The sequence below is a fragment of the Sus scrofa genome, chromosome 2 (genome assembly GCF_000003025.6).
Source record: "Sus scrofa isolate TJ Tabasco breed Duroc chromosome 2, Sscrofa11.1, whole genome shotgun sequence".
NCBI classification, from domain to species: Eukaryota; Metazoa; Chordata; class Mammalia; order Artiodactyla; family Suidae; genus Sus; species Sus scrofa.
The window spans coordinates 27,145,499-27,433,856 of record NC_010444.4 but is presented as its reverse complement, the minus strand read 5'-3'; the positions used below and the strand labels follow the sequence as shown (position 1 = coordinate 27,433,856).

Here is a 288,358-nt window from a genome sequence, read left to right as displayed (position 1 = left end):
AGGCAAGAAATCAAAGCTCAGATGTCTACCAGTTTTTCTTCTTTTTACCTTCCTTAGAGGGATGGGATATGTGAAGCCATTATTCCTAATTCCCTGAAACTTTGAAGAAAGAATTTAATCCTCTCCTCTGTCCTTCTCTTCCTGGTCAGTCATTCTTTTACAGAAACTCTGTTTACTTCCTGACCTCTATTCAATCAAGCCTTTAATTCTTTAATTTCTCCTGTGGCTGAAGAATTGACAGGGTTTTTTTTTTTTTGTTTTCTGTTTTGTTAAAGCAAAGATGTGGAATTGACCATGTTTGTCTGAGAGCCTCAGCATTAGACTGGCTCACTTTGCAACTGTGTGGTGGCAGGCAACAGTGAGTATTATTTTACTATTTGCAAATATGTTTTCTGCAGCTATATTTAGACTGAAGAAAGATCCTTGCATTCTCAGCTCAAATTATAGTCAATATTCATAATTACTGTCACCCTCAAATAGCACACTGAGTAAGGTCACATCTTCAATTCACATTTCTCATCTGTATTTACAAATGACACAGCTTTGGAACATCTGCTGTGCCTAGAGAACACTCATTTTTGCAGATGATACAGCTGTAATGGCTGGTGGCAGAATTGATTCCTTGACAACAATGCTAGGAAGCATTTCTCCCTTTCTGCCTTTCCTGCTGGATGCTGTTTTTAAAGTCTCCTTCTGGACTCATTTCCCCAGGAGGGATGGATTTAAACTTTTAAGGTAGGCCATTTCAACTATTTCTGCTGAAAGGCTGCCTCTTAGAATGGTTGCTAATGGCAGCCTCCATGGGGTGGGGCCACCTTATGTAATAGCCCTGAGCGAGGGGAGCTGTGGGTCTAGAGAGGAGACCAATGCATGTGGAGGGATAAAAGAAAACTTTTCCAAAGACCAGACCAGGGAGAAAATCCCTAGGTCTAATGCACAGGAGGCTTCAACTGACTTTCTAGTAAAAACAGTCCTTAGTGTTGGTAGAGAATCTGGCCATACCACTTTATCCTTGGAAAGGGATAGCACTCTAGGTAAATGATGGGGAGTGGTGTTATAGGCCATGTAGACTGCATTTAAATGTTTTTTTCTGGTTGTTATTTACTTCTCATTTAAAAATATTATAAGGGGGAGTTCCCATTGTGGCTCAGCAGTGATGAACTCAGCTAATAACCATGAGGATGTAGGTTCAATCCCTGGCCTCATAGTGGGTTAAGAATCTGACATTGCCATGAGCTCTGGTGTAGTTTACAGATGCAGCTCAGATCTGGTGTTTCTGTGACTATAGTGTAGGCTGGCAGCTGAAGCTCTGATTAAAAACCTAGCATGGGACTTCCATATGCCTTGGTGGCAGCTCTAAAAAGACCAAAAAAAAAATAATTGTAAGATATGGAATCCCCTTGTGGCTTAGCAGATTAAAAAATCTGGCATTGTCACTGCAGTGGCTCTGGTTTCAGTTGTGGGATGGGTTTTGATCCTGGCCTGGGAATTTCTGTATGCCACTGGGGTAGCGAAAAAAAAAGGATACACATTATCGGGTAATAAAAGTGAGGACTTGGAGTTCCTGTCATGGCTCAGTGGAAACAAATCTGACTAGTATCCATGAGGATGTGGGTGTGAACCCTGGCCTTGCTTGGTGGGTTAGGGATCCAGCATTGCCATGATCTGTGGTGTAGGTCACAAGAGATTGGCTGTGATCTGGCATTGCTGTAGCTGTGGGGTAGGCTGGTGGCTAAAGCTCTGATTCAACTTCTAGCCTTGGAACCTCCATATGCCTCAGGTGTGCCCCCCCCAAAAAAAAAATATATATATAGTATAACACACACACACATACACACACACATACACACACACATACACACACTCTATATATACTGATATATATAAAGTGAAGGCACAAATGTTTTCATTTCTGAAGGCACATATCATTTGCAGGAAATGCAGAGGACAGAGGAACATTTTGAATTGAACCATAAATAGGAATTGGCCCAATTCAGACCAAAGGAATTCTACAGGTTCAAGGGCCCAGGTGACACACTGTAAGGGCACAAGGGAATGAAGGGCAGAACCTCGGGATTAAAAAAGACCTAAAAGACAGAGTAAATTTTTTTTGTTGTTGGGCAAGTTTAATCTATGATAAAATTATTTAAAAAATAATTTCCAGAGTTCCTGTAATGGGTCAGTGGTGAGCAAATCTGATTTGGAACCATTAGGTTGTGGGTTCGATCCCTGGCCTCGCTCAATGGGTTAAGGATCTGGCATTGCCATGAGCTGTGTTGTAGGTAACAGATGTGGCTTGGATCCCACATTGCTGTGGCTCTGGTATAGGCCAGTGGCTACAGCTCCAGTTAGACCCCTAGCCTGGGAAACTTCATATGCTGAGGGTGTGGCCTAGAAAAGGCAAAAAGACAAAAAAATATTTCCTATCTTAAATCATGCCATGATGAATGGGCTTCTTTAGATGATAAGTTTGACCTTTCTGTGTTACGGAGGAGGAACCTGGGGCCCAGTCAGACAAAGTGATTTGCTTAACGTTTAAAAGGTTCGAGTTCCGGTTGTGGTTCAGTGGTTATAAACACAACTAGTATGCATGAGGATAAGGGTTCAATTCCTGGCCTCAGTCATTGGTTAGGGATTCAGCATTGTCATGCTCTGTGTGAATGCTGCAGACTTGGCTTGGATATAGCATTGCTGTGGCTGTGTTGTACCCCTTTCCACTTCAATCCCTAAACTGGGAACTTCTGTATGCCATGAATGTAGCCCCAAAAAGAATAAAAAAAAAGGGAGCGAGTGAAAGAGTTATGGTAAGAATCCAGATGCCCTGGCCTGTGTGTGATGTTTCTGCTACTTTCCCCTGAGTACCATCTTTGTCATACGTTAATTTTATCTTTGAATTCATTGAGCTAGATAAAAATACAAGCAGATGTGAGTACATGTTGGAAACTACTTTGTGTTAATCAATTCTGTTCATTGCTTTTCAAGCAAAACTGTCTCTCTATTTGTCCTTTATATAGCAGCTGTAAGCAAGCCCAGGAGCTGTGACATTCTCTGAATTTTGGAGTCACAGAATAAAGTTATTCTTTTGGTTCTACTTGCTTGGATATCATAAAAGCACTTCCATCATTCAGCACTATTAAATTGCTTGTAAGTTGAAATTAAGGCTATTAAATAATCCTCTTTTTATTACAAATTTCTTTTTTTAATATTTCTTCCAGCACTGATTTAAATGATGTATTTTTCATGTGTAGCAGTTTTTCTTAGGGGATTCATTCTTTCGTGGCCACCCGCAGCACATGGAGTTCCTGGGCCAGGGATCAGCTCAAAGCTGCTGTTTTGACCTAAGCCTTGGCTGCACCAATGCCAGATGCTTACTCCACATTAAGCTGGGCTGGGCTGGGGATTGAACCTGTGTCCCAGTGCTCCCAAGATGACACTGATCTCATTGAGTCAGAACAGACATTCTGGAATTCATTTTTTTTTACTTTTTTTTTGCTTTATTTTCCCACTGTACAGCAAGGGGATCAAGTTATCCTTACATGTATACATTACAATTACATTCTTCCCACCCTTTCTTCTGTTGCAACATGAGTATCTAGACAAAGTTCTCAATGCTACTCAGCAGGATCTCCTTGTAAATCTATGCTAAGTTGTGTCTGATAAGCCCAAGCTCCAGATCCCTCCCATTCCCTCCCGCTCCCATCAGGCAGCCACAAGTCTTTTCTCCAAGTCCATGATTTTCTTTTCTGAGGAGATGATCATTTGTGCTGGATATTAGATTCCAGTTATAAGTGATATCATATGGTATTTGTCTTTGTCTTTCTGGCTCATTTCACTCAGGATGAGATTCTCTAGTTCCATCCATGTTGCTGCCAATGGCATTATGTCATCCTTTTTATGGCTGAGTAGTATTCCATTGTGTATATATACCACATCTTCCAAATCCAATCCTCTGTCAATGGACATTTGGTTTGTTCCATGTCCTGGCTATTGTGAAGTGCTGCAATGAACATGCGGGTGCAGGTGTCTCTTTTAAGTAGAGTTTTGTTTGGATATATGCCCAAGAGTGGGGTTGTAGGATCATATGGAAGTTCTATGTATAGATTCTAGGGTATCTCCAAACGGTTCTCCATAGTGGCTGTACCAGTTTACATGGAATTCATTCTTAAATAGACTGGAAGTTTTGAAAATGGCAGCTATCTGATGTAGATTGGCATGAAAGGTAACCACTTAAAGTTTTAGAAATCTCAATAGAAATGTGTATTCTGACCACAAAGGAAATTTAGCCAATAAGTTCATTGTACCAAAATAGATTTAGGATTAAATTGTTCAATAGTTCAATATAGTTTGAGAGAAAATCAATTTTAATGAAGTCTCTATAATAGAGATGTTCATTTCTTTATGACACATATTTATCATTGATTATTTCTCTTTCCAAAGAGAGGCAGGATTTCAGGCTCCTTTTAAGTAATTAACAACCCAATCAGTGTGCACAAAGAAACATTTAATTTCTCTAGTATTGGTGTAAAAAGTCAACAAACATGCTACTATTTCACTGGGAATGGTTCTATTTAAAATAATGGCGTTAACAATTCAAGCTAGAAATAGAATTATTGTTGTTTATCTTGTGGATAATAGCATATGTTTTAACTTTAATGGGCTATGTAATTATACTGGAGCAAGAGATCTGGAAAAATCATAAGCTGGATAAACTCTTGGCTTCAGGAGAGCCGTTCTTTCTTTAGGGGCCATCTGACAAGGAGAGTTTCCCACCCTTTAAAAAGTCTTCACAGTTGTTTTTTCCATGATCATCCCACTAGCCCCTTCCATCCCTTAGTGTCAAGACTGTTCTGTAGAGGCTGTGTCTCCATTGTCAGGCTCTCCTCACATTTCCTCCCTGCCTCCCCACACCAGCAGTAACGGGTGTGAATTGCCTTCTCAGTGGTAATTACCTATGGAGAGAAACCTCAGAGCTTCTTCAAAAAAGGTAGCTCCTTGGAGTTCCCATCCTGGCTCAGTGGTTAATGAACCCTATTAGTATCCATAAAGACTCAGGTTCTATCCCTGGCCTCACCAAGTGGGTTAATGATCCGGCATTGCTGTGAGCTGTGATGTAGATTCCAGATGAGCTCAGATCTGGCATTGCTGTGGTTGTGGTGTAGGCCAGCAGCTACAGTTCCAATTCGACCCCTAGCCTGGGAACCTCCATGTGCTGTGGGTGCAGTCCTAAAAGGACAAACAAAACAAAGCCAACAAAAAAAGGCAGATCATTGATTTTCAGACTTGGAGAACTCATGGATTAGTAAAATGAAGAATTTAGGAAGCCCACTTTTGATTGCTAACTTTTGCTTTTGTCAGGTAAGGGCATGAACATAATAGTAGCTATACCTTCTATCACTGGCACTTCAAGGAGAAAGAAAATATTGACACTGAAAACAGAGGATCTATCTGCAGAGCTTACTGTCCCCCGAAACCGGAGTGAACCTGCACGTATCTCCATTTTGGTTTTGATATATCTGACTTTTTTTTGGTTTGGCTTTCAAGTCCTCTGAAATTTGGCTCTTACCCTTCACCACATATTCAACCCTGTGTCCTAGTCCTCTCCCTTCTCTGGCATCAGGTTAGTCTTGCTAGCTTACGCATTCAGCACACTTTTTTTTTTGGTCTTTTTGCTATTTCTTTGGGCCGCTCCAGCGGCATATGGAGATTCCCAGGCTAGGGGTTGAAATCGGAGCTGTAGCCACTGGCCTACACCAGAGCCACAGCAGTGTGGGATCTGAGCCACGTCTGCAACCTACACCACAGCTCACGGCAACGCCGGATCGTTAACCCACTGAGCAAGGCCAGGGATTGAACCCGCAACCTCGTGGTTCCTAGTCGGATTCGTTAACCACTGTGCCACGATGGGAACTTCTCGCACACTTATTTTTACCTTTGCTGTCTTACTCCTATCTCCCACTGAACCAACCATACACAGTTATTACCCAGTTTCAGATAGGAATACTGAGGCTTCTTATAAGAGGAGTTTTAGACTGGATTTTCCAGGTAATAGGAGATTACTCCATTTTTATAGATTAGAAAAGAGGCTTAGAGGGTTAAGTGTTTTCCAATGTGGATCAGAATTTTTTTTTTTTTTTTGCTTTTTTAGGGCCACACCTGGGGCATGTGGAGGTCCCAGGAGGGGTCAAATTAGTGCAGCTGCCAGCATACACCACAGCCACAGCAATGCCTGATTCTTAACTCACTGAGTGAGGCCAGGGATAACCCAAATCCTCAAGTACTAGTTGGGTTCTTACACTGAACCACAATAGGAACTCCCTGGAGTCAGAATTAAATCTTGAGTTGTCTACTCTAAATCTGGTTCTCTCATGGTGTGGATATGAGAATTAAATGAGAAAAGTATTATAAACCCACCCCCACAAACACAGTGACTGGAATGCAAAGGCACTGAAAACAGTTTCTGATAAAGAAGTCAAATCATTCCCATTCACAAAGCAACAAAAAAAGCAGACATGAATTGTTCTCCTTTAAAATCATGCAGTCATAGAGAATAAAGGAATTTATATGGGGGTCTTAACTCCAACACCTGCCTGTTTCATTTCTGAACTGAAATGGACGTTCAAAATGCTTCACGCCCAGGTTGCTGTCCGTGGTGCTGAACCTCACTGTCTGCTCAGAATAATGTCTAATAAGAAATGGTAACAAAGAAGAGAAGGAGCGGAATGCAGAACCAAAGCAAAGAGAGGTTATTGGAGAGGCTTATTTGCTTCCAGATTTCTAGGAGAGAAAAAGTGAGGTCTTTGCCTTCTTTTCAAATAAGACTTATCTTCATTCAAACTCAGGATAAAATAGCTTCAAATATGTTTGCAGAAAACCTCTGTTCTCCACTCTTGCTACGGGTGCTTCAAAATCAGGAAGCAAACAGATTTGTATAACACAGTACCTCTCATGTTCAAATTTGTCTTTGTTCTCAGAAATTTAAATAGTTTATAATGAAGGACAGTTGTATTGCAATTCATTTACTCTAGTAATGTTTATGGAGGCTTTAATTCCAGGGACTGTTCTTGGCAACCAGACAAGTAGAGAAAAGAGGAATGAGGTCCCTGTTGTCATGGAGATAATATTTTTGTGCAAGAAGACTGAAGATAAACAAATAAATTAAATAATATGAGATTCTAATAAGACGTGAAGAAAATAATCAGCAGTTATAGGAAAGAAAATTATCTTTTTTCTTGGCAGTTGTATGTGTTGAGGGTAGTGTATATAATTGATAATGCTAATACTACTGGCATTTATTTATGTTAGGTGATAGGCCAGTCTGAATATCTTACCTGACTAACTCTTTAATAATTACAACAACTCTATGATGTGGCTACTATTATTTCATTCCCATTTTATAGTGAGATGGCTGAGGCACAGGAAGTTTAAGTACTTGCCCAAGGTCAGTAGTAAGTCGGAGTAGAGCTGAGATTGGAGTCCAGATAGTCTGCTGTCAGAGTCTACCCTAGAATCTGAGTGCCCCGAGAATGAAAGGAAGATGAATGAGAAAAAGTGGTAAGAGAAGCAACTCCTTGAGCAGGACACACACACACACACACACACACACACAGACAGACACACACCACAACACGGGAGTTTAGAGCTCAGGAGAGGGAGACTGTCGAGAAGCTCATAACAACTTTGCATCTTGTTTTCAGAGAGCTCAACTTTCTGATTTCATGAATCAATCTTCATTTTCCCCTCTTGTTACACCAGTGATTCTTTGCTAGACCTGATTCCTAATGAGATTCTGCTCTGCTACTTTGGATGGAGCTCCATCCATCACTCATGAGAAGTCAGTTTTAATTGGGGATTTTTTTTCCTACCTCAGTCTCTGAGAGGAGCTTCAGAGACGGGAAAAAAGACTGAGTGTCAGTTTGGTTTATGAAAAGTTTTTCATTGAAAGTTTGAACACTTCTTTAGATCATCCATTCTCCTTTTGTGAAGAAACTTGGTGATATCTGAATCTAATTCTCCCTAATCTGCCCTAGGCACACTAGTTTTTTAGTAGTCTTTTTTTAGTTCTAAGTTGACCTGTAGCTTATTTCACTGGGTGTTTTGTCATGGATTTTAGTATTTCATTCATAATATCACATCAAAAAATGATTCTAATAGGAATATTGATCTCCACTTTAAATGTTAATAAATCCTAAAAGCAGATCCCAGAGTTCCCTTTGTGGCTCAGCAGTAATGAACCCAGCTAGTATCCCTGAGGATAGAAAGGTTTGATCCCTGGCCTCATCAGTGGGTTAAGGATCAGGGTTGCCATGAGCTGGGGCGTAGGTCCCAAATGTGGCTCAGATCCGAGCAGCTGTGGCTTGGGTAGGCTGGCAGCTGTAGCTCTGACTCGACCCTAGCCTGGGAACCTCCATATGCTGCAGGGTGGCCCTGAAAAGCAAAATAATAATAATAATAAAAAAAGCAGATGCCAAATACAGATAGATCAAAGAAACTGTTATTTTTATTACCAAAACATGCTTCATGGGGAGTATAATTGGTCTCATGGAAAGAGAGCTTCTGAGTCAGTGAGACCTCAGTCTACCATTTGTGAGTTCTGTGACCTTAAGAAAGTAATCTTAGAAACTTGATCATCTTATGTCTTAAAATGGGCGTAATAAACTTCATATAGTTGTCTGTCAAGGTCAAATGAGATTATGCAGATAAAGTTTCTAGCACAATGTCTAGCAATAGTAAATGCTGGTTTTTGTTTTTGTTTTGTTTTTGCCATTTCTTGGGCCGCTCCCGTGGCATATGGAGGTTCCCAGGCTAGGGGTCCAATCAGAGCTGTAGCCGCCAGCCTACACCAGAGCCACAGCAACTCGGGATCCGAGCCGCGTCTGCACCTACACCACAGCTCACGGCAACACCGATCCTTAACCCACTGAGCAAGGCCAGGGATCGAACCCACAACCTCATGTTCCTAGTCGGATTCGTTAACCACTGAGCCACCACGGGAACTCCAGGTTGGTTTTTTTAAATGCAAGTTTTATATGAAATATAATATACACCATAGAAACATACACAAATCGCTGATATACAGCTTGATGAATTTTTTTTGAATGAACGTAACTACATAACACACTGAGATCAAGAAACGGAACATCGCTGGCCCACCTGAATACTCCCTTATTCCCTTTCAATCACAGTCTCACTTTACCATAAATAAATTTTGAATGTTTTTGAAATTTATGTAAGTGAATTCCTAATTTCATTCTCTTTTGTGTCTGGCTTCTTGTCTCAACATTATGTTTGTGAGATTCATCCATGTTTGCAATGTGTCATTGTGATTTGTTTATCCTCCTTGCTGTTAAATATTCTAGTACATGAATATATCACAGTATCAATCTACCCTGCTGTTAATGGGCATTTAGGTGGTGTCCTTTTAGTCTATTATAGATTTTGCTGCTAATTATCATTCTAGTTCATGTCTCTTGGAGAACATATGCAAACATTTCTACTGTATATCCATATGCTTTTATTGGGCATATTTGTAATAGTATATGCATATGTTCAGTTTTGGTAGACCCTGCCAAACTGTCTTCAAAGTGGTCTTCTCTTTCCTATTAAAAGGAATGTATCTGAAGGTTCTTGTAAATAAGTGAGTTACTATGTTTACTATATGAATCTGTATGCCAAAATTATATCGATAACCTACACCTTCTGTAATATCACTGTTATATAAAGTGACGTGTTTCTGGGTGAGTTTGTAACTTTATTTCTTAGATTTCCTTTCCCTGGGAATTATTCACTCTATCACTAAAAAGTCATTTGACAATTTCAAATATGGCAAAGCTAAAACTGGTTGATTTTCAGTTGTCATTTCAGTGCTTATTCTAAGCTTCTCTCACCTTTCAATCCTGTGAATGTAACCCTTGAATTATTTACTTGTGCTCACTGAGTCTTGGCTTGCACAAGGTCCCCTCAACAGAGTGTACATCGCACTTTCATTATTCACCTCAAACAACATTCACAAACGTTCTGCCTTCAAACAGTCTAAAGAGTTTTTATTGTGCAATCTCCCAAATTATGTAAGTTTTTTCATTTCTGATTTCAGATGTTTTATGCTGCCTTTCATTCTTACCATCACTGTGTCATTTCTTGCCTGCCTCCTGTGGGCAGAGCACAGAGTGAATCACTCACTTGACATGTGTTATTTCATTTAATTTTCATAGCAAGCCCATCACATAGGAATCATCAGAGCTTATTGAGCCAAGGCACAGAGAGGTGTTAAGTTGCTCCAAAACAGCTCATCACGAGTGGCAGAATCAAGTTTCCTACCACAGTGCACAAGACTCTGAAGTCAGAGCTCTTCCCTTCTATTAAACATCCTCACATCCCTATATCCCTCCCTTAGAAGTGCTTAAATTACAAAGAACAAAACACCTCCTGCACAGAACTCTGAAGCAAATGTTCTGTTCAGTCAAGTTCATTAGCTGGTTGTCAGGAGAAATCCCCAGAAAATGCCTGTTATCTGTGCTTTCAGTCAGTAAATGTTGAAAACTCTGCATCTGTGAACTCTTTGTCCTTCTTCTCTCCTTGCCAACCAGCTCAGTATTCTGCTGCCAACACAACCTTTCTCTCCTACCCCTGTAACTTGATACCCCATGCTTGATTCACACTGGATTCCAAATCAATAGTAAATTTTTACCCAATTGAAAATCCAGACTACTTCCCACTCCTGCTTGGCACTCACTTCCCATCTCCCTCTGGCTGTCTTCTATTCCCATGACCATCAAATTGAGTTTTCACCTATTATCTCTGCTCATGCTCTGTTATTTCAGGTCTGAGCAAAGCAATGGAGACAGTTCCTTTCTTTCAGCGTTGGTGCTCTCTAGGAGGTTAATGTGGCAATATTTGTAATGATTAGAAAAGGAGGCTTTAATTTGATGCTTCCCACCTGTAGCTACAGTTCTGGCTTTATTTTTATGGCCTGATTTTTGGCATCTGGGAATATGATTCTAAGACTACAAAATATTTCAGTGGCAAAGGGAAAGATTCTAATATTCAACCTCTGCAGTAATAATAGCTTCTATTTAAGCTCCTACCATGTGTTAGGCATTATTCAGGGTAAACTGTATTAGATGTATGACACATTAATTTATCCACATGACAACCCTGTGAATTCTGTTAGTCCCATTTACAGATGAGGATATTGAGACAGAGGGAGTTAAGAAATTGACTCATCATTATCAGCTTAAAAGTGGCAGCCTCAGGATTCCAACCCAGGCAGTCTAACTCTAGTAATGTTTATTCATTCTGCATCTCTGCCCAATGGTGGGTGAATCCTGGAAAGAGCTCTGTATCTGAAGCTAGGAAACTGGAATGCGTCCTGGCCCTGCCACTTATTAGAGGGGAGAGGGCACTCAATTTTCCTATTTGTAAAATAAGGACAAGCTGGGCTGATGTGATATTCAGTGAGAGTGGTGCACATGAAAGTGCTTTGTGAGCTACAAAGCAAAGGCTAGAGGTGGCATCATGAGCGTTGTCTCCTCATATTACTCTCCTTGAGATGCAGCCTCGGTTCATTTAGATTTGATTCAAAGCACATGATGTGTCTGCAAGGTGCTGGCATTAATAACCATCTAATATTTTGTCAAGCTAGTGGGTTGCTTTATCACCATTTCTGCTCTATCCAAATTATGAAAATGCCCAGGTTTTGCCCCTTTGAAAGAACATAAAATATTGGCAGATTTCTGAAATTAGGCTTCAATTGATATTGGAGTTCCATTTTAAAAGACCTACTGACACCAAAGTCCAGTTTGTTGAGGAGCCCCAGGCCCCCCATATATGCAGGGAGTGATGCTTCGGAAGAGCCTCCAAGGGTTGTGGGTTCTTGGAAGGTATAGGGTCTGCCCCTGCTCAATTTTCTGTGCCCAGTTCCTGAGCAGCTTGATTTCTAGGGAAAATACCTAATTGCTGGTGTGGCAGTATCTTAGGTAGGAAACAGCAAGGCATAGTGGAAGGAACACAGGGAGATTTGGGTCCTGTTGAATGCTGGCTCCTCACAATATCACCAGATTCCCTGCAGTTAAGACCAGGCTGAGTTTATTGCTTGCCTAAGTCAAGCAAGCATCACCTAGATGGAGTTTTAACTTCTCAGAGCAAGGAGAGTGAAGTTGGGACATTTAGGAGGCTTTGAAGAAGCCTTAACTAGGACTGGATGAGGATCAGCTATAATAGTTTAAGACTAGTGAACACAGTAAGCCAAGAGGGGTCGTGGAGCCATTTGACGCTATATTGGTAAAACCAGGCAGTTTGAAGTAGGTTGTGGGAAGTCTCTGGAGTGAATAACAATGTCATTTGCAACTTTTATCTTCCTGGCCAAGAGTTTCCTGGAGAGCAGAGCATGTTGGTGAAGACAGTGAAATAGTAGTTTTGTCAGTGAAGTCAGCAGAACTGTCCCACTAGTGTAGACAGTGAGCCATGATGGTGTAGACAGTTTTTAGCTCTCAGCCTGACCCCTGGTGGGAGCTTACCAGATGTGTGACCTAGGTCATTATCTGTGAAATGGTGATGCTCATACTGACTTTACAAGATATGTTTGAGGATTGAATCATAGGATACATATAAAATACCTTGAACAGAATAAGTACTCAACTACTAGCAAGTTTCTGAACTTTCAGAAATAACATCTGCAATCACTGTGAAGAACTTGTCTTTGCATAGTAGGAAGCTGCTATCCTAGCTGATGGTTTGAGAATCATGCTGCTGTGGCCATGACCCCTGGCAGCAGAGTGGATGTGCTGCACCGTACCTTTCTCTCCATGTGACTGAGCTCCTGATCAAAATCTTGTGCAGGGAATTCCATGGTGTCTCTTGGGGTTAAGGATCCAGTGTTTTCTCCACTGCAGTGTGGGTTTGATCCCTGGCCCAAGAACTTCTGTATGTCATGGGCATGGCCAAAAAGAAAAGGAAAAAAAAAAACTTGTCCAGTGCATCTACTTGTTAGAAACTAATTCACACACAGAAGTCCAGCTGCAAGGGCATCTAGGGAATATTGTTTTTTTTCCTTTCTGGCCTCTGTATGCTACGGAGAGGTTGGACTGGGTATAGAGCAAAGCAGTTCATGTTACCCACCACAGACAGCATGCTATTGAAGCTTAACTCTCAAGGCACGGGTGGCTTCCTGAGCAAGGAACCCCATGCTCTCTGCTCTTTCCCCATCTTTGTCATTTCACTGCCCATTAGACTCCTAACCACCAAAGGGAGCAAAGGCAAGGAGAGGACGAGAAATAAATTGCTCTGCTTTGCTTCTTGCAGACGAAAGAGGTAAGGTGAAAAATTATTGGCTTCTGGCATAATACACAGTGCATCAGAGTTAAAGAATTACACTTGAGTCTCTTGGCAGGTTTGTTGTCCCCATTCTGCCCATCCCAGATTTGGGGCAAGGAGATGAGCCCCATGACCCAAATAGTGAGCATATCCTTCCCCTCCCGCCTCCACCACACCTGCACTTAGCCTGCTTTTCATTTAGTCATTCAACAAGCAGGCCACATGCCACAGTTAGATGAGAAATTGGTACCTCTCCTGGGCACCCAAACATTTCCCACCACCATCTTGCAAATCCCTTTGAGATCACTGTTCTGAATGAGGGAGGGAAAGAGCTCTGTTTGAAGAACATGGAAGCCCGCATTTTTGCTGTAGGCCAGCCCATTTCTCTGCTGTGTGTTATGTTCAGCTTAGGCAGCCATACCATAGACTGGGTGGCTCAAAGAACAGGTATGAATTTTCTCACAATTCTAGAGGCTGGAAGTCCAAAATCAAGGTGTCAGCAGGTTTAGTTTTTCCTGAGGCTCCTCGCCTTGGCTTGCAGATGGCTACCTACTTGCTGTCCTCACAGCCTCTTCCACGTGTGTGCACATCTTATAGGGACCCTGTGGATAAGGGGCCCATTCTAAGGCTCTCCTTCCACTTAGTTACCTCTTGAAAGGCCTTCTCTCCAAGTATAGTCACACTGAGGGTTAGGGATTCAATATACAATTTGGGAGGCCATACACTGTGTGGTCTTGGACAAGTCCTGTCCTGTCTGGCTCAGTTTTGTGCATAACCTGAGAGGACTGGGGCATAAGGCTTCCTTTCAGCTCTTTGACTCTATCATTTCTTTGGGGACACTCAACTCCTAAGTGACAACTCAAGAAGTGACTTGTTTTCTTGAAGCGAGACCAATGGCTTCTACCATGCTGTGACCCCCTTCCCACTGCAGAGTCCATTCCTGCTAAGTTTACATCAGTCTTCTAGCCCTTTCCACACTCTCTGCTTTGTACTTGTACTGATTTGTTGGCACATCTGTCTTCCCCAGAGTCTTTACACACAGGGACTCTGCTTTTTCTTCTTAGCTTTAAAAAGAAAGGTAGAGTTCCCGTTGTGGTGCAGCAGAAACCAATCTGACTAGGAATTGTGAGGTTGTGGGTTTGATCCCTTGCCTTGCTCAGTGGGTTAAGGATCCAGCATTGCCATGAGCCATGACATAGGTCAAAGATGTGGCTCGGATCCCGCATTGCTGTGACTGTAGCAGAGGCCAGCAGCTGTGGCTCGGATTCAACCCCTGGCCCAGAAAATTCCATATGCTGCAGTTGAGGCCCTAAAAAAGCAAAACAACAACAAAAAACCCTACCATACATAATTTGCAAACAGGAAACACCAATACACTGCTCCAGGCCCCCCTTTAGTTTTTGTCTGTTTGTTTTACCTCTAGTAAGGAGACTGTCACCTGCTCCCTCTGTATTTTCATTCCTCACCCCTTTACCAAAAAAGACCACTTATTTTATCACCAGTGGTGATGGGGCCACATCAGATAACATTTGTGATGTTCAAGAAGTACAGTCAGGGGAGCTTCTGTGTTATTACAGACATAATCTGTTGCCTTTGTTAGGGGGCAGGAAGGGGCCTCTCTGGAAGTGAAGGTTAATGTTCGTTTTCACAGTAAAGTATAAAAGGGTCCTAGGAGTGATTAAAACTTTCCATAGTGTTTACACTCTCTCCTCTTGTTTGGCCTGTGCTTTTGATCCCATCGAAGGCAGGAGGTGTATGATTCAGAGCCTTAGCTGATCTGCATAATCCATTAAAATGTCACTTTTTTAATTGCAGAAGCTATTCTTCTGAAGCTCACACCCGCTGCTGCTGCTAGAATTTACAGCCATGACACGGTGTGATTTGTGTTTGGAACGAAGGTAGCCACCTCTTCTATCCCAGGCTTCTATCAATAATACTGCTCAGTTCATCCTCAGAAACTGGGGGTGAGTGGGATTGACTCCCCCACCAGGAAGTTCTGTCTTCTTGTAAAACCTTTGAGGACCTGCTTCTCTCTTTCAGAAATTGCTGTGCTGGTACCATGTTCTATACAGGGCAGTTTTATATGCAGCATCAAGTAAGACTGGACTTTGAGGGAGGCTTTGGTAATTGATTCCTCATAGTAAATTGCTGATGGCTGTTGGCCCATGAAATTTCAGAAGGCGCTTTCATTAGTGTACATCAAAGGGACTTGCTGGGACAGCGTAGGAATGCTTGTTTCTGGATTCCCAGAACTGTTTGTCTCGAAAGCAGCCAGATTTTAGGGACACTGATATTGGACTCAGGCTTCTAAAGTGCTGGCCAGAAAGATGAGGGGGGCAGGTAGCCATGAGAACAAAGGTGTGGGGATGCTGGAGAGGACGTGGGAGCAGCCAGAGAGGAGAGGGAGGAAAATCACCTAAAACATGGCAGTGTGAAAGTCTAGACTCCTGCGGAGTAAGAAACAAGATAAAGTGACTGCATGGGTTCCCAGAGTTGCTGTTCCTCACAGTTAACTAACTGTGGTGCTTCTCCAAGTGTGGATCACTCAGGCCCTGGAGAGTCATCTCAGTAGGTGTAGGGTGGTTCTAGCCAGACAAGAAGCTGGGTTTGAGAACCACCAAGACAGGAGGAAAAAAAAAACAGGAGGGAAAGCAAGAGGGAGCAGCATGGTACTGTGGAAAGAATAAGGGCTAGGGAGTCACACAGAGCAAGTTCAAGTGCCACCTATGTAGGTCACCACTGGAAACTCCATTTCCTCTTCCTCCTTTCCATCTGTGCTTTCCCAGGCTCCTGAGAAACCAGAAACCTAAAATTGACTTTTCCATGGCTCCAGCACAGACAGGGTTCAGCCAATCAGAGGCACTTCCATGATACCCACCGAGATATCATGGAAGCAGAGGCCACACCTCTGCTATTACTCTTTCTCCAGGCAAGCACAGGCATGGCTGTGCTGGCTTCTTTGGTGCAATATCCCAATTCTTTGATGTGATTTTGGGTGTTCTCCTAGAAGTTCTGTCTTTAAAGGGTTTTTTTAGACCCCTCAGCAAATTCCTTAGGCTATTTATTATGTCAAGTAGAGCCTTTCCTCCTTGGATAGTCTTTTCTACAATCAAAGTCTGGGTGATACCTGGGGACTCTAAAATCTTAGAGTATTGTTGGGAGGATTGGTGAAATAATATCAGTCAAATAACAGTACATAGATAGCCTTCAATAAAATTAATTTCTTTTCAGGAAGGGACATAATTTCCAACTAGAAGACACTTGAGGGGCTATTGGAGGATTCCTTCTTAATCAGGAGGTCAGTCATGCATGTTATTGAGCACTGGGTGGATATGTCCATCACAACATTGCAATTCATGGTTGCTGAGGTGAAACTGAGCTCCCTGGTCATCCATCCCACAAAACACAAAGCCGTGGCACACAGGATGAGTGACTGTAAAGTCTAAGTCCAAAATGCACGCTGGGGTTGGAGTGTTCTATAGAGCCTGTGGGTGTAATCTTCTTGCAAAGATGCCATAGTTCAAGGCTATAGGCAATGGAATCTGACGGCACAAGTTCAAATGCTTTGTTACCCTCTCTAGCTTGGGTTAATAACCTCAGCTCTCTGAACTTCAGCTTTCCCACATTAAGAAGGGGATATTAAGAGTATCTACCTTAGCTTTGCTGTGAGGACTGAATGGATTGATGCATCCAAAAGGCTCAGCCCAGAGTGGCACATGGTGAATATATATATGCAATAAATGTTAGCTAGTATTATTCAGAGAGCTGATTCTAAGGAAGACATTTGCCTGAGGTCTTTTTTTATAAGCTTGTTAGCCATTTCTCTCCAATCATCTTGACAATATATTGCTGTTAAGTGCATGGCTATCTGGAGAATATTTGGATTTTTTTCAAGGGCTGCATCTGCAGCATATGGAAGTTCTCAGGCTAGGGGTTCAGAGGGAGCTGCAGCTTCCAGCCTATGCCACAGCTACACCAGATCCAAACTGCAAGCTGCAACCTACACTGCAGCTTTGGGCAATGCAGATTCTTAACCCACTGAGGGAGTCCAGGGATCAAACTCACATCTCCATGGATACTATGTTGAGTTCTTAACCCAGTGAGACACAATGGGAACTGCATGCCTTGTCTCTTTTAGCCTCACCTCAACTATGTGAAGAAGGTAGTTCTTAGGTAAGAATACTGAGGCAGAGGGAGTGGGAAAGTGATTTGCCTGAGGTCACACAGCCAGCGAGTCCAGCACTAGGATTTTTTCATCTGGCTCTTTCAGAGTCTAAGGCTTATGGCCATGTCCACTGAGACCAAAGAGAGAGAGCAAAGCTAAGAGAAGAATTTCACAGTGCTGAGAAGTCTGAGCTCTGGTCCCCTTTCTCAGTGTCACTCATTGGCTCTGGCCCCCTCCCCCCAGTGCACACTGGATGGTGTGGTGCAGTTGACCTCATGATACAGAAGCAGAGACCATCAGCAGGGCTTTCTCCCAGGCCTTCCCCACACAGTAGCCAGAAGTGTTAGCTGGGAAGTTACCTCTAAATTTATAGTTGGATGTTGTCAGGTGTCTTCAAAAAAGGGGGAATTTTAGATGTTATAAGGTGTTTGGGACTGTACTTTACACTTCACAAATAGACTACAAAAACAGAGTTACATGGAGTTCCTGTTGTGGCTCAGCAGAAACAAATCTGACTAGCATCCATGAGGGCTCAGTTTTGATACCTGGCCTTGCTCAGTGGGTTAAGGATCTGGCATTACTCTGAGCTGTGGTGTAGGTCACAGCGGTGGCTTGGATCCCACATTGCTGTCGCTGAGGTGTAGGCTGGTAGCTACAGCTCCAATTCTACCCCTAGCCTGGGAACCTCCATATGTTGCATTTGTGGCCCTAAAAAGACAAAAAAAAAAAAGAAGAAGAAGAAGAAGAAGTAACATGAAAATAAAACAAATCACTTCCAACTCAATAGAAAATCCTCTGGTAGAGATGTGGAGTCATAATGGAGGGGGCATCTTTCCTCATGAGGGGTGGGGGTGGAGGTGACTTGTAAGTGTACATGAGATTTCAAGATCAGAGTCTTTGGTTGCTAGTTAACACACCAGCTGACTCCGAGATGGAACGCCGCAGGGGGCACAGGAAGGAACTCCAGAAGAGAGAGTACAGCTGGGCTTGGTGAGAGAAAAACCAGAAGATCCAAGATCTCTCTCTCCCTCCTCTGTCGGTCTCTGCCCACCCTTCTCTCTCTTGTCCTACCTATCCCCTCCAGTTCTCTTATTTCTGCTTCTCTCTGGTCCTCTCCTTTAGGTTTATCTTAAAAGTTTCTCTGGGTCCTAAAGTTGATACAAATAGCCAATCTGAAAACACAGAGACAAGTGTCCCCCCCACATGACTGATGCTCTCTGTGGACCAAGGACGAACAACTTGATTTCTGCAAGGCCAAGAGTGATTGTCTCCCCCTGGGGCATGTATCCACTCTTGGCTCAGTCAGCAGTAGAGGATGATAGTGAATCAAGCTCATGTTTTCAGGAGAGGCCATTTGTTAAAGGAGGGAATGTATGGTGGACAGATGCTCCAAATGGTGTCTTTGAGCTGGAAAACATGAGGACTGTCTATTGGTTATTTACCTTGTACACAACTCTCTACTGTCTGAAAATGAAAGTCAAGACTGCCCTGACCATTCCACATCATTTTACTCATATCCCAACCTAAGGCTTCTGGGCTGGTCCAAACTCCAGGGAGGTAAATTAAAAAAAAAAAAAAAGATGCGGTTACAGCTCTCTTTGCAACAGTTACAAGGGTCAATTGCTTAAAAGGGTTGAGTCATGTTGTGTTGTGGATGCACAAATGCTGCTCACCATTCCAGGTACCTCCTTTGAGATGTCTGGGTAGCTTTAAGATTTACAACCAGAAAAAGCACTAGAGGTTGATTTCTTTAGACGCTAAACATGCCACAGGGTTTTGGAGTCAACTAGAGCAAGAATAAACTCAGCAAAACTGGAGTAGTATTTTATGCAAAATCACTTAAAAATTCAGATGCAATGAAAATTTTAGTCTGGAGCATTCATTTCTTAGAATGTTTAATGGAAGCTGTGGACTGAGGATTTCTTTGCAAATTGCATAACTTTACAGGAATACCCTGCCCTGTGCTAGCCTTGGGGACATCTCAGCAGAGTTTTCCCTCCACATTCTTATTTTCTGTGCTGTATTTGGAGGACTTCAGTAAAAACCCAATCCTTACAGATGTGTTTTGTCTTTTAAAAAGAGTTTATTGCTCCTGACTTCATAGCACTTTGTTTTCCTACAAGGAGGCTTTGGAATAGTTTTGCAACAGGCTTTGCCTAAGCACTCACTGATGCTTTATTTAATCACAGTTTTATGAACTCTTCACCAGCCAATTTTACAGCCCTATAATCTTGCTTAGGAGACAGATACTGCTTTTTCCCACAGTCCATTTTAAAGGCTTTACCATCTGGGATTTTTTCAGTAAACTCCTAACTAGCAAATGGGTGCCATGTTTTCAGGATTTTGCAGCCCCCAAACTCTAGGGTTGTTGTACATGAAATACCTGGTAATAAATAAGTGATGTAAACTTGTTTTTCATTCTTTTAGGGAGCTAATCATCAAAATAGATGTTAATAGTTCATAACTTGTTTAATTTGATTTATTTCCTTACTTAGTGAATAAAAGACAGTGTATTATTGCAAAGGTTAGCATATTATGTCAGATTTTTTTGAGAACATTTGACCCCCCCCAAAAGAATATGATTTCTCATTCCTCCCCTCCACAGCAGTTACTGTATTCATAGAAAATGGAAAGCAACAAGGTTCAGTTGACTTGCCTGGGGTCATATTTGCTAGCCCAGAACAGAAGTCACTTGAGCTAGTTGAAGTAAAAACATGTTATAGTTTGGAGACCATGGAGGGGTATCTCATAGCCAAGAACACTTGGTCTGGAGTCTAGCTGAGTTTCCCTGAAATCTGGACCTGGAGCAGCTCATCGCTCGGTCTCTTCTTAAAGTCACTTGGTCTCTTGCCCCTGTAGCTTCATCTGTTTCTTTCTCTCTCTCTCTTCAAACCAGCCTTTTTCTGGTTTGGCACCACATGTGTATCAAACATGGCTTTTTATTCTGTATCACTTCCCTTGTCAAGCACCCAATATGGAATGACGTGTCTCCAGCTCCAAGTTTCAGACTCCTGGGGAAAGTTAGTTCAGCTCTGACCAGGTATCCGTTCCTGGTCCAAGCATCTGTGGCCAGGAAGCCATAATCACATGACTAGCGGTCTGCACAGATGGAACTGTAAACCTGATGCTCAGGGGATGGAGCAGGGGAGGTGATACAAGAAGTTTCTTGCAGTGAGTGGTGAGGAGGAAATTGACTCACTAGGTGGAGAAACAGCTCATTTTCATACCCACTGCAGACTGGAAGTCACATCTGTCCTCTCACCCATCCCAGTTAATCCTGCTGATCTTTTCCTCCTTTTCATTTGGTCCCTTAATGGTTCTTTAATGACTTCCTCTCTTTGCTTCTCCTCACTTCTTTTTCTCTCCTCTGTTTCTTCATTGATGCATCAGGAAAGTAACATGATGCATCTATCTGGTGATGGAAAGAACACTAGTGATAGTAAATCCAAGACCAGCCTCTAGTTCAGATTTGCTTAGGGCTAGTCAGAGCAAGGTTGACCTAGACCTCGGTCAAATCACTTAACTTCCCTTGGCTGTGGTTTCTTCTGAAAATGATTAGAGCTGGGCTAGATGCTGGAAAAAACCTTAGTGATCACTTTGTCCAGGATGCTAAATATCTACATTTTGCAAGAGTAGTATCCATGGAAGATGTTACTAATTGATCTCAGCATGCTTCCTGCTTATCCAGGACTATGCTCAGAATCCTTCACAACATTCTGGGTCTCCACTACAAGTCTGTTTGGGGAAACTCATCTTTAAGATGTGACCACTTAGCCATCTCAAGGCAAGAAATCAAAGCTCAGATGTCTACCAGTTTTTCTTCTTTTTACCTTCCTTAGAGGGATGGGATATGTGAAGCCATTATTCCTAATTCCCTGAAACTTTGAAGAAAGAATTTAATCCTCTCCTCTGTCCTTCTCTTCCTGGTCAGTCATTCTTTTACAGAAACTCTGTTTACTTCCTGACCTCTATTCAATCAAGCCTTTAATTCTTTAATTTCTCCTGTGGCTGAAGAATTGACAGGGTTTTTTTGTTTGTTTGTTTTTTGTTTTGTTAAAGCAAAGATGTGGAATTGACCATGTTTGTCTGAGAGCCTCAGCATTAGACTGGCTCACTTTGCAACTGTGTGGTGGCAGGCAACAGTGAGTATTATTTTACTATTTGCAAATATGTTTTCTGCAGCTATATTTAGACTGAAGAAAGATCCTTGCATTCTCAGCTCAAATTATAGTCAATGTTCATAATTACTGTCACCCTCAAATAGCACACTGAGTAAGGTCACATCTTCAATTCACATTTCTCATCTGTATTTACAAATGACACAGCTTTGGAACATCTGCTGTGCCTAGAGAACACTCATTTTTGCAGATGATACAGCTGTAATGGCTGGTGGCAGAATTGATTCCTTGACAACAATGCTAGGAAGCATTTCTCCCTTTCTGCCTTTCCTGCTGGATGCTGTTTTTAAAGTCTCCTTCTGGAGCTCATTTCCCCAGGAGGGATGGATTTAAACTTTTAAGGTAGGCCATTTCAACTATTTCTGCTGAAAGGCTGCCTCTTAGAATGGTTGCTAATGGCAGCCTCCATGGGGTGGGGCCACCTTATGTAATAGCCCTGAGCGAGGGGAGCTGTGGGTCTAGAGAGGAGACCAATGCATGTGGAGGGATAAAAGAAAACTTTTCCAAAGACCAGACCAGGGAGAAAATCCCTAGGTCTAATGCACAGGAGGCTTCAACTGACTTTCTAGTAAAAACAGTCCTTAGTGTTGGTAGAGAATCTGGCCATACCACTTTATCCTTGGAAAGGGATAGCACTCTAGGTAAATGATGGGGAGTGGTGTTATAGGCCATGTAGACTGCATTTAAATGTTTTTTTCTGGTTGTTATTTACTTCTCATTTAAAAATATTATAAGGGGGAGTTCCCATTGTGGCTCAGCAGTGATGAACTCAGCTAATAACCATGAGGATGTAGGTTCAATCCCTGGCCTCATAGTGGGTTAAGAATCTGACATTGCCATGAGCTCTGGTGTAGTTTACAGATGCAGCTCAGATCTGGTGTTTCTGTGACTATAGTGTAGGCTGGCAGCTGAAGCTCTGATTAAAAACCTAGCATGGGACTTCCATATGCCTTGGGTGCAGCTCTAAAAAGACCAAAAAAAAAATAATTGTAAGATATGGAATCCCCTTGTGGCTTAGCAGATTAAAAAATCTGGCATTGTCACTGCAGTGGCTCTGGTTTCAGTTGTGGGATGGGTTTTGATCCCTGGCCTGGGAATTTCTGTATGCCACTGGGGTAGCGAAAAAAAAAGGATACACATTATCGGGTAATAAAAGTGAGGACTTGGAGTTCCTGTCATGGCTCAGTGGAAACAAATCTGACTAGTATCCATGAGGATGTGGGTGTGAACCCTGGCCTTTCTTGGTGGGTTAGGGATCCAGCATTGCCATGATCTGTGGTGTAGGTCACAGATGTGGCTGGGATCTGGCATGCTGTGGCTGTGGTGTAGGCTGGTGGCTAAAGCTCTGATTCAACTTCTAGCCTTGGAACCTCCATATGCCTCAGGTGTGCCCCCCCCCAAAAAAAATATATATATATATAGATATACACACACACACACATACACACAATCTATATATACTGATATATATAAAGTGAAGGCACAAATGTTTTCATTTCTGAAGGCACATATCATTTGCAGGAAATGCAGAGGACAGAGGAACATTTTGAATTGAACCATAAATAGGAATTGGCCCAATTCAGACCAAAGGAATTCTACAGGTTCAAGGGCCCAGGTGACACACTGTAAGGCACAAAGGGAATGAAGGAAGAATCTCGGGATTAAAAAAAGACCTAAAAAACAGAGTAAATTTTTTGTTGTTGGGCAAGATTAATCTATGATAAAATTATTTAAAAAATAATTTCCAGAGTTCCTGTAATGGGTCAGTGGTGAGCAAATCTGATTTGGAACCATTAGGTTGTGGGTTCGATCCTGGCCTCGCTCAATGGTTAAGGATCTGGCATTGCCATGAGCTGTGTTGTAGGTAACAGATGTGGCTTGGATCCCACATTGCTGTGGCTCTGTATAGGCCAGTGGCTACAGCTCCAGTAGACCCCTAGCCTGGAAACTTCATATGCTGAGGGTGTGGCCCTAGAAAAGGCAAAAAGACAAAAAAATATTTCCTATCTTAAATCATGCCATGATGAATGGGCTCTTTTAGATGATAAGTTTGACCTTCTGTGTTACGGAGGAGGAACCTGGGCCCAGTCAGACAAAGTGATTTGCTTAACGTTTAAAAGGTTCGAGTTCGGTTGTGGTTCAGTGGTTATAAACACAACTAGTATGCATGAGGATAAGGGTTCAATTCCTGGCCTCAGTCATTGGGTTAGGGATTCAGCATTGTCATGCTCTGTGTGAATGCTGCAGACTTGGCTTGGATATGCATTGCTGTGGCTGTGTTGTACCCCTTTCCACTTCAATCCCTAAACTGGGAACTTCTGTATGCCATGAATGTAGCCCCAAAAAGAATAAAAAAAAGGGAGCGAGTGGAGAGTTATGGTAAGAATCCAGATGCCTGGCCTGTGTGTGATGTTTCTGCTACTTTCCCTGAGTACCATCTTGTCATACGTTAATTTTATCTTTGAATTCATTGAGCTAGATAAAAATCACAGCAGATGTGAGTACATGTTGGAAACTACTTGTGTTAATCAATTCTGTTCATTGCTTTTCAAGCAAAACTGTCTCTCTATTTGTCCTTTATATAGCAGCTGTAAGCAAGCCCAGGAGCTGTGACATTCTCTGAATTTTGGATCACAGAATAAAGTTATTCTTTTGGTTCTACTTGCTTGGATATCATAAAATCACTTTCATCGTTCAGCACTATTAAAATGCTTGTAAGTTGCAATTAAGGCTATTAAATATTTTCTTTTATTACAATTTCTTTTTTTTTTCTCGATGTTAAAATGATTATTTTTCAGTGTAGCATTTTCTTAGGATTCATTCTTTCTGGCCCCCCGCAGCACATGGAGTCCTGGGCCAGGGATCAGCTCAAAGCTGTTTTGACCTAAGCCTGGCTGACAAGCCAGATGCTTAATCCACATTAAGCTGGGCTGGGCTGGGGATTGAACCTGTGTCCCCATGCACCCAAGAGGCCACCGATCTCATTGAGTCAGAGCAGGAACTCCGGAATTCATTCTTAAATAGACTGGAAGTTTTGAAAATGGGAACTATCCGATATAGATTGGCATGAAAGGTAACGCGTTAAAGTTTTGGAAATCTCAATAGAGATGTGTATTGCGACCACGCAAGCAATTTAGCCAACAAGTTCATTGTACCGAAATAGATTTAGAATTAAATTGTTCAATATTTCAATATAGTTTGAGAGAAAATCAATTTTAATGAAATCTCTATAATAGAGATGCTCATTTCTGTATGACATGTATTTATCATTGATTATTTCTGTTTTCAAAGAGAGCCAGGATTTCAGGCTCAGTTTTAAGTAATTAACAACCCAATCAGTGTGCCACAAGAAACGTTTAATTTCTCTTGTTATTTGTAAAAAAAATCAACAAAACATGATACTGTTTCACTGGGAATGGTTCTAAGAGTTATTTACTGTGAAAATAATAGTGTTAACAATTCAAGCTAGAAGGTAGAATTATATGTTGTTTATCTTGTGGATAACAGTGTATGTTTTTAACTTTAAGGGGCTATGTAATGATACTGGAGCAAGAGGTGTGGAAAAATCATAAGCTGGATAAACGCTTGGCTTCAGGAGAGCTGTTCTTTCTTTAGGGGCCATCAGACAAGGAGAGTTTTTCACCCTTTAAAAAGGCTTCATATTTGTGTTTTTTCCTTAATCATCCCTGTTAGCCCCTTCCATCCCAGTGTCGGAGTGTTCTGTAGAGGCTATGGCTCCATTGTCAGCCTCTCCTCACGTTTCCTCCCTGCCTCCCCCACAAGGCTGCAGGTGTGAAATGCCTTCTCAGTGGTAATTGCCTATGGAGGGAAACCTCAGATCTTCTTCAAAAAAGATAGATCATTGGCGTTCCCATCATAGCTCAGTGGTTAACCAACCCGAGTAGTATCCATGAGGACTCGGGTTCTATCCCTGGCCTTGCCTAGTGGGTTAAGGATCCAGTGTTGCTGTGAGCTGTGGTATAGATTGCAGACTTGAGCTCGGATCTGGCATTGCTGTGGCTGTGGTGTAGGCTGGCAGCTACAGTTCCAATTCACCCTCTGGCCTCAACATCAAAGAGTTAACTTAAGGAGTTTCCATTGTGGCTCACTGGTAATGAGCCCAACTAGTATCCATGAGGATGCGGGTTTGACCCTGGCCCTGCTAGTGCATTAAGGATCTGGCGTTGCTGTGAGCTTCCTGTAGGCCACAGACTTACCTCAGATCTGGCGTGGCTGTGGCTCAGTGGAGGCTGGAAGCTGTAGTTCCAATTCTACCCTAGCGTGGGAATTTCCAAGTGCCTCAGGTGCGCCCTAAAAAAAAACAAACAAAAAAACAAAGAGTGTCTTAAATTGCTCACCTCAGTGTGTAACTTTATTAATAAGCAAGTGATACGCTTTTTGAGAAAATGAAAAATCATTATTCAGCTCATATTAAGTCCAGTTGTCTTGTGGCCACATTTAGGTAGGTATGATGTCACTTTCAGGGAAACATTATCTGTCCAAAGTAATCACAAAGGAATTAGAATCTTTACTTTAGTCCGAAAGCCGCAGTAAGCGAAAACTCCAAAGCGTTTCTCAGATATCGTCTTTCTTCTTTTTGTTCTTCCCTAGTACTTCTAAGGATGGAAGATTGAAATCTATGTATTAAAACTTTCCCGTTTTTCTCACTTACATGACAAAAATAAATTTTGATAATTAAAATACAAAAACACAATGTAACGAAACAGAATTCTGTCACTACAGACCCATTTTATATTTACGTAACCTTTCTTCAAAAGTGCCAGTGAAGTTTGTGTTGAATAAGTAGTGCACTGAAAATAAAAGTCCATTAAAACTTAAACAAGCAATTAAAGTAACAGCTGTGGCACCACGCTTGCCAGATCTTGATGTTTATTTGCGCTACGATGCCGGATTGACCTGGATTCAAATCCTATTCTGCCATTCGCTGTGTGATCTTGGCAAGTCATGTGAGTTCTCTGAGCCTTGATCTTATCACCTATAAAAAAGAGATACTGATAATGGTCAGCTTATGGCATCTTTGTAAGGATTAAATGAGGTTATGTATGGCAGACATTTAGCACAGTTCTGGACTTAAATTACTTATTAAGTAGATCATAACATCTGGGAAGCCATCAGTAAGGGTTCATTTTAACAACATAAATTACTTCTTGTTACTAGGACTGGGAGTGATGTCTAGGGACTTTTGGGGAATCTTGTCACGCCCTCTGTCTCCACCCCTCCCTGGCAGGGCCCACCAGATTCCTCTCCTTCCTCTTTTCAGTTTTCTTCTGTCAGTCTGAACCAATGGCTACATCGAGAGGAGACGTGTCATGGATGGCTTGTGTTCTAATTAGAATATGATGTGTGGGTTGCCTTACTCGGAATCCAGCGGACTGGACCTTTACACCCTTCAGGTGTAGCCTATTCCCCAGCTTATGGTGGGGATGTCTAAGATATACTTCATCTAAAACAGCTCAACTGGAGTCATACAGCTTCCTCAATTCTCCACTGCGTGGTCTCGCCACATTGCCAGTTTATGGTTCCTCATAGCATGGAGGTCTCAGGGCAGCTGAACTTCTTAGACGGCAGCTGGTTTCCTCCCAGAGAGAAAGCAGATGCTGCCAGGACTTTCAAAGCCTGGACTCCGACGTCCTGGCACATTTCTTTCATCACATGCTATTAGTGAAAGCAATTATAAGGCCAGCCCAGATTCAGGGGGAGAAGAGACTCCACGTGTTGATGGAGCATGTACGTACAGGGAGGGGAGAGCTGTCAGCAGCTGTCTTTGGAGATAATCTGCCACAGTGAGAAAGTTCCCATTCTCTTCCTGCGTGATGGGAGGGGATAGACCCTGCCCACACAGTGCTCTCCCCGCAAGACCACCACTCCTAGCTCCTTGTCCTTTTCTTAGCTTAACCTGTGAGTTTTTAGAGAGGTAGGAGGGCTGATTCTTCACCCTGATGGCTCTCAGAGAGCCCTGTGAGGTAAGGGAGGTGGATGACCCTAATCTGGTAGCTTTTTGAGCTTAAATCTGAACACTTAGAGCTTCTTTTTCTCCTGAACTGTTGCACTGAGCAGTGGAAAGACAGGCTTCCACTTGACATTCCACTGAATGGAAAAGATTCTCTCTTTTTCCCCTATGTTAGCTTCTTGTTATTTTCTCTCTCCAGCTTGTTTCAGCAAGTAGCCTTCTCTATCCAAATTCAGGAGCTGAGTAGATTCGGTTGCTTGTCAAATAGATCCATAACATCTGAACTTGTATTACTCTCTTGATAAAACTCAGCAACTAATGCACTGGATGGCATCCCTTACTATTCAGACCCGTATCCCATTCTCGTAGGTATAAACTAATGAGCGACACTTTGCAGCTTACATATTTGAGTATTGCGGTGGGGAATCTATATTCCCACTCCAGCATGTAAGCTTTATTGAAGACAGGGTCTGTGTCCTTCTTACCCCTGTGGCTTATTTAGCACAGTGCCTGGCACACAACAGATACTCCAGATACTCAATGAGTAGTGGTCGATTGAAAGAGTGAAGAGAATGTTCTATGCAGAGGCTTACTGTCCCCCGAAACCGGAGTGAACCTGCACGTATCTCCATTTTGGTTTTGATATATCTGACTTTTTTTTGGTTTGGCTTTCAAGTCCTCTGAAATTTGGCTCTTACCCTTCACCACATATTCAACCCTGTGTCCTAGTCCTCTCCCTTCTCTGGCATCAGGTTAGTCTTGCTAGCTTACGCATTCAGCACACTTTTTTTTTTTGGTCTTTTTGCTATTTCTTTGGGCCGCTCCAGCGGCATATGGAGATTCCCAGGCTAGGGGTTGAAATCGGAGCTGTAGCCACTGGCCTACACCAGAGCCACAGCAGTGTGGGATCTGAGCCACGTCTGCAACCTACACCACAGCTCACGGCAACGCCGATCGTTAACCCACTGACAAGCCAGGGATTGAACCCGCAACCTCGTGGTTCCTAGTCGGATTCGTTAACCACTGTGCCACGATGGGAACTTCTCGGCACACTTATTTTTACCTTTGCTGTCTTACTCCTATCTCCCACTGAACCAACCATACACAGTTATTATCCCAGTTTTCCAGATAGGAATACTGAGGCTTCTTATAAAGAGGAGTTTTAGACTGGATTTTCCAGGTTAATAGATATTACCTCCATTTTATAGATTAGAAAAGAGGCTTAGAGGAGTTAAGTAGTTTTCCAATGTGGAGTCAGAAATTTTTTTTTTTTTTTTGCCTTTTTTTAGGGTCCCACCTGGGGCATGTGGAGGTTCCCAGGCTAGGGGTCAAATTGGAGGTGCAGCTGCCGGCCTACACCACAGCCACAGCAATGCCTGATTCTTAACTCACTGAGTGAGGCCAGGGATTGAACCCAAATCCTCATGGGTACTAGTTGGGTTCGTTACCACTGAGCCACAATAGGAACTCCCTGGAGTCAGAATTTAAATCGAGCTTTCTAGCTCTAAATCTGGTTCTCTCATGGTGTGGATATGAGAATTAAATGAGATAAAGTATATATAAACCCACCCCCACCCCCTAAACACATGACTGGCATGTAAAGGCACTGAAAACAGTTTCCTGATAAAGAAGTCAAATGCATTCTCCATTCACAAAGCAAACAAACAAAAAGCAGACATGAATTGTTCTCCTTTAAAACTCAGTGCAGTTCATAGAGAAGTAAAGGAATTTATGTGGGGGTCTTAACTCCAGACACCTGCCTGTTTCATATTCTGAACCGTGAAATGGAGCGTTCAAAATGTCTTCACGCCACAGGTTGCTGTCCGTGGTGCTGAACCATCACTGCTCTAAATATCAGGATAAGAAATGGTAACAAAGAAGAGAAGGAGCGGGAATGCAGAACCAAAGCAAAGAGAGGTCATTGGAGAGGCTTATTTGCTTCCAGAAATTTCTAGGGAGATAAAAAGTGAGGTCTTTTCTTTTCAAATACAGACGTTATTCTTCATTCAAACTCAGTAAAATAGCTTTAAATATGTTTGCAGACAAACCCTCTGTTCTCCAAACTCTTGCTACGGGTGCTGTCATAAATGAGGAAGCAAACAGATTTGTATAACACAGTACCTCTCAGTGTTCAAATTTGCTCTTTAGTCTCAGAAATTTAAATAGTTTAGATAATGAAGGACAGTTGTAATTGCAATTCATTTACTCTAGTAATGTTTATGGAGGCTTCTACATTCCAGGGACTGTATTTGGCAACCAGACAAGTAGAGAACAAGAGGAATGAGGTCCCTGTTGTCATGGAGATAATATTTTTGTGCAAGAAGACTGAAGATAAACAAATAAATTAAATAATATGAGATTCTAATAAGCACCGTGAAGAAAATAATCAGCAGTTATCATGAAAGAAAATTATCTTTTTTCTTGGCAGTTGTATGTGTGGAGGGTAGTGTATATAATTGATAATGCTAATACGTACTGGCATTTATTTAGTGTTAGGTGATAGGCACCAGTCTGAATATCTTACCTGTACTAACTCGTTTAATAATTACAACAACTCTATGATGTGGCTACTATTATTTCATTCCCATTTTATAGATGAGATGGCTGAGGCACAGGAAAGTTAAGTACTTGCCCAAGGTCACGTAGTAAGTCAGGAGTAAAGCTGAGATTGGAGCCAAGATAGTCTGCTGTCAGAGTCTACCCTAGAATCTGAGATGCCCCGAGAATGAAAGGAAGATGATATGAGAAAAACGGGTAAGAGAAGCAACATCCTTGAGCAGGACACACACACACACACACACACACACACACACACACACACACACACACGGAGTTTAGAGGCTCAGGAGAGGGAGGACTGTCCGAGAAGCTCATATAGAACTTTGCATCTTGTTTCTGCAGAGCTCAACTTTCTGATCTTCATGAATCAATCTTCATTTTCCCCTCTTGTTACACCAGTGATTCTGTTGCTGAGACCTGATTCCTAATGAGATTCTGCTCTGCTAGCTTCTGGATGGAGCTCCATTCCATCACTCATGAGAAGTCAGTTTTAATTGGGGATTTTTTTGTTCCTACCTCAGTCTCTGAGAGGAGCTTCAGAGACAGGGGAAAAAGACTGAGTGTCAGTTTGGTTTATGAAAAGTTTTTCATTGAAAGGTTTGAACACTTCTTTAGATCATCCATTTCTCCTTTATGTGAAAGAAACTTGGTGATATCTGAATCTAATTCTCCCTAATCTGCCCTCAGGCACACTAGCTTTTTAGTAGTCTTTTTTAGTTTCTGAAGTTGACCGTGTGAGCTTATTTCACTGGGTGTGTTTGTCATGGAGTTTTAGTATTTCATTCATAATATCACACCAAAAAAATGATGTCTAAGGAATATTGCCATCTCCCACTTTAAATGTTAATAAATCCTAAAAAGCAGATCCCAGAGTTCCCTTTGTGGCTCAGCAGTAATGAACCCAGCTAGTATCCCTGAGGATAGAAAGGTTTGATCCCTGGCCTCAATCAGTGGGTTAAGGATCCAGCGTTGCCATGAGCTGGGGCGTAGGTCCCAAATGTGGCTCAGATCTCGAGCAGCTGTGGCTGTGGTGTAGGCTGGCAGCTGTAGCTCTGACTCGACCCCTAGCCTGGGAACCTCCATATGCTGCAGGTGTGGCCCTGAAAAGCAAAAATAATAATAATAATAAATAAAAAGCAGATGCCAAATACAGATAGATCAAAGAAACTGTTATTTTTATTACCAAAACATGCTTCATGGGGAGTATAATATGGTCTCATGGAAAGAGAGCTTCTGAGTCAGTGAGACCTCAGTCTACCATTTGTGAGTTCTGTGACCTTAAGAAAGTAATCTTAGAAACTTGATCATCTTATGTCTTAAAATGGGCGTAATAAACTTCATATAGTTGTCTGTCAAGGTCAAATGAGATTATGCAGATAAAGTTTCTAGCACAATGTCTAGCAATAGTAAATGCTGGTTTTTGGTTTTTGTTTTTGTTTTTGCCATTTCTTGGGCCGCTCCCGTGGCATATGGAGGTTCCCAGGCTAGGGGTCCAATCAGAGCTGTAGCCGCCAGCCTACACCAGAGCCACAGCAACTCGGGATCCGAGCCGCGTCTGCAACCTACACCACAGCTCACGGCAACACCGGATCCTTAACCCACTGAGCAAGGCCAGGGATCGAACCCACAACCTCATGGTTCCTAGTCGGATTCGTTAACCACTGAGCCACCACGGGAACTCCAGGTTGGTTTTTTTAAATGCAAGTTTTATATGAAATATAATATACACCATAGAAACATACACAAATGCTTGATATACAGCTTGATGAATTTTTTTTGAATGAACGTAACTACATAACCACACTGAGATCAAGAAACGGAACATCGCTGGCCCACCTGAATACTCCCTTATTCCCCTTTCAATCACAGTCTCACTTTACCATAAATAAATTTTGAATGTTTTTGAAATTTATGTAAGTGAATTCCTAATTTCATTCTCTTTTGTGTCTGGCTTCTTGTGCTCAACATTATGTTTGTGAGATTCATCCATGTTTGCAATGTGTCATTGTGATTTGTTTATCCTCCTTGCTGTATAATATTCTAGTACATGAATATATCACAGTATCAATCTACCCTGCTGTTAATGGGCATTTAGGTGGTGTCCTTTTAGTCTATTATAGATTTTGCTGCTAATTATCATTCTAGTTCATGTCTCTTGGAGAACATATGCAAACATTTCTACTGTATATGCATATGCTTTTATTGGGCATATTTGTAATAGTATATGCATATGTTCAGTTTTGGTAGACCCTGCCAAACTGTCTTCAAAGTGGTCTTCTCTTTCCTTTTAAAAAGGAATGTAGCTGAAGGTTCTTGTAAATAAATGAATTACTCTGTTTACCGTATGAATCTGTTTGCCAAAATTATATCGATAGCCTACACTTCCAGTAATATCGCTGTTGTATAAAGCGAAGTATGTCTGGGCGAGTTTGTAACTTTATTTCTGAGATTTCCTTTTCCTGGGAATTCTTCGCTCTATCACTAAAAAGCCATTTGATGATTTCAAATATGGCAGAGCTTAAACTGGTTGATTTTCAGTAGTCGTTTCAGTGCTCATTCTAAGCTTTTCTCACCTTTCAATTCTGTGACCATAACCCTTGAATTATTTGCTTGTGCTCGCCGAGTCTTGGCTTGCAGCAGGGCCCCTCCACAGAGGGTACATACCCACTGTCGTTCTTCAGCTCAAACAACATTCGCAAAAGTTCTGCCTTCAAAACAGTCTAAAGAATTGTTATTGAGCAATTTCCCAAATTATGTACGTTTTTTCCCTTCTGGTTTCAGACGTTTTATGCTCCCTTTCATCCTTACCATCACCATGTCATTTCTTGCCTGCCTCCTGTGGACAGAGCACAGAGGGAAACACTCACTTTACATGTGTTATTTCATTTAATTTTCATAGCAGGCCCATCAAATAGGAATCATCACAGCTTATTGAGCCAAGGCACAGAGAGGTGTTAAGTTGCTCCAGAACAGCTCACAAGTGGCAGAATCGAGGTTCTAACCACAGGGCACAAGACTCTGAAGTCAGAGCTCTTTCCTTCTAATAAACATCCTCACGTCCCTATATCCCTCCCTTGGAAGTGCTTAAATTACAAAGAACAAAACACCTCCTGCACAGAACTCTTTGAAGCGAATGTTCTGTTCAGTCAAGTTCATTAGCTGGTTGTCAGGAGAAATCTCCAGTGAATGCCTGTTAGCTGTGCTTTGAGTCAGTAAATGTTGAAAACTCTGCATCTGTGAACTCTTTGTCCCTCTTCTCTCCTTGCCAACCAGCTCAGTATTCTGCTGCCAACACAACCTTTCTCTCCTATCCCTGATACTTGATACCCCATACTTGATTCACACTGGATTCCAAATCAATTGTAAATTGTTAGCCAATTGCAAATCCAGACTACTTCCCACTCCTGCTCGGCACCCCCTTCCCATCTCCCTCTGGCTGTCTTCTAGTCCCACGGCCATCAAATTGAGCTTTCACCATTATGTCTGCTCATCATCTGTTATTTCAGATCTGAGCAAAGCAATGGAGACAATTCCTTTCTTTCAGCATCTGTGCTCTCTAGGAGGTTAATGTGGCAATATTTGTAATGATTATGAAAAGGAGGCTTTACTTTGATCCTTCCTGCCTGTAGCTACAGTTCTGGCTTTATTTTTATGGCCAGACTTTTGGTGTCTGGGACTATGATTCTAAGACTACAAAATATTTCAATGGCAAAGGGAAAGATTCTAATATCCAACCTCCACGGTAATTAATAGCTTCTATTTAAGCTCCTAGCGTGTGTTAGGCATTATTCAGGGTACACTGTATAAGATGTATGGCATATTAATTTATCAACATGACAACCCTGTGAATTTTGTTAGTCCCATTTACAGATGAGGAAATTGAGGCAGGGGGAGTTAAGCCATTGACTCATGGGTATCAGCTGAAAAGCGGTAGCCTCAGGATTCGAACCCAGGCAGTCTAACTCTAGTCATGTTTATTCATTCTGCTCCTCTGCCCAATGGTGGATAAGTCCTGGAACGAGTCCTCTGTCTGAAGCTAGGAAAGTGGAATGGGCCCTGGCTGTGCCACTTATTAGAGGGGAGAGGACAATTTTCCTATTTGTAAAATAAGGACAAGCCAGGTTGATGTGATATTCAGCAAGAGTGGTGCACGTGAAAGTGCTTTGTGAGCTACAAAGCAAAGGCTAGAGGCGGCATCATGACCGTTGTCTCCTCGCATTACTCTCCTTGAGATGCAGCCTCAGTTCATTGAGATTTGATTCAAAGCACATGATGGGTCTGCAAGGCGCTGGCATTAATAACCACCTGATATTTTGCTTTATCACCATTTCTGCTCTATCCAAACTATGAAAACACCCAGATTTTGCCCCTTTGAAAGAACATAAAATATTGGAAGATTTCTGAAAGTAGGCTCCACTTGATATTGGAGTTCCGCTTTCACAGACCTACTGACGCCAAAGTCCAGTTTGTAGAGGAGCCCCAGGCCCCCGATATATGCAAGGAGTGATGCTTAGGAAGAGCCTCCAAGGGTTGTGGGTTCTTGGAAGGATTAGGGTCCAGCCCTGCTCAGTTTTCTGTGCCAAGTTCCTGAGCAGCTTGATTTCTAGGGAAAATACCTAATTGCTGGTGTGGCAGCATCTTAGGTAGGAAACAGCAAGGCGTAGTGGAAAGAACACAGGGAGATTTGGGTCCCGTTGAATGCTGACTCCTCACAATATCACCAGATTCCCTGCAGTTAAGACGAGGCTGAGTTTATTGCTTGCCTCAGTCAAGCAAGCACCACCTAGGTGGAGTTTTAACTTCTCAGAGTGAGGAGAGTGAAGTTGGGACATTTAGGAGGCTTTGAGGAAGCCTTAACTAGGATTGGATGAGAATCAGCTATAATAGTTTAAGACTAGTGAACACAGTAAGGCAAGAGGGGTCGTGGAGCCATTGGATGCTGTATTGGTAAAACCAGGCAGTTTGCAGTAGGTTTTGGGGAAGTCTCTGTTATTTGCAACTTTTATCTTCTTGGCCAAGACTTTCCTGGAAGAGCAGAGTATGTTGATGAAGCCAGTGAAATAGTAGTTTTGGCAGTGAAGTCAGCAGAATAGTCCCATTAGGGTAGACAGTGAGCCACGATGGTGTAGACAGTTTTTAGCTCTCAGCCTGAACCCTGGCAGCAGCTTAGCAGATGTGTGACCTAGGTCATTATCTGTGAAATGGTGACACTCATACTGACTTTGCAAGGTATTTTGGAGGATTGAATCATAGGATATGTATAAAATACCTTGGACAGAGTAAGTAGTCAACTACTAGCGAGTTTCTGAACTTTCAGAAATAATATCCGAAATCATCGTGAAGAACTTGTCTTTGCGAATAGGAAGCTGCTGTCATAGCTGATGGTTCAAGAATCACGCTGCTGTAGCCATGATCCCTGGCAGCAGAGCAGATGTGCTGCACCCTGCCTTTCTCTGCATGTGACTTAGCTCCTGATCAAACTCCGGTGCGGGGAATTCCGTGGTGTCTCTTGGGGTTAAGGATCCAGTGTTTTCCCTGCTGTGGTGTGGGTTTGATCCCTGGCGCCAGAACTTTCTCATGCCATGGGCATGGCCAAAAAGGAAAAAAACAAAAAACAAAAAACAAAACTTGTCCAGTGCATCTCCTTGTTAGAACCTAATTCACACACAGAAGCCCAGCTGCAAGGGCATCTGGGGGGTATGTATGGTTTTTGCTTTTCTGGCCTCTGCATCCTATGGAGAGGTTGGACTGGGTATAGAGCAAAGCAGTTCACGTTACTCACCACAGGCAGCATGCCACTGAAGCTTAACTCTCAAGGCATAGCGGCTTCCTGAGCAAGGAACCCCATGCTCTCTGCTCTTTCCCCATCTTTGTCATTTCACTGCCCATTAGACTCCTAACCACCAAAGGGAGCAAAGGCAAGGAGAGGATGAGAAATAAATTGCTCTGCTTTGCTTCTTGCAGATGAAAGAGGTAAGGTGAAAAATTATTGGCTGCTGGCATAATACACAGAGCATCAGAGTTAAAGAATTATGCTTGAGTCTCTGGGCAGGTTCGTTGTCCCCATTCTACCCACCCCAGGTTTTGGGCACGGAGATGAGCCCCATGACCCAGAGAGTGAACACATCCTTCCCCTCCCACCTCCACCACACCTGCACTTGGCCTGCTCTTCATTTAGTCATTCAACAAGCAGGCCACATGCCACAGTTAGATGAGCAATCAGTACCTCTACTGGGCACCCAAATGTTTCCCACCTCCATCTTGCAAATCTGTTTGAGATCACTCCTCTGAATGAGGGAGGGAAAGAGCACTGTTTGAAGAACCTGGAAGCCTGGGTTTTTGTCCTAGATCAGCCCATTTCTCTGCTGTGTGTATTGGTCAGCTCAGGCGGCCATACCACAGACTGGGTGGCTCAAACAACAGATACGAATTTTCTCACAACTCCAGAGGCTGAAAGTCCAAAATCAAGGTGTCAGCAGGTTTAGTTTTTCCTTAGGCATCTCTCCTTGGCTTGCAGATGGCTGCCTACTTGCTGTCCTCACAGCCTCTTCCACATGTGTGCATGTCTTATAGGGACACTGTGGATAAGGGGCCCATTCTCAGGCTCTCCTTTGCCTTAGTGACCTCTCGAAAGGCCTTCTCTCCAAGTATAGTCATACTGAGAGTTAGGGATTCAGTGTACCATTTGGGAGGCCATACACTGTGTGGTCTTGGACAAGTCCTGTCACCTCTGGCCTCAGTTTCATGCACAACCTGAGAGGACTGGGGCATATGGCTTCCTTTCAGCTCTTTGGCTCTATCATTTCTTTGGGGACATTCAACTCCTAAGTGACAACTCAGGAAGTGACTTGTTTTCTTGAAGCGAGACCAGTGGCTTCGATCACCCTGTGACCCCCTTCCCACTGCAGAGTCCATTCCTGCTCAGTTTCCATCACTCTTCTAGCCCTTTCCACACTCTCTGCTTTGTACTTGTACCGATTTGTTGGCACGTCTGTCTTCCCCAGAGTCTTTACACACAGGGACTCCGCTTTTTCTTCTTAGCTTTAAAAAGAAAGGTGGAGTTCCTGTCTTGGTGCAGCAGAAACCAATCTGACTAGGAAATTGAGGTTGGGGTTTGATCCCTTGCCTTGCTCAGTGGGTTAAGGATCCAGCATTGCCATGAGCCTGTTGTAGGTCCAGATGTGGCTCGGATCCCGCATTGCTGTGACTGTGGCGAGGCCAGCAGCTATGCTCGGATTCGACCCCTGGCCTTGAATCCATATGCCAGGAGAGCGGCCCCTAGAAAAGGCAAACAGACGGGGAAAAAAACTGTATTTTCATTCCTCACCCCTTTACCAAAAAAGACCACTTATTTTATCACCAGTGGTGATGGGGCCACATCAGATAACATTTGTGATGTTCAAGAAGTACAGTCAGGGGAGCTTCTGTGTTATTACAGACATAATCTGTTGCCTTTGTTAGGGGGCAGGAAGGGGCCTCTCTGGAAGTGAAGGTTAATGTTCGTTTTCACAGTAAAGTATAAAAGGGTCCTAGGAGTGATTAAAACTTTCCATAGTGTTTACACTCTCTCCTCTTGTTTGGCCTGTGCTTTTGATCCCATCGAAGGCAGGAGGTGTATGATTCAGAGCCTTAGCTGATCTGCATAATCCATTAAAATGTCACTTTTTTAATTGCAGAAGCTATTCTTCTGAAGCTCACACCCGCTGCTGCTGCTAGAATTTACAGCCATGACACGGTGTGATTTGTGTTTGGAACGAAGGTAGCCACCTCTTCTATCCCAGGCTTCTATCAATAATACTGCTCAGTTCATCCTCAGAAACTGGGGGTGAGTGGGATTGACTCCCCCACCAGGAAGTTCTGTCTTCTTGTAAAACCTTTGAGGACCTGCTTCTCTCTTTCAGAAATTGCTGTGCTGGTACCATGTTCTATACAGGGCAGTTTTATATGCAGCATCAAGTAAGACTGGACTTTGAGGGAGGCTTTGGTAATTGATTCCTCATAGTAAATTGCTGATGGCTGTTGGCCCATGAAATTTCAGAAGGCGCTTTCATTAGTGTACATCAAAGGGACTTGCTGGGACAGCGTAGGAATGCTTGTTTCTGGATTCCCAGAACTGTTTGTCTCGAAAGCAGCCAGATTTTAGGGACACTGATATTGGACTCAGGCTTCTAAAGTGCTGGCCAGAAAGATGAGGGGGGCAGGTAGCCATGAGAACAAAGGTGTGGGGATGCTGGAGAGGACGTGGGAGCAGCCAGAGAGGAGAGGGAGGAAAATCACCTAAAACATGGCAGTGTGAAAGTCTAGACTCCTGCGGAGTAAGAAACAAGATAAAGTGACTGCATGGGTTCCCAGAGTTGCTGTTCCTCACAGTTAACTAACTGTGGTGCTTCTCCAAGTGTGGATCACTCAGGCCCTGGAGAGTCATCTCAGTAGGTGTAGGGTGGTTCTAGCCAGACAAGAAGCTGGGTTTGAGAACCACCAAGACAGGAGAAAAAAAAAACAGGAGGGAAAGCAAGAGGGAGCAGCATGGTACTGTGGAAAGAATAAGGGCTAGGGAGTCACACAGAGCAAGTTCAAGTGCCACCTATGTAGGTCACCACTGGAAACTCCATTTCCTCTGCCCCTTTTCCATCTGTGCTTTCCCAAGCCCCCGAGAAACCAGAAACCTAAAATTGACTTTTCCATGTTCTGGCACAGACAAGGTTCAGCCAATCAGAGGCACTTCCATGATACCCGGAAGCAGTGGCCACACCTCTGCTACTGTTCTTTCTCCAGGCAAACACAGGCATGGCTGTGCTGGCTTCTCTGGTGCAATATCCCAATTCTTTGGTGTGATTTGAGGTGTGCTCCTAGAAGTTCTGTCTTGAAAGGTTTTTTTAGACCCCTCAACAAATTCCTTAGGCTATTTATTATGTCAAGTATAGCTTTTCCTGCTCGGATTGTCTTTTCTACAGTTAGTCTGGGTGATACCTGGGGACTCTAATATCTTAAAGTATTGTTGGGAGGATTGGTGAGATAACATAAGTCAAATATCAGTACATAGCTGACCTTCAATAAAATTAATTTCTTTTCAGGAAGGGACATAATTTCCAATTAGAAGACACTGGAGGGGGCTCTTGGAGGATTCCTGGCTCATCAGGGGATCAGTCATGCACATTACTGAGCACTGGGCGCATATTTCCATCACAGCATTGCAATTCATGGTTGCTGAGGTGAAACTGAGTTCCCTGGTCATCCATCCCACAAAACACAAAGCCGTGGCACCCAGGATGAGTGACTGGAAAGTCTAAGTCCCAAATACATGCTGGGGTTGGAGTGTTCTATAGAGCCTGTGGGTGGAATCTTCTTGCAAAGATGCCATAGGTCAAGGATATAGGCTCTGGAGTCTGACTGCACAAGTTCAAATGCTTTGTTACCCTCTCTAGCTTGGGTTAAAAACCTCATCTCTCTGAGCTTCAGCTTTCCCACCTTAAGAAGGGGACATTAAGTGTATCTACCTTAGCTTTGCTGTGAGGACTGAATGGATTGATGCATCCAAAAGGCTCAGTCCAGAGTGGCACATGGTGAATATATATATGCATAAATGTTAGCTAGTATTATTCAGAGAGCTGATTCTAAGGAAGACATTTGCCTGAGGTCTTTTTTTATAAGCTTGTTAGCCCATTTCTCCAATCATCTTGAAATTATATGCTGTTAAGTGATGGCTATCTGGAGAAATTTGGATTTTTTTCAAGCTGCACCTGCAGCATATGGAAGTTCCAGGCTAGGGGTTCAGAGGGATGCAGCTTCCAGCCTATCCACAGCTACACCAGATCCAAACTTCACAGATGTGGCTGTGATCTGGCATTGCTGTAGCTGTGGGGTAGGCTGGTGGCTAAAGCTCTGATTCAACTTCTAGCCTTGGAACCTCCATATGCCTCAGGTGTGCCCCCCCAAAAAAAATATCTATATATATATATATATAGATATAGATATACACACACACACATACACACACACATACACACACTCTATATATACTGATATATATAAAGTGAAGGCACAAATGTTTTCATTTCTGAAGGCACATATCATTTGCAGGAAATGCAGAGGACAGAGGAACATTTTGAATTGAACCATAAATAGGAATTGGCCCAATTCAGACCAAAGGAATTCTACAGGTTCAAGGGCCCAGGTGACACACTGTAAGGGCACAAAGGGAATGAAGGGAAGAATCTCGGGATTAAAAAAAGACCTAAAAGACAGAGTAAAATTTTTTTTGTTGGGCAAGATTAATCTATGATAAAATTATTTAAAAAATAATTTCCAGAGTTCCTGTAATGGGTCAGTGGTGAGCAAATCTGATTTGGAACCATTAGGTTGTGGGTTCGATCCCTGGCCTCGCTCAATGGGTTAAGGATCTGGCATTGCCATGAGCTGTGTTGTAGGTAACAGATGTGGCTTGGATCCCACATTGCTGTGGCTCTGGTATAGGCCAGTGGCTACAGCTCCAGTTAGACCCCTAGCCTGGGAAACTTCATATGCTGAGGGTGTGGCCCTAGAAAAGGCAAAAAGACAAAAAAAATATTTCCTATCTTAAATCATGCCATGATGAATGGGCTCTTTTAGATGATAAGTTTGACCTTTCTGTGTTACGGAGGAGGAACCTGGGGCCCAGTCAGACAAAGTGATTTGCTTAACGTTTAAAAGGTTCGAGTTCCGGTTGTGGTTCAGTGGTTATAAACACAACTAGTATGCATGAGGATAAGGGTTCAATTCCTGGCCTCAGTCATTGGGTTAGGGATTCAGCATTGTCATGCTCTGTGTGAATGCTGCAGACTTGGCTTGGATATGCATTGCTGTGGCTGTGTTGTACCCCTTTCCACTTCAATCCCTAAACTGGGAACTTCTGTATGCCATGAATGTAGCCCCAAAAAGAATAAAAAAAAAGGGAGCGAGTGGAAGAGTTATGGTAAGAATCCAGATGCCCTGGCCTGTGTGTGATGTTTCTGCTACTTTCCCCTGAGTACCATCTTTGTCATACGTTAATTTTATCTTTGAATTCATTGAGCTAGATAAAAATCACAGCAGATGTGAGTACATGTTGGAAACTACTTTGTGTTAATCAATTCTGTTCATTGCTTTTCAAGCAAAACTGTCTCTCTATTTGTCCTTTATATAGCAGCTGTAAGCAAGCCCAGGAGCTGTGACATTCTCTGAATTTTGGAGTCACAGAATAAAGTTATTCTTTTGGTTCTACTTGCTTGGATATCATAAAATCACTTCCATCATTCAGCACTATTAAATTGCTTGTAAGTTGAAATTAAGGCTATTAAATAATCCTTCTTTTTATTACAAATTTCTTTTTTAATATTTCTTCCAGCACTGATTTAAATGATGTATTTTTCATGTGTAGCATTTTTCTTAGGGATTCATTCTTTCGTGGCCACCCGCAGCACATGGAGTTCCTGGGCCAGGGATCAGCTCAAAGCTGCTGTTTTGACCTAAGCCTTGGCTGCACCAATGCCAGATGCTTACTCCACATTAAGCTGGGCTGGGCTGGGATTGAACCTGTGTCCCAGTGCTCCAAGATGACACTGATCTCATTGAGTCAGACAGACATTCTGGAATTCATTTTTTTTTACTTTTTTTTTTTTTTTCCACTGTACAGCAAGGGATCAAGTTATCCTTACATGTATACATTACAATTACATTTTCCCACCCTTTCTTCTGTTGCAACATGAGTATCTAGACAAGTTCTCAATGCTACTCAGCAGGATCTCCTTGTAAATCTATTCTAAGTTGTGTCTGATAAGCCAAGCTCCAGATCCCTCCATTCCTCCCGCTCCCATCAGGCAGCCACAAGTCTTTCTCCAAGTCCATGATTTCTTTTCTGAGGAGATGATATTTGTGCTGGATATTAGATTCCAGTTATAAGTGATATCATATGGTATTTGTCTTTGTCTTTCTGGCTCATTTCACTCAGGATGAGATTCTCTATTCCATCCATGTTGCTGCCAATGGCATTATGTCATTCTTTTATGGCTGAGTAGTATTCCATTGTGTATATATACACATCTTCCAAATCCAATCCTCTGTCAATGGACATTTGGGTTGTTCCATGTCCTGGCTATTGTAAAGTGCCAATGAACATGCGGGTGCAGGTGTCTCTTTTAAGTAGAGTTTTGTTGGATATATGCCAAGAGTGGGGTTGTAGGATCATATGGAAGTTCTATGTATAGATTTCTAGGGTATCTCCAAACGTTCTCCATAGTGCTGTACCAGTTTACATGGAATTCATTTTAAATAGACTGGAAGTTTGAAAATGGCAGCTATCTGATGTAGATTGGCATGAAAGGTAACCACTTAAAGTTTAGAAATCTCAATAGAAATGTGTATTCTGACCACACAGGAAATTTAGCCAATAAGTTCATTGTACCAAAATAGATTTAGGATTAAATTGTTCAATAGTTCAATATAGTTTGAGAGAAAATCAATTTTAATGAAGTCTCTATAATAGAGATGTTCATTTCTTTATGACACATATTTATCATTGATTATTTCTCTTTCCAAAGAGAGGCAGGATTTCAGGCTCATTTTAAGTAATTAACAACCCAATCAGTGTGCCACAAGAAACATTTAATTTCTCTAGCTATTGGTGTAAAAAGTCAACAAAACATGCTACTATTTCACTGGGAATGGTTCTATTTAAAATAATTGTGTTAACAATTCAAGCTAGAACATAGAATTATATGTTGTTTATCTTGTGGATAATAGCATATGTTTTTAACTTTTAATGGGCTATGTAATTATACTGGAGCAAGAGATCTGGAAAAATCATAAGCTGGATAAACTCTTGGCTTCAGGAGAGCCGTTCTTTCTTTAGGGGCCATCTGACAAGGAGAGTTTCCCACCCTTTAAAAAGTCTTCACAGTTGTTTTTTCCATGATCATCCCACTAGCCCCTTCCATCCCTTAGTGTCAAGACTGTTCTGTAGAGGCTGTGTCTCCATTGTCAGGCTCTCCTCACATTTCCTCCCTGCCTCCCCCACACCAGCAGTAACGGGTGTGCATTGCCTTCTCAGTGGTAATTACCTATGGAGAGAAACCTCAGAGCTTCTTCAAAAAAGGTAGCTCCTTGGAGTTCCCATCCTGGCTCAGTGGTTAATGAACCCTATTAGTATCCATAAGGACTCAGGTTCTATCCCTGGCCTCACCAAGTGGGTTAATGATCCGGCATTGCTGTGAGCTGTGATGTAGATTCCAGATGAGCTCAGATCTGGCATTGCTGTGGTTGTGGTGTAGGCCAGCAGCTACAGTTCCAATTCGACCCCTAGCCTGGGAACCTCCATGTGCTGTGGTGCAGTCCTAAAAAGACAAACAAAACAAAGCAAACAAAAAAAGGTATATCATTGATTTTCAGACTTGGAGAACTCATGGATTAGTAAAATGAAGAATTCGGGACGCCTGGTTTTGATTCACTGACTTTTGCTTTTGTCAGGTAAGGGCATGAACAAAATAGTAGCTACACCTTCTATCACTGGCATTTCGAAGAGGAAGGAAATTTTGACACTAAAAACAGAGGATTGATTATCTGTAAGAAGGTCACCAATCAAAAACCTATAAAAATGAAAAGACAGAGGACTATAACTCAGATGAGGGAGAAAGGAAACCCCCCCCCAAAAAAACAGCTAAGCCATGAGGAGATTCTCAGTCTCCAGGAAAAAGACTTTAGACTGTTGATGCTGAAGATGATGCTGAAGATGATGCAAGACATTGGAAATAAACTGGAGGCAAAGATGGATAACTTACAGGAAACACTGACCAAAGAGATACAAGATATAAAACTTAAACAAGAAGAGATGCAAAATACAATAACTGAAATAAAAATTCACTAGAAGCAGCTAACAGCAGAACACAGGAGGCAGAAGAATGAATAAGCGAGGTGGAGGACAGATTAGTGGAAATTATGGATGCAGAACAGAAAGGAGAAAAAAGATTGAAAACAAATGAAGAGAGTCCAAGAGAACTCTGGGACAATGTGAAACGCACCAACATCCTATTATAGGGGTGCCAGAAGGAGAAGAGAGAGAGAAGGAGACAGAAAAAATATTCCAAGAGATAATAGCCGAAATCTTCCCTAACGTGGGAAAGGAATCACTCACTCAAATTCAGGAAGCACAACGAGTACCATATAAAATAAACCCAAGGAGGAACACCCCAAGACACATACTAACCAAACTGACCAAAATTAAAGACAAAGAGAAAATCTTGAAAGCAGCTAGGGAAAAGAAACAAATAACATACAAGGGAACCCCGATAAGGCTATCGGCAGATTTTTCAACAGAAACTCTGCCGGCCAGAAGGGAGTGGCATGATATACTCAATGTGGTGAAAGGAAAAAACCTCCAACCAAGATTACTCTACGCAGCAAAGCTCTCGTTCAGATTTGAAGGAGAAATCAAAACCTTCACAGATAAGCAAAAGCTGAGAGAATTCAGCAACACTAAACCAGCCTTACAACAAATACTAAAGGAACTTCTGTAGGCAGAAAAGAACAAGAGAAGAAGGAAAGGAAAAAGAGCAGCAAAAACAAATCCAAAGTAATTAATAAAATGGCAATAAGAACATACATATCAATAATTACCTTAAATGTGAATGGACTAAATGCCCCAACCAAAAGATATAGACTGGCTGAATGGATACAAAAACAAGACCCATATATATGCTGTCTTCAAGAGACCCACTTCACTTCTAGGGAAAAATTGAAAGTGAGGATGGAAGAAAATATTTCATGCAAACAGGGATCAAAAGAAAGCTGGAGTAGCAATACTCATATCAGACAAAACAGACTTTAAAATGAAGAAAATTTTAAGGGACAAAGAAGGACATTACATAATGATCAAAGGATCAATCCAAGAAGATGATATAACAATTTTAAATATCTACGCACCCAACACAGGTTCACCACCATATATAAGGCAACTGCTAACAACCTTAAAAGGAGAAATCGACAATAACACAATCATAGTGGGGGACTTTAACACCCCACTTACAGCAATGGACAGATCAACCAGACAGAAAATCAATAAGGAAACACAGGCCCTGAATGAAGCATTAAACCAGATGGACTTAATAGATATTTATAGGACATTTCATCCAAAAGCAACAGAAAAACACGTTCCTCTCAAGTGCACATGGAACATTCTCTAAGATTGATCATATCCTGGGCTACAAATCCAATCTCAGTAACTTTAAGAAAATTGAAATCATATCAAGCATCTTTTCTGACCACAACGCTATATGACTGGAAATCAACAAGAAGAAAAAAACTGCAAAAAACACAAACACGTTGAGACTCAACAACATGCTACTAAACAACCAATGGATCACTGAAGAAATCAAAGAGGAAATTAAAAAATACCTAGCAGCAAATGACAATGAAGATACGACACTCCAAAACCTATGGGATGTAGCAAAAACTGTTCTAAGAGGAAAGTTTATAGCAATACAAGCCCACCTCGGGAAACAAGAAAAAGCCCAAATAAACAAGCTAACTTTACATCTAAAGCAGCTCGAGAGAGAAGAACAGACAAGACCTAAAGTTAGTGAAGGAAAGAAATCATAAAATCAGGGCAGAAATCAATGAAACAGAAACAAAGAAAACCATAGAAAAGATCAATGAAACAAAAAGCTGGTTCTTTGAAAAGATCAACAAAATTGATAAACCCTTAGCCAGACTTATCAAGCAAAAAAGAGAGGACTCAAATCAGTAAAATTAGAAATGAAAAAGGAGAAGTAACAACGGACATCACAGAAATACAAAGCATTATAAGAGACTACTATATGCAACTATATGCCAATAAAACGGAAAACCTAGAAGAAATGGACAAATTCTTAGAAAAGTACAATCTTCCAAGACTAAACCGGGATGAAATGGAAAAGATGAATGGACCAATCACAAGAACTGAAATTGAAACTGTGATTAAAAAACTTCCAACAAACAAAAGTCCCAGGACCAGATGGCTTCATAGGTGAATTCTATCAAACATTTAGAGAAGAGCTAACACCTCTCCTTCTGAAACTATTTCAAAAAGTTGCAGAGGAAGGGATACTCCCAAACTCATTCTATGAGGCCACCATCACCCTGATACCAAAACCAAAGACTCCACAAAAAAAGAAAACTATAGGCCAATTTCACGGATGAACATCAATGCAAAAATCCTCCACAAAATACTAGCAAACCGCATCCAACAATACATTGAAAAGATTGTACATCATGATCAAGTGGGATTTATCCCAGGGATGCAAGGGTTCTTCAATATCCGCAAATCCATCAGTGTGATACACCACATTAACAAACTGAAGAATTAAAACCATATGATCCTCTCAATAGGATGCAGGAAAAGCCTTTGACAGAATCCAACACCCATTTCTGATAAAAACCCTTCAGAAAGTAGGCATAGAGGGAACCTACCTCAACATGATAAAGGCCATATATGACAAACCCACAGCGAACATCATTCTCAATGGTGAAAAGCTGAAAGAATTCCGCTGAGATCAGGAACAAGACAAGGATGTCTGCTCTCACCACTACCCTTCACATAGTTCTGGAAGTCCTAGCCACAGCAATCAGAGAAGTAAAAGAAATAAAGGAATCCAAATTGGAAAGGAAGAAGTAAAACTATCGCTATTTGCAGATGACATGATACTATACCTAGAGAATCCTAAAGACTACCAGAAAACTGTTAGAGCTCATCCACGAATTTGGCAAAGTCGCAGGATACAAAATCAATACACAGAAATTGACAGCGTTTCTATATACTAACAATGAAAAAGCAGAAAAGGAAATTAGGGAAGCAATCCTGTTTACCATCGCATCCAAAAGAATAAAATACCTAGGAGTAAACCTACCTAAAGAAACAAAAGACCTATACTCTGAAAACTACAAGCCACTGATGAAAGAAATCAAAGATGACACAAATAGATGGAAAGATATACCATGCTCGTGGATTGGAAGAGTTAATATTATCAAAATGACTATACTACCTAAGGCAATCTACAGATTCAATTAAAAAAAAAAACACAAAACAGAGGATTGTCCTTTAGACCCAGAGGGGTAGTTGGTGAACACACACACACCCACACACACACACACACACACACACGATTAGTTATTTTTCTCTTTTGTCTGGTAGCATGAATTTGGATTTGAGTTTGAACTAGCATTTGGATACCTTTGCAAAACGATTAGATTTTTTCAAGTGACGTCTTTAAAAGGTGGGCTCTTTTCAAGTTCCCTAAAGAAGGTTTGAACACCCTGGGGTGGGGACCCTTATTTATGAGGCAGGATACAGTTGTGATTAAGAACATGGACTCTCGAGTTCCCTTGGGGTGCAGCAGGTTGAGGATCCAGTGTAGTCACACAGTGGCTCAGGTCACTGCTGTGGTGAAGGTTGGACCCCTGACCTGGGAATGTCCACATGCCACAGACACAGCCTAAAAAAAAATAATAATAATGAGAGAGAGAACATAGATTCTGGGCCAGACTGCCTAGGTTTTATACACATGTGTGCACATGTGCACGTGGACACACACACACAACACACACACACACACACTCACGGATTTATTGTGAAGATCTGGTTCACGTGATTATGGAGGTTGAGGAGTTCTACCACTTGCAATGGGAATGCTAGAGACCCAGGAAAGCCCATGATGTAATTTAGTCTGAACCCAAAGACCTGAGAACCAGGAGAGCTGATGATGTCCCAGGTGAAATAGGCAGGAGGGGAATAAATCCTCCCTTGCCCTATCTTATATTTCATTCTCATCCCTAGGGGATGGAATGATGACCTCCTGCTGGGGTAGGCAGCTTCCTTTACCGAGTCCACCAATTCCAGTGCCCTTTTATCCAGAAATGATGGTAATCTGGGCACCCTGTGGCCCAGTCAATTTGACACATAAAATGAACTGCCGCAAGCACCTTGGTGTGTAGTCAGTCAGCCCCAGGCTTCTCCTGGAGAAGAATGGGATCTGTGTTGGGTAGGCCAAGGACACAGATTACCTGCATTCTGGTTCCTCTTGGGGCACCCTAGTTCTGGCCAGACATCTCAGGACTGTTGCTAGTCACAGATTGACCTGGCGGAGACTGGAAGGATAAGGAAACGCCGTTACACATACTGAAAAATTATGTCTAAGGATTTGGTTATTATCAGCTAAACCAAGGCATTGGGAGATAGAAATGGAATTTCTGTTAATGGAATGAATTCGGACTTAATATAGATAAATCTGGGAGTTCCCGTCGTGGTACAGTGGAACGAATCTGACTAGAACCATGAGGTTGCGGGTTCGATCCTGGCCTTGCTCAGTGGGTTAAGGATCCAGCGTTGCTGTGGGCTGAGGTGCAGGTCACAGACGAGGTTCGGATCCTGCGTTGTTGTGGCTGTGGCATAGGTCACCAGCTATAGCTCTGATTGGACCCCTAGTCTGGGAACCTCCATATGGTATGGGTGTGGCCCTAAAAGACAACAACAACAGAAATATATATGTAGAGAGATAGATAAATAACTAGATAGATAAATCTGACTATTGTATACCAATGTGAGAACATATAGTTTAGGTTAGAAATGTCTAAATTGTAGAATTTCTGAAAATAAATGCTGTCTTTATTTGACCACATGTGTAAAGCCAAATAAACTACATGAAAATTATTTACTGTGAACATATGGGCTATCTTTTTGAATTTTGGTGCTTCTCAGGGGATTGAAAATTACTTAGAGTAAGTATTTCCTTTTTTTGTCTTTTATCTTAGATCAAAATTAATGTGATCATTATTCAGTCCTAATAGAATCAGTCAGTAATTTCTTTTTCTTTTTTTTTATTACTCAAATGAATTTATCACATCTGTAGTTGTATAATGATCATAACAATCCAATTTCATAGGATTTCCATGCCATAACCCAAGCACATCCCCCCACCCCCCAAAGTAATTTCTTTCTATGAGAATCTGAATTTAAAAATCCTGAATAGGAGTTCCCGTCGTGGCTCAGTGGTTAGCAAATCCAACTAGGAACCATGAGGTTGCGGGTTCTATACCTGGCCTTCCTCAGTGGGTTAAGGATCCGGCGTTGCCGTGAGCTGTGGTGTAGGTTGCAGACGCGGCTCGGATCCTGCATTGCTGTGGCTCTGGCGTAGGCTGGTGGCTACAGCTCCGATTAGACCCGTAGCCTGGGAACCTCCATATGCCACGGGAGCAGCCCTAGAAAGGCAAAAAGACAGAAAAAAAATTCTGAAATAGTGGTATTTATATTAATGATGTTAGGCTTTTGTAGTAAAATTTATGCCTAAATCTGGCATCAGTGAATATGAATTAAGAGTCAGTAGTAATATTTATTGTTAATATTGGCAACTTCTTCTGCTTCTTTGGCCTTCTGTATAGATACTTTCAGGCCTTAGTGTCTAGCTGTAAGAAAAATATCGTATCCATGAAGCATCACAAAACTTTTTCTGATCGAGCATTTTTCTTGTATGTCTGCAGTGGGGGTGGGAGGAAGACAATCAAGTTATTGTATTATTTACCTAAATTAACTTAATGCCCCAAGGAGGCATTAGAGCTACTCAGCATAATAATAATGGTCCTTTACATTAGTTCCAGCACTTGCCAGGTTTCCTAGTGTTCATCCTTCTGTTATCTCAGTGATGTGCATCAGCAGAAGAGCTCGTGAAGAAGTCTGATAACTGTGAAACAAGCAAACGGGAGCAGAATCTGTCAGCTGTATAATGACCGAGAGTATATTTTCCGATTCCATAATGGATTCAGTCCATCTATCAGTTCTTCTTTGGTTTTTCCGTGTGTCTGAACTTGGTCAAGGGCAATGACTTTAAATTCTGAATGATCTAAGCTAGAATTCCCCCAAAGTGTTCTTCAGTTGGGATATAACTGGTAGGAGGCAAAAAAGAAGGAGAGAAAGTTTCAGTCAACTAGCTTGAGTATTGTCTAGATTAAATAGAACTTTTGTTTATCACACACTTGTTAGAGTCTTTGGGGCACTTGATTCTGCTCTGTGAATCTCCCACAAGAATTTCCTGAACTGTTTTGAATACAGAACCTTTTTCCCTCAAATCATTGCATGCGACCAGTATTTAGTGGAACAGATGTTTGGACAAGGTTAAATTTGCTTTTCTCAGTCTTAGAGAATGTCAGTTTGTGGATGTCTGTAGGATTATTTTCTTATCCATCTAACAGAATATCCTATGAGATGCAAAATGAATGAGGACTCTGGCTCTCACGAACAGCAATGTAGATGGTACATAGTTGGGGCTGCAAACATTACGAGTCCAGAGTTTGGCCTGGAGTCATACTACTTGGTCTTTAAATGCAGTGAATTTTTTTTTTTTTTTTTTTTTGCTTTTTAGATCTGCACCCATGGCATATGGAATTCCCAGGCTAGGGGTCTAATCTGAGCTTCAGCTGCCAGCCTACACCACAGCCACAGCAATGCCAGATCCGAGCGGCATCTGTGACCTAATGCCACAGCTCATGGCAACACTGGATCCTTAACCAACTGACCGAGGCCAGGAATCTAACCCGCAACCTCATGGTTCCTAGTTGGATTTGTTTCTGCTATGCCATGACAGGAACTCCAAAGTTGTTGTTGTTGTTGTTGTTGTTGTTGTTGTTGTTGTTGTTTCTTTTTAGGGCCACCCCTGTGGCATATGGATTTCCTGGACTAGAAGTCAAATCAGAACTGCAGCTGCCAGCCTAAGCCACAGCCATAGCAACATTGCCACACCAGATCCCAGCTGCATCTGTGACCTACGCTATAGCTTAGGTCCAAACCCACTGAGCAAGTCTAGGCATCGAACCTGCATCTTCACAGACACTATGTTAGGTTTTTATCCCACTGAGCCACAACAGGAACTCCTGCAGTGAAAAGTTTTACATTCTCCTTTAATGTGTATGGATATTTTGTGCATGCACTCATGTGTGTTTGTGTTGACTGTCACTAACTCTATAAAAAATTTTTTTTTTTGGTCTTTCTTAGGGCCACACCCGTGGCATATGGAAGTTCCCAGGCTAGGGGTCTAATCCGGAGCTGTAGCCGCCAGCCTACACCACAGTCACAGCAACGCAGGATCTGAGCCGAGTCTGCAACGTACACCGCAGCTCACGGCAATGCCGGATCCTTAACCCCTGAGCGAGGCCATGGATCGAACCCACAACCTCATGGTTCCTAGTCGGATTCAATAACCACTGAGCCACGAGGGGAACTCCTATAAAATTTTTATTACTGATAATTTATGCATTACATAATTTATTATCATATGTACACATACATTTTTATAGAATTGCACAAATGTATCTTAGAGTGTACTTAGATTTTGATTTTTCACTGTTATCCCCCATTCCCCCCAGCCTCCCACGTACCCACATTTTTATTTGGCTGTTCTGTATTCATTTACATATTTTGATCATTGTTTCTATAATATATACTTACTGGATTTTGGTGTTAAAGCAGTACTGGTTTTATAAAACAAATTGGGGACATTTCCACATATTTCAAAGGCCTGAATTAGTTTAATAGCATTAGAATTACCTATTTTTTAAAAAAGTTAGATCTCAGGAGTTCCCGTCATGGCGCAGTGGTTAACGAATCCGACTAGGAACCATGAGGTTGCAGGTTCGATCCCTGGCCTTGCTCAGTGGGTTAGGGATCCGGCATTGCCGTGAGCTGTGGTGTAGGTTGCAGACGCGGCTCAGATCCCTCCATGCTATGGCTCTGGTGTAGGCCGGTGGCTACAGCTCTGATTCGACCCCTAGCCCGGGAACCTCCATATGCCACGGGAGCGGCCCAAGAAATGGCAAAAAGACAAAAAAATAAAAATAAAAAATAAAATAAAAAGTTAGGTCTCAGCTGAATATACCTAGTCCTGGTGCCTTTTATATCTAGCAGTGGCTCCTTTTTGGTATGTTAACTTATCTGTTTTATGTTTTTCATTTCTGACTTAATTTTTGCTTGTCAAAATTATTCGCATGTAGTACATACATAAATTTTAATAAATACATTAAGTAATTATTAATTTTAAAGTTCAAAATAGGAGTTCCCATTGTGGTGCAGTGGAAGTGATGCCAACTAGGAACCGTGAGGTTGTGGGTTTGATCCCTGGCCTTGTTCAGTGGGTTAAGGATCTGGCATTGCTGTGAGCTGTGGTGTAGGCCAGCAGCTGTAGCTCTGATTCGACCCCTAGCCTGGGAACCTCCATATGCTGCAGGTGCGGCCCTGAAAAGACAAAGACAATAAAATAAAATAAGTCCAAGATCAATAGGCGAGAAGCTCTTTCTTGTTCTGTCTCTCCTTTCTCCTCTCAGCATCTCAGCTATCGTTGCAGTTAGATTTGTAAGGAATCTTGTCGGGAAAGTGTTCACTTTGCAAGTGTGCTGAATAAATCATGTTCCAAACCGCAGTCTTGATCGTGGATATAAGCAGGCTTCAGGGGAGAAATCTCATGCAGAAGCTCAGGGAGTCTTCCTAATGCCAAGAAAGCCGGATGGATTACTCAGGTACTCTTAGGAGAATTACAGTTGGAGAAAGCGGTTTCATCTTGAGAAGTGAGAATGATTCCTGCGAAGATAGAATGTGTTTCCCCACAGACATGGGGAGTATAAGACTTAAAAAAGATATGACTCTGAAACCTCTCAGCTGGATTTTGTGCTCCTTGATGTCAAGGAACATTCTGACTGCTAACCACACACCAGGATATGTTCCAGATACTCTGCATGGATTAATGCCTTGAAGCCTGAAAACAGCCTGTGAAACAGTGATTATCACCATCTTCCGCTTAGAAAGGGGGAAACGGGCACAGAGAGGTCCGTGACTTGCCTAAGTTTGCACAGCTGGAACAAGGCTGTGGACCCAGCTGCTCTGTCTCCAGGCCCCACACCCTAAACCGTGACATTTGACCACCTTCCCAGTGAGACTGCAGTTTGGGAACCTTTGTAAGGCAGTGACCATCAGATAAAGCATTCAGTATATATTTGCGGGACAAATGTTCAGTGATTGGGCACATGAGGGAGGTAATTGGCTGCAGTGCCAAGCAGAAGGGGAAAAGGACTTGAATAGAGCTAAAAATAGAGTTGTGGGAACAGTGGCCTCTTAATAATGGGACTATCACTTAGGAAGCCGTTTACATTGAAACCTTACAACTTGGGGGAAGACCAATAGTAAGTTGTCTTTTCACTCAACTCTCGAAGCTCCTGCTGCTGCTTTTCTTTAGGTACAGAATTCCCCAGATCTTCAGTATTTCTTGCTTAATGGATTTAAATGGCCTCAACTCCTCTTAGGGTCATGAGGACGAAATAGTAGGAATTAATATGAACGTTGGGAAAGATTTGCCATTAGGATTGTCCTAGTTGTGAAGGTCAGTTATTGGTGGTTAATCGTGTTTTCTATCATGGAGTCAGGTCATCCATTTTTAAACTTATTAATGACCCTCTCAGAAAGATCAGAAGGAGGCCAAAGTGTAGGGGAAGGAGAGAAACTCTAGGTCTCATTGATTTACCTCTCTCTCTCTCTTTTTTTTTTTTTTTTTTTTTTGACTTTTCTAGGGCCTCACCTGCAGCATATGGAGGTTCTCAGGTTAGAGGCTGAATCAGAGCTACAGCTGCCAGCCTGCACCACAGCCATGCAACTCGAGACCCAAGCCACATCTGTGACCTACACCACAGCTCATGGCAACGCCGGATCCTTAACCCATTGTGCGAGGCCAGGTATCGAACCTACAACCTCATGGTTCCTAGTCAGATTCATTAACCACTGAGCCACGATGGGAACTCCCTGATTCACCTCTCTTGATGAGCTGATTTTTCTGTGCGTATGGTGTCCTAGTGCACAAGAGGAGGTCATTGTAGCCATCCCATCTGCCACATACAGATTGTGATGACAGAATTGGAAGGAGATGAGACCATAACTTGTCATGCTGAAAAACTATAAGCAACCTGTATCTTTACAGTTAGAGAATGGTTACACAAGTCATGATACCACATCTTAGTGGAAATAATATTTCGCCTTATCCAATATGGGGTTCACATCATGTTAAAAGACAAAAAGCAGGTGCAAAGTTGGATGTGCAGTGTGGTCACAGTTCTGAAAAGCAAGCAAACTGAAGCTTTTCCAAGAATGAAGCCTGGGAATACATGTCACCACAGGATGAATCCTGGTTTTCTTTTTTCTTTTGCCTTTCTTTTTTCTTTTTTCTTTTTTTTTTGCCTTCTTTTTTTAAGGGCCACACCCACGGCATATGGAAGTTCCCAGGATAGGACTCAAATTGGAGCTGTAGCCGCCGCCCTATGCCACAGCCACAACAACACCAGATCCGAGTCTGCAACCTACACCACAACTCATGGTAACGCTGGATCCTTGACCCACTGAGCGAGGCCAGGGATCGAACCACAACCTCATGGTTACTAGTTGGATTCGTTTCTGCTGAGCCACTATGGGAACTCCAGTCGTGGTTTTCTTGATGTGATTGGGCAGGCACATGGAGAGGGCTGAGGGCAGCATGGGGTTGTTTTCTTTTTCCTTCTACTTTTCCATCTTTTCTGAATTTTCTGTAAGGATCACATATACTCAGGCTTTAAAAAACTGAAAGTGAAGTCTATTGCTGTTACAAAGGGGGAGGATCAACTTTATTTTTAAACCTCTTTCACAAAGGATTTGAAAGCAATAAACTTTTTTAAAAAAGAAAACAGGCGTTCCCGTCGTGGCGCAGTGGTTAACGAATCTGACTGGGAACCATGAGGTTGCGGGTTCAGTCCCTGCCCTTGCTCATTGGGTTAACGATCCGGTGTTGCCGTGAGCTGTGGTGTAGGTTGCAGATGCGGCTCGGATCCCGCGGTGCTGTGGCTCTGGTGTAGGCCAGGGGCTATAGCTCCGATTGGACCCCTAGCCTGGGAACTTCCATATGCCGAAGGAGCGGCCCAAAGAAATAGCAAAAAAATAATAATAATAAAAAAAATAAAAAATAAAACAGCTGCGAAAGAGCTTTGAAAGTTAAAATGCTTCTCTCGAAGCAGTAAACAGAACCTTCTCTTTGCTGGCATCACTTCACGGAATGGCAATTTGATTCTATTAACTGGCGCATTTTGTTTTAAAAAGCCCCAAGAGAAATCATCTTAGGCAAGAACATCCCAGGCGCCAAACTTCAGAACTGTGGGGTGTGGGGTGGATGCTTCAGCATAGCAGTGATGCTGAATTCATCTCTTTTGACCTTCTGGGAATGGAAGCCTGACAGGTCTCTGTGATTTAGAGCTGTGCTCAGGCATGTTTGTTGAAGCAGCACCATGGAGAGAGACTCATCATCAAACTCAGGAGAAAGGGCAGCTACTCTGTGGGCTCCAGTCTGTCGGGGGTCCCTCTGGGAGCACGGAGCTCACCCCAGACCTGGAGATGGAGGAGGACCTACTCCTTCCCACATGGAACAGAGAGCCTGGGATCGGAGGTCAAAGGGGTTGCGTCATACTTGGCTCAAGGGTAACTTTCAGGATGACCTTGGCCAAGCCAGCACATGACCTCTATGAACCCTGATTTCTTCACCTGTCAAATAGGGATAATAACCTTTATCTTCTACGTCACAAGGACTGTGAGGAACAAAGTGGGATGAGGGTATAAAAATATTACACAAACTATAAGGGCTTCCGCAGGTGTGTGGGCTTGTGACAGTGCATGGTCTGCAGGCATTGCTAAGTTCTAATTGACATCTGGATCTTCTGGGGCAGCCTCTGGGTACATCCCTGCCTACCCTGGGCTCAACAAATAATAATAAAAATAATAATAATAACAACACTAACAATACAAGTTAGCCTTATAGGAGCCAGTACTGTTCTAAGAACTTGACATGTATCTCTTTTTTTTTTTTTTTTTTTTTTTTAAGGCCACACTCGCGGCATTTGGAGGTTCCCAGGCTAGGTGTCCAATTGGAGCTACAGCTGCCGGCCTACATCACAGCACAGCAACACCAGATCCGAGCCTCATCTGGGACCTACACCACAGCTCATGGCAACGCCAGATCCTAATCCACTGATCAAGGCCAGGGATGGAACCCACAACCTCATGGTTCCTAGTTGGATCCATTTCTACTGCACCACAGCGGGAACTCCTATCATCTCATTTTTTTTTTTTTAATTTTCCCACTGTACAGCAAGGGGGTCAGGTTATCCTTACATGTATACATTACAATTACATTTTTTCCCCCACCCTTTCTTCTGTTGCAACATGAGTATCTAGACATAGTTCTCAATGCTATTCAGCAGGATCTCCTTGTAAACTTAGGTTCCCTAAGTTGTGTCTGATAAGCCCAAGCTCCCGATCCCTCCCACTCCCTCCCCCCCCCATCATCTCATTTTAATCGTTAAAAATATTTCATGGTACTGTGGGTACCATGAAGTAGGTAGGTACTGTAATTGTCCCCATTTTACAGATGGGGAAACTGAGGCACAGAGTGGTTAAGTAACTCGTCCAAGGTCACACAGTTAGCAAGGAGCGAGTGGCATTTGCATCCAGGCAGTCTGACTCTGGGGCCTGGTAGAAAGCTGGAGCTATTTTTCTCTGACATACAAGGAAGAAGAGTTTGGGATATTTCTTAACTGGTTGCCTTAGTTTCTTACCTTAAGAACCGTTGTGGATCAGGCTTGCTTTCCTTTAGGTGTGGCAGTGAAGCAAACCTGCTGGTGGGCCGGGAGCAGGCCAGAGTGGCTGGCTGCTTGCCTGTGGCTGGAAATGCAGCCGTGACTCACTGTTATTAGGCCAGCTGTGGAAGGCTGCCTTCTCCTCCATGTCACCAGTAGAAAAGAACAGCACTGATTGGGAAAGGACTGTGACTGGCTGGGTTATAGGAAACCAGGAAGCAACCCAGGGCAGCTCAGAGAGGCCCTGTGAACCCGAGTGGAGAACACTCCTTAAATAGCAGACTTGCTTTGGAAAGGAGGGGCTCTGAAAACAGCCACCACGCCGCCCTGGGGACTGAAGAAAGAGGCTCAGGTGAGAAGCAGCAGTACCCGGGGGCCTGTGGGAGGTTAAAGGGTGCCTGCCCTGCACAGGTAGCAGCATCACAGCCCAGTGCTGCATCTTAGATACAAGAACTGAGGATGAGAAACGAGCAGCGCCCAGGGCCTTGGGAAGACAGGGGCCTGAACAATCCATCACAGTGCATCTTCGTATTCCCGCGTGGGGGCTCTGAGGTCTGAGGAGTCTAGGCAGGGATTTTGCACCATTTTTTTTTTCTTTTCTGTCTTTTTGCCTTTTCTAGGGCCGTTCCCACGGCATATGGAGGTTCCCAGGCTAGGGGTCGAATCAGAGCCGCCACCACCGGCCTATACCAGAGACACAGCAACTCGGGATCTGAGCCGCGTCTGCAACCTGCACCACAGCTCATGGCAACACCAGATCCTTAACCCACTGAGTAAGGCCAGGCATCGAACCCTCAACCTCATGGTTCCTAGTCAAATTCATTAACCACTGAGCCACGACGGGAACTCCCTCAGCATTTTAATATTAGTCAGTGACAGTCTATGTGTCTAGACTTGGCCAAGCACATTCTTAACTTTGCATGTTTCCCTGTGTTAATGATCTGCTCCCCGCCTCTTAGTTCAAGGCTAAGTTTAGCTGTCATGGGACTCAATGCAGAGTTGCTGAGCAGCAGAAGCATTGGTACCTTCCCTGTGTGTGCCAGCTTGTGCATAGTGCTGTTAAGTTTCATATTCCGACAGGATGACTTAGCACTTTCCTGAAACTCTGAGAACCGTGATTTTATTTAAACCCGGTTCAAACAAGCTTGGTTTAAAGTGAGCGTGTGTCAGTGTCTGTTGAGTAGGATTGGCCTTGAGCAGGGAGGAGCTGACTCATGTTTTCCCTCGTTATTTTGAGGGTCTTCATCTTGCTTGCTTTCACTTAACTTGCAACATCAGGTCAATCTCTGCTCTTTATCTTTGTTCATCCAGAGCCTCCTTAAATCTCACCCATCTAAAGCTCCTCCCTTTGGAGTGCCCATTGTGGCACAGTGGAAATGAATCTGACTGGTATCCAAGAGGATGCGGGTTTGATCCCTGGCCTTGCTCAGTGGGTCGGGGATCCAGTGTTGCCGTGAGCTGTGGTTAGGTCACAGATGTGACTCAGATCACATGTTGCTGTTGCTGTGGCTGCGGTGGAGGCTGGCAGCTACAGCTCCGATTGGACCTCTAGCTTGGGAATTTCCATATGCCACGGGTGTGGCCCTAAAAAGCAAAAAAATGAAATAAAATAAAATTAGAGTACTTCCCTTTACAATTCTTTAGATCTCCAGTCCCTTTGTGGGAAGCACTATCCAAACGGAAGGTAACTGTTGGTTTGTCCCTGGAATGGGTGATGCTTGTACATGGTCAGAAAGGGTAGCCAGTTTGGACCTTGTGCAAGAAAACGCCACTGTCTTTCATCTCCCTCGGTCATATATGGTACTTATATTTGCTTTCTGTGCATTTTTTGAAGGTCATCACCATATTTTCAGCAAAGAATAATCCATGTTATTCTAAGCAGAAGAAAGTTATTGGCCTTTATAGGGCAAGGGGAGATTGGAGAGTTAGTAGGAGTTCACTGAGAAAAATGAGAATTCAGTAATTTGGTCAGAATGGTGTGGCTTTTTTCCCCTTGACAAAATGGAATTTAAACAGAAGCATACAGCCTGTTTCATAGCAACATGCCAACGTGTCTGGCGCTCTTTGCTGCTGTGGCTTTGTTTCTGCTCATGTAAAGCCCATGTTCTCTTCAAATAACTTCATCTGAATCCCAGGTATGGTGTTAGAATTTTTATTTCACAGCTTGTTCTGGTATTCCAAACTAACATATTAACTCGAGCTCCTTTTTTTTTTTTTTCTCTTTTTTGTCTTTTTGCCATTTCTTGGGTCGCTCCCGCGGCATATGGAGGTTCCCAGGCTAGGGGTCCAATCGGAGCTGTAGCCACCAGCCTACGCCAGAGCCACAGCCACTCGGGATCCAAGCCACATATGCTACCTACACCACAGCTCACGGCAACGCCAGATCCTTAACCCATTGAGCAAGGCCAGGGACCGAACCCGCAACCTCATGGTTCCTAGTCGGATTCGTTAACCACTGCACCACAACGGACACTCTCTCGAGTTCCTTTTTTTGCTGTCTTGACTGCAACATCTCACTGTCTTTCATACTCCTTTTCAGCCTTGGTCCCTCGAGCTCCATCTTCCTCCTGCTCTCCCGCTGCACTGTACACTCTTCCACAGCTCCTCACTTCCTACCTGTGTCACTTTGCCATTGCTGTTTCACACCTTAAAACAACACACAATCATGAGCATACAGTTGCCATGGGTCAAGAGTTTGGGTACAGAAGTTCCTACTGTGGCACAACGAGATCAGTGGTGTCTCTACAGTGATGGGATGCAGATTCGATCCCTGGCCCAGCATAGTGGGTTGGGGATCCAGTGTTGCCACAGCTGTGGCTTAGGTTGCAGCTATGACTCAGATCTGATCCCTGGTCTGGGACCTCCCTATGCTGCGGTGGGGCCAAAAAAAGAAAACAAAGATGTTGGGGTACAGCTCATCTGGGTCCTTTATACAAGGTCTCACAGGGATACTGTCGTAGTGTCAGCCAGGCTGTGTCCTCATCTGGAGGCTTGGCTGGGGAGGAATCCAATTCCAAGTACACCCAGGTTGTTGGCAGAGTTCACTTCCCTGGGCCTCCAGATTGATTGCTGGTTGTCAGCTGGAGGCCACTCTCAGCTCTGAGCAGCCACTCATAGTTCCTAGAGGCCTCCTGCAGTTCCAGAGGCCACCATAGCTCTTTGTCACATGAGCTTTCTCAATTTGGCCTTGTAATTCCTAGGACCATTTAGGCGAGCGAGTCTGCTAGCAAGATAGAGTCTTACATAAGATTAAAAAAAATATCACAAGGATGACAACCCATCACCTTTGCCATATTCTCTTGGTTAGAAGCAAGCCACGGGTTCTGCTCATACTCCAGAACGGGTCACACAAAGGCACGACCACCGAGAGACAGGGCTCACGGGGCTGCCTTGAAAAATGTCCAATACATCATCTGAGTCACACTCGTACTTCACTTCCTTCTTCTGAGTGTGTTTTAAGCTCTCTGTAATTTGGTTTTGCCCTCCGTCTCCTAATTTACCTTACCTTCCTCTTAATCTATACCACCTACCTCTCATTCCTGCCTCCAAATTTTTCTTCCCTTCTTATCTCTTCTAGGATGCATCTTTAATTAATACAGAAGTATTTTTATTAGCATTACAGAATTCTAAAATCTTCTGCTTTAGCAGAAGAATTTTTTCATTGAAATGAAGGGTTCTTCACTCTTTGGGGGCTTCTGAATGAATCCTTTTGAGAATATAATCAAAGCTAATTCCCAGAAGGGAGGGACACAGCCCTGTGCTGTTTTATTTTATTTTATTTTTTTTGTCTTTTGTCTTTTTTTTTTTTTTTTAGGGCCGCTCCTGAGGCACATGGAGGTTCCCAGGCTAGGGGTCCAATCAGAGCTACAGCTGCCAGCCACAGCCACAGCCACAGCAACGCGGGATCCGAGCCGCGTCTGCAACCTGCACCACAGTTCATGGCAATGTGGGATCCTTAACCCACTGAGCAAGGCCAGGGACTGAACCCGAAACCTCATGGTTCCTAGTCGGATTCGTTAACCACTGCGCCACAATGGGAACTCCAGCCCTGTGTTGTTTTAGTTATTACTTCTGCACCACATACCACCCTGAGCTAAGTGTTGTGAAATAACAAGCTGTTTTGTGAAGCTCATGGTTTCAGGAGTTCAGACAGAGCACAGTGAGGATGGCTTGTCTGTGCTACTTGACGCCTGGGGCCTCAGTAGGGGAGACTCAAAAACAGCCGAGATTCAAATGGTCGGGGGCTAGAATTATCGGGAGGCTGTTTCATTCACCTGTCTGTGCCTGGGTTGGGCTGACCGGGAAACTTGGCTCAGTTAGGAAGCTGATTGGAGTTCTTACCCATGATCTCTCCATGTGGCTTGGGCTGCTCACAGAGCAGTGGCTGGGTTCCAGGAGGAACAGTGAGGGAGGATGGGGAAGGGAATATTCTAAGGTCAAGCAGAAGCTGCTTTTTATGATGGTAGCCTTGGGAGTCAGGTGGCATTCCTTCTGCCCACGCTGTAACTGGCTGAACAGTTTCAAGTCCACCGAAGGAATAGGACCTAGACCCTACCTCTCAGCGAGGGGCATATAGGAGAATTTGCAGCCATTGGGAAAAAACAAAACCCACCACATACACCAACACAAACCTATGTAAAGGAATTTATTATCCTGAACTCTGAGAACTGAAAGGGACCAAGAAGTATTATCTATTTCAGTCTCCCACCCTTGGCTCAGCTCCTCTTTACAACTTTCCTGTCATCCCATACCTGGACTGCTGCAAGTGTTTCTTTACTGGTCTCCTGGCATCCACTCTTGCCCCTTTATAGTCTGTTCTTCACTATGTAGCCAGAATGATTGTTTTGAAACACAAATTTGCTCCTGCATCTCACCCACCCTCACTTCCATGCTCCCCCCCTTCGCTTTGGACTGAAATCTAAGGCATAGCAATGGTCTGGTCATCAACTGCATTTTCAGCCTTGTCTCATGCCATATCCACTACCATTCTCCCTGATCTCGCTATGGTTACTTTTTTTTGTTGTTCTTTGCACTATTCATGCCCCCTTCCTGCCACAGGGCCTTTGCATATGCTCACCTCTCTCCATGGAATGTTGTCCCTACCTTCTTTGCTTGATTCACGTCTACTTATTCTTTGGATCTTGACTTGAGAGTCACTTCCTCGGTGATGTGCTTTTCGACCTCCCTGATCCTGTCACATCCTCTTCTTGCATGTGCTCTTAGGACTATGTATCTTTCACCTCTAAGATTTATCATTTTTACATTTGTGAGGATGTTTAACTCCACATCTCCCAAAAAGACTGTGAGTCCCATGAGACCAGAGGCCATGTATGCTCTTCATCATTTATTCTTTATACCTTACATGCAGACATTACAGAAACTATTTTTTCCTAACTATGATTGTTTTTTTAATTTTAGGAGTAAAAATTTAATGCAGCCTAAGAATTTGTAATTTCCTTGCTAGCCTACATTCCTATTGTAGTTCGTAATGAGCTCCAGTCAACTCGACCTCTAGGTAACGTTCCCTTAAACATTCCCTTAAAGGGAAGCTCCCCCATTCTGTTCTTGTCTACGTAATATGTGGATTAAGGGCAAGCCTTTATATTGAATCCTAATTTATGTGTTCTTTCAACAATAATTTCAGTCAGTTGACATGTCTTTGAAGTATGTTTCTCCAAAATTTTTCGTATCAGTTCTTCTTCTGAATTCACTATCATTTACCAACCCAGTGAACATGCTTTCTTCCTTAGTTTTATGTATTTCATTAGGTTTTTTTTAAGTCACCAACTTCTGAGGTCAAATCTGTTTGAGAAATATCCGAAACATATTTCAGAAGTTAAATATATTTGATCAGTCTGGCCAAAGTTTAATTAAACCGCCCAACATAGATGTATTGAGTTTTTTCTGCATCCCAGGCACTCTTATGGGGTTTTTTTCTTTTTTTTTTTCTTTTAACTTTGGGACTTACGAGGCTTTATTTAAATGTTGATATGTATGAGAGGATGTCCCTTTAAGTTCCAAAGCCACACTGATATCCATTTCACAATAGGTTAAGGTAAGTTAGGTTATGCTGCAGTGAAAACCCCCAAGTTATTTTTGTTTATTTTTTGCTCATGCCACCCATACATACTTTTACAGCAGAGGGCCTTTGCCTATTACAGTTCCTAAAGGACCCAGGCTGATGAACCAGCAAACATTTCGAATGTGACTAGGTTCTTCCTCTTCCCCTCCTCCTTCTGCTTCTTCTCTTCCTCCTCCTTCTTCTTAACAGTTTACTGAGATGTCATATTGCTGGGGTTTTTTTCTTCTTCTTCTTCTTCAGAGAAAGCAAGTTCTGAAGAGTCTTGCAACACTTCTGCTCACAACTCATTGGCTGGAACTAGTCACATGGCCCCACCCAACCACAGATGTATCCAGGAAGTGCAGTCCTGTTATGTGCTCTGAAGGGGGAGAGACAGCAATATATGGTAAACAGCATTAATTAGTTAGGTGTGAGTGTAACATCCAACACTTCTCAAAATTGTTAGCATGTTGAAACATTTCTCTGTGAGGCATCTTGGGACAGACACTGTGTTTTGTAAGAGATAGCTTGGGAAGCACTGAGTTCTAGTTACAAACAACAGGTTTAGCGGAGGCAAACCCACTAGAGACCATCTCTTCACTTCAGCGTGGAGCTTTCCATCAGTCGCCTTTGGCTGTGGCCCTTCAAGGCCATTACACATCCACCCTTGTATTAACCACCCAACACCCACTTCTCCTGCCTGATTGTAAGGTTTTTGTGAAACAGTTTGTGAAAAATCTTGCTTAAAGCAAAAATTAGTCTACCTGTCACATCCTTTCTGACGTCAAAGACTGCTTACTTGAAACAAGTTTGGTCTGGTACTACTCTTGAATCCGTGAATTGAACCCTCTTTCACTGAGAGTACAGAAGAAGAAATCCTACATAAATTCACCAGCCATGCAGGTAATAAAAATGGATTCTAAAGTGTTGCTGGAAAATGCCAAAATGCACAAACCACATTAGATGGATTCATATTCATCCATGTAAATACCACCTATGTACAGAACCAGACAAGACCGTATGACAGGTGTGAAGCTGAGTCTATCTAGGAGATAAGCAATGTGAACAGGAAGGACTGAGACATGACAGTAATGTCATCCTTCCATGTAAAATGCAACCAACTGAGCGTGAATACTTCTTTAGGCTGTGTTTGGTTAAAAAGCACAATTTCAGAGTTCCCATCGTGGCACAGTGGTTAATGTATCCAACTAGGAACCATGAGGTTGCAGATTCCATCCCTGGCCTTCCTCAGTGGGTTAAGGATCTGGCGTTGCTGTGAGCTGTGGTGTAGGTTGCAGATGCGGCTCGGATCCTGAGTTGCTGTGGCTGTGGTGTAGGCGGTCGGCTACATCTCTGATTCGACCCCTAGCCTGGGAACCTCCATATGCCGAGGGAGCGGCCCTAGAAAAGACAAAAAGACAAAAAATAATAATAATAAAAAACACAATTTCCATGGCAAACTGTGAGGCAGTTCCCAAGGAGTGCAATTATTTTAATGAAATGCCGTGTAGACTTTTGTATCTACACAAAGCTGGGTATGCATTTGCCACATATCTGTTTATGATGAGTTTTTGCTAACAGGCTTGAGGAAGCTTTGGGTCCTGCAGGTAAGGGCTTAGTGAGCCTGATCTGGTGATAAGGAGACAAAGAGACTGAGCCTGGCTTCTAAGGAGGCCTTGCCCAAGAGAAGGGGTTGGTTCTCATGCAGTATCAAATGCACCCAGCCATTGATTGCTATGGTATTGGCTTCCATCCTGACAAGTTCTGAAAATGAACTGCAGCCAATTTCCTGGATATCTGTAAATGGGGAACGGGGAATTTTTAAAACAAACAAACAAACAAAAAAAAACCCCAAAGAATCAGAAAGGAAAGTTATTTTTGTGTTAATTCAGAGTCAAAGACTTCCCTTGTCCCTCCTTTTTCCAAGTCGTAAAAAATGAAACTGAAAACAGGATTGCAGACAACCATCACTGTTTAGCTTTTGTGGCTGCAGAGTTTACTGCGTATTCTCAAAGCTCACGTATTGGAAGGCTTCAGCTTTAGCTGTTTGGTTTTCGGGTGGCAGGATGCAGTGATATGGACGGAAGAGTAGGAACTGGTTTGGAAGAAGCACTTGGGGAGAAGACACTGCCCCAGGAGTGAGGAAACCTTGCGTCTGGACCCGCTTCCACCCGATTGGTTCCGTGACTTCTGGCAAATGGTGTCCCCGCTCTGGGCCATTGTGTCCTCTTTTGTTAAACAAATAAAAACCCATGAGGACTTAGAGCCTGTAGTGGCCACTTATTTGTTGAGTGACTTTTTATTTTAGCATACGTTGGGTGCTTTTCAGCTTGGAGAGCCCTTCCCTCCACCTCCATGCTTTGCTCTGCTCCTCCCAGCTGCCCGGGGGTCAGGGGAGGTGGAGTGTGCCGCCTGCCCCCACTCCAGCGACAGCAGTCCACAGATGCACACACAGCTGCAGGTGGCCAGAGGGTGCGTGCAAACCCAGATCTTCTCCCTTCAGCTCTTGTTTCATTTGCTTCTATCAGATGGTGCGAACGTTTTTAGCCCATAATGTAGAAAGCTCTAGAAGTAACTTGTCTCTGTTGCTTTTAATTTGAAATATTATCTGAGGGCACTTGTAGCCCCCTCTGGGGTCAGCAGCCCTATGGACACCATGGTGGCCAGGGAGACCAGAGAATCCTCAAGCAGGAGGTCCTTTGTCTTCTCAAGCATGGACTCCCCAAGTTTTTGATCAGTTACTTCCTTGCCTCCTTTCCTGAGGAGTCATGTTTTGTGCCCTGTCACCTCGCCTTTCTGCCTGCACTTTCACACATGAGTGCTAACAGTTCTGGTGTCTCTGCAGGTGCCGGTAGTGACACCAGGTCCTGTGAGAAGTGTCGCTCGTCCTAAGTGGGATGTGAACAGTTTTTCCCTCCGAAAGAGCCTAATTTGAAAGCATTTCCCTTTGCTGTTTGACATGGTGTGAACGATAGCATCAGGAATCCTTTTAAATCCAAGGGCAGAAACACGTCTCCTTGCTGCCATCTTTCCAAATCCGTCAAAGGAGTTCCCATTGTGGCGCAGCGGAAATGAAACTGACTAGGAACCATAAGGTGGTGGATTCAATCCCTGGCCTCGCTCAGTGGGTTAAGGATCCAGCGTTGCTGTGAGCTGTGGCACAGGCCGGCATCTACAGCTCCGAACAGACCCCTAGCCTGGGCATCTCCATGTGCCTTGGGTGTGGCCCTAAAAAAAAAATAAAAAATTTAAAAGATATTAAAAGCCAAGTTCATCAAGACGATCCCAATTATTGTGTTTGAGATGCCCTAAGGTCTGAAAAAAAAAAAAAGATTTGCATTCGGATACATAGTCCTTTCCTTTTGCATTTTGGATTCTTGGATGAAGTCAATGTTGGTGTCCTTGGCTGTGGCAGGGGGCCACGTTCCTCTTTGATTTTCTCTGTCGTGAGTTTCACCGTCCAACCCTTGTAGGTGGAATAGAAGAGAGATTCATAAAATACGCAGGTATCCTCCATGTCTTTGCCCAAATGTTACTTCATCAGAGACCACTGCTCACCAGTCCTGCCCTAGAGGTTCGCTGCGGCATCTGCATGTTTGTAGTTACCTAAGTTACTGTTCGAAGGTGTTTGACTGAGTCTTTTGTGATGGGGTGGATGCTCTGTGAGGTCCGAGCAGTGCCTGTCCTGCCCTCCACTCTCTCAGGGACCTGTGATTATCCGAGGCCTGACTGCTTGATGTCTTGTTCCATAGGAACGGACAGCCTACCGATCCCTGTCACCCCAACCCCGGAGTCATTTCCTCGTGGCAAGTTGTCACCGATGTCACCAACATGGCCTTTCTCGGAGGTCCAGTCTTCCTCAGCAGCGGACAGAACTAAGGCTGTGTTGGGACCGTCCCCTGACAACACAAGCTGGCCACAGTCTGCACGAACGCCTCTGCTCAAGACCCACCGGAGAGCCCGCGCTCACGGGGCCTTCCCTTCCTCCCCTTACCAAGGAGGCGGGCGCAGCGCCTCCCTCGAGCCTTCCGAGGATTCCGCCGAGCCCCTGGTCCACCCGAGACCTCAGGGGGGAAGAGAAGCAGCTGCCTTGTCAGGTTTGCCTCACACCAGCATGCTCCCCCCATTGTCCACTGTCCCACCAGGGATGTCCTTGGGCGCTGTCCTCCCATCTCGGCCACCGCGGGTAGGGACCCCTTCCATTCCAAAGCAGCCTTCCCCGAAGGCAGACGCTTCTCCATCTTCATCTTCTTCATTGGCTCCCAGCTCGCCTCATTCCATCCTCTTTCCTAAGCCAGCACAGCCACCCACCGAAGTGCCTGTATTCCGCCAACCAGCTCCAACAGACCCCTCCTCAAGTCGGAGCATAGCTAATCCCCGACATCCACTTGCCGAGGAAATGAATGGCTCATCCCCAAATGCCCAGGATTTAGTGAGCATCCCTCGTCTAGGTCTTTCTGGATCCTCAGCCCCAGCAGAGGGCCCTCATGCTGCAGGCTCCCCCATGCCTGAGTTTTTGAGCTCTGTGGCAGACCTGACCCCCCTGTCTCCCCCTCCCCTGGCACCTGGAAGTCTTCTTCTGCTTCCAGGAGGAACCCCCTCATCATCGATATCAGAGGTGGCTCCCAGTCCTGCATCCACCCAGCTGAGTGAAGCTGAGGTGCCTGCAAGAGCCCATAAAGCAGCATCTCTGCGGGCCTTTAGGAGCACAGCAACCCGTAGGGCTGCGTCTTCACCAGTCCAGACTGCAGCATCAGTGGTCGTGGAAGTGACCGGTAGAACGTCAGTCCCTGTGACTGCACATGACTCCTTTCACTCCCTGCATTTGTCAGCAGCTCCAGAGAATTCCGGGGGGCCCTCCCTCTCAGCAGAACATACGTCTCCCCCCCTGGTGCCTTCTCCTCTGCCTCGGGCCACAGCCCGCCCAGGGCAAGAAAGCCTTTCTGGGGCAGTTCTCGCATCACCGTCCAGCAGCTGGGCGGCAGACTTCCCCTCCACACCCGCTCTCCTCCAGCCGGCACACAGTCAGGCCTCTCCATCGGCCCTAACCCCGATGCCAGCTCCCCAAGAAGCAGGCCAAGATGCATCCCCTCCTGCCGCAGCTACAGACTTCCTCCTCTCGAGCCCAGTTCCAACTCTTCCTTCGACGACTGGGACATTTTCCCCGCAGGAAGAAGATAGCATGACAGCTATTTTAAAGATCAGCAAAAAGGCAGCTTTGACAGTTGCTCTCCAGACCCTCCCAAGTCAAGAGGGTCCAAGTCTGCGCTCTGAAAGCAGATTCGCCTCCGATTTGAGCACGGATCATGTTTCTAGAGACATCACACCACCAAGAAGAAACCTCCTTCCTTCAGCAGTACATCCATCTTCCCTCCCCTTGGCACAAGCCCCCCAGACTGTTTCCGCATCCCTTAGCTTTTCCAGCCCCAAGCCAGAGACTCACACAGCTGCGATGGACCGTTCTCAGTGGCCAGTTTCAGCTTCCAAACAGGGGACAGCGTTTCCATCCTCCAGTGAGGTCTCTGATTTCTCCACAATGGGAGACACAAAGAAGCCAGCAATCACAGATGTTTCCTGGAGTTCGCTTTCAACACAAGCCGGCTCCCTTCCCGCAGAACTAACGATGTCTGACGTGCTCCAGCAAACAAATTATGATGTACGTGGGCACACAATCAACTCCACAAGTTGGGGAACTCACTCAGCTTCAGTCACTCCTCCCAGTGGTTTAAATTCCTCTGTCAATACAATAAAATTTCAGGATTTCAAAGATAATGTTGGGCATTCAGTGACTGCAGGAGGCTCGCGCTTTCAGGATCCAGACTCTGGTACAGGCACCAGCCAGGCTGTTCAACAGTCAGACGCTTCCACGGTTGGAAACCGTACAGACTTCTTGTCCGTAAGCACTGACAGCCATTCCAGAGACTTCCAAACGGCTGGGGTGGAAGAATCTGAGTCTCATCCCCATCTACAGCTGCCTGCCCACCCAGCACATCCTCTTTCGCTAACCTCTCCGAGTCTGACTTCTGCAGCAAGCTGGCGGGAGATGTTTTCAGATGGAATGGATCCAAGTTTCCAAATTGCTGGTGACATCTCTCCATCTCTGGAGATAAATGCTTCCACACCATTCCAGAACATCCCGAGAGACCACTCTGCTGCTGAATCTCCTCCTCTCTCCTCCAGTGCCTTATTCAGAACCCCATCTAAAGCACTACTGGCTTCTCAGCGCCCTGAAAAATGGACAGGTGCAGCTTCTCATGCAGGTAGTTTGTTTCCTGGTACCCATCCCCACCCCCAAATAAGTGTGACTGCTTCTGTGGCCAAAGCATCTTCAAGCTCAACACAGATATACCCGTCTTTGCTCAGAAGGAGCAGATGTACCCTGATTTCAGGAGAATGAATGAGTTAGTGGTCTGAGTAGCCCACATAGTCCCGTCCTTGATCTTCTGCTGACTTGAGTTTTTGGAAAGTATTCAGTGTCCTTATTACCCATCATAGCTTTGCTCTAAGTGGCATTTTCATTATGGGTAACCGCCTTAGCGAACCTAAAGCTGTTCTGCCTCAAATCCAGAGCTCAGAGACCTTCCACCCCAGCAAACCCATGAGTTACATCCATTCATTCCCACCCCGAGAGGTGTGTGTGTTTCGGGCCAATGACAAACTGTGCTTGTTCTCTCTTTGCAGTGGACGCCTCGGTGTCGCCCAGGGCAGAACCAACAACAGCAGCAGCAACCACGTTGTTTCTTCGGAAATCAAGTCCACCAGTGCTGTCGGCAGCCCTGGTTGCTAAGGGACCTGGCAGCAGCCCTTCGGCTGTGGCCTCGGCATTAGTCAAGAGCAGCTGGACCACTACTCTAGCTAGAAATGTCACAAACAACGCAGCACCTGGGCCAAAGGCTACCCCAGGGGCAGCCCATCCGGCCTTCTCATTCACGCCGACCTACATGTATGCAAGAACGGCACATGCCGTGAGCACTCACACAGCCATGCAAGCGGACATGGGCGCTGCCTCCGGCCTGTTGTCCACAACACACCTCCCCAGGAAACCACAAGCCATGCACACGGGCTTCCCAAACCCCACCAACCCAGACATGCCCAGGACGTCCACCGCACGCCCACTGACAATCACCGCAGCTCTGACGTCCATCACCGCACCAGTAAGGGCCACCCGGATGCCGCCTTCGTCCGCAGAAAACACAGATGCTGCTCTCCAGGCTGCATCCACGGCTATGGCCACAACTGGCAAAGTGGCATCCAACCTGGAATGTCAAATGTCCAGTAAGCTCCTGGTGAAGACAGGTAAGAGTCTACTGTCCTGGTTTGTCTTGAGAGCAGCAAGTGCATCCTGGTCTCAAAGATGTAACAGGATTATTAGATTTAAGATCAGTGGTTCTCAGCCAGGGGTGTTTGTTCTCTGCCTGGGGACATTTGGCCACGTCTGGAGAGTCCACAACTTGGAGGATGGGGAGGGTGTCACAAGCATCTAGTGAGACAGAGACCGGGGATGTGGCTTAACGTTGTACAGTACACAGGAGGGTCACATAACAAGCAGTACAGCCCCAAACGTCTGTAGTGCTGAGGGTGAGAAGCCCTGGTCTGTATCGAGTGGCGGAGGAGAGGAGGAGCGTCATGTGACATGGATGCTAGACCTGGGACCCATCCTGATAGCAGAGGCCCTGGGAAGCCAGTTCTGCCAGTGAGTCTGAGAGAGCAAATGCGGGCCAGGTTTGGCATGGAGAGCAAATCTGTGGTGTCTCGTGTGCGTGCATGATGTGATTAGCAAAATACAGAATCTTGGGAAGGGCCGCAGAACTCAGAGAGGCTTTCTGTCATGTATCTTCTCAAACAGCAGATACTAAAAGTCTTGGCACCCTCTGTCCACACCCGCAATTTCTCCTGATGTTGAAAAGGAGACCTTCTTGAAAGCGTCGAGGGCTAGATGCTGTCTCTTTAGCCCCCGCCTCTGAGTTGCAGCAGACGGGCCAAGAAGGCACAGGATGCTTTTAATAGTGTGGTAGTGTCTGCTATAAAAAGCATGAGACACATTATTTGAAAGCGCGTGCCAGTGTTGAATGCTCACGTCCCGCCTTCCTCTTCGCCCCACAAAGAATTAAATGAAATGATCTCTTGAGACATATCTTATTCTAAAATGGGAAATTGTGAAACGAGGCCGAGCAGAAAGCACAGTATCTTTTTCAGTTTCTCAAGAAATGATACCATCTGGTTCCCTCCCCCACCCCGCCACCCTGCCGATCGCTACCTCCTCTGAGTGGTAGGCAGCCCCAGCCACCTCGATGCGTGGAAGTCTGGAACATTCTCCCCTTCAGCCGCACCCAGTTGAACCACCAGTTCCTTGCAGTTCTGCCTCCTGAATTCCTCTTCCCTCCACCCCAGCGCCACTTCCCTAGTTCGCACCATCATCATCCCTCACCCACATTTCTGCAACAACAGTCAGAGTTCGCTTTCTGCCTCCAGACGCCCTCCACCCTCCAGTCTGTCCTCCCGTGCGCAGTCCAGGGAGCCGTCTAAAACGCACGCCTTTGCTTAAAACCCTTCCTTTCCCACTGCCCTCAGGACCAAACCCAAACCTGTAGACTGAAACGTTCACTTCTATCGCTGTGGCTTGGCACCCTGGCTTTCGGAGCAGGGTGGGAAGTCCCTCCCACCTTGGCCTGGCTCACGCCCATCATTTTCTAAAACTTGAGAAGCAACAGTTCCTTCCTCCTGGAAGCCTTCCCTGATCCCCACACCCAAATCAGGGATGGATGCTGCTCCGAGGGCTTCCAACCACCTCCTAGGCTTCTTTCCCAGTAACACCTGTCATGTGTTCAGTCGCAAATGCCTCTTCTCCATGGCAGGTCTCCATCCCTATCTCTGTCTCACTGTAGGGTGGGGACTGCACCTTCTGATGCAGGGTTGTTTTCAGCTGTTTTAGGATGCAGGACCTGCGTTTGGAGGCTCTCAGGGAGGTTGTTGCAGGAATTGCCTTGCATGCAGATCCATCATGAGCAGGCACGGCTAAGCCTGGTGCTCAGAGTCAGAGGGAGCGTGGGTCAGAAGTGAAGTGCTCCCAGCATGCTAGCTCTCTCTCCACTCGGGCCACACAAACGGCTGGGGCCTTCTTTCCTGAGGGCTTGAGTGGGACCAGCAGAGCTGCCTCCCATCCCACCTCCGTTGGTTGGACCTGTGCCACCAGCTTTGCTCAGAACCTGTAGGAGGTGGTGGCTGGGGAGGAAAGGCAGGCTTATTAACTAGGAGGTCTGCTGCCTTATGCTGATTGATTTTGTGCTTCTGTTTCACCCACAGTTCTCTTTCTGACCCAAAGGAGGGTGCAGGTTGGTGAAACCTTGAAGCTCAGCGTGGCCAAAGGGCTCACACAGGCATTGCGGAAGGCGTTCCACCAGAATGACATTCTGGCTCACGTAAGCCCCCAGCTTTTGTAACCAGGCGAATCCATCCACTCTGGACCCAAGAGGAAGCTCTTTGGGTCCAGAGTCTATTTAGATTCTTTTCCTCCTCCTTGGATACCGTAGCCACAACAGAAATAGGATCTTTCACCATTTGGCAAATAGCTAATGCGTGGTAGCTGGAGAAGAAGGTCAAATTCTGAGATGGAAAATAGATGATAATTGCCTTATGCTTAGTTTTTGAGGGTTTTTTTTTTTTTTTTAAAGCCTAGATGTACTGTTTTAAATTGTCCCATTATCCCCTTGTTTGGGGAAAGTATTTAATTGTGGCAATGTGATTTTACAGAACTTATTAATTGCTTTTTCCTTTATCTTCTTCACTGCCGTAAACAGTTAGCGATTTATTTCTGGACGTTTAAAATGACTCTGACTTGTAAATGGAGTCCAACTTTACTTAAATTGCCAACAGCAGACAAGGAAGTGACTATTTTTTTCTCCAAGCACTTTAATGCCAAGTACTATTCAATGCCATATTGAAGTGATGGCAGCCTTGCTTTACACTCTCCTGGTTTGATTCCAAATTTTAAAGCAGTAAATATGAGGGGCAGGCAGTGGACAGCCCTTTACATCACTTAAAAATATTGCTGTGGCTTCTTCCCTTGATGCCTTTTTCATAGCTGCATGCAGATGGGTGGTCCTTCCCCGACACCACAGCAAGAACGAGGAGGAGATTGGGTACCCAGTTTATCGGTCCTTGTCAATCTCTTTGCTATAATTCTGAAAGAAGAAGAAGAAGGAGAAATGTTCTCCATAAGCTGCCTCTGTGGTTTCTGTAACAGAAACTTTATTTTATTTTTTAATTTATTTTTTTTATTAAAGCATTACAGCTGATTTACAGTGTTGTGCCAGTTTCTGCTGTACAGCATAGTGACCCAGTTGTGTGTGTGTGTTCTTTTTCTCATATTATCTTCCATCATGGTCTATTCCAAGAGACTGGATATAGTTCCCTGTGCTGTGCCGTAGGACCTGTTTGCTGATCCATTCTAAATGTAATAGTTTGTATCTACTAACCTCGAACTCCCCATCCAGAAACTTTATTTGAAAGTTGAAAATGTGACTTTTGTTTCTATGTGGTTGTTGGAGACAGTTTTCATTAAACTTCAGTCATTTGAAAATTATTATCACAGTTTTTGCCTTTTTTGCATATCATCACAGACTGCTGCGACAATTAGCAGGTGTTAGTTTTTTTTTTATCAGCTCTTATTTTTTTAAAAAACCTTTCTTTTGAAAGGACTTTGATATTGCCACTATAAATGGAAGTCAGGATCATTGGCCACAAATAAAAGGTAATCATAAAAATGAGACAGCCTGTTAAATTCAAGCTAGGCATGGTTGCTTGCAGAAGGCTCTAAGACTGGGCCTGATGTCCTTTGTTTAAAAATATGATTAGCAAGGATTAGAGAGGCGTTAAAAGTAAATTATCCTCAAGTTAAGACTTGTTCCTTGAAGTATTTGGAAGCATTAGAATGAGAGTCACTTTTTCACTGGGTGATATGGTGGCTTTTGCTGCTGAGTCCATGTTCCATCCGGAAGTGTCTCTTGTCCCACCTCAAGTCACCTTGAACATCAAGGTGCTGGGGCGCACACAGTGTGGAGGAAGCAACAGCACACCCAGCCTGTTGCAAAATCAGTTGTCTTGGTTTCTTTGGCAAATACACATGACACTCCTTGTGGAGATGCCAGAAGAAAGTGGGGGAAAGCAGGCATTAAAAATACCCTGAGCTGTTCCTCTCGAACACTAGGAAAGCAAAGCAAAGTAAGAATAAAATCGAAAGCCTCAAAATCTTCCAGTTGGGTCGGAAAAATCATCAGTATCCCTTAGGTCTCAGCTGTAAGAGGGAACTCTCCATGGCTCATATCTGCCTTGGTCTTGAACCAGTTACAAGTCAAGAATGGAGTTAGCCTGAATGATTCTTCTCTGAGCTTCTAGGGAGAGGAATTCACCTCATTTACTATCTGACCCCTGTCCCGAGGGGCCCCCATGTAATCGATCATTTCTGCCTTTTAATGTTCATACATGATGAGAAATATGATGCAGCGTTTTTTCCCAGAATTCTGTTCCCTGGAAATCTCTTTCGCCTGCTATCTCCTGCCTCCTTTCTTTGGGGATAACGGGTGCTCTCAGGATTATACGGAAGCATTTAAGGAATTAAAAAGCCCCCACAGATTTAATTCTATTTCAGAATTAAATTTAGATCTAATCCTATTCCAGAATTAAAAACAGACTTCATCCTGTATCTGAAGGTTCAACATACATTATATCTTGTTATATTCTGATAGTTTGAGACTTGCCAATCCCTGTGGGCTTATAGGATTGTTAGAATATTTGTTCAGTGGACGTGTCCTATTCCCCAGACACACTCAGTAACACTTGGGGTTCTAAGAAGCACCAAGAGGGACTCGAAAGTCCCGAGGAAATAAACACTGGGTTCTGTGGGTCCGTTTGTTCTGTAGGTGGACATTCTGGAACATTCTCACAACGTCACAGTTGGTTATTATGCTACCAAAGGGAGGCTGGTGTACTTGCCTACTGTAGTGATCGAAACACTGGGCGTTTATGGGGTCAGCAACGTCACTGCAGATCTGAAGCAGCACACCCCAAGCTTGCAATCTGTGGCACTACTTGCCGCCCCGTGGAACCCCCAGCCTGCAGGCTACTTCCAGCTGAAAACAGGCAAGTAACTCGAAGGAGTCCTATCCGTTCTGGGATCGGGGGTGGTACCAAGAGGACCCCTGACTCCACTGCTCGCTGCTCTGTCATCTTATAACATCCTGTGTACCCCCTTGAAGGACCCCCTTAATCAAGTGTTCAAGTTCCCAGTGCAACAGCCTAAACATTTCCAGCCTTCATTTATTAGATATATTCCTTCCAGAGTTCCCCTCATGGCTCAGTGGTTAACGAACCCGACTAGCATCCATGAGGTTTCGGGTTCGATCCCTGGCCTTGCTCAGTGGGTTAAGGATCCAGCGTTGCCGTGGCTGTGGTGTAGGCCATCGGCTACAGCTCTGATTCGACCCCTAGCCTGGGAACCTCCATATACCGAGGGTGTGGCCCTAAAAAGACAAAAAGACAAAGAAAGGAAGAAAGAAAGAAAGAAGGAAGGAAGGAAGGAAGGAAGGTAAAGAAAGAAAGAAAGAGAGATAGATTCCTTCCCAACTCCTTCCCAGAAGTCTTTCTTCCCAGTCTATGTAATTAGTACTTAAGAGCATCAAGTACTGTATTTTTAATTTCTTTTTTCAGTGGATACTGAGGAGAGCTGAGCATCTGTAAAACCTATGCTTGGCAGCAACACGTTCCAGATGCCCCTGAATCAGAATCTCTGAGCTTAGGCCTTGGAATCTTTTTTTCCCTCAAACTCCCTGGCGATACTGATCTTGTGGTTTGTAAACCACAAGAGTGGAGGAACCATTGAAATTGAAAGACTCAATCAACTTAGTAATGCAGGTCAATTGATTCTTTTTTTTCCCCTTCAGAAACATGGAAGGCCTGATCCCTCTCAAGTTATTTTTTATTTTCTTGGACCAGATGTCTCCATATTTCAGTCAAATTAAATCACAAAGTCTTTTGCATCAGAGGGAATCTCGGATTCAGTGCTTTTAATTCTTCTGTGTTAGAAAGCATTTTAAGAGCCACTTCCAAAACTACAACCAAACCCTGTCTGTCCTTATTTGCCTAAATTCTCTGCCATAAAATCACTCGTTCGACATCGTGACTGCTATGAAGTTCAACGTACTAAGACACAGAGCTTTGGCGAGCACTGATGTATTACTCTCATTCTAGTGCTACAGTTTGTGAGCCAATCCGACAATATACAGTCCTGCAAGTTTGCCCAGACAATGGAACAGAGGCTGCAGAGGGCCTTCCAGGATGCTGAGAGGAAAGTTCTGAATACCAAAAGCAACCTGACCATTCAGGTAAGGAGAAGGATGCTTCGGCTCTGTAGTTGACAGAGGCCAACCAGAACACAGATGTTGGCAAGAGGTGACGTGGTCCCCCTTTTCATTCTGCCTGGTGTAAATAGAACTCTGTGCTTCAGGTATGTGGTGTCGACAGGAGAAGGTGCTATTCTGGGGCCCTGGTATTGAGTCAGGCCTGGCATTGATGAGAATATCTGGGGTATGGTCGTGATAAGGGAGGTGCTTGGACATGCTGTGCCTGCGATAATTTGGGATTTTGTATTTAATTTCCCATGGGATGCTTCCTCAGGCCTAATACATTCATTATTTTAAAAAATGATCTAGGAGTTCCCGTCGTGGTTAATGAATCCGACTAGGAACCATGAGGTTTTGGGTTCGATCCCTGGCCTTACTCAGTGGGTTAAGGATCTGGCGTTGCCGTGAGCTGTGATATAGGTTGTGGACGCAGCTCGGATCTGGCGTTGTTGTGGCTGTGGTGTAGGCTGGCGGCTACAGCTCCAATTAGACCCCTAGCCTGGGAACCTCCATATGCCATGGGAAGCGCGGCCCTAGAAAAAGGCAAAAAGACAAACAAAATAAATAAAAATAAAAATAAAATAAATAAAATGAATCATGTCTAAATAGCTAACTCACCAAGATTTGCCTATTCTGTGATTTTCTAGGCATCCACATGAACAGTCACCTTAGTTTAAACACACACACAGCCCAAGTTACTTTGTATTTAGGGCTTACTATGTGCCATGACTGTGCTAAGTGTTTTATGAATGTTTTGCTGCATGATACTCAAGACATCCGTCTCAGCTATTTTTATCACCATTTCGCAGAAGAGGGAAACTGAGAGAAAGGGAAGAAACTTACAGAAGGTCGCAGCTGGTAAAGACTGAAATAAGGCTCTTAGCCAAAGCCCATCCTCTCATCCACGTGCTCTGCTAGCATCAGTGCCATGTAGAAGTGGGGTCCTTGATGAAATTTTGGGCAAGCATATGAATTATTTGCCAGGGCAATCCCGCTCCTAGTGTACTGTATTTCAACTTTCTGGACCTACAGGAGACATGCTACCAGAAGCCTTTCTCAAACCCACTTTTTTATATAGATAATATCCCACTAAAGACAGATACTTCTTAATGATATTCATCCAGCCCCCAAAGTTCTTTAATTAACTGTACTAACGGATGTCTCTGTTTTCACTGAACTAAAAGCCTTTGCAATTAAACGCAGTGGTTTTAAAATTGACATTTAGCATAAGTGAATTATGGAAAGCATACAATTTAATTTGAATGAGTAGCTTTCCTTTTCTAGATTCATCCCAAGTATATATGGAAGTATCTCATTATGATTTGGTTCATATTAGGCTAAGATCTAAAAACATGTCACAGGCATAAGATTTATGTAAGGAGTATGACTCAGCTCCTTTGTGGGAGCCGTTTTCTCTCCGACTGGGTTTGTGATCCTCATAGGTACAGGAGTCTTATTGGAGCTTGGGCAGCAGAACATCCTCTAATTGTGTTCAGGAGGCATAGACTTATCGAGCACCTGCTCTTTATCAGGCACTAGAAGGGACACCAAGATAAATAAGCTGCCCTTGGCCTTAAGAAGCCTCTCTTGTGTTGTTGTATGATAGTCATGGGCCATGAGATGAAACCTTATAAAGCAAGTAACAAAGCTTCCTTGGAAAAGACTACAACAGCCGATTCAAAAATTACATCTAAATAGATTTGAGTGCTCTTAAATGTATCAACAGCTCTTTGGATAATTGGATGAATTGTTTTATTAACCCCATGTCACTTTTTGCCTTGGCTGACAGGAAGCCCAGAGCCAAAGTTGTTGTGTGGATTTAGTAACACTCTAGGCTCTCTATCATGCATAGATAACTGCATGCTAACCATCCCCTGTGGTTGTCTTCGATTTGTTGTCCTGGGACCTGGTTTTGTAATTTACAGCTTTCCATTTTATTGTATTAAATATAATTTGTGGGGCACCTTGGATATTTTGTATAATAAGACCATGTAAACATTTAATTTGTCCAGAGAGTCATTGAAAAAGTGACCCATTGTTTTTTACTTGTATAGCATTGATATTAGGGGCTAGGTTAGAGTAGACTTCATTAGGACTTTCTGATTGTAAGTAACCGAATCCAAGCTCACAAGGCTTATGCAAAAAGAGGAAGTGATTGGCTCATGTAACTGATAGCTTCACAGCTTATTTACTTCAGAAACTGTTGGATCCAGGTGCTTACATGAATTCTTTGTTTCTTTTCTTTTTCTTTTCCTTTTTTTTTTTTTTTTTTTTGTCTTTTATTTTAGGGCCGCACCTGCGGCATATGGAGTTTCCCAGGCTAGGGATTGAATCAGAGCTGTGGCTGCTGGCCTACACCACAGCCATAGTAACACCAGGTCTGAGCCACACCTGCAACCTACACCACAGCTCATGGCAACATCAGATCCTTAACCCACTGAGTGAGGCCAGGGATCGAATCTGTGTCCTCATGGATGCTAATCAGATTCGTTTCCACTGAGCCACAATGGGAACTCCCATGATTTCTTCATGATGTTCTCTCTTCATCTCTTAGCTTGCCTCGCCCTGGGTTGACATCATCCCAAGGCCTCTGGCACCTCCAGGTTTGCCTCATTCTTATTGCACACAGTCTCATGGAACCAGAGTGCCTTTTTGGTGTCATTCCAGTCAAAGTCCTGGGATTCATTTTCATTGAACCCTCTTGGATCATATACCTATTTCTGGACCAGAAACTGTGGTAAGGATATGACATGTCCCAGTCAAAGAAGTCTGGCTCAGATGCCCATTTCTGGAACCTGGGTGGGGCAACCCCACCAAAGCTCATGAACTTATAGGAGGGAAGAGGTGTTTTTCCCTCCTATCAGGAAAATTGTGGGGCTGGAATAGAAGAAGGGAGAACAGATACTAGGAATGAAAACTACAGCTTTCCGTTCCATCAGCATTATTAGTTCTACTTAGCTAAATGAATCCGTAAGAGATGAGATCAGAAGCCACAGTAGTCTAAGAGTAAAGGGGTGATGGGACAGTGTTCCCTGCAGGGGCTGCTTCTGCTGGGGGACAGGGCATGACTTTCAGGGAGCAGTGGCATGATCTTGGTTTCAGGTCTGTGAACCTCTTCTTTTTTACACAGTTGTTGTTAAGCAACCTTCAGGAATGGTCAGACTTTTCTTAGATACAAAAAATGAGTATATTAATGAAAACACAAATAAATGGAAAGACATTCTGTGCTCATGAATTACAAGATTTATTATTGTTATGTTGCCAGTACTACCAAGAATGATCCATAGATCCAGTGCAACCTCATGGTTCCTAGTCAGATTCTTTTCTGCTGCACCATGACGGGAACTCTGAGATTCAGTGCAGTCTCTATCAAATTTGCAGTGACTTTTTTTTGCAGAAACAGAAAAATCCACCCTAAAATTCACATGAAATCTCAAGGAACCCCAAATAGCCAAAACAATCTTGTAAGAGGAGAATAAAGTCACACTTCCTGATTTCAAAACTTAGTACAAAGCTATCATAATCAAAACTGTGTGGTAGTAGCATGAAGACAGACATATAGACCCATGGAACAAAATAGAGAGCTTAGAAATAAATCCTTATGTTTATTTATGGTCAAATTATTTTTGACAAAATCATTCAGTAGGGGGAGGAATGGTCTTTTCAACCAATGGTATGAAGAAAAATGGATATCCACAAGCAAAAGAATGAAGTTGGATCTTTACCTAACACCATATGCAAAAACTAACTCAAAACAGATCACAGACCTAAATGTAGGAGCTAAAATTATAGAATGCTTAGGAGAAAAGCTTCATGACGCTGGATTTGACAATGATTTGTTGGCTATGATACCAAAAGCATAAGCAACAAAAGAAAAAATAGATAAGTTGGACTTCATCAAAATTGGAAACTTTTGTGAATCAAAGGACATAATCAAAAGGCACTCCACAGAATGGGAGGAAATATTTGCAAGTCATATATCTCTAAGGGGTTAATATTTAGAATACATAAAGAACTCCTACAACTCAAGAACCAAAAAACCAAACAACTCAATTAAGAAATGGGCAAAGGACTTGAATAGACATTTCTTCTTTATGTAATCAATAAGCACATACATGATACTCAGCAGGACTAATCACTAGGGAAATGCAAATAGAAACCACGAAATACCACGTCACAGCTATTAGGATGGCTATTATTTTTTTTTTAAATATAGAGAATAACAGAGTTCCCATCGTGGCTCAGTGGTTAAGAAACCCAACTAGCATCCATGAGGAACGGGTTCGATCCCTGGCCTTGCTCAGGGGGTTAAGGATCCGGTGTTTCCATGAGCTGTGGTGTAGGTCGCAGATGGGGCTCAGATGCCCTGTTACTGTGGCTGTGGTGTAGGCTGGCAGCTGCAGCTCTGATTCGACCCCTAGCCTGGGAACATTCAGATGCCACAGCTGCGGCCCTTAAAAAAAAGGAGGGAGGAAGGAGTTCCCGTTGTGGCTCAGCAGTAACAAACCCAACTAGTATCCATGAGGACTCTGATTCAATCCCTGGCTTTGCTCAGTGGGTCAGGGATCCAGCATTGCCCTGAGCCAAGGTGTAGGTCGAAGATGAGGCTTGGATCCTGCGTTGCTGTGGCTGTGGTGTAGGCCGGCAGCTGTAGCTCCGATCTGACCCCTAGCCTGGGAACTTCCATATGCCAGGGGTGTGGCCCTAAAATGCAACAAACAAATAAACAAACAGCTAGAAACTGTATAACTTATAACTTACCTGGTCAAGTATAGCATGAGCAGAGGTACCATACTACAAAGCTCTTTGGGATCCAATGAGATTTAGTTTTTGTTGAAAAGCAAAAAATAGAATGTTCACAATAGAAATAAAGGTTGCAAAGTTATTTTAGTTAATCTTTTTGGGGTAACACTGTGGCGAGATCTTTTGAATTATTCAGCAAGAAGTGCCGTTCTTTTTGGTACCTCGGGGAAAGAGGTGTGAATACCTGTGGCTAAACCACATTCCGAAAATATTTCCAAAGAGGAAGTAGGAGTTGACCAGAAATGTTGACTGTATATTGTTGATCTTGGAACTCTGGGCTCTGCGTTAGGGAGTTTAGAAGGAACTTCCACTCATAGGAAAAAGTCAGAAATAATGTGAAGAAGCTACTCTTGACAGTCTTCTTCAAAGTAAGGTTTAAAAGGAAAGTTGCAGTGAGGATTCCCGTTGTGGCTCAGTGGGTTAAGAACCCAGGTAGTGTCCATGAGAACACAGGTTCAATCCCTGTCCTCGCTCAATGGGTGAAGGACTTAGCATTGCCACGAGCTGTGTTGCTATGGCTGTGCCGCAGGCCTGCAGCTGCAGCTCCGCTTCAACCCCTAGCCCCGAAACTTCCATGAAAAAAAAAAAAAAAAAAGGAAAGGAAAGGAAAAGAAAGTTGCAGCGATATTTATGTCTGAGTACACAAAGCTCTGGGACAGCCTGGTATCAGTCAGCTCCCAGCAAGAAGTGAGGACACATTCAAATGAAGGTAATTTGAGGCAAGTCCAATGAAAGGGACTTTGCAAAGTACAGGCGGGCTCTAGGGAAACCACAGGGACAGTGCAGCTTCCAAGGCAGTGACAATTGGGGTTGATGAGGTCGGAGGAGGGAGCTGCTGTGGGAAGCATGAGGCCAGAGCTGCCCAGAAAGATCTGTGACCCCACCAGCCAGAGTCCCTCACGCCAGCCCTCCGATCTCACTCCCCACTTCTTTCCCATGTCCCCCTGAGCTCCCTGAGACTGATGCCAGGGGCCCAAGGAGCCTTTGAGGTGGTCCACAAGGGTCTGCCTCTGGGGGCGCTCAGTAGGATGAGCGTGGGCTGGCAAGTGGATCTGGAGAGAGAAGGGTCAGGTACCCAGCCCAGACGCCAACAAAGCCTCTGCGTGCCTGCCTACCCCATCTGTTTTTCAAATCTCATCTGTGGGATATTTTTGTGTATACATCAACCCCTAAAAATCTCATTTTCTCCCAACTGAAAAACTGACTTAGACAAAATTTGAGAAGAAAACCACCCATCTCATAGTAATATTAACATATCCTATGTGGAATTCATAGACCACAAGGAAATGGAATTGCTCTCTAAAGAAGCTGTGTTCTATTTCTGATCTCCCTGTGTCATCAGGTTCGGTCACCTTGTCCATTACTAGGCTGGTGATCGACTGTGTGCATCCCTCATCCTTTCACCTTTAAAATTCCCCAAAAGTTCGACTCAGGTTTTCTTTGTCTGAGTAGCTGAGCCTTCCTTAAATTTACCTTCCTATGTTCTGTTGTGTATTGTTAGAACCATAAAAGTAGCCTGAGGCTGTTTAGCCCTGGAAAAGATACAACCAGCGGTTAAAACCTGAAGGCAGGGGGAGTTCCCGTCGTGGCGCAGCAGAAACGAACCTGACTAGGAACCATGAGGTTGCAGGTTCGATTCCTGGCCTTGATCCGGTGTGGCTGTGGCTGTGGCGGCTACAGCTTCGATTAGACCCCAGACCGGGAACCTCCACATGCCATAGGTGCATCCCTAGAAAGACAGAAAAACCAAAACCAAAACCAAAAAAAAAACCTGGGAGTTCCCATCATGGCACAGTGGTTAACGAATCCGACTAGGAACCATGAGGTTGCGGGTTTGATCCCTGGCCTTGCTCAGTGGGTTAAGGATCCAGCGTTGCTGTGACCTGTGGTGTAGGTTGCAGATGCAGCTCGGATCCTACATTGCTGTGGCTCTGGCATAGGCCAGTGGCTACAGCTCCGATTAGACCCCTAACCTGGGAACCTCCGTATGCCACGGAAGTAGCCCCAGAAAAGGCAAAAAGACAAAAAAAAAAAAAAAAAAAACCATAAAAACAAAACCAAAAAACCCCACAAAACCCTGAAGCCAGGATACCTGGGTTTGAATCCTGGCCCTGTCCCTTCTTAGCTGTGTGACCTTGGGCACGTCCCTTGATCATGCTGGGCTTCACTTTCCTCCTCTGTAAAAGGGAATCATAACAGGCTGTGCCTCCTGGGGTTGCGGTGAGGATTGAATGAGATGACGTGCCCTTCGCACGATGCCTGGCACATCCGTTAAGTGACCACTGTTGTTATTCTTGTCTCCTCCTTGCTCTCTTCCCACCTCCCTCTCATTCCTGCCCTCGACTTCCGCTTAACCTTCCTCCCCACGGCCTCCATGAAACAGACCCTCATCTTACTTGGCATGTCTCCCTCCCCTTTCCTCCTGTGTCCATTCAGATGGTGAGCACGTCCAACGCCTCCCAGACCGTCACCTTGGTGTACGTGGTGGGCAATCGGAGCTCCTTCCTCAACGGCACGGTGGCCAGCAGCCTCCTCCGCCAGCTCTCAGCTGAGCTGGTGGGGTTCTACCTCACCTATCCGCCGCTCACCATTGCTGAACGTGAGTATGTCCCCGTCCTGCAGGGACGCTGCCATCGTCTCCGGGGCCTCGTCTGTTTAGCAAACCTCGGGGCCAGGCCACATGCTAACTCGTTGGTCATAAAGAGTTTATCACAACTGACATATGTGATAAAAGGGGATTTAATTGATGAAAAGTTTATTGCACATGGAAAAAAGCACTAGCACGGTGCTTCTACCCTTCGCTTAGCTCGTATCTCATTTAATCCTCACAACCACCCTACAAGGTAGGTGCGAAATTAGCCCCATTTTTCAGATGAGAAAATTGAAGCAAGGTGCCTGCTCTGACACAGCTAGTAAGACATGGAATTTGGGGTTTGAACCCAAGCTGTCTGCCTTCTGAGCTGGTAATACTGCCTGATGAGCATCCGTCTTCATGGCAGTCTGGGTTGCTATGGTTTCCCCCACTTCTGCCATCAGCAGATGTTCCCGAGCCTTCAGCCCTTGCCCTGCTATAGACATCATAATGCCGCTCATGTGCACTCAGCATCATTCACTTGATAAAGTTCCCATGGGCTTGCGGCCTCATCTTCCTCTAAGGCTCCGGTTACATAATCCTCATTCCTATGCAGCAGGCATAGTCTTTGAAGACGATGCAGCCTACATTTTGTACCCAAACACTTCCTTGGTAGCCAAAGGAAGTAAAAATCTGTGCACTTCAATTTAATCATTGGTACATTTCTCAAGGTAACTGGGCAAAGGTTGTTTTTAAACATATATCAGCAAAATTGTTTCTATTTCCGTCTGTGGTTGCTTTTTATATTGTAAATAAGTCAGATGATGTCCGTGAATGTACTTACTAGCACATGTAGCCACTTGGAATTTTTTTTAAATGTTTGTATCATGGCTTGCTTTTGTGAATTTCCATGTATTAAGGAAAGATGACTCTGGACTTTATGGAAAAGATGATATAAAAAGTGGCATTATGTTGCCTGGCAACCTGTGAAGAATTTGTTTTCTTTCATCATCTTGATATTCTGAGAATAGTAATAATAACACGACTATGACTTACGGAGTACTTATTGTGTGCCAGGTACTGCACTAAGGCCCTTACGTGTATTAACTCTGATGGTCACCTACCAGTAAATAAAAAAATGGGACTGTTGGCCACTAAACTTAGTTCTTGACATTAGAAAAATTCATTCAAGATATAGTCATTCCTAAAAATGATAGTGATGGTTGGGTAACTTTTCAAGCGAAAGCTTTAGTTAAGACATGTTCTAGCTGTAGGTCTTGACAGTTCAAGTGTTTCACTTAAGAAGGTTTTGATGGAGAAACTGAAAGCAGAAACCCAAAAGCCTTAGAAAACTCTGCTTCTGAAAGTTAGCCCTTTCCTGAGTATTGTAGTTTTCTGAGCAGCCAGATAGTTTCGACCTGTATGTCCTAGAGCTCCCAAGAATGACAAAGCAGGATTTACATACAGAACCTGTGAAAGTAATTTGATGTGTTTCTTGTTTGTTTCAGCGCTGGAATATCCCAACCTTGATATATCGGAAACAACCAGAGACTATTGGGTAATTACAGGTAATCTCTTCTTTCGCTTCCTTTTTCACGCTATCAGGTTAGTTTTATTTTTTATTTTATTTTATTTTATTTGTCTTTTTTGCCTTTTCTAGGGCCACTCCCATGGCATATGGAGGTTCCCAGGCTAGGGGTCTAATCGGAGCTGTAGCCGCCAGCCTACACCAGAGCAACAGCAACACGGGATCCAAGCCGTGTCTGCAACCTACACCACAGCTCACGGCAACGCCGGATCCTTAACCCTCTGAGCAAGGCCAGGGATTGAACCTCTGACTTCATGGTTCCTAGTTGGATTCGTTAACCACTGAGCCACAACGAGAAGTCCCCAGGTTGGTTTATTTTTAAAACTCATTCAGTGGTAGGATTGTGTCTTTTCTTGGGTCCTGTCTTATAAGCCAAGGAGTTACTTCCCTAGGACCAGAAGTAGGGGGAGTAAGCTGAGATATGAAAAGACTTCACACTGAAGATGAGGGTTAAATAACCAACTCAAAACAGCTGCCTTGACAGTCCCACCCAGATGCCTCCTCTTTGCAGAACTGGGTACCCAGCAAGAGGTATAGCATTAAGCTGTGGATGTCAGGGCTTGTCCATGTGCCTGGTTGTCTATCTGTTTAAAGATCACAGGCCTTTCTGTACTGCCCTACAAAACCCAAACGAGAGTCAGAGGAATGCCAGGCATGCACTTTTCTCCCTCCCCGGGCACACCCACACTAATCCTGGTGGCACCAGGGCATGTCCTGACACTGAGGGTGGATGGAAGTAGAAGGGTGTTTGGGTGGCATTTTCCTTTTTTTTTCCCCTTGACATTTCCCAGCTGAGATTTATGAAACAGCAAAAAAAGTTCTTGTTTGTGCTTTTCAAAAGCCAGACAGTAGCTGTGAAAATTGGAGAAGCAAGGAGCAGAAAGAGAGGACAGCTGCTTGTAGGAGGCAAAGTGACCTGCTGAGCTGGAAACGGGAGGGACAGGAGGGTGTCGGTCTGTTAGAGCTGCCGTTACAAAGCACCCCAGGCTGGGGGGCTTCAACAACAGGAATTTATTTTCTCAGGCCTCTCCAGGCTGCAAGTTCAATATCAACATGTCAGCAGGGTTGTTTGCTTCTGAGGTCTCTCTCCCTGACTTGTCGATGGCCATCTCCCCCCTGGGCCTTCATTTCCCCTTCTTGTGGGACACTGTCTATAGGATTAGGCCTTATCCTAATGACCTCACTTTATCTTCTTTTTTTTTTTCTGTCTTTTGTTTTTTTTAGGGCCGGAACCGAGGCATAGGGAGGTTTCCAGGCTAGGGGGCCTAATCGGAGCTGTCGAGTACGCCACAGCCACAACAACGCCAGATCCGAGCCACGTCTTCGACCTACACCACAGCTCACAGCAATGCAGGATCCTCAACCCACTGAGTGAGGCCAGGGATTGAACCCGCAACCCCATGGTTCCTAGTTGGATTTGTTTCCGCTGCGCCACGACGGAAACTCCATCTTAATTACCTCTTTAAAGGCCCTATGTCCAAATACAGTCACATTCTGAGGTCCGGGGGTGGGGGGTGGGGTTAAGGCTTCAACATATGAGTGGTGGGAGGATGCATTTTCAGCCCCTAACAAGGAGGGAGGGAGACTTCGCAAGTCCTGCAAGATGTGTCTGGACACGCAGGCCCACTCAAGCCTCTCTCTTCTCTTCCCTTTGTCCTCCCTCCCTCACTGCCCCAAACAAGCAGCAGACAGGCTGCTGCCTAGAATGCTAACTAAGGCCCTTGATGAAGCCTGCTGCACACCTCTCCTGAACTGCAGAAAATTGCCTTTCTTTCTCCTCTGCAAGGCCATGGATTGGGAGAGATTATTCTACCTGCTAAGAAAGCCCACTAAAGAAATGTGTTTTAAAAGGAAAAAAACAAACACACACAAAAAGACCACCCACCCGAGTTTAGGCCCACAAGAGACAAGGCTCACCCAGCAATGCATTTTTGAAGCCAGCAGGTTATGTAACATTTACAGTATCACGTTTCCTGCCCAGGGAACGCTGCTTTTCCACCTGCAGACGTCTCCCCCCTTCTCTTAACTTTAAGATTTGCATTCAAAATAGTAAGACCTCCTGTCCTTGACAGCCTCCTGTCCCAGCCTTTCCTCGAGTACCTGGGTCTTGCTTTGCCTCTATTTTAGTTACATTGAAAAAAAAGAAAAAAAAAAGTATGGTGTAAAAAACTCCATACCTGGTCTTGTTTTCAGGATTCTCCTGGGACTTGACCCCCTCCTGCCCACTCCCCCATGCACCCCTCACTTGTTTTCACTGTTGCTGCTGTTGGTAATCCGAATACCCAGCGGTCCCCATCACCGTGTTTGGACCTGATTGGATCCACTGATTCGCACCAGTGATGGAGAGAAGGGGCAGATCCAGGCTCAGGATAACCCTCCTTCCTTCTCTTTGGCTCATGACCGCCTCCTAGACCCATGGGGGGCCACCACCAACTTTTATCATCATTTCCAGAGGGGGTAGGAGATGGGGAACTGAGAGATGAAGAGGGCTTTGTTCAACCTGTTGGAACCCACAGTCCCTCAAGTAACCACTCTGCCCAGACATGCATCCTGGGCCTGCTTTCTTCTGCACGTTGCTAACAGCCAAGAGGATTTGAAGCGACTTTTCTTCCTGTAATTTGTATTATAAAAGCTTGACATGTTTCCATCTGTTTTCCAACTCAACTTATATTCCATTTGTTTTTGCACACTCTCCACTTCTCTCCCTGAGTGCAGGACCCTCTTTGGTGGAGAATCACTGGCTTGGGGTGATTCCTGCAGCCCCTCTTTACAGAGAACAGCCCAGGGCCCACCCTGCTGTCATGGATTCTGCAGTAAAGGTGTATAAGTGAGGTGGAGGAGAGACACCCAGATGTAATATTCCTGCCTGACAGAAGTGAAAACCCGTCAGGTTTATGCCTCTGTCTTTATTTCACTCACCAAAGTCAAAATATCCCGGACCCAGCAATCAGAGGGTTTCTTCTGGTCTCAACGCTGCTACTTACCAAACCTACTGTGTCCTTTAGCAGGGCAGCTCAGGCCCTCTGGGTGTCACACCTCACCTTTGGAACCAGGAGAAGACATGAGCTGTGCACTTGGATTCTTTTGGCTCCAAGTGTGTGGGATTCAATCTAAATAGCATACCTTAGCCTGGGTCCAGGGGACTGAACCTGACCTGATCTTTGGACTCGTAGAGCTCAGTGCTGTTGTAAACCAAGAAGGAATAAGAGACCGGTGATGTGACAGCCATTGAATCTTACGGAGAAAGCTCCCTTGAACCCAGCTGGGACTTGCACGCCTCCTCTGGGCTGAGTCAGTGGTGGTCAAGGGTGGGTGGCCATCCTAGCTGATGTGCTGATGTCCTCCAGAGCCCTCGTACCAGGATCCCAGCCCCCTCCGCTGCTTTTGTGTCGCTGTGGGCACCCTCCTCTTTCCACTGTCTGCCAGGTGGGCAGAGAGGGCCAGGAGCCTGAGACCTGCCATGCTTCTCAGTGGAAAGGCGAGGCGCTCCAGTCCCGGAACACAGCTCTGTGTTTTCCATGTGATTCCATCCTTCGCTGAGGGTGTGTCTAGCAAAGCAGGAGGCACCTTTGAGCAACAACAGCTACTGTTTATGGGCCTCCTCTCAAGTGCTTCATAGCACGAGGCTGGAAGCATTTTTATATAAAGTATTCTGTGCTTCCCAACATACAATCAGGAGTAGATGATGATAGCTGTATTTTCAGATGAGGAGGTGGGACCCAGAGCAACTAAGCAACTTGTCAGAGAACACACAATAAGGGGGCGTCAGGATTCAAACCCAGCCAGCTGCCTCTGGAGAGTCCAAAGATCAGGTCGGGTTCAGTCCCCTGGACCCAAGCTAAGGTGTGTTATTTGGATTGAATCCCACACACTTGGAGCCAAAAGAATCCAAGTGCACAGCTCATGTCTTCTCCTGGTTCCAAAGGTGAGGTGTGACACCCAGAGGGCCTGAGCTGCCCTGCTAAAGGACACAGTAGGTTTGGTAAGTAGCAGCGTTGAGACCAGAAGAAACCCTCTGATTGCTGGGTCTGGGATGTTTTGACTTTGGTGAGTGAAATAAAGACAGAGGCATAAACCTGGACCCTTCTCTTCTTCCATGTCTGCCCTTGAATCGTCACTGGGATTCTTAGAAAGTGACCCATGATGACACTGTAACTTGGACTGTCCTGTGTCCCCTCTCTCTCTCTCTGTCCATGGGTCAGGAGAGGCCAGGATAGAAGTAATCCTTTAATCCTCCCAAGTGGAGGCACATGGGAGCGGTCCAGTTGTGGGTTCCATGTGACTCTATGGGAGGTTCTCATGGCCTCCTGCACTTCCCTGGAGGGATTTTTTTCCCTCTTAATTTTTCAAATTGTGGTAAAGAACACATAACATGGGATTTACCATTCTAAGCATTTTTTTATTCTTTTTTTTTTTTTTTTTTTTTTTTTTTTGTCTTTTTAGGGCCACACCTGGGACATGTGGAGGTTCCCAGGCTAGAGGTTGAATTGGAGCTGTAGCCACTGGCCCACACCACAGCCACACTGCAACTCACGGCAATGCTGGATCCTTAACCCACTGAGTTAGACCAAGGATAGAACCCACATCCTCATGGATACTAGCCAGGTTCGTTAACCACTGAGCCATGATGGGAACTCCCATTTTAAGCATTTTTAGTTGTACAGTTCAGTGACCTGATGTACATTCACAGCGTGTGCATCTGTCACGACTGTCTGTTTCCAGGATGTCTTCATCCCCTGGAGACTTGGACCCTTCTCTTCTTCCATGTCTGCCCTTGAATCGCCACTGGGATTCTTAGAAAGTGACTCATGGTGACACTGTAACTTGCACTGTCCTATGTCCCCTCTCTCTCTCTATCCACAGGTCAGGAGAGGCCAGCATAGAAGTAATCCTTTAGCAGCTGGCACTGTCATTTTTATGGGTTCTCTTTCTGGGGTCAGGAGGCCGGTGGGCCCTTCCTCAGCTGACACAGTGTCAGGTCAGGGGAGTTCCAGGGGGGCTTCTCTGGGACCAGCCACAGTGGGAAGTGCAGGGAAATTTTATCTTTGGTTGGTTGGTTGGTTTTTTGTTTTTGTTTTTGCTTTTGCTTTTTAGGGCCGCACTAATGACACATGGAAGTTCCTGGGCTGGGGGGGTGGGGGTAGATTGGCGCTGCAGCTGCCAGTCTACACCACAGCCATAGCAATGCCAGATCCGAGCCGTGTCTGCGACTGACACCACAGCTCACAGCAATGCCAGATCCTTAACCCACTGAGTGGGGCCAGGGATTGAACCCACATCCTCATGGATACTAGTCGGGTTCATTTCTGCTGAGCTGCAGTGGGAACTCCCTTTGTGTATAGTTCTGCTGACAGATGAGCTGGGAGTCCCTCATGAGGGCCCTGGAAAGAAGGCTGCTGTATACCCTCCATGGGGATTATTTAGCATGTGTGGCTTCAAAGAAGGAATTTCGGAGACTCAGCTGTGGGTTTTATTTTTCTCTTGATCCGTTTAAACATCCTTCTCTGTGTCTTCTTGTCATCCGTTGCTTGTTCTGACCCTGTTAAAATGCGACCATAACAACACGATCTTTATACCCAAGCTATTTCAACATCCCAGTAGACGGGTGGTATTGATGGGTTTTGCCTGGACTGTAGGGAACAAACTCTACTAAGTGAAAATTCTTGTATTACATTCCCAACCCATGTAAGTTTTCATCTAAGAAAATGTAAATTGTTTTTAACATTTTTTTTTTCCCATTTTTGACCTCCCTGTGGTATACGGCATTCCCAGGCCAAGGGTCAGATCTGAGCTGATCCGAGCTGCAGTCATGACTTGATTCGCAGCTGCAGCAGCACCAGATCCTTAACCCACTGTGCTGGGCAAGGGATCAAAGCTGTAGCCCAGAGTAAGGTCAAGATGGCCAAACCTGGGTGGTTGTGGTAGTTTCTGAGTCAGCAAGGCATCTCCCCTCTGATCCGCCCCTCTGCCTTCTGCATCCACAGTGCTGCAGGGTGTGGACAATTCCCTGATGGGCCTGCACAACCAGAGCTTTGCCCGTGTCATGGAGCAGCGCCTGGCCCAGCTGTTCATGATGTCCCAGCAACAAGGCCGGAGGTTTAAACGGGCCACCACCCTGGGCAGCTACACCGTGCAGGTGGGTATGTGCGAAGCTATAGAGGGTAGGGGGTGCTTATAAGAAATGTGTGGGGGAGTTCCCGTTGTGGCTCAGTGGTTAACGAATCTGACTAGGAACCATGAGGTGTGGGTTTGATCCCTGGCCTTGCTCAGTGGGTTAAGGATCCAGCGTTGCCGTGAGCTGTGGTGTAGGTCGCAGACATGGCTCAGATCCCGCGTTGCTGTGGCTCTGGCAGCTGTTGCTCCAATTAGACCCCTAGCCTGGGAACCTCCATGTGCTGAGGGTGAGGCCCTAGAAAAGGCAAAAAGCCAAAAAAAAAAAAAGAAAGAAAGAAATGTGTGGGCACAAGCTTCCTGGGCCTAAGTAAACCACACCGAGCACCAAGGAACGCTCAAACTGCAAGCTGATGAGGCCAGCAGTGCACACGGCTCTTAGGTTTGGGGGGTCGATGGTCATAATCATTAAAATCATAAAGAGGGGTGAGAGCTCCTCTCCTGACTGTCTCACTACTGGACTGTAGGGTAAGGGGGTTTCAGAATAAATGCTGCCCATGTGCACGTATAAATTACCCAAAAAGTTACATGCATGTATTCATTAAACAAAAAGTTATTAGGAAGCAAGAGCCAACTCCCCCCCCCACCTTCTTCTGGAGGCTGGATGAAGTCCCAGCGTTCAGGCCTCTCACCACTGCCACTGGGAACAGCAGATACACCAATGAGCCTTCCAGGTGTAGAGTTGTTAGCTTTGTTGAGTCTGTTTCAACCCATAGCGCCTTCCAAGTTTATAACGGGCACAGGACTATATGGGGATTTAGGGTAGGGGGCTGTAGCAGACACTTCTGCTGCCCTGCCCAAACCCCCTTCCCATTTCTGGGAATGCCCATGGACGTCCAACAGTCACTTCTTTATTGAAGGGCTGCTCCTGAGATGCCGGAACCCACTTTGCTGGCAGCCGTGGATGGCTGGAAGTGCCTGGGAAGTCACTGGTGGTGGGAGTAGAAATACCACAGCTCTCTTGCTTCTTGGCTAGGAGACTTCTGGAATGTGTGCTTTTGGATCCTTGCCAGAGCTTTCCCACAGAATTAAGCTTCGGTTTCCCACTCTGGTGGCTGGCTTCATAATGCACCCCTTGTTAGTCCTCTCCCACGCCCTGTTAGTTCCTTGCACCTCTCAAATAATTACAAGCATCAACTCATCTCCATCCGCCTCAGAGGGAACTGCCCAGAGACAGTGACTGTCCCAAAGGTAGAGGCTCTAAGGCTTTCTAGATTCTTCTTCTTCTTTTTTTTTTTTTTTTTTTTGTCTTTTCTAGGGCCGCACCTGCGGTATATGGAGGTTCCCAGGCTAGGGGTCCAATCGGAGCTGTAGCCACCAGCCTATGCCAGAGCCACAGCAACTTGGGATCTGAGTCAAATCTGCAACCTACACCACAGCTCACGGCAACACCAGATCCTTAATCCACTGATCGAGGCCAGGGATCGAACCCACAACCTCATGGTTCCTAGTTGGGTTCGTTAACCACTGTGCCACGACAGGAACTCCCTCTCTAGATTCTTTATCAAGTTCAAGTAAGAGCAGGAGCTTCTTTACCATGTTCTAGCCAATCCATGTATCTTGACCACCCCTGATTTCACCAAATGAGAACCCATTTCTGGCATCTGTTAGGCTAACTGACAAAGCCCTCCTGAGCAAAGTGTCAGATTACAGACGCGCTTCTGGAAATTGCATCTAGAAAGTGGGCATCCTCACTGGACTCCAGCCAACTGCCCCTGGGGTATGAACTCCCGATTGGTAATTGGCCACCTCTAGGGTGTGACTTAACCCAAACCCACAGGCGTGGCATCACACTGTCTAAGACAGAGTTTTAAAGGAAGTTGTAGACATGATCCCACTGTCTGCAGATCATGTCCCCAGGACGTCTTGGAAGTACAAACAACTCATCTTCTGGAACGGACTTCCCTGCGGACATCAACATCACGCCCCTGAAGGAGACTCCGGGTCCCCCATTCACAGTGTCTGAGTTTGGCTTCTTGTCCTGCGGGATGTGGCTTTGGTTCTAAAAGTCTGTGATCTGAGACAGCCTTGGCATGAGGCAAAGGCATAGTTAATTGCAGGTGTCAGGTTTGTGATTTCCCCTCTGTGGGGTCTGTGTGCCAGCGCTGTAATTCGCACGTCTCCAAAAAGCAGAAAGGAAGTCGCTGGGATCCAGACAGTCGAATGGGATTTGCCTCTGCTGAAGGGGAGAATCACCCTGCAATCATGGTGTTATTTGGAAACCTAAGAAACCTAACACATTCTAAGTGTCTACAAGAGCCCAGCGAGATACTCTTTCCTCGTTTTTTTTTTTTTTTTTTTTTTTTTTTTCTGAGTACTCTGTCTGCTTGGCCCCTCGCGTTGCCTGGAAAGCCTGAGTGAAGGAAGTAGGGGTTGATTTCTGCAAATCCTTAATCCTTTACTGAGGCTGTAGATCACCTTCTAACATCATCCTTGGAGAAATCTTGGGGAGAAGAAGTTGCTATTAAACTGAAACTGAGTGATGTGATCAGATACTTGACTCATCATTCACTTCGTACCTGGTTATACGAAGGCTCTTCCTCTCCTTTCCTCTTCTCCCAGTGGGGACAGAAGTCACACGCCTGAGTTCTGCCCAAGTTTCCCAGAAAAATTCACGCTACGTAGCTTACACCATCCTTCACCCAGAAAAGCCTTTCATCTGGGCTCAGATAATTTTAAGAGATAAGCCACCTTCATGAATATGGCGATTTTGATGTTGAGACTCTAAAGATACTTCTCTAGTGGAGATATTTAAAATTTGAGGCCAAAAAAGGTATGCATATGGCCAGTAAGCAATTTCAAACATTTAACTCTCTTTGTCATCAAAGTAATGCAAGTTTTTTGTTGTTGTTGTTTGTTTGTCTTTTTGCCTTTTCTAGGGCCACTCCTGCAGCATATGGAGGTTCCCAGGCTAGGGGTCGAATCGGAGCAGTAGCCACCAGCCTACACCACAGCCACAGCAACGCAGCATCTGAGCCACATCTGAGACCTACACCACAGCTCACGGCAACACCGGATCCTTAACCTGCTGAGCAAGGCCGCGGATTGAACCTGTAACCTCATGGTTCCTAGTCGGATTCGTTAACCACTGTGCCACGACGGGAACTCCAAAGTAATGCAAGTTTTAACTATACTATTTTCACCCACCTAAGATCAGTAAAAACGGTACTGTCCAGTGCGGATGAGGATGCAGTGAAGAGCACTCTCCCAAACACAGGAAACGGCCGTGACCTTTCTGGAGGGCATGTGAGCAATTTAGAACCTGTTAGAGGGTCCCAACCTTCCTGCTGGAAGTTCATTCTGAGGAGATAGAGGTGAACGTAAAGATGAAAAGGCAAAAGCAGTGTTGCTCAGAGAGTGACCAGGAAATGGTTCTAAAAGGTGCCCAGAGGCAAAGAGGCTCTCTGGCCAGGGCAGTTTGGTCAAGGCTGCATCCTGTAGAACCTCCTCGAAGATTCCCAAGGCATGTTGGCATACCAGAGACTCTCCAAAGACCTGCAAGTAAATAATAATAATAATAATAATAATAATAATAATAATAATAATAATAATCTCCTGAACTTTCTTCAGTATACTGGCTTCTACATTTAAATGCCAATAAGAACTTTGTTTATAGTAATATCTGCATTTCTCCAAGATTTTATTATGAGCATTTTCAGACTCACAGAAAAGTGAAAACATGACGTAAACACCCATACACTCACCACCTCAGTTCTCTAATTATTATGTGACTGTTTTATATTTGATACTCCATGTCATTGATCACTTCAGAGTGTTATAGAACTTCATATAAATGGAATCCTAGGGAGTTCCCATTGTGGCACAGCGGAAACGAATTCAACTAGGAGCCACGAGGTTGTGGGTTCGATTCCTGGCCTCACTCAGTGGGTTAAGGATCTGGCGTTGCCATGAGCTGTGGTGTAGGTCACAGACGTGGCTCGGATCTGGCGTTGCTGTGGCTCTGGCAGAGGCCAGTGGCTACAGCTCCAGTTTAACCCCTAGCCTAGGAACCTCCTAAAAAGACAAAAAAAAAAAGGAATCCTACAGCATATTCCCTTTTGTATAAAGCGGTTTCGAGTCAGTGTTGTGTTTTTGAGATTATTCTGTATTGTCATGTTATTCAGTAGATTTTTCTGTTTTATTGCTGAATAATATTCCCATAGATGAATATACTACAATTTGTTTATCCATGCTTCTGTTGATGGATACCCAGGCTTTCCCCCGTTTTTAGTTATTATAAACAAAGCTTCTGTGAAGAGTCTTCTATGGCCCTGCTTTCATTTCTCTTGGGTACGCGGGATGGAATTCCTGGTTCATAGGGTTGGTGTATGCTAATTCTCTGAGAAACTGCCAGATTGTTTCTCAGAGTGTACGGCTGACACTCCCTCCAACCAGATGTGGATGGAGCCCGTTATTCCACTGCCTCATATGCTTACTGGCTTTTCGAATATCTTCCTTTGGGAGTGTCTGGTCTTGTTTTGTTTTGTTTGGTTTGGCCACAGCGCCAAGTGTCTTGATGTGGGATATCAGTTCCCAGACCAGGGATTGAACCCAGGCCACAGTGGGAAAAGCACTGAATCCCAGCCCCTAGACCACCAGAGAAGTCCCTGGTCATATTTTTTAACTGTTTTTTTTTTTAATTGGGTTGTAGTAAGTTGTAATTGTTATAGTCAACATATATACACAGGAGTATAAAAATATGTAGAGTTTAGAGAACGCTGATAAAAAGGAATCCACATACCCAAAAGGTAAGAACATTATTGTTACCTTACCCCAGAGGCCTTTTTTGTGTCTCCTCTGGTGATACCTACTCCCTTCCTTTCCATCAGAGCTGAATGTGCTTCTGAAATTTGTATTAAATAATGCCTGTATTTTTAGTATAGATTTTTACCATCCTCATGTGTGCCCTTAAGCAGTATATCATTTGGTTTTACCTGTTTTTTTTCTTTTCTTTCCTTTTTTTTTAGGCCACATATGTGGCATACAGAAGTTCCTAGGCTCGGGGTCAAATCGGAGCTGCAGCTGCCAGTCTACACCACAGCCACAGCAGCATGGGATCCAAGCCACCTCTGCAACCTACACCACAGCTCACGGCAACACTGGATCCTTAACCCACTGAGTGAGGCCAGGGGTCAAACCTGCATCCTCATGGATACCAGTCCGGTTTCTGTCTGCTGAACCACAACAGGAACTCCTGATTTTGCCTGTTTTTGAAATCTGTATTCTGTAATTTGTTTCTTTTGCTCCATATTGGGCTTTTGATTTCACCCATATTGATAGAAAGAGCCATAGGTCATTTTCACTCCTCCACAGTATTTCGTTGTGTGAGTGCACCGTAACTCACTTATCCATCCTACAGTTAGTAACTTTTTAATGTTGAGGGTTTTGGCTATTATGGACAGCATCGCTACACATATTTTTGTAACATTTTTTCCCCTTTTTATTTCTGTTTATTTTATTGAAGTAGAGTGGATTTACAATGTTGTCGATTTCTGTTGTATAGCAAAGTGATTCAGTTACATATATATATTCTTTTTTATATTCTTTGCCCTAATGGTTTATCAGGATATCAAATAGAGTTCCCTGTGCTCCAGAGTAGGACTTTGTTTTTTTTATCCATTCTATATATAGTAGTTTGAATATGCTAACCCTAAACCCCACTCCACCCTCCCCCCAGCCCCTCCCGCTTGGCAACCACAGGTCTCCTCTATGTCTGTGAGTCTGTTTCTATTTCATAGGTAGGTTCATTCGTGTCATAGTTTAGATTCCATATATCATTGTAACATAATATGCTATGAAACTCAATCTGTAATATATACTTAGGAAAATACTATTCTGTACTCTAATGTTTATCAGTGGTTCATTATACTAGTGAGAAGTTGATAACAACCTATATATGTTCAAAAACGAAGGGTTAGTTAAGTTTATGATGCGTGCATAGAGTAGAACATTATGTAGGTATTAAAATTTATGTTTTATGCCCTTGTAATGATTATCAGTTGTTAGTCACAAAGCTGAAAAATGGGTAACAATTTAAGTGTTTAACTATGAAGGATTGGCTAAGTAAGTTTATGAGGCATGTCTTGGAATGTCATGTAGAAATTAGCATTTATGGAGATCCCCTCGTGACTCAGTGGTTGACGAACCTGACTGGTATCCATGAGGACGTGGGTTTGATCCTTGGCCTCACTCAGAGGGTTATGGATCCTATGTGGCCGTGAGCTGTGGTATAGGCCAGCAGCTGCAGCTCCGATTCGACCCCTAGCCTGGGAACCTCCATAGACCGTGGGTGCGGCCCTAAAAGGAAAGAAAGAAATTAGCATTTATGCTTTTGTTATTTTTAAGTCCATTATGGATGCAAGTAAAAATGGCAATGTATAATAGTATAAAGTATGATAAATAATTTTGTAAAATAATAAATAAAAAGGATTTCATGGAAAAAAAGAATAGAAGTGAATACTCCAAAAGGGTAATAGTAAGTAGCTTGTGGTAGAGGGATTACAGAATCGTTTTTATTGAATTTCTCCCTGCTTCTCTGTATTTGCACATTTTCTCTAGTGATTATGTATAACTTGTACACTGAGAAAAAGCAACAAAGGTTATTTTAGAAAAAGAGTTTTGAGTTTCCAGGTACGGCTTTTTTCAGAGATCTTTTGAATTGCAGACATATATGTTCATTTTTTTTTTTTCCCCCTCTCTGGCAATTTCAGGGACTTGAAATTAGATATCTTGTTTGAGAATAACCTAACATGCCCTGAATTAATGTGGAGGCCTATTTTCAAATGAGGCCAGAGTTCTCTGGAGGCTGGAAGACATCACCGTTGCAGCGTTTCCTTCTCCAGGCTCAAACTCTTCTTTCCAGATGTTTATATTTTCAAAACCATTTTCTCCTTCCTCCCTCCCCCTCCGGCAATAGCAGAGCCTCTTGAGATGTTGGTGATAGGGAGGGAGGCGAAAGTTGGTGTCTGAAATACACGCTGTGGGGTCTGCTTGGCCACGGAAGGCTTCAGAGTCGGGAGGGAGCCGGCTGGTGGCCAGGCTGATTGTACGGTTGATGGACGATGCCCTGTAAACATGGCCTGTCTTTTTCTGAAAGATGGTAAAGATGCAGCGGGTGCCGGGACCCAAGGACCCCGCGGAGCTGACCTACTACACCCTCTACAATGGGAAGCCTTTGCTGGGGACCGCAGCGGCCAAGATCCTGAGCACCATTGACTCCCAAAGGATGGCCTTGACCCTGCATCACGTTGTCCTTCTGCAAGCCGACCGTAAGGGGACAGTCTTTCCGTTCATTATTTTTAATGCCATTAAGTGTTCCTCGTCCTTCCAAGGGATTCCCCAAACTCATGTTAATGGACCCAGAGCTAAACATATCTGTGTTCTAAAAGGTTTTTAAATCAACCAGCTGTTTCCTGCCTTGTTTGAAGCGATAGGTTTGGGGGAAGGGATATGTTTTGGATATTAGGATGATGATATTGTTGCTTTTCCCCAGGTGCCACCCACTTTCCCTCCCAGTATAGTCTTCTGAACAGCTAGAAAAACCGCCATAGCTGACGTTGTATTTGTCTGCCAGGGAATTAAGGATCATTTGATTTAGCGAGCTTTGTAGAGTCTTACAGGAGCTGTGTTCAGTGCTGGAGGACACGTAGAAGTGGGCAAGCACCGGTGCCTGCCTTTAAGGAGCAGAGAAGATTGGAGTGCCCGTTGTAGTGCCGTGGTTAATGAATCCGACTAGGAACCATGAGGTTGCGGGTTCGATCCCTGGCCCCGCCCAGTATTGCTGGAGTTCCATGTCGTTGCCATGAGCTGTGGTGTAATTTGCACACACGGCTCCGATCCCATGTGGCTGTGGCTGTGGTGTAGGCCGGCAGCTGTAGCTCCAGTTCAACCCCTGGCCTGAGAATCTCCATATGCTCTAGGCCCGGTGCATGCCTAAAAAGCAAAAGAAAAGGAAAGAAGGAAGGTAGGAAGGAAGGAAGGGAGAAAAGAAAGAAATGAGTATTGCTTGGGAGATTCAGCCCTTGGCTGGCAGAGGAAGGGGATTGCCCATAATGCGACTGGCTGTGGGAGCTACTGAAGGTGTCTGTGCCGGGGAGTGGCGGTGTTGGAGGTGCCCATTACCTAGGAGGTTAATCCGTCATCGTCAGCGTCCAGGATGAGAGGATGCCGAACTGAAGAGGAGGCTTTTCTGGTGGCCCAGGCATGGGGACCCAGATAAGGGCCACAAAGAAAGGGAGGGGAGCGGAGGGTGATAGAGGTGAGCCCGTGTGGTAGAAATGTTAGATTTGGCAGCACACCGAGCGTACAGGGCCTGGAAGGTCATCTCCCATTGGTCTCGTTGGTGTCCACACTCCATAGGCGCCTGACCCCTGTCTCATGGCTTTCCTCTCTTCCTCATGTCCTGCCCTCATCCAGGGTGAGTGTGACTTCCCTGGTGATGGTCTAGCCCACGTGTTGTTGGTCCAGCTCACTTCTGCTCAGCCAGCACAGACGGCTGTGCTGTCTTCGGAGCGCTGGGTTGTAGGTTCGATCACCGGCCCAGCACAGTGAGTTAAGGATCCAGCATTGCCGCAGCTGTGGCTTAGGTTGCAGCTATGGCCCAGATCTTATCCCTGGCCTGGGAACTCCATATGCCATAGGGCAGCTAAAATGGAAAAAAAAAAAAATCAGTAGCCATAGGCTTTTTTTTTTTTTTTTGGCTGTAGCCATAGCATGTGAAAGTTCCAGGGTTGGGGATTGAATCCAAGCCACAGCAGTGACCACACCAAATCCTTAACCACTAGGCCACCAGGGAACTCCCAAGCTTCTTAAAGTGGGTCTTTCAAGCCTTTCCCATCAGCGGCTCAGCAAACATTCAGGTCCCTTCACACCCTGGTCTCCAGGCTTCTTCCCTAGAATATATGGCCTTCTCTTCTCTCCTTCAGACTTGGTGTTTCAGCCACACAGGAGGATTCATTCTTCACATTCCCTACAACTCTGAAGCCTTCCCTGACCCCTGAAGCATGACCCCTCCCCCAAGTTCCCCGAGGTCCAGGGGCTCCCATTGCCCTTATTTGCACATTGGGCAAATGAATTATTTTCTCTCTCTGTCTCCCCCTCATGAGCACTTTAAAAGCAGGTACACATCTCATTCCTCTTTGAATATCCAGCCCCAGCTACTGCCTGGCTCCATTCTTGTGAAGGCAAAGAACCCACCTTCGCTAGATGCCTCTGCCAGGCCCTGAGTGAGGCACGTGTTTGGAAGGCACCACCACAGAGCAGTTGAGAGCAGAGCCTTTGCAATAAGACAGGAAACAATTGCATGACCCTCTCTGACCTTCATTTTCCTCATCTGTAAAACAGTGATATAAAAAACACTGACCTAGGAGAGCTACTGGGAGGATCAAATGAGATGGTTATTGTGTGTGAAGGGTTTAATATACTCCTGGGGCACCTATGAAGCACATAGTAAGTGGTGACTGAATGTCTCTTTTATCCGTAAGGTAGAGGGACTCAAGGAGAGAGAGAATGAAGATGGAAAGGTGATTTGAAGGTTAAGAGCCTGTTTGATTCAGAGTGTTGCTAATGAAATGAGAGACAAGTTTGGAGAGACGAGAAGGTAATTTATTCAGTTTGGGTCGTGTTGAGTGCAGGCGACAGGCTATTAAGGGGTGTTGTTGGGACTCCAAGCCTGGATCCCAGGAGAGAGGTTAAAGTTAACACTTCAGATTTTGAGAATGTTGTAGATACAGGTTAGAATTAAAACCCTGGAGAAAACTCGAGTGCCTAGGGAGGAAGTAGAGCTGGAGGGCAGCCCCTGGAAACGCCTCCATCCTGGGATCAGGTGAGGCTATTGTCAAGGCCAGTGAAGAAGGGGAGGCGCAGAGGTGTTTTAAATCTCTTTTTCCTCCTACTAGGTTTGAAATCAGCCTGTGATGTGAATCCGAGGTCAGCACTTTGAATGGAGAGTCACCTTGTCGCTCTGAATAGAGTGTCATGTGCTGTGTGTTGCAGTGCCTTCTCAGTGGCTGGGTCAGGGCACATGTGCAGGGCAGGGGCCACAGAACATGCAATGCCCATTTAACCCACATCCTTTCTGGGTGATGGGCCTGCAGTGACTTCTAAAGAAGCGGCTGCATTCCTGAGGGGAGGTTCCATCTGTTCCATTTGCTGGATCTGGAGGGAGAGGCCCCTCAGAGAGGTTATTCAGCTGATGGCGAGGGAAAATTCTCCCCGGGCAGAAGCAGACCAGGGCAGGAAGTGGTTTACCTCAAATGGCCATCGGACATTTCTCTAAAAATGTCACTTACAGAAAGCCATAGGGGAGTTCCCATTGTGGCGCAGTGGAAAGGAATCCGACTAGTATCCATGAGGATGAGGGTTTGATCCCTGGCTTTGCTCAGTGGGTTAAGGATCTGGCATTGCCGTGAACTGAGGTATAGGTCGAAGATGTGGCTCAGATCCTGAGTTGCTGTGGCTGTGGTGTAGACCTGCAGCCGTAGCTCCGATTCGACCCCTAGCCTGGGAACCTCCACATGCCGCAGCCCTAAAAAGACCGAAAAAAAAAAAAAGAAAGAAAGAAAGAAAGTCATAGGCTGACCCTTTGGTGAAAGGAACTCATTCATTTCTTCAACAAATATTTTTGGGGCACCTGTTATGTGCCTGGCACTGTTCTAGGCACTGGAGAGGCAGCGGTGAACGAAGCTTATATTCATTCTTATAAAACCTCTGCTCTCGTGGAGCTTACATTCCTGGGGGGCAGATTAAACGGACAGTATAACTAAATAATACATTAGATGCTAATGCCAATAAGTGCCATGGAGAAAAATTAAGCAGGGAAGGGTCTAGGGGATGCCAAGGAGGTAATGACTGTGATTGTAAATTGTTGGGAGGTTGAGAGGAGTATATTGAGAGAGTAGCCTTTGGGTGCCCACCTGAGGATGCCTGGGGACAAGGTTCCAGGTAGAGGGGGAGGGTTTGAGAGCCGGCGAGGAGGTCCCAATGGAGGAGAGCAGCAGCGATGAGGTCAGAGGTGCAGAAAAGGGGCCACAACCACTGGCACCCCATGGGCTGCACCCGAGTGGGATGTGGGGCCGGGGGTGTGATGGGCGTGAGCTCTCAGCAGCTGCTGGACCCTCCCCTGCATCCACTCACAGCAGTTATGAATGCTGATGTTGACAGCCACAAAAACAAGCTGAGACCTTTTTTGAGTGGATTCCTTCTCCTTTCAACATTGGCTCCACATGAAAATAATTCCTTCTGCTTTTAGATTGTGTAGACCCTTTGACTTCTTCATTCCCCCTGACAAATACTTCGTGTGTGTGTGTGCGTGTGTGTGTGTGTGTGCGTGCATGTGCACACACACATGCACACTCACACACTTCCATTCAGGTGCGTCAATTCAGAGCTGACTTAGATTGTAGATTTCAGAGAAATGACCTTTTTTTTGTTAAAAAAAAATCTAACCTCCCCGAGGCTCAGTTTCTTCATCTGCAAAATGGGTATAAGAATAGCACCTTGACAAGAGCGTATCCCCTGCCTAATGCACAATAGAAACTCAGCACGGGTTGTGTCATTTTCCTATCCTTCTGACATTCTCAGAAAGTAAAGAACCATTTGTTCCTTTTCACTTCTATGCATGACTTTGTAGTTTTAGGTCATCGTGCTCATGAATATTTTGGGTCTGGATGACTTCAGTTGACTTTACTATCACTTTGACTGTTAAATGAATTTATTAATGTACATAACATAGATTTATTCTCTCCCCATTTAAAGAGAGATGAAAAGGTTTTCCATACTGCACCAAAAAGGCACACATCCATCAAAATAATAAAGCTGAGTAGAATTAGAACATGCATAAATATTTCATTCTTGTTAATGAAAAATATATATATATATATTTAGGGTATCAGGTTCTGATACACTGTACATCATTCTCCTTCATGATAGAATAGCAGAGCCATAAAGAGGCATACTGATGTTTTTCACAGAAGCACTAAGCTTTAAAAAATGTTAATGGCCTAAAACTCACATATAAATACTGAATTACTAAAAGTAGTAGCAATTACATGTTTAATATCAACAGAAGCACATTATCTAATGTGCTGTTTTCAGACGTTAATAATGTGATTAATCACCGATTGACAAAAAAACGTGGAATACAATTTTTTTTGTATTAATAGCACTCCAGAGACAAGTGGTGCCTGAGGAGAGGCAGATCATGGCTAATGAGGTGCTGATTGAAGTCAGGGGGTGGTTGAAGTCAGAGAAAGGCCAGCTGGCTCCTCAGGCTGGTCGTCACTATGTGGCACTTACTGGTGGGGTCTTTATATTCCAGAGTTCAACCCTCAGCTTTGTGGGTCTAGCAGCCCCCAGAATTCAGCAGGATCGGGAGGACCAACTTATGCTGACCGGACATACAAGAGATTGATGTATAAACCAGATTGGAAGTCTCTAATTTAAAACACAGGCTGGGGGAGTTCTCTGATGGCCTAGTGGGTTAAGGCTCCTGTGTTGTCACTACTGTGGCTCCTGTCACTGATGTAGCACAGATTCAATCCCTGGCCAGGAACTTCCACAGGCTGTGGGTATGGCAAAAGAGAAAAAGAGAGAGAGAAAAAACTTGAAATAAACATTGCCACTCTCATTTTTAAAAAAAATAAAATACAGACGGGAACTACTGAGGAGAGGGAATTTCTCCTTTGACTGGCTGTTACTCTATCCTTTGTGGAAATCTGAATGGGGACCCAAATTGCAGCAGGAATACTGGTAGTTCAGCTATACATTCATTCAATTTTTAACTGAGCTCCTACTCTGTGCAAGGCCCTGTTATATGTCCTAGGGATGCTGCAGGAAACAAGAGACTGCTCTCTTCGAGTGCTCATTCTTTTTTTTTTTTTTTTTTTTTGTCTTTTTGCCATTTCTTGGGCTGCTCCCGCAGCATATGGAGGTTCCCAGGCTAGGGGTCTAATCAGAGCTGTAGCCACCAGCCTACACCAGAGCCACAGCAACGCGCGATCCAAGCCGTGTCTGCAACCTACACCACAGCTCATGGCAACGCTGGATCCTTAACCCACTGAGTGAGGCCAGGGATCAAACCCACAACCTCATGGTTCCTAGTCGGATTCGTTAACCACTGAGCCACGATGGGAACTCCTCGAGTGTACATTCTAATGGAGGAGTGGGGGGTGGCAGATAGTGACCAAATCCATACATATCATGGCAGAGAGTGATTCATACATAAAAGCCTCATCACTCCATGTGTGGCCTGGGGCCTGCCTTGTGGTACCACCTGGGAGCTTCTTAGGCAAGTTACTGAGTCCAAGCTCATACTGTTGGCTGCAGGACAGGACAACAAACAGATGAGTTATTGGGACAAGAAATAGTGACTTTATTTTTATGTGGAAAACTAGCAGACTGAGAAGATGGTGGACTAGTGTCCCAAAGAACCACCTTGACTGAGTTAGAATTCAGGCTTTTTATACAAAAAGGGGAGGGAGTAAAGTCACATTTTTCCCGGTTCCAGTCAGCCTCTGGAGGGGGATGTTCATTCACAGGTGGGCCTGGTTGGATGTTTCCTGGGAGCTAAACAAATGTATTTTAGCTTAATACTCATTACCTGGAACACAAGAGTCCCAGAGAAGGACCATTATGTATAATGTAAGCTTATAGGCAACATCCCTTTAGTGATAAGCTTGAAATAGAATACAAAGTTTCAGAGTTCCCATCAGGGTGCATTGGTAACAAATATGACTAGGAACCACGATGTTGTGGGTTCAATCCCTGGCCTCACTCAGTGGGTTAAGGATCCGGTGTAGCTGTGAGCTGTGGTGTAGGTCGCAGACATGGCTCAGATCTGGTGTGGCTGTGGCGTAGGCCAGCTGTAGCTCCGATTCAGTCCCTAGCCTTGGAATCTCCCTATGCCGCAGGTGTGGCCCTAAAAAGCAAAAAAACAAACAAAAAAAACTTCCCTAATGCAGGCAGACCCATCCCAACCCAAAGAATCAGAATCCACATTTAAGCAAGATTCCCAGGTATTGGCCTGCACATTAAAGTTTGAGAAGTACTGATTTCAAGAAAAACTAAGTAGCAGGAGGGGCATGGGGAGTGCTAGGGACACAGATTTCTTTTTTTTCTTTTTTTTTTTTTTTTTTTTTTTTTTGCCTCACCTGTAGTATGTGAAAGTTCCCAGATCAAACCTGAGCCACATCTATGACAGTGCTGACTCCTTAACCACTAGGTCCTAGAGAACTCCTGGTTGTTATTTTTTTTTATTTATTTATTTTATTTTTATTTTTTTATTTTATTTATTTTTGTCTTTTTGCCATTTCTTGGGCTGCTCCTGTGGCATATGGAGGTTCCCAGGCTAGGGGTTGAGCTGGAGCTGTAGCCATCAGCCTACGCCACAGTCACAGCAACTCGGGATCCGAGCTGTGTCTGCAACCTACACCACAGCTCACGGCAACGCCGGATCCTTAACCCACTGAGCAAGGCCAGGGATCGAACCCGCCACTTCATGGTTCCTAGTCGGATTCGTTAACCACTGAGTCACAACGGGAACTCCCTGGGTGTTATTTTTATAGAGTACAGGGGAGGCTTCATCGACGTGGTGACACTTGATCAGAGCCCTGAAGGAGCAAGGGAGGGAGCCATGTGGATATCTAAGTGCAGAGCGTTCTAGGTGGAGGATTCAACTTGTGCAAAGGCCCTGAGGCAGGAATATGTCCAGCCTATTTGAGGAACAGTAGGAGGGAGGTGGACTGGAGCAGACTTAAGAGAAGAGGTACAGGGAGGTTGGAGGGGCAGATCACTTAAGGTCTTAGAGAAATTATAAGGACCCTGGCTTTTACTCTGAATGGGATGTGAGCCTGTGGAGGGTTTGAGCAGAGGAATGCTGGGATCTAAATTTTTAAAGAATCACTCCAGCTGCTGTGTTGCAAATAGACTATAAGAGATAAGGGAGGAGACTGGCAGTAATTCAGGTGAGAGATGTTGGCAGCTTGGACCACAGTGATAGAGAGACGTGAGATAATTTGAAGATGGAGGTGACAGGGTTTGTGGATAAATAGGATGTTGGCTGAGAGTAAACAAGAAGGGTCGACATTGATGGCCGTGTTTCTGACCTAAGCAACTGGAAAGAAGGAGTTGTCATTTATTGGCATGGAGAATATCACTAGAACAGGTTTTGTGGGGGAGATTGATAGTTGGGTTCTAGGTATATTAAGTTTCAGATATCTCAAGTATCCAACTGGAGTTTTGAGTGGGCAGTTGGATGTAGGAATCTGAAGTTCAGGGTAGTGATCCTGGTTGGAGATACATAAAGGAACATCAGCAGCATAGATGGTATTTAAAAAACCATGAGGCTATGAGATCATCTGGGAGTGGGAGAAAAGAGATCTTGCATGGTACTGACAGACAGTATCACTAAGCTCAAACAGCCAGTCACAGCCACCTGGCCTAGCAGACAGACCCTCTCTCTGGCCAGATGTCTGCCATACACAGCACCTCCTCTGGCGTGGATAAGTCCTTGGTTTTCTTTTATCTGGATATTCTACAGACTCCAGTTGTTTTAGTTACTGTTTTCTTTACTCCAGTTCTTTTGATTGGATTGAAGTATTTTCAAGGCTTCCCCACCAAGGATCATGGGAGGGGGGAACTCCTTCATCTCATATTGAAGGCTTTCTCTTTTTCTACCCTTTTCCTAGCTAGCTTACCAAAAAGTTGAAAGAACTGTTCAATAACCACTATGCTCCTGCTACCTCAATTCCACAATAAGCATTTCACTGTTTTTCTTTTCACCTACCTTCCCTTAGCATGCATATCATGGCCTAGAGTGCAATATTCATGATGTTTTAGATAAAATTAACATGCCATGACATGAGCACACTTCTTCACTCTACCATGTGATGAGTTTTGACAAATTCATATACCCGTGTAACCCCAACCCCATCACCATATAGAACGTGACCATCTCCTGCTGCCCTTTGCAAGTTAATTAATTCCAGCCCCACCCCAACTGGAGGCACCTACTGTTCTAATAACACATTCTTCCTACTGATAGTCTCTTTGGTTACTTTGCTCTCCTCTGGCCCTGAGAACAGCCTGATCATTTTGATTAGAACCAGCCATTTCCAAGCCTCCCCAGCCAGCCCCTAGGGAGCAGGGCAGATCCCTCCACTCAGGTATGCTTCATTCACTGCCCACTCGGAGGGTGACTCCACTACATATTTATAGAGTCGTCTCATGGCCTTTGCCTCCGGACCCACAGCACCATGCTGAGCTGCGGATTTCTTCTCTTTTGACTGGTGGACATCACCAGTGGGGAGCATGGACACCAATCCATCTTCCTCGTCCTCCTCTTAGGCGTAGGGTGGCCTTTGCCTTCCCCGTGCTGCTCCTCCTCGTCACATGCTTCTCCCTGGCTCTTCCCTGCAGCCGTGGTTAAGAACCCACCCAACAACCTGTGGATCATCGCCGCGGTGCTGGCGCCCATCGCCGTGGTCACGGTCATCATCATTATCATCACCGCCGTGCTCTGCCGGAAGAACAAGAACGACTTCAAGCCGGACACCATGATGAACCTGCCTCAGAGGGCGAAGGTACGTGGTGGAAGCCGTGAGGAGGGGACAGGAGGCCTGGCCCACAGGGGCTCTGCCTGCCTTTCCTCTCTTGACTTTTTTTTTTTTTGGTCTTTTTGGGGTTGCACCTGAGGCATATGAAGATTCCCAGGCTAGGGGTTGAATTGGAGCTGGAGCCGCTGGCCTACACCAGAGCCAAAGCCACACCAGATCTGAGCTGTGTCTGCAACCTACACCACCACTCACAGCAACACCAGATCCTACATCCTCATGGATGCCAGTCAGATTGGGCTCTGGTGAGCCACGACAGGAACTCCCATCTTAGCCATTTTTAGGTGCATGGTTCACTATGGTTAAGAATATTTGTGTTGTGGTACAGCCTTTCTTTTCATAATCGGGACAGGATAGCTAAGGTTTATCTAATGCTCACTCTTTTTTTTCTGGGGGGGGTCCTTTTTGCCTTTTCTAGGGCCACTTCCTGCGGCATATGGAGGTTCCCAGGCTAGAGGTCTAATTTGGAGCTGAGCCACAGCAAGGCGGGATCCAAGCCACATCTGTGACCTACACCACAGCTCATAGCAACGCCGGATCCTTAACCCACTGAGCAAGGCCAGGGAGGGAACCCACAACTTCATGGTTCCTAGTTGGATTCGTTAACCACTGAGCCATGATGGGAACTCCATCTTATGCTCACTCTTTGCTGTAAGTGCTTCAGTGATTTGCATATACCAGCTCACTTAATCTTCACAGCAGCCCTTTGAGGAAGAGCATTATTTTACAGATGAGAAAACAGGCACAGAAAACGAGGCGCTAGATAGACCTGAAAGGGGCCTCAGAGGTCGTCTGATCTGACACCTTCCTTTTACAGAGAAGTGCCTCCCTCATGATGGCACAGTTAGGAAGCAGCAGAACTGATGGTAGAACCAAGTCTCTTGGCTCCCAATGCAGGGCTCTTTGGGGGCACAACAGATCCTTACAACTTTCCTTCTTCTGCTGGCCGGCGTGGCTGATCTTCAAAGACTGCCAGGACGGGCAAGCTGCAGAGCCTTGGCCAGGCGGCCGTCAGACTCCACCAGTGGCTTCACTGAAGCCCGGCAGGAGCCTCCGTCCACTTTCCACAGCCTCGAAGGGCTGCACCATCCACCCCTGGCTAGGAAATGCCAAAGGCTAATTTTCCCAGCACGTAGCTCCCTTCCTGAGGGTCCCTGAAGCAGATACAATAACCTGTCGTAATACAACAAGGGTGTTTAAATAATGCCTGACAGTGTGCTGGGTTCTCTAGGTCTATCACCTCGTCTACTCATCACAGTAGCCCCCTGAAGTAGGTCGTAGTCAGGGCAGCTTTTATTATTTTCGCTTTATTGCAGAAAAACCCCAAGGAAAGAGAGACTGGGGACTTGTCCCACAGCAGAGTGGGGGAGGGGGCACAGGCCCATATCTGAGTCTGGGCTGTCTATATCATATACCTTCCTGAACCCCGAGATTGGCGGGCAGAATGCTCTTCCAGCCCTGAGCACCTGAGCTTTGGCTACCTGTGCAAGAGCGAAACAATGGATGGAATCTCACACCCGCTGGACTGCGTGACGCCGCCACTGTCCTTGCTCCGAGTCATGTGTGCCTCATTCTTTCTGGGTAATCATGCCTCGCTTCAGCAAAAGAAATCAAAGGCATTTTGTTGTTTATTAAACCAATTCACCTGTTGAGAAGCTTGAGGAGACACCCTGTGAGTGAAGAGCCCAACCCCAAAGAATGTTGTTCTGTGTCTGTTGACACAAAGGCACCCTCTGCCCAGACGCAGTGGGATGTTGGTAATTCCCCAACAGTAACAAATGAAACTGTTCCAAGAGGGGGTATTTCATTTCCATCTTAGCCTGCTTCCAATCTGAGCTTTTCCAACCTAACAGTAATTCCCAGAATCTGATTGCAACTGAGTCCGGGAATGCAAACCATGCCATACCGAGGTTGCAGATGCCATCTTGGTGTGATAGATGAAGCCAGAATTTTATTAATTTGCCAAGATGTGTCAGGCAGCACAGGATTTCAGCCTATCTTCTGACTTGGTAGCTGGAACAGGTTTGTACGTGGGCATTTTCGTAGCCCCTTGTATGTCCCTACCTGGTGCATTGTGCTGCAAGAAATTCCCGGCTGCTGTTGAAAATCAAGCAAATTTATGGTCCATGAGATGACTGAATTCACTTGTGTGTTGTGGTGGTGGCGGTTCCTCCCTCAGTGAAGCTGGGCTACGCACTCTGATTTTCACAGGCCTTTTATCACAGGAAGCCACGAGCACAGTGGAGCTGCCTCCTACTTACCGCAATCCTACTGCCGTTGCAACCCAGGGACACTGCAGTGTCTGCGCGAGGAGAGAGCCGCCTGCGTGGCTTCTCACATCCTGTGTGTGTGAGCAGGATTCCCAAGGACGAGGCGGGAGGAAAATATTAGCTCTCGCCCCCGATCCAGAGGCCAGGAGGAGGGTCTCCTAGTCTCCAAGGACCCCGATACGTCTTTAAGGATGCAGGCTGCAGTGCCCGAGGACATGGCTGGGGATCCTTGCTGAGATTCACTAGTAGGCTTAGCTTGCTAAGAGGAGGTGAGTGTGGCCGTCCCGGGAACCGGGGCCAGGCTGTGCACCCCGCACCCTTCAGAGGCAGGGTCCCACAGGTGTGGCTCTGTTACCGTTGCCGTCAGCCGGGCTCCTGCAGGTAGAGTGTTGAGAAGATGCTCAAGAGGAGGGCCAGGCGTCTGCCTTTCTTCCTCGTTTCACGTTCCCTTACTCGTTACCACTGGATTCGCAGCCTTTTTCCAGGTTTCCCCTTCTTGCATCTGAAGAGAACATGGGCCACTGGAACAGGCAGCCTGAAGAGGAAGTTGTTAGGCCAGGCCCAGAGGCAGAGTAGAGCCTGGAGGGCCTGTACCGGTTGGCAGGACTTTCTGCTCGGGACCAGTCAGTCACCCCCTAAAGATGCCCAGCTGTTTCCCTTTTCCCATATGCTATCAATATGACGCATACTTAACCTCTTTGTGCCTTCGTTTTCCCATCTGTGAAATGGGGGTGACAACACTATCCCTGTACAGGTTCTTGGGAGGTTTGAGTTATGTGAATTATGTTGAGTGTGCCAGGTATAGAATACAAATTATGTCTGTTGGTTTTATTATTTATTACACATGCTTTCTTCTTAAAAAGATCCAGGTAACATGTCTCCCTTTGAAATTGCTGGCAATTATTTAGATTCAATAATTTTACAAAACTCAGTAAGGCACCTGTAAGTGTTTCATGATGTATTCATGGCATTAGCGGTCCCTAGTGTGTGGCAATGAGTTAATCTCAGGTGATTTTCCAGTTGAAGGTGAAAGACACCTATTCTGTTAGGAGAGGAAGGTACTAGTCTCTAGTCTTTCACCACTTAGCTGTGTGATCTTGACCATGTCACTGAACCTCTCTGAGCTTTTGTTTTCTTACCTGTAAAATGAAGACTGTACCGTGTGCCCTGCTTTCCCCATGGGGTTGCTGTGAAGACAAAACGAGGTGGCGGTATTTTGCAGGCTGTAGGTACGGACCGTGTGCAGGGATTATTATTATTACTCAAATAACAAGGGCCACCTTTTAAAATTGTCATTCCTTGAAGTCTCTCTGCGCACCCATCATCAACCCGGTCCCCTGAGGTGAGCAGCAGGTGGCTTCTGCACAGGGTGAAGAGCAAGGGGCCAAAGTCAGAGAGAGTGGGAAGGATGGGGCAAGCCAGAGCCAGCTTGTCCTCCTCACTCAGTTCTTGGGTCACCTTAGCTGCCCATGCAGATCCCCGGGATCTCCCATGTAGGCCAGGAGTCTCAAAACAGGAGCCAGGCCAGGCACAGTGGCAGGCTGCACAAGGAAAGGGGGGGCCACGGCAAGAGTCATCAAGTAGAGGTCAGATGTTCTGGTTCTGGGTCACATAGCACTGGTTCAGATCCCAGCTCCACCACAGACCAGCTGTGTGAGCTTGGGGAAGTGGCTGAAACTTCATTTTTTTTTTTTTTTTTGGCTGCCCCTGTGGCAGATGGAAGTTCCCAGGCCAGGGATCGAATCGGAGCCCAGGTTTGACTTATGCCACAGCTGCTGCCATGCCAGATCCTTAACCCACTGCACCACAGCCAGGGAACGCCCAGAACCTCTTTAAACCTGTTTCTTCATCTTTAAAAAGAGGAACCAGGAGTTCCCATCGTGGCGCAGTGGTTAACGAATCCGACTAGGAACCAGGAGGTTTCGGGTTCGATCCCTGGTCTTGCTCAGTGGGTTAAGGATCTGGCGATGCCGTGAGCTATGGTATAGGTTGCAGACACGGCTCAGATCCTGCGTTGCTGTGGCTGCGGCGTAGGGCAGCAGCTGCACCTCCAATTGGACCCCTAGCCTGAAAACCTCCTACCTCCTTGAACTATGGTGAGGAGGAAATGACATTATTTATTTATCCAGTACTGTGGCAGTAGCATCAAGCAAAGCTGAAACAGTGAGCTCCTTGAGGGCAGGGGCCAGTTATTCTTCATCTTTCTGTCTCCAGCACCAAGCACAGTCCCTGGCACAAGCCAGTGCTCAGTAACTAGAGTTGGAACCACACTGAATAGGCTAGTAGACGGATGGGCATAGGGCAGCAAAGGGACCGTCTGGATGGCTGGCTGGATTCAGCCGGAGTGTGAGGGCCTTGAATGCCTTTCCAAAGGGTTGGGTGCCATGGAATCTTTTTCTTTTTAGGGCCGCACCTGCGGCATATGGAAGTTCCTGGGCTAGGGAGCCAATCAGAGCTGCAGGACACCACAGCCTCGGCTTACACCACAGCCACAGCCAGGCTGGATCCAAGCTGCATCTGCGACCTACCCCACAGCTTGTGGCAACTCTGGATCTTTAACCCACTGAGTGAAGCCAGGGATCAAACCTGCATCCTCACGGATACTAGTCAGGTTCTTAACCCACTGAGCCACAGTGGGAACTCCCTGCTACAGAGCCTTTTTCATGAGGGAATGACATGACCTGATGTGGTTCTAAGGGAGATGATTTGTCAAGGGTGGGCCTGGAAAGGAGCAGAATGGAAGTACTAAGACTGGATGGGTCAGTACAGAAAAAGTCAGCTTCCAGAAACATTTCAGTTGAATCCTACTGGTGATCAGTTGTTTATATGGGCATAGGGCAGAAAAAGTCAGCTTCCAGAAACATTTCAGTTGAATCCTACTGGTGATCAGTTGTTTATATGAGAAGCAGTTGGGTCAGTATTCTAGGAACATCAGCAAGCCCTCTGAAGGCGCCATTCTGTTCTACAGAGCACCAAAGGTGTGTGGGGGGGATTAACAGCATCTATTTCAGAAACATATTCCCAGATCTTGGCTTAGAATGTCAGTGGATACCACGGGGGTCAGAGTGAATGGCTCAGAGAAGAGGGATCGGGGACCACCTTTCCCAGAGTGAGTTTCCCAGAGAACTGTCTGTGGCCCTACTGCAGACAACTTGAAACAAGGAAGCTTTGCTGGATTTAGCAGCAAAACTCCATCCTATTCTGACAGCCGGTTTGGTGGGTTGGGCCACAGTCCTAGACTGTTCAGTCTGGCTGGAGCCTTCCTGCTTGAGTTCTTAGCTGTGTCAGCTGTAGAAACAAGAGCGTCTGATCATATCCACTTCTGATGGAACCCCAACAACAGAAGTTGCACTTCATCCCCAAGTTTTTTTCTTTCTTTTTTTTTTTTTTTTTTTTTTTTTTTGTCTTTTTAGGGCTGCAGCAGTGGCATATGGAAGTTCCCAGGCTAGGGGTTTGATGAGCTAGGGGGCTGAAGAATGGGTGCTGTGAAACTTAAGGGAAAAAGTTAACATAAAACAAGACACAGAGACATTTACCTTAAGTAAAGGTGGGAACCTGGGGACTTAAGGTCTCAGGGACCAAGAGCACCGCCTTAAGAAACCACACTGCTTTTATTATGTTTTTTAGGATTATGTCACGTGAGAAGGGGATTGTAGGTGCAGGATATAGGCTTTTTTTTATTTTAAAGGTCACATAGCCGGTTGCTGATTAAGCTTTTATTCTGACCTTTAGGCATTTAACAATCATTAGCGTTTGAGGAAGCCTGGCATCAGCTATCTATGCACAGCATCTAGAGACTCACCATTGTGCTTCTGCAGATGTCTGCAGCAACCTGGTGTGCCTAGGTTTGCACTTTGGTTCTTTTTTGCTAATGCATATCCAGCTAACGACCCCTCATAAACCCTTTGGGGCTATGGGGCTCCTCTTTTATTCTTAAGAGGATGTATCATGCTGTGCAAACGGACGTGCCAATCTGCACAGGTCTGGCGTGCCTAGACCAATGCATTAAGTCCTCATTCAGCTGACCCTATGAATAACTTATGCCTTTAGGTCTTTGTTCTTAAGTCATTCAGTGTCACTGCGACTGTTTTTCAAGCAGGAAGATAGGGCAAAGTAAAGCAGGACAAGATAGAGTTTAGCAAAGAGGCTAAGGAAATACTATAGAAACATGTCTCACAACAGGCGTCCAAACAGAGCTGTAGCCACCGGCCTACACCAGAGCCACAGCAACACAGGATCTGAGCCACGTCTACAACCTATACCACAGCTCAGGGCAACTCCAGATCCTTAACCCACTGAGTGAGGCCAGGGATCGAACCCTTAACCTCACAGTTCCTAGTCGGATTTGTTTCCACTGGGCCATGACGGGAACTCCTCATCCCCAATTTTCTTGAAGAGGATCACAGATGTCCATGTCACCTGGCCTATGACTTAGTAGGAAGTCAAGCAATGTTAGCTGTTGTTTCAGCACTTACCATGTGCCAGGTACTTAGCTAAATGCTGGACTTGAATTTACTTCTCTAGTCTACACAGCATCCCTTCGAGGGTAAATAGCCCTCTCACAGACATACACATTTGATCCTGCTCACACTCTCATTCTCTCCATTTTACAGGTGAGAAAACATGTGCAGAGAATTTCAGGAATTTACCCAAGCTCACCCAGCTAATAAAGTGGCAGAGCCAGGATTTGAACCCAGGCCATCTGTTTCCAGAGCCACCGCCCTTAACCATCCCCATTGTCTTGCCTCCCATCCGCATGGCGCTTCTCTGGGGTGTAAAGCAGAAGAGAGACACTCACAGGAATTGTTTAAACATGCTTCTTGGTTTTTTATTACCCCGCTAATAAATGTCTGTTGGGTTTTGCTCACAGCTGCCCTATTCACTTGGGATTTCAGACATTGTGCAATAAAAGGCTTGCTAATTTCTCAGTAGTGAGTTATAGGAGAGCCAGCCTGCTTCAAGGAGAGGTCTGGCTTAAAGAGTGATTCTTTATATTCCACTTTATTATTAATAATCATACTGCCTCGCATGTGGTAGCACATTTCTTGCCTTCTGTTTTCAGATCTGTGATCCCCTTTAATCCTCAAGGGTGGTGGAGGCAAAGCAGACATGATTGTCTTCATTGCTTAGATGAGACAAATTGAGGTTCAGGGTTCAGGTAACTTGGTAGAGTCACACACACCTGGTATTACACAGCATCCAAGGGATAATAAAATATTCCTAGGTAGGAAAAGGTGCAGGACCTGTTGAACGTAGCAATTAGAGCTTCTAAGTAGCAGTATCTGGTTACTTAAAACAGGTGGTCTAACGAGTTCCCTTGTGGCTAAGCAGGGTAAGGACCTGGTGGTGTCACTGCAGCAGCTTGGGTTGCTGCTGTGGCGCGGGTTCGATCCCTGGCCCAGGAATTTCCACATGCTGTGGGCACAGCCAAAAAAAGGGGGGGCATCTAACATCCTTGAAAGAATTTTCTCACACGTATTTTCATCTTGTTACCCTCTCCACTTTTCAGAGTAAGTCTTACCTATAGAGATTCTGTAGCTAGGGGGCATTAACACGGATTCTGATTTTGCAGAGACAGAAATTGTGATGGAGATCTGAGTTAGCTCTTGTTCGGTGGAGAACAATGTGTGGCCCCATCACATGCACTCTGCTGCCTGTCTTCCGTGAGCGTCACGCTTTGCCAGACACATGACTGCCAATCTGTTTCCTCTTCGCAGCCTGTGCAAGGCTTTGATTATGCCAAGCAGCACCTGGGCCAGCAAGGCGCGGACGAGGAGGTCATCCCTGTGACGCAGGAAACGGTGGTCCTCCCGCTGCCCGTCAGAGACGCTCCTGCCTCTCAGGAAAGGGACGCCCCGCCGGATGGCAGCACCATCAAGACGGCCAGGTCCATCGAAACCAGAAAGAGGTAGGCGCAGGGCCAGCTTCTGCCTCTCTGTGTCAGCAGGAGAAATAATTGATGGGGAGAACAGCTGAAGCCCGCAAGTTAATGCCTCTGTTCTCTTTAAAAATTCCCCTTCATGCTTGTTTTGAATATTTGAAAAGGAGACTAAGGAAGACGATAAGGATCATTATACCCGCCTCTCACGCACCACCCTTTGTAAGGTTTTTTTTTTTTTTTCTCTTTGTCTTTTTGGCTTTTCTGGGGCCACTCCCATGAGTGGCATATGGAAGTTCCCAGGCTAAGGGTCTAATTGGAGCTGTAGTTGCTGACCTAAGCCACAGCCACAGCAACACAGGATCCAAGCTGCGTCTGTGACCTACACCACATCTCATGGCAACGCCGGATCCTTAACCTGCTGAGCAAGGGCAGGGAATGAACCCGCAACCTCATGGTTCCTAGTCGGATTCATTAACCACTGAGCCACGACGGGAACTCCTGTAAGGTTTTGTATGTCTTGTCAAACACAACAGTAGAGGTTTCGCTCATATAGAACAAATTTGGCACAGATGTTGCACATATTTTTTAAATTGTCTTAAAAGTAGTGCCTTTGGTTGAGTATAGTTTGGTTTTTGTTGTTGTTGTTGTTGTTTTAGGGCCGCACCCATGGCATATGGAAGTTCCCAGGCTAAGCGCTGAATCAGAGCTACAGCGGCTAGCCGGCACCACAGCCACAGCAACTCAGGATCCAAGCTGCATCTGTGACCTACACCACAGCTCACGGCAACACTGGATCCTTAACTCACTGAGTATCCTTATGGATACTAGTCAGGTTTCATTACTGCTGAGCCACAAGGGGAACTCCCAGTTTAGTTGTATTTTATCTGGCAATTTCTCTACAGAGCTTATGATTTTAGCTCAAAAACCATTTATTTTATTTATTTATTTATTTAGTCTTTTTTGCCATTTCTTGGGCTGCTCCCGAGGCATATGGAGGTTCCCAGGCTAGGGGTCCAGTTGGAGCTGTAGCGCCGGCCTACACCAGAGCCACAGCAACGCAGGATCCGAGCTGTGTCTGCGACCTACACCACAGCTCATGGCAACGCCAGATCCTTAACCCACTGAGCAAGGGCAGGGATCGAACCCGCAACTTCATGGTTCCTAGTCGGATTCGTTAACCACTGAGCCACGACAGAAACTCCTCAAAAACCATTTATTGAGTTTTTACTATAAACCAAGCACTTTGACAGGTATCGGGCGGACTACAGAAAGGTTTCTGGTTGATTCCTGATCCCAAGCATCTCATGATGAAAGGAGAGTGAGAGAAATCGCTGGAATACCAAGCCTGATGGGCAGGTGTCCACAGTGAGTCTGAACCAAGTGCTGGGGAAAAGAGAGGAGGGAGAATTTAATTTTGATGAGGGAAAGCATCATGGAGCAGGTTATGTTTCACTCAAGTCTGGAAGCGTAAGTGGAATGTCCGCAGGTGGAAAGAGATAAAGGCATCCAGGCTGGAGGAGCTGGGAGAGATACAGGACAGCTGTGCTCACTTAATGGGGCGTGTCCCTGGGATTTCGAGTTCACGGTGCTTGGGTTGTAATGAAGGATGAAACCAGAAGATAGATTAAGACCGTGGAGGGTCTTAACTGTCAGACTAAGGGGTTCGACCTTTATTCTCTAGGCAACAGTAAGCCCCCTGAAATTCTTCAGGAATTCCTGTTCCCACCCCTTTCTCTCTTCCCTGGGACCGAGCATGGAGGTTGGAAAAGCCACACTCTCTCTGCCTCCTTCCCTCCCTTTGCCTAACAGATATTTAGTGCCTGTTTGCTATTTACCAGGCACTAGGGACACTGCAGCAAACAAGACAGAGTTCCTACTCCCGTGGTGCTTATTTGGTGGGAAGAGATAGACAATGATCATATAGAGAAACAAATAGAGCAGGTCAGGCGGTGAGAAGTAGGAAGAAGAAAAGCGAAAAGGAATGGAGAGGTGGAGAGGGGTGATTGTTTTAGCGGAAGTCAGGGAAGGTCTCTGATCAGGTGACATTTGAGAAAGACCTGATCGAAATGATGCTTAAGCCTTGAGATTATCTGTTCCAAGCAGATGGAACAATATGTGCAAAGCCCAGAAGAGGGAATTTCTTGACTTACTTAAAGAATAAAGGCCAAAGAGGCTGCTGTGAATTAGTAAGGACGTGGTAACAGATGAGTCAGAGAAGTTACCAGAGGCTGATCATGTCAGGCTTTATAGACCAGAGTCAGGCCTTGGGATTTTATTGTGAATCAAGGTCAGACGTCCTTGGAGGGTGTTGAGAGGAACAGAGATGGGATGTGACTTAGAGCGTTAAAGTCTCACTCTGGCTGCTGCGTGGCAATAGAGATGGAGAGAAGCAGAGTAGAAGCAGAGAGACCCATTAGGAGGCTATTGAAGGAATCCAGGTGGGAGATGGTGGTGTGGTCTGGGGCATGGAGGTGTGGGAGATGATTGCATTCTGCAGATGTTTTGAAGGACGAGATGACAGGATTTGCTGATGGGTTGTTATAAGGGTATGGAAATAGACAGGGATGGATTTGCCATTTATTGTGCTAGGACAGACTGGAGGAGAAGTTTGGGTCAAGAGTTTGGATGTGGGCATGTTAACTTTGAGATGCTCACAAGACATGGGAATGGAGATGTTGAGAACTCAGTTACCATATGAATCTGGAGTTCAGAGGAGAGGTCCAGAGTAGAAATAAAAATGTAGGCGCTGTCAGTGTTCACTTATAGAAAGCCATGAGACTAGATGGACACCTGGCAGAGTGTGGGTTGAGATCCAAGAACTGAACCCTGGGACATTGCAATGAGTAGAGGTCCAGATAATGAAGACAGATCAGCCAAAGACTCTGAAAAACATCAGTAAGAAAGGCACGAGGAGAACAAAGCTAGCGTGGAATCCGAGAAGCCAAGAGAAGGGAAAGATGGTTTATTATCAAATTTACAATTTTTGTGTTGCAGCAAAGTAGCAAGGCCCTATGCTTTTCTCCAGGAGCTCTTGGTCCTTAAGAAAGAGGTGCACAGAAACAGAGTTGGATTTCATTTTGTGCGGGGAAGAATGTTGAGGGCATGTGGATTGGCTATCTGTTGGCCCATAACAAACCACTCGAAAGCTCAGTAGCTTAAAACAACAACCATTTCTTTAGCTCATGATTTTGGGTGGGTCAGCAGTGCAGACTGAGCTCAGCTCATGGGTTCTTCTAGTTCGAGCCAAGCTTGGGCTCACTCATGGATCGGTAGTCAGGTGGTAGGTCTGCTGGGCTGGCTTGTTGATGAGAGCCTCATCTGGGGTGACCAGGTAACTAGGGCTTCTGGACATGTGGTCTGAGTCCTCCAGCAGGCTGACCTCAGCTTTCTCACAAGGCGGTTACAGGGTTTCAAGGGCTGCTAGAAAACAAGCTCTAAACAAGCCTCAAGTCTCTGCTTGTATCAGGTTTGGTACTGTCCTGTTGGTCAAAGCAAAACACACAGTCAAGTCCACAGTCAGTATGGGAGGGACTACCCTAAGCTTGGTTACAAGGAGGTATGAACACACAGGGACCTTAACTCCAGCGGTCCACCCCACCCTGGAGAGTTGAAATACAGAGAAACAATGGATGATTTGAGCTGACTGGCAAGTAGTATTATCTATAGTAATTATTCCCATTACAATCTTTGCCAAGTACAATGAAGGCATATTAACAACTTATTTATCACTTATTTAGAGGACACTGAAAAGAAATAAATAGAATGACTGAAATTAGGATATTCACATAACTGTACTGACAGGAAGAATAGAAAATTTTCAACCCCTTCTAATTGAGTTGTTTAAATTGTGCGAAGATTTCTTTTTTTAAAAAAATGTTTTAGAACAAGCTTTTTCTCTTGAATTTGCAAAGACTCTGCTCTTGCTAATCAAATTCAAATACCTAACCTCAGATTTTTATTAAATATTAACCTACAGAGTTCCCGTTATGGCACATCGGAAACAAATCTGACTAGGAACCATGAGGTTGCAGGTTTGATCCCTGGCCTCACTCAGTGGGTTAAGGATCCGGTGTTGCCATGAGCTGTGGTGTAGGTCAAAGACATGGCTCAGATCCAGCATTGCTGTGGCTGCGGCGTAGGCCAGCAGCTGTAGCTCTGATTCGACCCCTAGCCTGGGAACCTCCATATGCCATGGATGTGGCCCCAAAAAGCAAAACAAAACAAAACAAAGAAGAAAAAAAAAGAAATATTAACTTATGAAACAAATAAAGAAAACATTGTCTACCCTGTTGAATGATTTCTCCATTTGCTTCACGAATGGACCATAGACATACAGGTTTACTAAGGACTGGCTATATCCATTGCCAGAGCTGTGGGAGAACCGCCCCGCCCCCGTTCATGTTCAGGTGACCCCTGGAGTATCTGATCATTTGGGAAGATTTTAAGAGGCCAAATCCAAGAGCAAACGCATCATACATCTATGTTCTGGCCTCCCCAACTTGCCGCATCAGTTTCCTCATTCCTGCTAGACTAGCCCTGTGTGACCTCTCAGAATGGGTCTGGGGGATGGTCCAAAAAGTTTTGCAGGTGAAAAATAAGGGAAACAATGATTTGGTGGTCATTCAGATCTCTCCGTTTTTTAAAAAATTGTTTTAAAACCAAAGGAAAATGGAAGGTGCAGCTACTTGCAGTCAACTAAACAGGTGTTGCAGGTCTTTCTCCTTATGTAGGCTCTTGGTGATGCTATTTTGTTGGTCCATAACTGGGATTAATGGGCAGGGGTGGAGAATCTAGGAAATTCCTGTTGTGGCTCTGTGGGTCACAAACCCAACTAGTATCCATGAGAATAAGGGTTCAAGCCCTGGTCTCACTCCTTGGGTTAAGGGTCCGGTGTTGCTGTGAGCTGTGGTGTAGGATGCGGCTCCAATTTGGTATTGTTGTGATTGTAGCATAGGCCGGCAGCTGTAGCTCTGATGTGACCCCTAACCTGGGAACTTCATATGCCACAGGTATGACCCTAAAAAGAAGAAAAAAAGAGAAAAAAAAGGATGGAGAATCTACCTCATAGGGACAGCTATTTGTGATGGGTACTTCAGTGCCCACTGCTCATGACTATTTAGCAAAATTGTTCTTCCAAGGTCTGTATATACCTGTATCCTCAGAATGTGGACTCAGAGGTCAATGGCCTTACACTGCAACCTCTCAGGTGACACTTTCAAAAAACATTTTCATTACTGTCATGAGTGGACACGCATACACACACACACCTCATTCTCTGTTTTTTGACCAGAAGTTCTGAGTTGACAGCTCCGTGTAAACCCAAGTCTATAAGCTGATGCAAAGAATGAAGCAGAGTTGGGCTTTCTGACCCTCCGGAAATGTGCTCCTTCACAACTTTCCTCGGAATGAGAGGACTAGCCAGAAAATTATTTTAAGATCAAATGAAAGAAAGGGATGCAGATGCTCCCAAACCATTAAATATTTTGTGCATGTAAAGTAGGTTGCAAGGAGCCTTTCCCTTGCCTTTCCTTCTGGACGTCAGCGAAAGACTCTTTGTCCCACTGAAGCCAGTTGGACAAGTAGGGGCCTTTAACTGTGAGAGCCCGAAAACAATCCAGAGGCAGAGTTCCCGTCGTGGCGCGGTAGAAACGAATCCAACTAGGAACCATGAGGTTGCAGGTTCGATCCCTGGCCTCGCTCAGTGGGTTAAGGATCTGGTGTTGCCGTGATCTGTGGTGTAGGTCGCAGACTCAGCTCGTATCTGGTGTTGCTGTGGCTCTGGCATAGGTTGGCAGCTACAGTTCTGATTGGACCCCTAGCCTGGGAACCTCTATATGCTGTGGGTGCGGCCCTAAAAAGACAAGACAAAAAAAAACCCCAAAAAACAATCCAGAGGCGTGTGTCTTCTGTGTGTGTGTGTGTGTGTGTGTTTGCACACCCAGCACTCAGTGATCAGATCATTAACGCCACATCCATATTTTCTTGAACTGCAGTCTTTGTATTACTTTTATGGTGGAAGAGATTATAGCCAAATAAACTGGGAAGTGCTGTATTAAACAGAAAGACATGAGTCTATTTAAGACAGGACTGATGGAGCCTTTGATGTGCTCATGTGCTGTAGGAAGATGCAAAGAAAGAGAATAAATAGTAAACAACACTTCTCAGACTCTCGGATGCAGACTCAAGGATGCCTTGGCCCCAGTGTGCTCTGCAGAATGCTCGTGGGGCGAGGACTGAGAATCCCAAGTTCCCAGAAGATGAGAGAGGGACAGAAGGGCGAAGAAGAGTATCCATAGCTTCCACTTAAGAAGCTACTTACTTATGAGTCAAGAGCTGCATTTTATTCCAGTCAATTTTCCTGTGTAGGGGCTGGATGCCAGTAGGTTCTGAATTTGGACATTGGACAACAGATGAACAAGGGGTTTGGTGAGCCTCTGATAGCTGCCTTCTGATTGTCTCCCACAGACGGGAAGGCAAGGGGCCTTTATGCTCAGCCCACCCACAGGCTGGTATGACTGGAGGAACACAGGTCTCAGCAGGGGTTCCCAAGAGCCCCTTTGCCCACAGGTTCCAGAAGACCAGAGAATGGCCTAGAGGAGGGACTCTGGCCTATAGTGAAAGCCCCTACCTGGCAGGGGGAGCCCTGGCCTTCAGGGCTGAATCGCCACCTCCCAGCTCTGCCCCGGACAAAACCGCCTCACCTCCTAAACTCCACGTTCCTCACTTACTAACAGGAGTGACAGTCACCACATCAGTGGGTTGTCATAAGCATGTATCAACAGCTTGAAAGCATTCAGCACAGTCCTTGGCACATAGTAGGTGCTTGTGGTGGGGAGCTTTAGGAGAAGATGGGTGGTGTCTTTATATCTCTCTATATATACTTATATACCTGGCACAAATGCAGGCACAGAGTAGATGCACATACAGTATTTCCTGAGGGAATGAAGAGTTCAAATTGATAGATTCAAATGTAAGTGGTTACCAGTTAACATAGTTAAAAGAGTGTGTGTGTATGTGTGTGTAAGGGTGTGTACATGCATTCATGCACGCTCATGAGAGACAGAGTGAAGAACTCAGTAGAGTGACTTAATCTTTAGGACTCAAGGCATATTCTATAAAGAGACCAGCCAAAAAGAGCCGAGTTTTATGCATGCCCCTCAAGACGCCATGTGAATCAAACACTCTGCAGTACTATCCAAAATGCTGTGTTTTAAAAAGAGGGCACGCTTACAAACGCTATGGCCACTGTTTCGGTAGTCACTGGGGCTTAATGGGAAAGAGATGGATTCGGAAGGCTCTGCTCATTGAACTTCTGTGCAGAGCGAAGCACTGACTGGTAAATGCACTTCAGAGCAGCCAGCTGCTTACCTCAGGCTGTGGTATTGGGTTTGTTTTTTTCTTTTTTCCTGTATCATGTCTTCTCTGTGGGTGAAACCGGAATGCAAGGCTATAGACATCAACGGTGCAAATAAAATAACCTTGGGAGGAGGATGCTCTAGTTGAAACTTACCATCTCCCTGTTGCTATGGTTACCTCCAGCAGGTCGCCCAGTGAGAATGGCTCTGTCATCAGCAACGAATCAGGGAAGCCCAGCTCCGGGAGGCGCTCGCCCCAGAATGTAATGGCCCAGCAGAAAGTGACAAAGGAGGAGGCACGGAAGAGAAACGGTGAGATGCCTTCCCTGCCAAGTGCCACCCCCGAGCCCATCCCCCACACACTCGCACACCCGTGTGCCTTAAACCACCCCCCATGCTTCTCTCTGCCGAGTCCCACAAAGGCCAGGAGTTTCTTACCTGTCTCTTGGGGTGTCATCTTCTGTCCTTCTCTGAATTATGGTTTCACTCCCTCTGCCCTCTGTTCTTATGGAATCGTGCAGGGCTTTAGAAAAACCCTATGCAGAGGAACTGATGTTTGCTTAGAGGTTTTTCTAATTTGGAGCTGAATTGCCTTGATTTCTAGGGCGGCAGGTTTCTGAAATGCTGCTTGTTTTGGAGATTCCCCTCATTTTCTGCCCTGACTCTCTTGATAAGTTTCAGGGGCTCATCTGTGCCAATGAATCCAGATAATACCAGTCCACCTCCCCCAGGAAAAAATAAGACAGTAATAAATCTGTCATCATAAAAATCAGCCTGTGCTTCTGTCTTTTTTCTCCAGGGAGACATAACCATTGAGTTTCTCTCACATGCAGATCTCTCCCCTTCCAGTAAAGGATTAATGCGGGGGCTTATTTACAAGTCATCGCAGCTGCCTTCTTATGCTGTGGCACCATCTATAGATGGCATCTGTCCTACGTCATTGCTGCCTCCCTCCTCCTGATCGCACTTTTGTCCTGAGCCTCATCTCTCCTTGGTCCTCCTGTGTGATGCTGGCTCACTGAAGCCCAGATTCAAGTAACCGGTGCTGCCGCTCAGTTCAGGGGAAAATTCCTTTTGGCTCTCAAAGGGCTGTGGGTGGAATCCTACAGAAATGCCAGGTGAAAAGGCAGTCAGTCTGGCCCTTGGGTCAGCTATGCTTCCCTTTTACAGGGAAGTGTGGTTCAGGGACTCTCTCTTGAAACAAGTGCCAGAAAATGCTTTTGTTTTCGAATGTCCCTTCTTTCTTTTTTCTGACCAAAAAGAAAGAATGACACAATGGATTTTGTCTTCTGCAGGGAAACATGTGGTCGCTGTTGCCATTTCCAGTCGTTATACAAAAGCATTTGTTTAAAGCGTCCTCCCAAGTCGATGCTTCGATTTTTTCTTCCCCTGAATCCCCCGTCCCCGCATGCCCTGTAACACAGAGACTGTGCTTTCCACACCAGAATCAGGCTGTGACACGAAGGGTTTTCCTGGAACATCACCCCACCTGGGACCACCAGAAATCTCGCCCATCGGCGCTCTGCCATGCCAGCTCCTGGGGCCCCCAGGAGCCCTGGCTTATAAAGGGAGACATGAACTTGGCAACTCTGAGCAAGTGAGAAGCTCAGAGAGGTGGGCAGAGGGAATGAGGCAACCCAGAGACAGTGGACAGTGAAGCCATAGGGGAAGGCTGTTTAAACCAGTGGTGACTGCCACTGCCTCTAACCCAAATGCTCTCCTGCTCCCTCCCCCACCCCACCCCTTCCCTCCTTCCTTTATATTCTTCCTGAAAGTGCATAAAGTCAAGGCAAAGTCCGCCTTCCCCCAGATGCCCATCACCCCAGTCCTCAAATGACCTTGAATAACTCAGTGGATGGCTCTCTTAGGCCTTTTTACTGTGCCTATGATGACACACGTGTATCTTTGTTGTTGTATTGCTTTGTTTTATTTTGTACAGTGGGATCAATGCAATACCGTTTTATGCCCTTTGCTTCAAACTGTGCAATGCACACCCTCCTCTGTCAGTAAATACCCATGTACAGGATGATGCCTTTCCCCCTCCCCAGCATTTAATGTGTAGAAGAGGAGGGGCAGGACCAGTTTCAGACCCCAGTGCTCCCCGCCGGGCTGATGAGACGCTGCCTCGTTCCACATGTTCCCGCTGACCTTCCCATTCCTGTTTTTCCACCCTCTTTGCCTGCCTCCTTGTTCTGTTTAGGTCACTTTGATTATTTAAATATCAGGTTCCAAAATAGCAACAGCTGGCTGCATGAATAAAATGCAATTGCTGTACCAGGTTGAGGTTTTCATCTGTTTTCATCCTTTTTCCAAGTTTACAGCATTTCATTGCTTTTTTTTTTTTCCCCCCCAAAGTAAACCCAGTAAATGTTCAGAGTGGGTTGCTTGTCTTTGACCGCAGGTTCCCATTCAGTGAGAGTTCACTTTGAAATGTTCAAATACAATGAGAGGACCGATGCGTTTACTGTAAAATTCAACAGATGCTGAAGCACATCAGAATTCTAGGATGGACCTTCAGTGGTACCTGCCCTTGTCCTTTTTAGCACAGGGCTCCACTTTATCCTGTCATAGGTTAGAACTCACTGAAAACATTAAAAGCATATTTTATTGGATTAGATGGTGAACAGAAGGAAGGAAATAACGTTGAACAGAATTGTGGAAAAACTAAAAAGTGTGTTTCCATCACATGGTCAGCTTGCAAAAAGGACTTGCTGCTGTGAATGTAGCCTCTGAGGAGAGATTCTTCTCTTGGTATGGAATAATCAGATGATGGTTTATGGCTCAGTATCCTTCTAGAGGTTAGGTTCCTGAGGTCAATTAAGGAATATGTGTGTATCAGGCTGTCATTCTAAAACTGTTCTTGTTTTCCACTAGGTTTGTTGCCCCTGTAGCTTCTAATTTTCTATTTTTTTGTGAAAATAAGAATTTTAAAAGGAAAAGATTCTATCCCATTAGCAACATGGCTGTGGGGAGGGGGGATCCTTCTAACTCAAAGACCTCATTAGTTCTATAGCTGCAGGCAGTTTTAGTTTTATTTTATTTTATTTTAGTCTTTTTGCCTTTTCTAGGGCCACTCCCGTGGCATGTGGAAGTTCCCAGGCTAGGGGTCTAATCGGAGCGGTAGCCACCGGCCTACACCAGAGCCACAGCAACTCGGGATCTGAGCCGTGTCTGCAACTTATACCACAGCGCACGGCAACGCTGGATCCTTAACCCACTGAGCAAGGCCAGGGATCGAACCCTCAACCTCATGGTTCCCAGTCGGATTTGTTAACCACTGCGCCACGACGGGAACTCCTGCAGGGAGTTTTAGAGTCTGTTTCTAGAGGATGTTTAAATATAAGTGGGAAAGATAGATGTGAGAGCTAGAATGTTGAAGGCAAAACAATCCGGCATTTTCTCAACTAAATAGATATTTAAACTTTCAAACTGAAACTAATGTCACCTTAAGGAAGAGTGTTTTCCAGGAAAGAGTTAAAAATGAGTTCAAGGGGCGAACATAGTGTCTGTATTCATACCTTCAGTCATTTAGAAGAAAGAACCTCCGTAAACCCTTAAGGGTGCCCCTTCTTTTAAGACCCTAAGGTTTCACAGCCAGTGTTCAGACTCGAATCAGACCTTGCCTCCTAGATGTCGTCGTGGGGTAGGTGGGACAAGAAAGCTTGCAGGATGAATCACGGCTTTCTTAGCAGGGGCCCTTGAGGGTTTATCAGAGATATTAGCTCAAAAGCAATTTCGGTGTTCGTTCGTTTTTTACCTTGCTTATTATTTGGTAAGAAACACCAGAGGGCAATGAGTCTAGCAGTAGATTATTTGTCCTTAAGCTTTAATAAAGATCGTCCCTAAAGAAATACATGTTTTGTTTAAGAGCATTTTCTGCCTCAAATGGGAGATGCCCGTGCCAATGCAAACATGAAGAAATGAAATCTCCCTTTCCAGTTTGATTTACTCAAGTTCGAACCAGCAGTGCAAATAAGACAGAAACAGATCCGAGGTGGATGCTTAGTGGCATTTCCTGTGATGATGTGATGATATGCTAGGACGTTTCCTCCGTTTCACTGTGGCTTTTTTCTTTAGTCCATGCTTTTTTCTTTAGGGACAAATCATGCTTTAAATACTCCCATGAGCCTGCTGTACTGACGTAACAAATATGAATATTTAATGTATTCATATTTAATGCAATGCCTTTTAACGTATTTTTTCCATGCACTCTTCTTGGGGAGGAGAGTAACTATTTTTCTCTTGAAGAAACCTAGAGGAACTATTGTATAAATCTTAATATGGCTTTTTTGAGCATGAAAATGGAAAAGAGCTGTAGTGTGTACAATTTCCAGGGTTCCTGTTCCTGTTCACTTATAAGTTATGCTCCCTCTTTGGCCTGTCCATGGGATGTCACAACCTAGAAGCAATAAAAATGCTACGAATCATCTCTTCAACTTCTGAACAATTTCACGACAGCATGACTTTAACTTTGACGTGTTTACTTTTCTGCAGGTACTGACGACATCTCCTTTTCCAAGTCAGGAAATTTTAGTCGTTCCTTCATTCATTCATTTAGTCAAAAAATCCTGGAGTTCCCACTATGGCCAGTGGGTTAAGGAACTGGCAGTGCTGTAGCTGTGGTGTAGGTCGAAGCTTTGGTTTGGTTTCAACCCCTGGCCTGAGAATGTCAATAGGGGTGTGGCCAAAACCAAAAAACAAATCCTTATTGAAAGCCAACTGCATGTGAGACGTTGCTAAAGGCAAAGGCATCAGTCTTTTGAAGGATGAGCAAGAATGGAGCTTATATTCTAGTGGCGGGGTGGGGGGAGCCCATTCAGTCAAAATAACAAATCAAGAGTGATACATATGATTGAGAAAATATAACAGAGTAATGAGGTGGGTTATTTTAAATTGGTGGATAAGGAAAGGCTCTTTTAAGTTGCAACTTGAAAAACGAGGGACTAGGCTTATAAAGATCTGAAGAAGGAGCATTCTGAGCAGAAGGAATAGCTAATGCAGACCACAAAGGTGGGGACAAGCCTGCTGTGTTCAAGAAGGCCACTGTGACTGGAGCAGCGTGGCTCAGGGGAGAGGCAGGAAATGAGCTCAGCAAGACGGCCAGACCACATGGTACAGGATGTTCTAGGCCACAGTAAAGACTTTGAGGGACAGATGAAGCCTCAGAAAATTCTAATCAGGGGAGTTCTTAGATCTGGTTACCTTTTGAAAAGAGAATCCTGGCTTCCTCTGGAGGATGTATTTTAGAGTTAGGAGGAAAAGAGTGACAGCTTGGAGGAGGGGTTGTTTAGGAAGTGTATTAGTTACGCACTGCTGTGTAACAAATTACCCCAACACCTAGCAACCAAAAATAACAGTCTACATTTATTTATTTGTTGTCTTTTTGCCCTTTCTAGGGCGATTCCCATGGCATATGGAGGTTCCCAGGCTAGGGGTCGAATCGGAGCTGTAGCCACCGGCCTATGCCAGAGCCACAGCAGTGTGGGATCCCAGCCACGTCTTCAACCTACACCACAGCTCATGGCAACACTGGATCCTTAACCCACTGAGCAAGGCCAGGGATTGAACCTGCAGCCTCATGGTTCCTAGTCGGATTCATTAACCACTCACTGCATCACGACGGGAACTCCGCTAACAGTCTACATTTATTACCTTATGTAATATCCGTGGGTCAAGAATTCAGGAGTAGCCTCGTTGAGTGGTTCTGGCTCAGAGTATCTCAGGAGGTTGCAGCCAAGATGTTGTCCTGGGCTATAGTCATCTAATGGCCTGACTGGACCTGCAGAACCCACTTACAGGATGGTTTATTCACATAGTTATTGGCAGGAGTCTCAGTTTCTTGCCACATGGACCTCTCCATAGGGCTGCATGAGTGTCTTAAACATGGCAGCTGACTTTCCCTAGAGTAAAAAGTGATCCAAGAGAGAGCAAGGTAGAAAGGACGGTGTTTTTTATGACCTAGCCTTGGAAGTGATACATCGTCGTTTTTGCAGTTTCCTATTGGTGATACAGGTTAGTCCTATGTGGCTGTGAGTGTCACATAGGATGAGGCAAGAATTATTGGGCACCATCTTGGAGGCTGGCTGTTAGAGCCATTGTCTGGTGGGAGATAACGGTGGGAAAACAAGACTTGCCGAGCACATTGCATCTATCTCTAAAAAGACAGATGCATTTGGTAAGACATCTGAATAGAAATTTTCCTGTCATTGGCTTCTTAGTGGCCTGCTGTTGACAAAAAGTCCACAGAACCCCCACATGCTCCAATTGTAACCCATGTTTAGACGCTTAAGATATTTCAGTCACATGGTAAAATAACAATTTTACTCGACTTAATTTTGCAGATCTTCTGTGATTATGTTAAGTGACAGAATGACAGCAGCTATGTGGGTCTCAATAATTTAAATGACATCCCAGTCTCTTGAGACAGGAGGAAAGACGAATACCTTCCATTACATTCATATTTTATATAACACCTATTTTGCTCCTAAATTGCCTGCTGGTTTGGTTGTTTGAACAGGCGTAATTTATCTCTTGCCGAGCCATGCTCAATAAACTGTCATGCATGTCGTTACTTAATGGGATTGTGCTTTAAGAAGAAGGAAACCGGCAAGATCTTGCTGGCCCTGGAACGTCCTCCGTCAGTCTCGCTATGGAAGCGCAAGGCGGGCTGCTGTCCTTCAGCAGTCACAGCAGAATCCTGTGTCAGAGGAGAATTAATTTAAGAGCATAGGTGGAAATCGCCTTCCTTGATTAGGGAAGTTGTCTGTAGCTTTCAATTCATTTCTTGGGGGGTTGTTTCTAAGCTTTCTTTTGTTTTAGACAAATGAAAGAAACCGAAACTCTAGTCATTTAAGATGTAGTCTTTTGAAAGAAAAAACAAGTTTGAGCAGCAATTACCGTGGGCAGACTTGTGACCTTAACATGATGCAAAAATGGGTAGCTTTGGTGGCAGGGACTAAACTGAATGATGTTATTCTCTTGCTTGTTATGGTTTAAGAGTAGTCACCAGGGAGTTCCCATTGTGGCTCAGTGGTAATGAACCTGACTAGTATCTACGAGGCTACGGGTTCGATCTCTGGCCTCACTCAGTGGGTTAAGGATCTGGCGTTGCCATGAGCAGTGGTGTAAGTCACAGATGTGGCTCAGGTGTTGCTGTGGCTGTGACATAGGACAGAATCTGCAGCTCTATTTTGACCCCTAGCCTGGGAAATATGCCGTGGGTGTGGCCCTAAAAAACAAACAAAAAAAGAATAGTCACCAGGTTTGGCCAAACAGCACTTTTCCCATCTCTGATTCAAATACAGAGAACAGATTTCCTTTTGTTTTTTGTGGTTTTTTTTTTTTTTCAAATGTGTCTTGTCACACTTTTGAAAGAATGAGTTTTAACCAGGGGAGGAATGACTCGTATAGATCTTAAATTTAAAGGAGCGGCAGTAAGCCATTGGCACAGAACCAGACACTGTTGTTCCTAAGGTCACTTAGAGTAAAGTAATGTGCTTAGGCTGTGAGCTTTCATAAGTCACCCCCTGCCCCCTGCCACCACGACCAAGCAGCTCCCCTGCATCGTAAAATCAATGTGTTTATGTTGTGCTTTAGTGCCAGCGAGTGACGAAGAGGAGGGAGCCGTTCTCTTTGACAACTCTGGCAAGGCGGCTGCCGATCCCTTTGACACATCTTCTGGGTCTGTGCAGCTCATCGGAATAAAACCCACGGCCCTCCCTGTGGTGCACCCCACCTCGGACAGGAGCCAGGAGCCGGCAGCCCTCAATGGCGAGGTGAGCACCTGAGGCCCAGAGCGGGAGAAAGCAGGTGCAGCCAGGCCTCTGGGAATTCGGGCCAAGGAGCAGCCCTTGGGAGAGCTGGGTGCAGGCTGCATCTGGGCAGCTGGGTCATTCCTATCTGTGCATTCGCGGGCCTCTGCAGAACTAATCAAGGCACAAGTTACCCCAAACCACTTTGTTGGGTGATGTTCACAGAACAATTTTCTATCTTCATCAGAAAGCCCAGAAGGGGAGTTCCCGTCGTGGAGCAGTGGTTAATGAATCCGACTAGGGACCAAGAGGTTGCGGGTTTGATCCCTGGCCTCACTCAGTGGGTTAAGGATCCGGCGTTGCCGTGAACTGTGGTGTAGGTTGCAGACGAGGTTTGGATCCCACGTTGCTGTGGCTCTGGCATAGGCCAGCGGCTACAGCTCCAATTAGACCCCTAGCCTGGGAAGCTCCATATGCTGCAGAAGCGGCCCAAAGAAATAGCAAAAGGACAAAAAAAAAAAAAGAAAGCCCAGAAGGGACTTTTAAAGAACTGCAGTTATGAAGAGAAACATCAGAAATCTACCTCCCCAGCTCCTCACACACACAGCCTGCTGCCTTTCTTTTTTTTAATTAAAAAAATTTTTATTGTAGTTTTTTTATAATGTTCTGTCAATCACTGCTCTACGGCAAAGTGACCCAGATATACATGTATGTCCATTCTTTCTCTCCATAGTATCTTCCATCATGTTCTATCATAAGTGATTGGATATAGTTCCCTGTGCTATACAGCAGGATCTCATGGCTCATCCATTCCAAATGTAATAGTTCACATCTACTAACCCCAAACTCCCAGTCCTTCCCACTCCCTCTCCCTCCCCTTCGGTAACCACAAGTCTGTTCTCCATGTCCATGAGTCTGTTTCTGTTCTGAAGATAGGTTCATTTGTGCCACATTTTAGATTGCACACATAAGTGATATCGTATGGTATTTCTCTTTCTCTTTCTGACTTACTTCACCTAGTATGAGACTCTCTAGTTCCATTCATGTTGCTGCAAATGGCACTCTTTTGTTCTTTTTTATGACCAAGTAGTATTCCATTGTGTATACGTACCACATCTTCTCAATCCGTTCATCTGTTGATGGGCATTTTCACAATGTCAGTTGTAGTGGGGTGAGGGGGGCCTTGAATTGATAGGGGACCTGGAAAAGATACAGACAGGGATGCGGCCCACTACCTAGGCTCTGAAATGACTTTTACCTTACTGCGCAGCTTGAAACAACCCTTGGCCCTTCTTCCAGGAAGATATCAATGGATATCATGAGGTTAATCAGTTTTCCTAGGTCTAAAGTTTTTCTAAGTCTAAAGTCTAAGTTAGTAGCATATGCCAGAGAATGTTCATTTCACCAAAGAAAGACAGATAATTGGATGGATGAAGGGAGATAGATAGCAGCAGTGCAGGGGAGAGCCAGACAGTAAGTTGGTTAAAAATTATCCGCCATTATCCATCTTCTGCATCAAAATGGTCAGTGGGCTGAAGGTGTTTATGATCCTTTAAAAACATGCATATGGGGAGTTCCCGCTGTGGCACAGTGGGTTAGTAATAATCTGGCTTGTCTCTGTGGAGGTGCTGATGCGATCCCTGGCCTGGCACAGTGGGTTAAGGATCCAGTGTTGCCGAAGGTCTGGCGTAAGTTGCAGGTCCAGCTCAGATTTGATCCCTGGCCTGGGGAATTTTCTTATGCCACGGGGGCAGCAGAAAAAGAAAAGAAAAAAAAGAACATACATATGGAACACGCATGTGAATACATTACCTGAGTATGTACATACTTTCATGTTTTTCTCTGTTGTTAAACTGTCAGGTTATTCATTTCTTTTGTTTATATCCTGCTATTGTTATCTGCATGAGATTTTCCAAGTTTTGAAGTCTTTTTCTTTTTTCTTTTTTTTTTTCTTGCTTTTTAGGCCTGCAGCCATGGCATATGGAGGTTCCCAGGCTAGGGGTCGAATTGGAGCTATAGCTGCTGGCCTACACCAGAGCTACAGCCACGCCAGATCTGAGCCGTGTCTGCGACCTACACCGCAGCTCGTAGCAATGCTGGATTCTTAACCCACTGAGGCCAGGGATCGAACCTGCAACCTCTTGGTTCCTAGTTAGATTTGTTTCCTCTGTGCCATGATGGGAACTCCCTGAAGTCTTTCCTATCGCACCTTGAGGGACATGCTACAGCCCCATGTAGCTGGATGTTATAAACACACTTCGGCGGCTTGTCTGCCTCTCCCATCCAGGCCACATATAAAAGCTTGTCACAGATCAGATTCAGCTAGTTCCTCTGGTTTTTTGGACTGAAAAACTGAGCTGCCTAGAGGTGTGATGGGTTGAGGTTCATTCATTTTCAAAGAGAACTGATTGTGGGCTTACAGAACACTTCTAATCCAACCTCCTCACTTTTTTTAGACAGTGAAACAGATCAGAGGGCTCAAGTGGCTTGCTCAAAGTCACACTGCAGGTTATTGTGACAGCATGATGTTCAGGCCCCCGGTTCCCTGACCAGTGCTCCTTCCTTCTCTGAGTTACTATGACCCCTCAGAGAAAAAGATCATTGTGCTTGAAAGAGTATGGACTCTCCAGCCATGCTGCCGGGATTTGAATCCCAGCTCTTCTACTTACTCTCTGTGTGGCCTTAAGCAGGTTAATTTCTCTTGCCCCAGTACCTCCCAATGGGATTGTCTAAGGATCAAATGCTTAATTCATATAAAACCACTGAGCAAGAATTCATTGATCAAGTGCTTTATGCCCTGTGGTCCTATAATTTGGGAACCTATACATCTTCTCAAAGCCAATCACAGCCACTGAGTCTTTTTTTTTTTTTTTTTTTTTTTGTCTTTTTGCCTTTTCCAGGGCCACTTCCGTGGCATACGGAGATTCCCAGGCTAGGGGTCTAATCAGAGCTGTAGCCACCGGCCTACGCCAGAGCCACAGCAACTCGGGATCCGAGCCGCGCCTGCAACCCACACCACAGCTCACGGCAACGCATGATCCTTAACCCACTGAGCAAGGCCAGGGATCGAACCCACAACCTCGTGGTTCCTACTCGGATTCGTTAACCACTGCGCCACGATGGGAACTCCGCCACTGAGTCTTTTATTGGGCACAGTTCTGCCACCAGACACCCAAGTCCAGTGATTGGAAGCCTCTGAGGTTATCACTAAGGCACTGATAACCTGCACTTAATTAAGACCCTTTGCCCAGTGTGGACCCAGGTGATGGCCGCCATACCTGGATCTTTTCATTCAGCTTAGGGATGTGGCTGAGGACACATTGCAAATCTCAGCTACGTCTCACCTACCACTCTCTTCTTCTGACAGGTCCATCACCCTGTCACAGAACATATGAGCAGAAATGGATACATATTACCTTTTGGTCTAAAGGAATAGACCCTGCCAGCATTTGGATTGGAAAAGAGCCCTGAAGTGTTCTCTGTTATTTGCTGCCTTGTGACATTTGAGGCAGATTGTCTTATAATCTTCCTCCTCCTTCTCTTATGGGCAGCTTGTTTAAATGAAGAATGCAGAGTCTTAAAGCTGTAAAATTTTCTTTTATGAATTATAGGTAATTCTTTAAAAGATTATTTTAAAGAAAGCAGGATAACAGCAAAGTTCAGAAAATAAGAGAAAAGTCACTGTTAATTTCACTACTCTAACATATCCTCTGTTTTCATTTTTCCCACCTTCTCTTCAAGCTTTTGATCAAACGTGTGTGTATTTTAGAATCTCGGAGTTCCTGTCGTGGGTCAGTGGTTAATGAATCCGACTAGGAACCATGAGGTTGCAGGTTCGATCCCTGGCCTTGCTCAGTGGGTTAAGGATCTGGCGTTGCTGTGAGCTGTGGTGTAGGTCACAGACATGGCTCGGATCCTGCATTGCTGTGGCTGTGGCGTAGGTCAGCAGCTATAGCTCCGACTGGACCCCTAGCCTGGGAATCTCCATATGCCAAGGGTGCAGCCCTAGAAAAGACAACAAAAGACAAAAAAAAAAAAAAAAAAAGAATCTCATCATATCCAGACCTCTTTGCAGCCTCTCTGTAGTGAACCCCTCCACCTACCTCTATCCCCAAACTGGGCTATTCCTACAGTTTTGTCTTCTCGAAAATGTCAAATAAGTACAATCATTTAATATATAGCCTTTTATAAAGATAACCTTTATTGGAGTATAGTTGACTTACAGTGTTGTATTAGTTTCAGGTGTACAGCCAACTGAATCAGTTATACATGTGCATATTCCATTCTTTTTTCCCATATAGTTTATTACAGAATCTTGAGTAGATTTCCCTGTGCTATACAGTAGGTCCTTGTTACTTACTCATTTTATATGCAGTGGTGTGCATAGATGAACCCCAGCCTCCTAATTTAATTTTTCCCACCACGGTTTCCCCTTTGAATTTTGAAATCTGCGGGTTTGTTTCCATTCTGCAGATAAGTTCTCTTGCATCATTTTTAATTAGATTCCACATATAAGTGATATCACATGACATTTGTCTTTCTCTTTCTGACTTACATCACTTTGTAGGAGAATCTCTAAATCCATCTATGTTCATGCATGACTTTTAGGAACTTTTTATTTTGAAAATAATATTAGAGTTACAGAAGGGTTGCTGTAATAGTATAGAGAATTCTTTTTTTTTTTTTTTTTTGCATTTCATGAAGTTGTATTGAGTTTTTGAGTGGTCTTCAAACTTTTTTTTTTTTTGTCTTTTGTCTTTTTAGGGTCACACCCAAGGCATATGGAGGTTCCCAGGCTAGGGGCCGAATCAGAGCTATAGCTGCCAGCAACGCCAGAGCCGCATCTTCGACTTACACCACAGCTCACGGCAACACCAGATCCTTAACCCACTGAGCAAGGCCAGGGATCAAACCCGCAACCTCATGGTTCCTAGTCAGATTCGTTTCCAAAGTGCCTCAATGGGAACTCCCTCTTCTAGCAGTTTTAAGTTCATTATCCAAATAAATGAGACTTGAGAAGAAAAAAGATTTAATCTAAAGTAGCAGCAGCAGCAGGTACAATGAGTCACGGATTTATGGGCTGGATTGGCCCTCAGCCCAGCATTGCCAGCTGTGGGACCTGACTACCTGGGGCACTTTCAAGCCCAGGAGGGACACAAAGGGGCTGAGACAACCATACCCCTTCCCCCAACCCCCTTGGCATTGGCTGCAGAGTGAGGAAGCCCCTCTGCCACATCCTGGGGGCCTTAGGGCAACTTCTCCCCTCTGCTCCATCCTCACCACCTCCGTCCACACCACCTCTGTCCTCACCACCTTCTCACACGCTTGTCTCAAGCCCACAGTCCTGCCTCCCTCTCCTCCAGAGCTCAGCGCAGCCTGACCTGGGGATTAGGCTCCAGTAATGGCCCAAGACCACTGGACCTTACACCTTCTCGAACCCCCTAATCCTTTCTTCAAACATGCTGTTTTGTAGGGTCCCATATAGAACACAGAGGAGAGTTGGGGGGCGGGGGAGGCTGATCTGTTGGTTGGGGACCAGAGCCAGCAGTTTAGCCCTGTCTTCTTGCTGCTTCCACACTTCTCTGGCTCCTGAGAAACCTCCTGGAGCCCTAGGGCCATGGTCCCTCACCCAGGTCCCTGGGCTTGCGGAAGCTGTATGAAAATAGTTGTGCATTGGCTTTCAGAGGGCGATACTCATAGCTCTCCTAAGAGTCTCAGGAATGACCTTCTAAAAGGACACAAATCTGTGGAACATAATTTGAAAACTAACATTCAGTGCCAGAGGTGCTCACACAGGTGCTGGACTGGAATCAACTCTGGGGCTTTTTCAAACTGCAGATGCCCAGGCCCCACCCTTGATGATTCTGATTCAGTAGGTCTGATGTAGAGCCTGGGCCTCTGGATTTTTGCCAGCTCAGCATCCAGCTCCAGCACCCTGCTCAGTGACCTTGGGCATCTTCCAAATGGAAAGACCTGACTCTGGCAAGCCCACCCCAGCTCCAGCCCCCAGCTTCTCCCTGGGTGGAATCTACGCATCCAGAAGCTTAAACATTGGATCGTCTGTATTTCCTTGTCTTCTTCTCCTGAGGGGCAGGGTACAGAGCGGCCAGCTGTGTAGCTCTAAACTCTGGTGGCTGTCCAAGGTCAAACCCTGGCCCTGCCTCTGTTTATCTATATAAGGACCCTGAGAAAGTTTTTTATTCTCATCTTCAAAATGAAGAATGAAATAACCTTATGAATTGTCGTGAAGCTTAAGACCTCACATGCATAAGTCACCCAAGTGAATGCACATCACAAGCTCTATAAAGGGAGCTCTTACTCAGTTCTTGGGGGTCCCAGCTCTGTGCTTTACTAACTTAGCCTTTTTGGGCCTGTCAGGTGGAAGTTATCCCCACCCTTTCCAGACGTTCCACCACTGTCTCTTGAAATTATACCTGTGAAAATACTCTCTGCCACAAGATTATGCAGATACTGCCAGGTCTGGTTACAGACAACGCTGGTGGGTCTCCATAGCATTCAGTGTCAGGCAGATTTCATCATTCAGCTCTGCTTGTGGGTGTAACGTCCCCATCATTCATTATTTACTTCGTAGCATCTTCTACTTGTGTCTTTGACAGGTGAGCAGGAACTGGCTGGCAATAGTAGCCATGCAAGGTTTCAAAAGTACCCAGCTTTCAAGGAAGGTATAGGTTAACAAAAATAAGCTCTCAAACGCAAGTTGATAGATTAGTGAGACCTGGGGAGCAGAGTGTCTGCTCCCCTTTTCCTCCCCCGTTCCTCCCAGATCTATCCCTTTGGGAACTGGCCGTCTTATCCAGTGGGACACCGGCTAAACAGCCAGGGGAGGCCACCAGGCTCCTCAGGGCTGGAGCTAGAGTTGGGGCACCAAGTGTAGCTGGGAACAAGTCCACATAGGGGAGCTGAAGTGGTTTAGGTGGGATGGAGGCCCACATCTCAAAAGTGCAGTCAGGGAGTTCCTGTTGTGGCGCAGTGGTTAACAAATCTGACTAGGAACCATGAGCTTGTGGGTTCAATCCCTGGCCTTGATCAGTGGGTTAAGGATCCGGCGTTGCCATGAGCTGTGATGGAGGTTGCAGTTGTGGCTCGGATCTGGCGTGGCTGTGGCTGTATGGTGTAGACCGGCGGCTACAGCTCCAATTCAACCCCTAGCCTGGGAACCTCCATGTGCCGCGGGAGCGGCCCAAGAAATGGCAAAAAGACAAAAAAAAAAAAAAAAAGTCGGGCTCAGGCGTGAGTAGACCTGGCAGACAAGGGTCAGTAGGCTCTAAGAGTGGGTCTCAGTGACCATGGCAAGTGCCAGGCCCTGCACTACTTGTGGTCTACTCTTAAGGGCTGCGCTTACGATGGGCCACAGGTCTGGCCCGCTTGAAGGACCAGAGGTGAAGCCCAGGATGGCTTTTCCAGGAGCTGTGACCCTCTGGTGAAGCATCCCATCTGTGGGCCGTACCTGGTCAGGTGCGGGCCTGAGACTGTCTCTCTTTCCAGGTGAACAAAGCCCTGAAGCAGAAGTCAGACATTGAGCACTATCGGAACAAGCTGCGCCTCAAAGCCAAGAGGAAGGGGTACTACGACTTCCCCGCCGGGGAGGCAAACAAGGCTCAGACAGAAAGGAAGAAAATGTATGAGAAAGCCCCAAAGGAAATCGAGCATGTTTTGGATCCAGACCCAGAACTGTGTGCCCCATTCGCTGAGGCTAAAACCAGGTAGAGTGTCTAAGGGATTCTCTGAAGGCTGGTACCACCAGCAGAGGAGGGTCGGGGGTGCCTCGGGTGAATGGTCCAGGTCTCTGAATCTCTTTGTTACCTTAGGCCTGTCATCTTTGCAGGCTGCCATTCCAGGCCATGCTGGTCTGGTCTGGGTAAGCAGGAGTTCCTTCATCAGTCTGGAAGAGAACAAAATTAAAGCCATTTTTAAAAAAAATACTTGTGGAGTTCTTGCCGTGGCACAGTGGAAACGAATCTGACTAGGAACTATGAAGTGGTGGGTTCGATCCCTAGCCTCGCTCAGTGGGTTAAGGATCTGGCATTGCCATGAGCTGTGGTGTAGCTCACAGATGTGGCTCAGATTCCCCGTTACTGTGGCTGTGGTGTAGGCCAGCAGCTACAGCTCCGGTTAGACCCTCCACAGGCCATGGGTGCAGTCCTAAGAAGACAAAAACAAAACCAAAAAACCAAAATCCAACCATAATTGTCCTTTACCTTAATGGTATTTTCAAATCAGTAGCTGTTTCAGAGCTGGCTTAAGATAGAATTATTACTCACCTGGCTATGCCACTTACGGATCTAGGGACATTGTATTTGTCAATTACTTTAGTGGTGCTTGGATAAGAGAAGCAGAATCCGTGCCTCCCCTTTTTATTCAGCTTCAGTAAGTGCTTCCTGCACCACTACTCCCATCTCCATGCTGAGTTCCTCGCTTTAATTTATTGACCTGTTCATTCATTTGACATTTATTGCCACCTACTGTATGTTAGGCAACATGCGTGATGCTGAATACTGTCATGGCCACGTGTTCATTCATTCAAATCATTCCGTATCCTGCGGTGGACAGGACAGCCCTGGTCACCGCTGTCATGGAGCTTAAGATCTGATGGGAGAGAAAGATCACCAACCAAAACCTTATTGCTTGAAAGTGCGATGGTTGTTTGAACTGCAAGGTGCTCTAACAATCTAAAAAGCTGGCTTAATGAGGGAGGGGGAGGCCTGATGGCTGGAATTGGTATCCTTCCAAGATTTGCTGCTAATGCAGAGAAGGGGCCTTACCTACTGGGAAAAGGGGTAGAGGTTAGAGGGTTGCAAAGCTAAGCAGGCCTGCCTTTCTTCTTGGCCTTCCCCCTTCAAAGCACTTCCTCAGAAGCATTTTCATGATTGGAGACCATCTCTTTCCAATACAAGTTCTCCTTGGTGGCAGCCCCTTGGCTTTGAGCTGCCAGTGCTCCAACCAGTCCTAGAGCCTGGCAGACTCACTGCCCCTGCCCCCAGATGGGGGGCAGGGGGCATAGGATGGTTCCTGGCCTGAGTGGATATTTATTAAAAGCCAAAATGACTGTGTGACGTGCTTTGGTGGAAGCCACAAAATCAAGCTGGGAGGTGGGGCTAAATTCTACTAATGGAATTGACATAATTTATTTTTAAGAATGAAAAGAGAGAATTTTAAACCAGTGCTTCATTTACCAGGCTTCTCACTAGGCTGGGTGGGAATGACAAGCTATTGATCTAAAATCACACAGCAATGGGGATCACAACCCATGTGCCACCAAATGGATAAGTGTACAAAAAAAAGAGGAAAGGCGTTCCTAGGGTAATGATCCCGACTAGCATCCACAAGGACGTAGGATCAATCCCGAGCCTTGCTCAATGAGTTAAAGATCCAGTGTTGCTGTGAGCTGTGGTGTAGGTCACAAAGGCAGCTTGGATCCAGCATTGCTATGGCTGTGGTGTAGGCCGGCAGCTCCAGCTCCAACTCGACCCCTAGCCTGGGAACCTCCATGTGCCGCAAGTGCAGCCCTAACAAAAGAAAAGAAAAAAGAGAAAAAAATGGGTGAATTTTATTGGGAGGCTGGGCTTTCTTTAGCTTTTACTTTATTCTTTGGGACTTTTTACTTCAGTCGTTTGTAAACTGGGGTACAGAGTTGTTGTTTCTGGGTTTCCTGCTGACATGTGGAAAATGGATCCAAAATCATGGACAAGCAAGAGGAACTTAGTTTGGAAATTGAGGAATAAATAAAAACTTCAGTTAAGACATTTATAAGGAAAATGAACAAAACCTATTTTTCTAGAGAGGTGCATCTCCGCCTAACAAAAGGTCAGGCCAGATTCCTAAGGCCCTTTGATGACCTGGTGATGCCATGGGTCAATTCTTAGTAAATATCTGTGGAATAAATGATTTAATTACTCGAAAGCACCAAAAATAATGTTAAATTTTTTTGACCAGTTAAGGGAAAAACAGGAATAACTGTAAATCCGGTATGATGGGGTCAGCCAGAGATGAGGATGGAGCGGGGGAGCTGAGATTAAGGGACAAGGACAGTGACAGAGACCCAGTAAGCTTTTAGGTGCTATGCTTTTCTTTAGGGCCACACCCATGGCATATGGAAGTTCCCAGGCTAGGGGTCAAATCAGAGCTGCAGCTCTCGGCCTACACCTCAGCCACGGCAACTCAGGATCCTTAACCCACTAGACGAGGCCAGAGATGGAACCCAAGTCCTCATGGATACTCGTCGGGTTTGTTACTGCTGAGCCACCATGGGAACTCCTCAGGCACTATTCTTGTCACACTCTGCCACTGACCCCAGCTCCTGTCCACTGCAGCCTGCAGTGTGTGACCTGTTATCCCAGGTTAGAGTGACGTGTGAACTGCTGTACACAGTTCAACTCTCTAGAGGTCCTGCTCTCAAGTGACCTAGTGCCTGCAAGGCACAAGGGAGACTCATTCTCTAGGCCAAAGGTAGCATCAGTAACCAGAATCTTACCCTGAAACCTAAATAAATCAAAATTTAGATTCCAAATGTTGACTCATCTTAATATCTTTCAAAAATGATCTCACGACATTTTCATTAGTCAGCAGAATGCCCCTGTTTTTGTGGTATAAACTCTTACCCAGAGACACAAAGTACATAATCTAACTGAGGCAGGTGCTGTTAGAGCCCCCCAGGTCCCCTGGGCAGGGGGCAGCTATAGCCCACCAGCATCCTCTTATTGTGAGCATCTGGCTCCACTATGAACCTCGATCAGACCAGAACTGAAAGGTAGTCCCTGCACTCTGGAGCAGCCACAGTCAGTGAGGAATGGGAGCTGATGGATAAATACCCCTGGCCAAAGAACTCTACACTGTTGTAATAACCATGTTTTCTGGTTTCTGTGTTGGATGATTTGACATCAGCACCTTGCCCCCGGAGGAACTGCCCTTCCTGGAGCTGGCTAGCCAGTTCCTAGGGATAGGGAGGCTCAAGTGCACCTGTCAGACACAAACCAGACAAGCCAGAGCCCAGAAGCCAGCTGCCTCCTGCACACAGGGAGGCACTCTGGGTCCCCCAACGCTCCTCCTGAATCACCCCAGTCAGGTACCAGACAAATAGGGACAGCTCCCACCTCCCAGAGTCTGCTGGAATCATTTGAAGGAGCCAGTCCTAAGCCTGATGACCGTGTCTTGCCAGTTCTTTGCCATGAAAACCAGCCTAGAGGCTCTTGCCCACATTCTCCCCTCACTCCCTGTGACTGACCCTGCTGCTTCCCCATGTGGCCCTCCGAGGAAGGGTCTCCCCCTGCCTCTCGGGATCTATGAGTATATAAGCTGTCTTCTCAGTGGCAGTCATCCCCTTATCTGCTGGCATTACCATACCTGAATAGTAATAAAACCTACATTTTAAAACAATAGTCTCCTGGGAGTTCCCCTTATGGCTCAGTGATAACAAACCTGACTAGTATCCATGAGGATGCAGCTGTGATCCCTGGCCTTGCTTGGTGGGTTGAGGATCCTGCGTTGCTGTGGCTGTGGCGTAGGCCAGCAGCTGCAGCTCTGATTAGACCCCTAGCCTGAGAACTTCCATATGCCACACGTGCAGCCCTAAAAAGACAAGAAATAAAGCAACCTATGCTTCTCCAGTGAGTTTGAGCCCTAGATGGCCAACACACTGATGTGCTGGATTGTATCCTCTGTTGGCCTCCCTCCCTTCCCTTTCTCATTTTCCCGCTTCTCAACTTGTGCTTCCTTGAACCCTCCCCAAATAAACCACCTCTACTCAAATCATCACAGAGCCTCCTTCTGGGGAAACTCAGCTTAAGGCAGTAACCTATTGAAGCAAAGTTACTCTGATGGAAGGAGGGCCTCCTGCTTCTCTTCCTCAGTGGCTCTAGTCCATCCTTATGGAACCCTAAGGTTCCACAGAACACAGTTGGGGAACTACTTCCTTAAACTGTAGTGCCTAGTCCCAGGCACTTAAAAATCCAAATAAAATTTCTCATTATCCTCCCAGCAAAGTTGTCAGAGGTTAAAAACTTACATCTCAAGTTTCAAAATGTGTTAATTTATTTATTTATTTATTTATTTATTTATTTATTTTGCTTTTTTAGGGCCACACCCACGGCATATGGAGGTTCCCAGGCTAGGGGTCAAATTGGAGCTACAGCTGCCAGCCTACAATACAGCCACAGCAACATGGGATCTGAGCCGCATCTGTGACCTGCGTCACGGCTCACAACACCGGATCCTTAATCTGCTGAGCAAGGCCAGGGATGGACCCCGCAACCTCATCGTTCCTAGTGGGATTCATTTCTGCTGCGCCACAACGGGAATTCCTAAAATGTGTTAACTTTTAAAGAATAGAGCAAAATACCAACAGAAATGAATATACCTAATGGAACTCTATTTGATTAAAATAAGTAATTTTTACCTGAAAGCCTGATTTATTTCTAAGTAGTTGTTTGCACATCAGGCACAATTGGCGGTCTGGTCAATTGGGCTCCATGTTAACCAGCAGCCTTGAAGCCGTGTATAATAGAACATTGTCTTTGACGGAGAGAGAGACTGGAGTGTCTGCCAGTGTCTAAGGTCTCACCCACATTCATGGATCTTGAAAGGGCTTACACAGTCTCACTATTGTATTTCTGGTATTTCCAAAAGAACCTACTTAAATGTCAATTGCTAGTCCTAGTATTTACTCCCCCCCCCCACCCTTAGTAGTAAATCTTTTTTTTTTGTTTTTGTCTTTTTTTGCCTTTTCTAGGGCTACTCCCACAGCACATGGAGGTTCCCAGGCTTGGGGTCCAATTGGAGCTATAGCCACCATCCTACGCCAGAGCCACAGCAACGTGGGATCCAAGCCCCGTCTTCGGCCTGCATCACAGGTCAGGGCAACACTGAATCCTTAACCCACTGAGCGAGGCCAGGGATCAAACCCTCAACCTCTTGGTTCCTAGTCGGATTCATTAACCACTGCGCCATGACGGGAACTTCAGTGAATCTTTTCTATATGGGTTAATTGGCAATCTCAGGACAGTTGCGAAATCTGTCTTTTCAAAAAATGACTTGTAATTAGGTCCAGGGTGAGCATTCTTTGGGGTCTACCTTAAAGAGTGAATCACTCAGAACATATTCTGCTTCACAAGATTGTGCTCCTTTCTAAAGGGAGCCTCTGATTGCAGAGAATGAGAAGGCACTGTTTATAACCTTGGGTGGTAAGCTCCTATATGAGTCAGGATCCTTTTGGTTGCAAATGATGGAAAACCAACACAAAGTGGTTGAATAAAAAGGGAGTTTCCCCTTGGACAAGACAAGCTTCAGGCGTGGCTCCTTCCAGGGCGTTGTACAATGTCTTCCTTGTTTAGCTTGCTGTCTCTTCTTTTTCTTAAGGACCTCTTTTGCAGGCAGGTCCTTACCTCCTAGTGGCAAACTAGCTGCCAGCAACTCCAGGCTCATGTCCTATCTTCTTAGAAATCTCAGCACCAAGAGAATGCCTCTCTCATGGTTGCCATAGCAAAGGCCTTGAGACCTAGTCTCATTTGACCAATTCATGGACCCACTCTCTGACTAATTGTTCTGGCCAAGGGGTTGTGATGCCATGATTGTCCAGCCTGAGCCACCTGCCTATCCCAAGGATAAGCAGGCCCCCCAAGAGCATCATAGTGTTCTTACCGAAAGAAGGTTGCCCTGGGTGCCAGGCAAGCAAAGCCCACATAAGGCTCTCTGAACAGGTGTGAGCGCCTCATGGTAGGGGAGTAGGTCTAATAGCATCTATTTTATTCCCACAGCTAATTGCAAGGGCAGTGGTTTGCCGTGGGAATTCTAATGTCTGTTCTTCAAGAACAGCGTGTGACTGTCAAGCTGGGACCAAGTGGGTGTGGGATCGTGAAAAGGTATCTATACCTCCCAGTTTCCCCCCATAATCACTGACCATAGTCCCCTTTAGCCCGTGAATGGATAGACTCTTAGAACCAAGACATGGAGTTCCCGTCGTGGCGCAGTGGTTAATGAATCCAACTAGGAACCATGAGGTTGCAGGTTCGATCCCTGGCCTTGCTCAGTGGGGTAAGGATCCGGCGTTGCCATGAGCTGTGGTGTAAGTCGCAGACGCGGCTTGGATACATGATGCTGTGGCTGTGGTGTAGGCTGGCTGCTACAGCTCCGATTAGACCCCTAGCCTGGGAACCTCTATATGCCACGGGAGCGGCCGTAGAAAAGGCAAAAAAAAGACAAAAAAAAAAAAAAAAAAAAAAGAACCAAGACATAAAGTAGGAGATGCTTGGGGAGTTCTCTCAAGGCACATGCTCTGAAATGCAAGTAACTTACAGAGAGAAACTCATCGTTGAGTGAAAGGATGGTAGCCAGGGATTTTATCTTACCTTTACTACCCTGCAGGATTATGTGAAAGTCACCTCCTAAGAGGTGCCTCTTGTGCATGAAGAAAAGCACAGCCATAGTGCTCAGTAAGGTACTGTTTCTTTCCCCTTCCTCGAGGATTCCTCTGATGGCAGGTGGAAACGAGACAGAGATGAGAAATGTGTGTATTTCTTAGGGGGAGCTGAGTGGAGCCTCTGAACGAACCTGAAATGCTCTGTGTCCAGATTGGCATGTGACTGGCTCTATGTAGGTGTCTGCTGAAATGTCACCTCTCCAGAGAGGTCTGTGCTGACTGTCCTGTATAAAATCATCCTTCATCCTAGTCACCGTCTGTCACATCTGCTGATGTTTCTTAAGAGCCCTTATTACTCTTAGAAATTACCATGCGAATTGCCCATCTCCCTTGTTAGAGTGTAAGCTCAGGAGAACAGGGCCATGTCTGTCTTGCTCACTGCCAATCCTCATCGTCTTCCATGGTGCCTGGTACATAGTAACCACTCAGTAAATATTGGATGATGGATGGATGGATGGATGGGTGCCAAAATGCCCCTTGGTCAATGACACCTTAGCTCAGAAGGGAATCCACTGTTGTGAAGGTAGAAAAAAAAAATCTATCAACGGTCATGTTCAAGAAGCATTAGCCACAGGGTTGGTTAACACACCATGGAAACCTGACTGTGAAATCAGATGAAAAGGAACAGGAGGCTGCTAAGTCAACAAAGCCAACAAAAGCAAGTGTGTTCTTCCAGCGTTAGCTGTCCGAGGGGGTCAAGGGAGAGTCCCTGGCCTTGCCATCAGCAGAATTTTAGATGAGGTTGCAGTGTTGCAATTGCTTATAGTCGCCTACTTTTCATATGAGAGAGCATTTACAATTCAGCCAAATGGTTACAGCATCTGGAAAAAAAAAAATCTTTATTCCACTCTTTCTACAGCCCCTGATGGCCAAGGGAACAAATACCATCAATTCTGAGATTCACGAGGCAAATCCAAACCCTTCATTGGTTGCCTGTAGTTTGGATCAGTGGAGAATTCCATCTGTCAGGGCATTTGCTGCATCATAACAGTTGTTGAATTTTCTTCAGGCAACAGATGAAGAACTCTGTCTACCGAAGCCGGCAGTCTCTGAATAGCCCGAGTCCAGGGGAAACGGAGATGGACCTTCTGGTGACTCGAGAGCGACCCCGACGTGGAATCCGTAACAGTGGATACGATGTAAGTCTCTGGTGGGCCGAGGTGAATACAAGCTCTGCTTTTCCCTGGAAGCAGAGGGGCTAGAGCACCCCATAATGTTTCAGTTTACTGTATCTTTGTGGGATTTAAAAATGCACTAAAATGTTTTCTGTTTCGTTATTCCTTTTTACCAGTTTTGCTGAGTGAGACTACTCGGGATGTGTCAGAGTAACAAATTATTGCTCAAAGGACCTCAGTGTCTACATCAGTCATTTTATGAATAGCACGTTAGTGACTTCAAACTCAGCCCTGATTCTAAAATATCCTTAATTTTCCCCCCTTTGTCTCTAGAAACTCAGTAGGAACCATGGCTGTGGGTTAGAATTCATTTGCACACAGGCTTCTTTTAATCCATAGCACTGTTGAGACGTTGGATTTGTTCCTGATTTCATGACTCCTCAATATGCCGTGGAAACAATGAGACTTCCAACAGAGCGATTTGTTGATCTCACATGAGGAAAGCACATGCTTCTGTGCAGTGATGCGCCAAACTGCCAAAGGGCTTCTAATCCCATCAAACCTCCCCAGATGATGACTTTGGTTCGTCCTATCAAGTTGTTGACGTCTGTCACATGTAATTGCTGTCGTGAGCTCACCTGAACCCCACACCCCATGGAGATGTCCAATAAGGTTTCATCCGGCCCTTGGATTTCAAGTGGTCTTGAATATACTCTTGGGTTTTAGGAAAATGTTTCTTTCCCTTTCTCCTAAAATGTTTGTTTCTCCAGTTGCAAATTTAAACAATTTCAGTACAAAGCGTTATGACTCAGCTATGTCCAGATGAAGTTTTATTATCATTGCGAGGTTATAATTTAAAAATGACACTTTGCACATAGGCTTCTTTTAATCCATAGCACTGTTAAACATCTGGTGCTAATTTGAAGCAAGAAGCTCCCCCTCCCTCCCCCCTGCCTTGGATTAGTCATTATTTGCCACAACAGCTTAAAATAGGATTTTTAATAATCCAATTAAAAACAGATATTATAAGTAATGTGAATTTCTAATTACCTTCCTAATTTAGACTTGATGTTTGCGTTGGTGGTGATACCCTTATCTTTCATTTCTTTTCCAAATTTCGTAAAGTTTGATGATTTAGTTTTGTAAAATCCCAGATGTTTTGGGCAAATCTTTTTTTTGTTTTCTCCTCCAGATTAAATTATTCCACGTTAAAGTCTCTCCCCATACAAATATTTCTTATACTAAAGTTGGTCATCAATTTGGTAATCAGCCTGTGCTTAAAAAAAAAAAATAGGGCATTTGAAGTTTCCAATTAATCTCTCCCTACCAACAGTGAATATTCTTGTAGTTTGGGGATTTTTATTTTTTTTAATGGCTGTACTTGTGGCATCCTGGGCTAGGAGTCAATCAAGAGCTGCAGCTGCCAGCCTACAGCACAGCCACAGCAACGCCAGATCCTTAACCCACTAAGTGAGGCCAGGGATCGAATCCACATCCTCATGGATCCTAGGCGGGTTCTTAACTCGCTGAACCACAACAGGAACTCCCATGGGGAACTTTTTCTTCTGCTTGGGAATAGTCTGCTGAGGTATGTTAGGATTCTTAATTTATTTCAGGATTTATATTAATAGATTTCTCGTGAAATTCTAGACACAGATATTTTTACACTTTGAGGAAATAGACCAGAGGTTTCTCTGTTAGGCTTGCAAAGAGAGCACTGCAGGTTTTTTGAACTACTGTGCAGTGACTTGCTGAATACTTTTGGAATGTTGTGTCAGAACAGCAGAGGGAGAGAGAGGATTTTATTTATTTGTTTTTCATGACTGTACCCGTGGCACGCGGAAGTTCTCAGAGCCAGGGATTGAATCAGAGTGGTAGCCATGACCTACACCACAGTTGGGGCAACGCTCATCCTTGAACCCACTGTGCTGGGCCAGGAATCAAACCCACACCTCTGCAATGACCCAAGCCGCAAACCAATCTGCTAAGTCGGATTCTTAACCCACGGCACCACAGGGGGAACTCTGAGAGATGACTTTTCTAGAGGAAGTTGCTCACCCTTCACAAACGTGTAAATAATCTAATTACAGATTACTTTAGGGGAAGCCCATGTCATTCTGATAGTTTTTTTTTTTTAAATATGAATATACAGTTCTTTGTGCTTGTGATCACAAAAACATCAGCAAGTATGTTTCCTTAAGAGAAAATGATCATCGAGGGAACAGTTTAAGAATTGAGACTGTTGGAGTTCCTGTCGTGGCGCAGTGGTTAACAAATCCAACTAGGAACCATGAGGTTGTGGGTTTGATCCCTGGCCTTGCTCAGTGGGTTAAGGACCCGGCATTGCCGTGAGCTGTGGTGTAGGTTGCAGATGCAGCTCGGATCCCACATTGCTGTGGCTCTGGTGTAGGCCGGTGGCTACAGCTCCAATTCGACCCCTAGCCTGGGAACCTCCATATGCTGTGGGAGCGGCCCTAGAAAAGGCAAAAAGACAAAAAAAAGACACACACACACAAAAAAAGAATTGAGACTATTGATGCTAAGAATCAAATCGCTTCCTCTATCTCCTCCTGTGCCTTTTAATCACATGAAAATATATGATGTCATTTGCTGACTGCATTCTCCAGTCCAGGCCCCAGTCTCGTCTTTTTATGTGTATCATCTGATTGAATTTGCAGTCACCAGTCAGGTAGCTACTCTCTTTATGTCCATTGTCTAGATGAGGTAACTGAGGCTCTGAGCAGTTACATAATTTGTTTTCCTGAGTCTAGGGCCCATCTCCTGAATCACCATTCAGTACGGCTTCCGTGGGCCCCCACCCCACTATACATGTGTCTTCATGTAATATAACGTTATGTCCTCTGTATAAGGTTAAGTCTCACAAGAATTCTTGCATGGAGAACTCACACAAGGAAGGGGGAAAAAAAAAAAAAGGACCAACAGATAAAGGAGAAAAGTCATAGTTTTAAACAATGCATGTGTTCATTTTCTGAATCTTGATTTTCCCAAAGTGCCAAGGCACTCCTGGCAAAAGAACTTATTATTAGCTCAGCAGCGAACAGGTCATTCGGGTGGAAACATGTCATGCTTCCTACTGAGTCTGGGGATCTGGAAGCCAGGCCAACATTTCCAGTCATTTCTGCCAGATTTGGGAACACCCAGAGGGACATGGTAGAAACAAAAGCCCAGGGAAATTGATGTAAGTGTGAATTTTTCAGAGGTTACCTGCTTTAGAGTCCCAGAGGAAACACCTCCATGTAAAAATAAAGGAATAAAACAAATCAGCAAACACACACATTCTCCCTGGGCAAGGCTTAGCCCCAGGACTGATGGCAGCCTGGATTGTGTCAAAATGTTTCCACAGAGCAGGAGGAATGAGAAGAGACTCTTCCTACTAAGGGGTTTAGGAATCCTTGCGTTTCTGCAGCAATAAATCTCAACCACTCGGCCCCCCTAACAGCTAAGTGATGCCACAGGTTCCTGGCAGTACCTAGGGCTCACTGGGGTAGTAATTTTCTAGGAGGGGACACCCATTTTAGAAGGAAACATGATTTTAGAAAGATGTCCAAGCCTGATCCCGACAAAGCCAGACCATGTCATTAAACGACACTCTGAAATTCTTTCCTTCCAGTGCGTTACGTGAGTAGAAAAGATGTCAGTCTAGTATTTCAAAACAAAAAGAACTATTTCAAATGATTTTTTAAATGTTGTTTTCCAAGTGCAAGTCATAGAAAATAATGAAGCAGTGGGGAAAGAAAGGGAAAGAAGATGCCCTACCTGCCAATTCTCAGGCAGAATAAAGACCCAATGGACTTTTCCTCTATCAGCCAACTTGTTAACCCCTGGGCGTGGATGATGAATCGGCCTTTGATTCTAAAAGGCAGGTAGTAATCAAATCATTCCCCAGAAATAAAAACACACTTCCTCAACCTTGATTTGTATTTGGAGTTCAAAAACCAGAGTTCCCATCGTGGCGCAGTGGAAACGAATCTGACTAGGCATCATGAGATTGCAAGTTCGATCCCTGGCCTCCTCAGTGGGTTAAGGATCTGGCGTTGCGGTGAGCTGTGGTGTAGGTGGCAGATGCAGCTCGGATCTGACGTTGCTGTGGCTGTGGCATAGCCCGGCAGCTGTAGCTCTGATTCGACTCCTAGGCTGGGACTCTCCATGTGCTGCAGGTACGGCCCTAAAAAGGAAAAAAAACAAAAACAAAACTGAAACGCTATGGCAGGGGAGTTTCCTGGTGGCCTAGCGGTTAAGGATCTGGTGTTGTCGATGCTATGGCCGGGGTTCGCTCCCTGGCCCAGGAACTTCTATAAGCCTCAGCGTGGCCTGGAAAAAACAAACCAAAAAAAAAAAAAAACAAAAACAAAAAAAACCTATGGCAGGAATAGGGTCAGCTGTGTGGCTATGAGAGCGACTCCGAAATGGTTGAGTTATAATATTGAAAGTGAATGCTGAGTAGGGAGCTTTACAAGCTACTTCCCTCAGTTTCTCTTCAGCAACCTGTCTGAGATCCACACTCAGGCAGCATTCAGGGCAGATGGTCCGGCTCAGACCCTAAAATGTGGACAGTGAGTTTGAAAGCGTTAAGAAGGATGAGTGATCTTGCGGCATCTCAGAAGAGGTGACGTCGAAGGCTCTGCGGTGGCCATCGCAAGCACTGTCACAATCTTGGGGGAAATGTTTTGAAAGGTGAGCCCACTCCAGTGATTTTACAACAGAAGAAACTGTGTAAGCCTCCAGAAAGTGACACTATGTCAAGAAAGGTTCAGCTGCAGAAAACATCAAGCCATTCTGAACAGACCAAAAAAAAAGTCTGGGAGGAACTTTTTGTATAAATAATCAGGGGGCTGGAGGAGCCTTCCAGGAAAGACTGAGAACAAAACAGCAGGGCCGGCCCTGGGGAGGTGGGGAGGGGCTGTCTGGGTCCCAAGCCAGAAAGCAGGGAAGCGGGCTGCCCGGGCTGGCCAAGGAGCAGAAAGACAGGCCCTGCCTCACTGCCTCCATCCAGAGCGCACGCTAGTGCATCGCACTGACAGCACCTGGCCCACCATCCCCACCGTGGCACCGGGTCAAAGCGAGGTAGAGACGGACCAGGCAGAGCCGCCTTGGGGAAGCAGCTGGGAGAACTGGTGGAGGAAAAGTCGAGCACAGGGGAAGGTGGAAGCACGGCTCAGAGCACAGTCCCCAGCCGGGCTGCAGGCCTGGGCTCGCTCTTTTGGGTGTGATGGGTGTTTATCTTGCTGGCCTCTCCGGACAGACAGTGAAGCCAGCTCCCTTTGTTCCATGTGAACAATGGTTACTGGAAGGAGGCCAAGGGATCAGAACAGTTGCTTTGATGGCTTCCATTTGCAGGGGAATGAAATATGATCTGGAAGGCCCCTGACTGCCTGCGACAGCTTAGAGCAAGCCTGGGGCCTTCTCTGTAAACCTGTACATCCTGTGATTCATGGGGGTCTCTCCTGCTCACGCCTCTCCTCCCCCAGCATCTTATGGCCTTGACATGATTGAGACCAAAACAAAGCCCAGGGGTGCCCCGGCCGTGCATGAGGTGCCCAGTTAAGGGTGCAATCCACTTTTGGTTTCACTGGGAGGCACATGGTCTGATTTGGGGAGTTTGTCCTTCCCCTCGGAAGCAACCTGCTGTGCCCTCTGAACCAGCTGCAGAGTATTGGCCCTGCTCCCACCTCCATGCTCTCCCCATCCCACCTAGACCTGCCTTCCTTATGTCTCAGCCATTCCTTTCTTTATCCTGCCTCTGCCAGCTAGTTTAAGCTGTTAACAACCCTGGCTTGCTGTGTTATCCCAAGTTAATTTATAGGACATTGTGTTTTAACAGGGACTTTTAATCCGAGGGGAGTATCTGGTAGTAGGAAATGAGACTCTCTGGTTGAGACTGGAGGCAGAGGTGGAGGTGTTGGGTGGCAAAAGGAGCCTTTTGGGGGGCGTCCAGACCTCACCGGCCCACAGAGATACCTGTTAACCCCACAAAGATGGAGACCTCTTGGCAAGTGGGGAGCAGAGGTGGATGCTTGCTGGCAGGTTTGGGGGCAGCAGACCAGGTTGTAGGACTAGTGACCCCATTTGGAGCCAGGCAGTTTCCCACTGGGCAGAAGACAGTTAACCTTCCTTCCCTTAGTGAGCCCTCGAGGGCCATCTGCCTGCCCATGCCCTCGGGTTCCCTGGGCTCTGGACGCTGCCTGCTCTTGCTCTCGGCACCCACCTTCCCGTCCTGCCTCGCCTGGACTCGGAGGCCTCCTCGCCTCTGACCCAGGCAGCCACTTATTTCAGGCCAGGGTCCCCGGCCTGCTCCCGGTGTGGACACCTGTCAGGAGAGGAAAGGAAGCAGCCCTGGACAGAGGTAAAGGCTGGGCTGTGGTGCAGGAACTACAAGGCCTCAGCTGACCCCACAGGGAGCTCTGTAGCTCCTATGGCCCTGAAGAGTTGCCCCGAGTTTTCAAGAAGCATCTGGGCTCTTGCCCTCTAGGACTGACCCGTCCCTGAGTGCCCTTGGGTGAGGCATCTCTCTTTGGCCAAGGATAATTCCCAGCGAGAGAGTTGGCACTGCCAGGTCCCACGAATGCTCAGGGAGAGTGAGGGCGAGTCCCTGAGTCCTGGTTGTCAGCTGAGGGCTGGCAGCACGCCCAGCAGCTCGGGAAGAAGTGCTGTGGTCCTGAGCAGCACAGCACCGTTCGCCTCGCACCAGTTTGTCCCAACGCTGCTGGCTCCTTGGCCCATGTGTGGCCCCTTAATCACTTCAGGAGCAGAGGCCAGGAGGCAAAGGAGAGCTCCCCTGGGCAGTTGCTAGCTCTGTTTTCCTCTGGAAAACGTCTCTCAGGTGCAGTGGAACCACTGAATCATATGTGCATTTAACATGCAAATTCAACAATATAGACCCTGAAAGACAAAGGAAAAAAAAAACCTTAAAAATTTCCCCCCAAATAGCTTTTGCCTACCTTCTGTTCATACTGTGCATTACAGGTGATCTGTAAGATTATATTCACAGGCCATGCACGCTCTACTACTAGGTGGACGATTTAAGGAATTGCCAAAGGTTTAATTGTATGTTTTACCTTCTCTGGTGATATTAGCATCTAAGCCCTAGGTGTGATTCCCCTGTGCTACCTGCGTGAGGCTCTAGGGACAAGAGAAAGGTGGGTTAACTAGTGCTCGCATAGTTAGTGGGTTAACTAGTGCTTGCTTAGGTAGTAGGTTAACTAGGTGCTTTTGCCAACCAGTGGTGGAGACACACAAATGCAACAAATTGTGTCAGTGAACTTGGATGGGAGCAGGGAGTCTTCCCTAGGGTCTGCTTCTGTCTGTCCCAGTCTGCCAGAAGCATCCTTCTAAAACATGCAACACCCTTGTTTAAAATCCTTTAGTAGCTCCTCAGGGCTTGGGGATAAGACTCAACCTCAAAACTTTTCCCCGCTCAAGGCTCCTCTGCTCAGGCCGGCCCGGGCGAGCCTTCTGGCTGAAGCTCGCTGCTGCTCCTCCATCCACCCCAGGCTCCTACCCACCCCTCCCAGACCTGCCCTGTGGCTTCACATCTCTGCGTCTTTGCATGTGTTCATCCCTGTGCTCAGAATAGTCCTTCCCTCCAGCTTTCTTGAAGGCCTAGGTTTCTCAGCCTCCGCATGGTTGATATTTGGGGCTGGGTAATTCTTTGTGTGGAGGGCAGACTCAGGCATCGCAGGATGTTTAGCAGCACAGCTGGACTCCAACCTCCAGCTGCCAGGAGTACCTCCCAGCTGTAACAGCCAAAAATGCCTCCTGACATTGCCACGTGTCCCCTTGGGGGCAGACCTGTTCCCAGTGGAGAACCGCCTATTCAGACAAGGCTTTCGGGCCTTGGTTAAACATTATCTCCCTGAGACTCTCTTCCTCGACGCCACATCTGTTTCGATGCCGACCTTGGTCTTCCAGCAGCACCCAGAACTCACCCCAATCACAGCCCTAACTCCTGGTCCTCCCTCTGTGCCTTTATTTGTATTCCTTCCCCCATTTGACTCCTCAAGGGCAGGAATCATGTTTTATTCATCCTGAGAGCCTCAGAATAGGAACCAGCGCATATTCGATGTGGTGTCTCTATTTGCTGAGTAAATGAACAAACAAGTGTCAACCAGAAGGGGCTCTGAAGCTGAGACTTGAAAACATGGGGCAGATTTTTTTTTTTTTTTTTTTTTTTTTGGTCTTTTTGTCTTTTTGCCTTTTCTAGGGCCACTCTCTCGGCTTATGGAGATTCCCAGGCTAAGGGTCTAATCGGAGCTGTAGCCGCCGGTCTATGCCAGAGCTGCAGCAACGCCAGATCCGAGCTGCATCTGCAACCCACACCACAGCTCACGGCGACGCCGGATCCTTCAACCCACTGAGCGAGGCCAGGGATCGAACCCGCAACCTCATGGTTCCTAGTCAGATTCGTCAACCACTGCACCACAACGGGAACTCCATGGGGCAGATTTAACTCTGGGACATAAAAGCAATTGATCTGACTGGCTCATCCACACTGTAGACAAATGTATGTTAACCACGTGAAATTCAGTCTAAATGGTGGTTATAGGTTAGGATGCTTTGGCTGAAATAACAGAAAGCCCAGCCCAGCTCAACTGTCTTTACGAATTCAGGGCATGTATTAGGTTCAGTAAATCTGGGTCTGGCCCGATTGATGCTCTCGTTCCCTTCCTTTGCATTATGCAGCTCTGTCCTCCTTCAGGCATGGGCTTCAGCCACAGGTTGGTCCTCTCTGGCAGGAAAGGGCTGCAGCAGCCTCAGGCCTCATGTCTACCTACTGTGTTGGCCAATGCAAGAGAGAATATGTCCTTTTCCCAGCCATGAAATGAAGTTTATGGGTTTTACTCTAAATGAGCCACCATAGAGCAAGTGCCCACCCCAGCCCCACCTCAGTGTTAATCACTATGGCAATGAGGTGGGGGGAGGAAGGCAATTATACTGATTGATTTAACCCAGCTCAGACCTCCCCAAAAGAGCTGGAGCAGGCTTAGTTCCCCCAGACCCCCTGCCTGGGACCCAGGGAGAGAAGCGGATGGATGCTGAGGCCATCTCGGTACCTGCTACGTGAGGAACATTGGTGGTGGCACTTTTCAAGAAGCTAAACCAGCGAAAGTTCTCTGTGTCATGTGTCCCTCCTGTCTCAGCTGTGGGACAGACACCTCTTTGGCTGGCTGTCCATAAAGGGAGAGATCAGCATGGTGATAAGCCCTTGACCACTTCTTCCCATGGGCTTGGGCAGTCCTGGCTACAGTTCCAGCTTGTGTCTTGGAGACAGATAGAGAGACAGAGAGGGATTTTGTGTCTGTTTAGCTTTTCTCTTCTTTTTTTTTGTTTTGTTTTTTTTTGTTTGTTTGTTTTTTAGGCCTGCACCCATGGCATATGGAGGTTCCCAGGCTAGGGGTCTCATCGAAGCTTCAGCTGCCGGCCTACACCACAGCCACAGCAATGCCAAATCCAAGCCGCATCTGTGACCTATACCACAGCTCATGGCAATGCTGGATCCTTAACCCACTGATCGAGGCTAGGGATCAAACCCACATCCTCATGGATCTTAGTCAGGCTCATTAACTGCTGAGCCACAATGGAAACTCCCTGTTGACTTTCCCAGGGGTTGATGGAGGAAGAGCAGATCTGAGTTGATGGTGGGAAAATCCTATTTTGCTCTGAAAGTTCCTGGGCCAGGGATCATATCCACACCAGCAGTGAAACAGTGACAATACCAGATTCTTAACCCCTCAGCTCTTAAGATTGATACTCGCTGGAGTCCCTGTTGCGGCTCATCAGGTTAAGGTCCTGACTTTGTCTCTGTGAGGATGCAGGTTCAGTCCCCGTCCTCACTCAGTGGGTTAAGGATCTGGAGTTGCCATGAGCTGTGTGTAGGTCACAGATGCAGCCTAGATCCTATGTTGCTGTGCCTGTGGCACAGGCCTCAGCTGCAACTCTGATTGACCCCTAGCCTGGGAACCTCCATATGCCAATGGGTGCAGCCCTAAAAAGACAAAAAAAAAAAAAAAGAAAAAGAAAAGAAAAATAACTTCGCATTAGAGAAAGCCATTCCTGTGTTTTACTTTCAAGTCGATTCCTTTTTAAAAGGTATCTGTCATTAATTGACTCTGGCTCATAGATTGCGCTCAGCGTCCACAAGCAGTACCATGTGGTAGTTATGCTTGTGGCCTCTGGGGCTAGGCTGGGTTCACGTCCAGCTTGGCTACACACTGACAGTGGGAAGCTGGGCTAATTACTTAGCCCATCTGCTCTAGTTTCTATATGTGGAAAAGGAGCATACGAGTTGTGCTTGCCTTATAGGGTTGTTGTGAAATTAATAAATGAGTCAATGCAGGTAAAGCACCTAGACGATGCCCAGTGAACACCAGCTCTCGTGGCTGTGGCTGACAGCTTCCATGAGGGACACAGGGATACCAGCTTTTTGTTTGTTTCATTTTCTCGGCCACACTGGCAGCATCTGAAAGTTCCCAGGCCAGGGATTGAATCCGAGCTGCATTTGTCACCCATGCCACAGCCGTGATCCTGTGGCAATGCTGGGCCAGGATTGAACCAGCAATGCCACGGAGACAAGCCGTATCATTCACCCACCGCGTCACAGCGGAAACTCCAAGAGAGGGCTACTCTTTTTTCTGTTTCTTTTCCGTTCCGGCATTTTAGACATCTCAGGACTTCTATGAATTTTGTCACACACCGCGATGCTGTGATTTATAATAAGAAGTATATTATTTGGTCTTAGTCCCTGTTGTTGGCACAGAGCTCTAAAACCCCCTGGGCTTTCCTGAGTGATGGGAGCATTCAACATCCTTATGTAAACATGGTGCCCTGGTGAGCCCTGAGGATGAGGGCTGCTGGTTGCCAGTGGAGACCACTGTGGGACTAAGGGTTGGCACTTTCAGTCCCACCCCCACCCCACCTCCAGGGAGGGGAGAGGGGCTGAAGATGGAATTCAGTTGCCGCTGGCCAGTGATCTAATCCATCGTGCCTATGTAGGGAAGCCTCCAGAAGAACCTAAAGGGACTGGGTTTGGAACGCCTCCGGGTTGGTGACCACATGGCGATTCAGGGAGCATGCCCTCTCGGAGAGCGTGGAAACTCCTTGCCCTTTCCCATAACTCACTCTCTGCATCTCTTGCATCTGGCTGTTCCTGATTTATATCTTGGAATAATAAATCAGCGATCTAGAAAATATTTCTCTGAGTTCTCTGAGCTGCTCTATGGAAATTAATTGAACCTCAAGAGAGGGCTTGTTGGAACCTCCAGTCTATAGCTGATGGGTCAGAAGCCCAGATGACTCCCTAGACTGGGGACTGGAGTCTGAAGTGGTGGCAGGGTGGGGATGAGGGCAGGACCGAGCTCTTAACCTTGGAATCTGCTGCCATCTCTAGGTAGTGAGTGTGAGAATTGAGTTGAATTGTGGACAACCGGCTGGTATCGAAGGGTTGGATGTGTTGGGAAAACTCACACACTGGAGATCAGAATTGTTCTCGCTAAAGAGAGGGTTGCATTCCTCAAAGGATGCCTGAGACCTTTGCCCCCATTGTCCCGACATAAGCCCCAGTTCCAAAGGTGACCTCTAAGAGCCCACGTTGCCAAACACAGGATAGCCAGCGGTTATAGCTCGGTAAACGGGACTTGCTCTGTAATGGAGTTTCCACTGCTCTGTGGAGGGTGGCTGGTCTTGGCAGAGAAAGACAGGAGGATGGAGCCGGTGCCAGAGATGCTGCTTCAGGGTGAAGATGGTTTGCTCTGGGAGCCGTGTGTAATGCCGAGACTGTCCCTCGGCCCCGAGGACACTGGACACCTTCTTTTCCCCTTGATTGTCCATCGCCATAGTCTCAGTGTAATTGTGGGTCACTCCTAGGGGAAGATTAGAAAGAAAAAGGATGTCCTTCTTTCTTTGGACCTCTCTGAGCCTATAATGTCTTTTCTACTCACTTGAAACAGAAATAGCTGTTTGCACATCCCTATAGCTTGGAAGTGACTGTGGGTCATCCTTTGGAAGGAAATCCAAGTGAAATTTGAAGTGTTGCTGAGATTTTTTTAAAAAACTTCCACTTGTACACCGGCTGCAGAAGAGACATCCTAAACCATTATTTTAACATCCCCCCCACACCCGCCCCCCATTCTTCGGGGCATCAGTCTCCCTTTGTTGTCAGAGAAGCTTTTGAAACATAGGCTCAGGAAGAAGCTGCTGCCGGCCCCTGTGCCGTGACGCCTCTTCTCCCACGAGGGAAAGTGGAAACTTCCTAAACTTTGGTTTCTAAAAGTGGCTTTGGAAATATGTCTCTGATTCATCAGTGACAAGCACCACTTGCAGTGGGGCTGTCCGAGCCAAAGCAGACACTGAACGGAGAGAAGCAGCCTTGTTTCCTGTGGCCCAGGGGACCTTGTTGGTGGAGAACAAGATGGACATGGAACCAGATCAATTCCTCTGGCCAGATGGTCCAGAAATGTTTCTTGCTGAAGCCGCCACGTGGTCTTGGGGCTCTCTTGCTGTGCAGCTGCAGAATTTTGTTCAGAATCTGTTCTCCTTGCTAGATAGAGCCGTGACTGGTGCTGAACTGAAAATTAAGGCCTGGGGGCAACTTTTGGAGAAAACCTTCATATTTTTGTGCTTCATAAATGAAGGGTGTGGGTGGGGCAAAGTGCTGTTGCCCGCACTTGTGTGTCCTGGAAAGTATGGTCTTGTAAGATATCTATCTACTTTTGGGCTTGTAACTCAAGAAATCCTATTTATTATTATTATTTTTATTTTATTTTATGTTTAGGGCTGTACCCATAGCATATGGAAGTTCCCAGGCTAGGGGTTGAATCAGAGCTGCAGCTGCCAGCCTACACCACAGCCACAGCAATGCCAGATTCTAGCCACATCTGCAACCTACACCACAGCTCATGGCAATGCCGGATCCTTAACCCACTAAGTGGAGCCAGGGATCAAGCCTGCATCCTCATGGATGCTAGTCAGGTTTGTCACCACTAAGCCATAATAGGACTGCCAAGAAATTCTAGCATAAATGGCTTTAAGAGTGCTTCACCCCTCCTCTTTAATTCCATTTTAGATAAGACCATCTAATTCATTTTAGACCTTTGGAAATGTCTTTTAATGTTAAAGATTTTTGAGCAGAAATTCTCCAGGCTTCTTTTAAGATTAATCTCCATTCATTCATTCAATAATTACTTAAGTTCTACTCTTTGCCATTCTGGGGTACAGTAGGACACATGACAAGATCTTGGCCTTTGTGGCACTTATGGTCCAGCAAAGGGAACAGATAATAAACATGTAAACACATAGACGTAAAGCACAATGTCAGAAAGGCTATGGCAGGACAGAAAGCAGGGCAAGGTGATGGAATATTGAATATAGAATATAGAACAACATAAAAAATATAGAAAATACACAATAACAGGAGGTGCTCTACTTAGATGGCCAAAGTAGGGCTCTCTGGCGAAGTGACGTTTGAATAGAAACCTGAAGTGAGGAAGCCAGCTGATCGCTGGAGGAAAAGTATTTTGGCAGAAGGAACAGCAAGTAGAAGGGCCCAGAGGAAAACGCTGCTTGAGGAGCTCAGAGAACATCCAGGAGACCACCTAGTGAGATGCCCTTTCTTGTTAAAGGGTCTCAGCTCTGACTCCTTCCTTGCATCCCCGCATCTCATCTATCAGCGGCAAGTCCTATCAACCCTCTTCCAAAATGCATCTTGGAGTTACCGTTGTGGTTCAATGGTTATGAACCTGACTAGTATCCATGAGGTTACAGGTTGGATCCCTGGCCTCGCCCAGTGGGTCAAGGATCCGGCGTTGCCGTGAGCTCTGGTGTAGGTCGAAGACATGGCTCGAATCTGGCATTGCTGTGGCTGTGGTGTAGGCCAGCAGCTACAGCTTCAATTTGACCCCTAGCCCAGGAATTTCCTTGTGCCGCGGGTGTAGCCCGAAAATGACAACAAAAAAGTGCATCTTGAACTCATCTACATCGTCTTTGTCCGCAGCCACCCTAACCCAAGCCCCTGCCATCTTTGAGCCGACCTCCCACAAATTCCAATCACATTTCTCCCCTGCCTAGATTTCAAGTTTCCCATGGCCCTTTGAAAGCAGTCCAGCCTTCTTGCCATGGCCGTCGAGATCCTACCTGATCTGGGCCCTGCCTGCCTCTCCAGCCCCATCTCCTGACCGTCGGAGCTCCCGCCATGTATCAGCGAGCCAGGGCTGCCATTGCCAAGTACCACAGACCTGATGACTTTAAACAATGGACATTTATCTTCTCCCAGTTCTGGAGCCTAGAAGCCTAAGATCAAGGCGCAGGCAGGGTTGCTTCCTTCCGAGGGCTGAGAGGGAAGGATCTGTTCCAGCCTCTCTCCTTGGCTTCCAATTGGCCATCTTCCCTCTTTACATGTCTGTATTCACATCTGCTCTTCCTGGAAGGACACCAGGCATATTGAATTAGGGCCCACTCTTTTTTTTTTTTTTTTCCTGTCTTTTTGCCTTTTCTAGGGCTGCTCCTGTAGCACATGGAGGTTCTCAGGCTAGGGGTCGAATCAGAGCTGTAGCCGCTAGCCTACCACCACGGCCACAGCAACGCGGGATCCAAGCTGCGTCTGCGACCTACACCACAGCTCACGGCAACGCCAGATCCTTGACCCACCGAGCGAGGCCAGGCCAGGGATCGAACCCACAACCTCATGGTGCCTAGTCAGATTCATTAACCACTGAGCCACAACGGGAACTCCAATTAGGGCCCACTCTAATGACCTCATTTTAGCTTATCTCTGTAAAGACTCCATCTCCAAATACAGTTGCTTTCTAAGGTGTTGGGGGCTAAGACTTCAGCGTAGGAATATGTGGGATGGTTGGGGGAGAGGGGCACACATCAGCCTGTAGCAGTTTCCTTTTCTCTTCCTCGAATACGCTAAGCTCTTTCCCACCCAGGACCCTTCATAAGCTTCTCTATGATCTTCACATGGCCACCTCTTCTTGAGGTCTCTCCATGTATGTCACCTCCTCAGGTGCTCCCATGCCATCTGGCTATGATACCCAACCTGTGTTGTTTTATTAAGGCAAAAATGTGTATATGATAAAGTATAAAGGTCTTTAGTGTCGGCGTTCCCATCGTGGCTCAGCGGAAATGAATCTGACTAGTATCCATAAGGGTGCAGATTCGATCCCTGGCCTCGCTCAGTGGGTTAAGGATCCGGCATTGCAGGGCTCACAGACAGGGCATTGCTGTGGCTGTGGTGTAGGCCAGCTGCTACAGCTCCAATTCAACCCCTAGCCTCAGAATCTCCATATTCCGTGGGTGCAGCCCTAAGAAAACAAAAAAATAAAAAATATATATATTTTTAAAAAGGTCTTTAGTATAAACTTAAATGAACTTTGACAAATGTATACACCTTTTTAACCACCAGTCCAGTCACATTTAGAACATTTTCATCACTTCGAGAAAGTTGCCTCGGAGTTCCCGTTGTGGCACAGTGGTTAACGAATCTGACTAGGAACCATGAGGTTTCGGGTTCAATCCCTGGCCTCGCTCAGTGGGTTAAGGATCCGACATTGCCATGAGCTGTGGTGTAGGTCGCAGACGTGGCTCGGATCCCAAGTTGCTGTGGCTCTGGTGTAGGCCAGCAACTACAGCTTCGATTAGAACCCTAGCCTGGGAACCTCCACATGCCGCGGAAGCGGCTCAAGAAAAGGCAAAAAGACAAAAAAAAAAAAAGAAAGTTGCCTCATTTTTCCTTGGGGTCAGTTTTTACTAGCCTCCGCATTGACAATCACTTTTCTGATACCCACCATCATAGTTTTACCTGTTCTTGAACTTCAGATAAAAGAAATAATTCACTATGTACTCTTTTTGGTGTGACTTCTTTTGCTCAGAATTTCTCTATGTTTTTGCATGTATCCATAGTTTATTTTTCATTACAAAATACTATTTCTTGGTATAAATATATCACCATTTGTTTACATATCACCCTATTATAGGACATTGGGTTATTTCCAGTTTGGAGTTACCAGAAGAAAAAACTTGTATAAACATTTTCACCTGGAGTTCCCATCGTGGTGCAGAGGCAATGAATCCTTCTAGTAACCATGAGGTTGCAGGTTCGATCCCTGGCCTCGCTCAGTGGGTTAAGGATCCAGCATTGCTGTGAGCTGTGGTGTAGGTCGCAAATGTGGCTTGGATCCCACATTGTTGTGGCCGTGGCGTAGACCAGCAGCTGTAGCTCCAATTCAGCCCCTAGCCCAGGAACGAGATAGACATGGAACCGTGAGTGCCTCCCTAAGAAGCAAAAAAAAACCCAAAAAACAAAAACAAAAACACAGCATTTTCACCTATGTATTTTGTGAACATTTGTGCTGTAACCTAAAGGTGTGTGTCTCCCTAAAATTCAGATGTTGAGATCCTAACCCCCGATGTGTTGGTATTAGGAGGGAGGACCTTTGAGAGGCTATCAAGGTCATGAGCGTGGAATCCAGGAATAGGGTTAGTGCCCTGATAGATGAGACCCCACAGCGCCACCCCACACACACACCACCCCTTCCTCTGTGTGAAGACACAGTAAAGCCTGAAAGAGGGCCCTCACCCACCACCACGCTGGCACCTTGGACTTCCAGCCTCCAGAACTGTGAGAAACAAATTTCTATCGTTTATAAGCCACCCAGTTTGTGTTACTTTATTCCAGCAGCCTGAACAAACTAAGACAGTATGTTTTTATTTATCTTGGATAAATAGGTAGGAGTGGAGTTTCTGGGTCATAATATATGTATGTTTTACTTTTTCAGAAACTACAGATAGGTTTACAAACAAGGTATACTGTTTACCCACCCACTGGCACAGTTTTAATTGTTTTTTTTTAATTGTTTTATTATAATTGATTTACAACGTTTGCAGTTCTAATTCTACTCCTCAGCTTCACCAACATTTGTGATTAATCTTTTTAATTTTAGCCTCTCTGGTGACTGGGAAATGATATACTTTTCCTAGTTACTAATGATGTTGAGCACTTCTTTATGCATTTATTGGGGATTTATGTCTCTCGTTTCTTTTTTTTTTCTTTTTTTTTTTTTTTTAGCTTTTTAGGGCTGCACCCGCAGGATATGGAGGTTCCCAGGCTAGGGGTCCAATCAGAGCTATAGCTGCCAGCCTACGCCAGAGCCACAGCAACTCAGGATCCGAGCTGCTTCTGCAACCTATACCACAGCTCACAGCAACGCCGGATCCTTAACCCACCCACAACCTCATGGTTCCTAGTCAGATTCATTTCCACTGTGCCATGACGGAACTCCAGGTGTCCACAATCTTAAATGCATATCCTCTAGCTCAGTAATTCTACTTCTAGGAATTTAGTGTAAGGCTACATTCATGGCTATATGCAAAATTTTAATCACAAGTATATACAATTCAGCTTTGTTTCCATAGTAAAATATTAGTAAATCATCTAAAATAGTGGATAGAGTTGAAAACTCCACATAGCACAGAATACTGTGAAATTTTTAAAGTTATTCCCAATAAATACATCTATTTATTGACAGGTTTATTTGCAATATTGTTGTATAAAAAAGGTTTCAAAATATATATAATTCCATTACATGTATGTAAAACCATATATATGAGGATTTGTCTAAAATGGGACATTTTCGGAGTTCCCATTATGGCTCAGTGATTAATGAATCTGACTAGGAACTATGAGGTTGTGGCTTCGATCCCTGGCCTTGCTCAGTGGGTTAAGGGTCCAGCATTGCCGTGAGCTGTGGTGTAGGTTGTAGACTCGGCTTGGATCCCGCGTTGCTGTGGCTCTGGTATAGGCCAGCAGCTGTAGCTTTGATTAGACCCCTAGCCTGGGAACCTCCATATGCCGAGGGAGTGGCCCTAGAAAAGGGCCACAGCCACAGCAACGCAGGATCCAAGCTGCTTTTGCAGCCTACACCACAGCTCACGGCAACGCCAGATCCTTAACCCACTGAGCGAGGCCAGGGACCGAACCTGCAACCTCATGGTTCCTAGTCAGATTCATTAACCGCTGAGCCACGAGGGGCTCCAAAATCCCACTAAAAAACCCTGCTCCCCACTCCCCTTCTGCCTCCTTGTCCTCCCCTACTTCCTCTTCTCCATCTCAAAAGCCAGAGAATCTTGCAGCAAGCGTGGGCTTTCCTTGGGAGACAAGAGGAGAGAAACTGACTTGGACCAAACCAACATTCTTTGTAGCTGCCTGGGGTAGGGTGATGGATGGAGTCAGGGAATAAGGGGGAGAATGTTGGCAAAGCACCAGGAATCATCATCTTTTTCCTATTTCATATGCATAGAAAACATCTGGAAGGACGTGCACGAAGGTCAAAATGTTAACATTAGCTATTTCTGGTGTAGGATTAGAATGGATTTTAATTTTCTTCCCTTTGCTTATCTGTACTTTCTAATTTTCTACCATGAACAGACATTCCCTGATTACTTTTTTAGAGTTTTTACTGAAGTCTATCTTGATTGATTTTTTTGTTTTTGTTTTGTTTTTTTTTCAATAGCTCCCCAGTGCTTTTCAAGAGCCTGAGGTTGGAGAAGCAAGTATGGTAAACTCCAAGTTAAGGAGGTTTAAAAATATATTCTCTGTCCCAGATACGTCACTGACTTTTGTACCCAAGCCAACCATCAGCCAACACTGGGAGGTTTGTCTTTGCTCCTGTCTCCCCCTTTTTGTCAAATAAAAGCAAAAGGTATTTTTGAAAATGTCCAAGGAGAAGGGCTTGGAGCAGGTTAAGCCACTTGACACATACGCCTTATCTGCAAAAATGGGCACAACTGTACGGCCCTCGGGGATTGGTGAGGTGACGAGTGGAAAGCCCAGGACTGGGCTGGCATGTCACAGGTCCTCAAGTAACTTGGCTATGTTCGGTTCTTCTTAACAGGCAATTACTAGTTTCAGCTTTGGGCTTGGCCCTCAACTGAGGGCTGTGGATCCATCACTAAGACACCCACCCAGCCTTAAAGGAGCCACCTGTCTGTGGGAGGAGGCAGATAGCGTTGGCCTAGGTGCCAACACTCTTCTAAGCGCTCTATCTTTCCATCCTTAGAGTAATCAGTGACACAGAGTATCTCAACTATTACTTTATAGTCTGTCCTCCTAGTCACAGAAGTCTTTTTGTCCCTCCGTATCTGTGGTATGGTAATGGAACTGTTTGTATATGCGGTGGGTAAGAGCTTGGGTGCTGGAATCAGACACTCTGGGTTCAAATCCCAGCTCCACCAATTATGGGCAATATATTGGATCTTTAATGCCTTGATGTCTTTTTTTTTTTTTTTTTTTTTTTTTTTTTTGTCTTTTTGCCATTTCTTGGGCCGCTCCTGCGGCATATGGAGGTTCCCAGGCTAGGGGTCTAATTGGAGCTGTAAGCCACTGGCCTACGCCAGAGCCACAGCAACGCGGGATCCGAGCCGCGTCTGCAACCTACACCACAACTCACGGCAACACTGGATCCTCAACCCACTGAGCAAGGCCAGGGATCGAACCGGCAACATCATGGTTCCTAGTCGGATTCCTTAACCACTGAGCCACGACGGGAACTCCCCCAGACCATAGTTAACACTCTGTTTTCAGATGAGGAGCCTGATGCGTAGGGAGTTCATGTGACTTGCTTGTAGCCATGCAGCTTTGTAGCATTGGAGGAAATTTGTTCGGGAATCTTGGCCCTTTATCTTAAGGGCCCTTTCTCTCAAATTCTGCTCCATAGGCAGCTGGACAGAATTTTTTATTTTGGTTCGATTTCACAGAGCTTTATCAAATGCCCAGTGTCTTGTGCTCAGCTCACGAGGGACAAGTGGAGTGGGCTCAGAGAGCATCCACACTTGCTCGAGATTCAATAAGCAAATCAAGTGTGACGAGAGGGAAGCCCAGGGAATCGGAGAGCGCGTCTTGTTTCCATCTCTAGACGTCAGGCGACTGAAAAAACCATGTGAAAACAGTGGGAAAACAGGAGTTCTCTATCGCAAACCTGTTGCGGTCATAGTATGTTCTGACTCTGGTCCCTCCAGTTAAAGGGAACCCCCCAGGAGTTCTCGCTGTGGTGCAGTGGGTCAAGGATCTGGCAGTGTCTCTGTGGCATCGTGGGTTTGATCCCTGGCCCGGTGCAGTTTGTTAGGATCTGGCCTCGCTGCATTTGTGGTGCAGCTCACAGCTGGGGTTCAGATTTGATCCCTGGCCTGGGAATTTCCAAATGCCGAGGATGCAGCTGTAAACAAATTTTTAAAAAGGAAGCCCGCCCCCCACCCCAGAGAAAATGGAAGCAGTTGGGGGAAGCAGAGGTTGATTTCCATTGGGGTGTTTTGGGGTAGCTGCAGTGGGAGCTTGGAGAAAGTGTCTCCACCTCCCCTCCAATGATAGTCTCCACCCCAGCTTACTCAGAGAACCTCCTGAACCCAGTACAGCCCCACCCCAGGGCTCCTGGGAGAACAGGAGAGTAGGAAGTTGTTGCTAAGAGGTATATTTTTGCCCTGCTGAAGGTGGAACTACAAATTCACATAATGATAGATCCACCAGGATGACTGGAAAGGCATAGCACAGCTCAGAGGTGGGAAAAATAACCTACCTCAGGGCCACTGATCTTTACCTGGGACTAGTTTAGCTCTAGATGCCCCTTATTTTTCAGGGAGACGGGGGATGCCAGGAGGAAGGGCAGCGTGTGGGTAGCAACCAGCATCGGCAGGGAACTGTAAGAGGCAGTGGTGCTGCAGAGTGTGTCTCACCTAGAATATCTTCTCTGTCCTGTCTCTTATCGTCTCAATGTACCTTTTTTTTTGTTTTTGTTGTTGTTGTTGTCTTTTTGCCATTTCTTGGGCCGCTCCCACGGCATATGGAGGTTCCCGGGCTAGGGGTCGAATCGGAGCTGTAGCTGCCAGCCTACGCCAGAGCCACAGCAACGCGGGATCCGAGCTGCGTCTGCGACCAACACCACAGCTCATGGCAACACCGGATCCTTAACTCACTGAGCAAGGCCAGGAATTGAACCCACAACCTCATGGTTCCTAGTGGGATTCGTTAACCACTGCACCACGACGGGAACTCCTCAACGTACCTTTTCAGTCTGGCCGTTGCTGCAGCATCTGCCCTGCACGGCAGCAGCTTGACCATGTCAGCTTTATCATCTCTGAGTTTTGCCCTGAGGCTTCTCTGCCCTATTCCATGGGACACCTGTGGGGCCGCGTCCCCCTCACCTGACCCCTGCACAGATATCACAGTGCAAGGACAGTCTCTGGAGCAACCCTGGACTCACGGGGGAAGAGAACTGGAGGACAGAACCCTGTTGTGCAATCCTGAAGCACATTCTGCATACTTCCCCAGATGGTCCCCAGCAGAATTCAGCCTCCGTGGCCCAGAGCAATCATTTATTTAGTACCCCACCCTCGACTGGCTTTTCTTCCTTCCCTAGTTTACTCATTCTAGGCCCCTGTTCCCCAGGAATTCTTTTCCAAAATAGATGATCTGTATGTAAGCATACATCTCATGTTCCACTTTGGGGAGCAAACTAAGCGAAGACATTGCTCCAGGTCACACGGCATTTAAGTTGTGAAACCCAGGTAGGAAAATATTCACTCTATGTAAAATAGCAATGAACACCTAGAACCAGGATATAAACAGATAAGTCTTTTCAAATAGGCATGCGTGCATGGGAGAACAATGGACACACAGATAAGTTTGGGAATGGAGTAAGAAATAATGTTAATTCGTTTTTTTTCCCCCATCTTGCTTATCTGTATTTTCTAACTTTTCTAAAGTGGCCATTGTTACCTGTGTCGTGGTTGGAGAGCATTGTGGCAATCTGATCTGTGCCAGTTTATTCATACAGGACCCTCAAGTTCTTTTAGCAGACGGTGGTGGCCACAGCCATACCTGAAGGGGACGTGGACTCTCCCAAGACCTTGCTATTGTATAATCACAAAAGCAAATCTCAGACCCAAATCTGCCACATGCGCAGACCTACTACGTAAGCATTCGTTAGCAGGCAAACATAAGGCGGTCCAGGCAGCCTGCTCTGGAGGCAGATGCAAACCCATCTCTCTGCCCACTTAGGTACTGCAGCTCCTCCCTGAATGGAAGGGCCACTGGAGGAAGGCAGGAGAAGAGTCTAGATCAGGGGGTCTCAAACTTGAGCAGGCATCAGAATCTCCTAGAGGGCTTGCTAAGGCACCGATTGCTGGGACCTGGCTGCTGAGCTTCTGACGCAGGGGCCCCACCCTTTGAGGTCTGATTTCGTTACGCTCTGCTAACTGGCATCAGGCAAGCAGCCATTCCCTAAATGGCTGGGCACAGGACCATTTAGAATTAGTCTGTGGTCTACAACACCAGCCCTTGGGGTGTGGACTCCAAGATGTTCTAGATTCTTCTTCCTAAAAGGCATAGGGTAGCGAATGTCTCTGAAAGGTTTGAGATGCCATTCATGTTTTCAGTGGAAAGCCCTTACTCATCCTCATGCTAATGAGCAAAGCCTGGTGTGCTCCTTAAGCTGCAGAGGGCTGCAGCGTGGCCTCCCTGCTACAGTGCCTGTGGACTAGCCCTGTAGTGTGAATTCCTGGAGAGGGCGCCTAGGGTAAAATATCAATGAGCACGAATGCCCAAAGTCACTGGTCCAAAGGGAAGATTTTTGAGTAAATGGCAGACACCAGTAATGGAAGGCAGGTTCATTAACTAATCACTGGGCATTTGTTTGGTCCCACAGACTGAGCCTGAAATCATAGAGGAAACCAACATTGACAGAGTGAACGAGCCCCGGGGCTATGCCCGGCCGAGGCAGGTGAAAGGCCACTCGGAGACGTCCACGCTGAGCTCGCAGCCCTCCATCGACGAGGTCCGGCAGCAGATGCATATGCTGCTGGAGGAGGCCTTCAGCCTGGCATCTGCGGGCCACGCGGGCCAGAGCCGGCACCAGGAGGCCTACGGCTCCGCCCAGCACCTGCCCTACTCCGAGGTGGTGACCAGCGCTCCGGGGACCATGACGCGGCCCAGGGCTGGGGTGCAGTGGGTGCCCACCTACCGCCCGGAAATGTACCAGTACAGTCTGCCCCGGCCGGTAAGTCAGACGACCCTCCAGCTTTCTTGCCAGGGGTGTTCCAACAGGGGTCTCAGAGCGGGGACTTTAGTGACGAGCCACCTTAGGATTTGGAGATGAACCTTGCCGGGATCTCATCCCATCCTCTTGCCGTGATCCAAGCCCCAGCCTTTTAGTCCTGTGGGCACAGGCGCACAGCAGGTCTTTATATCCAAGCATGATGCATTTTAGGGTGCATCTTTTCTATCCCTCCCTCCAAGGCCTGACCTCATTCTTTAGGCACTGATGCTTTTGTACAAGCCCAAGTTCAAGAACCTGGTTTATATGTCACAGTGCATTGCAAAGCCCCATGTTAGGGGGCCGTGTAGCCCTGGGGTTCCCAGCAGAGGCCCTGGAGGTGGGTGGCTTCACTTTGAATCCCAGCTCGACCCCTCACTGGCTTTGTACCTTGACGTTACTCAAATACGCTACCAGTGAAACAAATTAGAAAAAAAAAAAAAAGAACCAAATCCCTAGGGTTGTTGTAAGGATGAACCGAGTTGATATACATGAGGTACTAGAAGAAGGCCAGGCACACAGCAAATGCTGCAGAGGTTGCAGTCGTGATTATCTCATAAGTGGTAACTGCACGTCAGTGTCTGAGAAAGCACCCAGTGACTAAAAGCTTCCGTGATTTAAACAACCATTTTAATTAGTTTGCATTTAATTAGTTCATCGTCTTGGCATCTATAGGTATCTTTTTTAAAAGGCAGACGTTGTTTTATAAGCCACAGAACATAATAGACACTGCTTTGTGTCTGTGTATATCCCACCGTTGTAATATTTCATGCCATATTCCAAGGGGTTACTCATGAATAGAGCTTTATAAGTTGTTGTTGTGATATGTAATTCCCTACTAAAAAATTAACCTTTATTGAGTGTTTCACTTTTACTAGGTACTGATCTAAGTGTCAAGTGTATGTTAACCCATTTATTTAGTCCTTGTTACACACCTTAGTACACACAGGTATTAGTTTCATTCCTGTTTTACAGATGAGGAAACTGGGGTTACCCAGCTTGTGCAAGTCACACAGCCAGGAAGGGGAGGAAGGGGGTAGACCCAGGACTCAAGGCCAGATCGTCTGGCAACAGAGCCCATGTTCTTTTTTTTTTTTTTTCCCTGTTTTAGGGCTGCTCCCTCGGCATATGGAGGTTCCCAGGCTAGGGGTCTCATCGGAGCTGTAGCCACCAGCCTACACCAGAGCCACAGCAACGCGGGATCCAAGCCTCATCTGCAACCTACACCACAGCTCACGGCTGTGGTGATCAATGCCGGATCCTTAACCCACTGAGCGAGGCCAGGGATCAAACCCGCAACCTCATGGTTCCTAGTCAGATTAGTTAACCACTGAGCCACGACAGGAACTCCCAGAGCCCATGTTCTTAACCTGCCTTGTGCTGTCACATTCTTGCTCCATCCATATTATTTCTTTCCTTTGCCGTAGACTATCTGGGACACCTGTGGATTTGTGGAGCCCTGAGATAACTTCAGGCCTCCCCCAAAGCCCACCCTACGCTGGCACTTAATAAGAAACTGCTGTTATGCCACGTCACCACCTAGTCTCCACACTAGTGTGAATTTCCTTATTGTTCTTTGCTCCTGATTCCCCCCCTCCACTAGGTCTGTGGAATGTCTACCCTTAGCACGGCTCCTAATCCCCTCAGGCTCTCTCTGTCAGTGACCTCTCTTTGGTTTTGTTTGTTTGTTATTGTTTTTTGGGTTTTTTTGCTTTTTAGAGCCATGCCTGCAGCATATGGAGGTTCCCAGGCTAGGGGTCGAATCAGAGCTGTAGCCACTGACCTAGGCCACAGCCACAGCAATATGCGATCCAAGCCGCTTCTTCGACCTACATCACAGTTCATGGCAATGCTGGATCCTTAACCCACTGAGTGAGGCCAGGGATCAAACTCGCATCCTCGTGAATACTAGTCGGGTTTGTTACCACTGGTGCCATCTCTTTGAATGTCAGTCTCTGGCCCCATCTTTCCCTGTTGAGGAAGCTTTAGCAGCAAAGACCAGAGTTTATTTCAAACTGAGCCTCTGGGGCAGGGGCACCTGAGCTTGGGTGGGATCATCACCATTGCCAGGGCCTTAGGTCGGCAGGTGCAGAATTTCTGTTTTGTCCATTCACTCCAGGGTGGTCAGAGCACCCTGACTAAACTCACATCACCTGCTTTACTAGTAAGACTATTAACTTCCAAACCTGCAGTGAGAAGCTGGATGACCAGGTGGGCCGGAATACTTGTTTGCCAATCAACATGGTCTTTCATTAAGTAAAAGCCAGTTTGGGGAAAGGAAGACATTAGAAAGAGAACTGGTTGGTATGGAATCGTTTTTCTCAGTCTGTGATATGCAAACCCAGAGAACATAGTCGATAAAGGAGTGAGGGTGGGGAGTTCCCGTCGTGTCGCAGTGGTTGATGAACCCAACTAGGAACCATGAGGTTTCGGGTTCAATCCCTGGCCTCGCTCAGTGGGTTAAGGATCTGGCGTTGCTGTGAGCTGTGGTATAGGTCGAAGATGCGGCTGTGGCTGTGGTGTAGGCCAGTGCCTACAGCTCCGATTAGACCCCTAGCCTGGGAACCTCCATATGTCACGGGAGCAGCCCAAGAAAAAGGCAAAAAGACCAAAAAAAAGGAGTGAGGGTGAACGTAGGACATCTCTTTTGCATGCCATTTTCCGAGATGGGGTGGAATATAATGTAAAATTCTGTTCAATTTAAAATAGAAGACTTGGGAGTTCCCGTCGTGGCTCAGTGGGTTACAAACTCAACTAGTATCCAGGAGGATGCAGGTAATCTCTGGTCTTACTTAGTGGGTTAAAGATCCAGGATTGCCATGAGCTGTGGTGTAGGTCACAGATGCAGCCTGATCCTGCATGGCTGTGGCTGTGGCCTAAGCTGGCAGCTGCAGCTCCGATTCGACCCCTAACTTGGGATCTTCTGTGTGGCACAGGTGTGGCCCTAAAAAGCAAAAAAAAAAAAACAAAAAAAAACAAAAAAAACTGAAAAACAAAAAACAAAAAACAAAAAAAAAACAGCTTTGGGGCAATGCCCAGACCTCAGGAATAGGGGTTTGCCTCTGCCATCAGGGGACTTTGCTGGGTATGTTCAAGTAGCACTGCCTTCCAGAAGAGTGTCAGCAACTCTGGGGCTGCTGACACTCCCATCAGATGGCCATGCTCCCATCTGAGTAGGGTACAGATATCCCTTTTTCAGAAAGAGAAGAATGCTCACTGAGCCTTGCAAATCTATGACCTGAAAATACTTTCCCATGACAGTCATGTTACCGTTTCCACACTTACAGTTTTCCTAACTAATTGCTCATTAAATTGATACTTCTCCTTTATGGGGAAGAAGGGATCTTCTCACTGAGATTTGGAAAACATCTAATCTTACTGCATATATACCTGTCTCTTAAGGTAGCTGTCCCTTGGGAAGAGTTGCCGGTATCCATTCTACACCGATCCACACTGACTTCAGTTTTATTGGCTCATCTCCCCCATCAATGGACAGATCCTCTAGACAGAACATCAGTAAGGCAGCATGATCCTAAGTGACACAATAGAAAAGTTAGACTTAATCGACACTTTCAGGACATTACATCCACAAAAATCAGAATATACATTCTTCTCAAGTGCACATGGAACATTCTCAAGGATTGATCACATACTGGGGCACAAAGCTAACCTCAACAAATTTAAGAGTATAGAAATTATTTCAAGTATCTTTTCTGACCACAAGGGCCTGAAACTAGAAATCAACCACAGGAAAAGAAATGAGAAAAAACTAACCACATGGAGACTAAACAACATGCTACTAAAAAAACCAATGGGTCGATGAGGAAGTCAAGGATGAAATTAAAAAATACCTCATTGGCCCATCCTTCCTGATTCCAGACAAGGACTGTGTCCCTGGATTTTCCGTCATCCCAGAGGGGCGTGGCACCCACCAGCTGAATGACCTTGGCCAGTGGCCATCACTCTGAGCCTTGGATCCCTCAGCCATAGAATGCGGCAGGAAGAGGGCTGCAATGAGGAAGGAATGATAATTCGTGTAAAAAGCTTAACACAGTCCTGGCACCTTGTAAACACCCAATACGTGTTATCAGTTATTAATCAGAGTGCTTTGAATGGTGCTTCACACATCAAATTACTGGAAAAATGCTATCATTATGATAAAAATACTTTCTCCTTTTCATTGGCTTCCGCTATTTGTATCTCTTTCCCTGACCGTTCTGAGACTACATCTTCTTTTCCGTCTACTCTCTTAAATTCTTCTACGAGTATGCTCTGGGTGCTCAGAGAAGCTTCACTTCTGTTGAAGGGTGATTCTCTGTTTAAAGAACGACCAGGCCCCTCTAGCTGGAGGCCAGACTTGAGATCCACGAAAAGATCTGGGTTTCAGAGAGAAAAACTTAAACAACTGGGATGGTTCTTCCAGTGATGGGCAAGAAGATGCCACAATGCACAGCCATTATGCCTCAATTCAACAAAACCATCGAAAAATGTCGTTGTGGGACATATGAAAACGTAGATGGTTCTGTTTGTCCTAAGTCAGGCTTGGCAGTTGTGTCCAAAAAGGCGAAAACATTAGCGTCATATACTTACAAGATGAGGCCACCAAAAAAATCGGAAAGGGCTGAGAAATAACAAAGATGGGCCATCAGATGGAACCACATCAAAGGCAGTTCAGGAGTTCCCATCGTGGCGCAGTGGTTAACGAATCCGACTAGGAACCATGAGGTTGCGGGTTCGGTCCCTGCCCTTGCTCAGTGGGTTGACGATCCGGCATTGCCATGAGCTGTGGTGCAGGTTGCAGACTCGGCTCAGATCCCGCGTTGCTGTGGCTCTGGTGTAGGCTGGTGGCTACGGCTCCGATTCAACCCCTAGCCTGGGAATCTCCATATGCCGTGGGAGCGGCCCAAGAAATAGCAAAAAGACAAAAAAAAACAACAAAAAAAGGCAGTTCTTTTGTTAAGGTTTCCTTTTGCCAACAACACACGTGGTCCCTATTTTAATGAAAGGGAAAATAGCTAACAATACACAGTAGCAATGATGGTTCTTAACCTAAGTTCTTGCCAAGCCCCCTCGTGCTATGATAATGTGGAAATCAATGGACAAGGTGGCAATTTAGAATGATAACTATGATTACTTTTCAGCTTCCAAAAAGGAAGCACTCTGAGCTCTGCCCGACGCTAATTGGAAGCTGCTGGTTCTGAATGCATTCGGCCAGGCTGATGGCATTTATATCAGGGAAAAGGTTCCTGCCAGCAGCTGGAGATTTCTCCTGATCATATTTTACCCCTTGAATCTGTGAAGAAATTGGACTTGACACCTAAAGACCAATCTGATTTCACTAGCAGCCGTAATGGGTCTGTGTCAGGTGACATGAAAACATCCTGCAGCCTTCTCATGGGTGTCGGAGTGGGGGATTCGGAGAAAGGCAGCACGCTGAAAACATTTTCCCCACTGGAGGCTTTACAGGTGCAACCAACAGTAATAAATAATAATAATAACCACAACAGTTGCCATCTATTGCACTTCCACTGTGTACCAGACGGTAAGCTAAGTGCTGCTGTCTTTTCTGATCTAACAACCTCCCCATGAGGTCAGTATGGCTATCCCTGTGTACTCCATGGGGAAGTGAAGAAACCTACCCAAGGTGATTCACCTGTAGGGGGCAGAATTGAGCTTAGAACCCAGACCTAACTTCAAAGCCCATGTGCTTTCCACACTGGCAGGTGAGCCAAAGAGATGTCCCAGGCTCTGATGAGAACTTGACTCTCCAAAACTTCAGAGTGTGATCTTCTTATAAGGAAGCTTATCCAGTCTGATGGGATTTTTGTCCATTCCTCTCACTGCCCCTTGTAAGAAAGACGTCTTTACTAGGAGGGAATTGAGAATACTACAGCCTTTTTCCTCCTCTCCCCTCAAAACCAAACCAAAACAAAAAGATCCCTTCCTAAACCTTCATGAATGGTGAGATATGCAGACCAGTCAGGCAGTAGTTTGCATCCACCAAGAAACTTCTCCAAATCAAATTTGAATCTGTTCTGAGCTCTGGCCAGGTGCGGAGAAAATTCATTGCCAATCGTTGCACAAAAGTCATTGGCAGTTTGGTGACGTTGGAACAATGGGAGAGGGTCTACCCCAAGCAGCATTGTTGGGTGTTTGAAGATGGAGGGAAAAAAAGTACCCACTGAACCAAACAGGCATCTTGAGCAGGCAGCTCCATATAATCAGTGGATCCGTTTATTACAGAGTGACTTACATAGGGTAAGTATTATAGGGTTGGACTGGGCAGGTAGAGATCCAGAAGCATTTGCAGCTGCACCCCACACTGCAGAGAGGCCACAGGGACAATTTTATAATTAACCTAGGTTATAGGGGTACATGCTTAGGGACAAGGAGTGGTATCATCCTAAGTCAAGATTTATGATGGGTAACTGGTCTTGTGGGTGTGGGGAATACATCCACGAGGTCTTTCTCATTGTTTGGAGAGTAATGGCCCATAGAGGCCACCTGGACCTAATGATCATTAAATAATTATCTATTAACTACAAAGCCCTTGATGACAGCTGATTTACCCCGCAGTACAGTCCTGGGGAAGGTCAGTGGAAGGACAAGAGGAACTGAACGGGCCCGAGACAGCGTCAGTTATATTAACAGCCATACAATAGGGCATTGTCCAGCTCCTGAGTCCACAAAAGTAGGTCATTCTTTCTTACCTGGGACAGCCTGGGCTGGGGCGTCAGCCTGTGGATGGTCCTGAGAAATCCCCCATGAAAACCAACCCTGTACCTAGCATCTGGCAAATGCATACCCCTCTAGGGGTAGAGAAATCATCTGAGTGAGTAAAACCCACAGCTTATACAGGACGGCTGTGCAGGAGAGAGGGAGGAGGAGAGGAATTTGTCCCTCAGTTCACAAACTCAGGTGTGCAAGGCACGTACATTTCTCTAATCTTCTAGCACCCAAAGCTCAGTCTCAGTCAATTCAGGGTCTTGCGCCCCATCCCTGGATTAAGCTTGTGTGTGCGTTTAAGGATTGAGGGGTACCTACATGGTGCAGGGCATGGCCGGGGTGGGGAGAAGGCTCTAGTACTTGGTCCCAGTTTGTTCTCAGCTACCTGCTCTGGCTCGGGACCCTGAGGAGTCCATTTCCATCTAGCCTGGAGGTGTGAGTCCGGGCAGATCCTGGCTGATCCTGGTCCTCCTGCTTACAAGCTCTCTCTGCAGACCCCTCCTTCCGCTCCTCCCATGCTCGAGTCTCTGCTCTCCCCTCTCCCTCTCTGTCTCTTGCTCTCTCTGTCACACATACACCCCTTTGCCCCTTTCCCTTCTCTCTTCCTTGATTTAGTCTCTCCTCCACCTCCCCACCCCCATCCTCCCCGATTGAGGCGGGACACAAAGCCCTTTCCCCAGACCATCAGCATCTAAGCTCTCCTCTTCTTCCTCACCCCAGGGCGCTTACCTATTCTAGGAGCAGAGGAGTCTAAACAGATCTCATTTCTTCCAAATCTCTTGTTTTGGCGTCAGCTTTAGGCCTTGAGGGCTTTAAGGACTTGGGTTTTTTATATTTAAAACCATAAACTCAGAAATTCCCATTGTGGCTTAGTGGAACGAATCTGACTAGTATCCATGAGGATGCAGGTTCGATCCCCGGCCTCGCGTAGTGGGTTAAGGATCCACCATTGCTGTGAGCTGTGGTGTAGGTCACAGATGCGACTCGGATCCTGAGTTGCTGTGGCTGTGGTGTATGCCAGCAGCACAGGTCCCATGTGACCCCTAGCCTGGGAATTTCCATATGCCCCAGGTGTGGCCTTAAAAAGCAGAACAAAAACAAAAACCCCTAAACTCTTGCAATTCAATAGCTTTGGCTTTTCTTTTTGTCTTTTTTAGGGCCACACCCACGGAAGTTCCCAGGCTAGGGGTTGAATCAGAGCTACAAAAGATGGGATGCCCTCACTGCTTGGGGCAGGGGGAGGGCCCTGGATGCCAAGAACTGTGGTGGCAAAGCCTTGATCCCTACAATTACTTTCTCAAAACATTATCCTGTCTCAAAAGGAAGAAGACATCATTTATTGAGTATCTACTGTGTGCCAGATATCACATTGACATATGAGTCTTCCAAACAGCCTGTAAAGTGGGGGTATGATTCTGTTACTTTCATCACCTAATGAAAAAACAGGCACAGAGAAGGTAGGTTGCTGGAGAAGCAGCAGCTGATAAAGATCAAGCCAGGATTCAACTCCGGTTTCATTTGACTCCAAACCCATGCCCTTTGCACCATGCCACCCTTAGCTCAGAACTGCAAGACAGCACCTTACCTGCCTGTGTGATTTCGAACAAGTCAGTTCACCTCTCCAGGCTTCCGTAGTTAAGCGGGGTTAAGGTTAATGTAGGGGCTGTGTCTCCTGTTCTCTTTAAGGTAGGGGACGTGTCTCCTGCTCTCTTTCCAGCTTGAACCTTCTGTGATTCCCAGTCTCTGAAGCATCAGGGTTGCTCTATCTGTAACTCTAGGTGAACTGACAGATCAACAGAAGCACTGGGTTTTCACCATGAGATCAGGCTTCAATTACCTGTTTTCAACTAAAGAGAAGATTCTACTTCCTGTGCCAGGATGTAGTTATTTATAGCTGCACGTGGACATAGGTAGACAATTGTTCTGCCTGGAGGAAGGTTCTCAGGGTGGGCACAAGGTGAGTGGGAGGGGCACCAGCAATGTCAGCAGGGATGGGAAGACTGGCACATCCGCTCTCACCTGGGCCTGACTTGCAGGCACCAATGAGGGTGGGTGACTTTGGTCTGTCAGGCCTCATTCTCCCACCCGTGCAAAGCCTAAGGACCCCCGACCTGTTCCTCCAGCTACAGGCTGCCCCCTTGGACCTGTCACCCTGTTGATCTTGCCCGGATTCCTCCTCTGGGTGGATGCACGTGCACAAGGAGCATCCAGCACGCAGTGGGTCTCACTTGGGCTCATGATCCACTGGGACGGCCAGAAAGAACGGCCCTGACCTACCCCCTCGCCCCTACCCAGGGACATCAGGCCTGGAATTTTGAGCAGTCTGTGGTCCCCTTCTTCTCTTCTACTTTTGCAACCAAACTTCTGAGCCCAGAGCGTGCCCTCCTCTTGTCACATCCAGGCTCCATCCACCTCGGAGACCTGAGACCGACTTGTAGAGTCTGCCTTCAGTTCTGAGTGGCTGATCACCTTTCTAGCCAAAAGGCAGGGATCCCCAAAGATGGTGTCCTTTGGCGCCAGACTGGACCCCTCACCGCCCCTGTCACAGAACCGGGAACTTGGAACCAGGTAACAGTTTGGAGCAATAGCATCTAGTGGGATCCTAGTCACAAAGCAACCAGCAGAGAGCCATGTTCCAAGCACATGGAAAGGGGAGCCAGAATGCAAATCCAGGGGGACTTAGACCCATGAGGATACTGCACAGGGGGAGGTAGAAAGACAGTTTGGGGGGAGTCCCTCCAGCCCTCAGTACAGGGCGCAGAACTTTCTGCTTCTCACGTGGCCCCTGTGATGCCCGGGAACCTCGAGGATACAGACCAAACGGGACCTTGATCCCTGGGCAGTCTTGCTTTGTACTTGGAAAAATTGTCCAAAGAAGGAAATTCCCATGAAATGTGTCAAAATGAGGAACTTTTAATCAATTCTTTGGTGAACTGTAACAAGACGGATACAGGCACAGAAAGCATTTTCTTGGCTGGGAAACTGTGTTGACTACAGAATAAGCCTTCCAAGAACCAGGAACACAAGTGAGTTATCTGTCTCCCCTACTAGTATCATGAAAGGGCAAAGAGAGAAGAGAGGCTATAAATCCCTTTCTCTCTTTTGGAAAGGCACATCCTTACTTGTTGGTTTATTGATAGTAATGGATTGCAAAGTTGAAAGAACATCCAGGACAAGGATTTTCAAACTCTGCCAAACCATAGGGTTGCGGGAGGTCCCCAGGTGTTATGATGCTGGTAAGTGAAGGGCCAAATTCATCACAGCGTTCCCACCCCCAGCTTCAACCAGAAAATCTCTGCTTTAATCTGGTTATGTCAGAATGGTTTCATGACTAAAGAAATGTTGGTTTGGAAGCCTACGAGCTACTCCAGTGCCTTATTTCACAAAGCAAAACAAAACAAAAGGTTGCAGGAGTTCCCATCGTGGTGCAGCGGAAATGAATCCGACGAGGAACCATGAGGTTGTGGGTTCGGTTCCTGGCCTCGCTCAGTGGGTTAAGGATCTGGCGTTGCTGTGAGCTGTGGTGTAGGTCTCAGATGCAGCTCAGATCTGGTGTTGCTGTGGCTGTGACATAGGCCGACAGTTGTAGCTCTGATTTGACCCCTAGTCTGGGAACCTTTTTACGCTACGGGTGCAGCCCTAAAAAGCAAAAAAAAAAAAAGGTTGCAGAGAAACTGAATGATTTGTCCATAGAATGTGAATGGCTGAATCAAGATGAGAGCCTGGGTCTCCAGACCCCTGGTTCACTCAACATTCATTTAGCAAAGAGTTACTTAGCATTGCTAGGTCCAAAGCACTTTGCTTGGTAAGGTAGGCATACCAGGATGAGATAGACATGCCTGCTGGATCCCAAGGAGTTTAGCATAGAGTGGCACTTAAGACTTTGGTTCCCTGAATTCTACCTTAGCATACATAGTTTACTTATGCTAAAAATGGAAATGCAGCATGATGATGTAGCTTTCCATACTGATTCAGCTAATATTTCTAGACCTGAGCAAATGGTTTTTGATGATACAAATGGTTTTTTGATGATACTGTTGCTGATACACTTCTAGGTTAACAGTTATTTTCTTTGAGCACTTTGCATCCCATGGGTCTTCAGGATGCTGTTGAGAAGTCATCTAAGTCGGTCTAAACGTCATCCCTTTGTAGGCGATATGCCTTTTTTCTCTGGCTGCTTTTAAGATCTTCTCTTTGTCTTTAGTATTCTACCATTTCACTACGGTATATATAGTTGTGTATTTTTCATATCTTTTTTGTTATACATTGTGCTCCCTGGAATGATTAATTTATTGATTTCTATCAATTCTGGAAAAGTCTTAGTCGTTGCTTCTTTTTCTTTCTCCAGCCTTTATCCTTTGGGACTTTGATTAGCTGCACGTTAGACCTTCTTATTCTGTCCTCCGTATCTTTTACTTCTCTTTTATATTTTCTATCTTCTCGTTTCATTGCATTTCATTCTTAGTAATCTCCTCAATTCCATTTTCTAGATTTTTAATTTCTCTTTGTCTGTGACAAATCCATTACTTCATTGCCCTCTATGGAGCGTCTTATTTCAGTAACTGTTTCACTTCTAAAAGTTCTATTTGTTCTTTTTTGAGATCAGCTAGATCATTCCTGATATTTCTGTCTGGCCAATTACTTTTTCAAAACATTTCTTACCTTGGTACTTTGTTTTGTATCTGGAAATTTCAAACTCTAAAGTCCTTAAAGGTCCAAATCTCTTATGTTTTCTGGTGTGTCTTCTGATCTTTGATTATGAGCTCCTCTTTATCTTAATCTGTGCCAATCCTGAGAACCTAGTTTAGAGTTAAGTCCTCTCGAAGAGGACTTAACCATTGCTTCTACCTGAGCCTGGGAGCATTCTTAACCTCCCTAGGAAGAGCCAATGTTAGCCCCTTCTAGGTTCACTGTGAGTCTGTTTCACCTGCCTCACCTTGCCCTGTCCCAATCAATCAATCTCTTCATCGATTGCCATTATGGCATTTGTCTTCCAGGCAACCCAACCTTTCCTATTTGTTTGCTACTCATTATTTTTACCTCTGGTTTTAGCTCATGGCTTTTTTTTAGTTTACTGAGTTAGGGGGTGGGGGTTGGCCTCAAGAGTTTCCTTACATCCTGCAATTCCTATGTGCATTAAGAGATATATTTTATCCAGGAGATGGTTGCTATTTAGTGGGTTGGCCCTTACAAGTAGGTAGTCTGCCATAATGCTGGAGGGAGAAGCCCTCCTGTTTATGGATTCTCTCTGCTCCTACTTTTTGTCCAGATGCCTTCAGGTTTAAAGCTCTATCATCTTGTTCCTTAAGCGACCTGGCAGGCCTTGATACCTAAAGGAAAAAAAAAAAAAAAAAAGTGAATGGGAAGCACAAGCCAAGCTTTATCTTGACAGCATTTCTAGATTTTCTCCTGTTCAAGGAGGCTGTGGCCTGGCCCTCCGGTCCTATCTCTGTTTTCCTTTTATCCCTTCCCATGTTGAGTCAAGTCTGCACTTTTGTGACAGTTACAATCCTTTGTCTTTGAATGGTGCTCTCTAGGTCACAAAATACTTACACGTACATTATCTTGCCTTCTTAGCACCCACCCCCCTGAGCAAGGCATCCCTGCCCCATTTCAGGAGAAGACACTGGGGCCCAGAGAAGTCACCTGACTTTCTTAATGTCATAAAGTCTATTCATCAGCAAACCAGGACCTCCACCCATACTTCCTGACTCTAAACCCACTGCTTTCCCCCACTAAACCTGTGTTCCATGAATGAGAAAGTAAAACACAATCAGCGATTCTTTCATTCATTCATCTGATATTTATTGCTCTCCTACAATAGCACAGGCACAGTTCCAGGTGTGAGGATACAGCTGACGACAAAGCCCTTGCCCTCATTACAGTCTAGTTTGTGGCAGATAATAACTAAACAAACAATGATATGATACCAGAGTGACAACTGCTCTGACCAAAAACAAACAAACAAATAAAAAACCCAGAATGTAGAGATAGATTGAATGGAGCTCTAGGGGCACGTGAGGCTGGATGAAGGAAGGAGCCACGAGAAGGGTTGGGAGGAAAGCGTACAGGGGAGAGGACCGGTTTGTACAAAGCCCAAGGCAGGAAAGAACCTTGAAGGTTCTTCAAGCACAGTAGAAGGACTCTGATGGCAGTGGCCTAGCAAAGGGAAAGTGGTGGCAGATGAGACAAAAGAGGGGACTGGGGAACATTTTAAGGAAGATCGAAGGGATGCATTTTTTGTCTTTTGTCTTTTTAGGGCCGCACCTGCAGCATATAGAGGTTCCCAGGCTAGGGGTCTAGTTGGAGCTACAGCTACTGGCCTACGCCAGAGCCACGGCAACGCCAGATCTGAGCGGTGTCTGCAACCTACACCACAGTTCACAGCAACGCCAGATCCTTAACCCACTGAACAAGGCCAGGGATCAAACCTGAAACCTCATGGTTCCTAGTCGGATTTGTTTCCGCCGTGCCACAACGGGAACACAGAAGGGACAAGTTTGAGGAAGAAAAGAAAGCCCGACTCTCAGAAGTTTGCTTCCCTTTTAAGAAGAACCTGTTGTTGATTGGCACCAGGTTTTAACTCATGTCCCTCTGTCTGCTTGTCTCTTGCACAGGCCTACAGGTTCTCCCAGCTTCCTGAGATGGTCATGGGCTCGCCCCCTCCGCCTGTACCTCCGAGGACTGGCCCTGTGGCCGTCGCTTCTCTTAGGAGGTAACACATTCATTTCTTTGCCTTGTTTGGAATATTGGCAAAGGGTCTAGTCCTGGGTGCCTCACCCTGACCGATTTCCTTCATGCCCCGCCCCATTCAGGGTGCATCACCTGTCCAGACAACCATGTGCCTGGAGTACTCCGAGTACCACGAAGGAAGTGGGGGGCCACAGAGGGTTGACCTACTTTCTTACCATTGGAAATAGTTCTATAGAACCCACAATTGAAAAAGCAAAAAACAAGATCAATTGCCCCATCCCTGACAGTCTCATATCCTGACAGTGAACATCTAAGCATTACTCCAACTCAGGCTGCCACAATAGCTGCCTCGAGTCTGGGTGCCTCCTGTCAGGTGTGTGCACCCAGAGGGCGCTTTGTTATTGAGGGGTGGTGGCTGAGAGGCCAGGGAGCAGCGTGTCTGAGCTGCCGCACTAACTCTCCACTTCCAAGATGGGGAGGCTGAAAGCACATGAACTCATGAAGCATACAGTCAGCATTCTCTTTGCTCTGTAATACTATAAAAAGCACATGTTTTAAATAAAGATAGACAAGGAACAATAGCCAAGAGCATTGAGAGAGGTTGCAGTCGTCCTGTCTGGGGCCTGGAGAGACAGCCGTACCTTGGGCTATGTACAGGCCACTGCCCTGCCTCTCCTGGTCACACACTATCTGCAAACCACAGGTCTGGACTTTGTGACATGGTGAATGAGTTTTACTCAGAAATGGCCCTGCCCTCGTTTCCAGTGGGTTTGAGATACCACGCTGTGTAGACACCACCCCTTGACCCCAGTCGATCTCAGGACAGGCTGGGAAGCAACAGACCAGGTTCCATCCTAACTTGCCAGTAAACTGCTCTGTAACTCCAGGCAAGTCGCCTGGCCTGTCTGGTCCGTTTCCTTATCTGTAAGATAAAGGCAATGGCCTAAATGATCTCAAAGCCTCTGTTCAGCTCTTACAGTGACAGCTGCTCCTCTGCTCAGAAGATGCCACCTGCTGTGGCTGCCTTTGCCTCCCTCCCTATTAATTTTAGGAGAGCCCGCAGTGCCTCTGCCAAAGTGAAGCCAGAGACTGGGTAAAGCCAGAGACTGGGTAAAGCACCCTCTACCCTAGGGGACGAGGCCCGTACCCCACCCGCCCGGCCCCGCCCCCTTATCTTACTGGCCTTCTGAGCACAAAGTGGAAATAGATGTTAAATGGGCCGGATTCTCTGCTCGCCTCTGGAACTTTAAAAAAAAAAAAAAAAAAAAAAAAAAAAAAAGTGTTCTCCCACTCATAACGCTCAGAAAGTGCCAGACTCCTGCTCCTTAGAGCAGCCAGCTTCCCGGAGCCTTGCTTGGGCTTTGGGCTTCCTGCCAGTAGCAACAGGGAACGCGGTTCCTGCAGCCCACAGCCCTGCAGGGTCTCTGGAGGGTGTCAGGAGGGGGAGCGACGGCGCACTCCCATTGGCTTCCGATGATGTCATCACCTGCCCGGTCGACCATCCCCAACCGAGACCCAACACTAATTGCTAAGCTCGTTTTAATGTGGACATTAAGTGTTGTGCTACCCGGTGACATGAGAGTCACCCTCAGGGGAACACTGACCTTGACTATCTAAAAACTCCAGCCTGGCTGCTCCAGGTCTGGGCGTGTTGGCCCCCTTTGTTATGGTGTGGGTGTGTGCTCGCGCGCGTGTGTATGAACACAAATCCAGGCCTTTGGACCCCGCCGTCGCCATCGTGGTGCTTGGAGGCCGAGGCAGCCCCGCTCCACCCCCCCACCCCCCTCCACCCCCACCCCACCCCCACCCCAGCAGGGACCTGCCCCGGGAACCCCGCCTCTCCCGCGGGCCGCGGACCGGAAGGCGGCTAAGGCAGCTCCTCTTCTCGCCCAGGTCCACCTCGGACGTCGGCAGCAAGACCAGGATGGCCGAGTCCGCGGGGCCTGAGCCCGCCCAGCTGCACGACAGTGCCTCCTTCGCGCAGGTGTCCCGAGGCCCCGTGTCCGTGGCGCAGTTGGATCAGTCGGCTTTAAATTACTCAGGTGGGCCAGAGAGAAAAAGCCTGGAAAAAGCCCGCGCCCTGCCCCCGCCCCCGGGCTGTGTTCTGTACCCTCCCCGGCCCCTTAAAACCACACTCCCCACCTTCTTCCTGCCACCCTCAGGCATCAAAGCGACTGTGCTTTCTGGATCCGATCACCTCTTGACTTTGGTCATCCTGGCTAGAAGACCTACTGCTTTTATTTCTTAAAAAGTTCTGAAATCTGACAAAATATTAAGATAGGTGATAGGGTGGATGTCAACATTTTACCAGACTTCAGGCCTTTTGAAAAATGATTATGGAGTTCTCGTTGCGGCTCAGCGGCGTAATATCCATGAGGACGCCAGTCAAACCTTAGCCTCCCTCAGTGGGTTAAGAATCCCACGTTGATAGAAGGTCACAGATGGGGCTCCGATCTGGCGCGGCAACTGCAGTTCAGATTCGACCCCTAGCTCCGAGAACTTCCAAACATGCCCTACGTGTGGCAGTAAAAAGAAAAAAAAAAAAAAAAAAAAAAAAAAAAGATTGTCTATCTCTTTAAGCATTCTGGCCAGTACGAGCCACTCTCTTCTCATGAGCCCTACTCCCTAGAAGCAATTCCAGTCCTCAAGTCATGGATGGTAAACTTTCAGTACATATACAGTACATACAGTAGTATATGTTAGTGCTGTGTACATTTTAAATGTAAGTGATGACAAGCTATACCTTTCCCTTTGTACTTTGTTTTCTTAACATTGATTTCAAGAGTTCTCCAGGTTGCTGCACACATGCTGACCTAGTTCATTTGTTTACATTGCCATGTGGTAGTCCATTATATGGTATGCCACAAGTTTATCTTGTCCCCTAGTGAGGGACATATTGATTGTTTCCAGTTTCTGGTTATTACAACAATGTTGAAACGAACATGGAGGTTTGAGCCTGCCCTAATGGGCTTTTTTTCATTTATTCAAACCATACCTTTTAGGCTGAAACTGCAAGCACCCAGTTGTCAACACTTATTAAAACATACTGTGTCCAGAAATGCCCCCAGTGAAATCCATTCCTTTTGGTTCCTTTTCTTGGCTCTTTAAAAATACCCATCCTTCTGGGAGAAAAACAAGGGGAGGTGTCATTTCTTCTTGCCAGCAGGTCAGGGACTTTGGGATGGGATTGGGGGAGCCGGCGAGGGCTCCCTAGGGAAGTTGAGCTAGCACTTCTCTACAAAGCCAAGTCTGAGGCACAGCAGGTGATGCCTCCGAGACTGTGTGGCCAGGTCCCAGGCTGGGGCTGCAGGTGGAGGTCTGCTGCCCCCTCCCCCATTAGCTCCTCCCCCAATCCTCCCCTATGTCCCAGCTGCCCCCAGCTTGTGTGAATGTCAGCCCAGTGGCCAAGGTGCTGGCCTGACCTCCACCATCCATCTCCTCCATGCCAGGTAATACGGTGCCGGCAGTGTTCGCCATCCCAGCTGCCAACAGACCCGGCTTCACCGGCTACTTCATCCCCACGCCGCCCTCATCCTACAGGAACCAGGCCTGGATGTCCTACGCAGGAGAGAACGAGCTCCCGAGCCAGTGGGCCGATTCGGTGAGACCCTCGCTGACTCCCTCACCTGCTTGACACATTTCAGGGAGAAAATGGATGGAGTTTGAGACTGAGTTTTTGTTGTTATTGTTGTTGTTGTTTTGGGGTTTTTGTTTTGTTTTGTTTTGTCTTTTTAGGGTCACACCCGTGACATATGGAAGTTCCCAGGCTAGGGATCGAATTGGAGCTACAGCTGCTGGCCTACACCACCGCCACAGCAACGCCAGATCCGAGCCGCATCTGCGACCTACTCCACAGCTCACAGCAACACCGGATCCTTACCGCTGAGCCAAGTCCAGGGATCGAACCTGCATCCTCGTGAATACAATTTTGACTCCTTACCGCTGAGCCACAACAGGAACTTCTGAGATTGAATATTTTGTTACCTTAGGCGCCTTTCCACTAGCCAGATGGCTGAAGTCAGCCATTAGAGGAGGCAGTGTGACAGGTGGAATGTCCTTTGACAAAGGAGTTTGAGAACTGCCTTCAGTCAGATTCTGCCTCTTCCCAGAGGACTTTCTTAATCAAGTACATTTTTATAACAACTATCATTTTTTGAGTATGTTCTATGTGCCAGACACCATGTTAGACATTCTGTTTATGTTATTTCCTCTTCACAACAGTCCTATCAGGTAGGTATTATTCCCATGTTGCATCCCACTTTGCAGATGAGGAAACTGAGGCCTAGTCAGGTGATGTGACATGTCTAAGGTGCTAAGGCTAGCATTCAAACCTGCATCTGGGAGTTCCTGTCGTGGCTCAGTGGTTAACAAATCCGACTAGGAACCGTGAGGTTTCGGGTTCGATCCCTGGCCTTGCTCATTGGGTTAAGGATCTAGCGTTGCTGTGAGCTGTGGTGTAAGTCGCAGTCGAGGCTCAGATCCTGTGTTGCTGTGGCTCTGGCGCAGGCCAGCAGCTACAGCTCCGATTAGACCCCTAGCCTGGGAATCTCCATATGCCACGGGAAGAGGCCCCAGAAAAGGCAAAAAAAAAGGACAAAAAACAGCAACAACAGAAAAACCTGCATCTGTCTGGCTCCAAAGCCTTTACTAAGTTATTCCCTTTCAGCCTTAAAGTCCTGTAAAAATTTTAGATGCACTACCAGAAAGTGAAGTATTAGAAACCCGAGACTGAATTACTTTGCGTGTAGATCCTCAGGCTTTCTGCCCGTCTCCCAGCTAAAGACTGTCTTGTCATGGTCCCCTGGTTTTTCCCCTTGATTATACAAGTGGGACTTTATAGCACAGTGGATCTGCCTTAGCCCGGACCAAGGAGGGTCAGCAACCAGCTGAACCTGGATAGTCACACCCAAACCTGCCTCTGAGTCACCTGCCAAGGACGTCCAAGTGAAAACCAAAAGACGAGCAAACAAAAAATAGCACAATGATGGCCTCTAGAGTGGGTCACCCCCTTGGAGGTGGGAGATCACCCATCATGGGTAAGAGGCAGGCTGTCTCCCCAGGCTGAACCCTGGTGCTTTATGTCATTTTAGGATTTGGTCTTAACATTTGAAATATATCCTAGATCTAGGAAAAACATTAACACTCAAAGCCTGGGTCGTCTTTTCTCTCTATCCAAATTCCTGGTGTCCATACTTTCTATGCCTACAAGTTCAGTTTGACCTCAGCATCGGTGTCTGTTCTTATTGTAGCGATGCCACATTTAAACAACATCACCAGGGATAAAACTACCCTCTATATATATACATATATATATATATATATGTATATATATATATGTATATATATATAAATTCTGATGATCAAAGCTTATCCCTTTAATTTCCAAAATATTTTAAAAATACGTCATGAAATGAATTATATCCTTCTCCCCTCCTTCTTTAAATTTAATTTGTCCTTAAAAATATCAGCACTATTGGAGTTCCTGTTGTGGCTCAGCGGAAACGAATCTGACTAGTAACCATGAGGATGCAGGTTCGATCCCTGGCCTCACTCAGTGGGTGAAGGATCCGGCGTTGCCGTGAGCTGTGGTGTAGATCGCAGACACACCTTGGATTCTGAGTTGCCGTGGCTGTGGTGTAGCCGGCGGCTGTAGCTCTGATTCAGCCCCTAGCCTGGGAACCTCCATATGCTGCAGTGAGGCCCCAAAAGACAAAAAAAATTTAAAAATTTAGAAAATCATTATTTACAAAAATGCCCTTTGTATGATGGGCTTTGATGGTTTTTAGGATTATTGCCCCTATGTCAACATCTCCAAACTACTGTCGTTTTTGGAAATTATTACAAGGCTTAATATGTTTTATCTTCCTCTGACCTTGCTCCCAGCTCACACCTTATATTGCTGTCAGTGTCCCCACTTTCAGAGATATACTCAGCCTTAAATATGCTTTTCCTAATGTGCTATTATTTGCAAATGAGGCATGTCTGAGCTCATTAGAATTGCTTGTAGAGTTGGAGTAAATAAGCTCTAAGAGTAACTAGAGGGGTTCCCTACTGCTGTCTACAGATCTTAATGTGGGGGTGCACGGCATCTGTTTTGGTTGTTTGTGAGCCTTTTTTGCTTCCTTTCTCATGCTGCGCTATTCTAAACATTTGAAATCACTGGGTCTGAGTTGATCAGTTCAGTTTATTTGACTCCGTAATTCTACTCGCAGTGTAAACATATAATGTGTACTTTTCAGAAAGTAGATGATTCTTAACTTGTGTTAATTAGGCAGTAAACCTGCAGCTTTGTGGGCTCACCCTCTGCGTGCAGGGTGCACTGGAGGCTTTGCAGGAGTCAGCAGAAGTATTTACAAAACCTTGGCCCTTGCCTTCTGCACGCTTGCAGATGACATTTATTGAGGCTTATGGAGACATCCAGGTACCGTTGAGTTCCTGTTGCCTTAAAGATGAAGGAAATGGAACAGGAACCCAAAAAATCAAAACCTTATCTTCCCCCTGCCCCCCTCCAGTGCGGGGGAACGCCTAGTTTCCTGTTAGTTGTTTTTCCTACTTTCCTATTAGTTGTTTTTAAGAGGAAAGGGATCGTTGCAGCCTTGATAGGTCTTTCCTGGAGCCCAGTTACCACCTGCAGTTAAGCAGGGCAGCGTGCCCAGACGTGGTGCACAGCAGTCAGGAACCAGGCGGGGCGGTCGGGAGCTTTAGCGCAGGGGAAGGGCAGTGCAGGAGGCTCAGAGAAACCAGTTGTCAGCTTGATAAAGATACTCCATTGGGACAAATGTTCACCCTCCACATCCACGTGGGGAGAAAAAAGCCCCCACCATCAATCAGAGGTCTAACCTTCCTGCTCCCGAGTGTTCAGATATAAGGAGCTAGCTTGCATTAAATCACCTGGACCTGGTTTGACAAATAGGCTTCATCCTTGGTGCTGGATGGAGAAGGATTGGGAGGGGCTTTCCAGGAGCAGCAGGAAAGTGTGCTGGAATCAATAGGTGATGCCTGCCATGGGCACAGGCTAGGAAAGGAATAGTGTTTGCCAGCCCTGAATCTTGTCCAGTGAGGTGTGATGGCTCCAGCCTGCATCTACCGTAAGGGAGGAAGAAGGTCTTAACTCTTCATCTTCCTCACTTCTGAATATCACCCCGAGGCCACTCCAGGTGTCCCTGGCTTGCCCCAGCCACCAACACCAAGATGCTTAATGCTGTAGAGCCGAGGGGTCTCGGGGGTTAGACACGGACCCCAGCTTCAGCTGAACTTAAAATGCAGAGAAAGGGGACACAGTAGCTTTGTTCACGGCATATGGCACCAACCGGTCATGCTTCAGTGATTTTCACATTGTGCTGTTCAGAACCCCAGGTTCCGAGACACTCCCTGTTGGGTACTGTGCACAGTTTGGGGTACTGGTGCTCAGTGATGAGCAAGTGAGACACGATTCTGCCTTCACCAAGTCGACACCTGAGACGAGTGATGGCATCATGAGTGATGACTGTTAGGCCAGACAAAATGCATAGAAACACCTTCCAGGGAGCCCTTGCTAATACAGAGCTGGGAAAGGTCTCCCGGAAGAAAGGGAGTTTGAGCTGAGACCTGACAGGCATGTCCTGTGTCCTATGTCTTTCTTTACCAGGTCTTGTGGGGAAATTAAAGCCACCGGCTTTGAGACGTCCATCCCATCACTTCTTCCCTCGCTCCATCCTCCCCAACTCTCACTTGGCCCAATGAGGCAGCCTTGCAACTGTGTCCTCTCCACCTCCAATGGGTCCACCTCCAGGGCATCCTTCTTAAAACACGGACCTTCCCTCTGCCTGACACCCCCTGGGGGCTCCAAGGCCAGGCCTTCTCAGGAGGGGTTGTCAGAAGCTCTGGCACAGACTGGGAGGGGCTTGTCTTCTTACTACACACCAGCCCATCCAAAATTTCTAAATCATCACCCAACCCCACCCCACTCCATCCTCACCAGCGCCCAAACAAGCAGCTCTAAAGAATAGAAACATGCTGGTGTTCCCATTGTAGTGAAGCAGAAACAAAGCCAACTAGTATCCATGAGGATGCGGGTTCGATCCCTGACCTTGCTCAGTGGGTCCGGGATCCAGTGTTGCCGTGAGCCGTGGTGTAGGTTGCAGACGCTGCTTGGGATCTGGTGTTGCTGTGGCTGTGGCGTAGGCCGGTGGCTAAGGCTGTGATTAGACCCCTCGCCTGGGAACCTCCATATACCGCCGGAGGTGCAGCCCTAAAAAAGCAAAAAAAAAAAAGCTAAATTCCTCAGAATCGTGCCATAGAAACTTAACTCCATAGCCTGGCATTCAGCAGTTCTCCCATCTGGCCCTGCCTGCCCATCTTCCTGAGCTCCTCCCACACCTCCCACACCCTCTCTGGTCAGAGCAACTCACCGAACCTCCCTGGGTGCACCGTCCTCTGTGTACCTCCGGTCTCTGCACTGCTGTTCCCTCTGCCTGGAATGCCCCTCCCACCTCGTCTTCCTCCAAACGGCCTCTTCATCTTCCAGACTCAGCTAAGCTGCTTCTCCCAGAAAGCCGCCTGACTCCCCACGTGTGTCCCCTCCCCTGCAGCACCCCCTGCCTCCCACCTGTGGGCACTGATGTCACAGTGTTGCAGCTAGCATTATGGGATATGAGCGGCTTTTGTGCATTACCCTGGGGCAGCATCCCCTTGCGCGGTACTGTTTCTGTGGGAAAGTCGATCTTGAATTCCACATCACTGTCCCGTCCCTGTTATTAGAAGTGTCCATACATTAATGCATACACCTTAGATCTTCCACTTTTAAAAAAAAGAGAATTTTTTTTTTTCAAGAAACCAAGATCCTGTTCCAGATCCAAGACATTACCATGCGGTGACTAACTCCCAGGGTGCCTCCGGGGCTTGTTAGCTGTGGCATCTTCCATAGAGATACTGTTGGCTTCAGTTTCTTCTTCTGTAGAATAAGGGTTACAGTACCTACCCCCTAGGTTGTTGCTTTGAGAATGAAATGAGATCTCCTTTGGAAAGCCCTTAGCACAGGGCTAAGTCAGTGTTAGCTGCTGTCATCAGTGATAGATCCCTGAGTCCTTTGAGACCCATAAAGAACAGCACTTTTGTTGGCTGGATGGTGCTGATATTAAAATGGTAGCCAGGGAGTTCCCGTCATGGCTCAGTGGTTAACAAATCCGACTAGGAATCATGAGGTTGCGGGTTCCATCCCTGGCCTCGATCAGTGGGTCAAGGTCCAGCAGTGCTGTGAGCTGTGGTGTAGGTTGCAGATGCAGCTCGGATCCCGTGTTTCTGTGGCTGTGGTGTAGGCTGGCGGCTACAGCTCCGATTGGACCCCTAGCCTGGGAACCTCCATATGCCACAGGTGCAGCCCCAAAAGGACAAAAGACAAAAAAAAAAAAAAAAGTAGCCAGGTAGATTCAGACGTAGACTCAGGTATGTGCCCGCTGTTTGCAGGAGGTTTAAAACGCCTGTTTAATTCATCCAACAAGCATATCCAGTGAGTCCAAATCAGCTCATTCCCAGACAGACTCCCGCTTTTGTGTGCACGCAGTGGTGACCTTCATTTGCTTCTAAGTGTCTTTCCTTGTCCTCTTTCTCCTCCTGCTTCTGCTATCGAGGGCATCCCATGACTGGAGCCCATTCCTGACCTCAGGCCCTTGTCTTTCTCCCGACGTCCTCTGCAGGTCCCCCTCCCCGGCTACATCGAGGCTTACCCCCGGTCCCGGTATCAGCAGAACTCGCCCTCCAGGCTCCCGCGCCAGTACAGCCAGCCGGCCGGCCTGCACCCCAGCCTGGAGCAGGCCCCGGTGCCCTCGACAGCCGCCTCGCAGCAGAGCCTGGCGGAGAACGACCCATCCGACACGCCCCTGACCAACATCTCCACGGCTGCCCTGGTCAAGGCCATCCGGGAAGAGGTGGCCAAGCTGGCCAAGAAACAAACAGACATGTTCGAGTTCCAGGTCTGATGCCTTAGCCCCGTGGGACTTCCAGACTCTGCGGAACCGTCTTGGGCTTTGTCCAGCCTGGCGCGGTGGGACTGGAGACACGGTGCGTGAGTCTTTCCTGAAAAAGGAGAACAGTGCAGCTTCTGGGGAACAGGAAACTCTTGACCGACTGGATTCTCAGCTTATTCAACTGACCGTATGTCGAGTCCCCAGATGGGACCATATGTTTGATACCCTTATATTACATGTTTGAACTGTGGGTGCATTTCCCTACGGAGCCTTAGTCACAAGAGAGACTCTCTCATCTGCAGATTCCTGTCCCACATTTTAATAAAGCCCCACAAGGGGGAGAACAGAGCTCTGTCTTCGGTGACCTCTGCATGTTACCTGTTTCTGTGTTCAAGGCAAAGCCGGCCTGTGATTAAGCACCAGTCTGTACTCTCTCTCCTGCAGCCAGGACCGTAATCCGCCAGTCTCCAAGGGAGACCCTGACTCCAGCCAAGAAACCCGAGCCCTTTTCTTTGAAAGGTTCATATTCAAAGTCAAATAAATTGGATGAAAATCGGTACTGTTATTGACTATGCCTATAAATGGTCCTGACCCTTTCCCACCCTGTCCCTGCCCCCATTGATTCAACAAAGGCCAAGAAAGAGACGGGGAGAGGCAATGGTGGATTTGCGTTGACAGGCTTTTGAAAAGGTGTTGTCATTTTGGCAACAGGGTATTCTACAAGTGGGGCTCCAGCTGAAAGAGAATAGGTGCTAAGAACTTTCAGGATCCTACAAAAGAAAAACAGCTTCTCTTTGCTCTGCAGTGAAGGTGGCCTGAGAATGAAGCTTCTGTCTTTTGGGGGATAATAGCTATATCAACTCGTACAAGAAAACCTCTGTCTCTTCAGCAGTGCTGTCCTGCCCAGTGACACAAAAGGAAAGAGTCATCCATGCCTGTTAGAAGCAGGAATGGTAGATCCCATCTCCCCAGGCTGGAGCCTCTGTTGATAGAAGCTTCTGAATGTAAAAAGCTGTTGACTTACCATTTCCATGTAAATAATATTTTAAAAGGTGTATGGAGTTAGCTAGTCCCTCCCACCCCACCCCCAATAGTTAGTAGCCTCCGAGGATGTTTGCCAAAAACATCGGGGCTTCTGACCTTGTGACTGTGAGGATGTAAATCAGCCTCCCTGGTGGTGAGTGGCCTCCAGAGCTGAGTGGACACCGCCTCGCAGTCCCAAGGCACCAGCTGCTGCCCCTAAACGCAAAAGCAAAGCAGCTACTGACTTCCGGTTGCCCAGGGGAGGGGACACCCTGGCTTCCTCCCCAACCTTGGGAGCTGTGCTTAACGTCGGGGGCTTACTTGGTGTCTGTTGGAGCGTGAGGTCCTGTCCTGCCTTCACCCATGATCCATCCAGCTTCAGCTTGTGGCCATCCCCTCTGAGCCCATCCTTCCATTCTCCTCATGAGTTTCTTTGGTCTTTATTGAGAGAAAGTGAAAATTTAAAACCTGAGAGAAGAGTAGGAATGGAACTGATTCGGGTGGGAGAGTCCAACTGTCAAAGCACAGACTTTTCAAAGAAGCTGTTTTTATTTTCCCAATGGCAAATTGCCCTTTCTGGAATATTCCAGAGACGATGTATCATGGAATCCCCAAGCGAGTCTCTTGTTCGGATGATCCTAGGTAATGTCCTTTTGGTATGCTGGTTGATCTTTGATAGTGTTAGTTTTTTGTTACTTTAAAAAAAAATCAGCTATAAATAAAATGTATTTTTGTAATTTCCATGTGTATATATGGTATATTTCTACCAATGGCCAGTCGTTGTAGTCCAAAACCTAAATCAGTTTGCAAAACACTGTGGACGGTGCAAGATTTTATTGATAGGTTAACACAATGTCCAAGTCTATCCAAATAGGTATTCAGTGCACTTGAATGAACAAAGAGCCAAAGAAACTCAGCCTTTTCATGCAAATGGTATGAGTCTGATAAAGTCAGCTACATTGTCCCGCCTTATCAATGATATTAATATTTCATCAGTGCAATGATGTCAACCCAGTACTTTGTCTACTTGGTACATGCCTGGAAATACTGTATGTAAAAATGAGGTTTCAAGACCTTAGTGTAATTAAAATATGCACATGCTTTGAAGACAGTGTCTGCACTTTGGATGTCCCAGTGACTCACAGGGGAGGAGCCCCAGCATGCAGTGGTCCAGCCCCAGCTTGCTAAGAGGATGGAGAAAAATCATGGTGGTCTTTGCAGAACCCCACGGCATACTGAGTCAGTCAGGGGACATGACGAAAACCCAGCATGCTAATCAGACACTCTCTTAAAGTAGACACCACAGGTTTACGAGCAGTATGTGGGAGGAAAACCTTAGGTTGGGAAGAAATCCATTGGCTCATGTTGCGCCCCCAGTGCAAAGATGGCCGCCATCGTTGGCTATTCTGTGACTAAGATGTGCTCCCTTTTCTGAAGAGTCTCCTGACCTCATGGAGGGGCCAGATAGCTGGAGACCTGACTGGGAGAAAAGGCAGATGCTCAGATGTGCCCTGTGGAAATGAAAATAGATTTCCCTGGGTGCCCAGAGGCTCTGTGTCCCTCATGACCTTCTGGACAGTTAAAGAAGCCACAGAGGACCCTGGTGCCCTCGGAGAAAGAAGCAAAAGTCCAGAGAAGTGGGGCGACCTGCCCGAGGCCTCCAGCCCATGAACCGGCTTGCTTTCCATTTCACCATGCTGCCTGCACGCTTATCTGTGACGCGCTTCTCGAACTGTGCTGGGAAGTTAGAAGGAGACAAGGGTCGTAGGAGGGATTTCCTACGTTCTTCTGAAGAAAAAAGATGATTGACGCTGTACGCACCTTCCGATGAAGTGTATACAGGACAATGCATTTGTGGCATAATAAACATTTTTCAGAACTAGTTTCACTGTGAGTTTGCTGCATTTATGAATAGAAATGCATTTTGGCTTTTTCCAGTGAGCGCCATCAAGGAAATGGTTTTCTCCACTGCTGTTCAAGATTGTACGGGGGGGGTTTCTCTCTCAGCACTGTGCATCCACACGGGCTGAGGATGAATGGGCTAGCGGGGGGGTGGCTATAGCAGCTTGTCATTGGGACGTAACTGATCCCACACCCTGAATTAGGGGAGGCAGTGCAAGGTGGGCAGGAACAGAGAAGGCTGATGTTGCCCTGGTACCTACGATCTGAGATGGCATTCTTACCTATGGAGCAAGAAATTGCCTCTTTGAGGATGTGCTATGGACCGAATGTTTGTATCTCCCTCAATTTCTATGTTGAAATCGTAACCCCCAGTGTGATGGTATTAGGCCGTGGGGCCTTGGGGGGTGCTTAGCTCTTGAGGAGAGCCCTCATGAATGGGACTAATGTCCTTATAAAAGGGACCCCAGAAAGCTCTCTTGCCTTTTCTGCCACATGAGGATAAAATAGGAAGTTGATAGTCTGCAACCCAGAAGAGGGCTCTCACCGGGACCTGACACCTGATCACGGACTTCCAGCCTCCAGAACCGTGAGCAATAATTTTCTGTTCTTTATAAGCCGCCCCATCTATGGTTCTTTGTTATGGCAGCCTGAGCTGACTGATGACTAAAACAGGGTGCCTCATGTAAGAACCAGTTATCTGGTGCCCGAAGAAGTTATGTGTGCATTTGTTAATTTAAGAATTCAGCAGAAGGGTATGCAATTTCTGAGCATTCTTGATGAAAGAATAGATAGGATATTGTTAGATTCGTGATTTAAAAAAAAATACAGATGGAGGAAAGAAATTTAAATACTGACGAAAATAAATGCTCTAACAGGCAGAAATGAACAAAATAGATCAAAAGCTTTAAATACTGATTACAGATCAATAAGCTGCTTTTTTCCCTACATAACACATAGGCACTCATTGTTTAATGAACAAAATAACAAAATTGGATTGTGATGATCAGTTTACAACTATAGATGTGATAAATTCATGGAGTAATTAAATAAATAAATTTTAAAAAAAGGAAAAAATGAACAAAATAACAGATGTTACTTTAAGGTTTGATAACAGAATTTTAACTTAATCCATTCCACTACACATCAGAAAATAGTTTGGACTTTCCTAACAAAATACAGCCAGAATGCTTAGGGAAAGATAGTAATTTAGCTTAGAACAATGACTGACTTTGGTCCAAATGTTAGAAATTAAATGGAGCCATTTAGACCAATCTTGAAGGTATTCTAATCAAGGAATTTTGCAAAGACTAGAAGCCCATTCACACTTGCTCAGATGTAGGGATAGACTGAGCAAATATAGGCAGACCGCAGAGATATTGATGGTTTGGTCCCAGACCTCCCACAATAAAGCAAATATCCTAATAGTGTGAGTCACAGGAACTTGGGGTTCCCAGTGCATATAAAAGTCATATTTGCCCTATATTGTAGTCTATTTATATGTACAACTGCATTATGTCTAAAAAAAATACATACCTTAATTTTAAAATATTTAATTGCTAAAAAAGGCTAAGCATTATCTGAGCCTTCAGCAAATCATAATCTTTTTGCCTTGTTGTTGATGGCTGTTCACCTTTCGGGGTGGTGATTGCCGGAGGCTGGGTGGCTGTAGCAATTTCTTTTTTTCTTTTTCTTTTTGTCTTTTTGCCATTTCTTGGGCCACTCCCATGACATATGGAGGTTCCCAGGCTAGGGGTCGAATCGGAGCTGTAAGCCACCGGCCTACGCCAGAGCACAGCAACGCCAGATCTGAGCTGCGTCTGCAACCTACACTGCAGCTCACGGCAATGCCGGATGCTTAACCCACTGAGCAAGGCCAGGGATCAAACCCGCAACCTCATGGTTCTTAGTCGGATTCATTAACCACTGAGCCACTACGGGAACTCCAGCAATTTCTTAAAATAAGACAGCAGTGAAATGTGCCACACTGATTAGCTCTTCCTTTCATGAGCAATTTCTCTGTAGAGGCAATGCTGTTTGATAGTATTTTAACCACAGTAGAACTTCTTTCAAAATTGGAGTCAGTCCTCTCAAACTTAGTTGATAAAATATGCAGAAGGTATGCTGTGATTTCTAAATCCTTTGTGTCCTTTCAACAACCTTCACAGCATCTTCACCAGCAATAGATTCCACCTCAGGAAACCACTTTCTTTGTTTATACTCATCATTAGTTCAGATTTTTTTTTGGGGGGGGTCTTTTTTAGGGCCACACCTGAGGCATATGGAGGTTCCCAGGCTAGGGGTTGAACAGAGCTGTAGTTGTAGGCCTCTGCCACAGCCACGAGTATCCAAGCCACGTCTGCAAACTACACCACAGCTCGTGGCAATGCTGGATCCTTAACCCACTGAGTGAGGCCAGGGATCGAACCTGCGTCCTTATGAATGCTACTCAGGTTCATTTCCACTGAGCCACGATGGGAACTCCTCGTTCAGATTTTTATCATGAGATTGCAGCAATTCAGTCACTTCTTCAGGCTCCACTTCTAATTCTAGTTCTCTTGCTGTTTCCACCACATCTGCAGTTACTTCTGCCACTCAAATCTTGAACCCCTCAAAGTCATCCATGAGCATTGCAGTCGACTCCTTCTAAGTTCTTGTTAATGCTGATATTTTGACCGAGTCCCATGAATCATGAATGTTCTTAATGGCATCTAGAATAATGAGTCCTTTCCAGAAGGTTTTCCAATTGACTTTGCCCAGATCCATCAGAGGAATCACTACCTATAAAGCCTTACAAAATACATTTCTTTGATAATGAGATGCTAAGTCAAAATTACTCCTTGTTTCAAGGGCTGCAGAATGGATGTTGCATCAGCAGGTATGAAAACAACATTCATCTCATTGTACATCCTGGTCAGAGCTCTTGACTGACCAGGTGCATTTTTAATGAGCAGTAATATTTGGAAAAAAATCTCTTTTTTTTCTGAACAATAATCTCAACAGTGGGCTTAAAATATTCAGTAAACCATATTATAAAAAGATGTGCTGTCATCCAGGCTTTGTTGTTTCATTTACAGAGCACAGGCAGAGTCGATTTCCCATAATTCTTAGGGGCCCTGGGATTTGGGGAATATGGTAAATGAGCACTGGCTTCAACGAACAAGAGAGTCAGCCTGTGCTTTGAAGCTTTGAGGCCAGGCATTGACGTCTCCTCTCTGGCTATGAAAGTCCTGGATGACCCGCCCCAGGACTGCACTGTGCAACAAGTCACTTCTGCCCTCAGGGGCTTTGTCGTTAATAGACATATGTAATGATTATCAGGACTAGGTTTCCTCTATGCTCTCTGGACCCCAAATGATGAAGACCTTCCTTGACAAATTCCTGGTGCCCGTGAGATTAGTCATCTATTCATAAATCGTGACTTAGGAATGCACGCCCTGTTCCCAAGCACCTATCTGCACCCATACCCTAGGTTAACTGTAAAATTGTCCCAGGAGTTCCCATCACAGCTCAGTGGCTAACGAATCCGACTAGGAACCACAAGGTTGCGGGTTTGATCCTTGGCCTCGCTCAGAGGGTTAAGGATCCGGTGTTGCCATGAGCCGTGGTGTAGGTCCCAGACACGGCTCGGATCCCCCGTTGCTGTGGCTCTGGTGTAGGCCAGTGGCTACAGCTCCAATTAGACCTCTAGCCTGGGAACCTCCATATGCCACGAGGGTGGCCCTAGAAAAGGCAAAAAGACAAATAGATAAATAAATAAATAAAATTGTCCCAGTGGCCATGAGTGCTGCGGGATGCTTCTGGATCATTGTCTACCCGATCCCCCCCTGTGAGTAAGCTACCCGTAATAAACTGATCCATTGGTTATACAGAGCTGCCTGCCTGGTTTTTCGGTCTCAAGATGCCTTCTCAGTTCAGTGGGTACTCTTTGCTCCCTCCATCCTCCAGCATTCATCTACACTGACCGTCTGTTGTTGAGCGTATCCACCTTCGTCAATCATCTCAGCTGGATCTTCTGGGTTACGAGCTGCAGCTTCTGCCTCACCTTGTACGTGTATGTTTTGGCGATGGCTTCTTTCCCTAAGCCTCATGGACCAAGCTGGGCTAGTTTCAAACTTTTCTTCTGTAGCTTCCTCATCTCTCAGCCTTCATAGAATTCAAGAGAATTAGGCTTTGCTATGGATTAGGATCAAGTTTAAAGAGAATATTGTGGCTGCTGGATCTTCTCTTTGGACCACTAAAACTATCTCCATGGAGTTCCCCTTGTGGCTCAGCGGGTTATGAACCCAACGAGGATCCATGAGGATGTGGGTGCGATCCCTGGCCTTGCTCAGTGGGTTAAAGATTGGGCGTTGCCGTGAGCTGTGGTGTAGGTCACAGATGTGGCTTGGATCTGGTATTGCTTTGGCTGTGGCATAGGCTGGCAGCTGTAGCTCCAATTCGACACCTAGCCTGGGAACTTACATGTGCTGCAGGTACAGCCTTTAAAAAGCAAAAAATAAGAAACAAAAAACCCACAAAAAGCAAACAAAAAACCCCCTCTAAATCAACAATATGACTGTTTCACTCTCTAATCACTTGTGTTTTCACTGGAGCAGCACTTTTAATTTCCTCATTTTGCCTCTGCATCCAACTTGGCTAGCTGTTTGTGCCAGAGGCCTGGCTTTTGGCCTGTCTCAGCTTTCGACATGTCTTTCTCATTAAACTTAATCATTTCTAGCTTCTGATTCAAAATGAGAGCTGTGTAACTCTTCCTTTCACTTGAACACTTAGAAGCCCTCATAGGTTTATTAATTGGCTTAATTTCTCTTTTATTTTCTTTTTACGGCCACATCTGAGGTATATGGAAGTTCCCAGACCTGGGGTTGAATCACAGCTACAGCTGGGGCCTATGCCACAGCCACAGAAACACCAGATCTGAGCCACATATGTGACCTACAAGGAAGCTTGCAGCAATCAATGCCTGGATCCTTAACCCACTGAGCAAGGCCAGGGATTGAACCCCCATCCTCATAGAGAGGTCCTTAACCCACTAAGCCACAACAAGAACTCCTAATTGGCTTAATTTCAATATTTTTGTGTCTCAGGAAATAGGGAGGCCTGAGGAGGGGGAGAGAAGAAATGGGTGAATGGCCAGTCAGTGGAGCAGTCAGAACACGCATGACGTAAAGTTTGTCATCTTATATGGATACAGTTTGTGGTGCCCAGAAACAATTACAATAGCAACAGCAAATATCAATTATCGGGGTTCCCGTTGTGGTGCAACACTAGTATCCATGAGGATGTGGGTTCAGTCCCTGACCTCTCTCAGAGAGTTAAGGATCCAGCGTTGCCGTGAGCTGTGGGGTAGGTCACAGAGGCAGCTCGGATCCTGCATTGCTGTGACTGTGGTGTAGGCCAGTGGCTGCAGCTCTGTATTTGACCCCTAGCCTGGGAACTTCCCTATGCCACACCTGCAGCCCTAAAAAGACAGATCGAATCACAGCTCATCATAACAAATACAGCAAGAATGAAAAAATTTGAACTATGACAAGAAGTACCAAAATGTGACTGAGACACAAAGTAAACCAATGCTGTTGGAAAAATGGAGCTGATAGACTTAACACAAGGTTACCACAAACCTTCAATTTATAAAAAAACGAAATATCTGAAAGGTGCTACTAGTAAAGCAAAGCCCAGTAAGACCAGGTGTGCCTGTTCACGGCCATTTCATGGAAACAAAACGATAGGGGAGGGGTGGAGGCAGCCGTCTTCCCTCTGGTCTCTCTCCACGCAGGCTTTCGTCTCTGTTTCTCTTGGCGTATCTCAGTCGTGTTTTCTCATTAGTGTGTACGGAGCTGAAAATCCATTCCAGGACCGGCCCCCACAATCTCTCCCTTTCAGTACCCACCTCTCTCTCTCCTGTCATTGCAGCGCCCCAGGGCGAATCCTCGATACTCTGATTGGTCCAGTTCATGTGCCTGTGACCAGCCACGTTTGGGTCAGGTGCCTACACAATCAGCTGTAACCAAGGAGACAGGGTCATAGGACACAAGCATGCCCCCCACCCCCACTTTCAATGAGAGCTTTCGTTGGGGGCTCGCAGGCAGAAGAGGGAGCGTGAGTGAGCAAGTCCTTCAAAAGGAAGTAACTACAGGATGGAATTGGCTGGTATCCCCAGGATCCCAGGCAGCAGGTGGGCAGTCCCTGTGGACCCTGCCACGGAGAGAACACCCTCTCGACTCCTAAATCAGGTAAGAATGCACGGTGCTTGAAACATTAGCGGGCTGGTGAGTCCTGTCCCAAACGCTTCCCACTCCAAACACCACTTCCTACTGATGTTGCTGCTGGGTCTAGGAAGTGACTTCTGAGTGACACCCAGGGAGCACAACATCCTGCCGGGGCAGGGGCAGGGGTTGGGGGGGAGGTTGCAGAGGGAAATGATAAATACCTGCAAATTGAAACACATGATCTTAGCTCAGGGGCTGTTCTTACGGCTCCTGGCCACACATTTGCATAGTGAGAAAATGGAGGAGCTTCTCAACAGAGTCTTTTGAAACAATTTCAAAGCATGAAATTGACATTATTGAGACCCTTCCATTCCAGATTTACAGTACATTTGTGACCCAAGAATTGAAAGAGCTCTTCATTTCTTAAGGTGACCTACCACAGAATCCTAGCCTGCAATAAGTGCTCAAATGTACAGTGTTTCTGGGAAGGGATATTTAGGAAGTAGAATTAGTGCCAGAAAGAAATTCTTTGAGACGATATCAGGTACTTTGATCATGTGGGTGTCCAAATAGGGAAATCTGTGATGGGGCAGAATCTGTCTTCACAGGACAAATCTGTACTTTAATTGAAGCCATTATGTAATGAAATCTAGAAATTAATTGCTATCATTGTCTGACTTTGGCCAGACCCAGGGTAAATTATGGAGAGGGGCCACCAGTGTATTTTACATAAATTAACTGTGGCTTCACCTTTTGTCCCCAGTCTTTACCTTATGTCTAAACTGCCCCCTCCCAAACCCACATGCAAACTGAGTAAAGAGAAGATTTCATCAAAGGGAGTAAAAAGAGTACGATTGCCCTGGAAATTGTGGGAAAAAAACAAACAGAAATAGTCATGGCTTGGCAACTCACTTTAAATCAGTCTATGGTTCCTCATCTGTGAAATGGGTATAAATTCTGCACTTCCTACCTCCCGTGGTGGTTGTGAGGAGCATGCTGCTTATAAACACATGGCATAATGTTTCTAAAAATGTTCTGAAAAGTATATTTGAAGATGTTCTTACTGAAGTATTATTGCATAATTCAGTTTCTTCCAGCCAAATACTTTAGCTCCTTTTGGCCACTGAACTAATTTGCCACATGTTCTGTAAAATTAAAAAAAAAAACTTATAGAGGGTTCTTGTCGTGGCCCAGTGGTTAAAAAATCCGACTAGGAACCATGAGGTTGCGGGTTCGATCCCTGGCCTTGCTCAGTGGGTTAAGGATCCGGCATTGCCGTGAGCTGTGGTGTAGGTTGTCGATGCGGCTCAGATCCTGAGTTGCTGTAGCTCTGGCATAGGCTGGTGGTTACAGCTCCAATTAGACCCCTAGCCTGGGAACCTCCATATGCCGCGGGATCGGCCCAAGAAAAGGCAGAAAGACAAAAACAAAAAACAAATAATGTATCGTCTATAAAATAAAAAGATAAAGATGTCTCTAAGTTTGGAACTGCCCATAAAAGCCTACTTCACCTGGAGCTGTAAATTGCTGCTGTCGTCTGTGATTTGGAGGGGATGTAAGTTCTTGTACCTGTGCTTTCACTCTGGGGGTTAAACCCAGACCAGAAATTCTCACCAACTGCCTTAAGAGGCGATGGGCAAAGGCTGGTACTGAACAGGAGCTTTGACTGGAACGTGTCGTGTAATGCTTTGCTTTCTAACTACCTTTGTACGCTCTCGGCCTCTGCTGGGAATAGTGTTCACAGGCTGTTCGAATGTTTTATGGTAAAATAAAATGGCAAAGGCTTTCATGCCCCCCACCTGCCTGCTTCTCATCTTGCCTCCTCTGGGGGGTGAGATGGAATCCCCTGCACAAACCAGTTGCACAGCAGTACCTGCTGGGAATTGTTAAAGGACAGTGGTGGAGCTAATAGACCCCCTCATGGTCTCTGCCTAGGGCATGAGCACATCAGCCAAAGTGAGCCCCCCTCTGGCCATTCACAGGCCCTGGAGAAGCCATTCCAGCCTGTCCTTGACTATATCCTTGGGGCAGACAGTGTCCAGGGATACAATAAACCATGTCTGCTCATACACCCTTCTCAGAGCGGAAAGAAGTCCCATCCAGTGGCTCCCAATGAGTCCAGGGATGATGTTGGTATGGAACCCAGACTCCCAAGACCACCCACCTCTTCCTTCCCCCCATTGCTAGGCCAGCAGTCATGATGCTGACCTGTGTCCAGTGCCAACCAGAGACTGTGGTTACACTCCATGCTCTGCCCTCTGACCTAGGCCGATTGGCCAGGAGACACATCAGACCCAAGAGCCGCAAATTCATAGGCTGACCAGCCACAGAAAAATGTGGCTTGGCATGTGGGGTTAGGCCAACCAGATTCTCTCTCTAGGAAATACCAAGACACAGCGTCTGTCGGCAGCAGGTGTTGAACCTGAGTGGTCAAGACTCAGAGGTCATGATGGGCTGTATTCAAAGCAGAGATCTAAGAAAGCAGGATATTGAGTAGGAAGTAACCCTGAGGCCAAGGAGATTTAGGGTAGAGATAAGAAAGCCTATCATCTAACAAAAATAGATTCAAACCCCACCTCTAAATGTTTCTGAGGAGTCTCCATGCCCTGACAGAGAGCCACAGCCCTGGGCTTTTGTGGTTCTATTGAGAGTTGGGCAGCTTGGGTGACAACATGGTGATATGTCTTGTGGCAGCCTCATTGCTGAAGCTTTCTGCAGGTACTCAGAAAGTACCTATGGATGGAAGGAACGATTTTTCACTCCTCTCTCTGCCCCTCTGGAAAGGAGGCTCAAATACACACAAATGACAACTCCATGCTCTTGGACTAGTCCATTGTCTAGATCAAGTCTGGCAGTATCAAGAGAAAGAGCTGGGTAGTCTTAAGACTGAAAACAAAGGATTGCCAAGTTGCCCGAGTTGCTTCATGCATTAATATTCAGGTGCTTTGGAATTAAAAATTTGCTTCCTTCTAATTTAAGCTTTTGTCCCTAAAATTGGAAGGTCCCAGACAAGACTTCTGTGTCCCAGGGACCAACTCTTTGAGTGGGTCCAGGCAAAAGAGAACCAAAGGCTGAGACCAGAAGTCAAAAGCCGTGACTTGATAAGACATGAGGCCAGGAAAAGGGCTCCAGGGCTGTCTTTCTGTTGGGGTTTGCATGTCTGGGTGTGCTTTTTTCCTGTTGATTGCTAATTTTCATTTCACTGAAAGAAGTTTCCATGTAGCTGTGCATCCAGTCCTTCATTGGCTGAACAAGCTTTCCTGAATACTTGCCATGCACCAGAAACCTTGCTAGGTAATCAGAATTCCATGGGATCCCCTGGGATTCCACACAGCATCTCTCCTCACAGGGTTCATGGTCAAGGGAGACCACCTTGAGAGGCAAAGTTCTGTGCATGAAGGACTCACCATTCATTCAGTGCTTTTTCTACCACATAAGAGCCAGCTGAATGAAAACGGAAGTCCCCCCAACCCTTTTTGGCTACACCCATGTGGCAGGCAGAAGTTCCCAGGCTAAGGATCAAACCTGTGCCACAGCAGCAACCAGAGCCCCTGCAGTGACGTCTCTGGATCCTTAAAACCTGCTGTGCCACACAAGGGAAGTCCACTGAAGTCCCCTTCTTTCTAGGAACGTTTAGGTTTAGAAAATGACACTCTGTGGCTCAGTGGTTAATGAATCCGACTAAGAACCACGAGGTTTCGAGTTCGATCCCTGGCCTTGCTCAGTGGGTTAAGGATCCGGTGTTGCCATGAGCTGTGGTGTAGGTTGCAGATGCGGCTCGGATCCCGAGTTGCTGTGGCTCTGGTGTAGGCCGTTGGCTACAGCTCCAATTCGACCCCTAGCCTGGGAAACTCCATATGCTGTGGAAGCAGCCCAAGAAATGGCAAAAAGACAAAAAAAAAGAAAAAAAGAAAAAGAAAATGACACTCTGCCGTTGCATGTGCTGATTATGCTACACACAGCTCTCCTTCCCAAGATCTCTAACCCATTAGTAAGGTGCCCATGGTATTCCCCTGGGGATAGAGAACAAATTGCCAATGGCCAAGAATCAACAAGCGTTACAAACCCAAATTAAAGAGCTGTCACCATCAAAGGAAATCAGGAGCCCAAATTGTAAGAAAAAGAATAACCAGTTTGGGGACTCTGCAATCCAGATGAAAATTTCGGGTACCATATATTTTACGAATGAAGCCACAGTACAGTGAACACTCACTCTGCATTGTTCATACCAACGAAGTATCATTCTGGAGTTCCCGTTGTGGCTTAGAGGTAACAAAGCCGACTAGTATCCATGAGGATGAGGGTTCAATCCCTGGCCTCCCTCAGTGGGTTATGGATCCCGCGTGGCCTGTGAGCTGGGGTGTAGGTCACAGATGCAGCTCTGATTCGACCCCTAGCCTGGGAACCTCCATATGCCACAGGTACAGCCCTAAAAAGCAAAAAAATAAAAAGTGCCATTCAGCGTGTACTGGGTTATTGATGAGTGGGTTTGGATTTATTCAGCCTCTCACATTTGCTCTATGGAGCAATTCTAACTAGGGGAGCCAGATGGAGCTTTGCAGTGACACCCTCTCCTTTTCCTTTCTTCATGGTACTGTTTCTTTGCTACATTAGTCTGTTTTGCTTAACTGTTAGTGTGTTTGTTTTTTCCTGGAAAATTTGCATATGAAGTAAAGCGCATTGTCTTACTGGTAATTTTCCTTCCAAGGTGTTAGTGGATATTTGCATTCACATTTTATCTTTTCTCTTACTTAACAGTTCTTTCTCCATCCCCCATAAGGAAAAGATTTTAACACGCACTTGCAAATTCTAAGAATATCAGAAATAACCATATGAGGAACTGGTGTATTTTGCTGTTTTTGAAATTATAGGACCCGGAGTTCCCGTCATGGCTCAGTGGTTAATGAATCCGACTAAGAACCACGAGGTTTCGGGTTCGATCCCTGGCCTTGCTCAGTGGGTTGAGGATCTGGTGTTGCCGTGAGCTGTGCTGTAGGTCGTAGATGCAGCTCGGATCCCATGTTGCTGTGGCTGTGGTGTAGGCTGGCGGCTATAGCTCCGATTCCACCCCTAGCCTGGGAACCTCCATATGCTGCAGGTGCGGCCCTAGAAAAGGCAAAAAGACAAAAACAAACAAATTAAAAAAAAGAAATTATAGGACCCTAGACTGTTTTATTTGGAGGAGAATTTTATGGGGAAATTATCCAGCTTTCCATCCTGCAATCAACACAGGATAAACCTTGTGCCCTGTGGACAATGTGGTCTTCCCTGGTCAAAGATTAAGCAGAATTAGGACTTTAGCAAGGCAGGTACTCAAAAGGAGGGAGAAGGGAATGAATGGAGGTGGGCAGGAGGGTTTTAAAGGTAATTTAATATTCAGAGGAATTCTCACTATGGCTCAGCAGGTTAAGTACCTGACTAGTATCCATGAGGTTGTGGGTTCTATCCCTGGCCCCTCAGTAGGTTAAGGATCTGGTGTTGCCGTGAGCTGCAGCATAGGTCACAGATGCGGCTCAGATCTGATGTTGCTGTGGCTGTGGTGCAGGCAGGCATCTGTAGCTCTGATTCAACCTCTAGCCTGGGAAATTCCATATGCCACAGGTGCGGCCCTAAAAAGACCAAAAAAAAAAAAAAAAGTTTGTGCTGAAATCAGGCGAAAACTTGTCTGTCCTTATCTTGGAGTCCAGACTCTTGGCAGTTATGACAGTTGCCACACAAACATTCTCCGTGACAGCTGGCTGAGATGGGCAGGAGAGGAACAGGGAAAATAGAAGAGCTTAAAACCAGTCCACAAAAAATTAGCCAAGGGTTTAAGTGTTTGGGCTTTGGAGCAGCTTGGCCACCTCCAGGATGTATGCTTCTTTTTTTTTTTTAATAATTTATTTTTTTCCCCACTATACAGGAAGGGGATCAAGTTATCCTTATATGTATACATTTTTTCCCCCACCCTTTGTTTGTATGCTTCTTGATGCCTCTGTAAATGGAGCTGAGACATCATCCTCATGGATTCAGCCTATAAACATAATTGAGATGCTGTCTGTAGAGTGCTGAGCACGGGACCTGGCACAGAGAAATCCCTTGCTAAATAGTGCTTGATAATTGATATTGGAGGGTAGGGTGTTGTGTCAGGGCTTGGGAGAAACTCCAAGGGTGTTACTAAACCCCACTGGTCTCACTTGTACTCAGACCCCAGGACACTTTTTCCAGGGCTAGAACTGGTCCTGTCAGAGCATCTTTGCTTTGTCCCTAAAACAAACTATAAAATGACCTCAGTTCTGGAAATGCACCTTTAATAAATTGTGCCTTTGGGATGGATGCAGAAGGCTACAGTGAACAATTCAGATTTGGACGCCACGCTCTTTCTCATGCACACAGCCTTTCTCTGAGTTCGTGTGCAAACACGCACACACACCTCGGACGAGAGAGGCTGTTCTGATTGTCCTGGGACTCTTCCCAAATCACCTACCAGAGCAACAAAAAGGGCACTCAGCTTTCTGGAGGCTACACAGGAAGGAGCTGCTACTTGGAGAGAGCAGGTGGGCTCAGCTACTGACCCGCCATGTCACCATAGGCCGTGGCTTCATTGCACTGATTTATAAAGAGATACCATTGTTGGAGTTCTTGTTGTGGTGCAGCAGAAACAAATCTGACTAATATTCATGAGGATGCCGGTTCGATCCCTGGCCTTGCGCAGTGGGTCGGGGATCTGGCGTGGCCATGAGCTTGGTGTAGGTCATAGATGCAGCTCAGATTCCGCATTGCTGTGGCTGTGGTATAGGCTGGCAGCTGTAGCTCCCATTTGACCCTTAGCCTGGGAACTTCCATATGCTGCAAATGCGGCCTTAAAAAAAGCAAAAAAAAAAAAGAGAGCAAGAGAGAGAGTGAGGTACCATTTTACCTGCTCCTTTATCACTTAACTCTGGAAACCAAGCCTGCATTAACCCTCAAATTTCCCTCTTTCAGTACTTGTAACAATCTAAACAATTAAATAAGGAGAAAAAAATATATATATCCCTCTGTCTAGATCTGAGTTGTCCACTATGGTAGCCACTAAGCCCATGTGGCTATTTAAACTGAAATCGAAGTAATTAAAATGAACTAAAATTTTAAGTTCTGTTCCTCAGTTGCACTAGCTACATGTCAAGACTCAAAAGCCACATGTGGCTAATGGCTTCCATAGTATTATTATTATTATTATTATTATTATTATTATTATTATTACTTGTCTTCTTGTCTCTTTAGGGCCGCACCTGTGGGATATGGAGGTTCCCAGGCTAGGGGTCCAATCAGAGCTGTAGCCACCGGCCTACACCACAGCCACAGCAATGCAGGATCCAAGCTGCGTCTTCGAGCTACACCACAGCTCACAGCAACGCCAGATCCTTAACCCACTGAGCAAGGCCAAGGATCAAACCCTGCATCCTCATGGATGCTAGTTGGGTTCTTTAACCCCTGAGCCATGATGGGAACTCTACCGCTTCCATATTTATGTGGAAGCATATAAATAGAGCATTTCTGTCACTGCAGCAATTTCTATTAGACAACACAGATCTGTTATGGGTTTAAATGCGTCATGTCCTCCTTTCCCGTATGCATATGCTACAGCCTTCGTCCCCAGTGTGCTGCTATTTGGAGATGGAACCTTCAGAGGTCATTTTGTTTCGATGAGGTCATGAGGGTGGGGCCTTCGTGATGAGATTCATGTCCTTCTAAGAAGAGGGAGAGACACCAGAGCTCTCTTGGCAGCACCTTGATCTTGCACTTCCAGCCTCCAGAACTATGAGAAATAAATATCTGTTTAACCCACCCAGTCTGTAACAGGAACCAGAACAGACCAATACAGTAAACACGTCTCAGTGAGTTCAGTCCAGCTTCTTTTCTTCATGGGAACTGGACTTCTCACCTTGAAACTGGTTCTGGAAAGAGATTTTCCGTGCATAATAGGTGGTTCTGGGCAGGCAGCCACCTGCAGCTTCTGAGAAAGATCTGGTGCCGTACCTGTGTTTATTTTTGCCACGAATGCCTGCAATGGCCACAGTGTCTCCTCCTCCCTAAAGTTTTCCAAACTGGGTTTTCTTCCAGATAATAATGAACAAGCTGATAAATGTCACCCCTGGATGGGAGAGGGGCTGGGGGGCTGCATCATCCACCTCTAAATGCATGCTGCCACCTACTGGGTCCGCCTCCCTCCATGGGAGAAACAAGGATTTTGTGTTGACGACCAGAAAGCTTGTTGCAAATTGGCCTGACAAAACCTAGGACCTCAAGCCCTGGCTGTGTGTGAGGTCATGAGCTGAGCTGTGTACACACATTATCTCAGTTCATTTGTGACAGCCTCAGGCAGGGGGAGCTATCATGCACATTTTCCAGATGAGGAAAAGGGCTCAGAGAAGGTAAGAACCAGCTTTATTGGAAAAAACCATGGATGAGTAAATGAGTCATTTACTGCATGAAAGCTTAGTTTATGTGCACTGCTTTCAGAGTTACAGAATGTTTGCACGGCATAGAAAAACTCTGGGAGTTCCCATCGTGGCTCAGTGGTTGACGAATCTGACTAGGAACCATGAGGTTGCAGGTTCGATCCCAGGCCTTGCTCAGTGGGTTAAGGATCCGGCGTTGCCGTGAGCTGTGGTGTATGTTGCGGATGAGGTTTGGATCCCACGTTGCTGTGGCTCTGGCGTAGGCCAGCAGCTACAGCTCTGATTGGATCCCTAGCCTGGGAACCTCCATATGCTGCGGGAGTGGCCCCAGAAAAGGCAAAAAGAAAAAAAAAGAATAAGAAAAAAACTCTAGGATGAGAGTAATAATCTTGGGGGAGTTTGGGAGTGGATTAGAGAGCGTAGCTAACATTTATTCCTCCTTCTGGAGGGATCCTGCCTCAGGCTCCTGTAGCATCATCAGCCGACTTTAGGACCTCTGCTGCTCTGTCTCTCCTCTCCCCCAACTTGTGTAGCCAAAGCCGGCTGGTGAGCCACACTCATTCTTCTCCTAGGAATCAGAACCAGGAAAGGGTTCACTTTGGGCACTGCTGTGAACAGAGAACCCATGTGACTCTCCAGGAAGAAGGTGACCAGAAAGGCAGGTGTGGGCAGGTGTGTGGAGCCAGGGCAGCCATCTGGGCTCCTCGCGGCCTCCAGGCCCTGGTGCCAACTGGCATGAGGCCAGTGAGAGGACATGAGGTGCATCTGCAGCTGCTTCCCCGCTTCTAGGGCTTCTGTCACAGGACCCTGGCCACCGGTTCCCAACATGGACAGATGAGGACCTGAGCCCAGCCGAGCCCATCCGTCTGTTCTCCGAGGTATGCGGTTGCTGTGGGGCTGTTCCTCTTAAAGGCCTGGGAGCCCTCCTTTATTTCTTTTGCATTATTTTCTTTTCTTTTCTTTCTTTTTTTTTTTTTTTTTTTTTGTCTTTTTGCTATTTCTTGGGCCGCTCCCGCAGCATATGGAGGTTCCCAGGCTAGGGGTCAAAGTGGAGCTGTAGCCACCGGCCTACGCCAGAGCCACAGCAACACGGGATCCGAGCCACATCTGCGACCCACACCACAGCTCACAGCAACGCCGGATCGTTAACCCATTGAGCAAGGGCAGGGACCGAACCCGCAACCTCATGGTTCCTAGTTGGATTCGTTAACCACTGCGCCACGACGGGAACTCCTGCATTATTTTCTATTGTTTGTAACCCAACAACCCAACTGTCACCCATCTGCTCTTGTTTTTTGCTTTTTTTTTTTTTGTCTTTTTCTATGTCTGCTCTTGCGGCATATGGAGGTTTCCAGGCTAGGGGTCTAATCGGAGCTGTAGCCGCCAGCCTACACCACAGCCACAGCCACGCGGGATCCGAGCCACATCTGTGACAGGTCACAGCAGCGCCAGGTCCTTGACCCACTGAGCGAGGCTAGGGATCGAACCCGCAACCTCATGGTTCCTAGTCGGATTCGTTAACAACTGAGCCACGACGAGAACTCCCACTCTTGCTATTTAAATAAAGTAGTTTGCATGGCCTTCTCTTTCCCCTCAATCAAAAGAGCTCTTAGAATGGACGATTCTCCAGCTTTGTGTCATTGATGCATTTTCTGGATTCCTCTCCAGTCACTTTCCCTCCTGTCACTGCACAGATTCTTACTTGGATGTGCTGCTGCTCTGGTGTGGATGGGATAGAAGGACTGGGTGATGACTGAAGCCCTTGGGGGCACCAAGAGGGGTGCCCATCACCCACCACCCTGTGAGAGCAATGTCTCCATTTTCCAGATGAGGAGTTGGCCTCAGAGAGGTTAAGTAACATTCCCAAGGTCACGTATCTACTTGGAGATGGAACCAAGATGCCATTGAAAGGGAGAGGCCAGGACGCCTGAGGCAGCAGCACGAGGTCCCCCTCCAGAGAGAGGAAACTCTTTAAAGCAATGAGGAGATCTCTCCTCCTGTTCCGAGAAGCCATGCCTCTGCAGGTACTGGATCCTGCCTGACTGCTTTGGCCGAAGAGTGGGGCACAGGTTACTTGGTGAAAGGAGTGGGAGGTTTTCCCATCACACTTGAAATCTGCTTCTCTGGGGACAGACTGATCTGCTGCAGGAGCCAGTGTCACCCTCTATCAGGTTTCTGTTCCAACCTGCTCAAACCAGTTACCACTGCAATAGAGGGACTTCAGCACCCCCCTCCCCAATAAGCTGTTCCCCCTGCTCACCCTCTTCCCTGATGTTGTAGAAGCAGCTAATCTGATGGGTCAGGGTCCAGAAGGTTCCCTGGGCCCTGTATCACCAGTGGGCAGGGTTACTCCATCTTAAAATCAGGGGCTCCCTGAGCACCTGTTACAAGGTAAAGCAGGCACGACCAGGCTTCTTGTCTGTAGCCCAGAGAGCAATCAAGCTGGAGGCAGCAGGGAGCTTCAGTGATGCCATCAGCCCAACTTTGAATGCTGCAAAGCGCCTTTCCCTTTCGTTCAGCTATTAATTTTGTTTCCTGTTTATCTGGTGGTTGCTGGTAAATGTTTAACAACTGACTCTTTGCGGAGGTTGGGAAGGGGAGTGCGGAGGGGACAGAAAAAACGCGGATGGTATATATGCCAGTTTCCGTAATGTCAGCCCTCTCCTTGTGGCCAATCTCAAGATAGCAACATGACATTATCAGAAGGATGCACAGCAGCACCCTGCTATATAGTATTTTCACCGCCCAGACGCAAGAGCCCAGGTCATTGTAAAATGGAGCAAAGTAATTGGGGAGGGCTGAATTTTTATTTTATTTATTGTTTTGTATTTTCTAGGGCCGCACCCACAGCATATGGAGGTTCCCAGGCTAGGGGTCTGATCGGAACTGCAGCTGCCGGCCTTCGCCAGAGCCACAGCAACGCAGGATCCGAGCCATGTCTGCAGCCTCCACAACAGCTCACGGCAACGCCAGATCCTCAACCCACTGAGCAAGGCCAGGGATTGAACCCGCAACCTCATGGTTCCTAGTCGGATTCGTTAACCACTGAGCCACGACGGGAACTCCTGAATTTTTAATATTTATCACCTTAGTTTTAAATACAGTTTAATTGTAAGTTGGTAGGCCTTAATGTTTAATCATGGCTTTATTTAACAACCAGCTTATAAAACTCCTGAAATTGTAACCGTTGGCTCTCACGGGCTTTTCAGCCGGCTGCAGCATGCCACTGCATTGATGATTCCTTGTGTACAGGCTTTGCTCAGCAGGATCCCTATATTGCTTTCATCTGCCAAGCATGCTTGTCTTTGGGGACCAGTCTCTTCCCTTCCATCTTGTTCTGGAGGGGCTGACAATCACATGACCTGCCTCCCCCACGGTCCTGATAATAGGACCTGTGTGTGATCAAAGCCATGGGATGAAGGGATAGAGGAAAGAGCTGAGTGCGGGCCTTCCTGGGAACGTGGCTACGATACCATAATACTGTCAACCCCATTCTCACTTGGGAAGTGGCGGGAAACAGCTCAGCCAACCCCCAAACTATGCCCTACTTGTATTGAGCCTGAGATTTCCTTTGGATGGCTCACTAGGGCTTCCCCTGTGCCTGTGCCCGTGCCCGTGCCCTACACAGCAGGAGAGCCTTGGAGAACCCTGACAGGCCTGCATTGCAATCCTGGCTCCGCCTTTCTCTAGCTCTGCCTCCGGAGGTAAGTCCCCTTTCAGAGTCCTTATTCCTTCATTTATAAAACATACCAAGAGTGGTTCCTATTTCACAAGGTGATGGTAAGAATTAGATTATTCCTGTCAACTGCTTCCCTTGGTCCCCGGTATGCACCTGACAGTGGCCTAGGTAATGAGCCTGGCAGGGCTGGGGTGGGAGCTACTGCGACTCGGGGGGGAAATGGGGAATAAGCCCCCATCAGCTAGCTCTGTCTCCACCTGAACTCTGCGCTGGGTTTTCCTGATACCTGCTTCATCCCCAGTTATTCTCATGAAGAGTCTCTGGCCCCTCCCCACTAGACTTGCCAGCCTGGTTTTCTAGAACAAGGGAGCTTCTCTTGTAACAACCATCCAGGGGCAACGGGACTCTGGCTTCTTCCTGGGGAGGGGAGACGGCCTGGAATGCCCAGGGCAGGAGGGCTCCTATGCGTAGAGCAGAGCTTGCAAACTCCAGGGAACTGTCCAGACTTTATTTGCCTGCTTTGGGTTTTGAAAACACTGGAATTTGTTGCTAAGATTTAGAACCTGGGAGCTCTCGCCTAACACTGGGCCCACACTCCTGACTGGGCAGCAGCAGCTGGACCTGTGGGCCTGTTCCCTGGACTCTGTGGCTCCCCAGCCTCCACCTGGTCCCGCCCCCCCCCCCCCCCTGCCCAGGGTGTCCTCAAGCTGGAGGTGGCTGCACATAAATCTCCTGTTATTTTAAATCAACCACCTCTGGACTTCCCGTCATGGCTCAGCGGAAACGAATCTGACTAGTATCCATGAGGACACAGGTTCGATCCCTGGCCTTGCTCAGCTGGTTATGGTTCCGGCATTGCCGTGAGCTGTGGTGTAGGTCACAGATGCAGCTTGGATCTGGCGTGGCTGTGGCTGTGGTATAGGCCAGAGGCTACAGCTCCGATTGGACCCCTAGCCTGGGAACCTCCATGTGCCATTGGTATGGCCCTAAAGAAACAAACATTAAAATTAAAAAATTAAAAATAGATCAACCACCCCTGCTTCCATCTAAAGCCAATCCCTCTGCTGTAACCTAGATCCCACCCCTCTCATCCTCGCAAGGATATCATTCCAGCAATTCCTAATCTCCCCGAAATCCTGGATTAAATCCATTTCACCTGCCTTCACTAATCAAGGTCAAGTTAAGACCTATCTGCCAAGAAGCACGAAGCCTAAACGAGATGTTTGCCTGAGTTATTTTCCAGAAGCTTGGAGTCCCCTCTGCCTAATCGGAGCTGAGTGGGTTAAATTTGGATAGAACCACCGACCCTCTAACTGCAGGTGCGTGGGTGTCCACTCTGTGACCTTTTGACGTCAAATGGCCCCAAATCCCACCCCTCCAAACATGCAGAGGCTGTAGCTGAGTGACACCTGTGCAGGGCAAGCACCGCACTTTTTCCAATAGCCTTCCCCCACGCCACCTGCGCTGGCCACGCCTCCGGCCTCCCCACATCATTATTAGCCCATAAATACCCCAGCCCCTGGCCTGCAGAAGGATGGATTTAAGGCTTCTTTCGTCTTCTCGTCTGGCTGCCTTGCAAGTAAGTCCTCTCTTTGCTTCAAATTTTGGCATCTTGGCATTTGGCTTGCTGTGCGTCAGCAAAGGAATTTCTTTTATCTCGCCAATTTTCCTCCCCCACTAGGTCATTCTCTGTTAGGCTACAAACGTGTGGTCATTTCTCCCTTCTTAGAAAATCTTTCTCTTATTCCTGCTTGCTCTGCCAGCTCCTGCTCAGTTCTCAATTTTTTTTGAAGCTAAGCTCTCTAAAAATTCCCCTACACCCTGTTTCTAATTCCTCTCCTCCCAAGGAGTGGTTCGCTCTTAAAACTACTCGAGTTCAGGGAGTTCCCATTGTGGCTCAGAGGTAATAAACCCGGATAATATCCATGAGGATACAAGTTTAATCGCTGGCCTTGCTTGATGGTTTAAGGATCCGGCATTGCCATGAGCTGCGGCTTGGATCTGGCGTTGCTGTGGCTGTGGGGTAGGCCGGTGGCTGTAGCTCCAATTCAACCTCTAGCCTGGGAGCCTCCACATGCCCTGGGTGTGGCCCTAAAAGGCAAAAAAAAAAACCCCAAACAAACCCTACTCCAGTCAGGTGTTAACCCCTATCGCTCAACAAAACTGCTCTCGGCAGGATCACCAATACTAAATCCATGCTCCTACATCTAAGAGGAAACGCTGCGGCTCATCGGGAGCGCTCAGCACTATTGGTCAGGGCCGACCGTGTCCCCCATCCTAAGCCCCTCCTCACATGTCTCTTAAGACACCTGGCCCCCCAGTTGCACTTTTTCACTCTCCTTTGAAAGAAGCCCAAATGTCACAGGTTCTTTGGCTGTGGTCTGTGCTGCTGGCGTAGTGAGGGCACAAGGAAGCCTAGATGCTGAACATCTAATAGTTGGAAGAGGCTTCATCAAATAGTTTATCCTCCGTGTGCTTGGGCTGCTGAGCCATTGCTCCTTCTCCCCACAGAGGCAGCACCTGGCAGGGGGGTGGGGGGCCCCATAGATGCCTCTGGCCCCGAAAAGGGGAAAGGGTGGGTGGGGCTGTGCCGTTCTGGCTGCAACATCCCTTCTCGATTAGTGGGGTGATTAATTCCCACAGCCTCCTGACTGCTTTCCCAATGCCTGCCTTATTCTGTTCAGTCAGATCCTATCACTCCTCACCTGAAAACTCTACCTCCCATCTTACTCCGAAAAGCCCAGATTCCTTACTGTGGTTTGTAAGGTCCCATACAAGTGGACCCTCTTTGTACTCCTCTCTTCCCATACCCCACTCCTGCTCCAGCCTCCTGGACTCTCTGCTGAGCCTCAAACATCTCCGCAAGCCCCCACCTTCAGCCTTTGCACCAGCTCTTTTTGTTTGGTCTTTTCTAGGGCCGCTCCCATGGCATATAGAGGGTCCCAGGCTAGGGGTCTAATTGGAGCTATAGCTGTGGGCCTACGCCAGAGCCACAGAAACGGGATCCGAGCCGCATCTGCAACCTACACCACAGCTCACGGCAACGCTGGATTCTTAACCCACTGGGCGAGGCCAGGGATCGAACCCACAACCTCATGGTTCCTAGTCGGATTCATTAACCACTGCGCCACGACTGGAACTCCCTGCACTGGCTCTTCTGCCTGAAACCTTCCCCAGATGCCACTTGGCTATTACCCTCCACCGCCATCAAACCTTGTTTAAATGTTCCCTCTTCAAAATGCTACCCTGCTTTTCTCCCACCCTCCGGTCCATCCTCATCCCTACTTGTTGTTTCTTCCCTTGGCGTGTCCTCTTCTATGATACCATATTGTATTTGTGTGCCTGATCCCAGGAGCCTAGGAGGGTACCTAGCACATAATAAGAACTCATATTTCTTCAATATGTGAATTTCTAGGAAGGACTGTGGCTTAGATCAGGTTATCAGAGTTTTGTGGTCCCAAACCCAACAGACTAAACATTTCCAAGGACTAAAGCAGTATGAAAACTTACCCCTTGTTCCAGTCCTCAAAAGAGCCTTTCCGGGCAGGGACACGGCAGAACAAAATATATGTCGCCCTTGGCTTTTCCCAATCCCCCTGACTTGGTGGTGTTGGGGGGTCCCCTTCACCCCATCTTGGGAGCCCCTGGTCACTGGCTGGGCAGCAACTTTCAGATCGCCCCCAGCAGCGACATAGGCAGAGAGACCATGAAGTTAACCACGCAAATTGGCACTGTATGTGGCATATGTGCTGGGAGCAATGAGAACAGCAGTAAATACAGAACAGAAAATAAGGATCTTTGAAATGACAACAAATGGGACACATTATCTAAGCACTAACACCTAAGGCGGCAGCTGCCTAGGCTGGGGTTGAGGGGAGGGGACAGCTCCTCAGGAGAGAGAGGCTGACTTCTTTCCAGGTGGCCTGGTCTTCAGTCCTTGTAACTTTTCATCTTTCAGCGCCTTCAAGAATTTATCTGCAGGAGAGCAAAACAAACTTAGCTGTTGGAGAGAGAAGGGCTTCTCCTAACACTTCTAAAGCAAGCTTCTGGGAAGCAGTTGGGTGCTCCCTACATAAGCCAAAATCCATTATGACCCTAGATGGGTGGGGGAAAAAATTCAAACATCCCAGACAGTCTCAGTAGAGCGAGTATGGACTTGAGAAATCCAGTGCATAGAAAAGCCCAGGTATTCTAGGAATTTTTCCCCCGCAGCTGTGGGGAAAGGGACATTACAGGGTACCTGATGAATCGGGGACCATTCCTATTACCACATGGACCTAAAACATGTAGGTTGTCATGCTAATGAGAATGGTCTTTCTAGAAGCATCTGCCTTCCTCCAGGGGTCAAGTGCCAGCCTCGGCCAGCCTAGATATTGGGAAAGACAAAGTCTGTGGAACAGCCTTTGGCTACTGAATATTCTACAGCAAAATCCGGTCCTTCTGGGAGTAGAACTGGGTTTCATAACTTCATCTAATAGGCGGTACTCCGTCAGTTTGTGTGCTAGTGGAATCCTGCCCACATCAGCACATCTGCTCTGCCTTCAGACCCTGTTTAAGAGGGAGACGGGGCCAGAGCCAAGGGTCATGGGGAGGCTACCTCCCAGCATGGAGACATGAACTTCCTTGAGCCTTTTGGGTCTTGCACAATCCCCACCTCCTCCTAGACACTCCAGCTGAGGGTTACCTACTTCCCTCTCCTCCCACTGAGGACTCCAGTTTAAGATAAACACTAAAGGTCAGGTCCCTAGGGACAGGGGCTGTGTGGTGGTGGGCGTGGAACTATTGTGCAGGAGGCTTAACGTTCAACTTGGGGATTGTGATGATAGAAGGACTTCCAGGTCTAGAAGCTCTGAGTCCCCATTAATGAAAGGGCTCAGGTGAGAGGGAGGTTGAAATTTGGCCCAAGAGTCCATCAAGCCCAGATTAGTGATGGCGGAAGGAATCGGTTGAAATCCATGACAGGGGTGTCTGGGTTCTGGGGCGGGGGGGGCGGAAATAGAGTTGGGATCTGGGACTCCTGGGGGCTGGAATCTGTGCCCAAGGCCACACTGCTGGTGAAGGGGTCAGAGGGGCATGGAGCCAAGGAGGGAGATGAGGCCAGCTAACGGTGGGCTCGGCTGAGGGTCACGCACAGCGCTGGGAGTCGAAGCCGTCTCCAGTGATGGTGAGCAGCTCCAGCTCCTTAATCCGGATCTCCAGCTCGCACAACTCCTCGGGGTGGGAGGCAGAGGCAAGCCGGGGTGTCGTGGGGCCAGGGGCCAAGGACGAGGCAGCCACCTCGGGCCCCGGCGGTGGCGAGTAGAAGAAGCGCAGAGGCTCGTAGGGGATGGAGGCCAGGCCAGAGGGCCAGGGCGGGGGACAGGAGCGCTCACTGCGGGGACCCAGGCCGGGTGGTGGCGGTGGTGGTGGCGGCGGCGGAGGTGCTGAGACCAATGGGGTCTGGGGCAGGGGCCGGGCCCCCGCCGCCCCGCCCGCTGGCCCCGCCCCCGCTTTCAGCGGCACAAAGAGCTTCTTCCAGATGTTGAAGTCGCTGAGCGGGGAAGAGGAGATGCCGCGGTCGTAGAGGGAAGGGAAGTAGAGGGGCGGAGCCGGCCGCTGGCTCATCCTGGGGCTCTGACTGCCGCGCCGCCCCTTCGGCATCGTTTGAATGGGAGGCTGCGTGGGAGGAACCCCGTGCCGGGAGACGCGCGCCCTGGCCCCGAGTCAGCAGAGTTCTGAGGTTCCACAGGCCACGCCCTGAGGCAGCGCAGCCCCACCCTTTCGCCCAGCCCCGCCCTAAATAGGCGGGGTTCTAAAGTCCGGCCAGCCGAGCCCCAGGAGTGAGAAGGGCCCAGGGGCGGCAATGGGAAATGCGGCAGGGCCTCGCTGCTGTGCCGCCCTTTCCTTCCGGGCGACCGCCCTACACCCTCGACAACAGCAGCTTTGGGTCCCCCAGACCTCGGCCCGGTCAAGCCCACGACTCCTCCTACCGCCCCTTAATTCCACAAGCCCCATTCCCGCTGTATTGGACCCCTGGCTGCTACTCTCGCATCCTACCATAACTTCATGCCAAAGTAGAAAACCGTGAGCTGGCCAGAAGGCCAAGAGGAAACTTTTTTCAGGTTTCTCCATTTATAGGGAGGAAAAAAACCGCGAGAAAGTTGCTCTCTGCGGGAGCAGCCTTCCCTTAACCACCCCTCATCGCAAAGTCTGGCGAAATGAGTGTCTGACTTTTCCGTCTCTACATCGGGGGGAGAGGGTTGATGGAAATGGCTGTTAGCACCAACTCTTATTTCTACCAAATTTCCCAGTGTGGCGAGTAATTCTGGGGGGAAAAAAAGGTACCCGTGATAGGGATTTGTAATAGATCTGAAGTAGGTGTCCTCAGTGAAATGCGTTTAGTTCTCTTCGGGACATTATCAGGAGCGAACAGGCAAAGGAAATCCTGGGAAACGCCCCTTATCACTTGATCTATTCTTTAGGCTTGAACATACTGTCCACGGGACGTGTGTCCAGCTGATTTAGATGAGTAGCCTGTATTAGTCATAGACTGAGGGTATGTAAGTTTCCTTGAGCGTCTCTGCCTAGTGATATTGATGTGAATGAACAAAGATGGGTGGGGGCCAGTTTAGATTGGTGGCCAATCCAGATCTGAGTCAGTACCAGCTCCACTAGCAAATGCTATATATGTCCAGGGTGGATATTTTGGGGCGAGTTGCTTGACTTCTGATTTTCTGTAAAATGGAAATAAGAGAAACAGGCTGCCTCATAGAGCTGTTGGTGATGATCAAATGGCAGACGACTGTGTGTGGGAAGCATCTGTAAACTTAGAAACTGTGCAAATACAAGGAGCGGCAATTCCCACTGAGGGCCTTGTCTGAAGCTGAGATGCTTTTCTTCCCATATGTAGCTGTAAGCTCCTTGAGATCAAGGATCCAGCCCGACAATCCTATAATGCTGAGCATATAATAGGACTCAAATATTTGGGCACTTGTGAAACAGTGTTATATATTGTGGGGACTGATGATCAGAATATACCGCTCCCAAAATATGCTGCTTTGGCATAAGGATGATTCTAAGTTGAAGGCAACTGAGAAAAAGCAGACAGAGGAGGAACTCTCTCTGTCCTCTCGTTTCTGCCTAAAAGCATACATTTTTCTTTCTAAAGATAAAGAAGTTCCCATCGTGGCGCAGTGGTTAACAAATCCAACTAGGAACCATGAGGTTGTGGGTTCGATCCCAGGCCTTGCTCAGTGGGTTAAGGATCCGGCACTGCTGTGAGCAGTGGTGTGGGTCGCAGACGCGGCTCAGATCCCAAGTTGCTGTGGCTGTGGTGTAGGCCGGCGGCTACAGCTCGATTGGACCCCTAGCCTGGGAACCACCATATGCCGCGGGAGCGGCCCAAGAAATGGCAAAAAGACAAAAAAAAAAAAAAAAAAAAAGGATAAATTACCCTGTGTGAAAACGTCCCCCGTGCCCGCTCCCATGCCATGTCAGCGATAATGACTTGTCACTGGAGATGCTCGGCCTTGAGTCTGCGTAACAGACCTTACCAAATGACCCTCAGCTTCCCTAAGTTTCCCCTATATAGTTACCTTATGACAATTTACCTAGAAATGAAAATGCCTAGAAATCCTCAGTTCTTTTCTGTGAGGCCTCCATGTGCATGCCTAATAAATCTTTCTCTTATTATTACTTTTTCATGACCCAGCTACTGAGCCTGAGGGTAGAGGAAAAGTTTTCCCTAGTAGTGGGAAGAGCCGAGGTTCCAAGCCCTGGAGCCACTATGTCCTTGACTGTGGTGGGTGAACCTTTCTGAGCCTGTTTTTCATCTATATGATGGGAATAGTAATGGTACGTACTTGGATTGGCATGATTAAATGAGACAGCTGAAGTATCTGGTCATAGGACCTACTCGGTAAATGTTAGCTCTTGTTACTATGTATTAAAGATTCTTAGACTAGAAGGAGATTTTGCATTATGTTTTTTAAATGGTGCACTGTATGTTCTTACTTGTATATATCCATTCAAAGAGAAAAGCTTCCAGGTTTTTTTTTTCTTAACTCAGATAATTGAAGCAGATTTTATACTGGATGGCTTAATTGGAACAGTTGTGTTAGACAGGGGGTTAAAAAAAGAGGTTTCCTCTAACCAGACAATGAGGAAACTCAGGTGCCACAATGAACAAACGCTGAGATTAACCCCTGTTTGGAGGTGAAGTCCCTATGGAGTCAAAACAAATCATGGCAGTTAAGGCCAAACCCTATAGATTATTTCTGCGAAGGTCCAAGAAATTCAAGTTGCTGAGGAAGTCAGGCAGGCCTGCATCCATTTGAAACAGAACCTTTCCCTCCCTGGGGTCTAAAGCATCACCTGCCTCTCCCCTCAATTTCCCCATTAAGTGTTATCCTGTTGGGGCTTGAGGGATTCAATTCCTAACACCCTTGCCCCCTGCTTGCATTTGGAACCACTTGAGAAAGACACACACCTGTCCTCCTTTGCTGATAAAGGTCAGCTGAGGCTCAACAAGGTGTGGCTATGATTAGTGTTGAGTGACACTTGGATTCCTTAAATCACCACCAAACCCCGGTGAAGTGACTAGGACAGTGGAATTGTGGGGGAAGGGTCCCCTCATAGAAAACCAAACCCGCTCCAATAACCGAGAAGCCTCAGGGCCTGAAGACAGCAGTAATAAACATACAAAGAGAGGCTACTTCACTCATTTCCTTTCTCTAACCACCCCAGGAGTAAGTGGTGTTATTCCCACTCTCCAGATGAGGAAACTGAGGCTTATAGGTTAAGTCACTTACCTGAGGTCCTATGGCTGGGGAGTGTGGGCACTGGTATTCCAGACAGGCAGGCTGGCTCCCAAGCTCAGCCCTCGCACCACTTCCGCTCAAGCTTCCCGTCAGTTCATTCATGCCTCAAGCCGGGCCACCTCCCTGGCCTCTGGCTTCCCTTCCCCTTCCTGGCAGGGGGCTGGCTCTAACTGAAAGTTGTTTGTACCATAGTTCAAGGGCCCAGCTCTTCTGGGAAGCATGGAACAGTCTCTTCTTTATTACTCATTTCAATTCATCGTTGTGTTGGTCTGAACCTGGAGGGTCCAGGCATTCCCATCTCCCTCCCCAATGCCCACTAGTTCAAGAAAGTTTCAAAAAAAAAAAAAAAAAAAAATGCAGCCCAGCCCTTAGTCTCGTTTCCCTTGGTGGATGTGTTCCTCTGCATTTGCAAAGTATAATTCTTTTTTAAATAAACTGAAGCCTGAGTGGTAGATTAGTTGGCATGGAGAGTGCAGAGGCCTAGAAGATGAGAGCTGAGTTTAAATCCCGTCAACCAGCACGAACTAGCCATGCAACCTTGGGTAAAATGACGGTATGGTACCCTGACCACTTAACTGCATTTTCATGTTATCCTGACAGTAACGCTTACAGGGTAGGTCTGTCAGAATTTTCTGTTCACAAGCGACAGAGGTTGATATTGAGAATTTATGATATTGAGGGCTAGGAGACAGCTCATGGAATTAAAAGCTGAAGAATTTGGCTTCGTTAGCTAATGAGCGAACGCATCATGGCTCAGTGGGTTAAAAACCCGATACAGTGTCCATGAAGATGCGGGTTCAATTTTCGGCCTCACTCAGTGGATTAAGGATCCGGTGTTGCCACAAGCCACAACGTTAAGCCTCCTGCACAATAGTTCCACGCCCACCACCACACAGCCCCTGTCCCTAGGGACCTGACCTTTAGTGTTTATCTTAAACTGGAGTCCTCAGTGGGAGGAGAGGGAAGTAGGTAACCCTCAGCTGGAGTGTCTAGGAAGAGGTGGGGATTGTGCAAGACCCAAAAGGCTCAAGGACGTTCATGTCTCCATGCTGGGAGGTAGCCTCCCCATGACCCTTGGCTCTGGCCCCGTCTCCCTCTTAAACAGGGTCTGAAGGCAGAGCAGATGTGCTGATGTGGGCAGGATTCCACTAGCACACAAACTGACGGAGTACCGCCTATTAGATGAAGTTATGAAACCCAGTTCTACTCCCAGAAGGACCGGATTTTGCTGTAGAATATTCAGTAGCCAAAGGCTGTTCCACAGACTTTGTCTTTCCCAATATCTAGGCTGGCCGAGGCTGGCACTTGACCCCTGGAGGAAGGCAGATGCTTCTAGAAAGACCATTCTCATTAGCATGACAACCTACATGTTTTAGGTCCATGTGGTAATAGGAATGGTCCCCGATTCATCAGGTACCCTGTAATGTCCCTTTCCCCACAGCTGCGGGGGAAAAATTCCTAGAATACCTGGGCTTTTCTATGTACTGGATTTCTCAAGTCCATACAAGACTTAAATTCCAGGGAGTTCCCGTTGTGGCTCAGTGGTTAACGAATCCGACTAGGAACCATGAGGTTGTGGGTTCGATCCCTGGCCTCACTCAGTGGGTTAAGGATCCGGCATTGCTGTGAGCTGTATGTGTAGCTGGCAGACGCAGCTCGGATCCCGTGTGGCTGTGGCTGTGGTGTAGGCTGGTGGCTACAGCTCCAATTAGACCCCTAGCCTGGGAACCTCCATATGCCGTGGGAACGGCCCTAGAAAAGGCAAAAAGACCAAAAAAAAAAAAAAAAAAAAAAAAAAACACCCCACAAAACTTAAATTCCGGGAGAGAACAGGCCTGCCTTTTGGCTAGTGGAGGGCAGGCCACCTTGCTGAACAGTTCTGCCAAGAGTGCCCTTAAAGGGTGGAAGTAACTCCCCAAAAAATAACTATGCTTCCATTACCAGAGGGGAGGAGGAACAGATGCTGGGGGGGCTAAAATGCAAATGTCCATTACACTCGGTCCCACTGTTGCAAATGAGGATGATACCGAGGCTCAGAGTGGGGAGGTATGTGCTCAGAGCTAGTCTGGGACAGAGGCATGAAAAAGGCCCCTCTAAACACATGCGAGAGATGTACGGCCTTGGAGAAAAGTTCTGTTGCTGTGGAGTTGCACTATAAACCTACTTTTAAAAGTCACAAAACTACTTCATTCACAGCCTAGACACATGCCATTCCATTCCAATCTTTAGTGTAGGTTGAACTGCTTCCTATGGCTCAGAGGAAGGTGGTTTCGTTAGCAAGTTGTCACGAGACATGTTTCTACAGTATTTTCTTAGCCTCTTTGCTGAAAACTATCTTGTCCTGCTTTGCTTTACCCCATCTTCCTGCTTGGAAAACAGTTGCAGTGCTGGTAAATGACTTAAGCTTAAGAACAAAGACCTAAAGGCATAAGTTATTCATAGGGTCAGCAGCACGAAGCCTTGAATGGGGTCTGTTAACACTTCTCGCTAGTAGCCATCTTTTCGTCTTGGTCAGGGATGTCTGATTGCAAAGACGAGAAACTCTTTCCAACTAGTTCAAGCAACTACAAAGGGCAGAGGGAGCTTCCCCAAGATCCATTTTCTGCTTGAGTCAAAACTGGTTTTTTGTTCCTTAAAACCAAAAGGTGCTGTATGAAGTGAGCCGCTTAGCTGTGAGCATGGTCAGTACATCCTTGGGCAGAAAAAAGTGCTTATTGAGAAGAGAGTCACACCTAGTGTTTGGTTTTTGAGCACAAGAGTAAAGATGACATCAGGAGGAGTTCCCTTTGTGGCTCAGTGGGAACCAAACTGCCTAGTATCCTTGAGGATGCAGGCCGCGCTCGGGGGGTTAAGGAGCCAGCATCGCTGTGAGCCATGGTGTAAGTCGCATGGATGTTGCTTGGCTGCCACATTGCTGTGGCCGTGGTGTAGGCTGACAGCTGTTGCTCTGATTCAACCCCATCCAGGGAACTTCCATATGCTCTGGGTGAGGCCTAAATAGAAAAAAAAAAAATATGATATAAGGAAAGGCACTGAACTAATAGGGAACGCAGGGCACCAAGGTACTGCTGGGTTTTGATGAGGAAGCCTCTGTCGGTGTTTGGGTAGTGGCGTCAACAGTAGAGAGCTGGTAGAGCACGAGCGAGACCTCTTCTTTCCGTTGCTACCATGGGTTAGGCTGCAGGTGCTGTTATCCTTTGGGGGCAATCACCACACTCATGCATTTGAAATTTAATTTTCAGAAAGGCAGGATTCATATCGGTTTGTCCTACAGATCACAGAATCAAGGTTTTTTTTTTTGTTGTTTTTTTAATGTTAATCCAGAAATTCTACCTTCATCTGCAAAAGTCAGGCTATGATATTAGTATACAGCTAAGATTGTAAGCATACAAATGTCATTAAGTCTACTGGATCTTGAAAACTATTCATTGATGCCCACAAGAAAAAGGCAAAAACTATGCCCTCCTGCAAAGGTGTATCAGGCTTTAAGGAAACTCCTAATGGTTCTGAAAAACCTCAACCTTTGTGTTGATGCTAAGAGCCCTTACACATGTATCTGACACCATCTATGCTGACTCAGCAGGCTGGATGGATGTCAGCAGGTGAAATACATCCCTGTAGACCTGTTGCTGTTACGCTCATGATGACATTTCCCAAAGGCTCCTCCCGTTCCATTTATATGTTATGTATACACAGAGTTTTCCTACCAGGAACATTTAAAATAAGCACACTTAATAACCGCAAGTCAAATGTACGTAGCGGAGACCGTTCAAATGTTTAGTCTTTAACTGTGGATGTATGACAAAGCCAAAATATCCTACCACTCCAATAAAAAAGGCAGGGAGCAGGAGGGACTGTTTTAACATACCATTAAATTTAGGCTATTGAGTTTTTCTAGGGAAAGACAGCAACACCAACTTAAAATTTAGCGATAGAGGAAAACACAGATTTCAGCCACTGGTACCTTTCTAAAGACAGGCCTGCCATTTGGAAAGCTTGTCTCCTTCCCAGCCAGATCCCGACTGGTTGAGAAGACAGCAGTCACGGCCATCACTGCACATCTGGAATCTCATCATCCCTGACAGCCTATACCTGGAACTACCATCATGCCTGCCTGGGCAACACAGGAGCCATGAAAAGTGAAAATAAACCACTCCTTGTGAAAGAGACTGTTGAAAAGAAGCCCCCTGCCCCACCCCCACCCCCCACCAAAAAAATACCGATCCTATTAACTACATCCAAGGAAGCAGAGGGATAGCTCTAAGGATTGTGGAATCTATTCGAATGGTTACCGCAAAGCTGGTCCTGCCAAGAGCAGAGGAAGAAGCATAAGCCTCGCTCAAATCACCTGTGCTTCACTCTTAAAACGTTTCCCCTCTGACAGGTCTTCTCTGCCAATAGGCCTGGTCTTCAAAGTCGCTCAGAGTTTCTCTCTCTAATCCAAAGTGCTCAAGCTAGGTTTAGTCCTTCCCAACAGGAAGAAGCTGGAGCATACACAGCCTTTGGAACACCGCAGCACGGGAAATAGGAACAGAGAGACAGAGGAAGTTGAGGAGAAACTCTCCTGGTGTACAGTTAGAGACAAAAGTGCCAGGTTGCTACCAGCAGCAGGATCACCAGCAGAGCGGTTTTCCCTGATGAAATCGTGGCATCACTCTTGTTACACAGGTCCTTCCGGCAGCAGTTGTACTTCAGCTTCTTCTCCGCTAGGTTTCTCGAAATGAAATCAAAATTGCATTCATCGAACCTCCAACACTGGTAGTAAGTTTTGGGTGGCACTGTGGGGGAAACACACACACAAGGGTGAGCAATCAAGGTGAAAAAAACTCTGTACCTGTCTCTAAACCCTTAGTTTTACTTCTTAGAATTTATCCTGTGGAAGTAGAGATGCCTAGGTAAAAAAATACACACCCTGCTTAGTATATATCACCAGATATCCACTAACTGGAGAATGGATAAACAAAATGGTATATCCATTCAAAAGAATATTATTTGATCATGTAAAAATGAGGGACTGGAGTTCCCCATGTGGCTCAGCAGAAATGAATCTGACTAGCACCCATGAGGACACAGGTTCAATTCCTGGCCTTGCTCAGTGGGTTAAGGATCTGGCATTGCAAAAAGCTGCAGTGTAGGTCACAGATGTGGCTTGGATCCCACATTGCTGTGGCATAGGCCAGCAGCTGCCCCTCTGATTGACTCCTAGACTGGGAACCTCCATATGCCACAGGTGCAGCCTAAAAAGCAAAAAACTAAAAAAGAATGCTTTTGAATAGGATAAGTTACTGCTTTATACAACAGCAATCAGCATTGGAACTGGGAAAGCATTAAAGCTACCAGAACATTAATAGGGAAGCCTAACAGCTTGGGAAGTGCAGATAGTAATTTATTAATAACTGCTACCACTTAATCACTCGCTACATGTCCTGCAGTGAGCCAAGTACTTTACATGAATTATCTCATTTGCATAACAACCTTACAAAACCACTACCAGACCAGAACCAAAACCTCTATCAGCATCACTCCAGTAAAAGTGGACTCCCTCAGAGTCACTGGACTGTTAAAGGGTCTCTCTCTGCTGGGCAGAGCCTTCCCACCCTCTTGGAAGATTTGGTTGGAGTCACCCTTTACCAAGCAACAGTTTCTGTTTTAGGCTCCTCTGAATGTGTTCTTATTTGAAAGGCCATTAGTAATGCTTGCTTGGCACCATCATCAGAGGCTCTGCCAGGCTCTAGGGACATGGTTTATACTTGCAGGACCTAGGCAACATGCCTGTAAATAGTGGCTGAATTAACACCCAACACCCATCTCTCTCAGACTGAATCTACAGCTCTATCATATACATTTCTCCTCTAACTGCACCACGGACGCTGGGAACTAAGCATCCCCATCCACAACTGGGGGGAAATGCAGTTAGATTTGTTAAATCATTTCTCCGATATGTGCCTGGTCTTTGACTCATTTATGTCAGTGGGCCTTGCCTCTCCTAGGCTGATGTCAATCAGAACTGGAAGGGGATTTAGAGGCTCTGTTAATATCTGCCTCACTAGAAGGTTTTAATACCTGTATTTCAAGAACTGCTGCTACGACGTGTCTAGCTGAAGTTTCTGGACTTAGGTTCAAGAGAATAAGAAAAATATTTAAGGAGTTCCCGTCATGTCTCAGTGGTTAACGAATCTAAGAACCATGAGGTTGCGGGTTCGATCCCTGGCCTTGCTCAGTGGGTTAAGGATCTGGCGTTGCTGTGAGCTGTGGTGTGGGTCACAGATGTGGCTTGGATCCCGAGTTGCTGTGGCTCTGGCGGAGGCCGGCAGCTGCAGCTCCGATTAGACCCCTAGCCTGGGAACCTCCATATGCCGTGGGAGTGGCTCAAGAAAAGGCAAAAAGAAAAAAAAATTTAAGATTCACATTATCCTTAAAATTTTTTTTAAAGACTTTAGAGGAGTCTTAGATTCCCTCTCTACATATTTTTTTCTTTTTAGGACCGAAACCTACGGCATACGGAAGTTCCTGGCCTAGGGGGCAAAAAGGAGCTGCAGCTGCTGGCTGATGTCACCACTACAGCAACGCCAGATCTGAGCCACATCTGTGACTTACACCACAGATCACAGCAACACTGGATCCTTAACCCACTGAACGAGGCCAGATAGTGAAGCCGAATCCTCACAGACACTATGTCAGGTTCTTAATCTGCTGAGCCGCAATGGCAACTCCTCACAGCAAAACTGAGCAAAAAGTAGAATTCCCACATGGCCCCCTGACATCCCCACCCCCTACCCCCAAACAACCTTCCCCACTTTTAGTATCTCCCACCAGTACATTTGCTACAACTGATGAACCTACATGGACTCAGGATCATCACCCAAAGTCCATAGTGTACATTTGGCTTCACTCTGGGTACCGTGCCTCCTGGGGGGTTGACAAATATATGACGTATATCCATCATTACAGAATCTTGCAGGGTACAAGTTTCATGGCCTCCCAACTCCTGTGCTCCGCCTATTTGCCCCTCCCTCCTCCCACTCCACCCCTGGCCACCGCTGACCTTTTGATTGTCTTAGTTTTACCTTTTTTTTTTTTTTTTTTTTTGTCTTTTTGCCTTTTCTAGGGCCACTCCCGTGGCATATGGAGGTTCCCAGGCCAGGGGTCTAATGGGAGCTGTAGCCACCAGCCATACTACAGCCACGCCAGATCCAAGCCATCTGCGACCTCCACCACAGCTCACGACAATGCCGGATCCTTAACCTACTGAGCGAGGCCAGGGATCGAACCCACAACCTCATGGTTCCTAGTCTCATTCGTTTCTGCTGCACCACAACAGGAACTCAGTTTTGCCTTTTCTAAAATATCATACAGTTGGAATGATAACTGCTAAGTAGCCTTCCCAGATTGGCTTGTTTCACTTAGTAATATGTATTTTTATTTACTTATTTGGCCACACCCACAGCATGCGTAAGTTCTCCGGCCAGGGATCGAACCTGAGCCACAGCAGTGACAACGCCAGATCTTTAACCTGCTGCACCACAAGGGAACTCTAGCAATATGTACTTAAGATTCCTTCGTGTTTTTTCATGGCTTGATTCCTCATTTCTTTTTAGTCCATTCTTGGGATGTACCACAGTTTATTTATCCACTCACCTACTAAAGGACATCCTGGTTGCCTCTAACTTTGGGCAATGATGCATAAAGCTGCTAGAAACATCCATGCACAGGATTTGGTGTGGACATAACATTTGTAACTCATCAGGGTAAATACCAAGAGATGCAACTGTTAAATCGTATGGTAAGAGTATGTTTAGTTTCTTAAGACACTGTTGGAGTTCCTTTGTGGTGCATTGAGTGGGTTAACCATCTGGTGCTGTCACTGCTGCGGCACAGGTGTGGGTGTGATCCCAGATCTGGGAACTTCCACCTACCATGGGTGTGCCCCCCTCCCAAAAAAAAACCCCAAACCCAACTTTACTTCTAAAAACAACTTTCGACTTAGTGCTGTGGTGCAACAGGATGGGTGGCGGCTCTACATGCGGGGACACACATTCAATCCCCCGCCCAGCACAGCATGTTAAGGATCTGGCCTTGTCACAGCTGCAGTGTAGGTTGCAGCTGTGGCCTGAATCTGATCCCTGACCCAGGAACTCCATATGCGTGGGGCAGCCGGAAAAAAAAAAAAACTTTCCAAGCAGTATGGACCAATTTTCATTCCCACCAGCAATGAATGAGTGTCCCTGATGCTCCAAATCCTTGTCAGCATTTGGTGTTGTCACTGCATTAAACTTTGGCCATTCTAATAGGTGTGGCTCATTGTTTTCATGAATCATTTTTTAAAATGTAACAATTCATTATAAGATGAGTAAGTTTGGAGTTCCTGTCGTGGCGCAGTGGTTAACGAATCTGCCTGGGAACCATGAGGTTGTGGGTTTGATCCCTGCCCTTGCTCAGTGGGTTAAGGATCTGGCGTTGCTGTGAGCTGTGGTGTAGGTTGCAGATGCAGCTCGGATCCCGCATTGCTGTGGCTCTGGTATAGGCTGGCAGCTACAGCTCTGATTAGATCCATAGCCTGGGAACTTTCACATGCCACGGGAAGTGGCCCTAGAAAAGGCAAAAAGACCAAAAAAAAAATAAAAAAAAAGATAAGTTCCAGGGGTCTACTTACAGCCTGGTTGCCTATAGTTAATAATACTGTATTGTCTATTTGAAATTTGCTGAGAGTAGATCTTAAGTGTTCTCATCATGCAAAGACGTAACAATGTGCAGTGACGGGTGTGTCAACTAGATTGTGACAATCATTTCACAATGCATATGCACATCAAATCATCATATTACACATTAAATAGATACAGTTTTCACTTGTCAATTACACTCCAGTGCAATGGGAAAAAAATTCAGATGAAATTCTTTCCTTTCTGGGGAAATTAATCTCCTCCCTTCTTTTGCTTTTTTGCTTTTTTAGGGCCGCACCGGCGGCATATGGAGGTTCCCAAGCTAGGGGTCCAATCAGACCTACAGCTGCTGGCCTACACCACAGCCACAGCCACAACCGATCCGAAGCTCATGGCAACGCCAGATCCTTAACACACTGAGCAAGACCAGGGAACGAACCAGCAACCTCATGGTTCCTAGTCGAATTCATTTCCACTGAGCCACCATGGGAACTTCTCTCCTCCTCCTTTCTATCAAGTTTTTTGGGAACTGTGAGTCTCCCAAGCCTCTTCTGAGTTTACCTGACATGCTCAGCATTCCTTGAGGTAGAAACTAGGAAGAATTTGTATAAAGGTATGAGTGAGCCCTGAAGGGTGAGTTTATTTGTCTCTCTTAGAGTGGGAAGTCCAGGGGGTTTGCCCTGTACGCTAAGCAGAGCCTGGAACAGCCACTTCTCACCAGCATCATTGTCACATGTTGATTCAACCCAGAACCACATCCTGCAAGAGCAGGGGGAATACCTTTGCTGGTTTCTGCCCTCTGGCCACTCTTTCCTAAGTGCTTGTTGATCAAGACTTACGGAGGAAGAGATTCCATGGTCTGTCTATTTTGGAAAATGCAGGTCTGACAGCCCTGCCAGTGTCAGCAGTCCCCCACCCTATGCCCACGAGTGCCCTCAGGACCTGCTGCTGCCTCTCTTGAGATCACCCTGCCCCTCTGTGTCCTCTTACTTCCTACTTGTCTCCTGAGCTCAGCTTGAGACCCCTCGGATTCGGGATGTATGAAATTCCCCACGGAAGGAGACAGGAGTATAAATAAAGACATCCATGACAGCTAAACAAGCCTCTACCACGAATATCATTGTTTTCTTTCTTCATCTCTGTACCCCTGGTTCTGGCAAGCGGTAGGCTCTCAAAAGTTTGGGAGGCAACAGGTGTAGCTGTTAAAGAGCACGGGGAGGGTTGGAATTAGATGGGTTCCCACGTTCAAATCCTGAGCTGGTTCTTTGACCTTAGTCTGTGGCTTAATCTGAGCCTCAGTTTCCTCGTTTAACAAATGGGAATAAAATAGTACCCTGAGTGGTATACGGCAAGCACTGAATTCAAAATGTATGGAGGAGTTCCTGTCATGGTTCAGTGGAAAGGAATCCGACTAGGAACCATGAGGATGCAGGTTCGATCCCTGGCCTCGCTCAGTGAGTTAAGGATCCGACATTGCCAGGAGCTGTGGCATAGGTCGCAGAGGCGGCTCAGATCTGGTGTTGCTGTGGCGTAGGCTGGCAGCTATGGTTCTGATTAGACCCCTAGCCTGGGAACCTCCCTAAGCTGCACCTGGGCTCTAAAAAGACAAACAACCCCACAAAAAAACAAAAACGTATGGAAAGTGTTTAGTGCCACACACAACTACTGCTATTAAATAGTAGCTATTGTTGAATACAAGGCTAATGAGAACAAGAGTGGGACAGATTTATGGGCTGGGGGTTTGGGATGGAAATGCTATAAAACTGGGTTGTGATGATCGTTGTACAACTATAAATGTAATACAATTCACTGAGTAATTAAAAAAAGAGCAGGACAGATTTTTTTCCCCCCCAGGTTCTCTCTATCCCATTACATGCAGCAAGAGAGGGAAGAGAGAGGATCTTACCGGCTTCAACGAAGATACAGGCATCCTGATTATGTGAACAATTCATGGCCGTAGTGCAGCTACCAGCTGGGTTGATACAGTTATAGCACTGCAGGCTGTGACCTAGAATCAGGAGGAAGGCCCATCAGGACTTGGCAGAATTTGTGTCGAGGTATGAGTGCATTAACCCTGAAGGGTGCATTTATTTGTCTCTCTTAGGTGGAAGTCAGAGGGTCTGCCCTGTATGCTGAGCAGAGCCTGGAACCGCCACTCCTCACCAGTATCTTTGTCACACGCTTATTCAACTCGGAACCACACCCTGCAAGAGCAAGGGGAATGTCTTTGCTGGTTTCTGACCTCCGTCCACTATTTCCTAAGTTCTTGTAGAACAGGACTTACAGAGGAAGAGAGTCCATGGTCTATCTACTTTGGAAAATGCAGGTCTGACAGCCCTGCCAGTGTCAGCAGTCCCCCACCCCATGCCCATGAGTGCCCTGCTCTCGGAGGCCACTGAGCCTCAGGGCCTGCTGTTGCCTCTCTTAATATCACCCTGCCCCTCTGTGTCCTCTTACTTCCTACTTGTCTCCTGAGCTCAGCTTGAGACCCCTCAGGATTCAGTGTGTACCCCAAATTAAATTCCCCATGGAAGGAGACAGGAGGATAATCTGTACAAATCTTTAGCAGATATATTTTTCCAAGCTCAACCTACAGTTCCGGCAGTATGTTTTTGGACCCTGAGACCAGTGAAAAGGGAATTTTCAGATTTCAAAATCCATTTAACGGTGCCATTGAGATGCTCTCTGCTGCTTTCAACCAGAAGTGATTAACCTTCAAGGTAATGACCCATTAAAAGGAATCTGCCAAGAGGACAAAAAAACCAGAATTCTACAAACCACCTTCCAAGCAGTGAATACGCTCTATGACATCACATTCTCATGGACTGACCATCAGTACTGAGCACTACCAATCTGTGTGAACAAACATATTCACAGACAACATACAGGAAATCAATCTCATTATAGACAGTATTTCTGGGTGAACATTTGCAACCAATGTGATAATGCAGAACATTAATCTTTTTTTTTTTTTTTTGTCTTTTTGCCTTTTCTAGGGCCGCTTCCCGTGGCATATGGAGGTTTTCAGGCTAGGGGTCAAATCGGAGCTGTAGCCACCGGCCTCTGCCAGAGCCACAGCAACGTGGGATCCGAGCCGCGTCTGCAACCTACACCACAGCTCACGGCAATGCTGGATCCTTAACCCACTGAGCAAGGCCAGGGATCGAACCCGCAACCTCATGGTTCCTAGTTGGATTTGTTAACCACTGTGCCACGACAGGAACTCCCAGAGGTCACTTTCTAGCAGCCACATGGCTTCTGTCATGCAGTCAGTATCTGGCAGGACCTATCTGTGCGAAAAGACATTTTCAAAGAGGAAATGTGTAAACTCGCACAGAAGAACGGCATGGTTAAGCCAAGGCCAAATGTGGGTTTTAGAACCCAAGAACTAACTTCTGTTTCTAAGGCCAAAGCCTAGGTTCATCATCAGGGAAAGGAATTTTCCAGAAAGTCAGAAGAAAGTGGCTCCTCACTCCATGAGCACAGATAGGAGTGAAGCTCTCTATTAGCACCTAAATGGCCACACCTGCCTTCCTAGGGGTGCATGTCCTCCTAGCTGAGGACCCTCTGATTTGTGAAGGTTCCAGATTAACCCTTAAAACATCAGTCCCTCACCAGCCCCTCCCCCACTTTGCAGATGACTCAACAGATGCCTGGAGAGGGGCAGAGTCTTGCCTGAGGACACACAAAGCACTGCAGACAACAGAGCTCATACCGCCCCCCCTTCTCCCCCAGGGTCAGCGTTTGCTGCGCCTGTGTGAGGTGGGGCCACAAAAAGAAGGGACAGAGAGGCCATTTTTCAGCAGTCTCTTCCCTGCTCCAGAGGTGTGTACCCATGCACGAGAGGAAAGGCTGTGTCAGAGGGAGGCGGTGTTCCAGCCTGGCTATTGGAGAGGGCCATTTGGAAAGGCTGCCCATGGGAGTGAATTTTCTCCTGGCTAAAAAGCCAGAGTTCATTTGGCCTGATGACAAACCTTTAGAAGAAACAGAGCTCCCTTCTGCAGCTTCTGGCAGGCAGAAACATTCACAGCGAACCCAGTCCCTCCGTGTCCAAGTACCTAAGCGCTCCATCTTTAGAGAACTTGCTAGAAGAGGCAGGCTCTTCATCTCCATCCCCATGTTTCAAGAGAACACTAAGACTAACATGTTAACTAACGTGCCCAAAGTCACACGGCTACAAAGAGGAGAGCTGGGCTCCTCCCGCGGCCATCAGCTCTGAGGCCCATACTCGCTCTATCTGCCACGGCATTCTTCTAATCTTCCCGAGTGGGAAAGCAAAGAGACCAGGTCAGGGGTGAGCAGTGAGTCAGAGCATGTTTCAGATCGTCGAGCTCCTTGGCCAGGGTGGAGGGGATCTGCTTCACATCCCAGCTCCCTCGGGAAGGCCCTCAAGGCCCCCCCCAGACCTGTCACAGAACAGCTGGTGGCCCCAAGCCCATGCCTGCTCCATAAACAAAGGCAGACCGCTGCAGAGTGTACTCTAATTATAGAAAATTCACTGGGGGCAGGAGAATTCAGACAATAACATGCTGTGACACAAGAGAACCACATTACACACCACCCTGGCTAGAATCCTTCCCCCTGGGGGCGGGGTGGGGTGGGGGAATGTCTGTCTGTTCTCGGAAAGGGAGAGCTTATTCAAATGTGTCTGTGGGCTAGTTTCCCCTTAGCTTCGGTTTCCTCAGCTGTACAATGGGCACAACAGTGCTGAGCCCTCACAGGATGGCCGGGAGGAGTGAGAGAGACACTCCTAACCCTAACCCTAACCTTAAGGCCCAGGCCTTAAGCACAGGAAGCCTACCTCCTATGGAAGCTACTAAAGCTCTAAGCTCTGAGACGTGTGCCAACACACAGATGCCTCTGCACTGCTCACCGTGTGGCCAATTCCTTCTCTGCCTCCCCTCGAAGGAAAAAGAAGGAAAAAAAACAAAAAAAAAACAAAAAAACCCAGGAGGACCAAGGTGACCCAGGCAGACAATGCCATCTGCTCTTAATAATGATGCAAAGTCAGTCACACAGGTGTGTCTACTGTTACAGAGGTTAACAGCTGGCTCTACAAGCGAGTGAGGGGAGGGGCGGCCCAGAGGAGTTAGGAGCAGACCCACTGGCGCCAGGCTTATTTGGGTTCAAATCCTGCCTGTACCATTTTGGTGTGGTGTCTTCCAAGTTTTTTCTTCTCTTTGGGCCTCAGTCCGGTCATTTGCAAAATGGAAATAAAAATGGGCCCTGCTCCAGAAGGCTGACATGAAGCTCCAATAAATAAATACACAGAAAATGCTTGGAATGCTGATTGGCACATGAACGCCATGAGCAGCAGCTGCTGCTCTGACTCTGCTGCCCTGGGCAGCGACACATGCTGGAAACCCCGGGCGGATGGAGCCCAGCACCCTAACGATGGCATCTTCAAAGATGGGAACCCCAGCGGCTTGGCAGGGAGAGGGGTGAAACTTAAGCCGCGAAGTGTGATCCCTCCCCCACAACAGCAGCTCAGTAACCCAGGATGAACTGGAACCCAGGAGGGCACTCCGTCATGCACGGAGCAGCCGTCCCACCACCCTGGGCCTGTAACACGGGAAGGCCAAGGAACCAAAGCCCGGCCCCGGGTCCGTGGCATCAGCTTGGTCTTCCTGAGGCCTAAGAACAAAGAAGTCCAGGGCTGGGGAGGCCTAGACGATCCAGATCCATGGCCACCTGGACCCACTCACCTAAGTGGCAGAGAACAGCCAGGATGGACAGGAGCCAGAGCAAAATGAACCCTCCTTTGCTTCCCATCGTGACCGTCTATGGATTCTGGAAGGAAAACGAACATAAAGTGTTGTTAGAAACCAACCGATGATGGCCTGTAGCTCAGACATGAAGAGTTGGAAGGTGTGGGGGTTTAGGAAATGGGAAGGGAGCCAGCGGACCAGGAAGGCAGGGAGCCCCCGGTCTGCGTTGGGCACTGGTGTGGGAGTGGGGGGTGGCTCTCAGGTGGCGCAGGGCTTGGTCCCTCCAGGCCAGAGACCTCAGCTTCCTGAAGAGGTGGGAGGGGCAGCTGTGGGGAGTCCAAGCACAGCGGGCCCTCCCCAGCTCTTACCTACCGGGGACCATGCATAAGCCCAATCCCTTGGAGCCTCAGTGTTCACGACCGTGCAGTGGGAACAGCACCATGTTCACCAGCAGGGTCATGGACGCAAACGAGAATATGAGCAAAGTGCGGAAGGCAGTGTCTGCGATTCCAGCCCTGCGGGCCCCACCCAGGCTGCTAGCTGGGCCTGGGCGGAGGCTGAGCCCAGGGAGGGCCACTTCTTCAGATGCCACCCGCTAAGTGCATTAATACTAAGTGCAAAAGAGGCGACTCTGGAGGGCGCCAGCCTGCATGCGGCAGCAGGACGGGAGGCAAAGGCTTAGGGTGCATAGACACGCTCGCTCCCCACCTTGGCACGTGGGTTGGGGACACCTCCTTGTTCACTCTGAGGAAGTAAGGCAGGTCAGGTAACTGACAATGGTCCCCATTACATGAATGCCTAGAAGTGTGGCAGTGAGCATGAGGGTTGGGCTGAAATGCTTGGAACCCTCGCAGCCCTTCTTCCCAGCCCGGGTCTCAGCTGAGTGTGGCAATCGTCCTTTCTACTCAGATGCCCGTGTGTGCCTGAGGATCCAGGCAGGGAGCTGGCGGGCGCTGGGCCAGGGTCACGGCAGGTGGGGAGGAGGCGGTAATTCTTTCACTTCACTCACCTGGCTCCAGGCACAGGGCACTGCAGGGGTCTCGGGTGCCCTTCCTGATCTATGAGGGCGCAGAGATCTCAGTGCCTCCCCATGCTGGGGGGCTGTGGGCAGCTCCCCGCCAGGAGGGTTAGCCTGGGGTGGGGGCAGGGTAGGCTGCCCATAGCTCCCCAGCACAGGGAGGATCTGGCCAGTGGTCAGAAGCTTAGACTCTGGGCTGGCAAAGACCTGGACGGAACGTCTGGCTCTGCCAGGGCAACCAAGCCTCATCTTCCTGATCCATGACAAGGGGCAAGGACGTGAGTGCTTCCCCACCCCAGGAGATTATGGTGAGATAGAACTAGGGGTGACACAGCCACAGAAAAGCAGTGGCTGTTAACACCTCCTACCTCATTCTGGACTCTCTCCCTAACCACACCAGACTTCCTGCCCTAAGGTACACCCAAGTCACACAGCTGCACGTCGACAGCTCCTCGCTGGAGCATCAGCCTCTCCAGGGATCGCCCTTCTTGTTCCCTGAGCCCGAACGATGGAGGCACTGAGGTCTCTGCACCGTCATAGCTCAGGAAGAGGCCCTAGTCTCTCCTGCTGGTACCCTACGCCCTCTGCCTGGAGCCATATGAGTAAAACATTCACAGCCTCCTCCCTACCTGCCGTGACCCTGGCCCAGAGCCCCACCAGCTCCCTGCCTGGATCCTCAGGCGCGCACGGGCATCTGGGTAGAAAGGATAATTGACACACTCAGCTGAGACAGGCCCGGGCTGGGACGAAGGGCTGCGAGTGAACAAGGAGAGGAAGGCACTCAAACAGGGAGGCAGGGCGTGTTTGACTTCTCCTAAAAGCTAACAACAGCTGCAGTGCGGGCAGCATCCACATGGGAGGAGGGAGCTCCTGAAGGGGTTAGGCTTCTGCCTTGGAATGACCGGTCCTTGGCATGAATAACAACAGACGGGGCGCCCTGCAGAGAACTGCCCCTTGATGACCCGCATCAGAAAGAATGGCACTCCGAAGAAAGGCTCATCCCTTCACAAAAGCAAAAGAAACTGGGTCAGGGAATAATCCTGGCTCTACCACTTGTTGCTATGTGTTACTCAACCTCGGGGCCTCCTTTCCTGACCCAGTAAACATGGGGATAACCACACATACTGCACAGCGTGACACCTGGCCAAAGAAGACCCTCAAAAAGCAGTAGCTGCCATGAGTATTACTGGGAAATCATGAAATTCCTGGGGGGGGGAATTGGGCAGGGAGGGGGCGTGGGGAGGATGGACAGAAGGTCGCCTCAGGTGAGGAAGCTGGACACACACTCTGGAGTGAAGAGCAGGGAGATGGCAGACCCCCAACCAAAGGCGGCCCCCAGGCATCTGGGTTGTATGGGGAGTGTCGAGGCTGGGCTTTAAGTCCACACAACTGGTGGGCAGTCACAGTGGCGGCTTCCATGACATGGGTTTTGAGAGAGCAAAGGTGGAAGAGGGAGGACGTGGCCAATGTGTGAAAGTCAAAGATGAGCTGTTCGAATTAGAAGACCCGGTCCTCATGAGCCGCTACTAAAAGATGAATTTCCAAAAATAATATGTTATGAAATGGCAGGGGTAGGGTGTGTGGGGGTGGGGGGTAGAAGAAAACAGGTGACTGTTTTAAAACTATTTTATTTTTGTCTTTTTAGGTCCTCTCCTGTGGCATATGGAGGTTCCCAGGCTAGGGGTCTAATTGGAGCTACAGCTGCCAGCCTACACCACAGCCGCGTCTGTGACCTACACCACAGCCGCGTCTGTGACCTACACCACAGCTCACGGCAACACCGGATCCTTAATCCACTGAGCAAGGCCAGGGATCGAACCCGCAACCTCGTGGTTCCCAGTTGAATTCGTTAACCACTGAGCCACGACGGGAACTCCATAAAACACCCTCCATTTTAAATTTAAAAATGATGCTCCTAAGTTAAGTGTAGAACACATGGAGGATGAACCAAGAGAGCTGCCATGACTTTTCCAGTCCACCCAAAGCAAACACTCAGACTGCAAGATGCAGCCAGAAGACCTCATCATTCTTTTTTAGACATACCGGGACTCATTTAAACAGTGAAGCTATTGGAAACAGCCCAAACTCATCCTGAAAAAGGCCCACAGAATAAGAAGGGTGAGTCATCTTACAAAACACACCCGAGACCAGCCTTAGGAAGTATGGACAGATTTTCCCAGGTGGCTCTGAAGCTGACTCTGAAAGGAATTCCTCCTGGGGAGCCCCGAATAGGCTTTTCACCAGAGGAAAAAGTGACAGTCAAGGATATACAAGCATTGTTTAAAATAGTAAAAGTTTGAAAAAAAAAATAAAAATAAAAATAAGGAGTTCCTGTTGTGGCGCAGCGGAAATGAATCCGACTAGGAACTATGAGCTTGTGGGTTCGATCCCTGGCCTCGCTCAGTGGGTTAAGGATCCGGTGTTGCCGTGAGCTGTGGTGTAGGTTGCAGACTCGGCTCAGATCTGGTGTTGCTATGGTGTGGCGTAGGCCGGTCGCTATAGCTCTGATTAGACCCCTAGCGTGGGAACCTTCATATGCCTCGGGTGTTGCCCTAAAAAGACAAAACACACACGAAAAATAAAATAGTAAAAATTTGGCAACAAACAAGTCCAAGAAGGTGAGGACTAAATTATGGTACGATTCCATGATGGGGAACTGCACAGCCATGAAGAGTAACAGCCACTGAAGACTGCACAATGTATCACAGGGGAAAAAAAAGCCATTTTAAAAATAGCCATAATTTTATTGCTTTTTCCTTAAAAAATATACATATATATACACACGTGCATAAAAAATGTTTGGAATACCAGATCCACTTTTCTGAACATCTTGGAACATGTGATTAACAGAATGATAGTGCTGCTTACTGATGCTTAAATATATTTTCTTTCTTTCTTTCTTTTGTCTTTTTGCCTTTTCTTGAGCCGCTCCTACGGCAGCAAGGGAGGTTCCCAGGCTAGGGGGTCAAATCGGAGCTGTAGCCACCGGCCTACGCCGGAGCCATAGCAACGCGGGATTTGAGTCACATCTGCGACCTACACCACAGCTCACGGCAAGACTGGATCGTTAACCCACTGAGCAAGGGCAGGGATCGAACCCGCAACCTCATGGTTCCCAGTCAGATTCATTAACTACTGCGCCATGATGGGAACTCCTGATGCTTAAATATATTTTCTTAACAATGATCATGTTTACAGAAAGTGCTCTCAACATGACAGAATATTTTCATGCACTTATGTGTCATTTCACTTGCAGCTTACATTTCTATCTTTCTACTTCTGAACCTGATTAAATATTAAAAATACATGCCACCTTTCTCAATTTGCCACCTTGAGGTTAAAAAAAAAATGTTTCGTGTATATATATTCTCCTATGTCTGAAATTTAGTTATTTTTAGTCACATCTTATATTTGTAAAAAAAAAAAAAGGCTTGGGTGATTTTCTAGTAGTCCTGAAAGAGAGCCCTATATTCTAATTTCATTTTGCTATCAATTTATAACGCTTAACACAGCCAACTCCTTCACTTCCGTTCCTGAAGTGAAGGTAATGATGATTTGACAGAATGATGAAATATAAAAATGGTACTTGAGGGTTTTATTTATTTATTTATTTTGCTTTTTTAGGGCCGCACCCATGGCATATGGAGGTTCCCAGGCTAGGGGTAGAATCGGAGCTACAGCTGCCGACCTACACCACAGCCACAGCCATGCAGGATCCGAGCCTCATCTGTGACCCACACCGCAGCTCATGGCAATGCTGGATCCTTAACCCACTGAGCAAGGCCAGGGACCGAACCCGAAACCTCATGGTTCCTAGTCAGATTCATTACAGCAGCACCACACCGGGAGTTCCAATAGTACTTGAGGATTTTAAAGCTCAGTAGGAGCTAACATGTACGGTAGCGCTTTAAGGAACAGACAAATGCCCACATAATTCTGGGGTTACTCTGTCCCAGGCAGGCTCAGACCTGACCTGGAAATATTATTTTTACTACTAGGTGCCAGATTTCAAGATTTCTTTCAGTGTCTCAGGACAGCAAAATAAACAGCTGTAGGGGCCAGGAAAAAAAGTGGTTTGGAGAAACGAGGGCTGTTTTGTTTGGAAAAATAAGAGTCAGAGACAGTTACGATCTTCAAATACGGTACTGCCACCAAGGAGGAGAGAGAAGGTAGTCTGTGTAATTTCCAAAGAGAGCACTAGGAGCGATTAAGGAGGCGTTCTGGGCTTCCTAAGAGCGACTGTTTGCTATCACCCCATGTCCTCTGAGCTCCCTGCCATGTGCCAGGCACTGTGCAAAAGGGTCAGGGCCCATGTGGAAATCAATTTCCTTGGTGAAATGTGAAAAACTCCCCAACACTTGAAGATGTTCACACAGAGAAAATAGATCACAGATCAGACGTGTTGCAGAAAGATGTCTGCACAGAGCAGCAAGGGGTTAAAACAAAGGATCTCGAAGCACTAGTCTCGTTCTACAATAAAACCAGCCCCATCGTTATTTATTCATTCCCATCTACCTGAGACCTAAGGGGAAGCTAAGCGTTGCAAGGTGACTTACAAATACAGGCACCCCTGATCAAGTTCTTCTGGGCAGCCAATTAACAGGCAGCACGAGCCATTCTTTTAAGTAGGAAAACAAAGACACACTGCTGGTCCATGCCAAAACCCCAGCCAGTTCCCCCCAAATCTCTCTCTCTCTAAACAATCCAAATACATTTAAACAACCATTTAACACACTAATTATTTGATGACCTAAGACACTTAAGGATTCACGGGTGGGTATATTTACTTGGCGAGGTAAGTTCAGTCTTGACACCAGGCCTGCAGTCATCTCCACAACGAGCATCTGTGAGCATTCTGAGCTGAGCAGGTGCCTTGCTAGGCACTGGGCTACACTGACTGCTGAACCAGGCAAAGTCCCCCTCTCAAGAACCTTACAGTCTAACAGAGATGGACACCAACAAATTAAAGACCAGAAAGAAAATACAACAGGGTAATAGTACCAGTCCTCTAGCTTTAGTGGGCAATTAAACACAGATTTCTGGGCCCTGCCCCTAGAGGTTTGGAACCCAAGAATTAGCATTTTTTTTTCTTTCTTTCCTTTTTTGTGGTCTTTTTAGGGCCACACCCTCAGCATATGGAGGTTCCCAGGCTAGGGGTCCAACCGGAACTGTGGCCGCTAGCCTTTGCCACAGCAACGCCAGATCTGAGCCACATCTGTGACCTACACCACAGCTCACAACAACACTGGAGCCTTAACCCACTGAGCGAGACCAGGGATTGAACCTGCGTCCTCATGGATACTAGTCAGATTTGTTTCCGATGAGCCATGATGGGAACTCCAAGAATTAGCATTTCTAAGTGGGACCACATGGAGGACTGAAGATTCAAATAGTGAGCTGGACTTTGCCCACTAATGGGACTGGTTTTAGACAGAGCGAGGGGGTCACAGCCAAGGCATACAGGTGACCTCTGGAAGAGAAGACTGGCTCTCAGTTGACACTTGGCCAAAAAAATGGAACCTCAGTCCTCCAACCACAAAGACTGTTTTGTGCCAATAACCTGAATGAGCAAGAGGGGCAGATTTCTCTCATGGAGTCTCCAGAAAGGAACGCAGCTCTGCTGCCACTTTGATTTGAACCCAAAGAAGCCTGGGTGGAACTATAAGCTTAATAAATCTATCTTGTGTTAAGCCAAGATGAATGTGGGGATTTATTTCAGCAGCAGTAGAAAATGAATACACCAACCTCAGAATTGGTACATGGCAGAGCAGCCTTTAAATCCAGGTCTGGGCTCTTAACCATAGTTAAACACTCTAGTGGGAAGACTTTTTGTGAATTCAGCTTCTAAAACAGATTGGTTAAACTGAGGCCAACAGAGAAAAGATTTTTACATCATCAACGTTGCCATGAGATTCACAGCTGCCCAGGAGTTAAGTTACTGTCCCTGGAAGCCTGAAGTCATAGAGGCTGATAAACCTTAAGGCTAGAAATATCCTCAAAAATTAAGCCCACCGTTCTTGTTTCATAGGACATTAATGGAGGCCCCAGGGGATGAAGGTGTCTAACCCAAGGCAACAGTTAGTTGCACTACCATACTGAGTGGATCCTGCTTCTACTCACCTGAGGCCACTAACCCACAAATAGGTAATATTACCTGAAGGCCAGTAGTGTCAAGAGCCTGGGGCTTTGCTTTCTTATCACCTTGACTACTCAAGGCACCTGCTGTAGCCAAGCAAGCTGAGAGGCCTATACGAAGATCAGAGTTGAGAGAAGTAATTACATCAGCAGGCAGAGACAAACAGAAAGCCACTATCATAATGAAGAGCCCCTCCCAGCCACGTTGAGGTCCAGCTGCCAGAAACCACCAGCCTAGAACCGTCTAAACCACAGGACTCTTCACCTTCCTCTACAAGGAAGTGTCTTCTCTGACATCTGCTCCAGAAACTCAAGTCCCTCGCTCTTCAGAGAGGGCCCTTTGAGACGGTTCACGCAGAGCCAACCTCATAGCAAGGATATTTCATAAAGATACGGGGCGTAGGTAAAAACAGGTCTTGCGCTTTGGAAAACCCCAAGCACCTCTGGGCTACGTTCTGTTTGTGGCGGTCTGGGGTGAGGTTCTCCCAGGGCTGGCCCAGAAGTGTCAATGCATTTCAAGAGCCTGTACCTGGCAGCTGTCCGAGATGAATCCCATTAGACCTCTGCTGTCCTACCCCTAACATTCATTTTATTTGGACTTTTATCTTACAAGCAACTCAGAATAACGGGGTGTTTTCCTTACAGTAAGGCTCAACACGGTTTTCTGTTTGAAGCCACAGTTTCATACGTTTGGTTCACGGGAACTCCCCTCCCTCTGTGTGCCTTCTGTGGCGAACTGGGAGTCAGCTGCCCCCAATGGGGAACGTGGGTACCTGAAATCTTACTAGCCACCTCTGTCCTCCACTTATCAGAACTACCCCCATTTAATCCTTAAAACACCCTGAGAAGTGAGGCCTGTTATTTTACTGATAAAATGAGGTTAAGGAGAAGGCTCAGGACTACCCGGCCAGCAAAGAGCAGAGCCAAGACACAAACCCTGGTGTGAGGCCAAGCCCAGGCCCTTGACCACTATCCCATGACACATGAACTGCCTCACTGGTCTGCAAGCACCCCATGCTTCAAACTGTATTGATTTCAGGTGGATTCCAGAGCCATCATCACCAACAAACGAAGCTGGATAAGCAGATCAAAGTGGTAGGAAAGAGCCATTTCTCTCTCCTGTGGGGTCTCAGAACCATCCACAAAGTAATCTTTGGATTATCGGCCCTGTTTCTGAGATCTCTTCCTCCTTTTCAAGAAACATCTATCACAAGCTACCTTGATAGAGGGTGCACTATGTCTCAGGTGTGTAAAATGCATGGGCTGATGTGTTCAAATCACAATTAGAATGAAACAGAATTACTGCAATGGAGAGTGGCGGGCAGCCAGGTCTCAGCTGGGGCCCCCTGATGACTTTTAAAAATCCACCAGGAACAGGATTTTTCAAGATATCAGCTGGTCCCAACAAAAGTGGACAGGAGGTCATCACGGGAAGGAAGGAAAGCGCTGGTCAAAAGGAAAACCGGAGGGAGCCTGCTGGGCCAGAACCTTCACCAAGACAGCAACCAGGCCAGATCACCATTCCACAGACAAGGGCTCCCAGGGCACAGAGGAGCCCTGAGCTTCAGAATTCGTACAGCTACTGCCAGGGTTGGTCGCAAACCTCAACTCTTGTCTGTGTGGGTTCTGGGCTGAGGGGGAGAAGCTATGTGCGTCAGAGAAATGGAACATTTCCAGGATCCATGGAGAAAATTACTGAACGTCAACCTCAGACTCTGCGAAGGGTGTGGCCCAAGCGGGCCCCAGAAAGCCAAAATTGGACTTCACCATTTTAAGTTACGACCTCGCCCTGCTTTTGAAAATTCAAAATCGGGATGTCCAGGGAAGAGAATAAAGTCCATGACCATCCAGGGGCGGCCTTAACCTCCTTTCAAGGCGAGATTTCTTTTCCCTCAATTGCAAGCGCTCCCCTCCAGATTCAAAGTTGGAAATAAATACTGCCCTGCCCGGGAACGGGTTACCGACCAGGGAATCTTGGCTTTCCTCAGCCAGCGGCGCGGAGGTGTTTGGGAAAGCGAAAGCCCGCTGCCCCCTTCTCGTTCGTGGTCCTCGAGGGACGCCGCGGAGCTTAAAGCCCGCGAGGGGTCTGCGGCGCGGGGAAGATGCGGGCCGCGGGCGAACGGCAGGGCTCGGGAGCTCGGCCGCCCCGGGCGCGGAGGCCGGCGGAGGTGGGGGGCACCGCCCGCTCGGACCCTCCGAAACCTCCCCACCCAGGCCCGGGTCTCCGAGGGCGCTCGCCCCGGCCCCAGTCCCCCCCGCGCCGGCCTGGGCGCGCCGCTCGGCCTTACCTAACTGCACCCTGCGTCCGGCTGCAGCGCTACTCCCCGTCGGGAGAGCGGCCCGGCCTGCGCGTCTTTATCGCCGGGGCTCCGGCGGGCTCCGCCTCCTCCCGCCCGCCCCACCTGCCCAGGCTCCGGCCCCGCCGCACGCGCCGCAGGCGCCCGCCCAAGGTCACCGGACCCAGCCGGCCGCCCAGCCAACGCAGGCTCAGTGACTCGGCTCCCCGCTCCGGTTCAAAATAAGACTTGTGGCCAGGACTAGATCGTTATGTTAAAACCCTGAAAACGGGAAGTTCGATGTTCCTCCTCCGATTTGTTATTGAAAACAAAAACACTAGGAAAATCCAGGACTTAGAATTTTTTTTAAACAAAGGAGGAAAATTCATATGACAATGTTTTTCAAAACGTTTCTGTGGGAGTGTTCTTGCGGCGCCGCAGAATAAGGAGCTTGTGTTGTTACTGCAGCAGGTAGAGTCACTGCAGAGGTGTGTGTTCCATTCTGACCTGGAAACTTCCACATGCCCTGGGCATGGCCAAAAAAATAAAAAAAATAAAAAATAAAACCCATATGTGTGCCCCATGCCAAGCTCCCACTTGGCCTGGCTGTAGTGTTATAAAGCCTGGCTACAGCCTAAGTCTCCTTTCTGCTCATAGGCTCCCGTACTTTTCAGCCACAGGCACGTCCGTACTTTTTTGGAACCAAGATAAAACTCTGTTGTGGTTTTCAAAGCTTATATTCATCAGTTTGGAACCAGAGCCACCATTTAGAATTGTCTTTATGTGACCATGTAATCTGAAGTTTCCATGTATCACTTTGTCACCACCCTCTTTATTACCGGCTTGAGGAGTGCCCTGGAAGAGAGAGTGGGGGAAAACAGCCCACACCTACAAATCTTACTCCAAGAGACTGATCTCTGTGAGGACCAGGAGATTCTCTGAGGATCAGAGTAAGAAAGTATGGATCTCAGGGCTGCTTATGCAGAGTGAGGAGGGGAGGAATTCTTGAGATAAGGTTCAAGCAGGGAAACCCCATAACTGAAAATGCCATGTGCCTTCTACCATGATCCTCTGATGGCTTTGGGATGTCAAGGAAGGAACTTTATTTGGTGCTGTCTTAATCTTGGTTTTTCTCTATACAAACAGGAGTCTCAGATCAGAAGGACCTGCTTTGATATTTAATGTGTGTCTGCTTAAATCAGCTAATACATGTATATACAAGAGCTTGTTTACAAAGCTCTTCCGCATGCATTTTCTATGCATCCTAAAAGCTCTTCCCTCCTTGAAACTCTTGGATTCTGAGATGCCGCTCTCCCCTAGTTTTGCATCCAGTTCCTTGACCTTTCATCTTGAGATTCTTTTTCATTACCCACTTGCTCATAACGTGGTCTCGCCAGGCTTGCACCAAGAATGATTGCTATTTGTGTTCCCTGAGAGACTACAGTGCACCTGTTTCGTTTTGCCTGGGGAACACAATTGGCTCCCATATTTACAGGTTCGGTATCGGTGGACTCATCCAATTGCAGAATCTGTGGTTATCAAGGGCTGGCTGTATTATCCAATTTTGTTACCTTTTATATAAGGAACTTGAGCATCTCCTAATTTTGGTATCCGTGGAGGTGCTGGAACCAATCCCCTGCAGATAGCAAGGGAGGGTGTGTGTGTGTGTTTGCAGATGATTTGCAAATTTTTATTCTCCAGTCCTGACCACTCCCTGGATCTTTATGTTCATATCCAGCTGATTGCTGGACATCATCTCTATGTCCCACAGACACACCTTGAATTCAAAATGTATTCAAATTTGAACTCATCTCCAATGTTCACTGCTTTTCCTGCAATTTTGTTTTCGTAAATAAAGTTCTGTACCTGGGAATCAACTTTGATTTCTTCCACTCCCACATCTGCGTATTTTATCATTTGGATACTTCAATTTCATCCTCTCTTCATTTTACTCCTACTGATACTGCCCTAATTCAGTTATGTAGCTTGTCTTTCTTGGGCCACTACAATCCCTTCACAGCAGGTTTCCATGCGGCCCATGTTCATGTCTGTGTCTCTTGCCCCTTTTCTACTACCCCGCTGGAGACCTGGCTGGTTTACCTCTCTAGCTTTTTGACTTTTTTTTTTTTTTTGCTTTTCATTTAATTTTTCCCTTTGCTCATCACCTTTCCTGTAAGTTGCCATCTTGCAGCCATCAAGTCTGCTAAGAATGGCAGAAGAGAAAGACGGAAGGAAACTGAAACATTGACTCCACTGGGCCACCTTATCAGCCCTGAACTCTAGTTACCTCTGACTTTTTACAAGAGAAAAAAAAATCCTTAAGCTACCTAAGCTGTTTGTTTACGTATCTGTCTCACCCTGATACATCAAACTTTAATGACTAAAAAATAGGTGGTGTTCTGAAGGGACCTCAGAGCCAGAAATGGGTTTCACGCCACCATAAGCACAGGCCAACCGACTGTTAGATTCCTATTCTGTGATGGGATCCCTATTCTGTGATGGGATACACATTCTTGAAAATGAAATAAAACACGAAGTTATTATCAACTGACCAATCATAACTTAGTATGCACTAGAGACTGTTCATTCAACACACAAGAGAACGTGAGTTTTGATGAGAAGATAAGCAAGCCTGCAGCATTCTGTGGAGCAAGGATTGGATGGGTTGGGTGGCAGGGGAGATTTGGAGTATCACGAGTACTCCGGGAACTGAGAGGAGAGGCCATTCCAAAAAGAGAAAGAGGAAAAGAACAGCAAAGGGATTCTGGGGTCAGTTTTGACTTCCAGCGTTAACTAGTTTTAAATTACTGCCTTATTGGGAAAGTTTGTTTTTCAAAATCCAGTGGGTTTTTTTTTTTTTTAAAGATAAGCAATAGAAGGATTTGGTAGACTGACGATATGCTATTTAAAGGGGGGGGGGGCAGGAAAAACTACTTTTTCCACTCCAGAACCTTTTGACATGTACCAATATGAAAGCAAAGTTTGCCTTCACGGTCTCGGATGGCAGCTGTTTAATCCTGTATATACTTCTTTCTACAATTTTCCCTACAAAATAAAACTGTTTCTGGGGAAATGCAAGGTGGAGTACTTGACAAGGTATAGTCAAAGCCAGGAAAGGACTTTGAATGGGCCTCTGGCAATAGGCCAATGAGTTTTGATCTCATCTTCCATCTTAAAAGGGAAGGCTTACTAATATTCGTTTATGGGAAATAGGCAATTACACAAAATATAGGATCAGAACCAAAAATCTGTTTTCAAAATGTGACTTTTTGATACCTGAAGGATTTCATTCCAAACTCTCAATTATATAATTACAAAAAAAAAAAAAAATCCATGTTCCAGGAAAACGTACTTAATCTTAACACAAAATTCATGTCACTTATCACAAAGTTAGACAGTCAAGTATATAAAGAGAAACAAAACGGAAGCAGTATTTACAAATTTAGACTACAGGAGACATCATGAAGGGCCTTTTGTTAATAAACAACACAATACATACTTTTACACACATTTCAAAAATGAGGCATCTATGAACAATATGATAAAGGGCATCGTGTTGAAGACTTTAAATTAAAGGTCATGTTAAAGATTGTAAATCAAAATCAAGGTTGGTAGAAGTGGAGATTAAATTCAAGGCCAAAGTCATACTGACAGACTTTAAATTCAAGGCTGTTGGGATGAAAACTCTAAAATTCAAGGATAGATTGTCTAAGAAAGGATATGAACAACTAGCATTCGAGCTATTTCGTCAGTGAGTTCCCTGTGAGTACAAAATATATAGGAACCACTACATGGATTAGCCTAATTACAAATTCTGTTCATTTCTAACTAACTTATGCTGTACGTCTTTTCACAGAATTATTCAGCCACACAGTGTCTATCCTTATGTAGGTATTTCTGCTTCATTTTCAATCCTTATTCAAACAACTCCCTCCCATGTCCACATTTTTATAAGTATAAAATATGTCAAAACAACCAAATGTCTGTTCCTTAGCTAGAGACCTCGTCTCCCATTGCCTTCTAGACGAGGAGGAAAAAAAAAAAAAATCCCTATTTCCTTCTCGACCTCAGACACACAAAACAAACCCAAACAATCTAATTCCTAAGGTAGCGTCGCATGGAACCCAGGGCCTGGCACACCATTTCATGCTAGCTTTCCTGCTGTAAGCTGAGAACAGTTTCGTTATTTACATTACTGAGCAATCTACTGGACTGGATTCATTCCAGGGCTGCTAAAAAAGGCGAGAGCAGCGGCGTCTCCGGATGGGAACATCAAAGACTCGCCGCCGCCGCTCCTCCTCGTCATCCTCATCGGACTCGTCCATATCTGCTGAATCGTCATCGTCCTCATCGTCCTCCTCCTCCTCTTCTTCCTCTTCCATCTCTTCATATTCATCCGGACCCATTTCCTTGAACGAGAAAACAATCTTTTGATAAGAACTCCCATCAGGGTTTTCAAAATCCTTATTTAAGGCAAAATCTCATTTCACTAGAATCTCAACAACTGGACATGCCAAATGTGAATTTGTAGAGACTTCTTAGAGAATTTTTCTCCTTTTCGACAGAATCTTATAGACTTTAATACATTTCATAATGCACACACTGACGCAGGATTCGAGAGCGTAACTTCTATCACACGTTGAAAAATGCTCGATGTGCTTGTAATGGGAAATATGGTTCATCAGTACAGTACTTATTTTGAGTATGGTGGTTGGTAGTTCATGCAAGGTAGCAAATGGCTCACTCCTAACAATCCGAGATAAAATTTTGCTGAATTTATTAATGTATTAAAAACCAATTCTTTATTAACTTACATGCTTACAGAAAAAAAAAGGATGTGAAAATATGAACAAGGTATGACCTCTACTGGTAACTTTTAGGTACTGAAAATGCGAAGGCCAGTAGATTTCTATGGAGCTCCTACTATAAAGAGGTATCATGTCACCGCAACCACCATCAGTAGCCACTACTTTAAAATTAACTTGTTGAAGTCTCTCAGGATAGGACAGGAAAGACGCTGAACATCCAGTATTGGAATGACCCTGGGAAACTTCAGCTCCTTTTAAGCACTGTCTGCAATGGAGTCTTGACTTACTCTGCTGTCGGTTTCCTCTCGCATACATTTGAGAGAAGCTGCGAGACTGGACAGAAGTCTGAACAGTGAGGAAGATCTAGATGGTAACATGGGAAGTGTTGGGAAACTTGGGAGGTGATGCAGCAAAAGTCCTTCCACCAAGGCTTTCATGGCATTGCACATGCAGCACCCCGCTACCCCTGAGATCTCGTCTCTAACCACTCTCCCCCGTGCACTAGCCTCCATGCAGTTCTTCAGACACACCGAGCACACGAGTGCTTGAGCACCTCTGTTCTTGGTGTTCTTCTGCTGGGAACATCCTCTGACCACACATCCACCTGGCTCCCTCTACTTTTTTCAAGTATGAACTCAATGTCACCGAGGCCTTCCCTGACACATTTTTATATCAGAACAACCCAACAGGCCACTCCTTAACCCCTTTCCGCTGCGTCTTCTCCAGAGCACTTATTACTACTTGACATAAACACAGGGTGTATTTGCCACATTTTGTCTCTTCCAACTAGAATGTAAATTCCAAGCCAGAGATTTTTTTTTTTTAATCTCCTCAACTTTCTTCTTCTTTTTTTATTTTTATTTTTATTGAAGTATAATTGACATACAACATGATATTCGTTTCAGGTATACAACATAAGGATTCAATATTTGTATACATTACAAAATGATCACAGTCAATCTAGTTAACATCCGTCACCATACATAGTTACAGAGCTTTTCTTCTTGTGATGAGAACTTTTAAGATTTACTCTCTTAGCAGTTTCCAAATATGCAACACGGTATTGTTAACCATAGTCCATGCTGTACATTACATCCCTGAAGGCAGAGATTTTGACCATATTCTCTGCATTTTCCCCAGCACCTCATAGGTACTCCATAAATATCTGCTCAGCAAGCAAATGAATTAATGTGGGAAAAAAATTTATCTTTAGGATTTGTCAAAGGAATCATCACTTAGGGTTTACTGTAATGCTAAAAAGAACAACAACAATCAGAAATATATACATAAATATAACAAATTTCATTACTTTTATCTTCTGATTTCTTTTAATTGAGGAAAGAAAGACTTAAAAATTCAGTAGAAGGTCCAAAAAAGGGGAGAGAATTAAGGCTTAGGGAATTCTGAAACATTAAAATCCAGGTAGTATGATTATTATCTTAAGAAAAAAACAAAATTAAATCAATGTAGCTAAAGAGGGAGATTGCTGATCTCTCAGACAAAAGTGTACAGACACACACAGTTGATGGAAAGAGGAACACATGGACAAGAATGGGAATAAATAAGCAGCAGGGGCCTCTAAAGTGTCCAAAACAAACTACCTAGACCAAGAAAAGGCTTACGACCAACCAAAAAAAAAAAAAAAAAAAAATTTACAGCGGCATTCAAAGTATAAGGCAAATGAAATATTAAGTATGATGATATATGGTTAGAGGACTAACAAAGAGAAAAACTCAACTTCCATTATCAAGAAAACTAATTTTTAAATAGGAAAGTTACAATGCAAATACAACACATTACAAATACAATCCCCATAGCCTCTTCCATGTTGATTAGAAATAAATCCAGAATGCTCATTTCGTTTTATTTTCTCATCCTTGAGAGAGAGAAAACATTTTTCATAAGGCAGAAAAATGGGAGGTTGGGAGGAAACTAAAACTCTAAATAAGTAAGAACATAGTTAAGAGAGGGTTGAACATGTAATGAGTTTATTATAATTTGAAATTTTAAATTTAAAATTTTGAAACTTTAAAAAAGGAGTAAGTAAATATTATAAAAATTCTCAGTTTTAATTTCCAACGTGATAAGTATCATATAACCCACATAATCAAGAGTTATTTGGAGGCCTCAATAATTTTTAAGAGCTTAAGGGGATCATGAGAACAAAAAGTCTGAGAACTATTTATCCTAAGGTAAAGACTACTTTATACTAACTCTAAAAACATTAAAAACAAGTCTCAAAACGATCGACTGGCCCAAGAGTAACTTAATTGTGCAAACTGCCTGCGCAAACGTCAACACTCTTTACACTGTAGGTCGGGAACATGTGACAACTTTAGGACAAGGAATATTGTCAGAGAGAGATTTTATAATAATAAAAGAAGCACTTCATTAAAAAAGACATAAACAATCCTGAACAGATTTGCATATAATTATAGAACTTCAAAATACACGAAGCAAATAAAAAGAAAAGAAAAACTCAGAATCGAAAAAAGAAATAGACAAAACTGTAATTATATGGCGATTACAATAATCATCTCTCAAAGAACAAAAATAAAAAAAAATCAGTAAATATATAGAAACTCGAAAAGCAGTCAACCAATTTTACCCCAAATAATATCCCCCCAAATATCAGAATATACATTCTTTTCAAATACACAAGGATCATTTACCAAGATAGATCATAATGCTGGGCCATAAAACATTTAAAAGGATTGAAATTATACACAATGAGTTCTCTAACCATAGCAAAATTAGAAATCAATAATCAAAGGAGAACTGGAGAAGCTCTAAATGTTTGGAAATTAATACACTTCTAAAAAAGACACAGATAAAAATTAACTTACAAGGGAAACTGAGAATATTTTGAATTAAATGTTCACGAAACACATCAAAATTTGTGAAATGCAGCTAAGACAGTGCTTAGCAAGAAGACCTAAAATCAATAATCTAAACTTCTGCCTTAAGAAGTTAAAAAAAGCAAATTAAACCCAAAGTAAGTAGGAAAGAAATATAGCTAACTCCAAAAATCTATGAAATAGAAAATGAGCAAATAGAGAAAATCAATGAAATCAAAAGTTGTTCCTTCAAATGATCAATACAGTGATAACCTCCCAGCTAAAGTGATGAACAAGATATAAATTACCAATATGAAGAACAAAACAGTACATATAATTTCAGCTCTTACAGCCAGTAAAAGGATATCGAGGGAATATTGCAAAAAACTTTATGAAAATAAATTCAACATTTAGACCAAGTGGAAAAATTCCTTGAAAGACACAAATTACCAAAAGTGAAACAAGAAACAGAAAATATGAATATTAAAGATATTAAATTCATATTTTGAAACTTTCCCACAAAGACAACTCCAGCCCCAGATGACTTCACTGGTAAGTCGTATCCAACATTTAATAAGACGATGATACGGATCTCACAGAGAAATGGGGTGGAAGACAGTTATAGGAAGCAGCAAATTCACAGCATTGGAAATATACAGTAGAAAGCATTCCTTCCTTCACTGGGAGGGAAGCAAACTTCACTTCCAAACCCAGGCTGTAGATTCTTTTCACCAGAACTACCACAAGTCTAATGGCCTCAGGTCTCATCATCATCCTTCTCTTTTCAAACTGGAGTGGGGAATGTTCAGCTCTAAGTCAGATTAGTATCATGTCTATCTTCCCAGACTTATTTTAGACCCACCCATCAGAGTCATCACAGGAGCCAGAGGACTTTTTCTTAACATTGGACACCTATAATTGGATTACATTCTGGGTATACAATTCATATTTTATTCCTATTGTATAACTGGAGCTTCGTAACTTGCTTTAATAATTTTATAGCCTATAAGATTAGGGTTACTGCTACACCTGTCATAACCCTAGACATGAGAGTTAAAAAAAATATATAACTTAGGAAATGATCCCAAAGAGAAACTACTAAAAGTACAAGTCTACCCATTACATCCTCTTTGTCATGATTTTATAGGATATTTGTATTATTTTACAAAATTGGGAATTTTATTTTATTTTATTTTTTTTGGTCTTTTTTTTTTTTGCCTTTTCTTGGGCCACTCCCGCAGCATATGGAGGTTCCCAGGCTAGGGGTCTAATTGGAGCTGCAGCCACTGGCCTACACCACAGCCACAGCAACATGGGATCCGAGCCGCATCTGTGACCCATACCACAGCTCACAGCAACACCAGATCCTTAACCCACTGAGCAAGGCCAGGGATCGAACCCGTAACCTCATGGTTCCTAGTCGGATTCGTTAACCACTGCGCCATGATGGGAACTGCCAAAATTGGGAATTTTAACAAAAACAATGTAAGACATTGTTTACCCCAGTCTTAATGACATAAAATAAAGGTGATTCTAAGTGGTCTAGGGTGGTGATTCTCATTAGGCAACAAAATTGTTTTTGAAAACTGGAAAAGACAATCAAGTTTTCAAGCCAGTAACTGCTTCATATGATACTGTACCATGGATACATGTCATTATACACTCATCCAAACCCAGAGACAACATCAAGGGTGAACCCTAATGTAAACTCGGACTTTGGGTGATAGTCATGTGTCAGTGGAGGCCCATCAGTCGTAACAGAGATGGCACTCTGGTGGGAGATGTTGATAACGGGGGAGGCTAGGCATGTGTTGAAGCAGCAGGTACTTGGGAGCTCTCTGTACCTTCTGCTCGGTTTTGCTGTGAATCTGAAACTGCTCTAAAAAATAAAGTCTATTTAAAGTAAACAACAAAAACGATAACAAAAAAACATTAAATAAACAACAAAAACAATGACAAAAAAACATTAACAATAAACAACAAAAACAATAACAAAAACATTGAAGAATACGGAGCCTAGTTTACGTATTATCCATCCCCCGCCCCGGCATATTTGTACATACCCCCTTCCCAAGACACTTCCCTCAAAATCTCTAGGGTTCTCTGGAATACCATTTACAAACTATTTGTCTGGCTAATCAGCAAAGACCCTCTACAGAGTTAATTCTACCAAGTCATGTAAATCAGCACCAGAGGAAAATTTAACCTACCAATCGAGCTATAGACACCCTGAATGTCGGACATGCCATATGGAATCGGGGAATGGCGACATTAAAGATCTTGTCTTTAAAGTAAAGAAAATGGAAGGTGTAATATCCTTCCATGTATCCTGATGTTGTAGAGAAAGTGGTACAACTTGTGTATTCATACACCCGGCCTGGGCTGATGATGGGAAATTCACCTGCAGAGAAAACAGAAAGAATAAATCAAAGCACACGATTTCCTTCTTCATCATAGCAAATAAGATAGGTCTTCTTTAAACTGCATTAAAGTAAATGCATAATTAGAAAAAATCTGAAAGGAAATATAACAAAACGTTGACAGTGATGGGATTATGAGTATTTTGACATTTTTTTCCCTACTCCCCTCACTCCTTATAGCGTGGGAGGGTGATATCTACTAGAATAAAAGCCAAAAAAGGAGAGGCATTAAAGACACCATCTTTAAGACATGGGTAATAAAAAGTGTCACAGACACCTGTTTAAACACAGACAAGAATCATCTAAATGTTTAAAGTAGAAAGAGAGTAAAACATAAAATTCTGAAGATGCATCTTGAGCATTTAGCCCAGACAAAATGGCAGTCACGAGAGGTCTTACTCCAATGGACTAAACGACAGAAAAAGAATTACAGCTTTCAAAAAACTCTTTAGCACTAGAACCCTCAACGAATTGATGAAAAATTCCTTTAAAAGACATGTAGAACATTAATTTATTTGTGGCAATTAATTAAAACAACTTTAAACTGAATTCTGCATGTGCTTAGGACCAGTAACAAAAGTGCGTAGCTTAAATAATGTTATTTTCCTGAAGCAAAACATAAAGGATCTAAGGGGCCAGAAATGCATGAAAAGCATAATTTTTAAAAAGCCAAATGTCAGTGGTAATCAGAGGCTAGAGATGATTGAAACTGACAAACAATAAAAAATCTGTGCTATTAGTTTCAAAATGTCTCCTGAAATTTCAAAAAGATGACCGCTATGAAATTTATTTCCTTTTTCTGCCCTATACCTTGTAACCCCACAGAATATGATACTGGGAGTTCCCACTGTGGCTCATTGGAAACAAATCTGAGTAGTATCCTTGAGGACACAGGTTTGATCCCTGGCCTTGCTCAGTGGGTTAAGGATCTGGTGTTGCCATGAGCTGTGGTGTAGGTCGCAGATGAGGCTCGGATCTGGTGTTGCTGTGGCTGTGGCGTAGGCCGGCAGCTACAGCTCCAATTTGGCCCCTAGCCTGGGAACCTCCACATGCCATGAGTGTGGTCCTAAAAGAAAAAAAAAAAAAAAAAAAAAAAAAAGGGGAAGAAAGAATACGATACTGAATAAACATTCGGGAAAAAAATTAAGAAGAGGAAAAAGCAGGGAACCTGTGTAGTCCACAGAATGGAAATTTAATCCCTAAATAATTGAGTTTGCTGTAATTTTTCAAAAGTTCATATTTAAAGTACTAACCTGATAAAATAACAATGCTTACATGTTATATTTATGCAGCAAAGTATCATAGTTAAGAGAAGAATCCAGAATCTACAGTATCTTTCACACTGACACATAGCTATTAAAAAGATGCAGTCTTTTCCACTAACCGCATCATGCATTTGACAAATGATGTATCACATATATATTTTCCAAAATGTCTTAGAAGCAATTGCTCTATAAACCCAAGTCTTGGGCTACATACCAACTACTCCAGGTCCTTGCACTTCTTCCACATCACCTTTAGCATTTGTTATTCTCCAGTAGCGACTGTCTAATTGACAAGCCTTCTCGGGAAGTGCATCTTTTGACATTTCAATCCTGGAGAGGAGAACGGGGTGGTAGAGACATGTTGGTTTCTTTTGTCTAAGAACGACAGTATTTGAGCTAAGACTATGAAAGGAATTTCCAAAGGAAGTTAAGAAACCCAACCCAAAGTCTGTGTAAATCATCTATTCCTGTAAATTCTCAAAGATACTGGCTTGATTAGCTGGATTTCCCCACAGAAATGCTTTCGTTCAATTTACACACTTGACTTTCAGTTAGGAGTAACCATCGGAGGGGCAACAGAAAAATTTACAGACACAATGGTGACAAAAATCTGTTGCTATTTGAATGAGGACCAGTGTGGGAAACACCTTCTAGAACATAGTGCCATAAAAAACTTGTTTTAAAAAAAGGGAGTCAGTCTTTCACTACGAGGCTGTGTAGCCCATCTCCCTTTTCTCCATTAGCTTCTAGAAAACTCAAAGCAAAATGGCACTATTTCATGCCTCCACTGTTCAGTGACCGTTTCCAATACTACTTTCTTTCTCAGAAAATCTGCTGAATTATTTCCCTTTCGAGTATCCTATAAGCATGTATAGGTGCTATTATTTTAAGCAGATCTCAATCTACGGCAGGATCTAAATTAGACAATTAAAACAACAAACATCTAGAGTTCCCATCGTGGCGCAGGGGAAACGAATCCAACTAGGAACCATGAGGTTGCGGGTTTGATCCCTGGCCTCGCTCAGTGGGTTAAGGATCTGGCATTGCCGTGAGCTGTGGTGTAGGTTGCAGACACGGCTCAGATCTGGCGTTGCTGTGGCTGTGGCATAGGCTGGCAGCTATAGCTCCGATTAGACCCCTAGCCTGGGAACCTCCATATGCCGCAGGTGCAGCCATGAAATGACAAAAGACAAAAAAACCCAAAAAAGCAGAAAATAAACATCTGTACAAGTGTAACTGGACATATCAAAGGCTGCATACAATACCAAAACTCTAAAATGCTTCCTGGTTAAATATACATTATTATTGTTTTCAGTATGTATATATGCATGTATATGTATTTTGAAAATACATATAATGTATCATAAAATATTTAAAAATATACCTAAAGACAAAGCATTCTTAATCTCTTAGGGTAATGAGTTGTCTTTATCTCACAGTCCAGAGTACTTCCTCTTTTTTTTTTTTTTTTTACCAGCTGCGCTTGCTGCATATGGAAGTTCCTGGGTCCTGGGCCAGGGGTCGAATCAGAGCTGTAGCTGTGACCTAAGTGGCAGCTTGCAGCAACACCAGATCCTTAACCCACTTAGTGAGGCCAGGGACTGAACCTGCATCCTCAGAGAGACAATATTGGGTCCTTAACCTGCTGAGCCACAAAGGGAACTCTCAGAATACTTCGAATTAAAGTGAGTTTAATATTTGTTTTTTATTTAACCAAATCCAGTGCTTAACGCTATGTCTATCTAACATGAAGGCTGTACTGAGTAAAAATCTATTACACTTTTTTTTTTGGCTGCACCCACAACATGCTTCCTGGGCCAGGGATCAAACCCTCACCACAGCAGCGACCCAAGCCACTGCAGTGGCAAGCCGGATCCTTAACCTGCTGCTCCACAAGAGAACTCCAGTTACACTTTTAACTGAATATAGAGGGGCAAGATAAAACTTAAATGCATGGTTTTATCTTGGGCAACTTCATAGCTCTTCGAATGCACTGTAACTCTAATATGACCTTTCATGATGATTATACCTTGGTGGTCCATCTCTCAAAGTACCTGGCATGAAACCTATTTTGAAGACATGACTTAGAGGTTGATATAATCTCAAGGTACTTTATAAACACTATATTGTAGACATTTTTTTGGTTATCCACCTACCTCCACATTTCAGCAAGAAGCTGCCTTTCAAAATGTATTTTATATATCATGTCAAATGGGGCGAGATAACAGCACATCCACAGCACATATCCCACTGTTAACTGAACGCTGACCCCATTTAAAATTCTCACCTGATTCGGTATGTGAAGAAATAGTGGGGCGGATGTACAGAGCTAAGCTCTGGCAGAAACGATGTGGAAACTGAAACTGTAATATCCCCAGTTGTTGCTACACAATCTGGATCGTGAACATATCTGGGTAATTTAAAAAATTAAACATTTTTAAAATCAACAAATGTCAATTCTGTAAGACAAAAACATTTAAAGACACAATGCAAAATAGTTTCTATTTTACTTTAGGATAAAAAATTTAAATCATGTTTGCCATCTTAAAGGTATATAGTCATTCTGCTTAAAAGAAAACTAGGAATTACAAACTAGAAAACCTTGAAGTTTGAATCAGTAATGAAGGTCATCGGGATTCAACAATCAGTGGTTCAAATAATGGATCAGTAACTAACTTGGAAAATAAAATAGCTTATCTCAGTTTTCAGAGCTAAGGAAACTTTGGGGACATCTAAAAACCCAGCTATGCCCTATAAACGGTAACTCTAACAATAAGAATGTGTTGGTATGTTATTCTATAGGCCTCTGGTGTATGATTAATCTATCATTTCTGCCAACCAGGCTACTGTGAACCAATATGACTTCTAATACCATCTATAGTACCTGAATGTTCCATTTAGAGATAATAAATAATATTCTCTAAGAGTTAATAGTTACTGACTTGCTATTCACAGTAAATCCATTAATTGGCAAATAGCTCCCTCCCCCAAAAAACTATGTAACTACTATAAAGCCACAGCTTCTAAATCAAAATTATTTTCTTCTCTTGATTTTCTAAGATGAAAAAACCTGGCTTATCAATTGTTTGGATGTTTTGGCTTTAATGTGAGAATAAAACCGTGAGATTTAAGATGAAATGGTCTGTTATTAACTTTCTTGGGAAACTTCATCTTATGATCTGTAACTGACATTTTTTTCTGATTTATAATCATTCCAATCCAAAAAGCCCCAAGTGACATACCTGAAAATTTGGTCTCTGATGATAGGGAAACCGCCAGATACAACATTGTTGACATAAGAAGTAAACCAGTCAGTAAAAGTAGCACCTATAAACAAAGAAGGGGGAAAAAAGAGAAAAGGACACGCAATTTTAAAAAATCTATACAGGAAACAAGGAAGAAATGATAATTTCTCTATGCTTAAGGTGTGACATCAAAACCAGAAACATTTATAAATAGCATTCTACTAATCCTTTTTTTCTTTTTTCTTTCTTTTTTCTTTTTTTGCTTTTTCGGGCCACACCTGCAGCATATGGAAGTTCCCAGGCTAGGGGTCAAATTGGAGCTACAGCCTACACCACAGCTCATGGCAATGCCAGATACCCAACCCACTGAGCAAGGCCAGGGACCAAACTCGCATCCTCATGGATCCTAGTCAGGTTTGTTAACTGCTAAGCCAGGGAGGGAACTCCTAATCCTTTATTATATAAACTTTTATCCTCAACTTTTATCCATTTTATTCCCAACTACTTTGCTAGGGAATCCTCCAACTACCTTCAAGTTACTTTTTACACTTATAACTAAATAACTGACTTTTAAACTTACAAGGATGAAAACCCTTCTGTCTATAATTTCTAGAACACAGGGAACAAAGAAGATAGTTAGATCTAGGAAGAAACTACAGAAAAAGTATCAGCACCTATCTTGAGATGGTGAGGGTCCATCTGGTCCGGGTACATCCTGACTCATACACAAAATTCTGGCAGAAGCCAGGCTCAGTCTCCACATCTAAGAGGGGTACAGCACTGTGGGGTTCTGGGCATCAGGCCATCCCAAAGTGGTCGCGTTGTACTACTACAGATTCAAATGTACAGTGGTCTTCCATATTCTCAGTGACCAGCTTGAAGCAGAGAAGAATGACTGGAATAGTTCAATCCAGACCACATCCATGATCTAGTGACTGGATCCACCACAAGTATTTACATGAATTATGCTGCGTCTTCTACGTAATACAACACAATGTTATCAGACCCCCATTAATTACTGTTAATATATTTCGGTGCCCACCACACATTAGTCCCTTAATCCATGTTGCAATGAGTTTCTTCATGATGTTGTTTTTGTTAACCCTGCACTCTGCCACACTGAATGGCAGATGCTAAATTTACTTAATTATTCTATTTAGGGCATGACTGAAGATATAATTTAAGCTCAAGTCCGATGGTATAGAGCTTTAAAATTTTAAAGGTATCTGGAGTTCCTGTTGTAGCAGGTGAAGAACCCAATATAATGTCTCTGCGGATACAAGTTAGATTCCCAGCCTCACCCAGCGGGGTTAAGGATCTGGCTTTGCCACAAGCTGGGTGGTGGTGTAGGCCTCAGCTGCAGCTCTAATTTGACTCCTGGTCAAGTAATTTCCATATGCCACAGGAGCAGCCTCAAAAAAAAAAAAAAAAAAAATTATAGGTATCAATTGAGGGAAGGTAAACTACAATAGTTTACTCTTTTCTCAGTGTCTACTAATGGCCCACTTTGACCCCTTATTTATTAAATGCTACTGAATTCAAATGGTCACTGTTCATCTATCCACTCTGAGCAAGATATCAAGGGGCCATGTGAATGTTATTAAAATTCATAGATGGTACAATTCTCTGTTTTGAGAGCTACTAGTTTCCCTGTAGAATTTAAAAAACCATTTTGTATAGTTCATGAAATAAAATGCTATGCAAGAAAAAAAAATATCCTAAGATTTACATAAAAAGAGAAATTAGCATGGTATATTTAGTGAACCTGAATTTATTACAATACCAACCAAAGTATGTTCTTTAAAAGGACAAAATTTTCCATGCAGACTTCACCTCTAAACTTGTCTGTATACAGATTCCGGTTCTCTTTTACTTTTTTAGGGCCACACCCGCAGTATATGGAAGTTCCCAGGCTAGGGGTAGAACTGGAGCTGCAGCTACTGGCCTAAGCCACAGCCACAGCAATGCAGGATCTACGCTGCATCAGAGACCTATGCCGAAGCTTGTGGCAATGCTGGATTCTTAACCCACTGAGCAAGGCCAGGGATCAAGCCTGTATCCTCATGGATACTAGTTGGGTTCTTAACCCATTGAGCCACAACAGGAACTTCAGATTCCTGTTTTCTTAAATATGAATTAATAAGGTACTGATCACCAGAAGATTCCATTTTATATTATACCAAAAATTCCAAGAAAGTCAAACATAACTGAATCAAGATGTAATAATAGTCCACCTTTTAAAGTAAGCTCATATCTTGGAATTCCTTTGATAGTCTTGAGATTTTATCAAGGTAGTAGAAAGTCAGATCAGATACTTACACATCTTTCCTCCTGGCACTATCCTCCCAGCTCATTTCTTCCAGTGCATCTCAAATCTTTTGCTTTGTGCTCTCACTGTAGGAGAAACCCCAACTCCCAGAATAGTATTCTCAGCCCTAGCACTCTGCTATCGTGGTGGGGTCTTCCACCATGTCAGACCAGTAGCAAACTAAGAGTAAGAAGCAGTGCGGCCTAAGCCCAGAGGGTGCTTAACTTAGAAACCACAGATCACAGGAATCAGGGTGATTTTAAACACTAAGTTTAAAAGTGTTTTAAGACTTACTACATAGGGGTGAGAGCTTCTTAATGTTGTGAAGTATACCACAAACCTAGAATATGCCATCGTTGGGATACACAGACACTTAGATTCTGTGCAAGGTTCCAATTAGGAGATACAATTACATACAGATGCCTTAGCCTGGAAGGCCCCTTTACTATTAATAAACAAGGATGTTTAATATGTGTCAGAAATGCCTTTAAAAACCAGAATGGATAGTCAGGAAACTTCTCTTATGTGAGCAAAACCTAAGCCGAATAAGAATGGATGGACAGCAAAAGGGGTGAGCTATACTCATATACAAATTAAGTTGTTCTCAAAATCCTGTGAAAAATAAACTCTTAAGGCCAAGGAAAGCCAGGTGTGCCAAGAAGTTTATAGGCCCCAGTTTACGAGTCTCTGAAGACTGCTGTTCTGAAGTCTCTGGTGTGACTGATCAGTCTTTTACTATAGCACTGACACCAAAAGAGAAAAAATATAGCTATTTTATGTATCTACATTCCTAATTATGTATTAATGTGTATTATGTGTATTAATGTGTATTATGTAAAATGCATGTGTGTATACAGGGAATTATATACACATTCCAAAAAATTCTTTACAATTCATTGTTCTACAGCAGAGTCCTAAGAGCACAAGGTTGTATTCGGCATGGCTTTTTTCCAAATAGAAACCGAAGTCAAATAATGTACAAGAGCAATTTTTATTTTGGGCATGCAGAAGTTCTTGGGCCAGGGATCAAACCCACACCACAGCAGTGACCCAAGCCACAGCAGTGACAATACCAGATCTTCAAGCCACTGTGTCACAAGAGAACTCCAAGGGCTATTTTAATGAGAGTCTAGGTATATTACCTTATAAACTAGCAAGCTTTAAGAAATACAAATATGGGGAGTTCCCATCGTGGCTCAGCGGTGACGAATCCAACTAGGAACCATGAGGATGCAGGTTTGATCCCTGGCCTCGCAGTGGGTGGGAGATCTGGCATTGCCGTGAGCTGTGGTGTAGGTTGCAGACGCGGCTCGGATACCACATTGCTGTGGCTGTAGTGCAGGCCAGCGACTACAGCTCTAATTCAGCCCCTAGCCTGGGAACCACCATATGCCATGAGTGTGGCCCTAAAGAGACAAAAAAAAAAAAAAGAAAGAAAAAAGAGGAGTTCCTGCCATGGCGCAGTGGTTAACGAATCTGACTAGGAACCATGAGGTGTGGGTTCGATCCCTGCCCTTGCTCAGTGGGTTAAGGATCCGGCATTGCCATGAGCTGTGGTGTAGGTTGCAGACGCGGCTCGGATCCTGAGTTGCTGTGGCTCTGGCGTAGGCTGGTGGCTACAGCTCCGATTAGACCCCAAGCCTGGGAACCTCCATATGCCGAGGGAGCGGCCCAAGAAATAGCAAAAAGACAAAAAAAAAAAAAAAAAAAAAAATCATTTAAAAAAAAAAGAAAGAGAAATACAAATATAAAATTGCCAAGTAAGTGAAGAGTTTTTACCCACTGAATTTTACCAGAAAGAAGGGAAAAAGACGACTTTTTCCTCTTACCTATGATAAACATGTCAATAGCTGCTGGATTCCGAGCCATTTGGTCCTAGGTGGGAAAAAGAATATTGCAATCAAGCAAAATACGTATTTTTAAATTCCCCATTGTCCATTATCTGTATCCTCCCTGGATACAAGGCAAAACAGATAACAAATAACAAGCACTTTAACCAATACTCAGACATTCCTCACACTTTTCAGTTCCCTTATCATTTTTATATTCAGGCTCTTTCTATCAAGTCCTTAGAGGAATAGCCATGCACTTCTCAACAAAAGTTAAAATGCATACACACTGCTATTACCATTACAATGAACTAAAAAATTACCCTTCAGGAAAACAATTAGAAAGTTAAAACTGTGAGAGGATATATGGCCTATGAACCCAGAGGGCAGGGTTTTGTATTCAGTCAAGGGACTTAAAGGATTCTAGATTAGTCACTTCTCTCCGCAAATGGAGAGACCAAGTCATCATCCTACAACCTTAAGGAGGTATCAAGTTAAAACTTAAGAAAAAAAATCAAAAGCTATATGAGCGCGTTAAAAAATTTAAATATTATATGGAGTCACATGTGAAAAATAGTTTCTATTTTAAATTCCTCTTTTAAATTAAAAGTTCAGGAGTTCCCGTAGTGGCTCAGTGGTTAACGATTCGGCATTACTGTGAGCTGTGGTGTAGGCTGCAGACTCGGCTCAGATCCCTCCATGCTGTGGCTGTGGTGTAGGATGGCAGCTACAGTCCCGATTAGACCCCTAGCCTGGGAACCTCTATATGCTGCAGGTACAGCCCTAAAAAGACAAAAGACAAAAAAAAAAAGTTCACATCTAGGCAAAAATGAAGGCAGAAGGTCTGCAACTGAGGAATGACAAAGCTGAAGAAATAAGAATGAAACCAAATGCCATATTTTCTGTGCTTACATTTAAATTATAGCAAAAGCCTCCTAAAATTGATCTACATTTTTCAACAACTCAAATACCTACTGAAGAGTTTAGAAGTTTCTATTCCACTCAGAAGTAGAATCAAATGCTGTCCAAAAGTTTTTTTTTTTGTTTTTTTTTGTTTTTTGTCATTTTATGGCCACACCCACGGCATATGGAAGTTCCCAGGCTAGGGATCGAATTGGAGCTGCAGCTGCCTAACTACGCCACAGCCACAGCAACGCCAGATCTGAGCCTTGTCTGTGACCTACACCACAGCTCATGGCAAGGCCCATCCTTGACCACCTGAGCGAGGCCAGGATCGAACCCACATCCTCATGGATCCCAGTTGGGTTTGTTACCGCTGAGCCATAGTGGGAACTTCCCAAAAGCTACGTTTTTTAAATTAGAAGTTTATATTGTAATTAATCACTTCAACAAAAAGCTCATTAGCTTTCCTTAAACTTAAAATGCCTTAACACAAATCACAGCTTCCCCTGTGTCCATACAACAGTTTGTATAGTTTATCCATTGGTAACATTTTTGCATTCCAGTGCCATTGCATTAGAGTAGGAGCCCTCTAGTTAGGTAGGTCTACAGTCAAACTGCATAATACTCGATACCCGTTCTACAACCCTGAAAATTCCGAATGCACATTTTATACATTCATCAGAACACATCTTAGAGCCACATTTAAACACACTTCCCACTTACCGGACATTGGTAGAAGACTTCATTTTTGTTTCTGCCCTCCGCAGCTTCCACTGCTATGTACTGACTCAAACCAGTGTGTATGCAAAAAGTCAAAGGGAGACAGTACTTCAGTCCCTGCCTCTGCTGGAACCCTCCAGCAGCCGTGTCGACATCTAACAAGTCCTCGGAACGATAGTGATTGGACAGCGCCATGCTTCCCAACAACCTGAAAAATTGAATCAACTGCCATCTTTTTGAGGAATAATAATTCCACATTGACACGTTGCTAAGAACTGATTAACACATCAGTTCTACACCAGGAATATCCAAAGCACTACAATTTCTATACATATTAAATTCAAACTCTTGAGTGAAAAGATACTGATTTAAACTAAAAGGTAAATGTCTAAACTGTCTAAATGTCAACCTTCTAAAAAGAAAAATAATTGTATTGCTGTCAAAAGTCTTTTTTTCTTTTCTTTTGTCTTTTGTCTTTTTCTAGGGCCACACCCGTGGCATATGGAGGTTCCCAGGCTAAGGGTCTAATCAGAGCTGCAGCTGCCGTCCTAGGCCACAGCCACAGCAACACTAGATCCCAGCCGAGTCTTCGACCTATACTGCAGCTCAAGGCAATGCCAGGTCCTTAACCCACTGAGCAAGGCCAGGGATTGAACCTGTGTCCTCATGGATGCTAGTCAGATTCGTTAACTGCTGAGTCAGGACAGGAACTCCTCAAAAATCTATCTTGCCAGAGTTCTTCTATCTCATAGTAAGTTAAGGATCCTATGTTGTCACTGCAGCAGCTTGGGTCACTGCTGTGGCTTGGGTTTGATACCTAGCCTGGGAACTTCCACAGGAAGTTTGGCTATGGGCACGGCCAAAAAAAAAAAAAAAATCCATCTTACCATATTTTGCCAATATTTTGTGATGTGATGTGTGTGTGTATGACTAATTTAATGTTTAAAGGGGTAAATTCTCTGAAACCTTTATCTCTTTTTTTCTTTTTAGGGCCACACCTGCGGCAATATGGAAGTTCCCAGGCTAGGGGTCGAATCAGAGCTGCAGCTGCTGGCCTACACCACAGCCACAGCAATGCCAGATCCGAGCCACATCTGCAGCCTATGCTGCACTTTGCGGCAATGCTGGATACTTAACCCACTGATGGAGGCCAGGGCTCGAACCCACATCCTTACAGACAATATGTGGGATTCTCAACCCACTGAGCCACAATGGAACTCCTGACACCTTTATCTTGATTCAACCTTTAGCTTACCCTAGCCTACCAGACAGTATAAATGGAAGGCAGCTGAAATCTCATCTTGCATAAACTTGGCATGGGTGGGGTCTAAATGCATCTCACGGTATAGGGATGAGAACAACAGAGGTGTTGGTCCGTGATGAGACTTCCATCCTAAGTCTCACTGTGTGGGCTATAGGTAGATAAAAATCTCTGGGTTGAAGTCAGCACCTGTTTGTCAGGTCAATTCTGAGCAACTCTTTTAATAAAAAGTTCTCTCCTGTCTGTTCTTAAAATATGACGAATTTTCCATTTGGTGAAGTTTCAGTTTGACAGGAAAATAGAGAGGGGCGGGGAAGGCAGTGATTTAGGCTTTTCTAGTCCTAACTGCCCAATAGTTGACTTGTGAGTACTGTCTTGCCACCCTGGTCTGACCACTTTCTAGATTCCCTGTACTCCCTCGGCTCTTATCTAAAATGGTAACAGTGCCTCATGGGACTCTTCACACCCAAAGAGACACCATGTTCCCATAAGAATAATACAAAGTTCTCCCTAAAGTCCTACTGGCATCTCACAAGTGCAGTGACTCTGAAACAGCTTCATTTCATAAAGGAACAAAAAGAGTAGAACCATTCAAAGCATATGGCTTTTCAAACTGTGAGTGAACTTGACAGTTACTGCATGGTCTGCTTTTACTAAAAGGTTCCACAGTGAATACTTCATTTTTTTTTTTTACTTCATATTTTTTAGAAGTTTAAAACAGGCCATTCAATTATAAGCTTTGCTGGAATAGGATAAAACTATATTTTCTTTAGTTGTAGGTCTGAATAAACTATTGCTTTTTACAGGTATGACACACAGAATTTACATCAAGCCTTCCAAAACAATTTACTTGGCCTGTAAGGGGATAAACATTTCAAGGAGTGGAAACAGTTTTTGTTACACTGTACTCACACACAGTATCTACCTTATGTCCCGTAGCCCCACCTCCAATTAGACTTTATTTTAACTATAACAACGTGTTGATAGAAATGATGTTTTTGAGATACACCTGTTTGGGTAAAATCAAATTCAAGCTATAGATTTTGTCCTATCAATTGCTACAGAGAAGAAGAGAATTCTTATACTCCTTTAATCTACTGAGAGTAACTACAAATATGATTTATTTTCCTTCTAGAAAATAACTTGTATCATTACAAAACAGTGAACCAAAACAGTGGACATCTTACCCAGGAACCACTAATTTCTGCCCATTGTGGATACGATACGAACATCGATAATCATCCGGAAGCTTGCAGCCGATCTGTGCTTCCACAGCATCTAGATCTTCCTCTCGAGCACCTTCTGCAAATGCACAAAAAAGCAAACTATGAAGAAACCGTAGGCCTTAAATCTAAGAAGAAATGCAATCTATCTGCTAGCCAATGAAATAGTCTCAGAGTAAGGACATCCTGTGCAAAAACGTACTGCTGAAATACAAGGAAATGAACTGAAAATTCAAAGAAACATTAATCACTTTAAAGTGGCGCCGACATTTGAAGCACTGAGCAAGCAAATTCCTCAGTTTTCTCTCCACAGGGAAAACACTGGCACCAAGTAAAATATGGAACAGTAGGCATCATGGGGACCCACAATAATTTTTTCACATTACAATGCAAACTTTAGAGCATACTTCATTTTTCTTTTTTTTTTTTTTTTTTTTTGCTTTTTAGGGCCACGCTTGTGGCATATGGAAGTTCCCAGGCTGGGGTCAAATCAGAGCTACAGCTGCTAGCCTACACCACAGCCACAGCAATGTGGGATCTGAGCCACCTTTGCAACCAATACCACAGCTTGTGGCAACACCAGATCCTTAACCCACTGAGCGAGGCCAGGGATCGAACCTGCGTCCTCATGGTTACTAGTTGGGTTCTTAACCCACTGAGCCACAATGGGAACTCTGAGAGCATACCTCATTTTTCTTAACCTAGTACTTCTCTATTTAAAAAACGCTCCACAAGTTCTCTAAACTGATGTTGTTCAGTTAAGCTATCTCTTAATGGAAAACACAGGACAGAGTGTGGGTTCATGCTGTGAGGAGGCCATTACCTTGAATTTGATTTTCATGTCTGTAAGTTTATCATATATTTCATTCTAGCTTTAAAAAGCAAGAATTACCAATACCAAGAGAAGAGATTCACCCCCAGTAATGGCCCACCAGGCTGTTGGCCCAAACTGAACAACAGAAAATTGGTTTCAAGGCTTTTAGAAAACCTCAGAGACAGTGAACACTGGTGGGGAGTTGGGTGGGATTCCAAAAGAACAGGGAAACTGAGAGGTCAGCCCGGGCTTTGGAGCCACCCCATCTTTCAGGCAACTGGCAATTCTGAAAGCAAACACGAGGCTGAGAGGCCGAGAAGCTGAGCAAAACTTTTGGCAGTACCATGCGGCTGAGAATTTTTCCAAAATTGATTGAAAACATCAAACCATAGATTCAAGAGCACTATAAACCCATGGGGAATAATTACAAAGAAAATCGTTACCGAGACACATAATTGGAAGACTACTGAAAATCAAAGACAAAGAGAAATCTTAAAAGCAGCCAAGCTGCCATCACCTTAAAGGAACAATAGTAAGACTGGCAGCTACATTCTCAACAGAAACAACAGAAGCCAGAAGAATGGTATCTTCAAGTGCTTAAAAACAAAACAAACAAAACAAAACCCTGCTAACTAGAATTCTATATCCAATGAATATATACTTCAAAAATGAAGATGAAATAAATACATTTTTTGATCAAAAAAAAAAAAAACCCTGAAAATAGTCAATAATAACAATCCCTCATTAAAAAAAGAAAAATACTAAAAGGAATTCTTCAGGTAGAAGAAAAATGATCCCACATGGAAGCATGAAGATACAGGAAGAAATGAAGAGCAACCAGGAAAAGTAAGTACAGAGGTAAATCTAAAATAACACTGAACACAGAAAACAGTAATAATGTTTTTAAGATATAAAATACGATGAAAACTAAAATCACAAAACCATAATACAAGAGACAAGAGGGAGGTAGTGGAAATTGAAATATTCTAAGGTTCTTTCATTGTCTAGGAGGAAGTAGTAAAAAATACCAGTTTACAATAGACTTTAATTAAGTCAGAGGTACATGTTTTAATTTCTAGGCTAAACACTAAAAAAAGTTGGATAAATAACAAAGGAAAGGGGGTACGAAATAAGACAATATGGATGCAAAGAAAACATCTGCTCAAGTGGGACAAGTGAAAAATAGAAACATGGTATATTTAAACTCAAATGTATTAGTTACTACATTATAATATATTAGTAACTACATTAAATATAAATAGGCTAATCTAATTAAAACACAGACTGACAGACCAGATGAAAAACAAAACACAATCAAATACATCTTAAAGATGTAGATACAAAAAAGAAAGCTAAAATAGCTCTACTAAATCATTCAAAATAGACTTCAGGCAAATAGCATTATTTGAGGTATTATAATACTAATTTCATAACATAGCTTCAAAACATATTTCTGTTTGTTTTTTTATGGCTGTACTCAAGGCAAATGAGCCTTCCTGGACCAGGCACTGAATCTGAGCCACAGCTGCAGCAACACCTGATCCTTTAACCCATTGCACTGGGCTGGGGATCAAACTCACCCCTCTGCAATAACCTAAGCTGCTACAGTTGGATTCTTAACCTACTGAGCCATAGTGGGAACTCCCAAAATACATCTTTTAAAAAAATAGAATTAAAATGGGAAAAAAAAGTATGTCTATAACCATAGTGCATGTATTAGTTTTCTATTGCCATAATATTACAGCCTAAAGAACATTCATTTATTATTTCACAGTTTCTGTAGGTCAGAATTCTGGGCATGACTGAATTGAAACTTCTGCTCAGGTCTCACAAAGCTGAAATCCTAGGTCCCAGGTCCCAGGTGTCAACTGGGACTGTTAGCTCATTTAACGCATCATTTGCTTGGGGTCCTCCTCTCAACTTCCTGGTCATTGACAGTTTCAGGACTGAGGCTCTGGACTCTTAGAAGCCACCTGCCATTCTCTGTCTCCCGGCCTGCTCCACAACAGGCTGGTTTTGCTTTTTCCAGGCTGGTAGGAGAGACCCATGCTCTGTCAGAATCTCTGACTTCTGGAAAGGCCCAGTTCCTTTTAAGTGCTCAGCTGACTGGGTCAGCCCTGCTCAGGATAATTTCCCTTTTGATTAGTGATTAATTCAAATACAGCAAATTTGGGACCTTAATTACACCTGCAAAACTCATTCACCTTTGTTACGTAATATGACCTAATCACAGGAATGAAATATATTATATCCACAGTACCACTCACACTCAAGGGAAGGCTGTCATTTATACCAGGTCCTTACAATAGGGGTGGGAACCCTGGGAACTATCTCAGAATTCTGCCTACCGCAGTGAGACATTTTAACACATCTCTCTTAGTAACAGAATAAGGAGACAAAAAGCTCATTCAGAGTGCAGAGGATGTCAACAAGATTAACTATTTTTGCCTAATTATATACATATAGTACCAAATGTCAAAAATGGCAGAATATACCTTCTTTTCAAGTATATATGGAACATCTACCAAGACAGATATATGCTGGACTACAGAACAAATGACAGCAAATTTCAAATGACTGAACTCACAGAGAGCATATTCTCTGATCACAGTGGAATTAAAATATAAATTATATTTTAAAAGTTACTAAAAAAAGCCCCAAAGTTTTGGAAATCAAAAAAAATACATTTCTATACAATTCATGGGTCAAAGAAGAAAGCAAAAGAAATCAGAAAATATTTTGAACTGCATGTTAATGAAAATACAACATGTTTATTAAAATTTGTGGGATGAAGCTAAAGCTATGTTAAAGGCAAATTTATAGCCCTAAATGCATTTGAAGAAAACAAGAAAAGTTGAAAAATCTATGATCTAAGTAATCATCTCAAGTCAGGAAAAAAGCAACAGTAAACTCAAAGAGAAGAAATCAGAGACATTAATGAAATAAATAAAACATGAACATAGGACTGACAAAGGCAAAAGCCAGTTCTTTGGGGAAGAAAACAAAAACAAACAAACAAAAAACTAAGAAAATTGATTGCCTCTGCCTAGCAAAACTGATCAAGAAAAACAAAGAAAAAGCATGAATAATATTAGAAATGGAAAGGTGAAATCACTACAGATCCAACAAGCATTACAAAGATAAGAGGATACTACAAAAAACTTTATGACAATAAATTGGAAAATGTAGATGAAGTGGACCATTTCCTAGAAAAACAGAACTTATCAAAACTAACATGAGACTAAGTAGAAAATCTGAGTAGTCCTATATCTGATAAAGAAATTGAATCTTTAGTTTAAAACCTTCCCACAATGAAAACTCCAGGACTGAATGGCTTCACTGGTATAGTCTACTAATCATTTAAGCAAGAAATAAGACCAAGCTTACATAAACTCTTCCAGGGAACAGAAAAAGAGGCAACACTTCCCGACTCGTTTTACAAGGCCAGCATCATCTTGATACCAAAACCTGACAAGAACATTGCAAGAAAGGAAAATTACAGGCCAAACTCTCTCATGAGCATAGATGTAAAAACCCCAAATACTAGCAAGTCAAATCCGACAGTATATTAAAAAGATAATACATTACAACCAAAGTAAGTTTTTTCCAAGAATGCAAAGCTGGTTTAACATTAAGAAAATCAATGTAATTCAGCACATTAAAAGAAAGAAGTGGAAAAATAATATGATATTCACAAGGCTAGAAAAGCATTTGATAAAATTCAATTATCTATTTAAAACACAAAAACAAAAATTAAAAGCCCTTTTCCCAAACTAGAATCAGAAGGGACTTTCTTCAATCTGCTAAAGAGTATCTACTGGGAGTTCCCTGGTGGCTGAGAGGGTTAAGGATCTGGCATTTCATTGCTGTGCTGCTAGTTCAATCCCTTGTCTGGGGAACTTCTGCATGCTGTGGGTGAGGCCAATAAATAAATAAATAGCATGTGTGGAGTTCCTGCTGTGGTTCAACAGGTTAAGGATCTGGCATTGTCTCCACAGCAGCACATGTTCAATCCCCAGCCCAGTGCAATGGGTTAAGGATCCAGTGTTGCCACAGCTATGGTGTAGGTCCCAGCTGCAGCTCAAATTTGATCCCTAACCTAAGAATTCCATATGATGTGGGTGCTGCCAAAAAAGAAAAAAAAAAGAGAAAGAGAGCGCATCTACTAAAAACCTACAGCAAATATAATCTTTAAAGGAGAAATGTTGAAAGCTTTTTCCTTCTGCAGTCAGAAATATGAGGACACTCGCTATTATCATTTATATCCAACACTGTACTGAAAGCCCCAGCCAGTTCAATAGAGCAAGAGAACTAAGGAAAAGACATACACGGATTGAGAAGCTAGAAATAAAACATTCGTTATTCTATATCCTCAAGGAAATACAAATTAAAACCACCACTATCTACCCACTAGAAAGGCTAAAATAAAAAGAATGACAACATTAAAGTGCTAGTAGGAACATAAAGTAGGAAAAAACACTTTGGGAAATAACAGTATCTTTTGAAGTTTAATATAAGCACATTCTACAACCCAGCAAACTCAATCCTAAATATGTACCTGATAGAAATATGTGCATATGGGAGTTACCGTCGTGGCTCAGTGGTTAACGAATCCGACTAGGAACCATGAGGTTTCGGGTTCGATCCCTGCCCTTGATCAGTGGGTTAAAGATCCGGCGTTGCTGTGAGTTGTGATGTAGGTTGCAGACGCGGCTCGGATCCTGCGTTGCTGTGGCTCTGGCTTAGGCTGGCAGCTACAGCTCCGATTAGACCCCTAGCCTGGGAACCTCCATATGCTGTGGGAGCAGCCCTAGAAAAGGCAAAAAGACCAAAAAAAAAAAAAAAAAAAAAAAAAAAAGAAAGAAATACATGCATATGTACATCAAAAGTGATCTACAGCATTATTTATATAATACCAAAGACTAGCAATAGCCCAAATATTCATCAAGAGTAGAATAAATATATAAATTGTGGTCTAATCATATAGTGGATCATTTATACCATAACAAAAATGAACTGATACAACATAGCTGAATCTCACAAATGAAACAAATAATTCACACAAAATACATGTTTAACTAAGCAAATTATATAAAGTTCAAAAAGAAAACTACTCAGTGGAATTAGCAATCAGGATAGTGGTTACCCCTGAAAAAGACAGAGTCCCAGGCCCACATAATTATTCTACTTCTTGACTTATAGGGTGTTGCAGTGGGTGTGTTCGCATAGTGATAGTTCACTGAGTTGCACACTTACGACCTGTGTGCAGCTCTGCAGGTGGGTTAATATCATTAGTGATGGCCTGTGGCTATTGTGTACTCCCATGTCTGTGATGAGAGAAACACTTCACTCGGTGGTGATCTGAAAATCCATTACCCCAATCTAACCATAAGTAACACTTTAAACAGAGTCTGTCTGAGGGACGTTCTGCCAAATAGCTAATACTCCTTAGAATTAGAGGCCAAGGTCATGAAAAGACAAGGAAAGACTGAGAAACTTCCACAGACCAGAGGACACCAAGGATACATGACAACTCAATGCAATGTGGTATTCTGAATTGGACGCAGGAATCAAAAATGGATTCCCTTGATGGAAAATCTGGTGAATTCCAAATAAAGCCTAGAGTATAGTTAATAGTAATGAACCAATGAAGACTTGAGCTTGAAGCAGTGACCCATGGGGCAATATCTTAGGGGAGACGGAACTGGGTGAGAGGTGTACAGGAACTCTCTGTACTATCTTTGCAATTGTCCTATGATCTAAAATTCCTACAAAATAAAAGTTTATTTTTCAAAAAGTTCAGTAAAAAAGAAAACAAGCTGAACAGCTGCCCGAACCAGACGTTGGATGAGAAAAGAAACTAATATTTATATAATTAATACTATGTGTTGGACATGCAACATAGTACATTAGTATTTATATAATTAATGATATGCGTTGGACATTTAACATATTACGTTAAGAAACCAAGAATTTCCTAGAGAGAGATGGCAAACCAGAAAAAAAGCACAACAAATATGGCAAAAGATAAATATAAGGAAATATGTTTAGAGGTGCTGCCTATGATAATAGAATTTGGGACTCAGACAGGTTCAAATCTCAGCTCTACAATTACAGTTGGCCCTCTGTAGGCACACATGTTGAGGTTAAGGATATAAAGGGCAACTCTGGGACTTGAGTATCTGCAGGTTTTGACATTCTCAGGGGGTTCTGGAACCAGTTTCCCATGGGTGCCAAGGGATGACTATACTGACTAGGATCTCCAGCAAGTTATTTCACCACTTTAATCGAGTTTCTTCATCTGCAAAATAGAAGGTAATACCACCTACCTGAGAGAATTATAGTAGAGGATTAAATAAGCTTCATGAGCTTATTAATAAAATGTTTTGCTGGCCTTCGATTAAGTGTTCATTTACTTTCCCTGCCCCAGCCTTCTTATATGAGGAAGCAGTGAAAAGGTCACTAGGAGTCAAGAAACCTGTATTAGAGTTCTAGCTCTGTTACTTAACCAGCTATGGGATCCTGCATAAGTCACCTAACTCCTCTGAGCCTGTTTATTCACCTGTAAAATGAAGGGACCAGTTTAAATCGGGGATTATCAAACCACAACTTGCAGGCCAAATCTTGGCCTGCCACCTCCTTCTGTAAATAAAGTTTTCTTGGAACATTGCCACATCCATTTGTTTTTGTACTGTCTATGGCTGCTTTCCCTCAATAGTAGAATTGAATAGTTGTTAACAGAGACCATTTGACCCTCACAGCCTAAAATGTTTACTACCTGGTCATTCAAAGAAAAGATTTGCTGGCGTTCCTGTTGTGGCGCAGTGGTTAATGAATCTGACTAGGAACCATGAGGTTGCAGGTTCAATCCCTGGCCTTGCTCAGTGGGTTAAGAAACCCGAGTTGCTGTGAGCTGTGGTGTAAGTTGCAGACGTGGTTGGATCCCGCATTGCTCTGGCTTTGGTGTAGGCCAAGGCTACAGCTCCAATTAGGCCCTTAGCCTGGGAACCTCCATATGCCGCAGGAGTGGCCCTAGAAAAGGCAAAAAGACAAGAAAGAAAGAAAGAAAAGATTTGCCAATTTCTGGTCTAAAGGATTTCTAAAAGTGCCTTCCGACTCTAAAATTTTAAGCGAACACATAAGGTTAGTATGAAATTTGAATATACATAGTATATATCATTAGGTTGGTAGAAAGTATGTCAATATACTATAATTTCAAGATACTTCATCAAATCGTTCCCAAGCCCAATATCCTATTTTGCCAAATTTCCTTCCTGTCTGTGATCTCTATAACTTTGAAATTAAGTCAGGGACTCTAGCCCTTGAAATGAGTAGCTCGGTTTAGGACTCAGTCCTAAAACACAGAGGCTACATTAATAGAATCCCCAGCTTTCTAGGTGTCAGAGCCTTTATCCTATTCCAACTCATGGCAAAGACCCCAGAAAACTGGCACCCAGGAGTAAAATAGGGCCATCAAGGAATTCTCTGGTAACCTCACTTCCAACCATTAAGTACAGAACAGTGAGCAGGGAGCCTGGGAATAGCAAATTGAGTGCCAAAAAAATAATAAAAAAAAAAAAGAAAGAAAAAGAAAAAAGGAGCTGCTGTGTACCCTTAACTCCTTCCTTTCTTGACAGCTCTGTGCCTCAAGAAGAACAATGTCTACATACTCATAGTCCAAATATCCTAATATTGAGCTAGCTCTCTAAGAGTCCTAAGACAGTCTAAACAAAACAGGAGAGGTCCTCTCTTCTTTCCACTGCTGTTAAGACCACAGCTCTAGAGTCAAATCCTGGCTCTGCCTTTGCTTTGTGATGGCAAACAACTTATCTGGCTTTTTATGCCTCAGGTAGCTCACCTATAAAATGAGAATAGTTCTTACCTACCTCATAGGATTTTGGCAACTTAAATGGAATAATACAAAGTACTTAGCTTAGTGCCTAGCTTTGTGTTTAATCAATAGTAGCTATTACAAACCCTTACTTATTTCATTTATCACCACCAAATACTTAGGGTCAGAATTATTTTTCTCTTGAAATTACTTAATCCCATATACCAGGTGAATATTATTCTTTTCTTTCAAGAAAAAAAAAAGAACCATTAAAAATATGAATCAAGGAATTCCCGTTGTGGCTCAGCAGTAACAAATCTGACTAGTATCCATGAGGACGTGGGTTCGATCCCTGGCCTCGCTCAGTGGATTAAGGATCTGGTGTTGCCGAGAACTGTGGTGCAGGTCAAGACATGGCTCAGATCTGGTGTTGCTGTGCAGCTGCAGCTCCAATTATAGCTAGATAACTTCCTAGCCTGAGAACTTCCATATGCCACAGGTGTGACCCTAAAAAGCAAAACAAACAAACGAAAATATTAATCAAAGGTACTTTCCCTCAAAGCTCTACTCTGCCACATTATTCTCTTCTACCCTGTAGCAGTTCAATTTTAAGTACCTGGTCATGCAATCGTGATTTGTATGAAATTCATATTTGTATAGGAAGGACAAGAGAAATATGAAATGTAAAAAGAATGCCATTTCAAGAGAACTTAGTTCAAAAGGAATAGATTTAAGAATGACTAGTCCCAGTTTCAGCTTAGCAAAACCAAAACACATATAAAATTCCTTTTAATGGAGAAATTTGAAATAAAAACTTGAAGGCTAAAGCAGATACACAGCAATATATCTGCAACCCATTTATACATATCTTGGGCATAAATTTAAAAATCAAAGTAACAGGCAATAACTTGATAATGCTTCTTGCCAAAATTGGACAATAACTGTATATTAGAGAGAGCACAGACTTTGGGGATCAAATAGATGGTGGTTCAGATCTTAGTTTTCATTATTCTGTAAATGTCAAAATAGGGATGGAATTTTACCCTACTCTATTTTGCTGCTCTTACATACTTAAAGACCTAGGCTGTAATATTTTGTCTTCCTAAATATTATACTTCCTAAATATTACACAAGTAAGTCAGACACTTACTTGTACTGAAAATAGGGTGATACAGTAAGCAATTTTTCAATTAAAAAAAGTCTTTTAAAAGAAATCACAGTAGTTATCCTCAAGCAATTTTAGCATTACTAGTTTCTTTATCAAAAACAAATATAAGGATAAAAAGAGTTCAGCTTTCCCCTGTAATAAAGAATCATGTGGATCCTGAGGTAGGCAAAAACAGGGCAAGCACCAGAGCCAGGGTCCTTTTAGCAACATAGGCTTTCCTGGCTAAATGTGAATGGTGAATTGCAGATAATGTTGGAGTAGCACGGACTGGTATAGATGATAGAAACCCAAAGCTATTTGGTTATTTATACTATAGTAATTCAAACGGAGCAGGGAGACCTTGCATTCCCAGTACCTTTCAGAGATAAAACCATCCGAGGACATCTGGGTTCCAAATATTTCTTGAGATCATCCCAGGCCTTTTTAATAGCAGCATAATGGTCAATATATCTTCCTACATCAGAGTAAGTGTCAATGAAGAGGGATTTCCAACATTGGTTCTTCTGTGTTTTCTCTTCCCTAAATAGATTTAAAAAATAAGATTAAAAATCTTTTGAAGTGAAATTACCATATACTTTACAATTACCAACATACTTTATTGGGAATTTATGGTTACTTTTGCCTTCCTTTTCATTTATTTTAGCTTCAAATGAAGACTAGGTCGCAAAAAGTGATACATCAGAAAATTTAACAAATTTATTGTTAGCATGGTGGGATTGTCAGTCACTTACTTTCTTACTTTCTACTTAAATTTTTCTTAAGTGTTCTAACTTTTAATAAGGTATAATTTGAATAGTACATAAAGTATGAATTTTAACTCGCTCCTAAAAACACATGAATTATAAAATTTTAAAACATGTATTTGTTCTATTTTTAGAGAATATTTAGAATTTAATGATATGAGAACATTAATTTATCTACACTGGATTAACCAAAGAATTACATAGCATATCAAAGGAATCACATGATTCAACATTTCTATGTGGTACCATTCCACAAACATTTATTGTCTACTTAGCCACTGAGGACATTTAAAGATAAGGCACATTTTTGCCTTTAAAAATGTATAGTCTCGGAGTTCCTGCTGTGGCGCAGTGGAAATGAATCCGACTAGGAACGATGAGGTTGTGGGATCGATCCCTGGCCTCGCTTAGTGGGTTAGGGATCCGGCGTTGCCGTGAGCTGTGGTGTAGGTTGCAGACACGGCTCGGATCCTGCATTGCTGTGGCCCTGGCCTAGGCAGCTCCGATTAGACCCCTAGCCTGGGACCCTCCATATGCCTCGAGTGTGGCCCTAAAGAAACAAAAGAAAAAAAAAAAAGTATAGTCTAATCAGGGAGAAAGAATGAAGGTAAATTCCAGCGTCAGAAGTCGTAAGGATAAGGTAAAGAGAAATAAGGATAAGGCAGCCAGGAAGGGCCTAAAGGTAACATCCTGAGGAGCTTGGGTCTTATCTGGTAAGGAATGGAGAGCCACTGAAGGGTTTTAACAGCGGAGTTAAAACCAGCTGGGCATGTGGTTGGAGAGGGGTGTACACTAGAGGCACAGAGATGAATCAGGAGGGTTTTACAACAGTCCTGGTAAGAGGCGATGAATTGAACTAAAACTGTGGTGGCTACATGAAATGAGAAGAAAGACTCAAGAAACAGACAGGGGCCAACATGAGAAAGCGTCAGTAATTGAATGAACGTAGGGAGAGAAGGACAGATGAGATCTAGAATGATTCCTGTTTCCGGCTTGGATGCTGGGATGGAGAGTACTGCTATGAAGACACGAATGCTGGAGGAGCAGGTTTAGGGAGAGGGAAAAGAATAATTCAGGGTGTTGTGTGTGTGTATTTCAGGAGGGAGTGGAGGTAGTGATGGAAGGGAAGTATCTTTTCCTTTATTTAAATATTATACATACATATCATTGAAACCAAAAAGTACCAAAGAACTTATGATGAAAAACTAGGCAGTCTCCTATTCGAAGTCCAACCCCTCAAGGGAAATTTTAATTATTTCTGGAAGTTATTTCTGTAATTCTAAATATTTATGCCTCTAGTTCTTTTCTTTTTTGCTTTTGGCTATGCCGGAGGTATGCAGAAGTTCCTGGGCCAGGGACTGAATCTATGCCACAGCAGTGACCCAAGCCATAGCAGTGACAATGCCATATCCTTAACCCCCTGAACCACCACCAGGGAATTCTGATGCCACTAGTTCTTTTTTTTTTTTTTTTTTTTTTTTTTTTAGGGCCACACGGGCGGCTTATGGAGATTCCCAGGCTAGGGGTCTAATCAGAGCTATAGCCACCGGCCACAGCCACAGCCACACCAGATCCGAGCTGTGTCCGCAACCTACATCACAGCTCACAGCAACACCAGATCCTTAGCCCACTGAGCAAGGCCAGGGATGGAACCCTCAACCTCATGGTTCCTAGTCAGATTTGTTTCTGCCACGACGAGAACTCCACTGATGCCACTAGTTCTTGATTGATCAATTTTACATCTATCTACTGATACCCCAAAGTAAAAGATCAGAATACAGCAATCCTTAAAATTCCCTCGTCCCCATTCTTCCTTCTCCCAGTGTTCGGAGGCTGTATTATTACTTTTTAGTTCCACTGAGTAGCTTGCAGCTTTAAAGAATATCTTTAAACCTCTACTTCTTGCTTCACCAACTTCCATCCCTACCTGACTCCCCTCGATCTGAGAAAAAGATATTAGCAATCCTACCCTTTCTTTCACCTTTCCCAGCTCCCACTTTCTGTCATCTGTATTTGGTTAAAGTTATTAACATTTACTGAATTCGGTGAACCCTTGTGGGCCCTGCAACAGAAAGGTACAAGAGACGGTTGTGCAAACACATGTGAAGCTCAGCAGGGATATCGGGGTGGACACTCAGGTTTGGGAGCTGGAAGTGCACAGGTCTCCAAAAGCTGCAGCAGTGCATGTGGGAGACCTCGCAGAAGGAGAAGAGCAGGCAGCCAAGGACACTTGGAGAACACCTGCATTTACTGGCAGGCACAAGAAGAGCCATCAAAGGAGACAGACGACAAGTGTTAAAGAGGAGACTCAGGATAGACTGGCTTTAATGGAAGCCAAGGGCCAAAGTTCAAGAAAACATGTTTCCCAAATACTTACTCAGATATCAGCCAATATTTTTTGCAATGTCTTCTCCACAGTGGATCGTGACTTGATAGCTGGCTAAGTCTTCGACTGACATAGCAACAACTGGCAGGGACCAGGTTCGGGGTTAGTGTGAAAGAGAACAAGAAAACAATTCAAAAATAAAGATTAAAATATTCATGTTAAGTTTTGTTTTATTCCTTTTGCTTTTCTGCTACTTTCTACCCTTATGATTGCAAGATGGTATGTTTTTAAAACCTGTTTAACCTGTTAGCTAGTATAATTAACTTGTGAGTAACTATTTGAGTTCACAAAGAAACATCAAAATAGCTTCAACTGTAATTTTCACATGAAGTCTATAAAACATAAACCATTGGAGTTAATTTCAAATCAAAGAACTTTCCCATATTTATTATTGGGGCAGTAATCAATTCTACATATAGAAACATTATTCAGGTATAAACAAGGTGTTCTTTTTAAGATCTGTGAAACATGTGATGTTAAACATACAGGCTTTTGTTTGTTCTGCTCTAATTTTTTTCTTAAGGCAAAGAAGTATTATAGCCAAAAACAATTATAGCAACTATTGGAAATCCCACCTATAAAAGATGTCACATTCACAACAGTTCTGATTGAATATCCGTAGCTATTCAAACTATGATCAGCTGCTCAAAAACATGGAATGTTAGACACAAATAATTTTCCTACTTTACAAAGATTTCTAATCCAATAGAATTAATCCTCCAATCCTGTAAATTCTAACCTACATAATTAATTTGCAAAAAGACTGAACCTAAGATTTTTAAAAATGGGTTTCTATCCTTTCAGAAGAGAAGTCAAAGTTATAGAAAGTAGGTACTCAAAGCTCCACTTGGTCAATAGCCAACCAATTAAGGGAATCTTAAATCACATGGGGTTTGTCAAGACCATGAGTGGGGCACTTTAAAAAACAACTGATGGTAAACAGAACAGCCTTTGTTCATTTTTCAGATTGTACACAAACATCATCCTCATCTTTTTCTGCCAACGTCAGGAGATGCCCAAACTAACATTTGCAAACCCAGGAATCCCTCCGGTTCTGGGAATCCAAAGTCTATCCCCCCCTTTTTTTGGATGCCTCTCCCTCCACTGTCCCAAGAGTTAAGCAACATTAAAAAATCTCTGGAATATGCACCAAAGGTGATTTTGATGCACATCAAAGATGAGATCTACTGTCCTAGAGGTTCTGACTCAGTCGGCATGTGGTTAGATCTGTACCTCAGGCATGTGCATATTTAAAAAGTGCCACGTGTAATTTTGACACAGTGAGGGTTAAAGGTTATGAATGACACACAATAAATACCCTGGAATGGAGAGACCAAGCTATGCAGCTTATATTACACAATGACCCCAATGGGCTAATCCAGTTCAGCAAATAGGTACCCAAAACTTCAGAGCTTAGCAATAGGCAGGACACTTGATGATGCTGAGTTACATAGAGCAGGAAAGAAGCTGCAGTACACTAGGAACTTTTCTGTGAATAAAACTCAATGGTATTTGAGGCAGCTTACCTGGGCTCAGGGATGCCCAGATAGCTGGTTAAACATTATTTTTTGATGTATCTGTGAAATGTTTCCAGAAAATAATAGCATTCGAGTTGGTGGACTAAGTTAGCCAGATGGCCCTCCCCAGTGTGGGAGGGCATCATTCGAGGCAGGGAGGGCCTGCTGAGGACAGAAAAGCAGAGGAAGGGTGAGTCTGCTCTCCGTTGGATCCTAAGCTGAGACATCCATCTTCTCCTACCTGTGGCACTCCTGGCTTTCCAGCCATCAAACTCAGACTGGAATTGATACCATCAGCTCTCTAGCTCTCAGCCCTGCCAACTATGCTACCAGCCCTCCTGGGTCTCCAGCTTGCAGATGGCAGATCACAGGACTTCTCCGTCTCCACAATTCACGAGTAAATACCTTCTAATAAACCACACACACACACACACACACCCTGTTGGTTCTGTTCCTCTCAAGAACCCCAATACAGGAGTTCCCGTTGTGGCGCAGTGGTTAACGAATCTGACTAGGAACCGTGAGGTTGTGGGTTCAATCCCTGGCCTTGCTCAGTGGGTTAAGGATCCGGCATTGCCATGAGCTGTGGTGTAGCCTGAAGACGCAGCTTGGATCCTGCGTTGCTGTGGCTGTGGTGTAGGCTGGTGGCAAAAGCTCCGATTAGACCCCTAGCCTGGGAACCTCCATATGCCGGGGAAGCAGCCCTAGAAAAGGCAAAAAGACCAAAAAAAAAAAAAAAAAGAACCCCAATACAGTATTCAACTCAGTTCACTTCCACGCACATTTATGGAGGAATCATGTCACTTCTGCTTAAAACTTTGATTTCTACCTAAAGCATTTAAAATGAAATCTGATCTCCTCACCTTGTTCCACAGGGTCCTGCATGATCTCACCAGTCTCTTTTCAAGCTGCTCTGACTGTGAGTCACTCCCTACCTCCTGCAACACCAATCTTCTAGCTCCTCCAACAGGCTGTGCTATTGTCCAATCAGCTTCTGAAAACACTGTTCCTTCTGCCAGGACTGCTCTATGCTGTCGTATATGGCAGCACCTTCCAATTTGCACTAAATCCTTAACAGAGCAATTGGTTCATTTCCTTCATAACCCACAGCAGATCTTGTAATTATGCACTCGTTTGTTTTTGCATCTTGCCCACTAGACTGTAAGCTTGTGAGAGGGGACTTATCTGTCTTGTGCATTACTGTATCCCCAATATTTAACAGGGGGGCATACAGAAGTCACTCAAAAAAAAAAAATCCATTGAGTAAATGGTGACTACAGATATAAACAAGACAGTCTTTACTTTTAAGAGCTGCACAATCTATCAGGTATGGTAAATAAACTGCGGAAGGAAGGAAGAGGTAGAGAAACTCAGGAGAGGGGGATCTGAAAGGAATTCCATCTTGCCAGCCTGAGAAGAGGGGGACACAGCATTCTCTGCAAGGACCAGAGCTTAAACCACAGAACAAAAAAAATCCCACAAGTGTGTTATGCTGGCACAGGTTTGGCTAGAGTGGACCATGCCAAATAATAAGAGCCTTAAATGTTCCCAGAAGTTTAGGTTATCATCTGTAAACAAGGAGCATTACAGATTTTTAAGGAGGATGACAGCCAAATCTGTCTTAGAAAGATCACTCTGGGCAATGCAGCCCATAGATGGAAAGAGTGTGTGTGAGAGTGATTTCTAAGAGGCTATAGCAACAGCTATTTCAGATGAAAACGGTTTGCAGCTGGAACAGCCTCTTCCAAAGAAAAGAAACTTTCTCTGCTTTAGTACAAGCCCGGAGTAGAGAAAAAATTTTTTTCCAGAAAAATAGAAGTGTTACAGGTGCTAATATAGATAGCAGCCAGAAACTGGAGCTATACTTCCGTCACCACTTAGCTAGACCAACCAATAGCTACCGCTGACTTCATGAAGACTGTATTTCTAAAAGGATCCCTGGCAACACAGAGCACCATCGTCAAAAAGCTAGAATCCAATGGCTAATCCGAAAAACAAAACAAAACCAATCTTGCCTACCTATCCTTAAGAGGGCGACTTTGCCTCCTCTGCAAATATATTTGGTGGCACAAGAAAGAGCCACGCCACCAGCTGTCAAGGGTGTAAACAGCGCCATTTCTTCCACCATCCCAGGCTGTCCCAAGCGCTGAAGGAACCGGGCATTTAAATACCCCTACCAGCCATCGGTGTTTATTTTTGGAACAGATGCTGGGAAACCCACGGCATACAGGAGGGAAGATGGTCACCTGTATCGCACCACCGGAAGTCAATACCAAAACACAAAATCCAACGTGCAACCTTGAGGAGGAAGGCTCAGAGCGAAACAGTTTTCTATCATAGAAGTCCGAAAGTGAGCCCTGCTAGATATGTTGCCGCAGAAGTCGCACCTGGGGGTCAGGGGGTCGCCTGGCTTCTCTCGGGCGTCCCACCTGCCTACTTTGGCGCCCCACTCCGCAGGCCCCATGCCCAGGCAGAGAAGAGCGGTCGGCCCGGACGGGGAATTTTCCAAAGCGTCCAGGGGTGCCTGGTTCGGGCAAAGACCCCCGGGACGCCCGGGAGGTGCGAGGCGCGGGGGTCTGCCGGTCGGCAGCAAGGAGCAGTATCTCCCGGGTTACAACTGGGCCTCGCCGAGGCCTGGGAGAGAGAGCTTTCGGCGCTCCTCAGGCCTGCGCCCTGAACGGGAGGAAGACCTCGAGGCGGGGTCCTTTTCGCCTCCGGCCTTGTCCTGGCCCCCAGGTGGCTCTGCGGGATCAGGGCGGCCTTGGCGTCACCTTCTGGTTGACGCGGGGGTCCGGGTCCTGCCAGTGAGCCGGGCCTCGGTCCCTCCTACCTTACAGCCTTCTCCCCAACCCATGACCCCACCCCTGCCATGCGCATCGTTCCAGTACTTGATTAGGTCCCGGTAGTCCAAGAAGGATAAGATGAGAAGCAGGGGATCGGTGGGCAGCGATTCTAGGGTCAGCGGCGCCGACTCGGTCTCCATGGCCGCCATCTTGGCTGGCCCGGTACAGGCCTGGCCCCGCCTCGACTCCGCCCCTGACCCGCCCCCACCGCCACCGCCCAAACCACTCCCCGGCCGCTCGCACAGGTTTGTTATGCAACCAACAAAATAGCCCCGCCCATGGGGCGGGTCCTCGGAAGGTTCCGCCCGCCTTCCTGCTGGTCCAGCACCAGAGCGCAGCGGAGTCCTCTGCATTCCTACGCCGGCTCTCCAAGCTGCTGGAGCTCTGCCCTTTGCCCAGATGCTTGCCCTTGGGTCTCCTGGGTTCTCTCCTCCAATCCTGGTCTCTAAACTTGCCCAGCCCGGACCCCTTTGAGCCTTTATTGCCAAACCTGTCTGGGTCACTCCAGCTCCTCCGGCGAAATTTTACCTCCAATATCCTCGAAGCGTGGCCCCAAATGTCACAGTAAATTCTCTTCACCTTTGGCCCCCAAATCCACCGCTTTTCTTCGTTTTCCGACCTGGAAATCCCTATTTTCCCCCTACAGCCTACCTTGCGGGGCGTGTCCTTTGCACACAGCAGGAGACTTGTCTACCCGGTAGAGTTGGAAATCAACTAGGTACTGGGGGCGGGGTAGCATTCCGAACTAGAGCATTCACATTCATCTTTGAGGTCACAGTTTTAACCCCCTCCCCAAGTAAAAAGTGCACAGGGACTGAATCTGAGGATCGGTCCCTCTCAATTTGGTCCACACAGAAAAATTTCAGTCTATTAGAGCAATGCAAAGTGTAGAGTAAGTGTACTTTTTTTTAATTGAAGTATAGTCGATTTACAAGGTTGTGATAATTTCTGCTGTACAACAATGTGATTCGGTCATACATATACACATATCCATTCTCTTTCAGATTCTTTTCCCACATAGATGATCATGATCACAGAATACTGGGTAGAGTTCTCTTTGCTATACAGCAGGTCCAGGTTGGCCAATAATTCCATATACCTCAGTG

At 45.5% G+C, this 288,358-nt stretch overlaps 4 protein-coding genes and 1 long non-coding RNA gene across 8 annotated transcripts; 2 read left to right on the top strand and 3 right to left on the bottom strand.

The window, feature by feature from the left end:
* KIAA1549L (KIAA1549 like) lies at nucleotides 67,016-196,211 on the top strand. Of its 3 annotated transcripts, none has more exons than XM_021083199.1 (20): nucleotides 67,016-69,166; nucleotides 69,588-70,202; nucleotides 72,210-72,325; nucleotides 74,825-75,044; nucleotides 76,152-76,285; nucleotides 83,543-83,705; nucleotides 85,187-85,246; nucleotides 91,251-91,402; nucleotides 98,534-98,705; nucleotides 107,851-108,014; nucleotides 116,032-116,222; nucleotides 123,738-123,862; nucleotides 131,147-131,325; nucleotides 138,808-139,025; nucleotides 146,742-146,871; nucleotides 169,557-169,907; nucleotides 183,287-183,384; nucleotides 185,256-185,404; nucleotides 186,812-186,963; nucleotides 193,037-196,211. In XM_021083199.1, the coding sequence occupies exons 1-20, from the start codon at nucleotides 67,021-67,023 to the stop codon at nucleotides 193,316-193,318; spliced, it is 5,817 nt and encodes a 1,938-aa protein (XP_020938858.1). In that variant the 5' UTR covers nucleotides 67,016-67,020; the 3' UTR covers nucleotides 193,319-196,211. The 3 variants fall into 3 exon arrangements, with proteins under 3 accessions (XP_020938858.1, XP_013849898.1, XP_020938859.1); XM_013994444.2 differs by having other exon boundaries at nucleotides 123,735-123,862; XM_021083200.1 differs by lacking the exons at nucleotides 169,557-169,907; nucleotides 183,287-183,384; nucleotides 185,256-185,404; nucleotides 186,812-186,963; nucleotides 193,037-196,211 and adding an exon at nucleotides 165,372-166,120 and having other exon boundaries at nucleotides 123,735-123,862.
* LOC106509385 lies at nucleotides 215,609-234,947 on the top strand. The gene is made up of 2 exons (XR_002341529.1): nucleotides 215,609-216,115; nucleotides 234,099-234,947. It is a non-coding gene; the product is annotated as an uncharacterized LOC106509385 (long non-coding RNA).
* C2H11orf91 (chromosome 2 C11orf91 homolog) lies at nucleotides 218,312-221,720 on the bottom strand. The gene is made up of 2 exons (XM_003122877.5): nucleotides 219,669-221,720; nucleotides 218,312-218,511 (listed from the first exon to the last, which is right to left on the bottom strand). The coding sequence occupies exons 1-2, from the start codon at nucleotides 220,174-220,176 to the stop codon at nucleotides 218,426-218,428; spliced, it is 594 nt and encodes a 197-aa protein (XP_003122925.1). The 5' UTR covers nucleotides 220,177-221,720; the 3' UTR covers nucleotides 218,312-218,425.
* On the bottom strand, nucleotides 226,554-247,270 carry CD59 (CD59 molecule (CD59 blood group)). 2 transcript variants are annotated; one of them, XM_005661031.3, is made up of 5 exons: nucleotides 247,144-247,270; nucleotides 244,875-244,966; nucleotides 237,700-237,784; nucleotides 233,901-234,002; nucleotides 226,554-228,112 (listed from the first exon to the last, which is right to left on the bottom strand). In XM_005661031.3, the coding sequence occupies exons 3-5, from the start codon at nucleotides 237,764-237,766 to the stop codon at nucleotides 227,910-227,912; spliced, it is 372 nt and encodes a 123-aa protein (XP_005661088.1). In that variant the 5' UTR covers nucleotides 237,767-237,784; nucleotides 244,875-244,966; nucleotides 247,144-247,270; the 3' UTR covers nucleotides 226,554-227,909.
* FBXO3 (F-box protein 3) lies at nucleotides 250,361-287,450 on the bottom strand. The gene is made up of 11 exons (XM_003480711.4): nucleotides 287,298-287,450; nucleotides 282,884-282,973; nucleotides 280,119-280,282; nucleotides 269,915-270,029; nucleotides 267,470-267,674; nucleotides 265,844-265,889; nucleotides 261,704-261,788; nucleotides 260,749-260,871; nucleotides 258,676-258,791; nucleotides 256,987-257,177; nucleotides 250,361-251,540 (listed from the first exon to the last, which is right to left on the bottom strand). The coding sequence occupies exons 1-11, from the start codon at nucleotides 287,399-287,401 to the stop codon at nucleotides 251,364-251,366; spliced, it is 1,416 nt and encodes a 471-aa protein (XP_003480759.3). The 5' UTR covers nucleotides 287,402-287,450; the 3' UTR covers nucleotides 250,361-251,363.

Excerpts from the sequence above, each read along its gene's own strand:
- KIAA1549L (XM_013994444.2), top strand. The coding sequence starts at position 67,021 with ATGCTCCCCCCATTGTCCACTGTCCCACCAGGGATGTCCTTGGGCGCT. Across the intron at positions 70,203-72,209 it reads TAAGCTCCTGGTGAAGACAG|TTCTCTTTCTGACCCAAAGG; the intron begins GTAAGAGTCTAC and ends TTTCACCCACAG. Across the intron at positions 98,706-107,850 it reads TGTCCTTCTGCAAGCCGACC|CCGTGGTTAAGAACCCACCC; the intron begins GTAAGGGGACAG and ends TCTTCCCTGCAG.
- C2H11orf91 (XM_003122877.5), bottom strand. The coding sequence starts at position 220,176 with ATGCCGAAGGGGCGGCGCGGCAGTCAGAGCCCCAGGATGAGCCAGCGG. Across the intron at positions 218,512-219,668 it reads CGGCTTCGACTCCCAGCGCT|ATAAATTCTTGAAGGCGCTG; the intron begins GTGCGTGACCCT and ends GCTCTCCTGCAG.
- CD59 (XM_005661031.3), bottom strand. The coding sequence starts at position 237,766 with ATGGGAAGCAAAGGAGGGTTCATTTTGCTCTGGCTCCTGTCCATCCTG. Across the intron at positions 234,003-237,699 it reads GGCTGTTCTCTGCCACTTAG|GTCACAGCCTGCAGTGCTAT; the intron begins GTGAGTGGGTCC and ends TCCTGATTCTAG. Across the intron at positions 228,113-233,900 it reads CTGTATCTTCGTTGAAGCCG|TGCCACCCAAAACTTACTAC; the intron begins GTAAGATCCTCT and ends TTTCCCCCACAG.
- FBXO3 (XM_003480711.4), bottom strand. The coding sequence starts at position 287,401 with ATGGCGGCCATGGAGACCGAGTCGGCGCCGCTGACCCTAGAATCGCTG. Across the intron at positions 261,789-265,843 it reads TATTGACATGTTTATCATAG|GTGCTACTTTTACTGACTGG; the intron begins GTAAGAGGAAAA and ends CTTTGTTTATAG. Across the intron at positions 257,178-258,675 it reads GCAAGGACCTGGAGTAGTTG|GTGAATTTCCCATCATCAGC; the intron begins GTATGTAGCCCA and ends TTTTCTCTGCAG.